Below are 270,339 nucleotides of genomic sequence, written 5' to 3'. Positions count from 1 at the left end.
AGTTTAACCAATTGGAAAAAACAAAACTGTATGAAATATAAATAACTTTTTGTCGCTTTCTAACCCCCCACTTCTCTAAAATGGGGGGTTAATTTTTGTATTGAGCATTCCGCAATTTTCATGGTAGAAAGCTAAAAATTGGTATTCAGACTATTTGTGACTATTTTTTTTGTGACTATTATTTAGGGTAGGGTACGGGTAGGGTAGGAGTAGGGTACGGGTAGGATATGAATAGGGAAGAAGAGCAAATCAGTCAAAAAGTCAGTTTCGTACTTATATTTAATTTGTCTCGACAGTTTTTAGTCATAACGTAGAGTACAGTGTAAACTGCATTTCATATAAATAGAAAACATTATAAGAAAAAGTCGTGTGCGTCAAACGACGGGTCCGCCACGATTATCAAAGTGTTATTCTCAAACAAAACTATTATCGACATTTTTGACTATTCCATGATTTTCCCTTATTCTTTTATTCTAACTCCAGTATAAGAGTGTACTAAATAAAAACGAATTATTGAATTCCATCGAGACGGTCTCCAGTTTTAACGTATTAACAGGTATTCATTTTTAAATAATTATTTATTAAGATAATTTTAAACAGTATTTATTGGTTTATTTTGATACACGAAAAAAAATGTCCGGAGTTATTCCGTTACCATTTTTGCCCGATTGTAGAATACGCGATGTATTTAAAATTTGCAATTCTTTGATGCATTGTGTGAGCTTGCATATTCCTGTGATGTAGATTTTTGTTCTTTTGTGCATTGAAAATATTTGGACAGAAATGCCATACTCATTTTTAGTACCAAACAGTACTGCAATGTCTGCAGGGTTATTATGAATTTCAGTGAATAATTTAAAATGTGAGAAATTAAAAAATTATTTCGTTGAAATAACGATGCTAGATGATCGATTAAATGAGAAATCTTTGTCAAATGATGTGGATCATGTTTAAAATAGTAATTAAATTAAGATAATTAATTACACTACTGATGTTATATATCTAGTTGTTATTATAATTATGAACGTCTCAGAAACATCTTATGACGTTCACCATCTGTATTAACTTACCATACCATACCATACAGTAGACTTAATAGAAAATATAATTCTCTTTTTTTGTGATGTGAGGAAAGACAATGATATTTCCGATGCCGTTGTTATTGGTCGAAATTTTATTTTCTCTTCATGAGATAATGTCTTTGACAAATGATGGACATTTTGGTACAGACAGTGCATTGTACTTCGTTTTTCATGCATGTTCTCCCTTTAACAATAACAATTACTATTAATAAAAATTTAAAATGTCGTCAGTAATAAAAAAATATTTGTAAAGATGTAATCGTAACCAGCGGACCAAACGTTGGCGATCCGCGCATTACGTCGGCTCACTAATATGACATTCGACTGCGGCACTCGCTAGCGACTCGGTTACGTGACGGGACGGCGACGACATTGACCGTCGACCTTGGGGAGCAGCAGGTATGGTGTTTACCTATATTAATTCGAGCATGGAACGAGGAAGGGGGTAGATGGTGGACATTGATGGATGTTTTTTGTCGCATCCGTAATTTTCTATTCATTGTAAGCAAGCAAGGCTATTGTCGCCTACTTTTATACACAAAAGAAAGGATAATAGTTACTTTTTATCTTTCTATAAATAGACTAAGTCTTTATGGATTAAAAACCTGTGAAGGTCAGACCTTCTCATTTTATAAAAGCTGATAGTTCGTCAGCACATGCTCCTATGGGTAAGTAAGGATGGCAACTATAGAGAAATCATGTCCCCGTTCATCAGCCATTTTACTTCACCCTTTCTAAAACATTGTTTAAGATTATTATAGAAAACTAAAAGCCTCAATAGCTCAGTGGTAAATGAGCCGGATTCATCAACGAGAGGTGGTGGTTCGATCCCCGCCCGCTGGACAATTGTCGTAACAAATGCGTTACCTTTTAGCGATGTCTGTTTTGTGATCGTGGCCACTCCTATTACAGTTTTTCCGACTAATTGAAGGAGAAATATTGGCCATATTATTAAAAAATATATATATGACAAATTTTCTTAAAAAAGGCCTCTAGGTGAATGGATATTTGATTTTTCGTGATATTCCATAGAAAATATCAAAAAATTGCGTTTTATAGTTGTACGTTATTAGGATTCAGACCCTTGTAACCTGCTTCCTTCTAAAGCCACCACGGTCTCTCCCATAATTGGCAACCGAAATAACTTCTTCATTTTCACACACGTAGAAAATTAAGAAAATTCTCCGGTATGCAGGTTTCCTCACGATGTTTTTCCTTCATGTTTGAAACACGACATATTATTTAATTTCTTAAAATGCAGTTAACTGAAAAATTGGAGGTGCATGCCCTAACCGGCATCAAACCTACGCCCTCTGAACCGAAGGCAGCGGTCATATCTACTGGGCTATCGCTTTTTCACGTTAATGTTGATCTCTAATATTTCTCTTCCATAACAAGATCAGAGAGAAATCCGATAGAGTCAAGTCACGAGTAAGATATTATTTGATGAAAAGAAGTAGCTCTTGAGAAAGAAAATTCAATAACGCTTCAGTATTGGACTCACATATTTTCCCAGTACCTAATGCCTATAAAATAATAATATAAATAATTCCATTAGTATGAAGAGCCCATGGTCAACAGATACTAAAAAATTTTTAATGCTATGTCTGACAAATTGGTCCATGCTTCAGGTGACCCAAGAGCTGGTGCTTATTTGGCCCAAAGGTTAAGAGGGGTAATAACGCTAGTGTATTGGGTACCTTGCCTCTGAGTGAACAATTAGATGGTGTGTATTTGTTATAATTACTTTACTTATTATAAATTTAAATTTAATATACTGTGTAATTCTTAGTTTTTATTATTAATATATTCTATGATAAAGTTAGTATCAATGATATTAGTATGAATGAATTATTAAATAAAATCGTTATATTTTGATGAATAACCGAAATAATTTGTTATTTGAGTTTAGGTTAGTCATCATTCGTAAATTAAGGTGGCTGTCTGTGATCTTCAATTAAATTTTTCACGACCTTCGTGGTGCAGTGGTATGCGCGGTGGATATACATGAAGGAGGTCCTGGGTTCGATCGACGGCTGGGCCTATTGAGGTTTTCTTACTTGGTCCAGGTCTGGCTGGTGGAAGGCTTCGGCCATGGCCTTAGTTACCACACGTATCGCCCAGTAATTAAGCGTTGTGGTACGATATCGTGTAGAAACCGAAAGGGGTGTGGTTTTTCATTCTCCTCCTAACAAGTTAGCCCACTTCCATCTTAGATTGCATTATCACTTACCATCAGGTGAGATTGTAGTCAAGGGCTAACTTGTAAAGAATAAAAAAAAATGTGATCACCTATATGAGTTCTACAGGCATCGATACCTACCATCATCACATATATGTCTAAACTACATAATAAAAAAGAAATCCAATGTTTTACAATTTGAACCGATGTCAATAACAAGATGTTTTCAAAAACGCATTTTTTCCTGTTGATTACCACTACAACAATAGCCAAAATTAACGATACAGGTAACTCGTGTATGTTTTTTTCCCATTAGCACGATAGATAAGTTTCACGAAACACACATAAAAGACAACGTGAGCGTTCAATATTTACCGCCGATAAGTGATCGCTGAGTTAGTACATTTCACGGAATCGATGACGTTATACTTCCTAGTTTACTTTTCCTCACTGACAGTCATAGTTTTTCAAACTCAGTAATCTTTACATGGTACTTACATGTAATGCACGACATATGCTGAGCTGAACACCCTTCGTTTTTAAGCTAGCAAGCAAGCATGCTGTCATTAGGGAAACGTACCTACTGTCTGTAACTTTTAAAACAAAGCTTTCCGCGTTTATACGCTTCGATCTTTTACACTGTGTAACGGATTTTAAAAGTTTTCAACAATAGATGGTGACTCAAGGGGAAGGTTTATCTATATATAATATATATATATAGATACTATATATATATATATATATATATATATAAATCAATGTCACTTTTCGTTGTAATTTTATAACTCAAGAATGGGCTCACCTATCCAACCCAATTTTGTGTAATTTGTTCGGACAAATACACGATAATATATACTATGTATACATTCGTAACTAGGTGTGTTTTTTTTAAATTAAACGTGTTTTTTTATTCATAAAGCGTTTTTAATGGCTTGCTAAGAATCTCGGTGACTGACAACTGTGGACACGATTTCCCCTAATATTGTATGCCCAAGAAAGTATGAAAAAGTATTTGGCTTTGCTTCTCAAACCTATCACGGTTTATACTCCATTTCCACTTGCTTATTGCTTACCGTACAAACTTTCAGCTTTTAATGAAGGAGGTCGGACTATTACAGACTTGTTCTATTTTCTTGCCATGTCATTTTGTACAGTCTCGTTCGGGGTCGATGTTCCATGGTTTCATGTTGTGGAACAATCCCGTTGATAGCAATAAAGTTTCCATATTAGGTACCACTTGGCCGCTTTGTCGAGTTGTAAATATAAAGCGTTTTACCTTTGTTACGCCTTGATGAAAATTTTATGGTAATGAAGACCTTTGTCTTTCAAATCGAGTCGAATGGAAACTTCTTTAATGAAAAAAGCCCAGTACTAATGTTTTGTAACGTTTTTTTTAAACACCGACGTAAAATGGAGGAGTTCTAAGTTTGAAATGTACGTTTGTATGTCTGTGTTATTGTCGTAGCTAATAAGCGAATGACGACCACGACCACTCTCTCAAGAGTGTAGTGACAAAGAAGAAGAAGAATAAGCGAATAGACGTTCGAATCCTCCTTTTTCGGACTCCGACATGGAGCGACAGAGTGGTTCCATCAACCATGTTTCTAAGATGGAAATAATTTCTGACATAATAGTCGTTGCTCTAGCTTAATTCATGAGTGTCGGGGGGTTTCCATTTTTTTTTAACAATGTATATGTTTTTTTTATTTAATAGGCTTTATATTTTTATAGGCACATATGTCTGATGTTATTGATGTAGGCTTTGGTAGGATGCCGTAGTATTAAATGGAAGAAGCAAACTTATTACTGGTTAATATTATATATTATTATACTGCCTTGGGTGTGTAAATACTGCAGGCTAATTCACTATCTTTGACTTAAGCTAGTTGACATACGAAATTGAGATTGTATGTAACAAATGTCATCGGTCGCTTACTGGTGGATATCTTAGAGTAGGTAGAAGACAATTTGTCAACTGATTTGATGTTTATTTTAATAGGTTGATAATAAAGTCCAATGTAGTGAATAGGCCAGCTGGTTTAAACATGTTTAAAGGTCAAGTTGACATTGTTATACATACGCTTGTCATCAAATATTAATTAGTTCTTTGTTAAAAGAAATGAAAGTTAATTATTTTTTAATTAAGTAATTACTAAATTATTCTGCACGCGACCAATGTCGCGTCAAACTTAGCGGACTCCCGCGATTTCGTCCGCGTGAAACACGATGTTTGTACTTTCAACCCCTATTTCACCCCTTCTATTAATATTTTCGCATGCTTTAATGTACGATAAATACTCCATTAATAATTACAAAAATATAACTCAAAAGGCAAACAATTTATATATTAGAAAACTTCTACCCCTTTTTGGAAAATCTTGAATTACATTACTCTTAGCATTTTTCTGGTACTAATCTAATTTGTTGCAAAAGTAACTTACTATATGTAAATGTTTAGGACTTACCATACAAACTTTCAACCCTTTCAATCATTATCAAAAAAAAAAAAATAACTTGTAAAATTCTAATATTTATTGTATTTCTGTCTGTATTTATTGCAATAATACCACAAAAATATCAATGAAGTGGTTGAAGCTTCCCTATAAAGTACAAATTATTAAATACAGTAACTTGTACAAAATGAGAGAGAAACCATAAAACCAATATCATAAATGGCTGACATTAACACAAATTACTTTTTTATGAGGCAAAATCTAATGAACCGTCACATAAAGTTGTACAAGTGCCATCATCAATAAAGTGATTAACGTATATTCTCATGTTTTGATGACGGACAACATTGCAGATAGATTTCATTGTTGACCGAGATAATATCCTGAACATGACTTATCATCTAGTGATACGTGCGGGGATTTGAGGATTTGGGAGAACACCTGATGACTCGTGGGCTAAAAGAACAACACCGGAAAACACTTCTTCACCGCGAGGAATAACCTGGTTCGACGTACTCCTTGAAACCTTACTTGGACCTAAAAGCCCTATGGGTAAAACTAGGGACTTAGTTTAACTAAGGACTTCTTAGCTGGGCCATTCCTAGAGGAAAAATCGTACTTTTCTGGTTTTCTATTTTGGCTTATAAAAACAGCTAAGAGATCTTAAAGGCCCATAATCTTATCCGACAAAATAATAATCATCATGATTTACAGTCAAACAAGCAAATCATTAAACCAATGAGTGCTACCCAATAGGTACATTTTATTAAAAACACGAAAAACAATAGGTACTTATTAACATTCAACCAAATTTCTTAAACTTGAAAATAAATCAAGAACCGATCAGTTTATTATTCTGCTGTTACTTTCAAGCAAATTCAGGTGTCAATCACATAAAGTTAGACTGTAAAATGCCAAGGTTATCATTTAGAATAAACCATAATGCAGATACGTGAAGTAGTTAATACCTATTGGCTAATTTGAACTTTTACTTTTTTATAGTGTGTTTCACTATAAAAAAGTGAAAGTTAAAAGTTTTACTTTTTTTTATAATTTGAAAGTGAAAATTTTAGTAATAATTGACGCATCAAGCAGAATCATCGTCTATAAAGTGACGTTTATAAAGTGAAGTAGACTTGAAAATTTTGAAAAGCCCCCGATGGTCATGAAATTATTAATACAGTCTCAATCAAGTCATCGATATTCTCTTTCAGTGCGCTTTCATTTGAGACCCCACACGAGTATGTTTGTAGACATTCGGTAGTTCTTCCCCCCAGAACTTTTAAACGGCTCAACCGATTTTCATCAAACATGTCTAAAACACTCGCACATAAGACACCTTTCATAAAAAAGTAAATTGAAATCAAATTCAATTGCTTCATCCGTTCAGGAGCTATGGTGCCATAGACAGACTGACACGACACGTGAAACTTATAATGCCCTTCTTTTTGGGTCGGAGGTTAAAAATAGACCCTCAGAAACTGCATGGCGCTTTGTGGTTTCTTACACCTAGCCTAAGCCAGTTATTTAAAAGAACTGACACATCTGCATAGTTTGCTACTCTATCAATGACTTCACTGCGGTGCGCCCTTGGTAGAGATCGATCGCCCACCACCAGCCCATCTTGAATGCTTTCCAACCAACCATGTTTAAATAACATTCGTTTCAATAATCACAAAGCATACTAGCAGACGCCGCGCGGTTTAACCCGCGTAGTTTCCATTCCCGTAGGAATACGGGGATAAAATATAGCTTAACGCACACGGGAAAGGTGTAACTTTCCGACAGTGAAAGATTTTTTTTTAATTAATTTTGTTTTGGAGCCTATTCAAGCAAACAGACAAACAAACAATTAGGCAAGGTTTAAAATATTAGTTATGATGAATTTTTGTACACAAAGACTATGTTCTTACTAGTTTGTCTTCTTTTGCGTGAAAAAATTTTGATGAGTTTCCGCCATTGAAGGGTTCGAGAAATGCCGTTGTGGAAAATGATTATCAGTTTTTTCCATGGTAAAATAATCTGGTAAAACGATTAATAATACCGTACAGGCATCTCAATGCTGGAAATTTTATTTCTTCAGCGTGGGATTAAAATATTTCATTACAATTATAATTATAAAAAAAAACATATTTATTGTTAGATAAACGTGTCTCAAACGGTGAAGGTAAAACATCGTGAGGAAACCTGCATACGAGAGAATTTTCTTAATTCTCTGCGTGTGTGAAGTCTGCCAATCCGCATTGGGCCAGCGTGGTGGACTATTGGCCTAACCCCTCTTATTTTGAGAGGAGACTCGAGCTCAGCAGTGAGGCGAACATGGGTTGAAAATGATAATGACGATGAAACATCCTATTATTAACTTTGACTTACATGATATTTGTGGAATATTATTATTTATACAATAAATTTCATTTTATTTTATACCTTCCTATTACCGTACCTTAAATATAGTCGAAGATTTGCCTTAAACTTATCCTTTTCCAATACCTTGTTGATAAGTTCTATTTGCATCGATGTCAAAACTTTTAATGATGTCATATTCTAAACGTAGTTTTGCTCACTTAATGGATAAATGGAAAGGGAAAAATAAAGTAAGACGAGACGACAAGTATGAGATCTACCCACTTCAAATTCAAATATGACGAAATTTGGCTGTTCGAATGCGTATTTTTCAGTTTATTTTTCTCAAATCATAGTTAAACCAACTTTAAACTCGCAAAACTGGAAAAATACAGCGAACGATTATCTAATTTTTATAAATGAACATATAAGATTATTATTTATAGTTTTACTACTATTATGTACTAGACTCAACATCGTATACTGTAAGTACAATATATACTGTAAGTATAATATATAGACCTGATTTGCGGCTACATAGATGTGAAGTATCAAATTATACATAAATATTTTACAACTATTGTATACCCACCGGTCAGTAACAAGCCATAATGTATGTCTGTCACCTTTAAAGACGGTTATCCATTACCGGCATAGCGAAAGTAAACCACTCATAGCTGTATAAAGGATGTATACAATGAACTTCCGCTAAGTGATGCCTGCTTGTATGCGATACATTGTCAAAATATAACCCTAAAATTATCAGCTTCTTTGAATGGACTATAACATCCATCTCTCAATTGGATTTTTAGAAGATACGAGTGAGATTTGATTTTTTAGTTGCTCTAAAGCTTATGACGGGGTTAAGTTGATTTTCTCACTTGCTACTCGCACACACACACTAACGCACGCACACAATTGTAACGATCTGCATATTTTTATGTTAACATCATTTATGTTATTGTAACTATGAATATTGAATATGTACCTAAGGAAAATCACTTGCCCTTAAGACACGGGCTTACCTAGCTTAAGGACCAGGACGTCATTGTAATTCTATACTGTGTATTTCAAATAAACATTTCTTTTTCTTATTCTTATTCTTGGACTATGTTAAGACATAGTTCGAAGAGCTGATGGACGTTAGGGTCCCAAAGTGCTTGAATGGCGACCCTGCACTAGTAAGCGCAGTGTTGGTCGACCTCCCTGCAAGTGGACTGACGACATCAAGCGAGTCGCAGGGATTCGCTGGATGCAGGCGGCTCAGTAACGTGATGTTTGGAAGTCCCTACAAAAGGCCTATGTCCTGTAGCGGACGCCCACCGGCTGATATGATGATGATGATGATGATGATGATGATGTCAAGATCACTATCAATATGTTAATGATAATGACCAGCATCGACTACTAAAGGTGTTCTTCAGCGCACGTTCATGTTATCAACTTACTAACATCAGGTTCAAGTCAAAACCTCAATATTATTTTCTAGTTCTTATTTTTTTATAGGACTTGGACACTTCTTTAAACAAAACATACCTACTATAGTTTTGGTAAAAGAAGCCTGTGTCCAGGTTAACCAAGAGACCAATGATTTAGTTAAAACAAGACATTAGATCGTATTTTTTTTTTAAACTGTTATCAATATATTATGCGTGGAGAATTGCGGTAAAATTTTATGCAGGCAATTCAAAGCGAATATTGCAAATTGACAATTTAAATAACAAATAAAGCTTCTTATAAAAACGTATACCTACTATAAAAGTTGTTAAGAAAGTAATTTAAATAGCATTTATGGAAAGTCGATATTACATTTTTCAGTTTTCTATTTATTATTGTCCTTTTGGGCTTCTTTATTATTATATTTATACATTTTGTCTTTTATATCTGTTTTTTTGTTCTTTTGAAGTACTTCACCTTTTATACATTTTTAATACCCCGATTTTGCTGAAGTGCTACTAAAAAATCACTGTATTATATTTTCAAAATATGAAAAGTTTTTTTTAACATTAACTTTCATTGTCATTCTTAATTTTTAGTCCACAAGGAACCCTTATAGTTTTGCCATGACCGCTTGTCTGTCCGTCCATCCGTCCGTCTGTACTGTTAACTGTTAACTTTATCAGTGATTACTTTTACAGTGATTAGTTATGAACAAAGGTGTTTTTATTTTGGTTCTTTTTATTAGTAAACAAATACTTTCTCCCCTAGAGCTGAAAATGCTATTCCACCAAGCTATCTATACTCACGAAGTTTTTGAGATGCTTTTGATTATTTCGATTTTTTTCACTGTCATTCATTAATATCATTTTTAGTGAAAGCTTAACCTTAGGAGCTGACCGGTGGCCAATCAAACGCTTCCCGCCGACGATGCCGGGCACGAAATGCACCGCACGTAACTAACACAAGTTCAGGGCCTTGCATTGTCGGCCAATTCATGTTGGACGTGAACAAATGGCCTTTTTGTTTGACGTACAGCTGGACTTGATTGTGTTGTATCACGGCTTTTGTTAGATTCATACACTTGTCGAACTATGTAACCACAACTGAATAATACATCCGTATTACAATGTAAAGAATGATCCTGAGTGACGCTTCACCAGCAGCGTTGTGAAGCCGGTGAAACCCATAAAAAACCAAAAATCACGCGACATCCGCTTAAACAAACTTTTTTTATTTTTTTTTTGTATTTCAAAATTTAACACTAACAACAATTATGTAAATGAAAATAATAATCAATAATTACCAATAAAAATACTCCATCTTATTTCTTTAGTTTTTGTAAACAGTTTTTAAAATATTTAATAACACAAGACGCCATTTTTCTTGAATAACATTGAAAGTTACTGATGCGACGCTTCGTGCCGCACTGACTCGAGATTGTATTCGTTTTTGAATTTTGTATTTGGAGCGGCTACGACACCGTCGTGTACTGTGCGCTCTGTCTGTTTAATCTGTGATCCGTATATAAAAGCTAGAGAAAAAGAGGGAAGATTCACCTGGAAGAGATACGCTAGAGATATATCGCTTTTTTCCTTATTTATGTCATGTAGCTCCACTGTTAGCCGCGTGGACGTAACAATTTTAACTTACGTGACGATTTCTGTAAGGTAGCTCTAAACCGCGCGGATATAATAAGAGTGAGATTCCAGAGCGATCAGTGTAGTTTTCAATATTTTCATACTGTTACTATCGCGTTGACGTAAACGCGAATTTATATGGTATTGAAACAGTTTTGCAGTAGGGCCGCTAGATGGCGATGTTTCAATTACTTAGAAATACGCGTTTACGTTAACGCGATAGTAACAGTATCAAACTGCCACTAGGCCCTCTGACACATCTTATTTTCACGCAAATGAAACTGTACGTCTTCAATAGCGTCGCACATGCTTTGAATACCTGCGTATTTGTGGAGAAACTGTGACACCTGGGCACCCGGTTCCAGGTGAAAAAGGTAAGTAAAAGAAGTTTGCTTATAACGCGTATATGTTACTCGAAGATGCCTGAATCGATTTGGATAATTAATTAGGAACTCCTCAGCAATTCACAGAAAAAGAAAAAGAAAAGAAAAATGTGCAAAGCTCTTAGCGATACAAGCGATCTCCTCTAGACAACTTTCAATAAAAAATGTAGCTTATTATTGATAAAAGAATTTTAGATCTAGGCCCAACCCAACAGAAGGTAGCTAATGTAAGCCGATGAGGAAATCCATTAACTGTCTTTTGTCTTCATCACCAAAGCCCTAATGACAGTCATAACCCACTAATAGATGAAAAGTTCTCATCAATATAAATAAATTGAGCCTAATCACAAGCTACTAGAAACCGTTGAGGTGTTCCCTCATCAGAAGACGTTGGATCGCTTATCCATAAGTGACTATTTACGACAGTTTGAGCCGCGCGATAAGGACTTCGCTCTGTGAAAATAAATATTCATTGTTTTCTCCAGCTGACACGTAAGCGTGCGTATGTGTGCATTCTAATGCATATGTTCCAAATATAATTCCTTTATTTGCAAATTGTAGTTATAACAAGATCTTGGTACAAATGAAGATGCATACAATTCGCTACAAAGTAGCATGCAATTAAAACAAAATTACTATGATTGTAATTAAATTATTTATTATTGTTAATATATTGTTATACTCAGAGGATTTTAAATACACTTGTAACACGTTGAATTATTGTTTACGTTAATGGAATTCGCGTAAGATTTTACATAATCCCTACGTGGAATTCCTCAGCTCAAGTGTAAGTACATCAAACGTAATAGCTAATGAAGCCGATTAGAGAGAATAATGCAAACCTTCATGTGTTTTCACATTTCAGATTATGTACAAGTGAATCTTCCCAGATTATGTCGTATTTAGATCCTTATTTTATATTCACTGCTTTATTTATCAACGTAACGAACTTAAACTTTAAACAGGCTACTTAAGAAGTTATGGAATGCCCTTCCAGCTTCCGTTTCTCCTACCATCTACACCATGGGTATATTCAAGTCAAGAGTGAATAGGCATCTTCTAGGTAAGCGCGTTCCACCATACGCTGCATCATCGCTTTCTGTCAAGCATGACTGCAGCCAAGCTCTTGCCTATATAATGTAAAAAAAAAACATTATCTTCACACGAAAACTAAGAAAACAATTATTGTGAAATTTCTTGCAAGCTTCTGCTGGATAATTAATATCATATTATTATAATTTTGACAACATATATTTATATATAAAATGATGAAACCTCAGGCCAATTATTGTGGAGGACCTGCCTCGCTAGACGTTACTTTTTTATCAAAGTATATGATTAACGATCTAATGCGATTATAAAAACTGTATCTACAGTATTCATGTTTCATAGTTGTTATCGTGTTCGTCAGTTAAAGAGCTCCGTAAAAATATCTTTTTGTGTAGTAAAATGGTGTAAAAAACGGGCAAAATCTTTCAGTTTAATAGTCATATAATATACCAAAACTAAGCTTGTTTCTTCAGTAACTAACAGATAATTTTGTTCGTGAATTTGAGTGCGATACTGGTCTTTCTATGATTGGTCTGAGGATGAAACTTAAGTACTGGATTTAGTTTAGGATGGTGTTAGTAAACAAGAAAGAATACTAACACCATCCGACATAAAACGAATGAATGATAGTTTATTTACTGCAGTACTGGATTTCATGTAGGATGGTGTCAGTAAACAAGTTGGTGAAGTTCCACGGCTCTAATAAGGATACGCCGGCCGTCTCCATTAGCCCACAATTACGGTCATCGCTAATTGACCGCGCTGCACTGCAGTGCGTCATTCTTACTACCGTCGTGTGATTTACTATCTTCTATGCTGGGCGAATTCCTCAGTGCCTGAAGACGAAAGTCTTCGAACAGTGCGTGTTGCCAGTGACTTACGGATCCGAGACTTGGTCGCTAACTATGGACCTTATAAGAAGGCTCAAAGTCACTCAGCGGGCGATGGAGCGTGCTATGCTTGGGGTTTCTCTGCGTGATCGAATCAGAAATGAGGAGGTCCGCAGACGAACTAAAGCCACTGACATAGCTCAGCGAGTCGCGAAGCTGACGTGGCAGTGGGCAGGCCACATAGTTCGAAGAGCCGATGGACGTTGGGGTCCCAAGGTGCTGGAATGGCGACCCCGCACCGGAAAGCGCAGTATTGGTCGTCACTAGGTGGACCGAAGACATCAAGCGGGTTGCAGGGAGCCGCTGGATGCTGGCGGCTCGAGACCGTTTTGTTTGGAAGTCCATGCAAGAGGCCTTTGTTCAGCAGTGGACGTCCATCGGCTGACAATGATGATGATGATGATGATGCTGGGCGAAAAGAAGAGGGGATACGGAGCTTAGACCCACTACGCTGCTGCAATGTGAGTTGACAGACTTGAATGCTTATAGCTTGGCAAATTCATTCGTATCACTCCCGATGGTACGCGCGGGCCGGGAGGTGGGTAGCGATGCCCCGCGCGGACGACTTCACATCCGCGCTGTCCTTCCCCCCGTCGCTGGCATATCATGTAAGTGTCATCAACTTGCCAAGCTATAGCTACTAAGAGATTTTAACAACCTTCTCAATTTTTAGCACATAATATCATAAAATTTGCTAGCTATATGCAGAGGAGCCGTGATAGCCCAGTGGATATGACCTCTGCCTCTGATTCTGGAGGGTGTGGGTTCGACTCCGGTCCGGGGGATACACCTCCAACTTTTCAGTTGTGTGCATTTTAAGAAAATAATTATCACGTGTCTCAAACGGTGAAGGAAAAACATCGTGAGGAAAACTGCATACCAAAGAATTTTCTTAATTCTCTGCGTGTGTGAAGCCTGCCAATCCGCATTGGGCCAGCGTGGTGGACTATTGGCCTAAATCTGAGAGGCTCTCATTCCGAGAGGAGACTCGAGCTCAGCAGTGAGCCGAATGTGGGTTGATAACGAGCGAACTTCACTAACACATCCTGATATTGCTTCATCACTTACCATCAGGTGAGATTGTACTTAAGGGCTAACTTGTAAATAATATATAAAACATGAATAGTTTAAAAAAAACTAAAAAACTCGTTTGATACCCATATTATGGGGGTGCATTTCAAATAGCCTGTCCGCTATCTTTGACTTCCGCCATATTGGATTTAAGTGACGTGGCTATTTTTTTCGTTTCATTATTTGAATTTGTACAGTAAAATTGCCAGTACAGCCATAATACGATACAAGTGTTAGTTTCACAAACAGTATTAGCGTAATTAGATTACGGTGCTGCCTGAATCGAAACCTTTCAGTTTTCAGTCTGCGTTTGCTCAAGTCGATATGGCGGACGGTGAGTAAACTATTTTAATTATTTTGTACATAAAATTAGTTTGAGCTCGCGACATTTAGTGCAATTAATTGAAAACTGCTGTACTTAACTCCGTAAATATTCATTATTACTCAAAATATAAAATGTGTGGTGTTTTATAAAAGTTGTCAACTAACAACTGTCTAAAATGTATGTTTAAAATATGTAAAGGTATTGTTAACAATATACATACTGTCAAAAGTTTTGTAGAAAACGGATTACTAAGCGAAGTTTCTTCGAAGCTTTTTAATTTTCTGCATCGTATTATATTCGTTATATGTGGAAACCACAAGAAACGGTTCCACGATTCAGTACTTTTACTTTTTAAATCAAAATAACTAAAATTTAATCAAAATTGTAGACTTTCCTGTGATGTTTTCACCAGTGTGTATTAGATTTAAGTTGTATGGTTAAATATATTTGAACGCGCTAATCTCAGGAACTACTGGTCTTATTTTAAAAATTATATCAGTGTTAGATAGCCCATTCATTGAGGAAGGCTATAGGCTATATATTATCCCCGTTTTCGTACTGGAACAGGAACCACGCGGGTGAAACCGCGCGACGTCAGCTAGTTATATTATATGGGGGTACATTTCAAATAGCCTGTCCGCCATGTCCGACGTGTGTGCACCACGAGCAGGTGAGGTTGGCAGTTGGGGAGACTGACTGGTACTAGTCTCCCCCTTACACCCCATCTTAAGCTAATATCTTTGTTATACTGACCTCCTTAGTTTATATTACCTTTGCAAAATGGTTGAAGGAAATTCTTGGAACTTGATCTTCATCTGGCTATTCTAGTTTACATAGAAAGGTTCAGAATCAATTTGGTTCAATTTCTATCCCAACTTTGTATAAATTGGCTCAATTTGTCGATGACAAGACGTGTCGATTGAAATTCTACATGGAATAACAATGAAATTCAATAGCAGCGAGAAAATTAGAAAATGTTTTGGTAGTTACGGGATGGAACGGAAAATTTTTACAGAAAATTCGTGAAAAGAGAATGATGCTTAAATTCACCAGAAAAATGAAATAACTTTTTAAGGTTCCAATCGTACCGGAAAAATGCGTAGTCCTATACTAGTAGTACACGTAAAGCATTACATACAGATTATATTGAAGTCAACCAAAAGCTTAGAATTTAATGACTCTAAAGTCTTAATACAGTAAAAAACTTCCATGATTTTCTAAAATATAAGTTAATTCAAATTAACTTAATTTTCATTGAACTTAATACTTTGACTTGTTTTTTATTACGTTTTCATTATTATGCCACTTTATATTAAAAATAGATAAACTTAAAATGCGAAACTAATTAGACTTAACTAGCTGTCAACTGACGTGTCAAAAGTGCTTGTAAACTGAGCCTACTTAAAATAAATGAATTTTGAATTTTTAACTTATAAATATATTTTTAAGGCTTTCGTATTTCGTTCTAATAATGTGTTCTATGATATTAATATAAGTAAAGCTCCTCATTGCTCATGGTTAGGCTATGTAAGTAAGTGCTTTATCCGAATATGTCTGACTGACTGACTGACTGATTGACTGACTGACTGACCGACCGACCAACCGACCGACCGACCTACTGACTGACTGAGCCTTTCTTTCACCGAATAATGGTATAACTTCTAAGCCTAAGAGTTAGGAAGTTGGTAGTGTCACACACCTCAGTGCCGGAAATTCCGTTAAGTCATCGGTCCCAATCACCATCAATAACATTAGATAGTAGTCATTAGAGAATTTAACATTAGGCTTTGTCTAATACTCTCAGCCCGCCAACAAGCATAGGAGGCCATAAAATTGGGCCTGGCCTTTAAAATAAAAATGCTGATAACTGTGAAACATGCAGAAGACGTGATAGCCCAGTGGATATGACCTCTGCCTTCAAATCCGGAGGGTGTGGGTTCGAATCCGGTCCGGGGCATGCACCACCAACTTTTCAGTTGTGTGCATTTTAAGAAATTAAATATCACGTGTCTCAAACGGTGAAGTAAAACATCATGAGGAAACCTGCACGCCAGAGAATTTCTTAATTCTCTGCGTGTGTGAAGTCTGCCAATCCGCATTGGGCAAGCGTGGTGGACTATTGACCTAACCCCTCTCATTCTGAGAGGAGACTCAAGCTCAGTAGTGAGCCGTATATGGGTTGATAACGACGACGACGATGAAACATGCTCACTTATTTAAATCTCCAATTACTATATATAATTATAACAACTATTTTTTATTTTATTTTGTACAAAATCTATACTAATATTATAAAGCTGAAGAGTTTGTTTGAACGCGCTAATCTCAAAACTACAAGTCCGATTTGAAAAATTCTTTCAGTGTTAGATAGCTCATTTATTGAGGAAGGCTATATATTATCTCCGTATTCTTACTGGCACGGGACCACGCGGGTGAAACCGCCAGGCATCAGCTACTTTTGAAATATGTTTCAACTTAATTAAACTTTGAGCAGTATAAATATGCTTATTATACTAGATGGTTTTGTTGGTTGTCCTAATAAATCAATGTTTACATTATTAGTTTCAGTCGTTGATTCGGTGGTAGCAAAAACCGGCGCGTACAAATACGAAGATGGGACCAGATACGTCGGCGAGTGGAATTCCAAGGGACAGAAGAGTGGGATGGGTCACCTCGTGTTGCCGGACGGTACGAGATATGATGGTGCTATGGCGGCCGGGTTGTGTTCAGGACTAGGACTCATGGCGTTCCCTGATGGTGCTAAGTATGTTAAGATTTCATCAGATATATTCATTTACTCTTAGTAGATTTAAGACCGTGTTGATTCTCTTGACGACCTCCGTGGCGCTGTGGTATGCGTGGTGGATTTACAAGACGGAGGTCCTGGGTTCGATCCCCGGCTGGGCCGATTGAGATTTTCTTAGTTGGTCCAGGTCTGGCTGGTGGGAGGCTTCGGCCGTGGCTAGTTACCACCCTACCGGCAAAGACGTACCGCCAAGCGATTTAGCGATCCAGTGAGGATTCCATTTTTTTTTATTTGAGGTACGAAACAACTACTTAATAATCAACGAAAAATACAATGAACTGTTGATTATTTTTTCTCCTTAAACATGTCTGTGAAAGCAGTCAACATGGGTACAAAGAGGTAAATGGGGTAAAGGAACCCACTAGTCCACATCATCATTCATCATCATCATTATCAACCCATATTCGGCTCACTGCTGAGCTCGAGTCTCCTCTCAGAATGAGAGGGGTTAGGCCAATAGTTCACCACGCTGGCCCAATGCGGATTGGCACACTTCACACACGCAGAGAACTAAGAAAATTTTCTGGTGTGCAGGTTTCCTCATTATGTTTTTCCTTCACCGTTTGAGACACATGATAATTACTTTCTTAAAATGCACACAATGAAAAGTTGCAGGTGCATGCCCCGGACCGGATTCGAACCTACGCCCACCAAAATCGGAGGCAGAGGTCATATCCACTGGGCTATCACGGCTCTCGGCACTAGCCCACGCATATGATAAAAACATATTTCATTAATAAATGTCGAAAAAATAACTATGCTTACTTAATAAGAAAAACTATAGTTAACCCGTTATGTAACTAACCCATTAGGTACCAACTTTTATCTGTATTATTCGACATATTTTTTACAGAATGTATACAATACGGAGCACATGAAAAACAATAAAAAAAATATTTAACCAAGTAAAACACCAAATATTTTGTTTTTATACCTGTTCCCAAATGGGAACATTGGGACTTACAACATAGAAATCGTCTTACTTAGTTGAGTTATGGTAGTCGTTAAATAAATAATAATAATAAATAATAAATATACTTAAACAATACACATCACTATCTAGCCCCAAAGTAAGCATACAGAGTAGCTTGTGTTATGGGTGCTAAGATAGTTGATATTATAATATTAATATACAATTATATACTACATATAAATACTTATATAATGTATAAATACACACAGACACTGTAAAACACCCATGCTCATCACACAAATATTTTCCAGTTGTGGGAATCGAACCCACGGCCGTGGATGCAGAAAGCAGGGTCACCGCCACACGGCCGTTGTTAAATTAATCCATTCCATATGCATGGCTCGTTGGCAAAGGACACACTGTTTTCAAGCGTTTTGATTACCATCTACAGTCCGTTCTAAGACGTGGCCTGTTATAATTCTAGCGTTTTCAGTAAACATGTTTGACGTCCCAATTATGGTCGCAAACTATTGGCCTTATGAGAGAAGAAGGCTCAGAGTCACACCGTGGGCGATGGAACGAGCTATGCTCGGAGTGTCTCTGCGTGATCGAATTAAAAATAATTGCTTATCGACTCAAATTTTAATTATACCTTCACACCTACTCGAAAAAGAGAATCCCAAACATAATTATGTATTAATTAATAAATTCATGAAATTTTATCATAACGTCAACTGAAATTGTTGAAACTGAAATATTTACTGAAAATTCGTATTCACCAACGCAAGTATTAATCAAAAATGCTCAAACAGATTTTTCGTCACATGAAATTCTGAATCTTTTCGAAATTTTCATGTTAATATAATATGGTTCATATGAATAATTCATTTAAAGGCTTTCACTACATACAGAGTAATTAATTTTTTTTATCAATCAATTTTATTAAAGGAGTTTGGGGATACAAAATAGCCACAGACGGGCTGACATTACAAATAGATTTAAAGAGTAATATCCCAAATTTGAAATTTGAAAGTCCCGCCAAATAAACCATTGAGTGGCAGACAATAATTTCAAGCAGATTCCGGACTTGTGACCACGGGCGTAGGTTTAAGAGTACGCAATCTGACGACAAAGTTGAAAAGTTGACGACGCAATTAAAATTGCCTATCGCGTCTGTTTAGCTGAACAAATCGTAGATTTTTTTCTTTTGATATCGTGAGCCAACCGCGATTTCAAAAATAAAAAAGAAAATTGTATGCAGTTTCTAGTGAGAAAACGTTTACAAATTGAAATTTTAATAGGTATAAAGCATGTTTTTTCTAAAAACGTGATTATTTTCTTGCTATAAAGATACTTTTACGTTCTCACTTCACTTCATTATTGCCACTTTAAAGTACCTATAACTTACGTACATTTCTCTAATTCAAATTAAATCTTAACGACGGAATGACAATACGTTATTACGTACTTTAAATACTGTGTCGTAGTCTAAGTCTAGTGTGAACAATAAATGATGGTTGTTTTCTAGAAACATAACATATCACCGCCCGCTCTGTCAGCCAGATATTTATCATCATCATCATTATCAGCCGATGGACGTCCTCTGCTGGACATAGGACTCTTGCATAGTCCAAATGTATGCATTGCATGTCCATGGTTGTGTTTGCATGATTCCAAACACAAAGTTCTCGAGCCGCCAGAATCTAGCAGCTCCCTGCTAACCGCTTGATGTTATAAGTGCCTATTACTTCATCAGAATTCATACCCTTCAGACCGGAAAACTGTTATGTTGGTTATAGGTAGAAGTTATTTTGTTACTTAGTAATTTAACTGTCATCATCATCACATCAGCCGGTGGAAGTCCACTGCTGGACATATAATATCTTTTATAACGACTTCTAAACACAACGGTCCTGAACCGGCTGCATCCAACGACTTCAAATGACTCGTTTGATTTCATCAATTCACCTAGTATGATGTCGTTTAGAAATCGAAAGGGGTGTGGATTTTCATCCTACTCCTAACCACTCGCTTCTATCTTAGATTGCATCATCACTTATCATCAGGAGAGATAAGTACCCGTAAAATAATTATAAAAAAAACCTAGTGGAGGTTGACAAACACAGTAGGCACCTTTGGATCACAACGTATCTATTTAACTCAGTTAACGTTTGTGATTGTTCAGGTATGAAGGAGAATTCATGCAGGGCTGGTTCCATGGTCATGGCGTGTTCTGGCGAGCTGATGGAATGAAGTTCGAGGGCGAGTTCCGAGGTGGACGAGTCTGGGGATTGGGTATGTTTAGCATCATCAGTTTTAGAGTTTTAGATTGAGTATAAACTTTTTATAGTAGGTATCTAATATATTATCTAACTTGTTGGTCCACTGAATAGCATATATGATGGATCACGAGGTATCGGGTTCGAATCCAGGGTCTTGTCATGGAATATCGGACAGTATCATTAACATCTGATTGTGGCAGATAATTTAACATATTATCATCATTATCAACCCATTTTCGGCTTACTGCTGAACTCGAGTCTCCTCTCAGAATCAGAGGGGTAGGCCAATAGTATACCACGCTAGCCCAATGCGGATGGGCAGACTTCACACACGCAGAGAATTATGATAATTCTCTGGTATGCAGGTTTCCTCACGATGTTTTTCTTTCACCGTTTCAGACTCCTGATATTTAATTTCTTAAAATGCACACAACTGAAAAGCTAGAAGTGCATGCCCCGGACCGAATTCGAACCCACATCCGAGATCGGAAGCAGAGGTCATGCCCACTGGACTATCACGGCTCCTTTAATTTAATTTAACATATAATATACTACTAATTCACTAACCCACATTGGAGCGGATTAGAGGATCTAAGCTCTATATCTACTTTCCTTTATGAAGGGTGGTCTGGCCCTCGTCGTCCGTTAAAATAGGCTTACAATAATGATTGAATGTCATTATACCCACCAGGTTTGGTGACCTTCAACGACGGTAGCAACGGGTTCCCTCGCAACGAGGGCTACTTCCAGGACTGCAAGATGGTGCGCCGGAAGCGATGCCCCGAGGTGGTGCAACGGGCTCAGAAGGTGGCTTACATGGCCAGAGCGCAGTGCCAGCAAATATAGAAACTATTTTTAATAACTATATTATACTAGTGGACCCGGTCAAGCTTCGCTTTGACTTATGTGCACTTCTTCCCTATCCCTACTCTACACTACTCTACCCCTACCATACCCTACCCCTTGACTCTTAAACGTTTGTATGGGAAATAGAAAAGGGTTGTTTTTATGGTTTCCCCGGCAATTATTCTAATTTTTCTCACCTTTTAAACCTTTCCTATACCTCCACGAACATTTGAAGACCAAGATAAGATAAATCCGTTCAGCCGTTCTCGAGTTTTAGCGAGACTAACGAACAGCAATTCATTTTTATATATATAGATTACATGTGTTATAAATCTATGTGTCTACTAAGACACATAGATTTATAACACATAGATAGTGTGCAGTCGCAGGGTTCGTAAACCGTTTGTTGAAAATGGGTTTTTTCCAGTGTTTGTGTGTATTTATACATTATATAAGTATTTATATGTAGTTTATAAATGTATATCAATACTATAATATCAACTATCATAATACCCACAACACAAGCTACTCTGTATGCTTACTTTGGGGATAGATAGTGATATGTATTGTTTAAGTATATTTATTTATTTATGTGCTCCGAAATGGGAGTCCTTGACGCATCGCTACGCTACGATAAGTGTACTTGTGTGCGTGTCTACTGTAATTTGTTATCATAGCCACAGTAAAACCAACTATGGTTTGTGTTGCATTATGGTTAGCCTTAATTTGTAGAATAATAAATAATTAAATAGCGATTTTGTTATCATATCTGCATGCATTTTGATGTATTTCTTATAAATAAGTGGTGATAAATTATGTAAATAGTGAGATTTAATTTTATGGTTTTTCTTGTTATAGTTTCTAATAATAAAATTTATTGATACTCATAAAATATATGGGCAAATAAACGACAAAAAATATGAACCCAACAAATAATTTAATCGATTTCCTTCACAATACATACATAGATGACAATATCTTTATTTATATACAATAACTTACTATAAATTAGGATTAATTAATAATTATTATTATAGTTATTTTATCACAAGAACATGATATAGTCTGAACCCAAAAATACTTAAGATCACTGCATACATAACGGCGTTAGGACTTGGACAAGACGGTGACGAAATGATATGTAAGCAACGACAAAAGTTGAAAAGAAACGCATATTAATTTTCGACATTCGTTTTTATACAATTATACTTACGTAGCAGTGACATAACTACCTATACCACATGAGGCCCGTGGCGAATTGGCTCCAGAAAAAAAATCACAACTTTTTTAAAACTATTTTATAATACTCTTAAGCTAAGAAACTGGTTGAAACTGGCTGGTGCCCCGTGGGCCTGTAGGTTTTAGCCAGCCCTACCTTATAGTTATGCCATTGATACCCAACAAAACACGGACGAAATGCATGTACGGAACAAGGACGATATGCATGTGCGAGACGGGACAACAATGTTTTTTCCAGTCCTTATTTATGCCACGTCAGCTTCCCGTCCGTGCTTCCGAATATACTTTCGTATGTATTTCGTATGAAACGATATTTAAAAGAAAATCCCGTTACGTTAACATGGAATCACGTTACGTATGCAGCGACCTTTACAGTAGCTAATAGATGAAAGAGTAAGCCTGGCCCATTAATTCTAAAAAAGAGAACACAGTTGTTAAACTTCATGGACTTTACTCGCAACCCTTTCATTTCGACTTAAATAAAAATCTTCGTTAACGGCAGAAATTCTGGGCTTTTAAAACTGAGTTTCTTTTTCCTCTACGCCTTATTTTTCTTATAAGAGATTTTCGCAGAAAGTTCTCGGCCCGGAGTGGAGATGGTGGTGTTACACCCTGGTGCTTGGGAGAACTCTTTAAGCCATCAGGTCAGTCCGGGTCATTATCATTAACACTTGAGGTCGACCGTAATGGAGTAACGTACTCGTCCTAAGCCCAACAACCCGCATTGGACCAGCAAAGTGATAAGCTCCATAGTTAAGCTTTATTTTTATTTTAGCTGTGACGTCACACGGGTCTCAACTGAAAATTTGCGCCGTGTAGTGTGCTTATACATAGTGCATGGCATATGCTGAGCTGTACATCCTTTCTTTTCAAGGGTTACACACAGACATGCTGTCTTAGGATAGGATACTGTCTGTAACTGCGATTGCTCTTGGCATCAAATCTAAATTAAACATTACCAATATTGGCTGCCGTATTAACCTGGGCCTTCTTACTCAAGTCAAACAAATGATGCGTGAGAATGATAAACTATAACAATATTAGATCTTCAGTTGTCTTTCAGTTTTCTTTTTTCAATGGTTTCCTCGTCGTCCAAGCATTGCCCGTATCTTACTTCCATACATTTGCTTCCCTGTACAAAAATAATCAGTTATTACTTGTATTACATAATATTTATAATCTATACTAATATTATAAAGCTGAAGTTTGTTTGATTGAACTCGCTAATCTCAAGAACTACTGGTCCGATTTGAAAAATTCTTTCAGTGTTAGATAGCCCATTTATCGAGGAAGGCTATAGGCTATATATTATCCCCGTATTCCTACGGGAACGGGAACGCGGGTGAAACCGCGCGGCGTCAGCTAGTTACTACAATATTCGTTACTAAAAATAAGAGGACGAGATATAAACATTTAAATACCTACGACCTTTGTTGGTCATGATTAGCAAAGTCAGGATTGTAATATTTTATTTAATGAAATAGTCATAAGCACGTGTTTAACAAAAATCTTTTAAGAGATTTGACGACCTCCGTGGCGCACTGGTATGCGCGGTAGATTTATAAGACGGAGGTACTGGGTTCGATCCCCGGTTGGGCCGATTGAGGTTTTCTTGATTGGTCCAGGTCTGGCTGGTGGGAGCCTTTGGCCGAGGCTAGTTACCACCCTACCGGCAAAGACGTACCGCCAAACAATTTAGCGTTCCAGTACTATGCCGTTTAGAAACCCAAAGAAGTGTGATTTTCATCCTCCTCCTAACAAGTTAGCTCGCTTCCATCTTAGATTGCATCAACACTTACCATCAGGTGAGATTGTAGTCAAGGGCTAACTTGTAAAGAATAAAAAAGAAAAAAAAAAGATTTACCATATAATATTATACTATTGTTTTAAAAATAACCAAGTTTTAGAGCTTTTATATAAATTATTTGTTCTTACAACAACAATTGGTTTTTCCCGCAGATACCTATAGGTCGCATTTTTTATGTTGAAAATATTTACTTTAAAACGATGACGTCACGTTGATAAAAAATTTAGAAGAAAAATATACAATTCAAAACTGATCGTGTAGTGGTCCCGATATGCATGACATCATGCCGAACGCGACCAACACACTTTCAAAAGCCGTTAGCGGTACAGACATGTGAGATTACTTGATCGTCTGTGGAAAGAAAGAAAGAAAGAAAGAAAATATATTTATTACTACATTGTGGCTGATAGTAGTGTCGCGTAAATAGTTATAGGCACTTGAAAAAAGACAATTATTTTAAATCACAGACAAATTCTTCAACTATATTTATATGTATTGATAATTATCAAATAAGTCACATATATTATGTCATTGTACGTACTTGACACAAAAAAAAATATTAACGTAATTTACTTAATTTATATGATTCTTAATTTTTTTGCGTATTTTTGTACTCGAATTAATTTTATTAACGTCAATCTAATAAACATTACCAACGGAAAATTAATTCTTTACGTCAATTATAGTAAAAAATATGTACTAAAATATTTACATAATTTACATAAAAAAATTATGAATATGAATGATAATTATAATAATATCTGACGTTTCAAAACGACTTGTAACTAAGCAAAAATGTGTAAATTTATTTCGACTTTGACTTTATTTCGGACATAATATCAATTCGGTACTTTCTGAAGGAAAACATCGTGAGGAAACCTGCATACCAGAGAATTATCTTCATTCTCTGCATGTGTGAAGTCTGCCAATCCGCATTGGGCCAGCGTGGTGGACTATTGGCCTAACCCCTCTCATTCTGAGAGGAGACTCGAGCTCAGTAGTGAGCCGAATATGGGTTGATAACGACATATATTGTAAACTGCTGAACTCCTTTTTTAAGAAACATCTAAAAATCAGTTTACCCGAGCATTCAATAAATGAAAAATATTCAACGTAAGGTACGTCAGGTAACTTAGTTACAGTATCGAATAGAGTTTGGCTACTGAAACTGAAATCACCTGGCAAATAAAAAAATCGTTTAAACAAACTTAAAAAACACTAACGTGTGATAACTTTACTACGTATATAAAATAAAAACTAAATTGCAAGTATTCCAACTGAGTTATTCTACTATAATTTTGGGAACTTCCTTTATTTATTTTTATTTGCCAGACGATTTCAGTCTCTACTTCATTAGCCAAACTCTCAGTATTAACTGTATTCCGCTCACGACAGAGAATTGCAAGCTTAAAGTGCATTGTCACTTAACATTTATTGGGAATAAAGTCGTAACTTGTCGATTAATATAAAAAATGATTATTAATTTCTGGCGGAAACAATACTGCGGAAAGTGAAACTTTTACAATGATTAAATCACTAATGATATAACCCAGCATCTGCCGGTCGAGACGGATGCACATACGCCCTTTTACACCGGCACCTAGTTATTACACAGCTTTGACCGTGTCAACACGAGATGGGTATTTTATTACTCTCAGCATGAAAGTAAAACTCGGTGACGTAACGCAGCATGCCTCGAGCCTGTTACGTCGTCACTTTCACTCGGAACTTGCGTTACGTAAAACGGACGTAACTGACCGCTCATTACCACTTGTGATTACAGTGTATGATCAAATCTCGGACACAACATGGTAATCATTGAGTATTTTTATTACGTCGCAGAAAGAATGTGTTACGAAACCGCGTTCTCGGATTAATAAGTAGGTACTCCACTATGTTATTATAAGGCAAATTAAATGCTGGCGTCTCGAAGCCTTTGGGTTTGGAAGTCCATGCAAAAGGTCTATGTTCAGCAGTGGACGACCATCGGCTGTTAATGATGATAATGAAATTTAATGCATAGATATATATACTGATACTAGCGGACGCCCGCGACTTCGTTCGCGTGAAATTTAGTTTTTCCTATTCCTCGGTAACCATGGATTTTCCGGGATAAAAAGTAACCTATGAGTTAATCCAGAGTAAAATCTATTTCCAATAGAAATTTCAGCCAAATCGCTTCAGTAGTAGCGGCGTTAAAGAGTAACAAACATCCAAACATTCATACATACTTTCGCGTTTATAATATTAGTAGGATTCCGAAGTTGAAGAGTTCGTTTCTTTGTTTGCTTGAACGCGCTAATCTCTACTATTACTACTACTGGTCCGATTTGAAAAATTCTTTCAGTGTTAGATAGCCCATTTATCGAGGAAGGCCCGTACATATTATCCCCGTATTCCTACAGGATCGGGAACCACGCAGGTGAATCCGCGCGGTGTCAACTAGTAAGTATAGGTTTATAGGTCAATAATTAAATGGTTGTTTTTCTGCCAGAGAAGACTTAATGTAATTCGTAGGTGCTTATATAGATTACGCGTACGTAACTGATAGCGTTACTCTACAACTTTAATTATGCTTGGACGGATTATGTGATGTCGTTAAATTAGTCTCAGTTATAATGTAAGTGACATATTCGTAGGTACTAAATTTTCCTGATTATTCTTACTACGCTGTCGGATTTATAGTTGCTGGTTAGTGTTGACTCTAGTTGACTGGATACACACAAACACCGATGGCAGCAGTCAATAATGGTTGGCACTAAATCCACTGAAGTGATTTGACCTACAAACGTTGTCTAGGAGCATGTCCAAATTGCGGTCTCAGTTATACGCTCAAAGCGAGCTCTATCAGCTATTTTAAGGTCAATCAACTGCTTGCCAAAGCAAACCGCAAAGTTTGTTCCGAAACTTCTGAATTTTGTTCTGAAGAACCGTTGCATGAGCATCACTCAGGAGCTTTTAAATGACATCAGGGATGACCTTCCTTTGTTCAAAAGGATCATAACTGGTCACGTATCATGAGTATATGACTACGACGTCGAAACAAAAGCCCAATCATCCCAATGGACGCACCCAGGAGAGCCAAGACCCAAAAAAACAGCATCGCCAGAGGAGCTCAAGGTAAGGCCAAAAAGTGCATTTGATAAGTGCTTTGAAGATTGGAAAAAGCGTTGGCATAAGTGCATTGTATCTGAGGGGGATTACTTTGAAGGTGACGATATTTATAATTTTGATGAATAAATAAATGATTTTTGATAAAAATATATATTCACCTTACTTTTTGAACAGGGTAGTAAATTGATGCTTTTTATATTGCTAATATATTTTAAAATTATAATCGCTAGGAATATTTCAGTCAGATTTTCGTGAGCGGGTGTTAAACTAAGTTTAACAAGAGTGTTAAACTAAGTACAACAAGAGTGTTAAACTAAGTTCAACAGGAGTGTTAAACTAAGTTCAACAGGAGTGTTAAACTAAGTTCAACAGGAGTGTTAAACTACGTTCAACAGGAGTGTTTAACTAAGTTCTACAGGAGTTGTAAACTAAGTTTAACAAGATTGTTAAACACAGTTCAACAGGTGTTGAACTAAGTTGCTAGTACCGCCTATTTTTAACTTGTCCATAGACATTAATTACTCCATGTTCCTCAATACTTTGTTGGTTATATCATATAAGTACTTGCAAGTTGCAAGTTTCCAGGTAAAGTTAATTGTTTTTTGTTAAATGTGAACTAGTAGAGCGAATTGAAGTGTCTTGACTTGAGAGACGACCAGCAAGCAAACTCACTAACTTTGTTGTACATGTTAGTGGACATAATCGAACTTTATCAACTTGCTATCTATTGTCAGTAACTCTTATGACACGTGGTTTCGAATTTAGCGCCACAGAGCATTCACATGCACAATATTAAATTTATTTACATTATATATTTATGTAACTATATATAGTTTTTACACTTCCTGAACACAATTCTGAATACATATTGTAGACAATATTTAGGTATTATTCATTTAAATACCTTTCGTAGTTTATTATGCGACGAAACTAAATTAAGACAATAAACCACATTTGTTTGCTTCAGTTTCGACGCGCTAGCGATGATGGTAGAATAAAATCTTTGTCGTTTTTTTATCCTTTAGGTACACGTTAGCCCTTGGCTACAATCTCACGGTAAGTGACGATACAATCTAAGAAGAAAGCGGACTAACTTGTTAGGAGTGGGATGACAATCCACACCCCTTTCGGTTTCTACACGACGTCGTACCGAAACGCTAAATCGCTTGGCGGTACGTCTTTTCGGTCGGTCGGTAATTAGCCACGGCCGAAGCCACCCTGCCAGACCTGGACCAATTAAGAAAACCTCAATCGGGCCAGCCGGGGACCTCCGTTTTGTAAGTCCACTGCACCACGGAGGCCGTCAAAAGGCCTTAGACCAATGTAAACTGAAAGTTACCTTTGCAATATAGGCTTTCATGTAGAAATTCCCGAAGAGCACGATGAAGGAGATCATGTAAACGATGAGCATGTAATGCATCCACAGAGGAAACTCGCAGCCGGTCCTGATGCCGTTGACTCCGAGAAGAAGGGCGCATGTGAACTGGATCTAAAAGGAAAAACCTATTTAATCAATCATCATTAGCCGTAATAGCCCAGTGGATATAACCTCTGCCTTCTGGAGGATGTGGATTCGATTCCGGTCCAGGACATGCACCTCCAACTTTTCAGTTGTGTGCATTTTCAGAAATTAAATATCACCTGTCTCAAATGGTGAAAAAAAAACATCGCGAGGAAACCTGCATGCCAGAAATACTGAAATACTGCTAAATACGATATTTCATAACGTATGCGAATCTATGAAATAAATAAATAATTATTTAAAGACTGTTTTATGCAGGTAAATAATTTAATCTGATTATGAAAAGATTACGAGGGTAATTAAAATATTATATTATTTAAATAAATATGTTAGTAAATATTATAAAAACAGCGGAACTAAATTAATATTTCAATTCAGAACTCTATTACAAACGTTAGCATAACAATGAATATTGTTTTACCGATAATGTTAATTCTTTACAGGATTTTGCTGCATTTCGCAAATTAAACGTTCAATTGCAGATACAAAAGCGTCTGTTCATTCCCTAATTGCTAAAAAATAAAACCAATGGGAATAATTGGACGCTGGCTGGAGGTTTTAGAGAAAGGTTGTGAGCATTTTACAGGGAAAAAACTATTGGTAGCTTTGACATTCCTTTTTGTATAATATAATGAGGATTAATCCCCATTGGTACTCTCTCCTCCTAAAAGATTTTTAAGTTCAATCTAGACCTACAAACTTTACCTCTTTATAATACTAACTAGCGGACGCCCGCGACTTCGTTCGCGTGAAATTCAATGTAAACTTTCAAGCCATATTTCACCACTTTGGGAGATGAATTTTAAAAAAATTTCAATCACATTAAATTTCGTATTTTTTTTTTATAATTTATGAACATTTTTTTAAAACTGTTACTCTAAAAAATAAACCTTTCCACATAAACTTTCAACCCCTATTTCACCCACTTTTTATATTATTTTCGCAATACAAAGTGTCCTATAACCTTTTCCGTATTATCATCAGGTTTCAAAACGTGTCAAATTTCATTTGAATTCATTGAGTAGTTTCAGCGTGATGCCCGGTCCCAAAAAAATTACGGATAGACAGACAGAGACAGACAAGAAATAAAAACAAAAAAAATTGGCTTCAGTATCGATTACATAATGCCCTCCAACAAAAATTTTCAAAATATCCTCAATTCACAGAATTTGACCTGTTACACTTTTAAAATATAGATAGATAGATAGTATAGATAGAAATTTATACATAGGTACATATTAAGTACTTAGTTTTGAAACCTGCCTCCTGTAGTTTGTAACTATCCAAGTAAATAAATAAAAATTAACATCATAAATAAATAATAATATCAAATTGACTTACCAGTTGCAAGATCGTGAGGTACTTTTTCCACCACAAGTATTTGGTGACGGAAGGACCAAAGACTGAGAGACCGTAGTACGTATACATGAGCACATGTATGGCACTGTTTACCATCGCAGGGAGGAAGGCTGGAAAGAAAGTTTATACAAGTTCAAATTAAAAAATTTAAACCCCCCCAAGGTCATGACATTAACTAGAGTAACTAGTTTTATGCCAGAATTATTTCCATTTTTTATAAAATTATGGTATTTTCTACGATACTTGAATACGAGTCAAGAATTTCTGAAATTTAATCCCCAAAGGGACGAATGAAAATGTAACATAGGCTATGAATTTATCAAGTCACATTAATTGGAACATTGACTATCGTTAAATAGTAAAATGTAAAAGTGTTAAAAAAGGGGTTAATTATCGTAAGTATTCGCTTATAACACAAAGAGCAAAAAATATTATTATGAAAACAAAAAATCCGACTGCTAATCTAAGCGTAATAAACTGGAAAGAGAAAAACAAGTTTAAGCAGACTCAGTAGTAGATTACAAAAGTAAGAAAAATAATGTCGAACAAAGGTACCTACCAAGAATTAACCAAGAATCAAGATTTTTTTAATTTAATTCCTAAAGGGAAGAAAGAAAAAGTCAAATTAATTGGAACATTGACTATCGTTTAATAGTAAAATGTAAAGATGTTAAAAAGGGGACAAAATCTTAAGGATTTATTTTCTCGCAGGCGTTAGCTTAAAACATAAATACAAAAATCAAAAAGATATATTTTTTACAATGAATCACAAAAACGGTATTTTATATTCGAAATAAACGCTTTGGGGGCTTTAAAAGCCTCGAGCGAGCGAGCGACCCACGAAAATGAGATTCGTAGAAATTTTATTCAAAAACAACGTGCAATATACAATAAACAAAAGTATCCAAGTTCCAGATAAATTACTGAATTCAAATAACAAATGTATAGAAGTTAATTTTTGAAAAAATAAAACACTTTTGCCATATTTATTTAGCAGAGCTTAAGTTTTGGGTTGAAAAGCTAGAAATAAAATCCTATCCAAGTAATAAAAATAATGTTTTAAGTATTTTTGGACACCCCGCGGTTTCACCCGCGTAGTTCCTGTTCCTGTGAGAATACGGGGATAAAATATAGCTTATGACACTCACAAATAACGTGGCTTTCTCCAGAGATTACCCCTTACAATACTACAAACTTTAGCTCAGATGAGTACTATACAGATGGCGAGTAGGTCGTGTATACGAGTTGTTATCAACCCATAATCGGCTCACTGCTGAGCTCGAGTCTCCTCAAAATGAAAGGGGTTAGGCCAATAGTCCACCACGCTGACCCAATGCGGGTTGGCAGACTTCACACACGCAGCGAATTAAGAAAATTCTCTGGTATGCAGGTTTCCTCACGATGTTTTCCTTCACCGTTTGAGACACGTGATATTTAATTTCGTAAACCATTTGAATTATTAACTATTTGAGTTGCCATTATAGAGCATTATTATTATATTAGTGATTCTCAGGTTGGGAATAGTAATATAATGGGTCATTTTAGCCACGGCTGAACGTTAAATTCAATTTTAATTTTTTAGGAACTATCTGAATCTTGCGAGTTTCACCACCAAGTTTCCAACACCAGGCTGAGAATTTTTAAAAAGAATGAAAAGCTTAATACTTCGTGGCCTGAAATATTAGCTTTTAGGGCTAGACCTCAGAATCTCGAGATCCGGTACCACATCGGTTAACCAGGCAAAAAAACAAGTAATTCAAGCCAAATTGAAGATCTGTTCTGGTATCCGATCCATGTCTATGTCAACAAGTAAGAGATTGATCAGTTGAAAAGACGAAATGTTATTAGCAAAATAAATTGATCACAAATTGGAAATCTGAGGGTAGGCCTATTCTAAATTAAATTGGAAGATTGGCAGAAAATTCCTTGAGCTCAAAGTAGTAGAAAGGGATTGGTTTAATCTAACGCTGTATATTATGTACCTATATACATTGCTAGTACAGAACCTGCTAATCCTATACCTCATTACCTCGATGAAAGTGACGTATACTACCAGGTAAATAAATCACCTTAATTTCAGTTTAAGTTCTATCCATCGATGGTAATCTTTGCGAGTCTAGTAATAATTATGTTAGCGTAAATTAATGTTATATAATTAGTTACTCCAATTTACCACATTTAAGAAAGTATCGTTTTACATTAAACAAGCAACACACACATTGAAACTTGTATTGTTTGTTCTTCCGCCGACTTGAAATCCTATGACAATCGGATATTGTATGACGCCCTAAATTAAAAATACTTTTTAAACTTTTTAAAATTGACTTCTAAAAGTCGTTTAATTTTATTCTCACAAAGGTTAAAATAATCATTTTGAATGAAATCGATTTTAAAGTAAACATTCAGTCTTTAACAAAACAAAAAAAAATCTTGGGATACATTTAAATTAGTGGATAATAGGCCCTTATTAGCTTTAAGTACTTTTGAAATTAATATAAATATAATTATTATATTTTCGCTGGAGCGGGTTTTCAACGTCCAGCGGCTACGAATAAATGCCCTACTTACATAGCCACTTTAGTTTGTTCTTGTTTTAGCTCGTGTTTTTGTAGTTCTGTTCCTGTTAGATACCCGAAGCGCTCTTCTTCGCCCGCTGAGTGACTCAGAGTTTTCTAAGAGGTCCATAGTTATGTGTGTCATCAATATGACGTCATAAAAATGTATTCAATACTCACTAGATCCACTTGGTACCCATTTGATTCCAATCCACCAGAAGCCGAACATCGTGGAGTGGTGGTACACATGCAAAAACGTTAACTGCTCTTCCTTCTTTCGAAGGATAAAGAAGAATGTGTCGCAGAATTCCAGAAGCTTCGAGAAGTAATACCACCACACTGCGTTGGCAATCTATAACAAGAAACATAATATTATTTTTAATAATGTTTCTTCAATGTAAAAAATTCATTAATTATTTAAAAAAAAATCTTCTTTTTAATTGAATATGAATAGGTACAAGAAAGTAAAGCTAAATAACCTACTAGCTATATAAGTCATGCTCACGTGAAATAGTGACATATTGTCTGCGTTTCCTTGTTAGACACCAGGCTGAGCGCAAAAATAAGCCAGCCCTTGTCACCAAAGCAATTAACCGCGGTGAAATAATTTTATTTTATGTTATTGAATAAAAGTAAAACAAATTGTAATGATTTTTAACTATTGTAATTTATTAAAATTATGTTTTCTTTTAAAGAGCAACTGTAGTGTTTCTTGCCGGTTTTTGAGTCTTTACAAATAGTCAAACTTGACGTTTCAAACTAAGCCAGTGGCGGTTCTATTTACCAATAGGCTAAGTAGGCTGCAGCCTATGGCGGCAGATTTCAGAGGGCGACAAATTTGGCCCAAATAGCTTTTATTACAGAAAAGAAAAGTACTCTTGAAAACTTCAATGAAAATTTCAATATTTTAGTCCGTACTAAATATATTAAAATTTTTCATAATCTCACATAAAAAGAAATACATTATTTGAGATCTGTCGGAACTCCAAAGATGTGAATCATTAAATATGCCTTTGATTCAATTTCAGACGGGCATAAAATATGAAGTTAAATATATATTATGCCCGTATAATATATATAATAATATTATCTAACCCAAGTCTATTATTATTTAATTATACTCTCGAATTTAACTTCATTATCATCGCCATATCAGCCGTTGGATGTTCACTGCAGGACACAGGCCTTGTGTAGGAACTTCCAAACATCACGGTCCTGAGCCGCCTGCATGCAGCGAATTCCTGCGACTCGCTTGATGTCGTCAGACTACCTGGTGGGGGGTCGACCAACACTGCGTTTTCTACTAATAAGTAATCTTATAATACTTACATCTATAAAAATATAAACTTAGTCAATGCATTAAAAACTGAATCAGCAGCATATAATATAATAAACAATTATTATAAATATTAATTAGACGAACGAATTGAATGAATAAATAAAATGTAATGGCTATAATTAGCCATTAGATTTTAATTACGTTTAGTTTTTGTAGAAAATTAAGTTCTCATCTAAATGACCAAAGATTGAATAAAGTCTTTTTATGGGAAAATGACTTTAAATTAACACCTTAAAGTCAAAAAACTCGTATTAAAATTCGATTATTCAGTAAAAAATATTCATTTTCAATGGTCAACACATTTTTATTGATGTTTTATATGATAATACAAAAAAGTATTTGTGGCAAAATGAAGTATACTAAAAACTTTAATTCAAACCATAATTTCACAATAATTAAGCCCCAATCATACGAATATTTTAATATTCCCACAGAAGTTTTAAGCTAATATGGCCCATTCCTGAGATAAAACGTAAACTATGGGCTGTAGCGGCTAATTATTTCAAGAAATCTTTAAATCTAGATCCAATACGCCAATAGTCGTTGAACCACGATTGAGTAACAAACATTCAGTAAAGTTCTCTGAAATGTTCCAATTTTCTGCGTGAGTTAGGTACCTAATTTTTCTACTCTTTTAAACTTTTGTAAAGTATTGGAAAAAGTAAAAATGTTACGTAAGTACGTTGTTCGGGTTAGTGTACACGGTCAATCTTCGCTTTGACTCAATCCCTTTTTTTTTTATTCTTTACAAGTTAGCCCTTGACTATAATCTCACCTGATGGTCACCGGTTCACCTGAAGTGATGATGCAGTCTAAGATGGAAGCGGGCTAACTTGTTAGGAGGAGGATGAAAATCCACACCCCTTTCGGTTTCACACGGCATCGTACCGGAACGCTAAATCGCTTGGCGGTACGTCTTTGCCGGTAGGGTGGTAACTAGCCGCGGCCGAAGCCTCCCACCAGCCAGACCTGGACCAATTAAGAAAATCTCAATCTGCCCAGCCGGGGATCGAACCCAGGACCTCCGTCTTGTAAATCCACCGCGCATACCACTGCGCCACGGTGGCCGTCAAAGTCCCTATCCCTACCCTACCTTACTTCCACCCTACACCTGCCCAATCTTAGCCCTTATCAATTCTACTTATTTTTTAAGAGCTATTAAAGTTCAAGTTATAGTAAGCGCAGTGTTGGTCGACCCCCCATCAGGTGGACTGACGACATCAAGCGAGTCGCATGGATTCGCTGGATGCAGGTCGCAGCATCGTGATGTTTGGAAGACCTTACAAAAATGTCCTACAGTGGACGCCCATCGGCTGATATTATGATGATTAAACCTCATACATTTTACATATCGTACTTCTATTTGAAAAACACTGACAATAACATTTAAAAGTGTTCTAACTAAACCTAAAGATAATACCTAAACAGTCCAAATTTACGCTGACTGATAAAAAAGGCAAATCGGAATTTCACCCTCTGTTAAACGTGTTGTGGTTGAATACGAAGAGCTCTCAACCGCGACTCTCAGAGATATGCGGGCTCGAAAATGTTGATTTTGCAATTTTCTCTTCAAATTTTAATTTTGTTTGTGGTAGTAGGTAACCTTATTTACTTACTGTTTAAGGGTGTCAGGGTATGTGGTGAGACTGTCATAGCCACGATTTATAAAAAAACTTCGTCCGCGTGAAATTTAGTTTTTTACAAATCTTTCGGGAACCATGGATTTTTCCGGAATGAATAGTAGTCTATGTTATTATCTAGAGTAAAAAGTATTTCCATTCCAATTTCAGCCAAATCGGTTCAGTAGTTGCGGCGTTAAAAAGTAACAAACATCCAAACAAAAATCCATACAAACATTCGCGTTTATAATATTAGTAGGACGACCCCACGACTTGATACCCTTGCCTGACCTGACCCCTTAGACCTCCTTAATCTAGCCATATCGCAAAATCCGTTCTTAGTGGACACCTACCAACTTACTATAATCTACCTCCGTGGTTTTCATCTTTGTACGTCCAGCGGTTTTTGAGATTTCGTGATTAAAAGCCCAAACTTGGTGTAGCCCGAGTCTCCTCTCAGAATGAGAGGGGTTGAGCCAATAATCCACCACGCTGGGCCAATGCGGATTGGCAGACTTCACACATGCAGAGAATTAAGAAAATTCTCAGGTATGCAGGTTTCCTCAAGATGTTTTTCCTTCACCATTTGAGTTTAATATTGTATACTTACTTGCATTTCATCCGCGTCGTACCTCTGTCGACACGGCTCACATATGTAACTGTATCTCAGTCTAAAAGACGCTGTGAGTAGTTTGACAGCTATGTAACCGTTGAGGGCGGCCATAGCCAGGTTGTAGGGGACTAGTAGCCAAGTGAGTTTGAAGGGGCGTCTGTTTTTCATGACCTTGGGCCCGACCCACACGATAAATAGGTACATTAGCGTGTAGATGACTGTCGGCACCGGCGAGTCTACGAGCAACCATCCCTCGGTTCTTTTGTCTGCAACAAATGATAGAACATTACTGAAATAAAAGCGAAATCACGCCAATATTTAATATAATTTAGACTAAGATTGTGATTGCTAGACCTTTGTGATTTTATAAATGCTGATAGTTAATGAGTTCAATGCTGCTTATGATGATCTCTCTGGCGCAGTGGATAGTGGTGTAATTCTCAACAGACATTCTTTGGTTCGATTCCCTGTTTTTTTTATTCTGTAACGAAGGTTAGCCATTGACTAAAATCCGATGGTAAGTGATGATGCAATCTAAGATGGACGCGGGCTAACTTGTTAGGAGGAGGATGAAAATCCACACCCTTTTCGGTTTCTACAAAACTTCGTACCGGAACGCTAAATCGCTTGGCGGTACGTCTTTGTTGGTAGGGTAGTAAATAGCCACAGCCGAAGCCTCCCAGCAGACAGACCTGGACCGATTCAGAAAACTTCAATCGGCCAAGCCGGGGATCGAACCCTGGATCCCCGGCTTGGCCTCCGTCCTCCGTCCGTCCTCCGTCCGTCCTCCGTCCGTCCTCCGTCCGTCCTCCGTCCGTCCTCCGTCCGTTCTCCGTCTGACCTCCGTCTTGTAAATCCACCAAGCATACCACTGCGCCACGACGGTCGTCAAAAATCGATCGATCAATTAATGATTTCTAAATTAGCTCATGTCTGGTCCGGTGGTAGGCTTCGGCCGTGGCTAGTTACCACCCAACCGGCAAAGACGTACCAACAAGCAATTTAGTGTACCGGTATGTTGCTACGTAGAAAACGGCAGAGAATAAACTTGTAAGGCCGTTTCCCTCTTAGAATGCATCGTCACTTATCATCAGGTGACATCGCAGTCAAAGGCTAACTTGTCATAGAATAAAAAAAAAACTTTATGAAAGTACGATATGAAACTAACTATGAATCTTGAACCGAACTGAAAAAAAAACTACTTCAATGTGCTATTAATGTTAGCTTGCAAATTACTACTTACTACGGGTGCAGAATACGTAACATAGATGTCTTATACTGAGTAATGGTACAACTTACTGTGACGTTTAGAAGTAACACCATGTAACGGAGCTCGTATACAACATAGTGATTAAAAGATGGCTTCGTTTAGCACTAGAACTTTTTAAGTTTAATTATGTATAGATTATTATTAATGTTTTTTTTGTCATTGTTGGTATATCAATTAATTAATAAATAAATAAATGAATGAATGAATGAATGAATGAATAAATAAATCAATAAATAAATAAATAAATAAATGGTGCAGGCTACGAGCCTAATAGAGACACTAATATTGCTTAGTATTTTAAGTATGGTGGTCCAGGGCTCATTGCAAGGTACCTTAGTAAATTTCGAGTGTCCAGCCCATAAACAGTCTGACCCTCAAATAAATTACAACTTTTTTTAATTACATATATCTTTATTATGAATTTTAATATTCGTCATTTATTTTGAATGTAAGTAATTAGGTAATCATTTTTTGTTTATTTGGATATGGATACCTATGTGAAACCATTGTGTTTTTTGTGTGCACATTTTTAGTGTATTTAATTTGTATTTTGGATTCTGGTAAATAATTATAAAAAAATAACGACAATCACCCGAGCATTAAGAAGTACCTAATTAATAATAATTAAAATCTTAACAATTAATATTAATTTATTAAATTAAAAATACTTAAATTATTAAAGATAATTAAAATTATTTGAGTACTCTAAATATTTACAAGGTTAAAATTATTAAAAGTTTTTTAAATACAGCTGTTAATACTGTTGAAAAAACTTAAAAGCAAACTTATCTAAAGAAAGTCCCATAGTAATTTAGAGCCTAAGCTCACGTCAAAATACCTAGAACTATAAATTGATAAAATAATGATTAAACTCAAGTTTTTCGAAACTTACCCGAGAGTGACAAGGTCCATAAATAATAGTCGTAAGTGTCTTTTAAAACACTCTGTGTAGAGTTCACGATTTTCGCCATTTTGGTGTTATCTCATGTATTGTGACCTGAAATAAATAAAAAAAAAAGATTACTATACAAAAATATTAACGATTACATCCGTATCCGCCCAAAGAAGACGTGATAGCCCAGTGAATATGCCCTCAGTGTGCCTTTGATTTGGACGGTGTAGGTTTGAATCCGGTCCGAGGCATGCACCTCCAACTTTTCAGGTATGTACATTTTATGAAATTAAACATCACTTGCCTCAAACGATGAAGAAAAAACATCGTGAGAAAACATGCATACTTATTATTATCTATAACGCCTATTTTTTTTGCAACTGGGCTATACAAATAATAAATAAATAGGACTAGCCGATGCCACGCGGTTTCACCCGCCCGGTTTCCTTTCCCGTAGGAATCTCAGAATTATGGGACAATGTTCTTACCATAGATGCCGTGTATGTTTGTCCATGTTTCATTGATATTTTAATTTACTTTAAATTATCATAGTTTGCTACTTTCATTTAAACAGTAAATACATCTCCATTGAAATAAAATGGCACGGGAAAGTCGATCAAGCAATTTATAAACCTCAATTATATAAACAAAGATTTCTCCTGTGACTTGACGTTCATTGTAGCAGGTTGGTTTTGAAAGACGCTTTCTAAAATATGAAGGGATTTCAAATGATCTAAACGGTAATATAAATTACTTACGATGAAATAATATCATCCCTAATATGGATTTTAATTGTTTATTATTAGAGCTTCAATTGGCTTATTACTCCAGTGGTTAGTCAATGTGACTTAGGACTATGATTACCTAGTTTTGAATCCTGGGTTAGGCTTTGAAATATTGTACCTTTTTTCTTTTAAGTAAATCAGGAGCTGGAGTTAGGAACTTATCTACTACTTATATCAGCTTGATTTGGAGATAACGTTAAACCGTCGGTTCCGGTCATTATTATCAACATCTGATAGACCAAATTGAAGCTGCATGTTGGGTCTAAACTTCAAAATCCCTCTCCTACAAGTAAGCTAACCTGGGTCAAGATTCTAATTTTAATCTCTCGGGATGTTTCAGTCAAGGGCTTAATATTGTCATTGAGTAATAAAAAGTACCTAATAATTGTGAATAAGCCTACATATTTGAGAATTTTCTTAATTCTCTACGTGTGTGAAGTCTGCCAGTTTGGCCAGCATGGTGGACTATTAGCTTAACCTCTCTCATTCTGAAAGGAGACTCGTCCTCAACACAGAACCGAATATGAGTTGTTAATTATGATGATTAATAAAAAGTTAAAAAAAAAACAACTCCAAAAGGGGTGGAATTCCAATGTAATTTAAAACATGTCATATTTTTTTCGCAATCAGTTAAAATAGCATGGTAATCAGTCAAAGCAAATGGTGACATTTCCTCCATTTTTGGAATTCGCTTGAAAGCGAGCTTTCTAAAGCCTTCTTCACGCAAGTAACTAAGTTCAATTGAATCAACAAAACGTGTCGAGAGCAGTGACTAACAAAACGGCTTGGCCATTGTAAGAGTTAATGATTGACGAGTGAAAGTGACGAGAGAAAAATACACTAACAGGTGTGTAAGAGGGAGAAAGCAGACGGTTCAAAATGAAGGTTAAGAGGATATTATTGTCTGGGACGAAGTTGTAACTTTTATTTTACAACCTGACACCCTCTTTGGTACGTTTTTACTACCAACCACCACAGTTCGGTCAGTGTTAGTACGTGTATATTAGAAGGTATAATAATAAAGCAAAATTAAAAGATTTTAATACACCCACGACGTTATGTCGTTATTGAAAATAAATAAAGAAAATAATTTAAAAACCCCGACTTATACAGAATATCCAAAAATAGTAGATTGTATGATTGTTATAAAGGAGTTAAAATTACTCCATTTTAATATTATCTATACACGTAAAAAGTTTTCACTCTACTTTATACAATGAATGCGAAATAAATTTAAGTATAGTTAATTGCATGGAATTTGGGTTATTTATCCTGTTACGAATATATTGTTTTGAACATAACCAAAACCAATAGGAACTTTTGTTGTTTGAATATTTAAATATATATTAAGCCTGGAACTATATTAGCTGAAAATCTTTGTTCTGTGGATATGGGGAACACTTATCGTTTAGATTAAATGTTATTCATGCGAACACCATTATCCAAACTCGATAGACGCCTACCGTATCTATGGTACGATCATGGGCTGATATTCATCATCATTATCACACAATTATAACAGTGAAGTACAGGATTATGTCTCCCTTTTCATGGAATAGGGGATATAGAGCTTTCAATCACCACGCTGTCCAAAAAAAAATAGTAGATTGTTATACAAGGGGCTAAAATACCCATTAAATGCGAAGTATTTTTAGGGCACGAGCCGCAAGGCGAGGGTAAAACGAGTTTATAATGGCTTTAGCCCCGCGTGTTACATTATAATTTTGACTGCGATTGCGAGAAAATAAAATAATTCAGTTAAGTATTCAATGTCAAAATTATTTTTGTAGACGCAGCTCGCAAGTCAATAAAAATCAAATAAAAAAAATACGCATTCCATAGACGAGAAAGCTGCATTTCGTTCCAATTACTAATTTACGAGTACATAATATGTAAGGCCCTGATTGTTTGATAGGTCGTGTTTAGCGGCCAAATAGATTACTATGAAAAATCATTTTGTCGTGTAATTTGAAAATGGAACAATCTTCTACTCCGCAATATGGTGACCAAAGAGGTAACTTATCAAAGGTTTAATTTAAATTTCGAATTAGCTTGCACATAGAAAGCTGTTTAGTGTTAAAATCTAAAAAAATAAAAATCTATTAAAAATCTATTGTTATTAGTAGACTTACTTAACTTCACACGTTTGTCCATCAATATCTCTCTTGCCGGCTGATGCAGTAATGTATTATATCAGCTTTTTAAAATGACGTACCTAAGTCTGGTCATCACAGACTCTTGATGAGCATATCACGACAGTTGATAGACTGTTACAATGTTTATTGAGATGTGCACTTTATTGTTAAGACATAGAGTCGATTTTGTTTCTACTTAGAATGCACAATACAAGCAACGTTATTATTCAATTCAGATCACAGTAATAATTTTGATTGTGTTGCATGAATTCCGAAAATGTTATTGTCATTTAGCTGAAGTTCGTCATATGCATCTCGGAAACCATAGTACCATATTAAAAAGATACTTACGACTGTTATTTTTAATTAAAAAAAAATTGTGTTTATAAACGGATAAAGCCGGGTTTATAAACGGATACACTTCATAATAATAATAATAATAATAATAATTTATTTATTCATGAGAAAGTACAGAAGGTTTACAGAACTTGCTATAGACATACATACTTTCTACCTTGACAGGTGTATGAATATTAAAAATAATATTATACTAACTAATAATTCCAAAATTCCAATAATTAAATATTCAATCGGTGAACATGGTATAAATAAAAAAAAAATACAAGTACAATTAGCATAATTTGACGAAGCATTCTTAACATCAAATATAAATAATTAATATACTATCAGAATCCATTAAAATTAAACAATGTCAATATAAATGCTATGTCAGGTGTAATGCAACATTAAATCAATCAACGTCATATAATTGAAGAAAAAATGAAGTCAAAAATTAAAAATTAATGTCAGAAATTAAAATTAAAATTGTCAATAATTTATAAGAAAATCATAACTGATTATATTTATTGTTGCATTCAGAATTTGTCATTTAAAAAGTCTTTTACACAGTAATAATTTTTATATAATAATAATTTCAATAAATATTTTTTAAAAGACAAAAATGACATGTCATAACTGTGCGGTGGCAACTTATTATAAATACGTATAGCTGAGCAATACACAACACATAACTTAATTAGTATAAAATTCCCGTAATTCCGTTTAACATAATATTATGCAGTTGCGTGCACAAGGTTTGTAACTAGGGTAGGCACTATGTATGTACAAATTACAATACAAAACGGAAAAATCCTTCGCCAAAGATTTGTACTGAACCCTGAGACAACTAGCGGACGCCCGCAACTTCGTCCGCGTGGAATTCACTTTTTCACAAATCCCGAAGGAACCATGGATTTTTCCGGGATAAAAAGTAAAATCTACTTCCATTCCAAACAGCCAAATCGCTTTAGTAGTAGCGGCGTTAGAGAAACAAACATCCATACAAACATCCATACAAACATCTAGACAAACTTTTAATATTAGTAAGATTGTTAGAATCAGAGGTATATTAAACTTGTACCTCTTCCAAGCTTAAGTGTTTTCCAGATACGGAGACAGTTGCCTTATGACATTCGTAATACGTACCATTATCATGAATCGCGGCAAACTTTCAAGAGTGAAACGAATTGTCACCGTACCCATGCTATCTGTACCTAACACTATAGCCCGTTGCCACCTTACACATCATCTTCACTATCAGTTAAGTTGTATTTAATTGCTCACTTGTCATTTAATAAATAAGAGATCTACTTGAAATGGGCTTTAATTTATAGAAACTCAGGCTATAATATAGAGAAACTCAAGCGATGTTTACAAATGATTTAATTCACACAAACTCATAATAATATTACGTAGAGAAACTGAGCAAGTCTAAAATGGGGCGACTTTTGCTTAGATTGCCGAGATAAATGAGCTAGTGTCACAGTTGCATTCATCTGAGAGACGCTCTCTTTTCACTGAGGAAACTGTGGTATGACGAATTAAGTGTAGGCAACAACCAACACAAAGATATCCAGCAATTAGTCACTTGTCCTGATAAGAAATTGTGACAACAGGCAATTCATAAACTTTTCTTAGCAAGGTATGTGGGATTTCGCTTTGTATAAATTGAATTGGCCAATATCATGAAATGCAAGTAGGTACGTAATTATAATACAGCATAAATTATTAATTACGAATAAGAAACGTTTTATTTTAATGAAACTTAGCAGGAACATTAAAATGGCAAAAGTAAGTACGAGTAATCTAATTCAAAAGTATTAAGTGTAACACTATTTTTTTAATTTTTAATTAAAAAAAAATTAATTAACACTAGTAGTTTTTACTCATTAAAACTTTAATCTACATATAACATGTAATATATGCTACCCTGAAATTATAAATTAAGGAAATTCTAATATTATAATTTGTTTATTACGGCTGAAGTAGGTAGTAAATAGGTACTTAGCATATTTTAAATTATAAGTTACTGAAAAAAATCATTAAATCGTAATTAATGTATTTTAAATTAATTCATAGGCATATTCACCTTTTATGTGTAGTTTTTATAATGTATTTACGTCAAACTATATTAAACTCGTAATATGATTAACAAATATAAATAAAAATAACAAGAAGTTTTTAACACAAAATTCAGGATGCTTCGACGTAAATTGACTCGTCTACAAAAAGCGATTGCGAGTTAGTTCCGTGACTTAGAAGAAATTTATGAATATTTATTTCGTTTGGATTGTGTTCAAATACACGGTGGTACTAATGTCAGCAACTGACTATCAAGTAATCTCACATGCCTGCAGCGCTAACGGCTTGACAGCCGATAAATTTAATTATGTGTAGGTCGCGATCGGCATGATTTCATGCACACACACGATCAGTTTTATTTAGCCGTTAGCTCTGCAGGTATATAGATTACTTAATCGTCCGTGGCTGACTTTACAGAAAAAAAAATAGCCAACGCCCGCAACTTCGTCCGCGTGAAATTCAGTTTTACAAATGAAAAAAACAATCACAAATATCTCGGGGAAAATGAATATCTTAACATAACAAGTAGCATAAGAAAACATCTGAAAGCGCAGTGATGTTCGACCCCCCCCCCCCATAAGGTGGAGTGAGGACATCAACCGGGTTGCAGGGAGCCGCTGGATGCTGGCGGCTCGAGATCGTTGTGTTTGGAAGTCCATGCAAGAGGCCTATGTCCAGCAGTGAACGTCCATAGGCTGATAATGATAATGATGTTGATGATGATGATTAGCATATATTGTAATTTAGGGTATACGAGTATTATATCTTCATTCCAAATATCAGTCTAATTTGTTTATTGGCAGCTATATTTCTTGCAAAAATATACTATGATAAAATATAAAAAAATATACGTGCCTACAAAATCACCGCAAAAAGTGATCCGAATAATAGGCTACAACACTGAGCACACACATGGACAATTATCTTTAATTCCATTATATATTTATGTAAGTATACTTTTATATAATATATGTAAATATATGATATTTAGGTATTATTTGTTTAAATAACGTTCATTGTTGACCACAACTAACATTGAGTTGACTATAAATTGTCCCTTTTGAGCGCTCCATTTTTCATGCGCTAGTAACACATCTAACAGTATATAATATCACTGGCGGACGCCCGCGACTTCGTCCGCGTGAAATTTAGTTTTTCACAAATCCCACGGGAACCATAGATGTTTCCGGCATGAAAAGTAGCCTATGTGTTAATCCAGATTAAAATCTATTTCTATTCTAAATTTAAGCTAAATCGGTTCAAAATTGACAAAGTTTCATACAAACTATCATCCCCTATTTTATCCCTTGGGGGTGGAATTGATCAAAATCCTTTCTTAGCGGATGTCTACGTCATAAAATCTACCTGCATGCCAAATTTCAGCCCGATCCGTCCAGTGGTTTGAGCTGTGCGTTGATAGATCAGTGTCAGTCAGTCACCTTTGAGTTTTATATATTTAGATTGTAAGTGGTAAAGTTTGTGTGGGGGTAATCTCTGAATCTACAGAACCGATTTTGAAAATTCTTTAACTGATAGAAAGCTACGTTATTTGCGAGTGTCATAGGCAAGTTTTTTTACTCTGTGTTCTTTCGGGAACAGGAACTACGTGGGTGAAATGTATCTAATATGTATGTAATATATAGTGAATCGTATTATCTACGAAACGTTCCGTATATCAGGTTTAATCGGATAGAAAGTTTAATCTCAATAACCTCGATCTATCTTCCACTCCTATTAAAATCGGTCCAGCCGTTCCAAAGATTAGCCCGGACAAACAGACAGACGAAAACTTAAAAAAAAACTGGATTGTGTGTGTATCGTGTAAATTAACGGTCCACTCTATAGCTTGGCAACTTTGTTCGTAATACTCCCGATGTTGCGCGTGGGCCTGGGGGCGTGTAGCGATGAATGATAAACCCACGACTGATGCACGTCACTTTTCCACTCTTTCCCCCTGTCGCCCGCATGTCATGGGAGTGTTATCAACGAATTTGTCAGACTATAGGACCAGGCCTTCTTCCTTATAGGAAAGGGGATATATGGAGCTTGGACACTACGCTGCTCCCTCCGTTGGCAGGGTTAGGATGGTAATGTTTAATTCACTAACGACTACTATCAGATGTTAAAATGATAATAATGACCGGGACCGATGGCTTGACGTGCTCTCCGAGGTTCAGGTGTAACACCACCCACTTCCTCCGAGCTGAAAATCTCGTATAGCCCGACTCAGGATTCGAACTTAGGACCTCGTGATCCTAAATAACATAACGACTGGATCAACGTTAAAAATAATTAATAAATAGGTAATTGTGTAGATTCTATAGTGAAATATTAATATTAAAAATAATCGCATGTTTTTTTTTTAAAAATTGTAGTTTAACGTGAAAATCCCTCTGTATCAGAAAATTCTTAAAATGTTCCACAAAGTTGTGTAAAAAGAAAACGTCCTGTATAGCAGCGGAATTAGAGAAAAATAATACAGAAATTATTAAATTTAAATAAAAATGCGTTTTAATATTCATTACCTACTCGTAATTTTCATTTCGAAGTACACCTACCTAGTCGCTATTAAAATTACTGAGTTCATCATATTTAATATTTATGGAATACTCATAGTTGAGTACTTTATTATTTATTAAAATATATTATCAACAAAATATATTTTTGACGACCTCCGTGGCGCAGTGGTATGCGCAGTGGATTTATAACACGGAGGTCCTGGGTTCGATTCCCGGCTGGGTCGATTGAGGTTTTCTTAATTGGTCCAGGGAAGCTTCGGCCGTACCTAGTTACCACCGTTGTATTGGAATTGCATTACATCATCACTTACCATCAGGTGAGATTGTATTCAAGGGTTTTATTTTTGTAAAGAATTAAAAAAAATTGTAACTAGCCGACGCACCGCGGTTTCAGCCATGTTATTCCCGCTCCCATTAGAATACGGCGATAAAATATAGTCTACGCGACTTCGTCCGCGTGGAATTTAGTTTTTCACAAATCCCTCGGGAACCATGGCTTTTTCCGGGATAAAAAGAAGCCTATGTGTTAATCCATGCTATAATATATCTTAATACCAAATTTTAGCTAATTCGGTTCAGTAGTCGAGGCGTGAAAGAGTAACAAACATCCATATCATCAAAATCATCAGTTTTCGCAAATCTCGGGAAACCATGGATTTTTTTCGGGATAAATAGTAAATCTATTTCCATTCCAAATTTCAGCCAAATCGCTTCAGTAGTAGCGGCGTTAAAGAGTAACGAACATCCAAACATCGAAACATCCATACAAACTTTCGCGTTTATAATATAACGTGGCTTTCCAATAGTAAAAGAATTTTTAAAATCGGTTCAATAGATACAATACCACAAACCTTACCTCTATAAAATCTATACTAATATTATAAAGCTCAGGAGTGTGTTTGTTTGATTGAACACGCTAATCTCAGGAACTAATGGTCCGATTTAAAAAAAAACTTTCAGCGTTAGATAGCCCATTTAATGAGGAAGGCTGTAGGCTATATTTTATCCTCGTGTTCCCACGGGAAAGGGAACCACGCGGATAAAACCGCGCGTCGTCAGCTAGTATTAGTATAAAAGTATATACTAGAAATGAAAATTTAGAATTTTTTAAATAAGGTTGTATTAAGTTTCCGATTCCGTAATTAGAATGAAGACAGTCATTTAAATAGACGGCTCAAAATTTTTAAATTATTTACAGTTTTCATGTTTTGTAACCGACTGCCTGCCGTGTTGTATCGACTTAGTTTTTGGGGGAAATAAAAGTCAGCTGCACACGATCAAGTTAACTATCAAGCATGCAGCGTGTATACTATATCCCTTATTATATTTCTATTTTTTGTATTAATTGTATTGTATTGTTCTTTGTGGTGTACAATAAAGTAGTAGTAAGTAATACTTTAGTTTAATTAATATATCTCTCAAATAATTGACTTTTACGTTATTCTTCTTGAAAAATAAAGAACTTAAACCATATTAGACTTAGTGAGGACCTTATTTTTATTTTAATTACAATGTTACTACAATGTAATAAAAATAAGGTTCTCACTGAAAATCAACTTGATAGTAGGTAATCAATTGTAGAAATGCTCTACGGACCCTGGGCTGTTAACCCTAGCACCTCGGTATAGGGGCTGGACTCATCACCAATCGTTCGATCAATCCAGGTTGGACCCGTATTGTCGTACCAGCTTTTAACACAATATTAGTCGGAACTACTAAACTATACATACAGTTATTTTTTTTTATTAAAAAAAAACATTAATAAATAAAGTCTCACCTAAAAATCCCAAAATGTTCTTAAATATAACACAACACACACACGCGAACTGCGAACTCACACACGTGTCGGTACACAAATACATGCGCGCGCGAGCTTCGCCCAGCGCTTACTGAAAGCCTGCGCCGACGCAAGCCGATAGTTACGTGGCCTAACGTTACGGGGGTGTGCGCTTTACACGCGCTGTTACGTCATTGATCATCATTTTCCGACTGTTCCACGCTTACAAGAAACACAGAGATAACAGTTTTTGTTTAGTTATTAATAATTATTTAATCTATTGTTACACGCACCTTATTTTTTTTAATATGGCTTCGCAATACATATGGCCAGTCATCAAGTAATGATTCAAGTAAGAGCCTCAATAACTCAACGGTATGAGCGGACGGTCTTATGACCGAGGGGTGGTGGTTCAATCGATCGTGGTCGTACCCACTTCTAATATAGTCTTTCCCGACTAGTTGGAGGTGAATGGGAATATTGGTCATATTTTAAAGATGGCAAATATTCTTTCAAGATGGTTATCAAATAGCCATAGAGCGAAAGTGGTCAAATATAGTCCATCATCCGTCGTTAGTAGTCATGGTCATCATGGTCATGGGTACTAAGCCATGTCATGCTAATAAGGCGAAGGACACATTACTTAAGCTTTTGTTAGATTCCACCAAGAAAATGGAAAAATCACATAAACCTCCTTTGTCCAACCTCCAATTTACTTGTGCACGTTTATAGAAGTATATTGTATGAAATATATTCTAATTTATGAAATAACACTCTAAAATGCAGCAAATCGATGAAAATAAAACAAAAGCTACATGCGACTTTTACGATTTTCCCGCCTAACCCCAACACGCACCTATATTACATTAGTTTATATCAATACATATAAATAAAATTGAAGTGTCTGTGTTATAATAGAGATATGTGACTAGCGCATCAAAACTGAGGCGGACAAAAGCTGTGGCTGAGCTCAAGTCTCCTCAAGGTTAGGCCAATAGTCCACCACGCTGGCCCAATGCGAATTGGCAGACTTCACACACGCAGAGAATTATGAAAATTCTTTGGTATGCAGGTTTCTTCACGATGTTTTTCCTTTCCACTATATATCACTAATTTCAGAGATAAGTGTGTTTAAATATTTAAAACACTGTTCCGTTTTAGTAAATTATTGTATAAATAACCACTAATGTGATGTCATACCACATGTTACACAATTCTTACGATGCTCTTACATCTTAGATTAAAAATGTAAATTGTCCAACGTAATTTTATGGCCGCCTGCTCTTAAATGAAAGTGAAATTTTAATCTTGTGTGTTTTAAATGACTGTAGTAAAGCAATGGTTACATACATAACACATCAACACCTGTCTTTAAGAACTTATTAGGATTTTTAACCGACTTATAAAAAAGGAGCTGTTTCTGAAAGAACTACATGAAAGAACACTGAAAACCTAAATCTTTGTAATTTTCTTACATGGCTTGCATTAATACATGACCGGTTTAGCACCGTCTTTAAGCCGATCAACAGTTAGAACATATTAAGATATATAGAACATGTTATGATGTTATTTTTCGCTTTTTAGTTTAGTTAGTATGTTTTATTTATGAAGTTGGTTCATTTTTTTTGATATTTTTTTTATCAATTATCTTCAAACTACTTTTTTTATTGAATGAATATATTTACTGAAATTTTATTTATTTACTGACCAGATTATTTTTTAAATAACTTTAATTAATTCCTTTTAATGTTGTGATTAACTTCCAAACAGGCGGTCGTGTAATATAAAATAGATTGATTAAATCTTCGTTAACGCGAGCAAAGTTGCAGAAAAATAAAAAGTGAACAAGATTTTGTTTATTATACAGAAAAGCAATAAATAAGGGAACAGGCAAAATGTTATCTTACATGGGAGAGAGGAAGTTCGCTCGTCCTAATATTGACAAGCTCAAGAGAAACCTATTGTCAACGAACACATAATGTTGTTTGGCAAACAAACCAAGTTTGCCGTAAGTCGGGGCTGTACCGGTAAATCACAACATTTCTACGACAAAACTAAAAATATTTGTGGTTAATAATTCTAAAACTATGGGCCTGATAAGAAGGCTCAGAGTCACACAGCGGGCGATGGAACGAGCTATGTTAGGAGTATCTCTGCGTGATCGAATCAGAAATGAGGAGATCCGCAGAAGAACCAAAGTCACAGACATAGCTCAACGAGTTGCGAAGCTGAAGTGGCAATGGGCGGGGCACATAGTTCGAAGAGCCGATGGACGTTGGGGTCCCAAAGTGCTGGAATGGCGACCCCGCACTAGTAAGCGCAGTGTTGGCCGACCCCCCACCAGGTGGACTGACGACATCAAGCGAGTCGCAGGGATTCGCTGGATGCAGATGGCTCAGTATCGTGATGTTTGGAAGTCCCTACAAAAGGCCTATGTCCTGCAGTGGACGTCCATCGGCTGATATGATGATAATGATGATGAATAATTCTTGCCTGCTTAAGCAACGTAACATCAAACAATAACATATTTTCATCATGAAGCATTTATGAGTTGGAATACTAGATTCGGCTACAACAAAGTTACGTTTTTTACAACAGTGTGCCTAGTGGGAGTTTTCAATATTTTTATACTGTTACTATCGTTGACGTTTTCGCAAATTTTATATGGAATTGAAACAGTTGTGCAGTAGTGCCACTAGATGGCGCTGTTTCAATTCCTTAGAAATTCGCGTTTACGTTACGTGACGGTAACAGTATCAAACTGCCACTAGGCCCTCAGGTCTTGAATACAGAACAGAAAAGCGCTAGCTGGCACTATATGGTTAGTAGCTTTCCGATACAATGCCGTGTAGAAACCGAAAGGGGTGTGGATTTTCATCCTCCTCTCAACAAATTAGCCCGTTTCCATCTTAGATTGCATCGTCACTTACCATCAGGTGAGATTGTAGTCCGCGGTCCACCTAGTGGGAGTTCGACCAACACTGTGGTTTCCTTTTTTTTTGATGTTTTACTACGAGTATGTATTTTGTAGGTTTTTATTATAAACCTTCCTCTTCAATCTATCTATTGCTGAAAACTGTGTTAAAATTTGAATGTTTTTAGAGATCCAAGCGAACATACAGCTGAAGCAAATTAATTTTATACTAAGCAATGTTATGTACCTACTTACTAAAATGAATTTTTTTTTTTTTTTTTTTATTCTTTACAAGTTAGCCCTTGACTACAATCTCACCTGATGGTAAGTGATGATGCAGTCTAAGATGGAAGCGGGCTAACTTGTTCGGAGGAGGATAAAAATCCACACCCCTTTCGGTTTCTACACGGCATCGTACCGGAACGCTAAATCGCTTGGCGGTACGTCTTTGCCGGTAGGGTGGTAACTAGCCACGGCCGAAGCCTCCCACCAGCCGAATATTGTTTTATAAAGAAACCTTTGTTTCATGATTTTCTCAAATATTAATTTACCTCGTAAACAATAGAAATATACCAACTGTGCAAGCGGGAATGGAAAGCAAATAACAGTCTTACTTAAAATAACTTCGGGACCAATTTCTTTCTCATTATTTCCATATCCCATTCTCTTAGGGAAATTACTTTATTTCAGGCATATATTATTAAAAGAAAAATAAAATATAATGTATTAATGAAAGTACAACCAAAAGAAATAATATTAAGTATTAAAGTTTTCGTCAATTGTATAAAATAATCTAACTTGTCTGTCTTAATGACACATTACAATAGCATTATCGATATAAAATATTGCGTGTTTTGCAGTAAAAAAGTGTTACAAAAATGCATTATAAATTGTGCTATATAATACTCGTAGGTAATATACCTACATTTTATTACCTTTATGATGATCATGATGATAAAAACTGATCCAATTGCGGATATGGAAAATCCTGGACTCTTAATTGTCAAGATTGTCATGAAAAAAGATAATAACAATCAGATATCTATGCATGCACAACCATAGATCATTTCAAGTACAATTTCCTGATTGTTTGGTGTTAAAACCCATAGCTCTGAACCCGGACTTGCATTAGCATGACTTGCTAAATGTGTGTACCGATTTTGTAAGAGTCGAAAGCAAGTAACATTTTGACTTTCACTACATGCTTGTCCAAATGGTATAAGAGCTGATGGATTATTTTCAATGTATATTTAGACTAAATAATGGTCGGCGTTGTATGAATGCACACACGTATACGAATACACTATAAAAAGATATAGGGATTTCATCTAGCATAATGTTGAATATTACATTATTATGTTAGATTTAAGTAACTCTTGTAGAGATGTAATTAGTTAAGAAATAATAATGACTCACGGACTCATTGCCTTTACTTCTAAATATAGCCTCAATTATCATAATAACAGTTAAAGAAAAAAATCACCGAATAAATCAATCGGTCGGATTCTATGGTTAATTTTTAATCAAATTGATTAGTTTTCTGTAAAAAAAAAAACATTTTATTTTCAAATAATTACGATACATTGAAAATAACTACGAGTAAACATTAAAACTATGCCTATTTTATAGGTCAAAAGATACAGCCTACTAATAAAGCCTACAGATAAAGGCTTACTAATATAATAGTTATTAAGGTTTTATTATAGATCTTTAAAACATATTACTCTGAATAAAAGGAATATATAGTTAACAGTCTCTAAAATGATAACAAGGTAATGTAATTATTGCTAATTTTTATGACCGAGATCCACAAACTGCATATTTTACTTTAGTATCTTAAAATATCCCACCAGCTCTTAGTTTAAAACGTAATGAGGTCCAACCCAACTATAATCTCGGAACGCAACTTTTGACGCTATTGACTTTATGATGGTATGGTTCATACCTTCACCTTGTTTATATGTTACTCAACTGTATGAATGAACTTCATTCTTCTTTCTCTGCATCATACGAGTTTTCTGCATTTATGACATATTGGGAAATAATTTAGGTATATGTCTTTAAGGATAGGATAAACGTAGAGGTTAATAATATTCGTATACAATATTATTTAGAGCCGTGATAACCCAGTAAACGTGTCCTCTGCCTCCGATTTCGGAGGGTGTGGATTCAAATTCGGTCTATGGGCATGCAGTTCTAACTTTTCAGTTGTGTCCATTTTAGGAAAGTAATTATCACGTGTCTCAAACGGTGAAAGAAAAACATCGTGAGGAAACCTGCATATACCAGAGAATTTTCTTAATTTTCTGCGTGTGTGAAGTCTGCCAATCCGTATTGGGCCAGCGTGGTGGACTATCGGCCTAACCCCTCTGATTCTGAGACGAGACTCGAGCTCAGCAGTGAGCCGAATATGGGTTGATAATGATGATTATTTTAATATGCCCAAAAGTTAGCTTTACAAAAGTTTTGTAGCGGCGTTACGGATTAAATTTAATAAAACAGGAAAATTAATTTAAAGGATACTCAATATACCGTAGAAAATATCAATAATTTTTTATTGGAATTCTTGGACAATAATTACCCTTGGATAAAATATGGACCCTTGAAACCTGATATCATCCAAAGCTCAAACTCCGTAATTGGCTACAGTAGGCAGTTACCTATGGTAGGGATATTAGCTGACATAGTTTCAGTCTTCTTAAAATGAGGTATGTCTTGCTATTGCATGCCTTTATTCTAAAGCTTGTTATTTAAAATATCTATATTTTAATTTAAAGTAATTATTATTAAAACAATTGATACATTTTTAAATATGATATTTGCTTAAATTAAATCTGCCTGTTAAGCCGGAGTCTTAATCACTTTGGTCGCTTAGCTTGTCAAAATTTCCCTTGGGCATTGCGTTTGACTTCAATTTAATGAAAGATTATATCGTAGACATCAAGTACAATTTATTATAAAACCACATTCTAGGTAATCGCATTTGATTGATCACCATTATCAGAATATATGCCGTGATAGCCCAGTGGATATGACCTCTGACTCCAAATCCGGAGAGTGGAGCTTCGAATTTTTTTTCAACCACCTCCAACATTTCAGTTTTGTGCATTTTAAGAAATTAAATATCACGTGCCTCAAACGGTGAAGGAAAAACATTATGAGGAAACCTGCATACCTGAGAATTTTCTTAATTCTCTGCGTGCCGATGCCGATTCGTATTAGGTCAGCGTGGTGGACTATTTGGCCTAACCCCTTTCATTTTGAGAGGAGACTCGAGCTCATCAGTGAGCCGAATATGGGTTGACAATGATAATGATGATGATCAGTATGTGTCGGCCCACTTTAGGGCTACCTTCTTAAATGAGTGGGAATATAGAGATGTCATCAAAACCAAAACTTGTAAAGTCCTACCACGCCTCGGAACTCAGTTCTTGTACCGTAAAAAGTGAGATCTATGTACTATCAAGTCGGTTATTTTATTCAGTTTCAGCATAAGGGATCTTCTGTATTTAGATATCACGTAATTACTTGCCGCTAACCTAACAACATATTCTTATGGTGATCAAAACAATAATAAAAATCTTTAATATTTTAAATTAGATCTTGGCTATCACATAAAAACAATATATCTCACAAATATACATAATATTATATTAAAAGATTGTTTACAGCGATTGCCAATTTTAATTTTTACGTTTCTTATATGAAATTTAATAGAACCGATTATGATATATACCCAAATAGTGAATATCCCAGCAGTAAGGATGATTAAATTGTCTTTTTTGCTACAGTTCAAACCTTTGCAAACAAACGGAATTTAGATTTGGAATATGCTAGTATAAAACATTCGTTTGTTTTTAATATGTAGCTCGCACGCAGATTTTTTTGCTAAACTATAAAATGTGGTTGGCGGGCATTCATGAATGTAAATGTTTTCTGTAGGTAAAATTCACATACATGAATTTTATTTTTATTTTTCGGAAAACCGAATGTATTGCCAGAATATGACTGTGTTGCAGTATTCCTGCTGAAAGTGACCTACATCCGGTGTACTTATTAAAATAGTGTTTGGTGTGTCAACAAACCTCTCTGAAGCTGTGGCATGTGGCTGTGACGTCACGATTTCTGTTCAGTTACAAATTACCTTGTTTGATGGTGCATACTCATACATCTGGTGACGGCCTTTATATATCCTACTAATATTATAAACACGAAAGTTTGTATGGATGTTTGTATGTATGTTTGGATGTTTGTATGGATGTTTGTTACTCTTTAACGCCGCTCCTACTGAAGCGATTTGGCTTAAATTTGGAATGGAAATACATTTTACTCTGGATTAACACATATGCTATTTTTAACCTGAAAAAATCCATGGTTTCCCGAGATTTGAAAAAACTGATGATTTTGATGATAATATGAATGTTTGTTACTCTTTCACGCCTCGACTACGGAACTGAATTGGCTGAAGTTTGGTACTGTGATATATAATAGCATGGATAAACACATAGGCCACTTTTTATCCCGGAAAATGGTTCCCGAGGGATCTGTGAAAAACTGAATTCCACGCGGACGAAGTCGCGGGCGTCCGCTAGTAAATATATAATCCTATAAATTGATAATTTTTAAATTACTTTTAATATAACAATTACAATGTTTTTAAACACACAAAGAAAATGTTCTAGAAAGTGCTACCCATTGCCTGTCAAGCTGAAACATGGGTGTTTAGCCTCATGTATTTATGGTTCACCAGTAACAATTCTTGGGACCAAACTAACCTCTATTTGAATAATGTAGCATTACATATGCATTTGAAACCTTGGGAACCGTAAACGCTTTATGAGAGCCTTTTACATTTAAATAGAATTCGAGCCCATCCTACCCTTAGGCTAAGGTTTGTGTTAAACATAAAAGTGGACACATATTTTTTTTTTTTTATTTCTTTACAAGTTAGCCCTTGACTACAATCTCTCCTGACGGTAAGTGATGATGCAGTCTAAGATGGAAGCTGGCTAACTTGTTAGGAGGAGGATGAAAATCCACACTCCTTTCGGTTTGTACACGGCATCGTACCGGAACGCTAAATCGCTTGGCGGTACGTCTTTGCCGGTAGGGTGGTAACTAGCCACGGCCGAAGCCTCCCACCAGCCAGACCTGGACTAATTAAGAAAATCTCAATATGCCCAGCCGGGGATCGAACCCAGGACCTCCGTTTTGTAAATCCACCGTGCATACCACTCCGCCACGGAGGCCGTCGATATATATACCACCTAGTAACTAACAAAGTAATTTAATATTATTTTGTCGGGTTTATGGGAGATTTTTTAACAACTATTATATCATACCTTACACATCACATACCTTACAGGGTATTTAAACTTATCCTAATCTATGTAGGTATATAAAAGAAAGTCGTGTTAGTTACACTATTTATAACTCAAGAATGGCTGGACCGATTTGGCTGAAAGTTGGTGGAGAGATAGCTTAAAACCAGGAGACAGAAATAGGATACTTAGGCTAGGGGTAGGTGTAGGGTGAGAGTAGGGTAGGGCTTCACGCGGACAAAGTCACGCGCGTCTTAATATGATTTTTTTTTAAATTAAATTAAAAAGGAAGAAATTAAATTAAAAATAATGAAGAGTACAGTTTGACATTTGACAAGACCCCACTTTGAGCCTTCGTATGAGGTTTATAGTTAGCGACCAAGACAGTGTGTGAAACCATTTGGAAACAAACTCTTTCTCCGATTTCTAAGCTTGCCTGGAAGAATTGCATCCTGCTTCTTCTGTAGTGTTTCTATTTTATAGTCTGTTCCTTCCTGGTGTTAAAATAAATTGTATGAATAAAATTTCCTTACAATAATAAGAACAACAAAAATATTCAGAATTTTCATGAGTGTGACACGACACTAAACCAATAAAACAAACAAATATTCATTTTTATATAAAATTACTGAGCGTCGCCGCGATGAAAACGCCACAATGCCCTACATATTATCTCGTTCCGAGGGTCACTGAAACTACTCATGGAAAATTAACTTGATAGTAATCAATTGTAAAAATTCTCTACGGATCCTGGGCTATTTATAAAGCTCTTAATTCTAAAAGCTTTACATTTGCGGCCGAGAAAATCTCTATAATGATAATATTTTTTCTGTTATATCGGTCAGCGATAAGCGTTTAAACCAATGACTTTCACCTCTAGGACCGTTTAGTTTCACTACGCACTTTCGCGGTGGTGGTTCTTTTTAGTTTGTCAGGTTAGTTAGTCTGTTATGTTAAAGGCTAAAAGGCTTGTCTTTAACTGCAAACACGAATGATAGTAAGCGACGTAACCGACGAGTATAATGAAATGCGCGTGCATAAAATGTGCCTACTCAATCTTGAAAATTTTGAAAACTAGAAGTTTTTTCAATTGTTTTGGTCAAGTACTTGTACATACAAGAGCCGTGATAGCCCAGTGAAAATCACCTCTGCCTCCGATTTCGGAGGGCGTGGGTTCCAATCCGGTCCCGGGCATGCACCTCCAACTTTCCAGTTGTGTGCATTTTAGGAAATTAAATATCAATTGTCTCAAACGGTGAAGGAATAACATCGTGAGGAAACCTGCATACCAGAGAATTTTCTTAATACTCTGCCTGTGTGAAGTCTGCCAATCCACATTGGGCCAGCGTGGTGGACTATTAGCCGAGCTAGCAGTGAGCCGAATATGGGTTGATAACGGACTCGTACATTTGCCGGTTAGCAATTATTTTTTAGAAAAAACCTTAATATTCAAATAAAATATGTAATAAATAGATACATCATAGGCAGTTGTATCTATTGTACGAGATCCGATATTAGAAATTTATACCCCCATCTGTTATTTAGTTGTGATTAGAAATAAAAGATAGATAATATTAACCTTGACTCATAGCACATAGGTTGCCTAGTTTTATTGCGGCCAAACTTAAATTTTTGGTTATTTTATAAAATGACGAAAATTTTTCAGTTAAAATTTATTGTTTTTTTATTGTTTGCGACCTATGTGCAATGTGTCATTGTGAATATCACATTGCACATAGGTCATTATTTCTAATCACAATTAAATAACAGATGAGGATATAATATATTTCAAATAACGGATTAGACCTTTTATAAGCTTACGTTATATATCTATATTATTTCAGATTCCAATTTTTATCTTACAACACAAGTAAGTATTTCTTTTTAATTCTTTACAAGTTAGCCCTAGCCTACCTCTATATATATATATATCACCTGATGGTAAGTGATGATGCAATCTATCTATCTATCTATCTATCTCACCTGATGGTAAGTGATGATGCAATCTAAGATAGAAGCGGGCTAACTTGTTAAAGGACGATGAAAATCCACACCCCTTTTCGGTTTCTATACGACATCGACAAATAAAATTTGAATACAGTTATCATAAATAGAATATTATAAATGACAACTCAACCATCCCTAGAATGTCCAGTGAAGCAGGCGCGAGGGGATAAAATGCTCAACAATAAATAGAAATATTTCTTCACGTCTCAGCTCCAGTGAGTGGAAAAGCCCACGTTTAGGAACTCCTACCCTCAATGTCAGAAGAAAAAAGAGGTAGAAGGTTATATAAACATTCAATGCTTAAAACTGTCATTAAAAAAATATTTACGTTTCGTTGACAACGGCGCGATGGCAGTGCGGCGACTGAGCTCAGGTTTGCTGATTAGCATCCTATCCTCCTCTATCCTATTAGCAACATATCTACCTCTTTCTTCTTTATCGGGGGTAAAAGATAGCCTATTTTACTTGTTAATGTAGCTCACTCACTCACTGCTGAACTCAAGTCTCTTCTCAGAATGAGTGGGGTTAGGCCAATAGTCCACCACGCCGGCCCAATGCGGATGACTTCCCACACGCAGAGAACTAAGAAAATTCACTGGTATGCAGGTTTCTTCACGATGTTTTCCTTCACCGTTTGAGACACGTGATATTTGATTTTATTAAAATGCACACAACAAAAAGTTGGAGGTGCATGCCCCGGGCTGGATTGTAACTCACCACCCTCCGGAATTAGAGGTAGAGGTCATATTCACTGGAGCTTTACATTGCTGTATTTAAACAGGTCTTTCAGGACATACATCAAATCTTTCCTCGAAATTATTATAGAATAGCGGACGACGTCATACGCGTGTATTTATTTCAGTTTTTAACAAATCCCGCGGGCACCATTGATTTTTTCCGGGATAAGAAGTAGCAAATATGTTGCTTAATAACATCTTCTATCTTCCAGTAAAAGCCCCATTAAAATCGTTTCAGTCGGTCTCGTAGCCCGGACAAAAAGACAGACAAACAAAACTAATGAAAAAGTTAGTTTGTGTTTTGCTACAAGCACTCGGTAAACGGTTATTTGGAAGTTACAGGCAAGCACTTTTTTTAATAAATTGATGATAGCATACCTAAACGAAATAGTCATATAGTTTCCTAAAATATTACAATTATCTTGATTTTATTTATTATATAAGTATTGAGAAAATAAAATAGAATAGAAGAAATAGAATAGGAAAAGATTAATGAAATCAATTAAAATTAAAAACTAAGTTACTAGATAAGTGGATTATAATAAACACCTTCTATACAACAAATTATAATAAATAATTTTTTTATATTTAAACGTATCATTTCTACTAGCGGACGCCCGCGACTACGTCCACCCTGAGACCTCCTTAATCCTGTCGCAAAATCCGATCTTGGCAAACGATCTTACAAACTAACTACCTCCGTATCAAATGTCATATATCCACGCTATTGGTTATCGAGATTTTGTGGTGACCTTTCGATTTTATACAGGTATTTATATTAAACCTGTTACATTGTTTTTCTATTTGTGGAAGTCAATGTTTATTTGATTTTCCCCTATTGTGTTTACCACTGTTACCACTTCCAAGCTTTCAATTTCATAACAAAGCCCTACTGAACCTTAACAAACATTCTCTTTGTTATGAAAGCAACGAAAGAAAATTACACTGGCTTAGTTTAAATTAAAGAAACCTAGAGAAACGCTAAATAGTAAAAAGTGAAAAGAAATTAATTACAATTAATATATTTTTCCTTTGATAAAAAGGTCAGATTTCATTAGTTATTTTATAAGAGCAACGTATGGTACAGTTAGGTAGGTCCGATTTCGAGAAAGATTTCGGCGGTTCACCACCGAATCCAACTCGGCTGGGCAGCATTCGGGAAACTCTGAGATATCTTTTCGTCCGAAATTCCGCAATGCCTGAAGCCAAAAGTCTTCGAATGGATAGCGAACCTGAAGTGACAATGGACGGGGCACATAATTCGAAGAGCCGATGGTCCCAAGGTCCTGGAATGGCGACCCGGCACAAGAAAGCGCAATGTTGATCGACCCCCAGAGGTCGAGAACATGTCCAATGTTCTTACTCATCACGTATGAACATTGGACATGTGCTAGTGTCTGGGTGGTTTTAATATATTACTGATAATAATTAATGTGTTTTTTTTATTTTAAGTTTATTCATCAGCTGCTGTATTTTACTTTCCTTTTTATCATACTAATATCATCATCATCATCATATCAGCCGACGTCCACTGCAGGACATAGGCCTTTTGTAGGGACTTCCAAACATCACGATACTGAGCCATCTGCATCCAGCGAATCCCTGCGACTCGCGTGATGTCGTCAGTCCACCTGGTGGGGGGTCGGCCAATACTGCGCTTACTAGTGCGGGGTCGCCATTCCAGCACTTTGGGACCCCAACGTCCAGCAGCTCTTCGTACTATGTGCCCCGCCCATTGCCACTTCAGCTTCGCAACTCGCTGAGCTATGTCGGTGACTTTGGTTCTTCTGCGGATCTCCTCATTTCTGAGTCGATCACGCAGAGATATTCCTAACATAGCTCGCTCCATCGCCCTCTGTGTAACTCTGAGCCTTCTTATGAGGCCCATAGTTAGCGACCAAGTCTCGGAACCATAGGTCATCACTGGCAACACGCACTGTTCGAAGACATACTAATATGAAAGTTAATTAATGCTATACATTTTAGATAACATGGATATATAAATTGTTACGTTATTTCTTGTAAAACATATAACGTAAGTACCTCCTCAGTTTCGGAACGTAGTTCAACAGAAAGTAAATAAGGAATTCCTGTATAATAATGAAATCTGATATTTTTATCAGGGAAAAATATTATGTTACTTATCGAGGGGAACGAGAATACGAAGCAGATGAAATCCTATTATGACAAAATGTATCAAAATACCTTCCTCATTACTGTTGTTACTGTACAATTATTGTACATATATTTGTTATTTGGTGATATTTTTAGTTGGGCCGATAGTTTAAAAAAACAGCTGGATTGTTCTGTAAAGATTATTAAAAACAAATCAGTTTTTAATAATCTTTACAAAACCATAATTAATAAATTAATAATGCTAATAATGCCACCAAAAAGACTTGACATGTTCTCTAAGAGTGTACATTGTAGTGCAATTTCAATATATAACAAACTACCAGATATCTATAAGATTGACAATGTAAATAGTTTCAAGAGTAAGGTTTCTAAAATGCTTATGGATAAATGTTTCTATAACTTAAATGAGTATTTAAATTACAAATTTTAATGAAATTCTTTTTTTTTTTTTTTTTGACGTATGATAAATATTTTGACATAATTTTAATTGACATGTGTGTTTGACATAATTTTAATTGACATTTTAACATTTCACTGGTAATAATTACTTGACTTTGCACTAAATTTAACAAGGTTTAATAATTTTGACAGTATATATTATGACTATTACTTATTTTATCTGTTACAGTAGTTTTGAGTTAGATTTGTCATAATCATTGAATCTTAAAATGTTAAATTGTATAAGCTATTACATATGTTTTCTTTTTTATTTGTTTGCTTTTAAATTAGGATTATACATAGTCTATTTAAATTTTTCATACACCAAATTATTATGGTAGAGAGTATCAGGGTCTTATTATATTTAAGTAATCTTTGTAAACCTACTTTCTGATGAATAAATAAATTATTATTATTATTATTATTTAATTATGGTTAAAAAATAATTACATAGTTATTAACAGAATAGTGATAGCCCAGTAACCTCTGCCTCCGATTCCGGAGGGTGTGGGTTCGAATCCGGTCCGGGGCATGCACCTCCAACTTTTCTGTTGTGTGCATTTTAAGAAATTGAATATCACGTGTCTCAAACGGTGAAGGAAAACTTCGTGAGGAAACCTGCATAACAGAGAATTTTCCTAATTCTCTGAGTGTGTGAAATCTGCCAATCATTGGGCCAGCGTGGTGGACTATTGGCCTAACCCCTCTCATTCTGAGAGGAGACTCGAGCTCAGCAGTGAGCCGAATGTTGATAACGAGTAACAGAATAATAAAAATCATTATTTATTTATTTGTCATTTTCGCGGGGAGAAAAAACAGTGTCCCAATTTATCTTGACCCGGCAAGATAAAATTATACTACATACTAAGATAAAGGGAACCATCCAAAAAAAAATGCCATATAATATTACAACAAAAAGAATTATTACAAAAGTATAAAGTACAATTTACTGTCATCGTTCTAACAACAATTTGAGTTTTTCATAATACATATACAATACATAAAAAATTCGAAGTTGTTACAAGATGACATAATTTTATAAGGTAAATACCTACCCGAAACATTTTGTTTCAGGCTTTATATACAATTTTTCCATCAGTGAAGGATCAAAAGTTAGCGGTAGATTCATTATGTTTACCAGAAGCTCAAGCGTTCCTCCAATAAACCAATAGCAATTACTCCGCCACGAAATATTTCTAATCAAGACGCCACAGGAGGCTTTCGTTTATGAGGGCTATTCCGGTATGACGACCATGCTTTTGAATTGATAGTATTGGATAGGGAAAAGATTTATAGGTAAGCCAATAAGCGATATAATCAGTTTTTAACAGACTTCAAAAAAAGGAGGAGGTTATCAATTTGTCGGAATCTTTTTTTTATTAAATGACAATTTAATCTTAGATTACTTGGACTTACTTGGAATAAGTATCTAACTATCTAGTTATTTACCCATACCTTTAACGGTTTCTGCGTGGATTTATACCTACTTTGACAAGGTCAGTCTGATCTTGGGCCAATCATGACTAGTGTTCATGATTGGTATCTTCGTCATCATATCAGCCGATGGACGTCCACTGCAGGACATAGGCCTTTTGTAGGGACTTCCAAGCATCACGATGCTGAGCCGCCTGCCTCTAACGAATCCCTGCGACTCGCTTGATGTCGTCAGTCCACCTGGTGGGATTGGATTTGCCCAGAGCGGCAAAAATTGAGTGTGACAAAATATTCCCCTGCAGACTTATTTTATTTCTTTCAACTAGTTTAGTATCTTTACACACTTTATAATAGCTTCACTTGTAATTTGGAATCTTAATTTGACCCATTTTCCGGTCTTCGATTAGGACGAAATTTTGCACACGCTCTGAGTTCTGATGACAATACGTGACTAGCTAAGAAACGTCATTACAATTCCAATATGGCGGCCTCCCCAAGATGGCGGACTGGCTGTTTGAAATCTACCCCCATAATATAGATATTAAATTAAAGGGTTTGCTGTCAAGAATACGTTGCTGAAAAAAATAGTCACGTGCCACTTAGATCCACTATTTGTAATTTTTGGTGCGTACTAAGAGCGTGTTTTTTTTGTTTTGTTTAATATTTAAAGTTATTACATAACAAACTAGGCTCAAAAAACTATACTATTCTAACAATATACTAATATAATATTATCAAATAAATAAAAGTGTTTTTAGTGTATGTAAAGGGCGGTAAAATTTATTTTTGCCCGGAGCGGCGAAATTGCTAAGTCGGTCCCTGGGCATGGTGATAATATAATACACCAACTTCCCCTAACTAAGGTGTTACTAAAAAAATATTAAAAACAAAACAAAGCAAATATTCACAGTCCGAGCCCGAACCCGACCTTATTATTTTGTAGACGCATTAACTACCGAGTCAAAGAGGTAGTCACTAGCTAGGTATTTAGTTAAGCACCTAATATAAATTGAAAAGCTTAAAAGTTTAAAGGTTTAACAAGGCTCTACAAATTCTTGAGTTCTTATAATTTTTTAATTAATTTCGATTTGCGGCTTTCATAATTATTTTTCAGGGAACTGAAACTTTGATAGGGTTTGAGTTAAATTGATTTTGGTGAATTAATTTCGAGTTGTTTAAATTGGTTAGGCTTTGTAATTAATTATTCTTGGGAATTTATCAAATTTTAAAAAATAATAATGGTTGAGGGAACACCGAGCAAATAAAATTACCTACCTACCTTTGGGCTATGTTTTAAATTGCACACTTATGTGGACACAGTTTTAAACGTTCACTTAACGGCCTCTGTGGCGCAGTGGTATGCGTGAAATTTACAAGACAGATGTCCTGGGTTCGATCCTCGGCTGGGCCGATTGAGGTTTTCTTAATTTTTTCCAGGTCTGGCTGGTGGAAGGATTTGGCTAGTTACCACCCTACTGGCAAAGACATACCGCCGAGCGATTTAGCATTCCGGAAACCGAAAGGGGTGTGGATTTTCATCCTCCTGCTAACAAGTTAGCCCGTTTCCATCTTAGATAGCATCATCACTTATCTACTATCAGGAGAGATTGCAGTCAAGGGCTAAATTGTAAGAAAAAACCAGTTAAACTTTTTAGGCAAAACTGAAAAACGTAAACACAGTTTTAATACAGTTTTTTCTAATAAATTTGATGGAAAAATCGACTAGATAAAACTGTAGGTGATGGGGCTCTAGACCGTGGTGTTTCGAAGTATATGCAAGAGGCCTATGTCCTGCAATGGACGTCCATCGGCCGCTGTTAATGATGACGACAATAGTCAACTAGCAAAAACAAACCAATGATTTTTTTTAACGCTATGACTCTAAACCTATGGTTTTAACCCCATTTAGAGTTCATTTACACGAGCAGCAACTGCTACCAACGACCGCAGTTGACGACAGTCAACGGCAGTCATCGGTAGCAGTTGCCAGCTGCCGTTAACTTTGGAATGCCGTTGAAATGAGCTATTGAGGCCTAATTAATACTCGTATTTTATTATTATATATAAATGCGACCAATCAGTGCGTCCAAGGCTTAGGCGAGGCTAAAATGAGGTTTATTTTTATCTAATCTGTTTAATTTTTAATTGTGTGGATTAAGTCAATATATAAATCTAGGTTAATTACTTAAATCTATATTTGCATTAAAATATTAAAGAGATTCACATATAATTATGTGACCATTATTTTTAATTTTGGCCTTGACCATTTGCTAAGACTAAACTAAAACATTTAACTATTGTTAATCTCAGAAATGAAGCCGAAAAACGCTTATAAAGGTCGTCATATTTCATATGAACATATTACATCGCTTATTGTTATAATAGAATAGGTAAATCCAACCACCCGAAGAGTTCTGTCCCTACTTTTGAAACAGAGCAACGAGTTACTTCCCCGATTTATGTCATGGCCTAACTTTGTGTATGTATATGTGACTTTTCTTACAATTTTTTTTTTCTTTACAAGTTAGCTCTTGACTACAATCTCACCTGATTTAAGTGATGATGCAGTCTAAGATGGAGCGGGCTAACTTGTTAGGAGGAGGATGAGAATCCACACCCCTTTCGGTTTCTACACGGCATCGTACCGGAACGCTAAATCGCTTGGCGGTACGTCTTTGCCGGTAGGGTGGTAACTATTCACGGCCGAAGCCTCCCACCCGCCAAAAATAAATAACAATAACAATAATTTATCTAAGCATTGGGGATGATGACTAGGTTTGAATATAGTGATTTTTATCATACATTCGGGTAAATAAGGTCATTGTTATCGATTTTATACATAAAAAGCATATATTGTCTGGATATTTGCAAAGTAAACAAGATTAAAAAATTTCAAAATCTATTAAATTTTTTTTTATCGTAATTAGATGAAAATTCATACAGTTGTAGCTTCTTTACATTAAATGTGACATTTTTCATTAACATGACTATAAACATAAACGCAACAAAGATATAAGTAATTTTGTTTGAACGCCCATACAAATCTAACGATCATTATGACCTACGACGTCATTAAATCGTGCCATTTTGTATATGGCGTTTTTCAGGCATCCGTGGCAGTATTGCAAATCTGACCCTTTCAATCCCTGTAGCTTCGAAAGTGATGATTGCAGATATCCTGTTACTTTTACAAAATTGCTTTACTATCAGCATACTCCTAATTTATATTCAATTTAAACAACTGTCATCATCCCTATTAAACAACATTTTACTGTATAATACTTTTACGTTGTTACTAACGGTGGACGAGTGATTCAGTGACCTTGCACATTTTAGATATGCTACCTAACAACCAAAACCAAATGTATTTCTAAGAGGGTTATGTACTTCTATATGTCAAGTGTTTTCGTAACGCCCTATCTCGGAGAACTCTCGAGATTACGTCCGAGATAAAAGAACAACAGGACAAATCAAAAAGATCAAATAGTTTCTTCTTATGCGAGAACAATTGTACGAATATATCGACATCAAACTTTTAGTATAGAGAATGTTATAATGTTTTATCAACCGTAAACCGTTACTAACTCGCCGCCGTACCCTATTATTTCTTTTTACTCTGCCTATATTATAATACACGTACTAATTATCCAATGCCTCATGGTTTCACTTGCATAATTTCATCGAGAATACGAGAATAATATAATATAGCCTGTGACACTCACAAATAACATGGCTTTCTGGGAAAATAATTTTCGTTGATCCAGAGATCGCCTACAATACTACAAACTTTAACTCTTTATATTATTGTAGCATAGAGTCAGAGTCAGTAGATCATATAGTAGAGATAGCAGCTTAAGTACTTGTCGAATTAGTAGTTAAAAAGAATAATGGAAAATATTTTTATTTAAACATTTAATTTCTATTTAAACATGGAAACGAAGTGTATGATACTTGGATTCCACTTAATGTACTTTTTTGTGAAGATCACTTGCAGATTCAGATACGCGGCAGCGTCAGTATCGTGATACGAAAACTTAGTTGTACTTTTAATATTTTACTTTTTTATAATTTCACAACTTAGGAACCTTGTTTCACAGTCATAAATTCAAAATTCACATATTTAAAGTTAACTTAATTTACAAGCACTATTTAAATGTCAGTTTTATCTCATTGCAAAATCTTTATTATTTTTATTCAAATCAAATTCAAATTCAAATGACTGTATCCGAAAATCACAGTCAATACAATTCAAAGTCATAAGACGATTGACCCAGTTACGTTTCGACAGTCCTTTAAACTTTAAGAAGCTTCTTGAGAACAATGTTTATTCGAATCCAAAAAGGTTTAGCGAATTTGTTTGAAAGTACAAAGACTCTTAAATGTAAAGACTTGCGAACCTTTTGCCCACGAAAAACACATGACAAGTTGAAGGGGTGTCTACTCCATCTTGATTCGCATTAACATAATTGTAACATGAGTGCCTACAAAGAAACGCCCGTCGTCTCCAAAGAGGCGTCTTTTTACATTAAGGCCTAAATTTCTCTTTCGGATGTTACAAAGAACACTAAGATCCGTATTAGAAACGACATTCACCCATCTGTTTATTGAATTATTATACTCTCCTGATTGTAAGTGATGATGCAATCTACGATGAAAGCGGGCTAATTTGTTATGAGTAGGGTGAAAATCCACACCCCCTACGGATGATATGATGTATAAATATGGATCTGGTTAAATAATTCGCTTAATAAAAGTAAATATGTTTCTGGAAAAAAGAAACATTTATTCCTTACTCATCGTGCACAAAAAGTTCGTCAGTGTCCCAAAGTGACGAAGTAACATTTGAAGCCGTATTATTTTTGTTGTATACTGTTACCAACAAGCTAAACAAACAAACGAACAAGCAAACCAATCATAAGTCTTCAAAACATTTCGTAAAACTCAGGCTGTATGGTGAACGGTCTTTGGTTGTTCCTATGGGGGACAAATTAAAAATGACTTAGGTATAAATGTCATAAAGCGTCGTAGCAAACTTTTTCTGATAAAGTAATTATGTCATTATTAAAGTATCAAGAGTTTTTAGTTAAAAGTAAATGGCCGGGTGGTTAGGTAGGCCAGTAATGGGAATGGGCATTCCCTTCTATTACTTACGTTATTACGAGTTGCCTCAAAAACTCCTCGCCAAAATATCAGCCTTCCTAAAATAAGATATATCTGGCTTTCACAGGTTGTCAATAAACCCTCATTCGCACGAGAGTTTTTTAACGGACGTTAAAAAAACGTTTAAATATAGTATGAAGTTAAATGAAGGTCTATTTCCAACGCTCGAAAAAAACGCAACGTGTTTTAAAACGCTGTCGTGTGCATATATGCTTGGGAATGGATTTGTTGTATTGGAACGCTAACAAACATATTTTGAAATGGATCCGTGATGGCATTTGTCATTGGCAAACTGTCACTTAAGTTTGTCGCGGAAATAAATAGAGATGGTTCGTGGAAAACACAAAGGAAAAATAAATATCTAATGCCTGGATCATGAATTCTATTCGCTGTAGCGACATTTAGAAACGTTTGAAATAAGAGCATGACTGTTGGATATTAAATGTTTGTATATTCAGTGTTCATATCCACTGGGCTATCACGGCGAATAATATAAAGAAGCAGGGTGTGGGTTCGAATCCCGTCCAGGGAATGCACCTCCAGTTTCTTTTTAGTTGTTTGCATTTTAGGAAAATATTTAATTTCCTACGTGTCTCAAAAGGTGAAAGAAAACATCGTGAGGAAACCTGCATATCAGCGAATTTTCTTAATTATCTGCATGTGTGATGCCTAACCCCTCTCATTCTGAGAGGAGAATCGAGCTTAGCAGTGAGCTGAATATGGGTTGATAATGATGATATTCAGTGTTTACCAGTATGTTGTGCGAGAAAAATATTTAATGATTTTCCAATCAGCCCATGTGGCTTATGATCACGAGGTTTGAATCATGGAAGCTGAGCTATGAAAAAATTGGGAAATTGAACAATTTCTACGCTCGCCAACTCTAATTGGAGCAGCGCAGTGGGTCAAAGATCCATATTCCCTGGCATTGTAGTTAGCTATAATAGGCTGATTATGATAAAGAGTGAAAGTAGATAGCCATTTGTGTTCACTTAAATATTGCATGCGTATAGATTAATCTCGAAAGGAAATTAGACGCCATGGCTAGAGCAACCGACATGCATTCGTTAGCGATGGAAATTGTATCTACCCGTTTAGGTAGAATTTGCAGCATTTTGCAGCGTACAATTTGTAGTTAATTGAACCAATTTGTTTTACACCTCGCAGTGATGCTGGCGTCACTTAATTAATTTGATTAAGTCGTTTCATGGCCCTCGAACATACTGACTTTATAATGTAAATATAGAGACAATATGACTAAGATGTTTTTATCTATTCTTAATAATCTATAGAGGTTAATTTTGTGGTATTGTAGGGAGTAGATCCTCTCTAGATCTAGGGCACCGATTTTGAAAATTCTTTTACCACTAGAAAGTTACGTTATTTGTGAGTGTCATAAGCTATATTTTATCGCCGTATTCTCAAGTAGACGGGAACTACGCGGGTGAAACCGCGGGGCGTCTGCTAGTAGGCTATTGATTACTATAATATCAAGGCTATGAAACTGGAAATGGGAAAACACATTATTTTATGTTTATTTCTTTGTACTTAGGTACAAACTGTCTTGACTAAACGAAATTGTCTGAGAGTATGAGGTCCTGGTATAGCAGACTTTCGACATTTTCTAAAAGCTGATAGTTTAACAGCCCATGTGTCTACTACATTATATAGTAAGCAACCATGAAGTCTTTACCGCGGTGACTTTGGGAGGTACCAGACAACATTCAAGTGTTGTCTCTCAACAGTTACTCCAAGTACGAAGTGTATTTTTTTCTAATTGTCCTCGACTTAATAATATGTGAAATCGTGAAGCTTTTATAAAGTGGCGAAGGTCTAGTCATCACTGGCTCTTAGCCTACAATCTATTCTTCATGTTTGTAATATGAAGAATAGATTGTAGGTATTACGTTCGTGACACTTCTATTTGTAGAAGTAAAAAACATTATTCATTTCTTCGTCTAAGAAAATGAAAATTATTTTTGTGTGCAAGTGGCAAAAAGGAGACAGGACACTTCTAAAAGACCGATTGCAGTCCGATCATTAACCACCCTTTTTTACCTTACCAAGTATAGATGAATAAGGAAGTATCCGGAACTCTTTCAAAAATTAAAAGACAAGTTACGAAAAGATAAACTGCGACGCGCGCGTATTTAAACTCAACTTAGTAAAGTCGGATTTAAAAATTCTCAGTACCGGCCCACACAAAATGTACAATACAGTATGTAATAGAATACCACAATACATCGAAGAAAAAGAATATATCAATGTGTTTTTGACATAATTAAAAGTTTTCTGCATAAAAATGTTTATCTACTCTTTGACTGACAAAGAATAGATTCGCCTCTCTACTGGTTACAACAGCCTCACAGAGTTTCATTGTAACAATTTATAAATAATGATATTTAATATATGACATGTATTTTTTATATTATACAAATGTAACTTAAATCTATACTACTATTATAAAGCTGAAGAGTTTGTTTGTTTGAACGCGCTAATCTGAGGAACTACTGATCCGATAGGAAAAATTATTTCAGTGTTATATAGCCCATTTAACGAGAAAGGCTATATATTATCCCCGTATTCATACAGGAACGGGAACCACGCGGGTGAAACCGCGCGGCGTCAGCTAGTGAATAAATAAATGTTTATCACAATCTTAGTCATCTACTAGGTTGCTATGTTGTTAGCTACTTGACGATAAAACAAGTCATTAGGTACTGTCTGTTAGATATTGCTTGTTATTTTCTTGCAAACTTTTTCCGTCTTATTGTACTTGGTGTTTAACGTATTTTCTTTTGTTTTGTGAAATCATTTGAACACGAAATCAGACCAATTTGTCAAGGCTGCGTCTCGATAATTTGAATATTGTTATATTTCGAATTTTATACAAGAATATTATAAGGTTAAGTTATCTTAGTAAATACATTGTCCAGGGTCCGGACTCATTATTGGCCTAATTGAAGAGGACATTAATTATTATTTATATATAATATTTGTAATGCGAAATAAACGTGTCTGAAATTATAAAACTCTCATTAGTGTCCGGATGTATCTACCTACAGACACGATATTTTGTATTTTTCAGAGGTATCAATCAATCAATCAATTATCATTTATTTAAAATAGGCTTAGTTTACAAGTTCTTTTGAAACGTCAGGTTATAATGTTATAGTAATAATAGCTTAAGGTAATGGTGATAATAATTAGTCAAAGACTTAAAATTAAAGTTACGAATACCTAATTATATAAAGAGATACCTACGAGTACCTCCTTTTATTGTAAATACATTATTTCATCCAGACTGCAATGTTGCCGTGTTTAAATCCCGTTGCTGAAAAACGTTAAAATTATATTCCGTATGTAGCGTCAAGATAACGTTAAAAAAACATGAGAGTGAAGCAGGAAAATGAACCACAACACAAAGTTTTAATGCAAAACGTGCCCGAAACAATTTAGAAAGATTTAGGCTAACTTAAGGCTAATAAAATCCAAACCATAATCCACCAAAATTGCGTAATAGAATATTTTGAAAAATTATAAACCAAACGTCGTTTTAAGTATACTTTATTTAATGATGTTGGGGTCATCTCCTCCCAATGAGGTCGGGCGAGGGCCTCGACGCATTCCTTACATTGCGGAGGATATTTCTCCCCCGGTATTGTTCTTCTATCTTCTTTTTTTTATTATTTACAGTTACAGTTAGCCCTTGACTACAATCTCACCTGATGCAAGATGAAGTGACGATGCAATCTAAGATGGAAGCGGGCCAACTTGTTAGGAGGAGGATGAAAATCCACACACCCCTTTCGGTTTCTACACGACATCGTACCGGAACGCTAAATCGCTTGGCGGTACGTCTTTGTCGGTAGGGTGGTAACTAGCCACGGCCGAAGCCTCCCACCAGCCAGACCTGGACCAATTAAGAAAACCTCAATAGGCCCAGCCGGGAATTGAACCCAGAACCTCCGTCATGTAAATCCACCGCGCATACCACTGCGCCACGGAGGCCGTCAAAATAAAACTGGTCAAATTCTATATATTTATTCGCAATTTGAGATTTTACTTATACATTTTATTTGTAACACCAAACGTTACCGTGGCATAACGGACGCCAGCGCCATCTAGAATCTATACTTATAATTCTGTACATTTTTTACATTCTGTACATTGAAGATATTTTGAAAATTTTTTTGGGGGCATTATATAATCGATACTGAAGCAAAAAATATTTTTTTTCGATTTTTTGTCTGTCTGTCCGTATTTTTTTGTTATTCCGGCATCACGCTGAAACTACTGAATGAATCCAAATGAAACTTCGCACGGTTTAAGACCATAATAAGGGAAAGCATACTGTTTTTTGCGAAAATAAAATAAGAAGGGAGTGAAATAGGGGTTGAAAGTTTGTATGGAAATTCCTTCATTTTTAGGGTTACAGTTTTAAAAATTTGTTCATAAATCATAAAAAAATACGAAATATAATGGGATTAAAAAAAATTAAAATTCAAACTCTAAAGAAGTGAAATAGGGCTTGAAAGTTTACATTGATTTCCACGCGGACGAAGTCGCGGGCGTCCGCTAGTACATACCAAGTCACGTGAATTCAGAGTTGGCAGCTGTTTTAGTATTTAGTCCGATAGTTTAATATAAAGCAAAACCAAGATGATGATCGTTGATCGGGCCAACAACAACTCGCCAAAAGTTACTCACATAGCGAATTGCGAGGTCGTTCCGTCTTACATATATCTAGGAGCTTTAATCACAAATAATGGCGGTTGCGTAGACGAAGTTAAGCGACGTATGGCAATCACAAGAACCGCAATGGACAGGCTGAAGAAAATATGGCGGAACAAGAAGGTTAGGCACCAAAATCCGGCTCGTAAAAACTCTTGTTTTCCCCATTTTCTTATACGCAGCAGAGACCTTGCGACAAGTCGAGAAAAAAAAGATAGATGCTCTGGAGATGTGGTGTTGGAGACGAATGCTGGGAATCTCCTGGACTGAGTTCCGCACTAACGTCTCTATACTCCAAGAACTCGACATAAAACAACTTCTCTCGACATTAGTACACAGTCGCATTCTTCAGTTTTTTGGACATGTCTCCCGGCGAGGGAATGATTGTATCGAATGCCTTGTTGTGCAAGGGAAGGTGGAGGGTACTAGGCCACGCAGAAGGTCACCCATGCGATGGACCGACCAGATTAAATCTGCTGTAGGCGGTCCCTTGCATGAATGTACGCGACTCACTACACAAAGGGAGAAGTGGCGAATGCTCGTGAGGCGTATTACATATGCCTCCAACTCCTAAAGACCACGACCGCTCTGTCAAGAGCGCAGCGACAAAGAAGGAGAAGTTTAATATAAAAAAGCTATAAAAAGTTTAAGAGTAAACGTAAACCAAAACAATGACAGTATACCTATACACTCATTTTTTATGTAAATAAATAATTACACAATTTTCTTATTCTCATTTATCTATCTCGTGGACGTTGGTACACACAACACAGCAAAATTCCTATGTTTTTCGGACGATAAAAAGATTATACACATTTACATAGAACTCAAGAGCAGCTTACCGTGTCATTTTGCTACAGTTTTTAATTCATTAACAGACAATTATTATTGTCCGGAAGACAATGTACGTAGATAATTATGTTTTTATTAACGATAAGAACATTTATTTACTTTTTTGTGTATGTTTGTATTATATCGACTCGTCTGATGTTGATAGGGGAAGTCCTTTACTATACTATACTTGAGTATAAACTTTACAGAACACATTTCTCTTTTCAAAAACTCCTCATCCTTTGATTTGCGGTCTCTAACAAAATGCTTGGTTCGTAGAGTTGTGTTGAAAGATATAGTATTTATAAGATACTTTTCCTTGATACAAATAGAAATTTTGAAATCCAGCATGCTTAAAAATGCTTATACCTACTAAAACACTTTTAATAGGTACATTTGTAAAAAAAAAACAATTTTAGTTTTTATGATTACTCCCGAGACTTATAGTTTTCACCCCACTGTATGGTTTGTAAACAATGGTTTCACTAACATTAAAGCGATTATTACCCATAAGTACACTATTTAAATTGTTAGCCGATAGAGTGAGCGGCAATTATGGCTATTCAAGATAAAGGCTAAGGTCATACTAAATCGATACACGGAATTTCATGATAATGGGAAAGCCCAATGTGTTACTTTTTTTAACATAAACACCACACTAAAATATTCACCACCGTGATTATATCAGTCCACGATCGAAAGGACCAGGCGTCTCTCTTTAAAGCAAAGGGGATATACGAGTACAATCAATGACGGCGCAACCTAAAATACATACTACGGTACTTACACAATTTGAAAAAAAAAACTAAAATATCGCTATCTCTTTCAATACGTTGGTACAAAAGAGATGGAACTGGAACCACTCCTCCGCTATTGGAAGATATTTGGTCTTTTTCTCATTACTTGGACGCATGTTAGTGCTTAAATAAATAATATGACTCCTTGGTCTAAGTACAGTGACCTTGTGTAGTAAATTATTGCAGATTATATCTAATGTAATAACTTACTTGTGGTAAAACATTAAGTGAGGAATAATAAAATCCATTGTTTCGTGAATTTTCCTAAACATAAAACCACGTTAAGACTAAATGCATTCCCATATGACTTAGTTTGCATAAAATTAGGGTAAATATCAAAAAAAGATTAAACACAGAAGACTATTAACGGTTAAAATTTAAAAAATACATTGGGAGTAATATCATCAACCCATATTCGGCTCACTGATGAGCCCAAGTCTCCTCTCAAAATGAGAGGGGTTAGGCCAATAGCCCACCACGCTGGCCCAATGCGGATTTGCAGACTTCACACAGGCAGAGAATTGAGATTTCCTCACGATGTTTTTTCTCCGGAATCGGAGGCAGAGGTCATATCCACAGGGCTATCACAGCGGGGACAAGCCGAGGTCCGAGTCTCATAGGAGACGCCCCTAGAGAGTCATTCCGTCCTCTATCTTTATTTCAGCCTTCGGGTCTTATCAGGCGATGCTTCTGCGCTCGCCCGAATCCCCCGGTGACGCCGTAGTGGTCCCACATGGAGCCATCGGCACTTACTCAACACGAAAAAAAAAATCACAGCGGGAGTAATATAGATTAGGTATATTTTGTCCCCGTGAACGGGAACTATGTGGATTAAACCAGTGTTCTGCTAGTTGATATTAATTATGTGGTCGTTGATAATATATGTATTGACAGAAATAAAGTTATGGGCAAATGATACGTACATGTCTTTCACTGAAAGACATTTTATTAACCTTGCCCGGGTGTCTTGTTATCGGGTCATGAGTCGTATCCATTCCGGCAATTATTTCCTATTCTGTAGCTCCTGATATTATTATGCATTTTCTATTTTATTTCCTAAGGAGAATTCTTACCCCGCAAAGTATACTGTTATTAATTTTATACAATACTTATATTTAGTTGCATACAATATTGCATATAATATGTGTCCTATAAGCTTTGTGCTAACTCTTTTTAAGTAATTATCCGAATATTTAATTCTGCTGACATTGCAATACATTGTTTTTCATCTTTTTCGACCATAACCAATGCAACAAAAAAGTAATATGAACATCCATCATCATAAATCATGATTTATGTTGTTGATTTCGTGCAAAAATCCCAAACAAAAATTTTTAGTTATTTCTAGAATAGTTTAAAAATTTAGGTACATTGTTTGTTACGTTAAAATATTATCCTGTATATGTTACTCTACTTTTGGGGTTTTCTAAATTATTCTAACTTTTCTAGTCCGCGATTTCACTCAAGTTGATTTTACATATCCCTCCGATGCAGAATTTCTGATTGAAACTCCATTTATTTTTAGGAAGTAAGGTACGCCGAACAATGTCTTTTTAGGGTTCCACAGTCCACAAGGAACCCTTATAGTCACCACGTCCGTCTGTCTGCGGTGTAGCACAGGGAAAATTAGTACTAGAAAGCTGCAATTTAGTATGAGTATGTATATTAGAAATGAAAACAAAGACATAAAATTAAAAATATTTATCTTATTCAGTTAAAACTTTTGTTTATTTCAAATAGTTGTGTTATATTCGGTACTGCGTACGCGAAAAATAAGTTTTTTCAAATCCCCATGGTGTTTTCCATGGTTCCCACAGGATTTGATTTTTTTTTTTTGTATAAAACTGTCCCAGTGAAAGCTAAACACACACAGATATTTTGAAATCACAGACGCATTTTAATTGTATGAATAATTGTTTTTATATAAATTGTTGTACAAATAAGTTATGGTGATAAGTAAACTCGCAAACTTAAGTGTTGGTAGTCATAGTCAAGGAAAAGTACCTAATAATCATAATTGTTATCAATGTTCTAATTAATAAGGACACATGACATTATCCTGTCGCAATGTATTGCTATATTTATATCAACGCTTTGTCATACTAAAGCCTTCAGATATGCAAATTTCTCTCAAGGTGCTTCTCTGAAGGATTTTACTGCAGTTTTTTTGGTAAAATGTTAATTTTGGGCATGACTATCACGTCCAATTTAACATTGACGATATAAATGCATATGCCGGATTACCATAAGCGTCTTATAATAATATAACCTTATAGAGAAATGGATTACCTAATCTTATTTTACTATCGGACGCCCGCGACTTCGTTCGCATGAAACCCAACCTCTACGCTGCCCTACTCCTACCTCTAACCTACCCCTACCCTATCCCTATCCTACTATGTTACACAGTGGAGGTGTAACTTTCTAATGGTGAGAGTAATTATAAAATTAGGCCAGTATTTTTTAGTCTTAACAAACAATCAAAAAAACAAACAACCAAACAAAAAATCGAATCTTATATTCTTATCTCTTCATAATATTAGTTTTGATTTTATGCAACAAAAAATTAACCCTTGAATGCGATCTCATTTTAGATGCAGTTTAAGATGTCACTTGGAAGATGTACAAACAAATTTACTTAATCCAATGCCTCAGACATAGTTGTACTAGCATCATACTATGGAAAGTAAAATCCTAAATTGACCGAAACACCCAAGACAACTCGGTCATAAAAATCAATTTTGACAAAAAGCTAAAACATTTTGAAATAAAATTTTTCATTTAACAGATTTTTTATCGACTAACCTAACCTAAACAGTATACCCTCCAATAAGTCGTAAAGACTGTGTTAGGAGTGGATTGTATCCAATGGTCCGAAGGTTTGGCATCGAACCCTAGACCTCTCAGTGTTGAGTTGAAGCAATGAAGACGACGAACAATAAAGTAATCGTTACTATCAAGGCCTTGTATGAGTGGTCCAGAGATGTCGTCAGTAAGATAACAACGAGATGCAATTATTTTATAAAATCCTTGATAAGATTTCAATACTATCTATAATATCTACTTGTCTTTTTTCTTATTAAGAAATATATTTGTTTTTCAAAGTTAATAAGTAAACTTTGATTTTCAACACTAAATATAGAGTGTTAAGGTTGTTTTTTGTTGGTTTAGTTTTTTTTAAGGCTAGCGACTCAAGCGCACAGTGGTGCTATTTCGTCTTTCAGGTCAGTACGCTGTTAAATGTCGTTTCGTTGACATTTTTGTTTGAGCCGCGTGTAATTACGCGATTTTTTAATCGTGTGTTAAAAAAGGTTTGTTTTTGTAATATTCAAAAGGTCCAAATTAATCAAATAAATGTTTTTTATTATGAATTTAAATTTTAACTGAGATTGTTTTTTAAAAAAAATAAAGTATGTAAAAAATCTATCATTATAAAAATAGTGAAAATATTTATTTTATGTTAATTTTATAAAATTGTAATTTCGTATTAGGATATAGTAGGTACGACATTAATTGTATACCGGGCGGTGATAGAGCTGATGATCTCCTAGTGTTAAGTCCGACCTCCTTTTGTTATTTTTTTAATTTAAAACTTTTGATGTAGCAACTATATTCATTTAACAAACGGTGAAGAAAAAACATCGTGACGAAACCTACATACCTCAGAATTTTCTTAATTATCTGCGTGTGTGAAGTCTGCCAATTCACATTGGGCCAGCGTGGTGGACTATTGGCCTAACCCCTCTCTCTCATTGTGAGAGGCGACTCTTTGAAAATGGGTTGCTAATGACGATAATGATGATTAAAATTTAAAAAGTCAAATCTTTTTTCGTGTCGTTCGAATTTCGAATTATCTTCAGGATTGTTGTAAAACTAATTTTCTTTCATTATTCTCTACATTTATTTATTTATTTCATTATTACTTAATGACAAGATATGATATTCACTATATTCTACGCAAAGTCATTACGCTAATACACATTCTAAGAAGTTAAGTCTACATAAGTTTAAATGAAACGTACATAAACTTATTCAAGCAAATAAATCTAATTTGAATTGGAACAAAGCCTGTAAGAGTATAATAATTGATCAAACTATGCTTAAGAATTAAGATACCTGTAAGAATTTAAAGAAATTTAATTTGAACATTAGAAAGCTGTTTTTAAATATCTCATCAATATAATAGGTTGAAGATCTTGAATTTGTGAAATAAATTTCATCAAAACCCATGCAGCCCTAGTTTTTGGGTAATAGTCATCGTAAAAATCAAATAACTGTATGAACTTCAATATTTGTAATATAAATACGATAAATTTAACGTTAATAAAAAAGTATAATATCTAAATCCTTTACTTTGCAGATAACTGGGCGAGATGACGCAGAAAGAAAAACAGCCAGATAACTTTAATTCAACGTAAGTGCACACACGTGTATCGATTTTCTAAAGTGAAATATACCTAATAAGCACAGTTATATTTACTTTTGCAATAGTACAATAACTCTACCTAATATTAGTTATCGTATGCAAATCACCCTACTGTATTTATACCTACTAATCTTTTATAGATTTTGTTTATTTGGTTGAATGCGCAAACCTCAGAATCTACAGGTCCTATTTGAAAATTTATTTCAGTCTTAGATAGCCCATTAATCGACAAAAACTGTAGGCTATATATTATTACGCTAAGACCAATAGGAGCGGAGCACAAATGAAGAATGTTTCAAAATCGGGGGATTTTTCCTATTGAGAGCTTACACTGCGTGCGCTGCGTAAACGCTTAAAGTTTTGCAAAAATCATGTATTCCCCTATAAAAGTTCTAAAAAAATGTCCGCGCTAGTTCATGCGGGATTAGGGAAAAAAACTGAAATCCACACGGACGAAGTCGCGGGCGTCCGGTAGTTATGAATAACTTGACGACCGAGTGGCACAGTGAGACTGGGTAATTACCCTGCTTCCTACACCCAAGGCCGTTGGTTCCACTATATTCCCATTGACTAAAAAATATCTATGTGATCAGCAGTGGTTGGGTGTGTTTGTTCAAATTTAAACAAGGTTTACGCAAACGAGAAATTTGTTTATTGTTGACTAACAGACATACCCCCTACAATTACTTCAGACTTTACCCCTTTATAGTATAGATTTAGAATTGATGTTCATTAATATTAAGTGGCTAAATATACGACAAAGTTTGTGAATAGGCCGGTCGTATCCAACGACGATTTATTTATTTCATTAATACGTGAGCGGGCGTGGCTCAGAAGGTAGTGACTCTGCTTTCTGCAGCCACGGCCGTGGGTTCGATTCCCACAACTGGATAATATTTGTGTGATGACTATGTGTGTTTTCTAGGTTCTGGGCTTATTTTTAAGTAGTTATCTAACTAATAAGTAACCTGTAGTTATCTATACTAATATTATAAAGCTGAAGAGTTTGTTTGTTTGTTTGTTTGATTGAACGCGCTAATTTCAGGAAATACTGGTCCGATTTGAAAAATTCTTTCAGTGTTAGATAGCCTATTTATCGAGGAAGGCTATAGGCTATATACTATCCCCTTTTCCTACGGTAACGGGAACCACGCGGGTGGAACCGCGCGGCGTCAGCTAGTATATGATAAAATCCGTCTATATTAGTACCCATTACACAGTCTATAAACTTATTTTGGGGTTAAGTAGTGATGTGTTTATTGTTATTTGTCAATAATATCACCAGCATACAGACCAAACCATAACCATTAGTAAGCAAAACGGTAATACATGTACTACCACGGGTGAGCTACTTATTTTAAAAAGCTCTACGACTTCTGACCAAACTACTGTAACTGTTTGATGGCCTCCGCGGCGTAGTGGAATGCGCGGTGGATTTATAAGACCTGGGTTCCTGGGAGGTCCTGGGTTCGAGCCCCGGCTGGGCCGATTGAGGTTTAGTTAATAAGTCCATGCAGGTCTGGCTGGTGAGAGGCTTCGGCTGTGGCTAGTTACCACCCTACCGGCAAATACGTAACTAAGCAAAATGTAATTTCTCATCCATAAGCCCTATTTTAGATGCGTACATTCGTAAGCATGCATCATTTTATAATTACTCGTAATCTACTAAATTGAATGTCAATGGCTACAGATTGGTTCTACAATCCGACCTTGGGTTTTGTATTGTGATGGATTTAATTGTATCTCAGTGGACTGGAACGCCAGCTTAGGGTTCCGTAAGTCTAAAGTAAAATCGACATCTCTACGTTAATTTATATTTAATTAAAATACGTGTGCTTGTACACACTAATGACCTAATGCATTATGATGACTCAGGGGTTGATTTTATTGACTGTGTGTTTGTCCTTGGGATTGGAGCTTCCAAACGAACGGACCGATTGTGATGAGATACAATCGGTCCGTTCCTAAAGCTCCTATCTCAAGGAAAAAATTACATAAAATTAATACTATCGGGTTTGAAAATTGACGTAAATGAGATAGCTCATATAATACGACAAAGTTTCTTGAAGCCGATCCAAAGATATTTGCGTATTTAGTTTTAGTGGAAAGATATATCAAAATTCAAGACATTCCGGAGTCTTGCAAAATTTTTTATTTTAACTTGTAGGTATTCCGAAAGGTAAAAACATATGGAAATTATGTCACCTTATGATGGACCGATATCTTAACATACTCTCCGAAGTATGGGGGTGTAAAATCACCAACTTCCCAGCTCCTTTGAATTACTATGAATTTCTTGGAATAAACTAAAAATGAGAGATAACTCTCTGTTATGTCAGCCACTGGCGATCAAGTAAACTCACATGCCTGCAGCGCTAGCAGCTTGATGTCCGATAAAACTGATCATATGTTGGTCGCGATGTGAATGACATCTGCTGATGCGACCAACACACGATCAGTTTTATCGGCTGTCACGCTGTTGATTGTTGGTTGATCGTCAGTGGCTAGCATTAGGTATAAAATTGATTGAAAAAACTTGTATGATGAAAAAGTTATTTATAGAACTATCAAGATTACTATGTAGATTTTCTCTTCACAATTTCAATTTTCAATTGCATTTGCTTATGGTATTAACTTTTCTATTGTAGTTTCCGTCTACTATTCAATACAAATTAGCCATGGTGTTTGGAAATAAATATTTACTTTTTGGTTATTTGAATAACTTGGTAAATAATCACTTACCACGGTTTCACGGTTCGTTCGTTGCAAGATTACAGATACGCTTATTAAGCGTATATTTAACGCGCATCTGTTACGCTTTTCAGTAAGGTGTAAACAGGCTGAACTGACCCTGTTGGTTCAGTGGATAGCCTATGTGGCTTCGAATTATTAGGTCCCGAGTTCAAACCTTGGTTTGAGCTATGAAATATTGAGTCCAAGAAGTTACTGAAAAATATTCTCGTGGAGTTGATGAGTTAGTAGTATGAAGCCCTCGTGCTTCGCAGATTCAATAATATGTTTTATAATCGTTATGATTACTTATAAAATAAAAAAATATAACCCTAAGCTTATTAAATCGTGATGCATAGTGAATCGATAGATTGTCCCATGAGGTGATACACAAAACTTTTTTGTCTGTGCCTCAGATTAACATGGACATTTAAAAAAGATAATGATGATCATCATCATCATCATATGAGCCGATGGACGTCCACTGCAGGACATAGGCCTTTTTTAGGAACTTCCAAACATTACGATCCTGAAGAGCATGCATCCAGCGAATCCCTGCGACTTGCTTGATGTCGTCAGTCCTCCTGGTGGGGGGTCAACCAATACTGCACTTTCTAGTGCGGAGTGGCCATTTCAGCACTTTGAGCCCTACGTCCATATGCTCTTGGAACTATATGCCCCACCTATTGCCACGACTCGTTGAGCTATGTCGGTGACTTTGGTTCTTCTGCAGATCTCCTCATTTCTGATTCGATCATGCAGTGATACTTCTAACATAGCTCGCTCCATCGCCCGCTGTGTAACTCTGAACCTTCTTATATGATGCCTACCTATAATAATGATAATAAATATTAATTATAACACCTGGCGTTTTACTAATTAAATTAAAAGTTAAATTTAAAATATGAATAACCAAGCAGAAATACGGAAAGCGATTTTATCGCTTAGTAGCGAATTTTACCTCAATTAATTATGTTTTATTTTTAAATATGCAGACGCTCGAAACGCAAAAACCACTGCTGTTAAAAAACTGAAGCTTGTTATGTAATGCTGTTGCGTTTTTATATTTTTGTGTAAAAGTAATTATTATTTGAGTAGGTAGTTTATTCTATACTAACTGTGCTTCGCGGTTTCGTTCGCCTATTTCCCATTTCTGAAGGAGTATTGAAATAAAGAGTAGCCTAGTAACGCTACTCTTCATATCAGTATATATTCAATCATTATATATTTTTTGCATTTTTTTTCTATTATTATTTTTCTTGTATTGTATGTTTCTTTGTACAATAAAGAATATTTTCATTTCATTTCATTTATATATCAATTAAAACAACGGCTATATGTTAGTAAAATCTCATCAAAATTGGTCAAGCCTTTTCAGAGATTAGCCAGAACAAACAGATGGTTTTAACAATTGCACCGTATTTACTACCATAATATGCATTTAGTAAAATGCTTTTAATTTTATATAACAAACAGTTCAGTTCAGTTTTTGACGGCCTCCGTGGCGCAGTGGTATGCGCGGTGGATTTACTAGACGAAGGTCCTGGGTTCGATTCCCGGCTGGGCCGAATGAGGTTTTCTTAATTGGTCCAGGTTTGGCTGGTGGGAGGGTTCGGCCGTGGCTAGTTACCGATACCAATAAAGACGTACCGCCAAACTATTTAGCGTTCCGGTACGATGTCGTGTAGAAACCGAAAGAGGTGTGGATTTTCATCCTCCTCCTAACAAGTTAGCCCGCTTCCATCTTAGATATCATCAGGTAAGATTGTAGTCAAGGGCTAACTCGTAAAGAATAAAAAAAATCAAATTAATTTGTATACATTTTATTTTGTTTCAGGGCGGAGCTAACAACGAATGCTGCCTTTAATTCAACTCTAAGTATAGACTCAAAAGACATAGTCCAAGATGACAAGGAATACAACCCGTTCGAGCATAGAAATGTGGAACATCCTAACTCGTGAGTTTGTTTTTTACCTACGAATTTGCAAGTAATAAAGAAAGAAAAAGAATTGAATGTAGTTGACACACATACATACAATTACATATTAAGAGACGACAATAAATAATACTAAACTAACACTACTAAAGATGATTTTTATAAATTTCTGTTTTTTTTTTTCATTAATTCATTTACGTACGTTATAAAACAAATAAAGAATAAATTATTACAATAAAGCAGAAAACCTGCGTAAAACATTATTAAATTAAAACTTATGAAGTTATTATCAAAGGAACTGAAAATATTATAATAAGAGCTTACCTATTATTAGCTATAGAAGCTATAGATTCAATGGTCATTTCTAGTGAAAAATGGTGAAAAATAAACTTATAATATTTTTTAATTACCTATTTATTCAACGATACCTCACTTGACGTAAGCTTAAATCGATATAGTGTGTGGCTGTTGCCATCATTTGGTTTGATCGCTAGAACGCCTTAAAGATACAAACATTAATCAACATTAATTGTCAACATAATCCTACTGCTGGACCCTTTTGTATGGACTTCTAAACACCACGGTTTCGATCCGCCGGCATCCATCTCCTCCCTGTAACCCGCTTGATGAGACGGGACGGGTCACCTAGGGTCAAACTTTGCTTTTCGTCCGTAATCACATAACTGACTCGTTGGTACATTGGTACCAGGACCTCGTGATCCAAAACCAAATAGTCCTGGGTTCAAATTCTGGGTCGAGCTTGGGATACTGGGTACTTCTTCGTCGTGTGGTCGTCAATGTCATTAAAATTATCAGCCCAAGCACGTCAACAACATTAAAGCAGCATGGTGGGCCTAAGCTCCTGATCAGATGAACCAGATAACCACAGATATGTGTAGATAGCTTACTCGTAAGTGCTATATATGTATGTTCTGTGCACATAATCCTTCGCTCTCGTATGCATCGCTCAGTCCGCTAAAAAGTGACAAAGATATACAAAAAACAGAGCTGACAAAGATAAACAAAACACTGTCGCTCTTACCATTGACCGCAATTAAATGTCAGCCAAACCCGTCGGTAAACCAGAATGAAACTGGCACAGCGTTTAGCTCAAGGTTCTGCCTGCAATTGTTACTTATGCCCTTTTACTAACGAACTGTCACTGTTAAAATTAAATGACTGAGAGTCAGTGATAGCAAGACCTTTGTCATTTTATGAATGCTGTAAGTATATTAGATCATGCTTCATATGCAAGTGTGGTAAGCATCCTATTGTGTGGACGTAGCCTTAGAATGCAAATATCAATAATTTTTTCGATGTCGAAGTTTTTTTTTCGAAGTCGAAGTACTTTTACCAAACTAGCGGATGCCCGCGACTTCGTCCGCGTGGAATTCAGTTTTCCACAATTCCCGCGGAAACTATGAACTCTTTCGGGATAAAAAGTATAGTAAAGTAAAATCTATGTGTTAATTTAGGCTATAATTTATATCTATTTCAAATTTGAGTTAATTCAGTTCAGTAGTCGCGACGTGAAAGAGTTTTATATTAATTTATACCATCAAAATCATCAGTTTTTGCATATTTCGGAAAACCATGGATTTTTTCGGGACAAAGTGTAGCCTGTGGGTTACTTCAGAGTAAAATCTATTCCCATTATAAATTTCAACCAAAATCGGTTCAGTAGTTGTGGTGTTAAAGAGTACTACTAAAGTAAACTAACATCCACACAAACTTTCGCGTTTATAATATTAGTAGGATGTAAGCAGAACGCGAGTTACGAGTAAGCTTGTCTAACGCATTTCAAATATCACCGAATCTGAGTTATTTAATTTTTAGCAGCATGGTGGTTCTTTGCTCTATATTTCCTTACCTTATTAATGGGGTGGTGTGCGTCGGCAACATTAACTAGCCTATCTAGGTGAAACACTTATTGCGAAATGTAACATGCAACACTTAAGTAGAGTTAAAACAATGAATAGGTATTTATTTTATTATGTTGTTCTCATTTTTAATTAACACGTGTTGATAGTAATTTATGTACGTGTGTGCATTTAGTTCTAATCATAAACACTCAAGGCAAACTTAATTTTAATTCGTAATTCGTAGATTTATCTATAGTAATATTATAAAGAGGAAATATTTGATTGTTTGTTTGTTTGCATTGAAAAACTACTGAACCGATTACATACAGCATATGCATAACTTTTATAGTTATGACACAAGAAGCGTTCTATTATAAAAATATACAAAGGAAATGCCGCCGTTAGAAAAGGCTCTTAATTTGTATCTTGGTTTATCTATGTAGAGTAGGGCAGGCGTAGGGTAGGGGTAAGATAGGTAGATTAGGGGTATCATCATCATCATCATCATATCAGCCGATGGACGTCCACTGCAGGACATAGGCCTTTTGTAGGGACTCCCAAACATCACGATACTGAGCCGCCTGCATCCATCGAATCCCTGCGACTCGCTTGATGTCGTCAGTCCACCTAGTGGAGGGTCGTCAGACACTGTGGGGTCGCCATTCCAGCACCTTTGGACCCCAATATCCATCAGCTCTTCGAACTAACATTATGGGTCTAGTAGCGAATAACTGTAAATCAAAGCGAAGCTTGACCCAATTCTCTAGTCCTAAATATTATAATTGACTGCCTCGTTGGTCCAGTGGTACGAATTTGTCTACGTGGTATCGGATCTTGAATTCCTGGGTTCAAAATCAAATCCTGGATCGTCGAGATACTGAGTTTTTTCTTCTTCAAAGAGTTTTCAGTTCGTATTTGGGAAGTTCATGGTGTTACACTCCCATGCCTCGGACAGCACGTTAAAGAAAGAAAGAAAGAAAAGTTTAGTCAGAATACACATCATACAAAGAAAAGAGAGAAAAAAAACAATAAATTAAATACATTGCAACTTGCATGATGTGATCTTAAAAGGGTCTCCACTCAGACAGTGGAGCCATTAAGGTGACGTTTGGACGGTATCGAGACGTGCGGAGCGCCTCTAACAAACATCGACAAATATTAAAAAGAGACAGAAACGTAAATTAAATAAGTTAAGCAGTTATTCATTCATTCATTATCATTAACATCGGATAGTGGTCGTTAATTTAATTATCATCCTAAGCCCACCTTACCCATATTGCCGCAACGTGGTGTGTCTAAGTTCCACACCTCTTTTCCTATAGGCCTGACATTGTGGTTTAAACATTTACTATAGGGGTCGTTAAAATAATATAATGATAATAAATGTAACAAACTCGATGAGCATGTGTTTGTTACTCCTTCGACGATTTTTTGTTTCATTTTCGTAATTCTAAACTTTACAATGGCCATAGATTATACCAAGGATTAACACACTATTTCCCGATAAACTAATATTTTACCGCTGGATACTAAAAATAAGTTATTTTAGTAGTAACAATAATATTGTTAACACAATACACAATTTACGTTTTTTATTATAACAAAAGGATTCAACCGGAACTGAAGGAGGAAACTCGAATTGAATGTATTTCGACCTTTATCTAACTGAAGGTCGCATCAAAGTAGCCACCGTGCCCATAATGGAAAACTAATTTCCTCTTGGAACCTATTTCGAAGATGCTGAAACATGATAACGTGAAAAGGCATGAACTGCATTCAGTATTGCTATTCTGTTACGACTTTTTTATAACTAGATAGTGCTCGTTTTGACTTAGTCTGTGTTTCCCTCTACCTATGATGTTGGTAGAGAGAGATAGGAAAACTGTCTTTTTGATATAAGGATCATTTGTCATGAATATTTGACTATAAGGAGGAAGGCACGGCCCTGTAGCGGGCAAAATAGGCTGATAATGATGACTCATGAGGAATGTATGGCTATCGCAGGCTCTCGTCCTCACTCTTGCATATTTGTTATACTCTTTGTCCAAACTAAACAATTTCAGCGTTATCTAAATGAATTAATGAACTGAAAATTCATTTACAAAATTAAGTAAAACCTAATCTGGGTTTTAACAACAATAAAAGTTGCAACTAACTAGAGTAATTGAATATGGAATAGTTCATTTATTTTGCTATTTTCCACGAAAAAACAATGAATCTAAACGGCAAAGTATTCCAGATCATACGAGAAACTCACACGAGATCATACGAGAGTCCGTTCCACTTTGAAACCAGCAACACAGGAAATATATTTTCACAGATGTTTACCTACTATACAATATATAGTATGTTTTGTATAAAATGTTTTAGTAGTAAATCTGTATGAGTACTTTAAAGCTGAAGAGTTTGTTTGTTATTTATTTGATTGAACACGCTAATCTCAGGAACTACTGGTCCGATTTGAAAAATTCTTTCAGTGTTAGATAGCCCATTTATCGAGGACGGCTATAGGCTATATATTATCCCCATATTCTTACGGGAACGGGAACCACGCGGGTAAAACTGCGCGGCGTCACACTAGCTGACGCCGCGCGGTTTTATATAAAACATCACGCAGACAAAGTAGCGGGCGATCCGCTATTAATATATTGTCGGAGACGGGCTAACATCAGAAGCAAATTTAAAGGGCAAAATACAATAATTGAATAAATGCCTATTGGGTCTAATAATTCCCACCAAGAATGATACCAATTATTCCTCGAAGAGAATATAACCTTGAGCGAAGTCACGGATTTATGACCGACGGGTGTAGGTGTTCTTCGCATAAATCATTCTCCTCGCGCAGTATAAAAAAATCAAAACAATAGCTGATGACAGTTTTTAAAATTGTATATAAATTAAGAGTATGCTAATAGTAAAGCAATTTTGTAAAAGTAACAAGGTAACAACAATCTGCGATCATTACTTTCGGAGCAACAGGGATTTAAAGGGTCAGATTTGCGGCACTGCCTGCCTGAAAAACGCCGAATACAAAATGATACGAACCAATGACGTCGTAGGTACATAATGATCGTTAGATTTGTATGGACGTACAAACAAAATTACTAATATCTTTGTTATTTGTGCGTTTATGTTTATAGTTCTTTTATTAAATATGTCACATTTAATGTAAGGAAGCTAAAACTGTATGAATTTTCATCTAATTACTTTTTTAATCTTATCTATTTTGCAAATATCCCGACAATCTTTGCTTTTTATGTATAAATTAGTTAACATTGACCTTATTTACCCGAATGTATCATAAAAATCAATATATTCAAACCTAGTCATCATCCCCATTATACATTTACAGAACGATTGGCTCAATCGTCCATCTACTGAAAGCATGTCTCGGCTCCGGCATTCTTGCAATGCCATCAGCGTTCAAGAACTCTGGCATAGTGATCGGCATGGTCGGGACCCTGCTGGCTGGTCTGATCTGCACACACACCGTCGCCTTAGTGGTAAGGATTAGCATAGGTAACATCGTCATTAACAACCCATATTCAACTCACTGTTAAGCACGAGTCTCAGAATAAGAAGATTTAGGCTAATATTCCCCCACGCTGGCCAGATACGGACTGGCAGACTTTACACACGTATTGAGTTAAAAAAATTCTCAGGTGTGTAGTTTTCCTCACGATGATTTTCCTTCGCCACTTAGATTTAAATTCATAAAATGTACTTTGAAAATTTGGCATGCCCCAAACCGGATTTGAACCTACTCTTTTGGCTCACAGGTAAAATAATAAAGTGTGGCGTAAGATTTAATATTCCAGCACATTATATACTGGAATATTAATGCTTACGCCACACTTTGCAATGGTTGAAATCAGCGGCTCTCTTTCAGAGGCATAGGTGTGTAACATCACTAACCTTCTAACTCCGAGTTGCTCCTGAGAAATCTTGGAAGAAATCAAATTATGGTATTTCATATTTCATAGCCTGATCTTGGCCATAAATTTAGGACCTTATGAGTCAAAGCCGCATAGGCTAACCACTGAAAAAGCGATCTACAAGGTAGTTGAGACAAGCCACTAAAAGCAAGTTATGATAAGATAATATGTTTTTGGTTATTTAGTTCACAAAATTATGGTTATATCGTGATGATGGAAGTTATAAAAAATCTTCATCGTGTAGGCACATACATTGTACGTTTTGGTAACTGCAACGTAATCTGAATGTTCTACTGTTCTGTGAAAATGTTCTATGGAAATGGAACTGGACTGTACCTAAGTATAATAAATAATTAACATTATAAAGCTGAAGAGTTTGTTTGTTTGTTTATTTGAACGCGCTAATCTCAGGAACAATTGTATTATTTCCGTCCGTCCGATTTCAAAAATTCTTTCGGTGTTAGACATTATTCCCGTATTCCTACGGGAACGGGAACCACGCGGCTGAAACCGTGCGGTTTCAGTTAGTACTCGTAACTGATAAAGGTATTCCTTTATATATTAGATGAGTTTTTTTCTGTCTAGGGTAAATTTTCACCACCGAACCGATGGAATCATGCGTTTAACAAATTAATACGAAAAGTCTGAGAAGTGCCGAATTGCAAATATTAACCACGTTGTCACCTGTTTTTTGTCGAATGTCATCGAAACACCTATACGTACTTGTAATTATTATGTAATTCTAATTATTAGTATATTAATCTTTGATTTTAAAGGGACTCAATAGTGGCCGGGCGGTCGAGCAGTAAGATATATTTTTCATAACTACCCTCAAATTGTTTATTAATCTTATAATCTACATATCCAGAATAGGAACTATCGAGAAGAAATCATTTGTATAGTAATATTTGCGTACACTAACAAAAACCTTTTAAAAATATGTCAAAATATGTGTGTAGAAAGAAATCGTTTCATGAATCGATTGTCTATCTTGTCTTTTTGTTCGATTATAGAATTTCTTTAAGCTTTACTTTTAATAAACATCAGCTCTTACACTATGCTCGATTTAAAAATACTTCTTGTACTTTCTTGTATGCTCGATTTAAAAATACGACAAAGAATAGGTACCTTTAAATAATATACAACCTTTACAGGTAAGAACCTCTCAAGAGCTTTGCGTCATAGCGAAGAAGCCTTCAATGGGATTTGCTGAAACTTGCGGCGCTGCTTTCACTTACGGCCCCAAGAAATTGCAGAACTGGGGAGCGTTTGTACAGTAAGCTTTTCACATTTCTGACTTCTTCGTCATTATTTATTTATCCTTAGTAGTTCGTAGACTATACTATACTGTAATTACAAAGAAGATTTAATTGTATATGTAAATATAAATGTTAATTAATATAATATGTAATAATAAATATAATATGTAAATTAATATCAATGTTGTCTGTCAGTCAATCACTGTTTATTAAAATATGACGTAGGTTCAGGCAGCAGCAGCTTTATTATTGCTTGTGATTACAGGACAGTGATCGATTACTCCATGGTGGCAACATACATCAGTGTGCTATGCGTCTATACAGTGTTCATCGCATCTTCATTCAAAGAGGTAAGCGCGATACTTGAGCTAACTTGTTTCATTATCAACTCATATTCGACTCACTGCTGAGCTCGAGCCTCCTCTCAGAGTGAGAAAGGTTAGGCTAATAGTCCACTACGCTTTTGGATTTGGCAGACTTCACACACGCAGACAATCAAGAAAATTCTCTGGTATGCAGGTTTCCTTACGTTGTTTATCTGTCACCGTTTGAGATACGTGATACCTATTTAATTTCTTAAATCGTACGTCTATGTCTATTCGACGGCCTCCGTGGCGCAGGGGTGGCGCAGTGGATTTACAAGACGGAGGTCCTAGGTTCGATCCGAGGCTGGGCTGACTGAGGTTTTTGTAATTGGTTCAGGTCTGGCGGGTGGGAGGCTTTGACCGTGGCTAATTACCACCCTACCGGCAAAGACGTACCGCCAACCGATTTAGCGTGCCGATACGATGTCATGTCGAAAGCGGTGTGGATTTTCATCCTACTCTTAACAAGTTAGCCCGCTTCACATTAGTGAAGTTTCGATTCTCAGTTCTAGCAATTTAAGATTTTTAATTTCCAAATTGGCTCAGGTTTGGTCTGATACTAGGCAGCGGCTGAAGCTAGTCACCACCCTACAAAGACGTATCACAAAGCGATTTAGCGTTCTGGTGCGATTCCGCGTATAAACCATCAGTGGTATGGATATAATTAACCTACATCTCTTACAAGTAAGACTGTATCGTCACTTTACAGCAAGTAAGATCGCAGTCAAAGGATACTTTGACGGCCTCCGTGGCGCAGTGGTATGCGCGGTGGATTTACAAGACGGATGTCCTGGGTTCGATACCCGGTTGAGCCGATTGAGGTTTTCTTAATTGGTCCAGGTCTGGCTGGTGGGAGGCTTCGGCCGTGGCTAGTTACCACCCTACTGGCAAAGAAATTTTCATCCTCCTCCTAACAAGTTAGCCCGCTTCCATCTTAGACTACATCATCACTTACCATCAGGTGAAATTGTAGTCAAGGGCTAACTTGTACCTAAAGGATAAAAAAAAATACTCCTTCAAAGTCCTTCAAAATTAAATCTTGGTACTTGTGTATGTGTATCGTCGACAAAACAGAAATGCATTGCTAAACTATTTAAATTGATACGAGCTGTGTGCATGTGTCATTCACGCTCCGTTATTCAGAGACCGTTGCCAAGCAACCTCTCACAGAAAGATGACAATATTCAAACATGCTCCTGCTTTGCCCATTCAGTTTCACACACAAAGGAGTCTGTCTGTCCATTTACCACTTTAACCATTTACCACTTTAAAGCCAAACCATTTTCAAAAAAAAGATATTTTATATTTAAGTGTAATGTATTTCTCGTGGGTATTCATACAATAAATGTCCCGTCTTCACAATGAGTGAATAAAGTCAGTCTAGAGGTCAACGTCTTCTTTTATTTTGATATATTACTTGCTATTTATAGAACGAGAGTCTGCGATAAACAGATATACCTTATTTTATGAATGTTTTAAGTTATTTACCTCATGTTCCTACCATAGTATACGCGTTCTCAGGATTCAGGTAATAATAATTTCTTGATTGTTTGAATACTTTCTTTTATTTCAATTACTTTATGATATTTCTATTGATTGTGAAACTACTCTCGATTCGAAATTGCAGACATTGCAGAAAGGAATCGTTAACAAACTCTGAAGTAGCTCTTTTCAAAAAATGTTGGTTATAAAACTATTTAAATTCTACTCGACTTATTTCGTGATTCGCTCAACAGAGAATAATCGACCGCCAACATGAAAATAATAATGTCTCCTGTCAAGTTGTAGCTTTCAAGCTTGGATAAAATAAATCTGATTGGTTCGCGCCATTTTACTTCAACCGGCAACCAATCACAGAATGAGAGATCATTTAAAAACAAAGTTGCCAGCATGAAAATAAAAATGTAATACAAATTATGAAGCTAGTTTGCTTAATCCTGAAAATAGGTATCTAAATATGGCAGCTAATGGTAAGGTGACTGTGGTGGTTCTGGATGATAGTAGAATTTAAGAGTACAAATCCTCGTTAAAATATCCAAACGTTATATTCTAGGGAAATGAGGAATCCAGTCGCCAGACCCTTCGTCAAAACCCTTCACTAGAGACCCTGAAAGTTTTTTTTTTTAATATGACCAATATTCCATTCCCCCTCTAACTATTTGGGAAAGACTGTATTAGGAGTGGGTACGACAATAGACCAACGGGGCGGGGATCAAACCACCAGCCCTCGGTAATGAGTCTGACCTACGAGTTTGAGACCCTAGATAACTGCTTCCTTCCAAAGTCACCACAGACAAACTTCTTAACTATAAGTTCTTATAGCTTGGCAAGTTCATAGATGACACTCCCATGATATAGAGCCGTGATAGCCCAGTGGATATGACCTCTGCCACCGATTCCGGAAGGTGTGGGTTCGAATCCGGTCCGGCGCATGCACCTCCAACTTTTCAGTAGTGTGCATTTTAAGAAATTAAATATCACGTGACTCAAATGGTGAAGGAAAACATCGTGAGGAAACCTGCATACCAGAGAATTATCTTAATTCTCTGCGTGTGTCAAGTCTGCCAATCCGCATTGGGCCAGCGTGGTAGCCTAACCCCTCTCATTCTGAGAGGAGACCCGAGCTCAGCAGTGAGCCGAATATGGGTTGATGACGACGACGACTCCCATGATATGCGGGCGACGGGGAAAAGACTGCGCGGGTGGGAAGTCGTACGCGCGAGGCACGCAACAGACCATTGGAAGTGTTACTAACGAATTTGCCAAGCTATACCTACGGTTAGTCGTAAATATACTTACGGTCAATTTGCGGTAGGTAAGGCATACGTTGAGAAGCTTTCATAAAATGCGGTATGTCTGGCTAACGCAGTCTCGACGCAGGGTCGATATCTAAACTACGCGTGGGTGCTTTGTAAATAAGTAAGTTCACAACATTTGTTCACGTACTTGAGTGTTTACTTTACAGGCAATAGACGGCTGGTACCCAGAATTCAACATATCCATTCAAGTATATTGTGTGCTATGCTTGGTGCCTCTCGTGCTGATCTGCCAAATAAGGAATCTGAAGTACTTGGTGCCTTTCTCAGCGACCGCCAACATATTGATCGTTGTGGTCTTTGCTGTGACCATGTACTACATATTTATCGATCTACCCTCGCCGAAGGAGAGGGAGATGGTCGCAAGTGTCACCCAATGGCCACTCTTTCTGAGGTACGTTATTTACAAGCTTTCATTTATTTATTTGCCCTACCTTAATGCATATAACACCGTAAAATTATAAATATTGTTAGATTGTTATCTATCTCGCGAGATTGTGAACTGTCGAAAGATTATGTACTATAGAGTACACAATCTTTCGATATACTCCTAAGAACCGAAACTTGGGTGACTGTAACGCCAATAGTTAGGTTACGTTAGGTATTTTTTATTTTTGTAAACCTTTCTACTAAGTAATATTTTTGTATTTAATTTACGTTTCTGTCTCTTTTTAATATTTGTCGATGTTTGTTAGAGGCGCTCCGCACGTCTCGATACCGTCCAAACGTCACCTTAATGGCTCCACGGAAGATCAGCGCGGTGTCCCCACGGACACTGCAATAGGCTGAGTGGAGACCCTTTTAGGATCACATCATGCAAGTTGCAATGTATTTAATTTATTGTTTTTTTCTCTCTTTTCTTTGTATGTGTATTCTGAGTAAACTTTTCTTTCTTTCTTTCTATTTGTGAACGTACAAATAAAAAAAAAACCTTACAATCCACCAAATAATAACACGTTAAATTGTAAGCAATATGGTACAGTTCACAATCTTGCGAGATCTTGCGAGATGAGATAATGTAACGGTAGGTATTTACAATTTTACGGTGACATATTAAATAACGTGGAAGTTATTTTCTAAACACTGTACTTACTGAAATTTTGCATACTTGTCAAAATCAAAACCAAAACTCATTTATCAAAGTAGCCTACCAAACCAGCTATATTATTTAACAAAATATATTTTGGAGAGTTCACAGGAGTTATTTGATCTCTTACCACCATCACTATTTCTATTCCTATATGTCATTGACATCCCTAGAACCGTACGTAGAGTTTTGATTCTTCATTTCTTATACGCATGACTAATGTATGGAACACTTTCCCAAAGTCCGTGTTTCCTCATTCTAACACCCTGGGCATCTTTGAGTTTAGAGTGAATAGGCTTCTTCTAGGCAAGCGCGTTCCACCTTAACCACATCTACACTTAGCATGAGGTGAGAGCTTAAAAGTTTGACTTTTATACTTCATCCAAGACTCGACCCCCAGAACCTCGTGATCTGAAGCCATATAGGCTAAGGGCTAGGCCAACGAGGTCAATAAAATACAAGATAATAGTATACTACGATCATTTCTTTGTTATAGCACGGTGATTTTCGCTATGGAGGGAATCGGTGTGGTGATGCCCGTGGAGAATGAGATGGCTCATCCAGAGAAGTTCCTGGGCTGTCCAGGAGTGCTGAACACGGCCATGGTGATCGTCATCTCACTGTACGGCGTGTTCGGCTTCTTCGGCTACGTCCAGTTTGGAGACGCTGTCAAGGGCAGCATTACCCTCAATCTTCCACAGGACCAATGGTAAGATTTGGCAAACTCAATTTCTTGACCATCGTCTATTATTTTGAATACTGGCTTTTTGTATATGTTACTCGCTGACACTGGCTTTTTGTATATGTTACTCGCTGTGAAAGGATACAGCGATTAACTCTCTGGCGCAGTTGGATTTGCTGTGGTTTTTGACAGGGAGGTCAACTGCTCGGAGCAGCTTAGGATTTTTTTTGCCAAATTGGCTCGAATCTTGTATAGCCTTCACCTCCAACTTTTCAGATAAGTGCATTGTAAGAAATTAAATAAAAAATAAAATAATGATGATGATGATATAGGTAGGTATGGATTATCGAGTTTTGATTACAATCTCATATTATAAAAAAACGCCGAGCGAAAGTATGTCAGCCACTTAATACTACAATGTCTGTATTATTAAAACAGGTAAGTTGAAAATGTATCAGGTCAATTAGTTTGAATCTCAGATTAATAATTCCAGAGGGAGGCTTTACTCATTATGAAAAATTCGTATTCTGAAATAATACGTATCAAGAAAATTATTTTCGACTAAGAATTTGTGTTATGAAAATTCGTTTCTTTGATACCTACATAATGAATAAGTTACTTTGTATTTACTCAGCTAACTTAATGGATATTATTTCCAAGTTATTTTAATAGCAAAAGGTCGTTCACTTGATTACTAATTACTCCAAAAATACGCGTTTTTAATCACATCTTTTTCACCATTATTGGCAAATTGACCTCAACTGCTTGGCAGGTATGAGTACGTAGGTTGTACCGACCGGTGGACTGAAGTTATTGGCAATATATTTAATTTGATATAAAAAAACTTTTCATCCAGTAAACAGATGGGTGATGGTCGTCTTATGTTTGGATAACTATTGGGATTTACTATGTCACAGAATCATTTATTAGCGGACGTTTACTAACTAAACTACCTCCCTGCCAAATTTCATCTTGGTACGTCAAGCGGTTTTCGAGATTTCATAAGTGAGAGCGGGATCAAACGATGCGTTGCTACGGCGCTGCGTCGTTTTACATAGAAATATCTGGGCCATGTCACACGATGCGCTGCGGTGCCGCACCGGACTTACAACCACCGAGACGAGGCGAGGAGGGGTGAATTGGTTGCGACGTCGGAGCGGCACCACTCAGTTGTTTGTGCGTCTCAACATTACTTTAACAGACTGTCCAACGCTGCTACGGCACCGCTCCGACATAAGAACGTTGCGGCGCCGCACCGCTCGTGTGCCCGCTGATACGGTGAAATCTTTGCGACGCGGCACAACGCATCGTGTGCCTTCAGCCTAACCTTTCGCTTTTATAAATTTTATGATTGCATTGCAGGGTAGCGCAAGGGGCTAAGCTTCTGATGGCATTGGTCATCTATTTGTCGTTCGCCCTCCAGTTCTACGTGCCTATGGAGAAGGTTAACCGTCTGTTGGCCAAAAGGAAGTCTGACAGTTACGAGAATGTTATACAAGTTGGCATTCGAACTTCTCTAATTGTTATTGTTGGTAAGTCAACACAAGCCACGTGTTAACGGCATATTGTTTGATTGTTTGTGCTAGTAAATTTCTGAATAACTGCTTGGCCTTGGTTAGCTTATGAGACTTTGGCTCACGTGAGGTTAGTCCTGACTCCTGAGTCGGGCTATATTAAGCTTTTCTTCCAAGAATTTAAAAATAGTGGTTTTGTATTGTTCTGGTATAGTTCGTGTTTATATTATTGTTATGACCTAATTACCGCCGATCGGAAGTCAGTACTTTTTTGAATCAGAATGGAAAAGCTCTTTATAAGAGTGGATACGTCGTGAAGACAGTTTACTCCACACACCTATCAGGAAATTCAGAAATAAATTCAGACTTACTTATCATTATGATACAATGTAAGAATGGAGCTATTGTAAGAATGGAGAAAAAGAGTGTTCAAAAATTAAAAACTCAAACAAAAATTACAGCGGTTTCAGACTAGCGTTTTATACGCGCGTATGAGCTCGTTTTTAGAAGCGCATGTAGGTGCGTATAGGCGCTCCTTTTGGCATAAGCTCAACTCGTATGAGCGTTGACGCGCTTTTAAGCTCGTATAAGCGCGAGCAGACATAAGCACCTCCCAGATACACTACACCACCGGTTCGAGCGAACACGCCGAAATATGCCCGTTTATGCGAGTCCGGTTTCTAGAAGCGCGTAATGTAGCGCGCGTGTAAGCGCGTATTCTGAACCGACCGTATACGCGCAAAAAATACGCTAGTCTGAAATCACCCTTAATGTCACACGTGTCAGGTGTATATATTACGTAGCCAAGTAACAATTTATTGTGTTCCGGTTCTCCAGAAAATATTATTATGACCCAAAAACGAGCGAAGCGTACATAATGAACTTTCTGTTGCATCTGGGAAACATTGTTGCTTGAACAGTTAAATATTAAAATTATTTTTTCAAATGAACTTTTCCAAAATAACACTTACTTCTAATCAATATTTAAAAAAAATAATAGCGTATAATATATAACCGACTTCAAAAAAGAAGGAGTTTCTATGTTTGGCTTTAAGCATGTTTTGAAAATCATCAGTGGATGTGACCTCTGCCTCCGGTTCCGGAGGGTGTGGGTCAGAATCCGGTCCTTTTTTCAGTTGTGTGCATTTTAAGAAATTAAATAACACGTGTCCCTGACGGTGAAGGAAAAACATCGTAACCTAAACGTAACCTAAGCATCGTAACGTAAAAAAACCTGCCAGAGAATTTTCTTAATTCTGTGCGTGTGTGAAATCTGAGAATTCGCATTGGGCCAGCGTGGTGGACTATTGGCCTAACCCCTCCAATTCTGAAAAGAGACTTGAGCTCAGCAGTGAGCCGGATATGGGTTGATAATGATGATGAATGTTTTGAAAACATATATTTTATAATTTCAGTTGCCGTTGCTGTCGCATTCCCCAACTTGGAGCTCGTGATTAGTCTCGTAGGTGCCATCTTCTTCTCCACCCTCGGTCTACTGATCCCAGCACTAATTGACACGGTGTACCGCTGGGACAGGGACCTGGGCAGGTGCTACTATGTACTCATCAAGAACGTCATCATCATGGTCATATCGCTTATCGCTTTAGTATCTGGATCTTATGTGTCGATAGTTGAGATGATTAACGATATGAGCGGCGATACTGTCAACCATCAGAATATCACTCTTACGTAATGCGATACGTTATTATGATAGTCAGTAGCATTGAATTATATTAAGTTACTAGAGAAGATTACACTTAATATAGTCTGGCAAGTTCCTTGGTCCACCTACAAAAGTTTGCCCGATACTGACCATGCGGGTAGATCAGCGCAGGGCCAGATTTCTCGCACCGGTGTCGCTGATGCTCGACACCGGCCTATGCCATTTAAAATATCTAGCCATTGTGAATGGATATACCTCCATTTGTCGGTCGCCAGAGTCTCGTCAGTCCATCTACATGGTACACGACGAGCAGGTGAGGTTGGCAGTTGGGGAGACTGACTGGTACTAGCCTCCTCCTTACACCCTAGCTCATTCATCGCTACACGCCCCATCGCCCCGCGCGCTGCATCGGGTGTGTTAAGAAGGAAGTTGCCAAGCTATACTACTTTGTTCCGTTCAACTTTTGTCTTGATCGTTGCCACGGTTTGGTAGCAAGAAAACAATAATCTATTAAATGGCACTGTTTAATAAATATGATAGATTATGGATGGCCTCAACTAATGTTTTACCACTGCAGCAAAAACTTTCCCCCCACGGTTTTTATGTGGCGACAATATGATTTTTGTTTAAATGCTTCTCCAGTACATTATAATTATAACTCAATGTCTCGTAGTCAGCGGGCTCACAAGGCAATTAAAAATATTAATTGTCTATAGATGGCACATAAAACATATGTACTCTTTGTCATTTTTAATTCGACAGACTGAAGCACTGATCATTCTAGTGCATTCTGTTTAGTCACAAAGTTAAACATTTTATTTTTAAGACGTAGCCTTTATATTAGGTACTTAGCTCGGTCATTAATATTAATAAGGCAAAAATAATATTTTCCAAAGCTGGTCTTTATATGTATAATATACCAAAGTAAATCAAATAAATATTAAATATGTCTGAGTCGTAATTTTATGACCAAAGAGTGTATTTTTTTATGAACTTTCTTGATTATTTAGCCCAAACTAGACTTTACACTGTAGGCAATAAATAGGTAGATACATTATGAAGGACTAGGGAATCAACTGATCATCAAGCGGATTGCAGGGAGCAGCTGGATGCTGGCGGCTCGAGACAGCTATGTTTCGAAGTCTATACAAGAGGCCTATGTCCAGCAGTGGACGTCCATCGGCTGGTAATGATGAAAATTATGAGGTGATAATTTAGTATTCCAGCTATGATATTTTTGTACGTAGGATAAAGATGCCAAAAATAAAAAAAAAAAATATTTTGAAAATGTTTTTCGTCGAGTTATTAAACACCAGTTTTCTTTCTACACGTGTATAAGCAATAAAATATAAAAACTATTTAGGCTATACCCGTGTTTGGTACAGTTGGATTTTCATTGAATATTCAATTTATTTTGGTTTTTCCCGCGCAAACTTGATGAAGCCGAGCGACAACGGCATAGAGATCCGATCAAATATTTATTTTACGACTGTGACTACATCCGTTATATTGAATGAGTCGCCCAATATTTGGGACGAGACGATGAATGGACAAAAAAAGTACACCAACTAATAAAATGGCAAAAAAACTTTCCAACACACAAATATTTACTACAATACAATAATGTTTACTACAATGCAATAAAAAATGTTTACTACAATGCAGGGATAAATAACATAATGTGCTATTTACTGATGGACTTGAAGACGGTGTTAGTCAGTTATTGCGCTCTTCAAACATTTATACAAATTTGCATTTATCATAAATATGGGTGACTCCTAGCCTTTCGACTAACCGGGAAGCCATAACTAGGTGTGAGTACGACAGATAGTTTTAGATTTGAGACGAGCCCCATATGTCTACTGACATAGGTACTGTAAAGCGTCATAATTATGTCTACTGACATACACTGTAAAGTGTCATTTAGAATAACTGAATCCAGTATTCCAGTGTAAGTAATTTTCTATAAAAATAAATTATATTTTACTCGCGTCGATCAAAAGAAGTAAAATAATATTGAATTATGTATACTTGAGGCGTATTTTGTAATTTATTAATCTAATTTTAAGTTAGTACCTATTTAGGTACTTTTGTGTCAATAGTTATTATTAAGGAATTGTGATGTAGACTAATTTATTGTTAATAAGTAATTCATAACACTTGAATTTAAAAATGAAATAGCAGTATAAAATTAAAATAAATTCCATTGTCACAAATCTTTTCCGGGAAGTCCATTTTGGTTTGAAAGTGGTAGTAGGGATACAGACAAATAATTGACATACGGTTGGTGTGTGAAAGATACTGTGTGTGTCTGTGAAAACACACCTTCAGTTTACACACAAAACACACTAAACTTGGTCTGCCGCTTTACTACAACATCCAAAACAAAACGGACTTCCGAAATAGATTGGCCAAAGTAGCTAACGAATTAGGAGTAACTTATCAATATACAAACTGAATAACATTATAGACATAAAATAGGTATGTAAGTTGTGTTTAAAATTATAATTTCTCTTCAAAACTTTCTTAAAATTAATTAGTAGCAGCAAAAAGTCGTTTGCTAAGGCTTTGAATGAATATAAATTTTGTTCAATCAAAGCTTAGAGATAATTATTTGTTGTTAATATATTTCATAACACTTATGTAATAAATTAACAACAATTATAAATTATCAACAGTTATGAAATGTATAAAAGGTAATTTTTTTTTCAAAATGTATAATTGAGGCTTGGTTTAATTATGTAGTTGAATGTAATATTTAGACCGTGCCATATAACTTTTTACAATATTATGAAATTGTACAAAGTAAGTGTTAAACTACAAATAAATTAAATAAAGATTTATAATAATAGACGATTTGTATACATGAAAACATTTTGTAATTATTATAGATACATGATTAGAAAGAATTTGGCGTCTGAAGGTGGCGCCAGTGGCAGAAAAATTGAGGAGTAGAAGGTTAGCTTGGTATGGACATGTAATGCGTAGAGAGGAAAGTCATATTACTAGAAAAATGTTGAATGTGCAAGTGGAAGGTCATAAGAGGAGAGGAAGGCCAAAGAAGAGATGGTTGGATTGTGTGAAAGAGGACATGTGTGTAAAAGGAGTGAATGATGAGTTGACGAGTAATAGAAACGAATGGAAAAGATTGACATATTTTTCCGACCCCACTTAAGTGGGATAAGGGTAAGGAGATGATGACATGATTAGAAAGAATTTGTTTTATTGAAGTAATTAAAGACCTTCGAAAATATTTCTAAGAATATGATTACAAAGTCTGGGACATATTTTGGACTAAGGAGTTGCATCGCACACAAATTCATCAAAACTTCTAAGATACTACGCTACGTCTCTGCCTACTTCCTTCCCTACCTTCCCACGCCACTCGTGCAGTGTGTGGCGGGCGGGTTTGGTACCGAATGATTTATTATCGCCTGTCAAAACTAGTTAGCAATTATTATGATATTGTTATAGTTCTATATGATTAGTTTAGTCACGATTAAATACTGTTTACCGAGGGCGTCGCTAACAGGCAGAAAGGGGTATGACCTCTGAATTAAAAAAAATTAAATTGAGTACAATACAGCATCCAAGTATGGGTCTCACAGAAAAAGTATTAATGAAAAAATTACAATTTGACTGCGTAGGTAAGATCAAGATGATAATAGTTTTTACTTCATATTTTTCTTACTTTTCCACAATATCAGCATCCCTCCCCGCCCAGGCAACGGTTTATTAGCGCCTTCGATCTTTACCTGTTTTGACTAGCAAAGATGGTAGAAACGAAATGCTAGCAAATCGAGGAGTTCGATCTCAGATGAGTTCGTTGAAACGTACTCTGAGGTTAGTTACTGAACTAAAGATGTTGCAGATTAAATTTTGTAGAATACGTGGAAACGTGGATTAGGCATATGAATATCCGATATTGCGTTGATGGACCAAACAACACAACTTTTTATTTCAGTCGAATGAGTTTGTCTGTCTCATTTTATATGCATGCAGGGCTCTCCATATTTTTTTAATCTATGTCATCGACAACGTACCTATATCTATATATACGTAACTATATCTATATAATCGCATCTATATCTATATATAGATATAGGTACCTACGTTGTCAATGACATAGAATAATGAAAAATATGGAGGGTTAATAATACAAAGTGGAATGATTTGTATTTTTGTATGTAGCGAATATATCACTGGACATACATAAAAAAAAACATACATACAGCCGAACGTAGAACCTCCTCCTTTTTGGAAATCGGTTAAAAATCAAAACTACTAAACCAATAGGAAAAATTCTTTCACCTATAGGAAGCTCACACAATCATCAGGGAAATCAGGGAGTAACATATATTTTATCCCCGTATACTCACGGGAATCGGAACTATGTCGGTTAAACCGCAAGATTCTGCTGTTTAGTCTGGTTAGTTACATACATATAGTTGAAGACTATTTGGACCGTCTGACCCGATAAAATGTTTAATCTTTGTAAGTAGGTTTTTATAATGCTTATAACATATGGATCCGAGACCTGGTCGCTGACTATGGGTCTCATACGAAAGCTCAGATTCAATTAGCGAGCAATGCAACGCGCTGTTTGGAGAAAGTTTGATTGAATCGTAGAATAATCGATCTGCAGAAGAAACAAAGTCACCAACATGAGTCGCAAATCTGTAGAGGCAACGGGCGGGGATTGGCGTCCCAATTTACTTAAATGGTGACACTCCGGAAAGCGTTGTTTTTTTTGGTCGTCTCCAAATCTCAAAAAAAAAATCCACTGGTAGACCAACAACATCAAGGGAGTGAGGGAAAGAGCCGCTGGTCCTGGCTCATGATGTTTGGAAGTCAAGATCATGATGTTTGGAAGTCCATAGCGTATTTGCCCGTCGACTGACAATAATCATGAATTGATGATAAAGAAACTTTATTTATTAATTGATTTCTCATTACGAATTTTATCAATATCTGTTTTAAGTTCTAAAGTGGCCCGCTAACTCACAGATTATAAAGTTTAATCTCTCTTTATTTGAAACCCACTAAATTACCTAGTTGAATTCTTCGAGTTATATTAATTTTAAGCATCTTGAAAATCCATTAAAATTTCAAGTCCCGTCCATAAACTGTCGACGTTTCGAAGTTGCTAATGGGTTTAGATTTACGCTAATAAGTACCTAAGTACGTCCTAATATTTCATATATTTTGCTCAAGTCAAAATTTTAGAGGGTTTTCCAAATTATCTTTATATTTGTGAATACTAGCTACTAAAGCTACTAAATTATAAGCTCTTAGTGTAGGATAATTTATAATTTTTTATAGAAAAACATAATCATTAATTTGTATTTAAATGAAATGAAATTTACATAATTCAAATGACTTCAAGGTTTCGTTATGCACTATAACATCGTCTAAAAATAACTAATTTTATAGAAAAAAACCCTGCGTCATTAATTGTTGATAGGATGTTTTAATTAAACAGTCACAAGGTCATTGTACCTAAATAGCGCGCTATCGCTTCGACTTCAAACTGCAACATTAGCACGAATAGTAGACAATAATTGATCGCGATCTAGTCACACTTGACCGTATTTTTTAAAGACGACTATTATCGTAATCTACAAGAAAATAAGTAGTAATGACTGCCTGCCTTAATAAGTTGAATACAATGGTTATTACGTTTCGCTTGTTGAATTACATTTATATCTAGTAGGTACTTTACCTCGACATTTTCATTCATAGCCTAACTGCCCACTACAGGGCCACTAACTTTGACTATATTAGTGAACACATACAAACTTACCTTACCTTATCAGCCGATAGACGTCCACTGCTGGACATAGGCCGCTTGCATGCTCAGCTCCATGGGCAAGGTGCCGGATTCAGCACGGAGAGATCACGGTTTGCAAATTTGATTCCCGCCCGCATGATCTATTATTGAACCCACTTTAAACAGAGTCTTTCTGACGAATACGAGATAAACTTTTAACCGACTTCACTAAAAGGAGGAGGTTTCCGATTCAAGTCTATGCTTTTTTTTGTGTGTATGTTACTCGATTACTCGAAGACGCCTAACTTTGACCGATTTGAATAATTATTATTTTTTTTGTTTGAAAGGGATGGTCACATTGTTATTATGTCAGGATCTGATGATGGGATCCCAGGTTCTGTATTAATTAAGTCGTTTCTGAAAGAACATTGTCTGAAACATGTGATGATATTTTTACATGATAATTTGAGAGCGGTGCTAACCCGGTGATCAATTCAAGCAAAGCGCTTTCAAAGTGACTAGCAGGTAGAACGTAATATGATGTTATTTTTCGCTTTTTAGTTTAGATGGGACGTTTTATGTTTTTTGAAGTCGGTTGTAATTTTTTTATATTTTTTTTTGTTATCTATTTTTTTTTTATATTATATTATTTTTTATTAAATATTTTTATTTACAATCTCGATGATAAGTGAGGATGCAATCTAAGATGGAAGCGGACTTAATAGGAGGTGGATGAAAATCCACACCCCATCCGGTTTCTATACGACATCGTACCGCAACGATAGTTACTTGGCAGTACGTATTTGCCGGTAGGGTCGTCACAGCCGAGGTCTTCCACCATCAAAAGAATAATCGGAAAGACTGTGTTTACATTAACAAAGTAAACGAATGACACAATATTAAATGAAATATTGGCAAGTATTCTTAAAAAAATAATTAAGTCGAACTTATTCCAAGTTGAACTACTCGGAGAGTTTAGTGCGTTCAAACAAAATATCTCTTCATTTTTTATATGTATCCATGATTAAAATACCTACTTTATGCATTATTAGGTCAGTAGGTGCGTTGATATTGTAGCTGTTTATATTAAACAGTTCATTTATCAATCACCTACTTTATAGGAATATTATCAAAATACTAGTCCTTGGGTAAATATGTAACAAAAAAGAACAGTATGGAAACAACATACAACCAAACTTTTAATCATTTAATTAACATGAATTTATTTAACAGATAACTTATTCGAATGATCACGAAAAAAAACCCATAAATTTAAGTTTAAAAAGTTAAACTTTACAACAATATAAATGTACTATAAAGCTAAACAATAATTACACTAAAACCTACACTCCATGCTTCGAAAGCCAAACTCAACTCAACTGTGTATTGTTTATCAAAAAACAAATTAAAATTATAGGTTTATATCGCTAGTAATAAAATGTTACTGATAATAAATTTAATTAACTTGTTGCTAAATTAACGGCACTAAAAATTGTTATTTACTCGTATATACTTTTAACAATTCGATTTAGATAACGTTATTAAAATACAAAATTTTAAATAAATTAGTTATGAAATGACAATTTCTACCTTCAATTTTGATTTGCCTAGTTACATGAAAACTCGTTCGTACTCAACTTGTTTGGCAAGATTATTCCCATGCACAATAATTTTGGGTGATCACAATATTTTGACAAAAATCTATAATGATTTTTTCTCTTATTTATTTATTACTTCTTTTTTTAAAAATTTTAACAATATAATAAAATACAAAACATTATTAAAAATTTATAGAATGTGCTGTAGAATCCATATTCTAATTTATTGGCACCGTGGATTTCATGTTTATCACTCGGAACTGATCAACTTCGCTATTATCTCCAAGACGTATCGTCACATCTCCATCTGTGAAGTACCTACTGGACATTGTTACTTCACCGTCGCCACAAAATACCTCAATAGAACTAGCATCGATGAAAATATTGAGAATAAGTACATTAATTGGTTGCCATTCTGTTCGACGCAGATCACCCGCACGATCTAGTGATATTTGACCACAGGACGCGCTATAATAAATTAGTAGGGTCACGTTCGTTCCCTCGATGAACAGTTCTAAATCCTTTGATACGGAAGCCCTTATATTAACTTCACCAGCTTTATTCTTCAATGTAGCAGTGGCGCAACCCCCAGCTGATCCGGTACGAACGATATTAGTCCTGGCTGCTCTGATTTCCGGTACAGGTCTTTGGTTAATATGCAAGTCTTTTGTTAGAGTTAAAATTCTCGGTATCGTTATTTGTCCATTAAAACCATCACCCTGTTCGGGGTAATTATTTTCCCACATATCGAACCACGCTATGACTATTCTCCTTCCTAGATTATCTAGGATAGTCTGCGTTGCATAAATATCGTGTCCGTGATCCAATTCCTGAAACTCTGTTAAGGGTTTGAAAACTAGTGTGTCATAATCAAAGTCTCCAACAATGTAACCTGTTTGGTAAAGATTCTTGTACTTATCTCCTTCGGGTTGGACTCCTTGTGGAGAAAATAAAAGGATGAATCGACCATTTAGCTGAAAGAAATCAGGACATTCCCACATGTAACCGAGCTTTCCATCGGATTCACCGATAATGGCGACTTCTGTCCAATTGTACTTGTCCTGCGATGAATATAAAAGCACTCGGCCGCGATCAGCACCGTCTACTTGAAATTTATTACCTAGAACCATGTAATATGTGCTACCGTGTTTCCAAACTTTCGGATCTCTGATATCCGGTTGACGATCGTCTGCTAGTAATATTGGATTATTTTCATATTTTACCACATTAACTCCATCTGTAGAAACTGCAAGAGCTTGACGTTCTATTTGGGAAGGTGCTTGACCAGGATAGGTCTTATGCGCCGTATAATATAAATACATCACATCATCTTCTATCAGAGCACAACCTGAAAATACACCGTTTGCGTCATATGTATTGTTCGGATACATAGCAATCGGTAGGTGCTTCCAGGTGAGTAAATCTTTGCTCTTCGCGTGTCCCCAATGAGCTGTACCAGTCACGAATGATGAATTAGGATTATGCTGATAGAAAACGTGATACTCGCCTCTGTAAACTGAAAAGCCATTAGGATCGTTCATCCAGCCAGCGGGTGGTGCTAAATGATATCTTGGATAGTAGCGATCGTTGGTAACCGTTAGTTTCGCCTCGATTCTGTAAACCAACAGAAGTAATGTTAAACACTTGCAAATTACCATTGTTAAAGAATGCGGAGCGTAGCTAGCCGAGATAAGAATAGTTTGTTTCCGCTTCTGTAAAATCATTATATAGCGGCACAGACGTGTCAGAATGATACCTGCTTATATTATTACAGATGATAATAGTTTTTATTATACAAAAATGTGACGTATTATGCATACAAATCAATATTATTTCAGGTGAAAGAGATATATAGAAAAATACCTTGATACATGTAGCTAGAGAGCTAGTAGTATACTGCTTTTATAAATCTAACATTGGGATCACAATGATTTATTGTGATTTGTCAAGCAGCCGTGAACTTATAACTATCCTTAATCACTAACTGTGTGTGTGCGTGTGTGTGTGTGTGCGTATTTATTAAGGATCAACAAGGCTCTTCTGTAAGAATGTTTTGTCTCGCTAGTGCAAGTTTCAAAAGAAAATGCTCACCACCCGGAAATTTGCTTATATCTAAAAAAATCTTGACAATTATACTTTAATAATTAAATCATTACTTTAACAAAAAAAGTTTGCTACGTTTTACGACATATTTTAGTTCATCTTTAATTTGTCCACAACGGACACAAACTACGATCGTTGACTATACAGCCTGAGTTTTACGATATTTTTTGAAGACTTGTGATTGGTTTGTTGCTTTGTTTTCTTGTTTGTTAAGCTAGTTAGTAATAATACAGCCTCAAATATTACTCCACCGCTTTGGTACACCGGCTAACATTTTGCCCTAGAAGAGTTATAAAAAACATACTTTCATTAAGTCAATTATTTTACCAAATGTTTATTTATACATCATTTTATCTTCTCCATATATCTCGAGGTATACCTCGGTTCCCTCGACCGACGTTATATGGACCGGTGGACATTCCTTTTTACCTCTATTTTACTCTTTCTATAGGATCGTGCTTTGAGAGGGTTACAAATGAATTCGACATTCGCACTTACAAGTTATACAAAACTGATTTTTTTTCTGCTATAAAGTACTAATTTTGTACATAATAAAAATACGATCTAGCCTAATTATGTGACAAATTGGTAATTTAACTTTAACCTAAAGTTATAATTTGTAGGAAATAGTAATCTGAGACGGATATGACGTCGCTCAATCTTGTGTTGACTCGTGCCGATGCTGAGTGACGTGACTTGTTACTGTAACGAGTAGGGAGTTAGAGAGCTCAAGGTATTCTCTTTCATTCTAGTTTGTTTTGGTTGCAGTTTGATTTGTTAATTAAGTTGTCATGACAAATATTGTGAATACACCTTTGTTCGACATTGGTTTTCTTATTTTTGTAATCTACTTCTGAGCCTGCTATCATTATTATTCTAAGATAATGTCGAATAACTTAATCTTACTTTTTCACACTTACTTTAAGTCACTTTGTTCACTTGATCCTCCTTGTAGCACTTAACACTAACTCAAATGGTTTGGTCCCTTTAAGCCTTGTCACTGTATTCGTAACGTCGAGCTGGATTGCCTCGATGTTTACGTGATGGTGAAGTCTTTGTTCATGAGCTTAAGACATTTTTTAAATTATTTTGTCGACGTTTTCAATTTTAAGTTCCTGGTGAATAACGTCACAACGTTCCTACCTAGTAGTAGAGTACCTTGTTCTGGAATGTTTGTATAATTTGAATATTGCTCTTTTTTGACACAGCCCCACAGTTGTATTCCATAGGTCCAAACGGACTTGTCTATATAGCAGTATCCTGTTGTGTATTGACAGCAAGAAATTTCTACCAAGTACTAGTCAGTTTTCTTCAAGTCCTGTTCTTTTCTTCATGACATGGGTTTTCGAGCAAAGCTTAGGTATATCAAGGGTCATTCCGAGATACTTAGCTGCTATAACGGGACTTTTTGACCATTGATATAGACAGTATAGTATTTTTTTTTTTTGATTTATTGGTGGTCTGTATGGATTCTTTTGTCTCTTGTAAAATCTATATAAAACTGATGTTATCACTTACAAAGTTTACAATACTATATTCAGAGATAGATAGATAGATACGAGTTCAAAGTTCACACTTTCAAAGTGATGAACATTGTTACAGAATAACGCTACAAAAATTGTAAGTGAAAAATTAATACTTACCGGCAATTTTCTTCCTTCACACCTTCAAATTGAAAAATGTTTTTATTTTTGTTACTATTGTTTGATTTGATAGGATATTCAGTACCTAAGTCAAATCCTCAAAACCCGCAAAACTGTTTAATTTAATCACCAAAGTGAAAACACTTACTGTTACTGATTGAAGCAGCATGAAGATCTACAAGTAATAAATTTACTTGGTAGGGCAAAACCGGAAAGTATAGTTCATAAGTGAATTCTTAATATTTACAACAATAATATTATATTAATAGAAATAACTAGTTCCAAAATTTACATAAGAAATTAATGTCTGTAACTGCCACTTTCTCTCAAACTTTGTATTTCAAGGTTGCCAAACGCGATAACATTACTGTCTCGCTAAGCACATCCTGCAATTATTTCTGCCAATCATTAACCTAAATACTGTCTTAGACAAAATGCATATTAGGTATCCGTAAATACCCGTTTATAATATTTTCGTGTCACATCCATCATTCTCTCTACCTATCTGGTTTACACTAGCAACCAGTATCATACTCTTCAATTACGACGCAGTAATACTACAGGTCATAATAAAATAATCATGGCGGCAAATTACATTTACGTGTGGTGTTAAGATATTCTTCACTTACAAACGCCATATACTGATTTATTATGTAATCGAAAGTATTGATTCCCAATAATTAGTGGCCGAACCTGCAGGCGCTGGCACTTACGACGATGAAGATGGCGACGAGATAGACGACGCACTTACCGGATTCGAAACCGCTCCATCGCAGGACAGCAAACGGCGACAACATCGCAGTCCGCATCCCTGGACGACGCATAGATCGCCAGGCCTCAGACCCGAAAGGGGATGAAAGAACATGAGCGGGGGGAGCAAGATCCCCCGCACCATACTCAGGCTTGGAGGGTACGCCTCAAAGCCCGTATCTCCATCTGAATTTTTATCTGGGAGGAGATGAATCTCAAAATACCAAAAACACCAGAATCCACGTTCAACCGTCTATTATAAAGCACGCATTGTGTCCAAAAATTGTACCTAAAGTGTACCTTGGGAGTGTTTTATGAATGCTATTGGTGTGTTCTGTGATCTGCCCAAAGCATTCGATTGTGTTGACCATAACACTCTTTTACTTAAGTTAATGGCATTAAAAGTGTTGCACTTGATCTCATTGCCTCTTATCTCAGTGATAGAACTCAAAAGGTATGCATAAATTTGCACGGTTCTACTACCATAATGGGTGTCCCACAGGGTTCAAATTTGGGTCCTTTTCTATTCTTAGTGTACATTAACGATTTACCACACCATGTCAGTGGCATATGTGAGATTGTACTGTTTGCTGACGACGCATCCTTAATTTTTAAGACTGTCAGAAATAAAGATATCTCTGACGATGTAAACCGTGCCATATCGCATATGTCGCATTGGTTCACTGCCAATAATTGAATTTTAAATGCAAAGAAACCTAAATGTATTGAGTTTTCACTACCGCATTTTTATTTTTATTCATCACTCTCAGCCTATATTATGCGCTGCATAATCGTAGATTGGCAGAACAAAAATATATTTTCTGCTGCTTAAATGGTTCATTCAAGTCGAGCCGTCACACAGAACATAACTAAGACAACTGACACAGTGCAAACGATAAGCAAACTGCACATGAGTTTGCTTATCCTTTGCATTGTGGGTCATATTTGTAGAAAAAGATTATTCTGAGTCTAGTAGTTCCTCTAAATAGGTGTTCTGACGAAAATAATGGGTGATGGCTAGATTAGGAAGAAGGATCGTGTGTCGACATGTAGTGGCATGCTCTTGGACGTCTATCTTGTGGAAAGATACAAGATGATGATGATGATGATGATAATGATAAAACTGCACCAGAGCCACTGGGTTTGAAACCTCTATAGATCCATGTTAAAATGACGGAATCAACACAGGTCCCGTGTTAGATCCCCGCCCGCACGAACTCGTACCACATTTTCGTACTCGCCTTTAACACACTCTTTCCGACTAAATAGAAGGGGAACGGATAAAGGATATAACATTTAAAAAATTGTAGCAAAAATAAAAAATGAAACCAAAAAATTAGTTATAGAGTTTTATACAATAACGTCATTATTTTGAACGAAATTCACATAATTTTGAGTTGGCATTGTGTCGTTGTTACAAACTGCACCCCGTGCTTCGAAAACCAAACTTAATATGAAATGTTTATCAAAAAACGAATTAAAAATTAAAGTATAAATAACTAGGTATTTTACATCTTTCAATATTAAACTAACTTGTCCTAATTTAACGGCGACAAATACTTAAGGACAATCTAGATAAAGTTAATATTTTTTTGAATATCAAAAAACAATACATAATTAATACAATAGGTACTTATTTTAATAAAATTGAAGTGTCTGTCTGTGATTTCAAAATAACTATGTTTTCTCAAGTGCTTATAATTATTTACAAGATACCAAAATTTTTACGTCTGCCTGTTTCATACGTGCTAATCTTTGGAACGTCCGGACGGATTTTAATAGACCTTTCACTAGAAGGTAGACAAGGTTATTGAGCAACATAAAGGCTACGTTTTATCCCGGAAAATCCATGGTTTCCGCGGAATTTGTGAAAAACTGAAAATCAAACGTGTGAAATAGCGGGCGTCCGCTAGTTTTAAATAAATTAGGTATGAAATGACAATATGTGTTTTCTACCTTCATTTTTAATTTGAATAGTCACACAAAAACTTGTTAATGATACTTCAATTTGTTTGTCCATTTGCTTAAAATAATTATTCCCCGCACAATTCTGGGTGATCAGGATATTTTAATAACTTTAATTAATATTAGAGCTGTAGAATGAATCTTTTAATTTATTGGCACAGTGGACCTCATGTTTATCACTCGGAACTGATCAACTTCGCTGTTATCTCCAATACGTAGTGTCACGTCTCCATCTGTGAAGTACCTACTGGACATTGTTACTTCACCGTCGCCACAAAATACCTCAATAGAACTAGCATCGATGAATATATTGAGAATAAGTACATTAATTGGTTGCCATTCTGTTCGACGCAGATCACCTGCACGATCTAGTGATATTTGACCACTTGTCGCGTTATAATAAATTAATAGGGTCACGTTCGTTCCCTCGATGTACAGTTCTAAATCTTTTGATACGGAAGCCCTTATATTAACTTCACCAGCTTTATTATCCAATGTAGCAGTGGCACGACCCCCAGCTGACCCGGTACGAACGATATTAGTTCTGGCTGCTCTGATTTCCGGTACAGGTCTTTGGTTAATATGCAAGTTTTTTGTTAGAGTTAAAATTCTAGGTATCGTTATTTGTCCATTAAAACCATCACCCTGTTCAGGGTAATTATTTTCCCACATATCGAACCACGCTATAACTATTCTCCTTCCTAGATTGTCCAGGATAGTCTGCGTTGCATAAATATCGTGTCCGTGATCCAATTCCTGAAACTCTGTTAATGGTTTGAAAACTAGTGTATCATAATCAAAATCTCCAACAATATAACCTGTTTGGAAAAGATTCTTATACTTATCTCCTTCGGGTTGGACTCCTTGTGGAGAAAATAAAAGGATGAATCGACCATATAGCTGAAAGAAATCAGGACATTCCCACATGTAACCGAGCTTTCCATCGGATTCACCGATAATGGCGACTTCTGTCCAATTGTACTTGTCCTGCGATGAATATAAAAGCACTCGGCCGCGATCAGCACCGTCTACTTGAAATTTATTACCTAGAACCATGTAATATGTGCTACCGTGTTTCCAAACTTTCGGATCTCTGATATCCGGTTGACGATCGTCTGCTAGTAATATTGGATTATTTTCATATTTTACCACATTAACTCCATCTGTAGAAACTGCAAGAGCTTGACGTTCTATTTGGGAAGGTGTTTGACCAGGATAGGTCGTGTGCGCCGTATAATATAAATACATCACATCATCTTCTATCAGAGCACTACCTGAGAATACACCGTTTGCGTCATATGTATTGTTCGGATACATAGCAATCGGCAGATGCTGCCAGGTGAGTAAGTCACTGCTCTTCGCGTGTCCCCAATGAACTGTTCCACTGTTGAAAGATGAATCAGGATTATACTGATAGAAGACGTGATACTCGCCTCTGTAAACTGAAAAGCCATTAGGATCGTTCATCCAGCCAGCGGGTGGTGCTAAATGATACCTTGGATAGTAGCGGTCGTTGGTAATCGTTAGTTGCGCCTCAATTCTGTAAACCAACAGAAGTAACGTTAAACACTTGCAAATTCCCATTATTGAAAGGATGCGGAGCGTAGCTAGCCGAGATTAGAATAGTCTGTTTCCGCTTCTGTAAAATCGTTATATAGCGGCACAGTCGTGTCAAAATGATACCTGCTTATATTATTACAGACGATAATAGTTTTTGTTATACAAATTTGTGACGTATTATGCAGACAAAACAATATTAATACATGTGAGAAGAGATATATAGAATATTCATCGTCTTGATACTTTTAGCTAGAGAGCTAGTGGTATACTGCTTTCATAAATTTAATATTAGGATTAGGTCGGGGTTTGCACCTCCAAGTTTTCAGTTGTGTGAGTTTTAAGAAATTAAATAGCACGTGTCTCAAACGGTGAATGAATAACATCGTTAGGAAACCTGCATACTAGAGAATTTTCTTAATTCTCTGTGTGAAGTCTACCAATCTGCATTAGGCCAGCATGGTGGACTATTGTCCTAAACCGTCTCATTCTGAAGGGAGATTCGAGATCAGCAGTGAGCCGAATATGGGTTGATAATGATGATTGGGAATTATTAATGATAAAAAAAGTATTTTGAAAACACCTGTCAAGAATAGACATATTCTCTTCTTTTGTCAAATTGGCTTATCCGATCTTCAACTTAAAACAATTACTCACAAATCAGCTTTCAGAAGCAAGCAGAAGAAAGCCTAAAAAAATAAATGATAGATTGTAATTTATTATGATTTAACAAGCAACCGTGAACTTACTCGTATATGATAGGAATACAAACGGACAGTATAGTTAGTTCTTAAATGAGTTAATATTTACAAAAATAATATTATACAATTAAGCTATAAGTAAAAAAATAAGTATTTTCAACATTTGTTTAAGAGATTAATGTTTAAAACATTTAAACATTAATCTCTTAATTGTAATTGCCACTACCTCTCAAACTATGTATTTCAAGGTTGCTAAACGCAATAACATTACCATCTCGCTCTAAGCACATCCTGCGATTATTTCTGCCAAGTGTTTATCTACACACTGTCTTAGACAAAATGCATATTCGTTCGTTATCAACCCACATTCGGCTCACTGCTGAGCTCGAGTGTCTCTTGGAATGAGGGGTTAGGCCAATAGTCCACCTCGCTGTCCCAATACAGATTGGCAGACTTCACGCACGAAGAGAATTAAGAAAATTCTCAGATACGCCGGTTTCCTCTTGATGTTTTCCTTCGCCATTTGAGACACGTGATATTTAACTTTTCAAAATGCACACAACTGAAAAGTTGGAGGTGCATGCTCTAGACCAGATTTGAACCCACACCCTCCGGAATCGGAGGCAGAGCCACTGGGCTATCACGGCAAAATGCATATTAGGTATCCGGAAATACACGTATGTAATATTTTCGGGTCACTTCCATCATAAACTCTCTTATCTATCTGGTTTACACCAGCAATCAGTATCATACCCTTCAAACTAGGATGCAACAATACTACCGGTTAGAATAATAATTACTATTCATGGCGACAAATTACATTGGTGTTGTTATGTTGTTATGTTATTGTGTTGTGTGGTGTTATGTTATTCTTCACTTACAAATGCCATCCACTGATTTATAATGTAATCGAAAGTATTGATTCCGAATTAGTAGTGGCCGAACCTGCAGGCGCTTTCACTTACGGCGACGAAGATGGCGACGAGATGGACGCCGAACTTACCGGATTCAACACCGCTCCATCGCAGGACAGCGACAACATCGCAGTCCGTGCGGGACACCTGGACGGACATCCAAACGACCCATAGGTCGTAAGGCCTCAGGCCCGAAAGGGGATGGAAGAACAAGAACGGGGGAGCAAGATCTCCCGCTTACCCGGGCTTGGAGGATACGCCTCGAGGCCCGTATTTCCATCCGGATTTTTATCTGGGAGGAGGACCTGCTTGGTGATATATTAATTCTTTCTTTCTTTTTCAACTACCACCTTTATGGGTTTTTTTAGAACTTTTTGTTGAGTTTTTTTTGAGTTGGGTCCCTAAGTGCTGGAATGGCGACCCCGCACAGGTATGCGCAGTGTTGGTCGACCCCCCACCAGGTGGATTGACGACATCAAGCGAGTCAAATGCCTCAGTATCGTTATGTTTGGAAGTCTCTAGAAAAGGCCTATGTCTTGCAGTGGATGTCCATCGGCTGATATGATGATGATCTTTATAGTGATATTAACGAACAGCAATAAATTTCATTTTCAATATTAGATAGATTAAACTACCATGCGGATATTACGTGATCACGCTGCATCTTTTGTTCTTATTATTTAAATGTAGATATTGTTGCAGCTGTATGTCGGTTAACAGTAATTGTGGATAGATACAATAGAAACCTACCTATTGTAATAAAAGTGTAGAGACTGAGGCTATATTATGATATGAACTTTGACGTGAAACATCTATAGCCGTAAAACCAAATTCTGGCGTGGCGATGCATGCCGAGGTGACGCGTCGCCACGCTATATGATGGTATAATACAGTCTATATGCAATAGGTGTGTATGGTGTGGCGACGCGTCGCCATGCAGATTTGAAATAAATTCGCAATTTTTTGTATTCAATGAAAATAAATGTTTATTCAATAAATATCATCGTTATCTGAAAAAAAAACGTTATATTTTATTTTACCATTATGACATATTTAGTTCCTATCTCAATCTGTTCTTTTCTTTCAATTTTACAAAATAATGTCGATGTTTCACATCTGTCACCAGGCGTCCCGTGACGGCACACATTTTATTTTTTATAAAAATAACATCTGAGGGCAAATATAGATTTTTTAAATTTAAGAGATATACGATCGATCGATGATAACGACAATAACGACAATCGACCGAAGAATATAAAATAGGTATTCTTGTTAAACACCTAATCAGGAATTAAGAGGAAAATTTCTTGTTTTCTTATTGGATAACTTTCCCCAAGCCGTGATGGACCAGTGGATATGATCTCTGCCTCCGATTCGTTAGAGTGTGAGTGCGAATCCGGTCCGGATTCAACTTTTTAGTTGTGTGCATTTAAAGAAATTACCTAAATATCAGAAGTCTCAAACGGTGTAGGAAAAACATCGTGAGTGAACCTGCATACCAGAGAATTTTGTTAATTCAGAGGTCATATCCACTTGGCTATCACGGCCCTTTTAATATATTTATAATAACTAATCTGCGAAGGAAAACAAGAAAAGTTTGAGTACAAGTCTCTGAGGTATTAAAACAAAGATTAATTATCACACTATTCGATAACTCAATAACACAAGAGCAATTAGTAGAAAAAGATAATAAAGCTGTAATGTAATAACACGCATGCGTAGGATAACAACAAAGTGATAGGTACAGGAGCACGGCAGTTTCTCCGTAGCTTTCGCGAATTGTGCAGCCTCAGGACTGGGCAGCTTTCCCGAAACTTTTCCTCTAACTCACGGGAAGTTCACTCAGGCGATAACTATTGTATAATTGTATACTAATTGATATATCATACGCTAACTTCTTTGTTAATAAAAACCTAACCGTTAAATAAAAATCGCAGTAATTTAAAAACTTTTAAAGTTTGTAACGTAGTAGTGTTAATTATTAATATAAATTGCTATAAGGTTTAAGTGGTCTAAACTGTGTTAGAATATTAGTGTTTTCTTATAAATTTCTTGGTGTTGTTAACAAAATAGTTAAGTGTAAAAAAAAATTAAAAATAAAATGTAGTTTTATTATGTGTTTGTAATAAATAAGTTAAAAACTTAACATAAATCGTATAGTTAATAATGTAGGTGTGTGTATAAAGTTATTGTGACCCAAAATGTTTAAGATCAAATAATAATAAAATAGTTTGTTATTAAAAAATTGTGGTGAATAAGAAGTTTTTGGACTAAGCTGCTTATTGCGGGTAAGATATTATTTACTTGACTTTAACAAAAATTTGCTCTTAAAGGCTTAATTATTTTTTATTTTAATTACTAATGGTTCCCTAAATCGAAAAATATTGGTGGAAGACCCCTTACATCTTTTAAAGACCTATCAAACGATACCCCACACTGTGAAATAAACAAGTAAAAAAAAATAATCCCCGCTTTACATGCAGGGGAGGTGCCTTAGAAATTATTTTTCAAGATTTTATTTTAGGAGTTTGCACAGATTTTTAATGTGCAAATTCTAATATACAGCTTTCTAGAAGTAAAAGTCTGCGCTAAACCGCGGACAGACGGACTTAGTGAAACTATAAGGGTTCCTTGGACTTTGGAATCTTAAAATGGCAATGAAATGATGCATGCATGCTCAAAATTTACTATTTAAGTACCTACTAGTAAGTTAAAGTCTTATACTATTTAATCTAGTGTTTTCCAATTGTCCTTATGAACTTCATAACGGCTGAAACTTGCCACAAGAATAGATTATTGTTTGGAGTAGAAAGTGTAATAACGGGTAATCCCAAAAGATTCAATGCAGGTAAGCCGCGGAGCTTACCTAGTGAAATACGTTTATAGAACAGGAGCTGAAGAAAGGTTTTTTGGATTCACTCGAGCGTGGCAGGTGAACATAAGTATAGGTTATAAATTGATTGGTACGGCAACAAACAAACAATCAACAAAAACAATTACATAAATACTCAACCAACACGTCATAATAAATAAGGAGAAGGGTTAAGTTTTATCTAAAAATTTCAAAACGGGAAGGTTTTAAGGTTGTGAAATAAACCCCTTGTATTTCTATTCTCAAGCTACCAGCGCTATAAGTCTATTAAGTGGTAAGGTGTTTTCCAACCGTATATAATAGCTAAATTAGTAGATACGTTACATATGTATAACCTTACTAGCAGACGCCGCGCGATTTCACCCGCGTAGTTCCCGTTCCTGTAGGAATACGGGGATAAATTAATATAGCTGATAACATTTGGGGATAGTGTAGCTTCCCAACAGTGAAAGAATTTTCAAAATCGGTTCAGTAGTTTCAGGGTTCCGCTCCAGTTCCTCACAAGGTGAAAACGGAACCCTTTGTATTACTAAAATCACTTTGTCGTCTATTTGTCAAAACGCTTTATTTCAAGAATGTGTGGAGGTTCAATCAAGTTGATATTTAAACTCGTAAATTTGATTATTTACATAACAAAAGGTTACGGCCGTTTATTCAGAATAAAAACGAATAATTCGACACTCAAAGGAATCAAAACTCAGAAGGTACTACCCGTTATCCTAGAACTATGAAACTTGGCAAGTAGCATCACTATATCACAAGTGCACATACCTCAAAAGTACACATTTGTGATTAAGCTTTAAAAAGAGATAAGTTTTTAAACCGAATTTCGGGAAAAGCTCGGCGCAATTCGATTCATAAACTATTTATAATGATCCTACACACGGATCCCTCAGTTGGGGAATCCTACTCGCACTTGACCGGTTTTTTAATAATTCCTGCGGGTACCCGACTGTAGAAATGGATATCGCAGGCTCTCAGTTCAATAGATAATGATCAAGTTGGCACCATAATACAGCAGCGTTGTCGCGTAGTATTACTAAATCGACCAAATTTTGGCAAGCAATAGTTTCATACTCACTGATTATTGTACACGCTGTTTGGGTAACGTCCAAGATTCTTGAGTCTTGGCCCATACACACGAGTCCCTGTAAACAAGATCGAAGTTAATACGTTCACATAATATACGACACTAACAGATCCTCGCTGTTTCACCCGCATAGTTCCCATCCCCGTGAGAATACGGGAATAAAATATAGCCTATTTTACTCCCTGATAATGTAACTTTTTATTAATGAAAGAATTTTCAAATAGGACCCGTTTTTGCGTTTATTCGTTACATACAAAATACAAAATTATTATGTGCCTTATTAGTATGTGCCTGGCACAGGAAATCGATAACTTTAATTAATTTTCTAATAGGTTAATAGGTTATAGTGAAATGTTATACAGTTCATTTAAATGAACAAACAAGTTCGTCTCTTCTTCTTTCAAATCTAACTGCGAAATTCGGTGAGCGTTTGAACACGATTCGTGCACGCTCAAGAGCGGGGACACACGAGCGGTGCGGCGCCGCAACGTTGTCATGTCACAGCGGCACCGTAGCAGTGTTGGACAGTCTGATAAAGTAATGTTGTGACGCACAAACAACTGAGCCGCCACAACGCATCGTGTGCCCCCGCTCTAACTGTGCCTAATCGATATTCAGCAGACAACTGGTTTGATTCAAAAATGCATAATTCAAACAAGATTTTCATCCGTTGCCCTATTTTCGTAACCACTCTTAAGTTTTTCACTTATTTGGAGAGGAAAGGAAAATAGATTCAAAAGATTTAATTATTGTGGCAGCATTATTAATTACCATTTCGAAGATCTTGAAATCCTTTACAGACGAGATACATCATGGATATAAATAGTTAGCTTAAGTGCTTTGTGTTCTGTAAGATGTTCTGTTATAACATATATTCATCATCATCATCTCAGAAAAAGAGGAGTTAGGCTTCAGACTTCACTGACGTAGAGAATAATCTCAGATATGCAGATTTCCTCACAATGTTTTTCCTTCACCATTTGATATCTAATTTCTTAAATGCACATAACTGAAAAGTTGGAGGTACATGCCCCGGACCGGATTTGAACCTCCTGAAACGGAGGCAGAGATGATAACACTAGGCTATCATGGTGCTAACACCTATTATTGTCAAATATTTGCTATAGTGGCGATGTTCTATTTTTAGAAGATGGGTTATTTTGGTTAGGTGTAAAAGCGTCAGCAAAGCAGATTTTTTTATAAATTATTATTTATCTATGAGTGTAAAAGCGTCAACAAAGCAGATTTTTTATAAATTATTATTTATCTATGAGTATGTTTTTTATATTAAATAATGTTTTTTTAGGCGTGTGTATTCCACATGTTTCATCCTTTATTACGATTATTAAATGATGCTGAACAAATATTAATAGTAATAAATGTCTGTTGATGAAACTCTTCAAGCTGATTGACTGTCTTTGATATGTGGGCAGCGAGACAGGGAGAATAACCCGAATTCACATTCACAGAAAGAAGCGCAATTATTTTTATTGTCTATTGAAATAAAGGCTCTTATTTTATCTAATTGGAAGGGGTACACTGTCATCTGAAAGCTAGCCATAAGTTTGAGAAACCTTGCTCTACATAATTTTAAAACGCTTTACTAGTTTATACACACAAAGAACCGTGATAGCCCAGTGGATATGACCTCTGCCTCCGATTCCGGAGGGTGTGGGTTCGAATCCGATCCGGGGCATGCACCTCCAACTTTTCAGTTGTGTGCATTTAAAAAAAAAATAAATATCGCGTGTCTTGAGCGGTGAAGGAAAAACATCGTGAGGAAACCTGCACACCAGAGAATTTTCTTAATTCTCTGCGTGTGTGAAGTCTGCCAATCTGCATTGGGCCAGCATGGACTGTTGGCCTAACCACTCTCATTCTGAGAGGAAACTTGAGCTCAGCAGTAAGCCGAATATGGGTTGATAACGAACACACAAAGGCGCTTAATCTGCCAACTTGCTACACGCAAAAAAACCTGTATACCTTACAATTATAGCCAAATCATTATTGTCTTAAGAAAGAAAAGATCTACAAATCGTAATATTATTTTTATAAAATTACCCTTTTTTGTATTATATTGTATCAAATTATTTTTTTTAAAAGAATATTTGCCATATTTTATAATATGACCAATATTCCCATTCCCCTCCAACTAGTCAGGAAAGACTGTGCTAGGAGTGGGTACGACAATAGACCAACGGGGCGGGGATCGAACCACCTCGATGATGAGTCCAACCGCTCTTACCGTTAAGCTATTGAGGCTTAAATTTAATTGCGGGCTACCAAAGGCTTGTAGGTCCAATATATCATCAAGAGTCTTGTATAAAGCATATTATGATTGTATTATGCAATCACTGAAAAGGTAATTTTGAACAGAGTTTTCGTGTCCATTGTGCCAAGCTCATAATAATATACTGAACTGTAGGAACACCAATTTGTGGCAACGTAATACAACCCACATGGTACCTAATGTTTGGTTAGAGTAACCGGGTACGGTGTTTTGTTTGGATTTAATAAATGAAACGTGTGTGATGATTTCAAAATTTTATATGTTGAGATAGGACGATATGGGATGAGATAAGAGATAACGTTCTGTTAGTCTCAGCCTCTCGGTGTTTATAAAAAAACACTTGATTAACTGAAACTAAGCTTATTTTATATTTTTATATATCTATAAATATAAAAGAAAGTCGTGTTAGTTACACCACTTATAACTCAAGAACGGCTGAACCGATTTAGCTGAAAATTGGCAGAGAGGTAGTTTAGAGCCAGGAGAAGGACATAGGAACTTTTTATAAAAAAAAAAAAATAAAAGTCGGGTTTTCCTTCCTGACGCTATAACTCCAGAACGCACGAACCGATTTCCACGGTTTTGCATTCGTTGAAAAGGTCTCGGGCTCCGTGAGGTTTATAGCAAAGAAAATTCAGGAAAAATTTCAACGTAGGGTAGGGTTAGGGTAGGGGTAGGGTAAGGGTAGGGTAGGGTAGGGTAGGGGTAGGGTAGGGCAATGCACTTTCTATTACCATGGATCACTTTCGCGAATCGCGAGGACCTGCTAAGGGTCTATAGGCGACTAATGTTGTTAGGAGCTTAGTCTTATTACCTTATTACTAGTCCAGATCGGCGGCCATAAACCAGGTCCGTAGCTGGACAGCAATTAGGCTAATTACCAGAACGTCTGGCTGTTAGGCAGAGCTACGGGTTATATAGCAAATACATTGCTGACTGAACATTTGTATATGTGTCACAACTCACAGCTATGCAGTATGAATATAGAATTTAGGGATGTAACAGTTCGATACAATTTTATTGAGACAAGCCGACGCTTTTCACCCGCATAGTTGCTTTCCCGTGCGAATACGGGGATAAAATACACTAACAAATAACATGCCTTTTTAGTGTTAAAATATTTTTTTAAATCGATCTGTAAATTTGACGGCGTGGCGCTGTGATGTGCGCGGTGGATTTACAAGACGGAGGTCCTGGGTTCAATCCCCAGCTCTGTCTGGCTGGTGAGAGGCTTTGGCCGTGGTTAGTTACCACCCTACCGACAAAGACGTACCGCCAAGAGATTTAGCGTTCCGGTACAATGTCGGGTAGAAACCGAAAAGAGTGTGGATTTTCATCCTCCTCCTAACAAGTTAGCCCGCTTCCATCTTAGATTGCATCATCACTTACCTTATGGTGAGATTGTAATCAAGGGCTAACTTGTAAAGAATAAAAAAAAAGTAAAGAACCAGAAACTACCCCTTACAATACGACAAACTTTACCTCTTTATAATATTATAGCTTGGCAACTTCGTTCGTAACACTCTTGATGGACCGCGTAAGCCGGGGGTCGTGTCACTTCCCCGCACGCACGATTTCGCACCCGCGCAGTCTTTCCGCCCGTCGCCCGCATATCATGGGAGTGTCATCAACAAATTTGCCAGACTATTACTTCCTACAGCTGTTGCTAGGTCCTATATATAGAAACAGTTTATATAACCAGGAAATATAACCGTTTTAAGAGAGCATTTTTTTTCAAATATACTTTTACATAATCATATTTAATTTAATGATCATGATTAATGTAAATGATGATAATAATTAATCAATCACACAGTAATTACATTATAGGAGCCCTTATAACTCCACAGTAATTATGGCCTCGAACTTAATCCCTTAAGAGAACTTTTAAGTTCAAACACCAGCAGTTGGATTACTATTATCGAAGCACAGATTTGAGACTTTATCCTTAATTGGAGGGGTAAATCCAATATTGGTCATATTAAAATACATGGCTAATAATTAATATGCAATTTCATAGGCAATACTGGCCATTTCAAATCAAAATAATTTATGTTTGGCCAGGAATTCTAATTTCAAATTTATTTTATTTTACAAACATTCTTTTTCCAAAAGTATTTGTTTATAAGTGCCAACCAAAATCAAGAATTCGAAACTTGTAAATTTATTCCACGGATCCGGAGCTTTTATAATAATGATTCACTTTTAATGATAGTTAGGAACTATCCATTCGTTGTTATGGAACGTTTATAGAGCATTTTGATGTCGTACATCGGAATTAAATATGATATTGTACCTACCTACCTTTTACTGATATCAAGTATGAACTTACTGGTTGTTAAAATAACGACATTTTAACGGTACTATAAATCTAAAAATTCTTATTTTACTATGACATAATTAGTTTAGATTTTTATGTGAAAATACTTTCTCTCGTAGAAATCGTCGCTTTCATATTCAACTAACACGGTCCTATTTTGTTGCAGACAACAACAATGGATCCTAACATGACGCTGGATTACAACACCAGCTCACTAATTTTACAAGAAACAACAACATCAACAACAATATCGTCGATTGTTGTGCGGAACGCAACGAGCGCCAGCAACGCATACGAGTGGCGCTTTGTCCTTCCGCCATACATCCTGATCTTCTTACTGTCGACGTCAGGCAATTGCCTGGTGATCGCAACCCTGGCCAGCAACCGGCGGATGCGGACTGTAACCAACGTGTATTTACTTAACCTGGTATTTTTTTTATTATTATTAATATTATATTAAGGTTTATGCTTGGTATATGCGTTTTCACTCTCCATTTCAATCTCTCAAAAATTTAAAAAGTCTCAACCTATCACCACATGAAAACGGTTTTTTAAGAGTCATAGAGAATTTTATGCGCCATCTATAAAATAGAAAAAATATTTTGAGATATTAAAACCGAAACATTACAAGATTATAATTTTCAGCTTTACTTGAGTATAAAATTGTTTTTTCTTTCATAAATTCTTTCATTCAGAAGTAAAAACAATTGGTTCGATCTTGAATTTTTTCAGACACGAATTTTTATGAGACTTACCTAAATATATTTTTTATGTTATACTAATAACTAATATTATAAAGCTGAAAAGTTTGTTTGATTGAACGCGCTACGCGTACTTTATTTCAGTGTTAGATGGGTCATTTATGTAGGAAGGCTATAGGCTATTTTATTCCAGCGGGAACGGGAACCACGCGGGTGAAATCGCGCGGCGTCTACTATATGAAAAGGCAACTATAATTTGTCAACATAACGCTCAATAACATGGCACCCCAGAAATATGTTGAGCATGTAATTGGCCTGGGAAGTCCTTAAGATATTACTTCCAGGTGTTTTCTCTTGACGGGAAATACGTGCACAGACATAATCAAGTAACCAGGATAATCCATCAACTTCCTGTTCAATATGGCCCTATCGATCTTGAGATACCTTGCTATAAGTACGACCCGATGTTAGTCCTTGGAAATATCAGTGTAATTTATCTACTGCGATGTATCGATTATATGACTGACTATTATTAAACAACAACAAATTAATTGTATTGTATGAGATAATTTAATTGTTAATTAAATTATCTCATACAAGATATAAGTACACATATTGGAATAATTCGTTTGGTTTCGCCTGCTAAAACATTAATTAAGTAAACCTAATTGGGCTTCCATAATTCCGAACCTCTCATGCCTCATCATCTCAAAGATAGACATTAGCGCAGATATTCATGGCGTGAAAATTAACTGTTATTTAGTGCCAGTAGGTAATGAATATTAATCGAATCAAGTTTCATCACATCAGAATTTTGCTTAATAGTATATACTCAGAGGCACAATTATCCGCCCTCTTTAATATGACGCCAGTATATTAAAGTGAGCGGATAATTCTGTCTCTGAGTATTTAACAATATCTACTAAAAGTAACTACCGGAGCTCCGCGACTAAGTCTGTGAGGAAATCCTTGTTTTCAATTCCTTTTATAGCTTCATTATACAAAGTGCATGATAAAAGAAAGGAAAAAAAAAGGGAAGAACTCTTTTTGCCTCCAAGCAGCACTTATGTGTAACGGAATGGAGCACGTTTACAGGCACATTAGGCTTAAAACCTATACCCCAAATTTATGGACTCAAAGTTACTTAATACCGTATCTTTATCTTTAATAGTTTTTGAAGGGCTTAGTATGGCAACCCTTGGCAATTGGAGACATGGTTTTTTATATAGATATTATATATATTCCCTAAAATATGTACCTGACAATAAAAACAAAAGGAGGAATGTTAAAGTTATTAATGTATCTGCTGTAAAAACCTCATTTTCTCAGAATCAGTATCGTGTAAAATCAGCAAACCTTTAAAATAAAATTAACGAAATGCTTAATACGCTACCCCACTAAGTTTCATAAAAAAAAATAGACTTACAAACTGTAACTGTAATTTTAATACCTCTGTTATAGAAGAGCGAGGCCTTCTAACACGAGTAATCATATACCTACAAGGAGGTTTCGCCCCCCCCACCCCCCCTAGTTGTTATAACTGTATTATTAAGAAATAAATGATTATTATATACCTACCGAGGAAAATATGTAATACGCTTTCTTTTGTTGGACGGGCGGATGGTTGTGGGTCTAGAGTCTGGAACCTTAAAACCTGCTACCTGCTCCCATGCTCAACCTGCTCATCCCAAAGCCAACACAGTCTTTACTCCATAGTTACTACCGTATTTACTTATAATAGAAGAATGGGCTGACCAACTTTTAGCTTTTGTCACATTAGGAAAGTCCGGTTATCAAAGTCTTACGTTCTGCTACGCCAAATTACACACACATCCACGGTTTTGAAATCGTAATTAGACAGGTAATTTTAAGTACTGACATTAACTGTAGATTTTTAGCCAGTGACAGAAAAATTTAAGAGTAAAAGGTTAGCTTGATATGGACATTGGCGGAGGGATGGAAGTCATATTACCAAAAGAATGCTGAATTTGCAAGTGGAAGGACACAGAAGAGAGGAAGGTAAAAGAAGAGATGGCTGGAGTGTGTAAAAGGGGACATATATGTAAAGGGAGTGGATGATGAGTTGACGAATGGAGGAGATTGACATATTTTGTCAACTCCACTTCAGTGGAATAAAGTAAGCTTGCTTTTATACAATAATTATTTATACTAACTAAATACAATAATATTTAAATTACTAATAACTAAACTTAAAATAAAAGGAAATATAAAAAATATATACAGACTTAGGCGTCGTAGAATTAATCCTAATCGGTGATCATTGGTAAAGTGCCCAGAAGACTGGCAGTATTGCCAAGTTGTATGGCTATACTAATTCTCTGACGTAATTATAGGCTAGCCTTCTGGTCACGGGAGGCGTCGATTAATCACTTTGCCATTTCTTTAAAAAGAAAGCGAGTACTCGGACCCCACGGACCTCGTTTCGACCGCAAACGGCTCAAATACATAATCACCGACGACATTGCTGTATTTGCTGTATTTTAAAAAGATATTTATATTTCACGTGTAGTTATTAAGCGTGCTAAATCAGGCACGTGTAAGATATTACAAAATAATGGTCTCAGTTCATTTTCCTTTAATCCTGAACACAGCGCAGAGCGCATGTAAACTTATACGTATTAAAAGTTGTGGGCTATAAACATCCCACGCATACGTGTAATTCGATGCTACACGCCAAACCCACCTAATTTACTTGTTTCTACATGATTATGAGTTAAAGTTTTAACGTACCTACTTGTGGTAGTCGAGTGCAGGAAATTCAACCATTCTTTTTTTTAATTTTAAGTATAAATGTTAAAGACAGACCTTTATAATTATAGTTTTTAATAATTCAATAAATTCATATGATATGTGAATGGTCATCCATTCACTAAAAACTTATAGTGCAAAAGTATAGCATACTAACAAACTCCGTACATACAATTGAAAATATGATGATGACTGAAAATAAGAAATATTAATTTATTCTTCATTTATTCTATGTCAGCGTTGTTAATCCTACTTCCTACTGATATTAGAAGCGCGAAAGTTGTATGGATGTTTGTTACTCTTTAACGGCACAACTACTGAACCGATTTACCTGAAATTTTGAATGAAAATAGATTTTACTCTGAATTAACACAAAGGCTACTTGTTCACCCCGGAAAAATCCATGGTTCCCTAGGGATTTTTGTAAAACTAAATTTCGCGCGGACGAAGTCGCGTCCGCTAGTAAAGTCTATTTTCTTATAATACAAACATAACAGCATATCAATTTTTATATATTGCCCCTTGGTCTTTCTATTGCTAAAGATTGTAATAAAAAATTTGAGCCTCAATAGCTCAACGGTAAGAGCGGTCGGATTCATCACCGAGTGGTGGTGGTTCGAGCCCCGCCCCGTTGGTCTATTGTCGTACCCACTCCTAATACAGTCCTTCCCGACTAGTTGGAGGGGAATGGGAATATTGGTCATATTAAAAAGTATGGCAAATATTCTTTAAAAAAAAAAGTGTTAGCTTTAGCGTTCTATGTTCTGTGGTTCTTGCTCATAAATACTAAGCACTAAGTGATATACTCGAGGTTCCTACGCTTACGTTATCGTAGCAGCACGTCTGTGAAGTTTATAGTTTGAACGCGGACGTAAAAGCTGTGAAGTATAAATATTTGCGTTAAGTTTGCACTTCCATTCTACTTTGCGTTGTAAGTTATGAGCGTGGAATTTTCTTGGAAAATGGAAATATCGCTTCTGGCGATTCTAAATCACCTGGGTGTCCTGGGAGTATTGGCAAAGAAAAATAGCTGGTTATAAAAATACTTGAAAGTTTTTATACTTTAATGGATACATTTAGGTACGGAATCCTGGGATTATCTTTTTTATTCTATAACAAGTTAGTCTTTGTGATTTCACCTGATGTTAAGTGAAGATGCAGTCTAAGATTTTTTTTAAAGAATATTTGCCATATCTTCTAAATATGACCAACCTAAGTCGGGAATGTATTAGGAGTGGGTACGACAATAAACCAACCAATTATCATCATCATCATCATCATTATCACCACATATTCGGCTCACTGCTGAGCTCGGGTCTCCTCTCAGAATGAAAGGGGTTAGGCTAATAGTCCACCACGCTGGCCCAATGCGGATTTGCAGACTTTACATACGCAAAGAATTAAGAAAATTCTTTGGTATGCAAGTCTCCTCACGATGTTTTCCTTCATCGTTTGAGACACATGATATTTAATTTTTTAAAATGCACACTACTAAAAAGTTAGTGGTGCATGCCCCGAACCGAATTCAAACCCACACTTCCGGAATCGGGGGCAGAGGTCATATATCCACTGGGCAGTCACGGCTTAGAATATTTCACTTTAAAAATATACTGAATTTTTTATACTTTTGACAAGCTAAAAAAGCTCCAGCGAAAGCTCTCGGAACTGAAAGGATGTTTTTTTACAGGCAATATCGGATTTCTTACTCGGCGTGTTCTGTCTACCGTTCACACTCGTCGGGCAAATATACCGTCGCTTCCTGTTCGGCGCGACTCTGTGCAAACTAATACCCTTTTTGCAAGGTACGTTGTTTCACCATAAAATGTTCATTTTTTTTATTCTTTACAAGTTAGCCCTTGACTACAATTTCACCTGATAGTAAGTGGCATCATCATCATCTAAGATAAGTGGGCTAACTTGTTAGGAGTAATATGAAAATCCACACTCCTTTCGGTTTTTACAGGACAACGCTAAATCGCTTAGCGGTACGTATTTAAGTTCGAAGCCTCTTATCAGCTAGATCTGGACCAAGAAAACCTCAATCGGCCCAGCCGGGGATTGAACCATGGACTTTCGCCTTGTAAATCCACTGTTCGTACCACTGCGCCACGGCGGCCGTCAAAATCCCTCCCAAAATAAATCGCATAAAAACGTTTGTCACTGCAACCCATCATAAAATTAAGATATTCGAGAAATTCGCTGCAACGTATATTTATTTTTGTCCTATCTACATTTATATTAATCGCGATTTTATAAACGTGATTTTCTACAAAATGCTCGCGGGTAAAAATCGCGGCAAAATTTGCAATCTATAGAACTTGGTTGACGCGCACACACTGGCGTTTACCACGGGTGGTTTTTTGATCAGTAATCGTAGCAAAGATTACAGTGTATATCGGTAGAACGTCTTGCAGAGCAGAGGCGTTGGCGAGCAATTTTAACCATGTCATCCACCGAGCCGGAGCCTATTTTGCACGAACCAGAATATGAAAGTTCATTTCAAAAAATCATTGTGAAAGTAGAGAAAAGACCAGCTTTATACGACAATACCTTGCGTCAACATAGCGATAGAAATATCAAAAATACTTTGGGAGGAAGTGTTTCAACACGTAGTAAATAATTGGATGACTCTGTCAGAGGCTGAGAAAAAAAAAACACATATTGCTACCTTGAAATCTATTTTCAAACTGCGGGTCGTTTGACGATTTTTAATTATGGTGTGTGTGTCTCAAGGCGGTTTTGCGGTTGTAGCGATTAATCGTTTGTTAAAAAAATTGTAGTGCAGCTTCAGCTTAAGCAAAGAGTAAAGCATTTTACTAGGCAACCTATTTGCAATGTGTCAATGCAAATATTTTTTATCATTTATTTCTTATTCCAAATAAATAGCAGATGAGGGTATTTATTCCATAAGGAGGATTTCGTACTATATCGATATTTCCCGAGAGCGAATCGTAGCATTTGAACAGGTCAAGCGGAACTAAACTGTCGTATAATATTTACTCATATCTTCTATAAACCATGCAAGAATATATGTCATATTAAAACTTATGTTGCTAATCCCAAAGTTATATGTTATTATGTTGTTAGTAAGTTTTGAATACTGTATTTTAAAACAGAAACTTTGTCAATTTGAAAGTTTATTTGTGACAAAATAAACTGAAATTCTACAATTAGTTTTTTTATGTTTAGCATAAAAATTACGTTATATTCTCACCACAATTTTGCGTTATTATTTTCAAATACTCATGATTTTTATACTTAATTTCATTAAGATCGACGTTAGTTATTAAATAGTTAAAATACATTTTTTTATGGAAACCCTCGAAGGTCATGAAATTTACTAGAATAACGACTTTTATGCCAGACATTCTTTCCATCATAACAGAATAGTTTAAATGGTGTTATGTGTGAAAAGTTCAATAGCTGGATTAAAGAAAAATATTATTGTCTTTCAAATGAAAAAAAAATCGGTCCATTTATTTGAGTACTACGATACCCCAGACATACACACAGAAAAATATCGACGTCATAATTATAAAACCCCACTTTTCGCGTCAGGGGTTAAAAATAAAATGGGGATTTCTCTATTTGAAGTGAGTGATAAAATGGGAAAATAATGCCAAAATAACAAAAATAATCCATTTCTGTAGACGCTTTCCCCACCACTGAAAGCAGAAACATTATATGACTATTTAAATCTAATAGGGCCCCGCGACGCTTGAATAAATCCCCATAAAGCATCACGGGAAGAAATATCTCTATTTCTTTCATTGCGATGAGATGAAAGGCATAGCTATTATGTCGACAATATTATCTGGTTATCTCTTGAACGATATAATACCTCGTGAAGGTAGAAGACATCCTTGACCAATATCGGCGTATTTGAAAACATCACGTTCTCTTTCGTGGCTATGGGACATTATTGGTCGACAATATATTTTTCGTGGCGTACATATTAGGCCAACTGTACTAGTGTATTAGTCTTGAATTCATCTTTATCTCTCTCTTTCTAGCATAGACAGCGAGATGTAGAGACGAATTCGCAATTCAGAATGTCGTGTTTTAAAAACATCATTACATAATAACGCTAAGTAGCATATCCAAGTGAAAAGAAATAGGCCTAGTCCCATCTCCTTCGTCCCAACGCAATAAAAGAGATAGTGGTATTTTCAATTGCGCCGCTATTAGTTGAAATTTGTTTATTTCCCTTCAAAAAATTTAGTTTGGTCGCATATAAGATTAGGTGTGTTTGTACGACGAAGTCTAAACTCGTTTATTTTGTTTCAGCCGTCTCAGTCTCGGTAGATGTGTGGACTCTCGTCGCCATATCCCTCGAGAGATACTTTGCAATATGCAGGCCGCTCAAATCAAGGAAATGGCAGACTCAGTGTCACGCCTACAAGATGATAGCGACTGTATGGATACTGTCCCTAGCGCTCAACTCTCCTATACTGATAGTCTCTACACTCCAGCCTATGAGAGGAAATGGTAAAAGTTTATTTTCGCTTACCCGCCACTTTGTTAATTTTTTTTATAGTTGATAGTAGTAGTAGGATGCAGTTATAGGTTTTTGTGACAGAGATTGTCTGGGAAAACACTACCGCCATTTTTATTTCTGCCTAAAAGAGTCAGTGAGGTTGTCAGTGTTATTTAAACTGGAAGGCGATGTTCTGCAGGCTAACTTTGACGTATGTTCATTTGTAAATTGTGATTTTATGTAACAAATGTCATCCTGTCATGCTTAATGACAACCCTCCGTGGATAACCTACAGTAGGTAGATGACATATTTTATCAATTAATTTGATGTTTATTATAATAGGTTGTTAATAAAGACCAAACTAGTGAATCCACCTGTCCGCTCGTTTTTACGATAAACGTTTTATATTTTGTATTATTTCATTAATTCATTTCACTTCATTTTACTTGATGTATTCTTGTATATCTATGTAGATTACGTATTCTGATCTTGTGATAGAAAAAATAGTTAACCTTACATATTAGTTATACATATAGTATGTAGTAATTTATATTACTAAAATATTGCCAGCCTTCAAAATGTGAAATAATATACCTATCTATAATAGAGTGCATTATTTATATTTTGTATAATATTGATTTCTGTTATTTTAAATACATAAATATGTAAAACAAATGTGTAATCCCAGGTACATGAAGTTTAACGCCTACGCTTCAGGTTAATAGACAGAGGTTTGAACTTACATGACCTGCGAAGCTTTGCTCTATTATAAAGTTACGGAATGTCACTTACTATACCGAGAGCAGTTCTCAAACGATGCTTTGCATAATTCGCAAGTGTTTCGAATTCTCCTCTAGCTTTCTCCTTCTATAGTATCGTGTTAAACAGAGAGAGATAGAGATGAATTCGAAACTCGAACTTGCGAATTGTACAAAACAACGTTACAGAATAGCCGTCCGAGTCATGCTTAACAGCGCATTTTAAACGCTGTTCTTAAACGGTGCGCCATGAAAAATTAAGTTCTGTTGTAGCCAAAAACATTTAAGGTTTGGTATTCTTGTTATATCATCACGTAAAAACAGATATTCCACCAAAAACATTTGCAAATAAAGTAATGCCAACGTGCATGCATATTACCTGCAGTGTAAAACCTAATGAGATTTCACGGAGAGCTAAGCTTTCAAATCCACACGCCCAAACCACCCAAACCTAATACTCTCTAACTTTACACATAGTCCGGGATCCGTACAACATTTTGTACTACTGTGTGCTTAGTGGGAGTTTTCAATATTTTCATACTGTTACGATCAAGTTGACGTAAAACGCAAATTTATATGGAATTGAAACAGTTGTGCAGTAGTGCCACTAGATGGCGCTGTTTCAATTCCTTAGAAATTCGCGTTTACGTTACGTGACAGTAACAGTGTCAAACTGCCACTAGGCCCTCTGATTACTATCAAGTAAATTTTTCGTGAGTAGCTTCATCTCGATGAGACGATCAACTTTTTTTTATTTTCTGAGTGTCAGAACGAGATAATGTACTACGCAATTTGTAGTAAATTGTGGCTGTAAAGTTGCTTAACTATTAATTAAGCAATAGTAAAAAAAACGGCTGGTTAGTAACAACTGTTGACGGCCTCCGTGGCGCAGTGGTGTGCGCGGTGGATTTACAAAACGGAGGTCCTGGGTTCGATCCCCGGCTGGGCAGATTGAGATTTGCTTAATTAGTCCAGGTCTACTGTTCTAGTTAAAGTTAAAGTTCTACTGTTTATTTTAGTCAATAAGGCTGTTATGTGCTGTGTTTGTTGCGGCATCTCGTCAACGGTTCCAAAACAATGTTCTACGGATCCCTGACTAACATGTTCTAACTGTAAAATAAATTGTAGTCAATTTCTCTACTAGTTCTATGTAGTCATTGGACCAAGCTCAGCTGGAAAAACATTACCTAATATACTAAATTCAAAGATTTTGCGGTAAAAGGTTCTTTCAGAACCCGATCCGAATCCAAGAATTCTATTCTAATTCATTCAAGGCGTTCGTAATTTGCATGAGATGGTCTAGATACGGATTTACTTTGCCGATTCAGAGAATATCTCAAACTAGGAGCGTTTTTCACGAATCAATTAACCATTTATTAACCATTTATTCTCTTCTAGTACTAAACAATCGAACTCAAGTAATTTGATTTAAGTATTATAATGCTATTTCCATTCGATCGTTAATAATTTATTCAGGTACTCGCATAAAGGAGAGAGCGCATGTTTATCTATATATATATATGTTACGCTCAATGATCGAAAACGCTCAGTGAGCGGAAAAATAGCTCACAACGCGTTGTGTTCCCAATAAAACATCCACATTTCGAAATTCGTGTTATGGCTCTAACGCGTTGAGATCGAATAGCATGTCAGCCACGTCACGAATTTCGTTATTTGGTCTTTCTGTGATTATCACAACGCGTCGTGCGCGTTTTCATTAGAGCCATAACACGAATGTCGCCATTTGGATGTTTTGCTGTGATGACATGATGACAACGCGTTGTGAGCTATTTTCCGCTCACTGAGCGTTTTCGATCTTTGAGCGTAATATATATAAAAATCAATGTCACTTTTCGTTGTAATTTTATAACTCAAGAACGGGCTCACCTATCCAAATTAAATGTTTAGGCTTTGTTCGGACTATTAGTAAATGGTGCACAAAAACGGTAGGGTAAGGGTAGAGTAGGGGTAGGGTTAGGGTAGGGGTAGGGTGAGGAAGTGTAGGGGTAGGGTGAGGAAGTGTAGGGGTAGGGTGAGGAAGTGTCGGGGTATGGTAGGGGTAGGGTAGGTCAGGGTAGGGTAGGGGTAAGTGTGGGGTAGGTATAGAGAAAGTGCACATGAGTCAAAGCGAAGCTTGAACGGGTCCACTATATATATAAAAATTAAATGTTCGTGACACAGTAATTGTACTCTCCTCTCTCCTCCGAAACGATAAAAACAGACAGATAAAAAATAAATATAAATATAGTATTGATTATATGTATAATGAACATATTTTGTTGGTTTTAGTAACATTTTTGTTGGGGATGTTACAAAAACCAACAAAATATGTTCAATAGTTTTAGTGACAAGTTATTATACAAAGTTGCCAGTCTAATTAATTATTTTTAATTTCCCTGCGGAATTGTATTATCACTAAAACACAGTACCGCTGGCTTATTCAGTTTTAACTCTATAGAATCAGTCTTTACAATGTCAGTGCAACATTGTAGTAGGTGTCACAAATGTTTTTTTACAATTAAAATTCTGCATTTTCGTACCATTTTTGAAACTGATGTTATTAGTAGGTATATAATATAAGAAGAGTTGGTATATATTTCATTAGTTTAATTTTCCTTCTGCTAATATACATTCTACTTCTGTGATTTTTTTCACGTATCCATAAACAACCGTTTAACTGGTAGAAAGTAACTCTTAAAACGGATCCGTAAATCGAAAAATATTGGTAGAGCTTATATATTATTTCAATAAATAAAATAAAATCATCTCCACTAAATTTTTTCTCAACATATTATTTTACAACTTGGTCACATTTTTATTGTACTTACCTACTCATGATAAGTTACAGCTTATTAATATACTTGAAATTTTCTTAGATGTCAATTTTAAACAACAATAATGGCTGACTATGAACCAAAGACAATCAGTAGGGTTGAGAAGTTAACCGCGGGCATCGTAACGATATCAAGTAGGTATCGTTATATCTGAAATAACTAAACTAAAATATCCGTTACTATACGTCATCTTAAAAAACGAATACGTTCCATATTCGTTTCGTTTTCCAACTTTTCAGTTGTGTGCATTTTAGGAAATTAAATATCATTTTAAGAATATATACACCAAGGAGAAGAAGTGAATCATGAAATACATGAAAATGTTGGATATAGTAATAATAATAATAATATAGCCTTTATTTCCAAGTACATAAATTACAAAAATTTTACAGTTTACATTTTTAAAAATTACAAAAGATACAAAAGTTACAAAAGTTAAAAAACATTAACATTTCATTTCATTTTGTTGGATATAGTAGCGACATTATTTCCGCATACGAATATTTTTGAAATAAAGTCAGTGGCAATTTATAATGGAAATTTTTAATTTTTAAATTGTTGAAGAAAACAATTGAGAAAAACAAAAAAGCGACAAAAATATTTTTCTATTGAATTAAAGATTATTATTTCTTTCTTTTTTTACCTTGGTTATACACCACTAGTCCAAATGACTATGTAGAACATAATTGGAATTAATGTACACTTACTGTCTGTCTCTAATTATAATTCGTAACATTTTTCTAGCTCTAGAACTTACTAAATTTATTACCGCATAATGTCATATATTCAAAAACCTTTGTACTAAAGTTTCGGCCCCTTGTACATCACTATCTCTCAAACTTCTTTATATAATATCCTAATAACTCTGACTATCACGATTTACGTATACCAGAAAAATAAAAATCTCACCATGTTGCGAAACAAAAGTAATAAATTTTTTCCATTAGTATTTCAAATCTTTTATTTATTTTTCTGATCCAGCAATCATAATATTCAAGTCGTATTTGTGTATTGTTTTCTTTATTCTTAATTTAAAAATTTTGCAAGTGGTTGAAGAATCGGTTTATCGGTTTTTTAATAATTTTTGATCGTGCTATATAATTACAAACATTCGGGAGCACTCGCGCCGCGATCGGTTAAGCTCGGTTTAGGATGAGTTAACTGCGAGCAAAAGTGCCACATTGTCGCTTCCATGCTCACAGTGAGGTCGTGTCAATGTTTGTTCCATATCATCATTACTTATTTGTTTCGTTTGCAATTGTTAGTCTTGTTATTTATTTGTTGTTTGGTTGTTATATTATTGCTGATTGCTGAGTAGTGTATGACTAACAATAATATAACTAACCGAAAATTCCGACTTTCAGATGGGTGGATTTTAGGTTGAATTTCATATGGATTGATTTATTTATTAGGTATATTAAAAATATAAAAAAAAAAATATTATGAAAAAATACAACCGACTTCAAAATGTTAACGTACCCACGAAACTAAAAAGGGAAAGATAACATTATTATATTTTCTACTTATTGATCATTTTGAAGTCGCTGCCAAGCCCGTCTGATGTTGACTTAAGTCGTTACTGAAAAAAACACATGACAGACAAAAATAATGTCTGAGAAACAAAAATCTTTACGATAGGGTACACCTTGAATTAATAGATTGAATACACTGGCTTGGCAGAAAATATAATGATATTATTTTTCCCTTTTTTAATTTCGTGGGTACGTTAATATTTTGAAGTCGGTTGTATATACATATTTTTTTAAATTATTATTTGTTTTTTCTCAATTAGGTCCTTCAACTATTTTAAAATCAAAAATCTCCATTTAAAATTGCCACTGACTTTATGAAAAAATATTCGTATGCGGAAATAATGTCGCTGCTATGTCTAACGTTTTCATGTATGTAGATTTACTTCTTCTCCATGGAGTATAATATATTCTTTGGTGCTGTGTTAATAAAGATATACATTTATTTTATTTATAAGCCACAAAGGACACAAATATTAAAATTAAAAAATATGTACATAATTATCGACAAGTTATAATTTCATGTATCTTTCCCGTCTCTTCAATTCATAGACAATCTAGCACTACGAAATGTCAAATTCGCAACATTTTCGTTAATCTGTAGAAATAAAACTTGTTGTGATTTCGTTTTTAGTGAAATAAATGTGATATAATAGTTAATTACAAGCAGTTTTTATGTAATTCGCGGTGTGCGCGTTAAATGAAGTGATGTGTATATAAATGATTTAGTTTAAACGGACGGTTTGTGAGAAATATGTGAATGTCGTGACGACGGATCTTTGTTTACCTTTTTTGCCATGTAAGGAAAAAAATACTATAGTAAGACTGTGACTCTGAGTCTTACATACTTTATATAATACAAAGTATTCATACCTACTAATCATAGAATAATCTAAGTTACAATGAGCTAAGTAAAAAAAATATTTTGAATGCTATCAAATTTTATTCACATACCTACCATACACACCTAAACGAACAAACGAATACCTTCGCGAAAAGGGGGGTTCCCAGTTACAAGACGGACGGGTGGACGGACATACAGACGGAAAAATGTGACAATTATATTTTAAACAAAATAGAGTCCCATAGTGTGTGACAGTGATAATGTCATCGCTATTGATACGTTTGCAATAAATATATTTTAATTTCTCATATAAACTACGGAACCCTAAATTGTCGCCGACCGACATGAACTTGGCCGGTTTTTCGCTTTAAGGCCCTGTGTGCTGTTGTGCCGTATATCACTATTTTATTGCAGGTAATGCGTTCTTAGTGAAATATTGTTGTATGCACCCGTGACTAAGCAAAGCTTTTAGTAAATTGGACATCGCAATATAATTTTCTTGTGAAAATTATTTGACTGAATAATTTTCACAAGAAAATTATGAACGATAGCTCATTTAACGTAGATTAAAATAAGTAAAAGTTATCTTTTTCTAATTTTTAATAAAATTTTAGTTTTTAACCTTTTTGATAACAGCTCAAATACTGTAAGTGAAAGACTGAAGAAAAACCTGAAGAGTTAAGAAGATTTCCTAAAAAAATACAGTGAAACCCTCAGAACTCTTGACATAACAAAGGATTTTTTATAAAGTTTAGTAAAAAATGTCTTTTCTGCACCCCTAATTACAATATTAGTACATAGTCCAGATAAGAAACGACCGTCTATTTAGTAGATGAAATGTTTGAGGATCTATTTAAAAAAATATATTGTGCCTAAACATCTCCTGGCCAAATTACCATTCACTATATTTAGTAATGGTAAATAAAATCATAATTTTTTTACAAGGTGTTTCTTAAGAAGAACTGTTTGCTTTACTAACTATTTTAACATACGTAATTTGATTAAAAACATTTCTCATTGAGATGGTTGAAGTTTATTTTTAATTCAAAACTTACTCTATATCAAGTATATTAACAAGAATTAACGATGGACAGACCGCCATATAGCCGCTTGTCCGCATATCAAATGCGTCGTAAAAGCGAGCTTTCAACTTAATTAATGGATTATAGGAAGTTGGCAGGCGTGCTACTTCGCAGAACAATTAACGTGAATTTAAATATTAAAAGTGCAACCAAAAACTTTTCGATCTAATTCCACCATTACCCTATAACATGGTTTGCATCCTTACGTAGTTGATATTATAATAAAAATATTTTTCTTTCTTTCTTTTTTTTCTTTCTTTCTTTCTGTTGTTGTTCATCCTTAGATTCATACGAAGTCTTCGTTCCTGATTCGCAAAGTAAAGTTATGAAATACCCTGTTGGAATATAGAAATAAATATCTATGTCTATAGTGCAGTGGAAGCCTGTGATAAGGTATTATTGTCTGTGGATATTGTTTGTTCAACCTGTCACTCTTATACATTCAGCTATAATTTTAGTCTGCGCATTCTTTGTTCTTTCAACTGATCTGTTCAGTATCTGTACTAACATTATAAAGGTGAAGTTTGTTTGTTTGAACGCGCTAATCTCAGTAACTACTGGTCCGATTTGAAAAACTCTTTCAATGTTGGAAGGCCCATTTCTCCGTTTTCCTACGAGAACGGGAACCACGCGAGCTGGGTAATAAATGAAACAGTCGAGCAGTGATTAGTCTTAGTAGAAGTATTTTTTTGAAATAAAATATACCTAAATTTGAGATACGTTATGTGTTGCGAATGTTGCAATATTTTCCGGCCGGCCATATAACAGAGCAACACTTCGTTAACTCACTACAGGGAAACGTATATAGTACATAGGTTTAGAAGGCATAAGTTTACGCCTCATTTGCCTGTAATTATACCGGCAACAACTTCATTCCGGTTTGAAGAGTGTGACTACAGGTATAATTAAAAGTATAACAATTCTTGCCTCGATAAATCCTCGGTAAAGGAGCCAGACTCACACGATGAGGTCAAGGTTTTCATACCTTCATCTGGACTATTCTTGAACCCACTCCTAACACAGTCTTATGAGTTGTTGGAGGGGAACGGAATTACGATCACATTACATTAAACAAAAGGTAGTGGTTCTAATATATTTATGTTTTCCACCAGCATACAAATGTAGAGAAGTGTGGTCAAGCCTGGAATTGGAGAGAACTTTTAACCTTGGCCTGGATGCCGTCCTACTGGTGCTACCGTTCTTCATCATGTCCTTCGCGTACTGCCTCATAGTGACGAAGCTCTGGCGCGGCATGAGGCACGAAATACAGCATAATTTCAACTGGCAGAAAAACTGTGAGTTAATTACTTTCATTATAAAGACTTCTATAATAAAATCCCGATTTACAACTTGCGGGGACGCAGCCCACAGAACAGATAAAGCGCTTATGAGCTTAAACGGGTAGATGCAGCCCGTAATGAAACAAGACGTAAAGACAGATTGCTTTTATAATAAAATTAATTTGGGTTTAATTAAAAATAACAATTATTACTGTACGTCTTTTTTAAATTCTTTAGAAGTTAGCTCTTGACTACAATCTCACCTGGTGGTAAGTGATGATGCAGTCTAAGATGGAAGCGGGCTAACTTGTTAGGAGGGGGATAAAAATCCACACTCCTTTCGGTTTCTACATGACATCACACCGGAACGCTAAATTGCTTGGCGTAAAAAATAGGGTGGTAACTAGCCACAGTCGAAGCCTCCCACCAGCCAGACCTGGACCAATTAAGAAAATCTCAATTGACCCAGCCGGGGATCGAACCCAACGCCTCTGTTTTGTAAATCCTAAATCCACCGCGCATACCACTGCGCCACGGAGGTCGTTTGAAAGGTTCCAATCATGGTGACTGAATCCAAAATTAATAAGGCTGGAAAACTGAAAATTGGGGTATACTGAGAATTTCATTGAAGCTCAATATTTCAGAGATTCTCTCCCACGGCTTCAGGATCCGCATACACATGATAACCCGTGGACTAATAAGGCATTTGGAATTTAAACAATATGTTTGGTATATAGTAATGAAATGTAAACGTATAGTGCAGCACTTTGAAGTCATTCATGTATTACGTAAGCACTATACGAGGAGGGGGGTCTAGATGCTGATTATAATAGAACCGGTGGTAGAATCTTTACAAATAGTCAACTGACGTGTCTAAAGTGCTTGTAAACTGAGCCTACTTGAAATAAATGATTTTTGATTTTTGATTACGCCAGCAGTAGCTATTTACTTTTTATACACATATGACAACCCACATATTCTAAGTTAGAAAACAAAACGCATTTTTGGAGAACCCCACAAATAAAAAATGCATGTAAGAATGTTCTCCGTAAGCATGAGAGGGAGGGGGGTGGTAAAATAATTGTACTTTTGCTTACGTAATACTTTAATGGCCCCTTTACTTGCAGTGACCAACGACAACGCTTGCAAAGCGAATCACTTACTAGCAACTACACCTGTAATACAAGCCAATGAATCTGAAGTATGCTGCAGGAATGGCTGCAACTTGAAAAAAATCTCTAAGGTTAGTTTTTATCCATTTATTTTTCAGCACTTGAAGGATAATGGGTTTATAGACAACGTCCTTCGCTTGTCATATCTATTGTATTTCCACTTCAACAAATAAGAAATCGAACAAAAGAAATGAGAATTTACCTAAACGTATTTCTTTCTCGATATAAAGGTATTAAAAATAAAGTACGATTAAATAGAAAATCTATAGTTTTTGAGCTTTTTGTGAAAAAATTCGGAAAGTTTTGTAAGGAAAGAAGAAGAAGAAAGAAGAGAAGAAAAAGATTGAGATAGTTTTAAATAAAAGCTAAGTGCTATGCAGAAGAACAAAACAAAACAAAAAAATCTGCTAAGACTCAAACAGTATTTTTTCAGATTATTTTTGTTTATTTACTTACTCCTGTATACAGGGTAACTTAAGAAAATAGACCATAAGGAAATCTATACTATAATGCGGAATAAGTAACAGCTGATAAAACAACTAAGTTTAAACTTATAAAAAAAAGAAAAGCAACTGAGTAGGTGATTTTAGACTTTTACCGTGTTAAACGAGCGGTTTTAATCAAATTTTAATTAATACTCTACGTTAATTAGTAAACCAACGTAATCCAAACGTCTATATTAATATCTTGTGGTTATAGTTACCTACTCCAAACACTGAGCCGAAGCTCAAAAGATTATAATATTATTAAATTATTATCAGACACACTCAGATGTCTCAAGCGTCTTGTCAATTAACGTGTGAACTATCACCGATATACATTATCCATTAATAATTGTATTTATGTATTTGGATTTGAGTGACGTTGTCGTTTGGATTACTTGGGTTTTCGTCGAAAATAGCAAACTTAATCAATTACAATTTAAAGTTTAAAAGCAATAGTTTTATAACACAATGCAAAGGAATAAAATCCAAAATCTTAAATTTACGTATTGTCGATTAATGGGAATAAAGACTTTCCAGAGAAAAATTTAAATTTGTCCCTCAATCCTGTTTATCTTTTTGTTAGGGCCATTTTCGATGCTGTCAAAGTTTTAAAACACCATTAATGTTAGTTTAACTAACCGAACCAGTATGGAACTCTGCATTTATAGATAAATCATTTATAAAATGGACTTTGTCAAAGTTTATTTCGAAAAACAGTTTTCTGTGCCAGGGCAAAATGCCATAGGCCCATGGAACGAAGCGCTCCAAATCTGCGAGGCCGTGGCTCAGAATTAATCGACCACTAAAAAAATACCTAAAGATTTTTCTGAGTATCCTTTCATACAATTTACCACGGGCTTTAGATGGTATAAGCTACTGATGACAGAGTTTTACTACCAGATGCAAATGATAATGTCCGGTACCGACGAATTGACGTGGTCTCTGAAAGGACAGTGTGTAACACCATCATCTTGACGGCCTCCGTGGCGCAGTGGCTTGCGCGGTGGATTTACAAAACGGAGGTCCTGGGTTCGATCCCCGGCTGGGCAGATTGAGATTTTCTTAATTTGTCCAGGTCTGGCTGGTGGGAGGATTCGGCCGTGGCTAGTTACCACCCTACCGGCAAAGACGTACCGCATAGCGATTTAACGTTCCGGTACGATGCCGTGTAAAAACCAAAAGGGGTGTGGATTTTCATCCTCCTCCTAAACAAGTTAGTCCGCTTCAATCTCAGACTGCATCATCACTTACCATCAGGTGAGATTGTAGTCAAGGGCTAACTTGTAAAGAATAATAAAAATAATAATAATAATAATCATCTATAAAACTTCAGGCTGATAGTGGAAATAATAAAAAGATAGTTACACAGTTGAATATTTTTTATTTCATAGGAAACTGAATCAAAACTGGACGCAGACAGGAAAATGCAAACATGCTGGTTGCACACTGACGTGGAGTTCCGACATGTGGTGCGCTCCACCCACATCGACAAGAGCATTGAAGCCAAGCGTAAGGTGAATTGATGCGAAATGGTGACTAGACTAGACAAAATTTGTTGCTTACTAAGCTGGTGTCATAGTTATAAATATTTTATTAATTACTGTTTTGAATTACTTAAGAGATATACCTAATTAATACTGTTGTAGTTAGCAAAACTTCAATAAATAAAAATTATATTACTCGTAAGTTCATTTTCTAAAGAATGTATGTTCACTGATATTTTCGTAAATCAAGAACCGATTATAGTGCCATTTTTCCATGTCATTGTTGCTTGTTTATTTACGGCGAATTTAGGGTGTAAAAGTCCATTTTAATTTTTTAGTCCCTCGCGTAGATTCTGATTTAAATTTTTAAGAAATTTGTTGTGTGTTCAGTATTATTCCCTCACAGATACTACTAACATTTATTGCATGCTGAACCCTTCTAACGCATGCTATTTATTTGTAATAAAATATCTGTAGAAAGTGTTCTTCTAGATAGTTAGATACCTTTTACATCTGTTTAAGTGATAAAAAGTGTTTAAAATCAAGTATGTTAAAAATACTCGTACTTATATATAATGGAATTTTAATTACTATCATAACCAAAATATTAATTTTGTACTATTTTTCGCAGGTAATAAGGATGCTGTTTGTGATCATACTGGAGTTTTTCATCTGCTGGGCTCCGCTGCATGTCATCAATACGGTAAACTTTTTAAAAACACACAAACACAGATTTCAGCTTCGTGATTCGTTGAGCTATCGGTAATTTTATGTTCTTCTGCAGATCTCGTCATTTCTGATTCGATCATGCAGAGATTCTTCGAGCATAGCTCGCTCCATCGGCCGCTAAGTAACTCTGAGCCTTCTTGAGTCATTACATCATTTTTCATCGTATTTTCGTTATTGTGATCATCTAACGTAATTATTTCTACGAAGTGACCTTGACTACGCCATTTGACATCAAGTGGCAGTTTATTGGTTTTATAATTAACTAAAAAATTGGAATTCAGTTTTTTACAAATCCTCGAACCTGGATTTTCCGGAATGAAAAATAGTTTATGTGTTAATCCAGAGTAAAATTCCCTACTTCTACCCCACCGCTACCCTACTCCTACCCTACCTAGACCTACACCAATCCTACCATACTCCCATCCTACACTTACCCCTACTCAACCCTACCCCTACTCTAAGTATCCTATGTCCTTCTATTGGTTATCAGCTACCCCTTCACCAATTTTGAGCCAAATTGGTCCAGAAGCTCTCGAGCTATAAATGTTGTAACAAACCCGACTTTCTTTTATATATAGATTTGCTGGTTATATAATAATGTCCTAAGTTAATATTAGTGTAAGGAAAAAAGACAAACGGGATTTTTTCTAAAGCACCTACGCAAATAGCCTCATCAATCAAAGTACGCGATCTTGGGGCGAGTGCAAGTAAAGACTTCCAAATGGCGGTAGTTCAGCTGCTTTGTTCAAATATTGTGAAGGCTACGAGAATATTCGTTCATTGATTTTTTTTCTATTATTTTTGTCCTAGAGACGTGGAGATTAGAATGAAGCTCTCCAATACGGCTTTTATTATGCGGCAATTAAAGTTTAGCATGAAAATATTTGATACTGATATGATTACAATGGAATGTTAATAATAATGACCGAGACCGACGGTTTAACGCGTTCTTCAAGCCCGTAGGTAATATAACGATGTTTTTATATCTCGACAGTTCAGACAGTGATTGAAAGTCACTTTCGAATTCTTGTACAACTTAGAACAAAACTTTAACAGATCAAATTCTATATACCTAATGAAGATATAACCTAAGAGATATTTAGAAAACAATTATTGAATTTGATTTTATTGTAATTGATACTGAAGCCAAAAACATATTTGTTTTTATTTTTTGTCTGTCTGCCTGTCTGTCCGTTTTTTTTTTTTTGTTGACCGCGCATTACACTGAAAATACTGAATGAATTCAAATGAAACTTGGCTCGGTTTGAGACCATATACAAAGATTTATAGGATACTTTTTGTTGCAACAATAAAAAGTGAAATAGGGGTTGATTTGTTTGGAAAGTCCTTCATTTTTCAAGTTTCATTTGTATATTTTAAAATTCTAACCCTTCAAAAAAGGGTTGAAGTTTCTTGTTCTGAGTTATATTTTAGTAAAATGATTAGTGGACTAGAAAATATTAATGAAATGAAGGAGGTGAAATAGGGCTTGAAAAGTTTACATCGAGTTTCACGTGGACAAAGTTTCGGGTGTACACTAGTACGAGTAGGTATATTATATGTATATATTATACATTAGTTATTATATGTATATATTAAAGATTAGTTATTATATGAAAATATAACATTAGGCACTTGTATAGATATGTATTTATACGTAAGGTAGGATACTTTATTTAAAGTGAGTATGTGCACCATATAATGTGTACCTTTACCAAGTATAAGCCCGCAATATTGGGGGATACGTCTAGGGCTACCCAAAAAAAAGCACCCTCAGAAATACTCAACCAGCACATCAGACAAGGGGTGAAGATTCGTTACTTTACCCCTTGTCTGATGTGCTGGTTGAGTATTTCTGAGGGTGCTTTTTTTTGGGTAAGTCCTATCGGTTGATTAACGTATTTCTTCTTACTAACAGATTTATCTGTTCTACCCCGAGGAGTTGTACCAGTACATCGGCTCCAAGGGCATCGTGTGCCTCCAGCTCCTGGCATATTGCTCCTCATGCTGCAACCCCATCACGTATTGCTTCATGAACAGGAAGTTCAGACAGGCTTTCATCGTGCTCTTCAAAAGTTGCAGACTATTGCGGTAAGTTGAGTAAGTTAAGTTAGAGTGAGTCGCGAAGCTGAAGTGTCAATGGGAAAGCCACGTAGTTCGAAGAACTGATGGACGGTGGGGTCCCAAGGTGCTGGAGTGGTGACCCCGCACCGGAAAGCGCAGTATTGGTCGACCCCTAAATAGGTGGATCGAGGACATCAAGCGGATTGCAGGGATCTGTAGGATACTGGCGGCTCGAAGCTGTTGTATTTGGAAGTCCATGCAAGAGGCTTATGTCCAGCATGTCCATCGGCTGTTAATGATTAGCAAGTAATACTTTACCGTGATGGCCCAGTGGATATGACCTCTGCCTCCGATTCCGGAGGTTGTGGGTTCGAATCCGGTCCGGGGCATGCACCTCCAACTTTTCAGTTGTGTGCATTTTAAGAAATTAAATATCACGTGTCTCAATCGGTGAAGGAAAACATCGTGAGGAAACCTGCATACCAGATAATTATCTTAATTCTCTGTGTGTGTGAAGTCTGCCAATCCGCATTGGGCCAGCGTGGTGGACTATTGGCCTAACCCCTCTCATTCTGAGAGGAGACTCGAGCTCAGCAGTGAGCCGAATATGGGTTGATGACGACGAAGTAATACTTGCCTAGTGGTCGAAGTATGAATTTGTAACCATGTACAGGCACACCGATGCTCTTTCTAACGCTAATGCTTCGAAAATTAAAAAAAGATGGGACAGACATTCACTATCGACAGGTCACCAGAGAACGTAGTGGCAGTTTGATACTGTAACTATCGCGTTAACGTAAACGCGAATTTCTAATGAATTGAAACAGCGCCATCTAGTGACACTATTGCACAACTGTTTCAATTCCATACAAATTCGCGTTTACGTCAACGTATAGTAACAGTATGAAAATATTGAAAACTCCCACTAGGCACACTGATCAAGTTGTCGATCATCTGTCATTCCCATACACTTTGTTAGTTTTCGAAGCGTTAGTGTTTGTAGAAAGAGAATGTGGCACGATTTTAAAATAAACGAGTTTTCTTTCTTTTATAAATAGAAGATTCAGTAGTTCAAACTTCATAGTTATTTACCGTTACAAAGTTTGTATAACTATTATTATCTTGTTGAGGACGTCAAAATTGTATTGCATTCAATTAATGAAGGAAATTTTACTATAGGGGTAGTTGCACTAAAGCTAATTGCATATAGAAAAGATAAAAATAAAACAGGATAAAAGATTATAATTTATATATTTATTAAGACAGAAAGAGAAGAAAGCAAGATATTATAATATTATAATAACATAATAATATTATGTATGGCCAAAGGCTAGCTAAAAAGAATATTCATTAATTTATACTATATTACCATTCATATATTGCATGTAGGTACTATATACCCTGGCTCCAACGCAATCACTAAGCTAAATTAAATTTGCATAAGAAAGGACCCATTGGACTTTTTAAAGGGCATGTTAGAAGTTCTGACCCTCGATAAAAATCTCAAGGTTTTTATTTCCACCAAACCATGAATTTATTACATTCTTGGTTAGACATTGTTTATACTCGTAATATTACGAGCTAGGAGACGTAACCTTAATTTTAAGATTAAATTTGCCTATTAATAATGAATTAAAATAATAATAATTAAATATGTTGTAAACGGAGCCGCGGGCGTTCTCTAGTAATCTAAGTAGCTTTGGTGGTAACAATCTATACTAATATTATAAAGCGGAAGAGTTTGTTTGTTTGATTGAACGCGCTAATCTCAGGAACTACTGTTATTTGAAACATTCTTTCAGTATTATAGAAACTATATACTATCCCCATTTTCCTACTGAAACGAGAACCAAGGTTGAAACCACACGATGTCAGCTAGTTTATTATATAGTTAGCTAAATGTGACGAGGAACATGAAATATTAATCGAAAAAATGTCTATAGGTTATTAAGTTATAACATGTTTTAGATTAATATTTGATGATTTATGTTGAACGATTCAAAATGGCGGAGCTGCAACCCTTCTGCTTTTACATTATTCATGTCAAAACAAGTGTTCATTGACTTAAGGCACATTTCCATCAGAGCCTACATGTTTTTACCAATTATTAACAGCCTATTTTAACAGCTAACTAGGCCAGGCTTCCTTATAGGAGAGACTAGCGGATGCTCGCAACTTCGTGCACGTGAAACTTTACCCGATGTATTCAACCCCTATTTCACCTCCTTCTATTTATATTTCATATGTGTTATGCATAGTAAATAGTCCACTACTCATTTTACATAACTATACCTCAAAACATAACCGATTTATATTTAAAAAAAATTCAACCTGTTTTTAACCATTTCGGGGTAGAAATTTTAAAAGTCTTGAATGGCATTTTTTTAGTATTTTTTGGTAGTAAAATAAAAGACGTTCCATACAAATGTTCAACTCCTGTTTCACCCTCTTCTGATTTAATTTTCGCAACTAAAAGTATCTTTTGACATTTTACGTACTATGATTTCAAATCGTGCTGAGTTTAATTTTAATTTTCAGCGTGATGCTCGGTTAACATTAAATATGGACAGACAGACAGATCAACAGGCAGACAAACAGACAGACATAAAATAGGAAATATATATTTTTGGCTCCAGTATCGACAATATAATGTCTACGTATTATCAACTATATTGGCAATATTATTTGGATGTGGGGGTAATCATAGGGGGTAGTCATGGACTAAAACCCTGCGATTGTCAGAAATATATCATCTTATAAAAACTGGAGGACTATGTAAAATATCAGGTTACGAGAATCCAGATTGCCCAAAGTCCAAGTATACTTCGAAAAACATACTGCTTCCGAAGGTATAAAAAACTGGGTGGCTAGCTAGCCATGTTATAAAAGCACATGTTTACTAACGTGTATTGGCGCACCCTGCAATTAGTAGGGATAACAAAATTAATGCATTTCCATCCTCCCCTATCCCTTGAACAGTCACCCTTAGCTTACCATTTGCACCACGTGGCCAGTTTAATATAAAGCCTGTCTTGGATATTAAATATACATTCAAACATATTTTGTAAGTGAAGCCCCGAAGGCTGGCCTTCGGAGTGGAATATATTTCACTTCGTAACAGCTTGTTGTATAATGCTACGATTATAATATAGATAATAATAACTGATTTTAAGTATCAGATCTTACTGGCTTATCCCCGCGACTTTGCCAGCGTTTTGAGCCATTATTTTTTTTTGGTTCTTTCATCAGTATAATCTAACTCCTCACCAAATAGCAAATACATCGGTTCAACGGCCTAATGGATTTAACAAACATATACCTACACTTAAACACATTATCCTGTCTTGTGTACAGTGCAAAGCATTGCTTCCATGAATCTTTGTCACACTATTTGTCTACCTAGTCACTTTATAGTGAGTTTATCATCTGGTGCTTCGTAAACTTTTAACGTTCATAGTAAGAAGTAGGAAACTTTAAATATTCAATAGTAGTTAAATATATTTGTTTCCTCGTTCTTTTAATTTCAAAAACGCAATTTGAAGCACCCTTCAACCAACCCTTCACCCACGACCCCGCGATATCACAGTCACATTTTTTATGTGAAACAAGCTCGCGATTGACCACGATCTCACTTTGTTAGTTTAGATATGGCCTGTGGAATGCCTAAAGCCCTAGAAGTTGCACATTGCTATTGACTTAAAAATACCCAAGTTATACCAATTAAGAAACAGACTTCGGGAGAGAGTTTTATACCCTATGGGGGAGTCGTGGAAGGGTGAACCCGGAATGTACTTGCTTTAGGCGTGTTTATACGGCCGCTTTCTGGGTGCCCATTAACACGTTTTTTCTTATAATTTTCCCTTTGGGAATATTCTTCTCCTTCTGGGGCTACATTCTTCCCCTTCTAGGGTTTAACTCTTCCCCTATTGTGTATGTGTGCGTGATGTATACGAGTCTCTTGTACAAGTGCCGCTGAATCAAAAGGACAGTGTTGTAGATGCTGCTTCCCTCGACAAACGGATGGCAGCAAGCAGGTCACTCCACCACCATCCAGCCAGGAGGTTACCGCGTGCGTGGTCCGAGGCAGCCACACTGGCCGCTCAGGTAAATGTTAACAACAAGGAGGTCCTGGGTTTGATTCCCGGCTGGACAGATTGAGGTTTTCTTAATAAGTCCAATTCTGGCTGGTGGGAGGCTTCGGCTGTGGCTAGTTAGCACCCTACCGGAAAAACGTACCGCCTAGATATTTAGCGTTCTGGTACTATGTCGTGTAGAAACCGAAAGAGGTGTGGATTTTAATACTACCCCTTACAAGTTAGCCGCTTCCATCTTTAATTGCACGATCAGGTGAAATTCTAGTCAAGGGGGTAACTTGTAAAAAATAAAAAAATGAGATTTTTTAACGACCACCGTCAAGATGTTGATGATAATGACCGAGACCGAACGCTTAACGTGCTCTCCGAAGCATGGCACGATAAGCGGTCGGTCTCGGTGGGTATATAGTATATACCCATGCTTGGGAAATTGATATATACTACGAATATATATCAATTTCCCAACTTTTGCTAATAGTATAATGACTAATATAGTGGCAAGTATACTATAAAGTAGTTAAGAAGTTTGGCATTTTTCATCAAGTCATCGGCAAGATCGTAATGGTGGATTTAAACCGCGGATGACGTCGCGCGTGTCCGCTAGTAATACTATAATAATAATAATCTATATATTTACACAGAGCTGGATGGACTAGAAGGGGAGGATTGTGTTTAGCAGCGGCTCTCAAAGCACTGCTTTGGGAAGCAGCGCTCATCCCGCCCTGCCCGCGCCCGCCGTCGCAAGGCCCGTCACACAAGTAAGTTAAACATCAACCTCCATCAACCGACAGAAACTTTTTTTAGAAGATACGAAGGGTTCTTAGACGGTAGGATTCTAGTACTATCTTACATGGATGTTCATAATGATTTTCCCCCCTACAGAAAAAAAACCTGCCTTCCGAACCGAATTCGTAGCGTCTTTACAAATAGTCAAAGTCGGTTTGAGTAAAGTGCTTGTAAACTAAGCCTGCTTGAAATAAACGATTTTTGTTTCTTGATTGTTTTTATCATGGTGACCTTTCACTTAGATATTCGTTAGTTGTATATTTAAGAAATTCATCCATTTGCGAGAGGGCAAAAAGTTTCAATTAAAAATCACTGAGAAATAAAAATAAAACTACTTATTTTATTCTACAACTTCAGCGTTGCTATTTATTCAGAAATTTCTTCAGATCTCCTCATTCCTGATTCTATCACGCACAAATAATATCTATCACTAATTTATGCTATAGTTTGAGACATTGTCGGGTTTCTCTATAATTCTCAGTGTTAGATTCAGCTCGGGATTATACTCTGAATTTAATTACAGATCAAAGCTGACGAGGAGCCGACCTTAAGATTATATAAGCTTTTCTATTTCGTGTCCAAGTTATTAATCTCTTGTAGTTACTTGTTGTGATTGATTAACGGGAGGAACGTGGTAAGGTTTCTCGAGTTACTCCATGGCCATGACTGCGTTACATATAGCGGTCGCGTATTAGCGTCCTTTTACATTTGCCATAGGAAGGCCAAACAGTCGTTAGTACTTTTTTACAAATAGTGATAAACTACCCATACAGAGAGAGACATACGTCATTTTATAAAGCCTAAAAGTTTGTCCATAGATACCTAGACAGAAGTAGGTACGCAAGCCAATTATGGTTTCCTAATTTAGATCATGGTGGCCTTGGTAGTAGTTTCGAGGACCCAATTGTTCAAGTATGAAACGTTTTGTTTATATTATTTACCGGCTATCATATAGGATTCTGTGATATTGCTCATATGAGATCAGTTCGCCAGACGCTTAGCTTCTACGGTACTTAGATTATTGTTAGTAGTACTTAGATTATTAGACACTTGAGGGTCTGAACCCTTAAGACCTGCTACCTTTCAAAGCCTCCGCGGTGCAAACTCTACATATAATGGACTATCGTACTTGCCTATGGTAGGAGTAAGTTGAGAAACTTACGCCTTCGTAAGATGAGATTATGTCTCTGTAAGATGAGATAAGCATATTTAAAAGACTTATGAAAACTTTCAATCCGTTTTTCAATCCCGTAGGGGAAAATTCTGTTAAATCCAGTTTTAGATGTAAATCTCTTTTGGTACACTAATATTCGCCAAAAACATAACATGATAGTAAAGATCGTGGCCCTACGGAAAATTTTCCTAATACGGTTTTGTATTACAGCTCGAATAAACAAATCAATATCAGATTAATGATCTTCCTTTGTCACTATCTGAGATTATTATTATCAATGCAGGGATTATTCCAAAGGTTTAGTAAGCTTCATATAATATGTTCTCTGTTTTTTAAAAGTTTTGTGTTTCCATAAGAGATTACTTTAAAAGTATTTTCTTTTAAAACGCGGATCCAATTATATTTTAAAATTAATACGTAGGCAACTTTTTTGGCATTGCTTTTTAATAATGTAATTTTTTCAAAAACATTTCAGTATTTTTTTTAATGAATATTTGCTATAACATTTCAATATGGCCAACATTTCCATTCCCCTCCAAATAGTCGGGAAAGACAGTATTAGGAGTGGGTACGACAATAGACCAACGGGGGGGCTAAATCCACCACCCCTCGGTGATGAGTCCGACAGCTTTTACCCTTGAGCTATTGAGGTTCTAAGGTAAATGTGGAAGTAATTAAAATTTCCTTAAAATAATTATATTTGGCAGGTTATCGAGACAGGCGAGGAAGGGAGTCAATTCCTATATCGCATTACATGGCCTCGGGCCGGGCAGCCGAAGAGCACGGGACCGACACAGCCCCTTTATGAATAAGAAGACTTTGAAGTCTAGGAGCTAGTGAGGTTCTCATATGATACGAACGTACTGAAGTGACTAAATTGTGTGAACAAAAAAAATCAAATTTCGTGTTTAAAGCAGTATATTTTGGAGTGTTCCTAATTTTCGTTTTTCCTTTTTGTACTTGTTTGTAATACAGTCAAAATATTTTATTTGTATAATAATTTAAAATTGTTTATTTTTCTGCACATACTTGAATAATTTCCTTTGATTTATTAATTCTTCACTTTTTTTTAGTTAAAATGTATTTTAAAGAGATTTGGTTACCTGTGATGTGACAGGGTATTTTTAGTATAACTAATACACAATTTTAAGTGTATAATATATTATGGGTATCATGATAAAAGCATCAGAATGTACTCTGTAAATAGTAAGTGTCTACCAGAGATAAATCTAAATATTTTGTATTATTATTATTAGGTTTATAATAATGTTAATATTAAAATTATAGTACAGCCAAACCGCTCAGTTATGATTTTTTTTAGTGAAAATTTCTTCGAGTAAGGAAATTAAAAAAAAGTCATACTTGAACGCAGGTCTTCTTGACCCGAACCCACATAAGCGAACGGCATAATATATTCAGAGGCACAATTATCCGCCCAAATATCAAAAAATTCATACCCATAAAGATTTAAAAAAAAATGATGTGTACCTACATTAGTAAAATTAACTCGAAAACTATTGCTGTTAAGGAATATACAATAAAATTTTTAAAGAAAACGAAATTTTGTTATGAAAATTTGTTACAAAATACAGTATGTGTGACGCTTATGTTTTCTTTAACTTTCTCGGAAAAATTGAACATAGTAATTAAATGTAACATAATATATAGGTGTAACATAATAATATGTACAGAATAGATGTTTTTTAATAAATGTTATTTAAATTTTAAAATAATTTCACTTGTACATAAGTAAATTAAAATATAATTAACTCGTTATAAATAATATTATTGGTGGTGTTCAGGTTATAGTTGTGATTCTTGAAGTAGGTTACATAAACATCGATCTTTGTCAGAGGGCACGGCAGTTTTCCCGCCAAGTCGAGCGGAAAAGCGGTATATTTATGTTTACGCAAAAAGTTCAAATTAAATAATATAAGGCTTTCGTATCCTTTTTACATGCTTTGTTTATTTTATTATAATTCTGTTAATATACTCAATTTTTGAATCAAATGAGTGTGTAATAAATGTTTACCTAAATTAAAGGTTGTTTTATTGAATTAACTCAAAATATATAGACTTTTCAAAAGTGTTTGTAAACTAAGCCTAATTGAAATACCTAAATAAACTATGACTTTTATCTTAAGTTTCGGCTTGATGCAGACAACTTGTTTCGAATGTAGAAGTCAATCTAAATAAGAAAAGTAGTTTCAAAATAACAATCGTTACATCGTCAACTGATTAGATTTCGATGATTATCTCAAGAAAGACAAGTTAGCCCTTAACCACAGAAAACATATTTACAAGCGTTAACTGCGATCTCATCAGGGTTATTATGTAACACAGTGTACCATTCAAATAACACGTATTTTCGTAATTGTGATCATCTAACATAGTTATTTCAACGAAATTATCTTGACTGACGTAGTCAAATGTACATCAAATGGCAGTGATTTTTTTTTTATTTTACGATCAACTAACATGATTATTTGAAAAAAATTATGTAATATAACGGTTTTTTACGTAAGATAACGATTTTTCGTTGAAATAATCTTACTAATTGCTACAACCACTTCTACATTACTGCCACATTATGTAAAATGAAGATACTACCGTTTAAAATACGATGTTAGAACGATGTTAGATTATTTCTTAAACGAAAATATGATGAAAAACGATGCAGTGACTCATTATTTATATGATATACACCGAGATACATAGTAACCCTGCTGATGTTGAGTGACCAGCCTAATATAGAAGCGGGCTAACTTGGAAGAGGTTAGCTTGGGAAATTCGTTCGTACCACTCCCGATGGCTCGCGCAGGCCGGGCGCGTGTAGCGATGAATGAAAAACCTACGACTGATGCACGTCACTTCCCCGTATGCACGATTTCATACCCGCGCAGTCTTTCCCCATCATGGGAGTGTTATCAACGAACTTGCCAGATTTAAACAAGTTTATTCTACCCATACCTCTGACGTTTACGTTACGTACCGGAACGATAACGTATTACGAAAAGATTTTCTAGTCTTTTTTGTAGTTAGTTTATATACGGATAGATAATCTCATTTCAATCAACACTGTCAAAGACAACAAAACTATAGTTTGCAAGATGATAACACGACACTTTAAAGATAAATCTGAGCTTATCACTAATTCCTTGATAATACTTCCCTAGACACAATTTATACGAGTCGTCGTTATCAACCCATATACGGCTCACTGCTGAGCTCGGCTCTCCCCTCAGAATGAGAGGGGTTAGGCCAATAGTCCACCACGCTGGCCCAATGCGGATTGGATTCACACACGCAGATACGAGTAGGTATCTGTAGAAAAAGGTCCGTTTAATACTATACTGTCGAACAATTCTATTTTGTTCTGTTTATCCGGCTATGGACATAGACCAGATAGATTCCAGCAAAAAGCGCCGACCGATTCACCAACTTTTATTTAAACGGCGTTCACAGATCCGGCCCGTCAAATATTAAACGTAGTTTGAACAAGGAGTCCTTAACCAGCATATGGGTTGTGGTGAGCACAAAATTTGGACTTAACGGCGTCTAACTTATTTAAACGGTTGATTATGTTTAAACGCATGTCGGTGAACTCGAACCTAAGTGGACAAAAGTGGCTCAATTGGTTCGTATAAATACCTTATCGCTTTGATGTCAGCCGTTCTCTCGATTTGGCTAACGCTCTCCGCGCTATACAACTAACATATTATATATTGTTGTGTAATGGTAGGCGTCCACTGATCTATATCGTACGTGTCGGACGCATCGCATCAAACGAATTTTTAATTTTACGGTAGATAAAATCTGATGCGGATCAGTGGATGCACATGTATGACTTTCTATAAAAATAATACTAAAATCCATTTGATGCAGTGCGTCCGATACGTACGATACGGATCTGTGAATGTCATAAGTATGAACTTCTACCGGCAGTCACTATAATGCCAATTTTTTAAAATATTTAACTTCACTCTTTCAAGCCCTAATAAAAGGCAAAATAAGTATATATATTGGCGACCTGGGCGGCCTGCTAAGCTTCTGGAGCGAGCTCGGCTGGATGGAACAAATCCAGCGGGAACCTATACCGAGGGACCCACGCACAACAGCCAATCACATGGCTAAGTGAGGAAACGGCCCGGAAGAAAGAAGAAGAAGAAGAAGTATATATATATATATATTTCTCATTATTAGAGAAATAAATATACAAAATACAATATATAATACTAGATGGACCGAGAATATCAAGCGGATTGCAAGGAGCCGCTGGTCGCTGGCGTTGGCTCGAGACCGTTGTGCTTGGAGGTCCATACAAAAGGCAGGTCCAGCAGTGGATGTCTATCCGCTGATAAGGTAAGGTAAGGAACCTAACACACTACTCAGCAATTTTCATTAGACTGTATGAACTTACTCGTATATTCGATACCCACTTCAGCTACTCCTACAAATATTTTAGACGTAAAGTTAGTAATATTGTAGGGGTAGTCTCTGGATCTACTGAACTGATTTTGAATATTCTTTTACCACTAGAAAACTACGTTATTTGTGAGTGTACATATCCTTGTATTTTTACGGGAACGGGAATTAGGCGGGTGAAACTGCGAGGCGTCAGCTAGAGATGAATATTTCACCCCTATTTTCCCACCCTTAGGGAAGAAACTTTAACTTTCAAGTTATCATAGGGCTAACTTCAAGATCCTGTCTAATAAATAAAGAATTATGAAAAATGGAATACTCTATAATAAGTTTTACGTGGTTTTACTTTACAATTCATGGGTACACAATAAATCATTCCCTTCCTACCCTTAGAATAGGATTTTTTTTTTAAATTTATATAGGACCAAATTCGAAGTAAGTATAAGTACCTATAAAGATAAAAAAATATCAAAATTGGATTACTCAGTAAGTAACGCGTGTTCATACATAATTAAAAATATATACACGTTGAATTGATAATTATCTCTCCGTTTTTCGTCGCTTGGAAATTGATTCTTAATACCAAATACCTTTATTACGTACTTTACTCATAGGTCATAATACTATATTGTGAATCGTGTGCGAAATTAGTTTTACCGCAGAGATAGAGAGTAAAAATATCTACTGTAGACGGAGCCATCTACTGTGACGGAGCGATGTCACGGGTACAAGTCAATAATAGTTTATTATAGGTACAGTCATACAATAATTATAAATATTATTGACACGACCGAAGGTCACGTTGCAGACAAAGCTAACATAATTACATTCACCTTTAAATTAGCATTTATATCCACATATATCGCAAAGTTAACGTATAGGTATTTTAATCACTTTAAAGGTATTTAATTCCCTAATGTTTACAATTATTTACTTATTTGGATATCTATCCAGGGTCACTGGTTGAGATGAGCTGCCAGGAACTCTAGTAACCTAAATACGACCAAAATGACACTTATGTAGCGATGCGTGATTCTTATGTTATATATAAACTATACTAACTAACTCTAAACAAAATAGCATATTTTTTATTCTTGTTAGACTTTTCTAGTATTGGATTCGTAGAGAATTACGAATAATACTTCAGCAAAAAGAGATCGAAACGTCTTTGTTGCAACGCGTATCGTACTTTAGAGGTATTGCTAGAGATAATCTTTCTATTTATCATCACTTGTAGGGTAACCAAGCGATGTAACTATAGTTCGGAGAGATTCGTTTTTATTTGTACTAGATAGATAATTTTAAACCTGAGTGTTTGCAAAAGCTCAGAATAGAATAGAAGTTAGGTACAGTTTTTAAATCCTTCAAATACAGTAAAATGTAAAGATCTGTCTTCCTAATATTATCGACATTTCTTTTGTATTCATTTGGAAGACACTGACGATCACAATAAGTTTGGCTTAACATTATAGAATGCACAGATTGGCTGAAATTCGAATCACTAATAATATATATTTTTTTATTCTTTTACAAGTTAGCCCTTGACTACAATCTCACCTGATGGTAAGTGATGATGCAGTCTAAGATGGGAGCGGACTAACAGCCAAATATACGGAAACTCATCTGGTATTTTGACCACTTTCTATCAATTTGGCGCATTAGAGCTCCAGCTTCTTAACTTCGGATTAAGAATTCATTATAAGAATATCTAATCAACCCTGGTTATCATGATCTGAACCCGAACACGTTAGACATTAAATCATAGGTTTTTGGGGTTAGGGTAATAGTGAACTTTTTGTACCAAAAGTCGTCCTAACCACTACTATTTCTACCGCAAAAAGCACGGTTACTAACAATTGAACATGAAGCTTAATACCTACACCTAAGGTTGAAGGGCACTTGGCGAGCGGCACTTTGTAGGCGTGTTCCTCGCATAATCTGTGAAAAACCTTACCAGATCATGCGAGCTCTATCTATAAGCAATGGTTTTCCTCTGACCATCATTATTACATTATTAGAGGTGGATTATCTGATTGATCGTCAATTGTTATTACAAAAAAGAAAATTATCCATAAAAGTTTGCAATATGGTCACCACACGTTACACGATGAAGTCTGACTTAGGTATACAAGTGTATTTGAGATACAAAATACTGAGTTACTTATTAGTTATTACTTATCATTCACTACAGTAACACCTTTGTGAACGTACGCTTATAGACACTATTAAGATATTTGCAAACTTCTTTAACAATACATACAGTGTATCGTTTGTTGGTGTGAGTTTTACGGTTGTGAGTGTATAGTTATATTGATAAGGAATATGGCTCAGGAGAACAAGTAAGTTATTTTATTGATATAAGATAATGCCACTAAAACCTGAATTCGGATCTAAACCCACCACGCGACTATTATATCGTGTTGGTATGCTACGGATGACATTGACTTCTGTAACAATCGATGTCAGTGAATATGACCGAGATCAATGGCTTATCAGTTAACATATTTTGCACCTGTAGAAACATACCTATCAGCATATTTTGCAATTTTTGAGAAGCAAAATCTCAATTTACTTTTTGGGTATCCACAATTGATTTTTTTTGGTCCAACCCGATATCCGCACGACCCTATTTTCCGTAGCTGAAGTCTATCTTTCAATCTACAAGGCAATATGGAGATCGAAAAGGCTGAATCGCAAAAATACCTTATCTCCGAACCAAATATTTTAAAACAAAATACCATAAAAAACCAAAATACCATAAATAGCAATTAAAAAGTGCTGCTTTTTATATTTGAAACCGACTTCAAAAAAAGGTTCTCAATTCGACGAGTATGTTTTGCTTTTTTTTTTAATGTTTATTACCTCATAACTTCGCCACTTAACCGATTTTGAAACTTTTTTTTGTTTGAAAGAATATACTTCCAGATTGGTTCCATTTAATTTTCATAAAAATCGGTTCAGTAATTCTGTGTTAAAATGAAAGTAACGAAATTTCCCGTATGTGGAGCTATCGTTCACTATACTAGGACACACTAAAAGCAGAAAAATAAAATCTTTTTAACAAATAAATTAAACCGACTTCAAAATCACAGAACTAAAAAGCAAAGGTTTAATTTTATTCTTTAAAAGATTTCGTAAACGAAAAATTTCGTAGAAATAGTTACCATAATTATAGTTTTTGAATAAGATGAAAAATTTACGAGATATTAAAGAAAACCCGAAAAAATAAAAACTCGCGATAAACGAAGCCTATCGAAATGTATGTAAAATTATTATTCGAGGTCGGTAGCAAGCATTATTTACATCATGTTACATAATGCCTCGTAAACAAAGCATAATTTAAATATTAATTATATATAGGTACCTATTTTGTTTTTTTGGATGTAGGTAAGTTTTTTGCTACGAGTTGGTTAAATTAATTACTAATTACCTAGTAATTCGTTTTAATTAAACGTCATGACCATTCGCGGTTTAGTGAACTTTAACAATTTTAATTTGAGAGTTATTTAATTTATTTGTTTCAAGTTATTCCATTACAGATGGTATTAACATTCATTATTTAGGTTATTGTAGAGGGGAGGTATTAGTGTTGGTAGGTGTTAGGTACAAGAGGGTATTTGATGACTTGACCTCAGTTTTTTGTTAGGCAGCGTAGACACCATCACGCTCCCAGTCGCGTGATTGATGTGCAATAATGTTTTGTGTTGTAATTATTGTTTATCATGAATTGTTTAGTGTGGGCTTAGAGTAGATGTCCGGCAGGGAAGGTAAGTGTTGGCTAGTCGGAAAAGATTCGTTAATCCTCCTAAGATCCCTAAATCGGCAATGGAATCACTTACAACTAAATTTTCCGGTAAACAGACATCAAAAAGTAGACAAAATATACTCTATTTTCGACTCAAACTCTCAACTCAAACAATCGCCATAATAATGTAAATCAACATCACAGCCAAGCGTTAACTTAATCTTGGTAAATATTATTCTCAACAGTTCCCAAGAGAAAAGTCGCGAGGTATTGTGTACGGAGTCCACGATAACCCTCGACAGAGAGAGCGAATGCGGCAAAGAGGAATACGACCCGTTCCAACACAGGAACGTTGAGCATCCCACATCGTGAGTAATGCTTATGTTTGACTTCATAAAATGTAACATTCTGGACTAGAGCCTCAAATCACAAAAAAATTACAGAAATATGTATTTTTATATCGACGGAGTAAACAGTTTTAATAGTACTTTAATAGTATTTTAATAGTATCCAATAACCAGCTCGATGTAGGTCACTTTATCAACCGAATGAACACGCATAATTTTTCACAGAGAAGTCCAATTTTGATAATTCTTTTTTTATTGGAAAAGATATGCCCGAATATAAATTTTATATGAACGTCATTTTTTACACTTATTATATTTACACTAGGAAAGTGTAAATATAATATAATTTTGTATTAAAATGAAAATAACGAATTATGAGCCTTTCATATAGATCTTAGACCCACCATGCCGCCCCAATGCGGGTTTCTGAGTTCATGAACCGGAACCGAGCTTAACGTGCTTAAAAGGCTCAAGGTAATAGCACCACAAACTTCTCAACTCCTTGAGAATTTTTACTTATATTCTTTTTCTTTACAAGTTAGCCCCTTAACTAAGCCTACCTGATGGTAAGTGACTATGCAATTTAAGATGTAAGTTAGCTAACTTGTTAGGGGTAGGTTGAATACCCACACCCCTTTTGGTACCTACACGACATCGTACCGGAACGCTAAACCACTTGACGATACGCAAACTAGCCACGGCCGAGGCCACCCACCAACCAAACCTGGACTAATCAATCGGCCCAGTCTCTTGTCTTGTAAATCCACCGCGTATACCACTGCGCAACAGAAGCCGTTTTATTGAAAGAAAACCAGTAATTCACAGCCTGACTCTAGCCTGGTGATCCAACTGGATGGATAGTGCTAGTTTTTGATTTTTATTTTTATTGTGGTTTATTCCCCCCAAGTCCGACATAACCTTCTTGCGAGAATCATGGCGAGAAGGTGTCCATGACAAATTTCCCACGTAAACAATGGTCTCGTGATACGTAACCACATAGGTTCACCACTAGACCAACGAAGCAGTTACTTTATAAGTAATAAGTACTACTAACACTCCAAATTGCATGAATACCTTTATTATAATAAACATACTATTTCGACAATGAAGATCCTCCAGGGCAACACTCAACATTAAATAACAAAGTTCTGAGTTATATAAGTCAAACGAGCGTATGGGGTATTTCCCCAAAAGTTTGAGGAAGGAAGGCAATACAAGCGCGAATATATACATGTATGAGGGTGCACCTTAGACTAACATTTGATTAAACTTTTTTGTCAGCCCATCTTCTATAATTGGCTTCCATAATCACCTATGTTAAACTAGCGGGCACCCGTGGCTTCGTCCGTATAAAATTCAGTTTTGCACAAATCCCGCAGATACCATGGATTTTTCCGGGATAAAAGTAGCCTATGTGTTAACTCTTAATCCAGAGTAAAATCTATTGTCATTCCAAATTCCAACCAAATCGCTTCGCCATTGTTCCCTCGGGATTTGTGAAAAGCTGAATTCCACACAGACGAAGTCGCGGGCGTTCGCTAGTATTTGTTAAATGGTTCATTAAATATATTAATTATTCTGTACTTAAACAGGACTCTCGGCGCATTCTTTCACTTGCTGAAGTCATCGCTAGGCTCGGGTCTGCTAGCCATGCCAGCTGCCTTCAAACATACTGGCATAATCCCGGGCTTCATTGGTACTATGCTGGTGGCCGTGATAGCTACCCATTGTGTTCATATTTTGGTAAGTCTATTTACTGTGTCCGCGAGATAATCTTTCATCACATTTTTAACCTTGGTACAAGTAGTGTTTTCGTCAATATAACTTGAATAAATATTTGTTTTAAATACAACCAACTTTATAAAAATTAACTAAAAAGCAAAAAAATTCTACCTACTGATCACTTTAAAGACGGTGCCAAGCCGGTTATGTTTTCATTTAAAGCGTACCTATCAGAAAGATTTTGGTTTCAGACATTATATTGTTTTACGTGTGGTTTTTTTCAGTAACGACTTAAATCAACACACGGGCATAACATATAATATCTATAGTAATATTATAAAGCTGAAGAGTTTGTTTGTTTGTTTGATTGAACGCGCTAATCTCAGGAACTACTGATCCGATTTGAAAAATTCTTTCAGTGTTAGATAGCCCATTTATCGAGGAAGGCTATAGGCTATATTATATGTCCCCGTATTCCTACGGGAATGGGATTCAAGCGGGTGAAACCGCGCGGCGTCAGCTAGTATGTTTATACGTCTCGAATTGATAACCTTCTCTCCGTTATTTCGAAAACAACACTTTCATGACAACAGTGTTAACTTGGGATTACCCCTGTAAAAAAACTACGCTTTATACTGGATGAGATGGTTAAGATTGTGTAAACCTTTAAGCCTGTCCTTTAAAAACTTTTTAAATCACGATTCCAGTTGCCAAACGTACTTACTTATGCAAGGCGCATGAGCTGGCTGATTTTCAACTTATATAAAATTGTGAAGGTCTCGCTATCGCAGGCTTTCAATCCATAATGCTTCTGTTTACTCATATTTTTTTTAACGGCCTAGGCCGGCAAGGCCTTCCTCCATATAGGAGATTTAATATGGAGCGTATGCTCACCACATGGCTCTAATGCGAGTTGACGGTAGTAGTGTTAGATTCATTAACCCACCCATTGCACTCCTATTGCATTGCTATTATTGCACCCATACTCTGTATGCTTACTTAGGGGCTAGATAGTTTATTGTTTAAGTATATTTATTTATTATTATTTATTATTAACGACCACTATCACATGTTAATGATATTAACCGAGACCGACAGCTTAACATGCTCTCCGAGGCCTTCTTACTACAACGAGGAGATAAATCTCTACTTTCTCAAAAAAGATTTAGACATCGTAGCTGAAAATTAAGTTAAATAAAATAAAGTTTATTTTATGGACCCTTTAAAAATGTTATCTCTTGTAGTTAAGTACTTCCGAACGTTCGTGGAATTTCAATATTCCAAGTTTGAGCAAAAAGTCTGTCTTCGTGTTCTCGCTACTGATATAAATCATTTCTATTACATGTTTGATGGAGATATTCTTACTTAAAGAGTATTTATGTATATTTTTATAATTATTGAAAGTTGTCTGAACTTAATTCACTTCATAATAATTTCATGAACTACAATCTAACTTAGTACTAAAAGTATCAAAATAATTATAGTTACTAAAAAAACTGAACAACATAAATCTGGTGTAATTTTTTTCAAACTAGCATAACAAATAAAGGTCGCTGCACACATAACAACTCGAAAAAGGATCGGCACCGTATTAACCGAACAGAGCCGTTCAATATTATTACCTATTTGTATGAAACTTATTACTGCAACGCACACTAATCGGAATCGTAATTTGTAATATGGTGGTGCTTAATCGTCAACCTGTAGTCGGTGAGTTAGTTAGTGAGTTTGCACGCGATGATTAACCTCAATAGTATAATGGTAGAGAAGAGGACAGAGGACTATGTAGACGCAGGTTTTGTGATCGCAGAGAATGTAATCGATAAAGAATGAATGAATCGCTGACCACGCGTCGCGGTAGAAATAATATTTGTAGCCGAGCAAATTGTTACTATATGGTACGTAACAATATATTACGTAACTTTTCGCTGCGCAGTGGTACACTACACTGCTCAACGCTACGCAATCCTACAATTCACTACGATACGCCTTGCGATACGATACGATTATTTTAAATGTTTTGGCTAACTATCTAGTACCCTCGAATCTTAGCAGCACAGAGTTATGTAATAATTATTATTATTATTCTAATCTGAAAAAAGGGATCAGAATTGAGAACTAAAATATTTTATTAAGAGGTATTGAGTGCTGTTTCCTCAAACACTGAAAATGTCAATCAGACTTTTTTGAGTCTGATGATACATGTAATATACACGGCGTAATTATAAAGCTGAGATCTAGAAAAATAAGTCTTCCCCTTCCATCTACCAAGGGAAACTTATTTTTCTAAGAAAGCATGAAATAACTGATATTCGTGGGACAGAACAAAACGGCGTAATAAAATAAGACAAAAACCTACGATATTACAAAAAGACTTAATGCGTGTCTGAAAGAGTTCACTCAGAGAGCGAATTGTTTATTCAAATAATATATTACAATTGTAATACATCATTCAAAACAATCTCATACCCTTCAACAGTCAGTTATTTCAATACAAAAGTCAATTATATTTTATCTGGAGTCTCAAAATAAGCTTGTCTCAAGACTCCAGTAACTGGTTTTAATCTAACGCAAAAGATAAACACAACGGTAATATAATTCAGTTACCAGATTGGCTCTGAACGTCGCTCGTTCCAATTAGCCTCGAAAGCAATTTTAAGGGATTTTTATTACTTGACTTGGCTTATCGGTAAACAACACTAATTACAAATGAATAAAATATTATATTTAATATTTAAATCACTTGTCTTGATTTATATATATTGTTATAAACATGATTGCTATGTTTGGAAAGAGTTAAGTTTATTAGCTGGCCTATTCACTATTTTGGTCTTCAACCTATTAAAATTAACATCAAATCAACTGACAAAATGTGATTTACTCATATCACTGGATGATATTTTTATCACGCTGTCTCAATGCGGATTGGCAGACTTCACGCACGCAGAGAATTAAGAAAATTCTTAGGTATGCAGGTTTCCTTACGATGTTTTTCCATCACCGTTTGAGACACGTGATATTTAATTTCTTAAAGTGCACATAACTGAAAAGTTGGAGGTGTGCATAGGAACGGAATCGAACCTACACCCTCCGGAATCTGAGGCAGAGGTCAAACCCACTGGGCCATCACGGTGTCTAGTACCTGGATACTGTCCAAATGAGTTAAACATGAAAGAAACACATTACAATTTTCCTTTCAACTAATATAAGGAGAGTTTGTCAGCGCGTACTCCTACCATAAGTAACTAGAGTAGTCAGTAGGCAACTGTTAGCTTGTAGAAAATGCTTGATATATTTTGGAATAAATACGTTGGTTTCTACTCAAACACGCTTATAGTAAGTATCTCAATTACTACACAAGTTCGTACAAAATAATATTTATTGTGAAATAGCTCAATTGTTAATAAAGTAACATATTTTTCCTATACGAAACGCGGATATATCTTCTTATCGATTCTTCTCTGCAAAGTCTGCATTTCTGAATAGAAAGTAGTATCAAACAAAAATATGATAAAAGTATTTGTAATAAAGGAGATTATCAAACATTCAAGAAGTTATTATTATCCTTAATTTTGACAACGCTTTCACAACTATGGAGTTTGACTCGTGGTGGTTTTAGAAGATAGTAGGTTTAACAGGCTTTATAATATGAGAGCGACAACTTTATAACATATTTTGAGTTTCAGGACCTCCAAGAGCACAGTGAAGCGCAGAATATTAGGAAATTTATAGTTTATTCTGAAGACTAGGACATTGCAAATAAATTAAGAAATTAACATTCCGGCACCTTAGGATATTAGGGTTGTTCGAACTATGTGGCCCGCACATTTAACTTTACGACTCGTTGATCTAAGTCGGTAATGGTTGTTTTACGGCTTCGTTCAAATAATGGCACTCCGAGCATGACTCACTTTTTTACATCACGCACTAAATGATTCTTAAAAGGCCTATATAGAAGTAGCAACAAGCACTATTCCTTCTTTAAGCATTAAAAAGCGCAGTGTTGGTCAAGTCCCCTGTATGTGGACTGAAAACGTAGAAAAATATTGGAGAATAATATAAAATGGTGATAAGCTAAAAGAAAAAATCCTGGCTGAAATTGTTGTGTTCTCTGTCTTGTTGTTGGAACCCTCGTAACTTTGGTTTTGAGTTCTCGACTTTTCTTATCACCATATTATCATATCTTAGTCGTAACCTGAACTTTAAAGAAATAAAAATATTTGAATGTACATAAAAACGTAGGCAATTTTAAAAGAAGGTGTGATGGCAATAATATTAATGTCAGAACTAAAAATAAAATTGTTGAACACCACACTAGGCTACAAAAAATAGTAATTCTTAAGGGCAATTGAATACGTTTTTATAATAAACTGCCACATGCCAACCACTGGCATGTCTCTCAAAAAGACAATCTGTCAAAAATCAGATGATAATATGATGCATAAATAAAGATCTGGTTAAATAATTGGCATGTATTATAAAAATATCTTTTTTTATCACTTTCAGGCAAAATGATCGAAGGTGTACCAAAGCGGGGAAGTAATATTCAAAGCTGTATTTTTTGTATTATTTTATTTGTTATCAACAAGCTTAAGAAACAAGAAAACGAACAAACTAAGTCGACAAACACAACAAATCTCAAGCTTTAATGTATTCTAAGTTCCATAATCTAAAGAATTTGGCACCCGTTTAGATATAATTTTTTTCGTTGGCATAATCGATAACGACACTCATCTGTGATATAGAATTTGGCTTCGTTTCACACATTTATGTTTTGATAAGATACACGGATAAGATAAAAGTTACTTTTAGTTAGTTAATAGTTCTCGGACGAAAGCTTGGAACCCTCGTAACTTTAATTTTAAGTTTTCGACTAATTATCACCATTATACTCGTACCTGACGTTTTAAAAAGTTCTTGTCTAATTTAAATAAATCTATTTTGACTTTGACTTTACCTAAGTACTTAAAAACTTTGTCATACGAGGTTTTATAATACATTTGCGAGGAAACACATTTATTGTCAAAATTATTAAAATTAAAGAATTAAATGGCTTTGTCTCACAAAGTTAATTTTATTCATAAAATGTTGAACACTTTTCTGACTTAAAAACTCTTTGCATTTTACTTTACTTTACGGCACATGTGCGTAATGAGATACATAACGTTATTGAAATTGATGAAATAAGCGAAACTATACGAGCAAATGTGTTATAAAAACAAAATACAACCAAATTTTAAAAAATTGGAATAAATACCTCTGGCGCGTATACAGGTGTATGCACGATGTGTATAACGATTTAAATTTATATATTTTTCACTACTCTTGCTCAAAACACTGTCATATTACCACTCCACAGCGGGGCTAAACAAGCATTTTAGCCTCTAGGGGCTAAAGTAATTTTGTTTTTTTAATTCTTGTCTGTTACGAGTACTAGCCAAGCACTAGCCTACTATAAAACGGAGGAGGTTTTATTCGAAAATAGAATCATTATAGGTAAGGTGTAACTGTTTCAAAATGCCTCATATAAATATAAGAGCATAAAACATACATTTTATCAAGTGTTGATCTTCCAAAGGTTAAATATTTTAATTGGCATGTGATCGTCTATTGATTAGAACCCATTAATCAACGTTATGTCCATAATAACACAAATACTTTTAAAGTCTCAGAGGTAACAGTTCTCGTATCACGGATTCCCTAAAATATAATTGATACACGAACTCTTCGTGGTATATCAATACACGAACTCTTCGTGGTATATCAATACACGAACTCTTCGTGGTATATCAATACACGAACTCTTCGTGGTATGTCGATACACGAACTCTTCGTGGTTTATCAAAACACGAACGCTGAGTACGTTGATAAGGTCGTTTTAATAGTTACGCCTTCGTGAATCATATAAGACCACATTGACAGCGAGTGGCAACACAACATTCAGGTTTACCCTGAACGTCAGTATTACTTCTCATTGCTGGTTCTGTAGTTCTAACAAACTCACAGAAGGTAATGGTGCTTTGGGTGAGCGAGTGAGACTGGGTGAGCGAGTGTGATTAGGTTGGCATCTTTTTTATAAAAGATGGTCATTGGCTCCAACTCCCGCACAACGACGGTGGTCCTCTCCCTGAATTTGGTGAGATTAGGTTTATTTAAGAACCAGGACCCACCCCTTTTCGTGAGGGTATAAGTTTATTGGTATATAAGCGTGAATGGGTGAGTTCCACATAGTGGAAAGATAACTGATTGTCAGACGACAAGTAGAGCAAAGCACACTGTAAACACCGTATAAATACAGGCCTAGCTTCCACTATCATCTTTATGTCAAGCAGAACAAGGCATCACTGTATAACTAGTGTAACAGGCCTAGCCTCTAGCTGGCAGTCTTAACTTTCAGAGTATCCATTACTCTCAAGAGAGTGTAATGCGTTCGAAAGAAATCTAAAAGATTTCACACCATAGGCCGCTCGGCCCTGTGTATAATTAATAAGCCATCAGAAGGTAATTAGTATGTAAAGTTTCACATATATGCTCTTAAGCATTAAGGAGTTCCTTCATGCGAAGACACTCCTGGTTGCATCATCATTTTGACTCATAAGTCAAATTTCACACCATAGGCCGCTCGGCCCTGTGTATAAATAATATGCCATTAGAACTCAATAACTATGTAAAGGTTCACATATATGCTCTTAAGCATCAAGGAGTTCCCTCATGAGAAGACACTCCTGGCAGCATCACCATTTTGCCATAAAAGTCCCTACTGGTCGCCCAAACAACCGACTTCGTACTATGCTTCCATCATACGATGGAAAAGCACGAGTAGAATACATCAAGCATTCAGCCAGCTGCTCTAGCTATTCATACTGAAAGCGTCACAGGCGTCAGCCCGCATGCTCCCAGTAAAGTAGTAAACACGCTCTCGGCGTCATCTGCTAAAAATAATTTAATGTTTCCAAATAATATTTTTCTCAGTGATTTATAATTAATCTCATGTGCTGAGCTTATTTTGATAAAAATCTTTTTTTTTTTTTTTTCATAAGTATGCATAATTTGTATTATACCTATATAGTATGTAAGTTTGTAAGACTTAGAGTCGTCACAATCAACCCCCTAAATTCTATGAAGTCCTGCGGAATAGAATTTACTGCAGGAATTTTTATAAGTGATTATATTTATTATATAAAATTTTATTGTGCCTATTAATTATTTATATCTTAAATGTATTGAAAGGATTCCACAACCCCCTGACATTTAAATAGTTATTTTATTGATCACCGAAGAAATTTTATACCTTCGGAAAAATTTATTAAATCCGTCCACGGACGAATCACCTGGTTCGGAACTCCATCGGCAGACTCTACCGAACATAATTCCTCCAGGTACGTAAGTTGTCTATAGACTACTGCGAGCCCCGACATCGAACTGAATAAAAATTGGAACTTTGACTTCGGGATGCTCTAGCACCTTTCGTCACATTCCAAATGCTTGACGCCGCACCTTACGAATAAAGTGCAACTAGTAAAGTCACATTGATTTAGAGCCTTCCGACTCTCGAGGCTCTACGTTGAGATTCATGATAAGTTGCTTTTTTTGGCGTTAGAGCAGTTTGATTACATTCTAAAGATTTCACACCATCGGCCACTCGACCTAGTGTATCATATAAAAGCCATCAGTAGGGTAGCCTAATCTGCCTCACGGCGGTATAGTACCACCTTAATTTATAATTTAAAATCACTTTTATTATACTTCAGGTTCATATTACAACCCCCAGACCTCAAGGGTTTCTGACTTTAATCCGTACCATAAACTAATTAGATATGAACTTTTTACCTCTTCTGACTTTTCCACTTTCACGGACAACAATTGTAGGCTTACGCCAATTTAAAAGCCGTTTTGACCCATCCTGGTCACGGCACCAATTGTAACTGTTTCAAAATGCCTCATATAAATATAAGAGCATAAAACATACATTTTATCAAGTGTTGATCTTCCAAAGGTTAAATATTTTAATTGGCATGTGATCGTCTATTGATTAGAACCCATTAATCAACGTTATGTCCATAATAACACAAATACTTTTAAAGTCTCAGAGGTAACAGTTCTCGTATCACGGATTCCCTAAAATATAATTGATACACGAACTCTTCGTGGTATATCAATACACGAACTCTTCGTGGTATATCAATACACGAACTCTTCGTGGTATATCAATACACGAACTCTTCGTGGTATGTCGATACACGAACTCTTCGTGGTTTATCAAAACACGAACGCTGAGTACGTTGATAAGGTCGTTTTAATAGTTACGCCTTCGTGAATCATATAAGACCACATTGACAGCGAGTGGCAACACAACATTCAGGTTTACCCTGAACGTCAGTATTACTTCTCATTGCTGGTTCTGTAGTTCTAACAAACTCACAGAAGGTAATGGTGCTTTGGGTGAGCGAGTGAGACTGGGTGAGCGAGTGTGATTAGGTTGGCATCTTTTTTATAAAAGATGGTCATTGGCTCCAACTCCCGCACAACGACGGTGGTCCTCTCCCTGAATTTGGTGAGATTAGGTTTATTTAAGAACCAGGACCCACCCCTTTTCGTGAGGGTATAAGTTTATTGGTATATAAGCGTGAATGGGTGAGTTCCACATAGTGGAAAGATAACTGATTGTCAGACGACAAGTAGAGCAAAGCACACTGTAAACACCGTATAAATACAGGCCTAGCTTCCACTATCATCTTTATGTCAAGCAGAACAAGGCATCACTGTATAACTAGTGTAACAGGCCTAGCCTCTAGCTGGCAGTCTTAACTTTCAGAGTATCCATTACTCTCAAGAGAGTGTAATGCGTTCGAAAGAAATCTAAAAGATTTCACACCATAGGCCGCTCGGCCCTGTGTATAATTAATAAGCCATCAGAAGGTAATTAGTATGTAAAGTTTCACATATATGCTCTTAAGCATTAAGGAGTTCCTTCATGCGAAGACACTCCTGGTTGCATCATCATTTTGACTCATAAGTCAAATTTCACACCATAGGCCGCTCGGCCCTGTGTATAAATAATATGCCATTAGAACTCAATAACTATGTAAAGGTTCACATATATGCTCTTAAGCATCAAGGAGTTCCCTCATGAGAAGACACTCCTGGCAGCATCACCATTTTGCCATAAAAGTCCCTACTGGTCGCCCAAACAACCGACTTCGTACTATGCTTCCATCATACGATGGAAAAGCACGAGTAGAATACATCAAGCATTCAGCCAGCTGCTCTAGCTATTCATACTGAAAGCGTCACAGGCGTCAGCCCGCATGCTCCCAGTAAAGTAGTAAACACGCTCTCGGCGTCATCTGCTAAAAATAATTTAATGTTTCCAAATAATATTTTTCTCAGTGATTTATAATTAATCTCATGTGCTGAGCTTATTTTGATAAAAATCTTTTTTTTTTTTTTTTTTTCATAAGTATGCATAATTTGTATTATACCTATATAGTATGTAAGTTTGTAAGACTTAGAGTCGTCACAAAGGCCCTGATTGTTTTGAAAAATAAATAAAAACTTTAAATTGGAATGAAATGCAGCGTTCTTGTCTGTGGAATGCGTTTATTTTTTTATTTAATTTTTATTGAGTTGCGAATAGAGTGAGATTTGAAGACATGGGACATCCTGTACGGTGTAATACCTTTGCCTTATTCTCATGTGAAAGAAAAATAAAATTAAAAAGCGAGAATTTAAAAAACAATTCGCGTGAATAATACACACTTGATTTTTTTAAGAAATTTATTGTAAATTTGTGACCGTAACTTACATATTGTTCAACATTAATTGTTATTGTTGTCTTCATCTACTGAGAATGGTGATCCTAATTTGGAGATGGATGTAATTTTCAATCTGTTACCATCAAAGTCGAGACGCATTTACTGAAATACATACCTAGGTAAAGTGGAGAAAACAACAACGAATGGATTCACTTACAAAAGGAGTTTTTTAAACTATTATCTCCCACGTTTACCTTACATACCTACTCATTATTCATCTTCATAGTAGTTGGAAATTATGTTGCCGGGTCTCTCGCATCTCCCTTAATATCCAAAATTGTAGACTTTGTACATTTAATTTTCAATTAAAATAAATCATTGAAAATTGTACTAAACTATTTTATTTTCTCGCAATCGTAGTGAAAAGCAGAGTGTAACACGTGGGGCTAAACCCATTATAAACTCGGTTTCTATTTAGGCGGCCCTCGCTTTCGTCTCGGGCCCTAAAAATACCTCGTATATAATGGGTCTTTTTAGCCCCTTGTATAACAATCTACTATTGTGTGTAGTGTTTATATGTTTGTTTGTATTTTAGTGGTGTTAAATATTTTCGATGATTGAGTTTACCTCGTCCCCCTCAAAGAACAACAGACAACTTTGTTAGTGAATTTGGGTGCGATACAATTCCACAGGTAATTGGTCTGAGGGTAGAAACGAAGTTTAAAAGGGGTCACTGAATAAATAAAAGTTCCTTACTCGTAACAGTGTTATTTCCTCGAAACCTTCGAGCAAGCCCGTTTAATAAATTACAGACCAAGGTTCCACAGGACTACCGTATCATAAACATAATTGATATTTATGTCAGAAAGCACTAACTAAGTATAATTTAATGGGGATGTACTGAAGGTAGTACTGAAGCTGATATACGGCTGCGTTCGTTGTTTAGAACTTCGTTGGAGGATAGTTTTTTTACTATTTTTTACTAGCTGTACACCGCATCTCTAAGTTTCTATATTAGGATTGTTTCTAGATAATTATCGTTTCTAATTTTTAACCATTCTTGTATGCCTTCGAAATTTAGACGATACTGACAATTACGACCAGCAAATAGATTTTATATATTAGAGGAGGCGTCTGGGGTACAAGGCAGACTGGTAAAATGGCAGGAGTATTTGAAAGTGCATCTGTTTACTTATGGCAGGCGTTCACAGATTTTATTATTTTTAATATAGATTTTATTATTGTATACCTATAGGAAGTCATACAAGTGCGTCCACTAATCCGCATCGTCCAGATCACATCGAACGGATTTTATTAACGTAAAAATAAAAATCCGTTTGATGCGATGCGTCCGATGCGTACGATGCAAATCTGTGGACGCCTATCTGCCGAACAAAGACGGAATATTTATTTTCTATGAGTTCAGCATTACCTACTTCTAATTTCTCAATAAAATTACGAAGGTATGGCCATCATAGAATTGTAGGGCACAAACACACTAGCGGTAGCTCACACTAGCGAGATGGCATAACCACGCGGTTAGCCGCTTTTTCATTTTATTATGAAATTTTGTGGTAGTGTCTACAATCACAAGCGGTTGTGTATTAAACTGGTTACGTGTGGTAAAGCGCTAATTATTAACAACAAAATTGCAATAGTGTTTTTTCACAACAATTAAATTAAATATACAACATTAAAAAAAATCTCGTAAACTTACAACACCTATAAGCTGAGGAAAGACTTGTGCGAAGAGGCACTGATGACGATCCTATTGCGTCGAAGGCAATAATAACTTGGCAGTTACAGCGGACAGCAGCTGTTAAAACATGGTTGAAACTTTTGTACAACTTCCCTGGCGAGTCCCCTGTATTATTACGTCATATTGTGGTAAAGTGATTTCGTCCGTTTATTATTATTTTAAAACAAGGAGTATTAATGTACTTTTATTTTTCTTTCCATTCAAGAATAATAATTACGGAATGTGGGTTTCGTTATCGTGGCTTCCGTTGTATTTTCTGGAGATTCGATCTTTAAAAGGAAATAATCTGAAGTCTTATACTCGTACGATCACTTTGTTGTCCGTCTGTCTCTCAAGACCCTTTATCTGGGAAACGTGTAAACTCGTCTTTTGAGGTTGTGAAAAAATCAAACTTTAAAGTTTCACGTTCTGCTCTGAAAACTGAATTTTGATAAACGCTCGGAGAAAACAACAAAAAATTATGACACTACTATTTATAATATTATTATTTTGTACGGAACGTAAATTGAGCTGCAGACAACAATATTATATGCATTTGATTTAGATCACTCGTAGCTATAGCTTCTCTTCTGAAAAGCTATTCTACATAACTAAGTCTTGTATATAATGTACTCTATGACCAAGTTTATACTTGTAGGTACCTTAATTTCGTTTTTGATCAAACCATCAGCACGCGGGCAAAATCAAGAGCGTCCCACTAGGACTAAAATTGTAAGAAAGCATTGTTATTTTTTTATTGTTAAAAGGTACACGAAAATGAGAACAACTACAAAATAAATAATATCATTAAAAAAAAAGTACAAAATCTTTATTTTAGGTTGCATAATTGGACATTTCATTTGTAATGAAGGGTCCAAGGGTCCTATATAATGAGGGTCTGAGGATTAGATGAATAGATAAGACGAAACTAGGACGTAACACTAGCAAATCACGTCCTGTCACTACAATGGTTTAGAAGGAAGAATTTATTTTCAACCATTAGTCACTGAGAGGTCTGTCCTATAAAGGCCGACTTTAGTATTTTAGTCGAGTACGAACAATTTTTGGAATTACCGCCCAAAAATCGTTCGTACTCGACTAAAATACTAAAGCAGTCCAAACTAGACATTAGAGACACTGAGTACTTAGCTTCTGGTAGGAATCTCAAGCTCAACATTGAAGAAATCGAATCAAAGGCAGATTTGTCTGGCAACAAGCTCGCTTACTTTACCACATCTCTTACTTTGACATAATTTTATACAACTTGTTTAAACGATTGTTTTTACCTGTACAAATATATAGATTCTTGCTATTCTTGCGTATTGCACCTCAGAGTGAGGGACACAAAACGGTTTTTTGTAAGACATGTATACCCATGAATGGTAGTTCTGATATAGGTAATGGTTTCCACTTTTCGGGTGAGCTGTCAATTACAAGTATTACAATTAAAAATATTTTTTCGAGTTTATGAAATGAAATGAAATTTTTATAGCTGCAAAGATGAGATGTCTATCCATGTTGTATCACCATGTAGCACTTATGATTTATATAGAGTATATAAAAATGCCCTTAAATGTAGGAGAGTTGGACCACATAGATATTTATCACTATTTCGGGCTAACTTAAATGCACAGATTGCGGTATAAATATAATTTTATGCTTCTGTCCTTTGACCACATATTCCATTTTCAGGTGAAAACTTCAAGGGATATTTGCAAGGAATGCCGAGTCGGATACCTTAGCTATACGGACACTTGTGTGAAGGTATTCAAACACGGACCAAAGCAGTTGAGGGCTTACACTGAATTCGTAAGGTATTTAACACCATTTTATTAAATAAAATTAACGCCGTTATTAATACGAGTATATGTTTTACAATTCTGTCTTTAGTGCAGTTGCTAATGCCTTGGTAATTGTTAGATACTTTGTGTTTTACGAAGAGTTGCCACGAAGCCAAATGACTGGCGACAATAATAAAAAACGCTTTAGATTGGACTATTTAGGGGCGGGTCTGGAACTTAAAAATTACTTACCGTAGGCATGGTAGGAGCATGGGCTGACAATGGGTTTGAAAGTATTCAACTATTATAAAATCACATAGGTGTGGCTATTGCAGACTCTCAATCTACTGAGCCTTCTCAGTTTAAGCCAGACAAACCTTATGACTTATTAAAAAGTAAAATAACAAGTGTATTTACAAAATGAACGTATTGTTCATGTTCTTACTAAGTAATTAAACGAAATTTGATTAAAAATTAGCAAGTAATAAAAAAACACAAGTGCGTCGATTGATCCGCATCGCACGGATCGCATCGAACGGATTTTATAGAACCCTCGTAACTTTAGTTTTAAGTTTTCGACTATTATTACCACCATTAGATTAAATTAAATTATGGCATAATCTTGACCTTCAAAGGTGCTTGTAAACTAAGCCTAATTGAAATAATTGTTTTTGACTTTGACTTTGAGTATGTATCGTAAAATCCGTTTGATGCGATGCGTCTATATCATATCGTATGATATACACATTAATAATGTAACAGGTATGGGTCAGCCTAAAAAGCGATAACCTATTGAAAAGGAAAAGCTTAAAGCTTTCTTTTATCTTTTTCGGTTTATTATACCTAGTAACAAAGCGGACATACTCGTAAAATAAGTTTATTGCGGTTAAGATTTAACCATCAAAAAAGTGTAATAATGAATGGATTCCGTATATAACGTTCGACGTATTTAACGGTATATTACGTTTATAACATTTGACGTATTTATCTGTTTGTCTTTATGTACTTGTGGCAATGTAGATTCTACACAGATGAAATTCTTTATGATGGTTTTTCTCTAAAATATAAAGTGATCCAAAAATGTCCTAAGAGTTTGGCATTTTTCTGTTATGATGGAAAGAACTTTTGACATAAAATTCTAGCTTTACGCCTTTTAAATGTTTTTTTGCCTCTCTACATAAAGTCTACCTACGTATTTGCCCAAGCTCAGCGGTCTCAGAGTTTATTTATAGGTATATACAGAATCATTTCTATTTATTTTAAAATTTAATTTCTATTTATATGCCAGCAATAGATAACAGAAAATTTATAAATCTTCATAACATTTGAGTTAGATTGTGTTAATCATCTACCCCAGCGGTTTTCTTATCTAATTCGAGTACATCCCCAATGGAAGCCAGAATACAATTTAGGTCTAGGTCTGGACCTAGAGCCTGATAGAGTCGAGATAATCGAGGCCATACGAATAGTCACTCAAAGCGAAAATGAATCACTGACGGTTAAAATTCAACTCCTGACCCAAACAATCATTCGTGCGAATTCATTTTTCGATTAGAGATGCGCGGACGCTTGTGCTACCACAAAATTCCGGCCGCGCTAATCTGCGAGGTTCCGTAGTTGTTATTTTTTATTTTTTAATGTTAAATTAATCGTTTTGGTGTACACATTAAGATCAATATTTAAGTGGAATATCAATAAGATACGTCAATATTTAATTTATACAAATGTATGACTGTACGACTCTTCAGAGTGTGATTCCCACTTTCGCCTTGCACATAAATTTTTATTATGTCTCATGACTAAATTTTTTGTTGAGGCCATCTTCTGAAGTTAGAGACCATTTGGTACCCTTTTAGCATCAAAAGAATGGCCTTTTATTAACCGACTTCAAAAAAAAGGAGAACGTTCTCAAATCAACGCGTTTTTATTTTATTTTTTATTTTTGTTACCGCATAACTTCGTCATTTCATAACCAATTTTAAAAATTCTTTTTTTGTTTGAAAGAGTTATACTTTCAGATTGGTCCTATTTATTTTTATGAAAATCGGTTCAGTAATTTTGTGTTAACATGAAAGTAACGAAATTGCCAACGATGCTAACATAGTAATGCATTAACTAAAGCCGATTAAATGATAAACTTTTAGGGATTAAAGACAGTTCTTTCCCGTGGTTCTTTCAGAAACGACTTTAATTAATAAGTCTGGCTTGGCACCGCCTTCAAAGTAGGTAATAAGAAGATAGCATATATAATGTTATTTTTCGCTTTTTAGTTTATTTTGTGATTTTGAAGTCGGTTAAATTTTTTTGTTAAAAAGATTTTATCACTATTATATTAAGGTACCTACGCTCTACACTCGTGGCACGAATTTACGCCGGGAATGTACGACGCGAACACGCGTATACTCGAACGAAAACACTTGCAATTTAAGAGCGCGCAGCGCGTCGGTACGATATGGATAAAATTCGAAGCGCGAACGAGACGCCGAATTATGACTTTCACGTGAGTGAAAAGCACGGAGCGATTGACGCGCGACGCAAATTTTATGACGTGAGCGCCAAAACCATTTTTACCTAATTGCAAGTAAATTAAACAACATAATGAAAAACAAAATGGCCATGTTCAAGATATATACCTAATTTTCTATACAAAACAAAAATTTAAGAAAATAAGTTTGCTTTTCCTGTGATTGAAAGCAAAATGTGAGCAAAACATGTATTTTTCAAAAAAATAAACTATCCAGAAAAGTTTTACAAATTGTGTATTTTGTATAGTCATAACAAAGCTAACACTTTGAAATATCATTTACCCAAATATCAGGCTCCTAACTTTTCCAGAATCTGAGATCCAGAACCATTTGTAACCACCAAATTACATATTGCACACTCTTAACAGTTCGGTTTGCGCTCTTCAACGAGAATGAATATAGAATAATTAAAAAGCCGCAAACGCCCATACACTCGCAATTCACTGCTTTCACGGCGTTCGTGAATGTAGGACGCACATTAAAATTTTGAATTTGAATTTGGTCCATTCTAACAATCCTATGGGAAACGAACGAACATAAAGAACAGATTTTATTTGTTCTACAAGACTCGGAGTTATTTATTCCATCGCCTATCTAACGCCTTTGTTATTTTATTTATGATAATATTGCAATTTCATCAGATAGTGATAAATATTAATGGCAAGATTTCTTGGAAGCAATCAGCACGATTCCACGCTTTCATCTGCAAGCGAAATATAGTTAGCAATTATTTTCTTGTAGACTAATAAATAATAGTCAATAGTCATTATTAATTTAGTTCAATTAAGCTTAGTTTACAAGCACAATGGCGACAATAATTAGTCGAAAACATTAAATTTACGAGGGTTTGAATAATGGAAATATGGAATAATGAGGGAATGAAATAAAAGTAATGTAATTCGTCAGCTGCAGCACATAGCGGTATAACTAGATTATTTCTTTGGTAATAGTGTTACTAATGGTCCGGGTTTATCCAATTTTTTATCCTGAAAAAGGTATAGCCCTTGTAAGACAGATCGTAGTACAAGATCCCACATCACTTCGTCATGCCCTCCAGTCACGTAGACAAATATTATCTCAATGTTGTTTTATTTTCTGCTAAGGGACATAAAATACATTAATGGATATTTTTATTTTATATGAAAAATATCACCCCAATATTTTAAAAATAAGATACTGTTTTGCTTTCTTTTTTTTCGTTTCTTTAGATACACAAACGCGCTTGTCTTGTCAAACTTACTCTAAGAAAAAACTTTAAATAGCAAAGGAAATTAAAATAACGATAAACGTTTATTTACAATAATTAAATTATTTCATGATTTAGACAAATTAAAAAAAATCGTCCATATCTATTGCTGAAATTAATTATTTTTCGGCGGTCGAAAGCCAAAATACATTTTGGAAATTCCAAGTAAGTATAAGTAAATAGATTATAACTAAGAAAAACGTCATTCCGTGAAAGCTCAATATGTTTTGGACAATTGTGTCTTAGACTAAGAAAATTGGATGAAATCTCTAGCGAGCTTCGCAATATAATTTAAGACATCGTGGGGCATGATTGACTTTCGACGTATTTTTTATTGATTATCTCCTTCTAGCTTTGCCCGCGCTGATTTCATTTCCGTAGAAATATCGGAATAAAAAGTAGGTAGCTCTTACCAGCTAAGCCAGATTATAATCCATCCCTGAAATAATCCCAAATAGCATGCAACCGTGGAGCAGTGATTAAACAACAAACATCTATAAAATAGTCGTAAGTTTACTAAAACTTTCCAAATATCTATCTGACGTCACGCGGGTGAAACCGCGTGGTTTCACTGAAAGAATTTTTCAAATCGAACCAGTAGTTCCTGAGGTTACCGCGTTCAAGCAAACAATCAAACAAACAAACTTTATAATATTAAAGTGTAGATTCTATCGTATTTTTTTTCGATATTTTTTTATTTTATTGATTTTATTTATAGCATACAATAACAAACTTAAGTTAACTTATCCTAATAACAAGTCTTACCCGCACGTGGAATGGTGGCAAGAATACTGGCTGCATTTCTGCGCTGGACAACTGATCCTTTGCGTAAAAAATGAGCCAGCCCTTCTGTCACCAGTCGAGGTAACTAGCCGCGGTGAAATTATTCGGAGAATTTTTTGGCACTGCGACTCTATGGCTCAAGGGCCTCCACGGCAAAAGGTAAAAATATGTAACTCTCAGTCAGAGAGGCATACTTGAGCCACTTACCGGTTTCAGCTTTTTCTGCAGCGGCTTCCGTCTGAATTCTTGTTTTTTTTTTCAATCGGAAAACATTAACGAGTTGTTCTCAAGTTATGGCGTGCCCTATGATCACTTGGGACTTTTTTGTTTAACTAATTTGTTAATTGTTGTATTTGTTCACAGGCATTTTGTAGATTACGCCATGGCCGGAGTGTGCCTCGGAGGGACCAGCGTCTACGTAATCTTCATTGCTTCCTCTTTAAAAAACGTGAGCATTCTCCTAACAAATAAAATTGTTACAATATTCAAAGTTAAAATAAATTTATTTAAAGTAGGCCTATGGTACGAGATTCGTTATTAGAAACATGTACTCTCATCTGTTATTTAATTGTGATTAGATAAAATTTTAGATAACATTCACCTTGACCTACCTTGACTTGACTTGACTTGTGGCCAAATAACCTATGAACGATAGGCAAAAAACGTTAGAGACCTTAATTGTAGCGTATACAAACAGCAGCAAAATAGTATTGCATCAATATTTTCGTATCTCAACGGAGGAACAGAGTTGATGTGAAAAGTTGGAGGTGCATGCCCCGGACCGGATTCGAACCAACGCCCTCCGAATTAAATATTCACTGGGTTATCATGGCGTTTGCAAACTGACATGTCTGACCACAGCAGACCATTAGACAATAAAGCGATTAACCGCTCGTCTCGTAGTTCACGATTTCCGAGAATAATTAATCCACATACCTAGTATACGAGCCGTACCTAATTGGCTCTTTGATCTTAGATCGTGCATCCAAATACGCTTTACCAAACTATCCTAATATTGAATCTCAGAATTCGCTTATAATGGTATAGTTAGCAAAAAACTCAGAATTGGATTTAAAAATAAAAGAAAACCAATTTTGAACAAAGGTTCTCAGTATATGTCAGGACAACTTAATTAACAAATCGAAAAACACGGTGAGCGCCTTATATCGCCAGTCGCACCCACCTGATCGCTCCCCCTTTCTAACTCCCACTTTTACGGAAACATGTCGCGCCACCTAGCGTGACCTACATGAAATATATTTTCAAAACAACTATCAGGTAGGTTATTAGTCATTGATACTGATGCCACAAATGCAATCAGTAACATTTTTGTATGTCTGTCTGTCTGTTCGTCTGTCTGTATATTCGTTATAGAAACAAAAACTACTAGACGGATTTTAATGAAATTTGGTACAATTATTTTTCATACTCCTGTACAGGTTATAGTATACTTTTCATCTGCTACGATTTTTAAGAGCAGAGCAGTGTAGTGAAATGTTGGGAAAACAGGAGAAGTTACTCCATTCCAGCGATACTACTGTAAAGGCTGGATTAAAAAGGTCTAAGGGCGGATGAAGTCGCGGGAGTCAGCTAGTACTAAATAGATAAGCCATTTATTCCATATTTTCATTTCAAGTGTTAGTAGTTTGTTAGTAAGTTTTCCTAAATTATGTTAGTAATATTAGTTACTATGTTTTTTTTAATATGGACCCCTGAAAGGGTAAATAAAGGCCTCGTCCATCTTCTTCTTGTCAAACACCATCGATATAGAATAAATCTCTGCCGCTGCAACACAGATCACGTCCCGCCCATCTCTTCTGCTTCTGCCTTCGGGCCCCATCAGGCGATGCCTCTGCGCTCGCCCAAACCCCCGGTGAAGCCATTGAGGTCACCTATGGTAATTACAAAGAAAATAAAACCTTACACCTACTACTTCTATCCAAAGTTAAACCGAATCTCTCTCCGAATCTCTCTAATCTGCATGCTATGAAAAAATATGAAATGATAAAAGTTTCAAGTATCTCAATTTACAGTTCGTTTCACTCTTGAAAGTTTGCCTTTGTTGATTCACGATTTTAGTACCTATAGTGAACGTCATACAGGCGACTGTCACCGTACCCATGCTATCTGAAGAACACTTTAATCTCGTACTGAGTGCTTAGTATTCTGTTCTTGTTATAATGTCGTTGAAGTCGCCGAACATCTGTTGCCTTGAATGCATCTGTTAGCTAGAAGCGACGGGTGCTTGTATTGTGACAAGATTTACTAATAGCATACTGATGTTGGGATTTCATTCTGGATGGAAAAGGGCGACACATAGAATTTTTTAAACTAATATTTTATTATAACACACAAATCACCTATAACAGGTCCAGCATTCCTAGTAAGTACCTATTTATTTCGATGTACCATTCAAATAATGAGTAATTTCACCGTTTTTAGGGTTTAGTTTTTTTTAGAGTTTCGCCATGCCTGCCGACGGTTTAGGTGAGAGACTATTTAAGATAGGTATCTATGTACGTACATTAGTTTCGACATAGTCGTAAAATAAAATAATGAATTATATTTTTATTAATATTTTTAGGGTAACCTCCAACATGTAAAGGAGATGAATTTTCTTTTACTCGTTTGTACCATAGTGTTAAGTAGGTATCGTTGGTTATTCCCCCATTCCCCAAAACGCTTGGGTTTTGGATGTAGTAGTAAGATCAGCATACACAAGCATAAGCATTTGTGTGTGTAAAATAAAAGAATATCAGCACAACAGAAACGTATTAATAAATTATTTAGAGAGAGTCACGTATCGTCGAAAATGAAAGCCATTTTTTCGCAGTTCTTGCGCCGTATTTTTCGTACCTATTTTGTGTATTGAGCACATATTCAACATAAGGGAAGTCGAGACTGGTAAGTAATACCTAGCTATATTATGTTCTACCAGTAACCGCGGTAACCACAGTTCCGATGACAGTCCAGTCCTTTGGTAACCGCGTAGGTACAATAAATGGCGTAGGTACGAGTATTTACTGTGCCTACGCGGTTCCGTTTTACGGCGTAGGTAGTCATTACATGAAACGACATGGACCTACATTGTGAACTGACTGAATTTTATTTAGTATTCTATTAGGATATGGTAACTATAGTATTTTTGATCATGGGTCATTGCGAAAAAAAAGACCAAAGAATTGTTATACCTAAAAATAATACCATAATCAATATCATCATTAGCCGATAGTAATCGTCCGCTGCTGGACATGGCATCTCGTAAAGACTTCCAAACATCGCGGTCTTGAGCCACTTGCATCCAACGATTCCCAACAATCCGATTGATGTCGTCGTTCTGCTAAGTGAGGGTCAACGAATACCACGATGGTGCGTGCATTGACATTTACGTTAGAAACGCAACGTCCATCGTTTCTTTGAACTATATGCTTCCCCCATTACCACTTCAGCTTGGCGACTCGTTTGAGCTATGTCGGCTTTTGGTTCTTCTACAAATACCCTCATTTCTGATTTTATCACGCAGAAATATTTCGAGCATTCCATCGGCCGATAAGTGATTCTGAAAAATGCTGTTTGTTTTTTTTTTTGCCAGTCACATCCTCTCGCAGTGTAGATATGCAAACCAAAGTGTCGCTAAAACATTTTCTTTATTCACAGATTTGTGACCAGTTTTACCCAGACTCTACCTACCGGGTGGAGGTTTACTGCGGAGTTCTGCTGCTGCCTCTGATTTTACTAACTCAAATCAGACACCTCAAGTTCCTCGTGCCTTTCTCAATATTCGCCAACCTGTGCCTCGTAATGACATTCATCGTCACTTGCTACTATACGTTCGAAGATGTTCCCAACATGTCTAATGTGGACCTTTTCAATAGTGTAGAAAACTGGCCCTTATTTTTGAGGTATGGAAACAACATATTATACGTAATCGACAATTAATATTAAAATTAATTTAAATATAGGTACTTCATGAAGACTTGCCAATCTAAGGTATGACTACTGGTGGAGGTTTTAGAGATTTCGTGAAGAGTGCCTTTCGCTTTTAATATTTGGATTCTTATCCCATACTTGGGAAGTCGCTGTGGTGACACCCCGTGCCTCAGAGAGCACGTTAATCCGACAGTCCCGGTCGCTATATAAACGTCTAATCATCTGATTTTGGTAGTTGGTTTTCTAAAGAAAAATCCACACTGAAACATTGTGATCCCTCTTAACTTCAAAAATTCTACATATAAGGAGCAAGGCCTGGCCCTGTAGTGCATCGTTAAAATAGGCTGATAATGATGAAAGATCAAAACAAATACAAATTGTATTCGAAACGTGATGGAACTTAAAAGGAAATAATTCTACTAAAGATCAATAGCCATGAATCGTTGACCTACATTCCACCTGATTCCCCTTCGTCTTATGAGGTTTATAAGTTCATTCAATCACTGCCCTTACAACCTTATTAATATACCGTCAATGCTTCATTTGGGAGCTCTTTGCAAAGAGCTACGTGATAAGCGTCAAATATGCGGTGGAATGAACACAAAGGCCTTTATTCGTTTCGTTGCGAGATTTTTTTGTTCCATCACAATCCGTGAAACTTTATATTCATACACCTACTTTAATCCTGTCGTAGTCTTGGTATACAGTTTTTAACCGACTTCCAAAAAGGAGGAGGTTCTACGTTCGGCTGTATGTATGTTTTTCGGAAATATTTTTCCTACTTTTAATTTATTGTTATGCAATAAATTAAAAGTAAAGTAAAAATAAATTAATCACATACTGATTTTGATATTGAGCTTGAACTTTTAAAAAAATAGTGGGATGGGAATTACGAGTACCTTCCTACTTTTAAGTTTTTTTTTTTTATTGGCTACAATCTCATCTGATGGTAAGTGATGAATGCAATCTAAGATTGAAGCGGGATAACTTGTTAGGCGGAGGATGAAAACACACCCCATTCGGTTTCTACACGACATCGTACCGGAATGCTAAATCGCTTGTCAGTACATCTTTGCCTGATCTTAACTATCGTTTATGATAGTACCTAATGACTCCATATCCCATTGTATATCAGTATTGCCCGTCTATCTATTTTGCAAAAATAACTTATTCAATATAAATATAATTGATTGTAAGAAATGAATAGTCATAGAATTACGTAATTTCATATTAAGTATACCTACTCAGGCCAGAAAATGTGTAGGTTCACCTCGCCAAGGCATTTTAAAAAATATGAAAAAACCCATTTACATTGGACCGTTTTGTAAACTATTCGAAACAAACTCTAAGACAGACTTGCTACTCTGGAGAAATCCATTTTATCGAGAGCATGTAAACTTTGGACTGCTTCAAAAAGTTTCTTCCAGTAGCTACTTAGAAAACTGTTCTGATATAAAATATCCATTATTGCATAGACAATGCAATCCCAACTAATAATATAAATGCGAAAGTAATTCTGTCTGTCTGTAAATAGCTTTTCAAGGTTTAAGTAAAACAACTTAACCCATTTTGATGAATTTCGGTTAGTAGAGATGAATTGCTCCTTGAAGCAAAAATGCTTCTTTTAATCACGGAAATATCCATTTACACCCGTGTAAAACACAATACTAGTATATTATGAAGCTAAACAAAAGAAAAATTTACTTTTACCTAAAGTCTCTACCGACTTTTAACTAAAGTCTCTACCGAAATCAGTATTAACGTTTTCTTTTTAATTTAGTCTGTAGGTATAAAAAACATATAACTGAACATTTATATGTTTTTTATACCTACTACTAGCATTTCCTCCTTTTTGGAAGTCGGTAAAAATGGCAGTTATTTTCGCCAAATCACGTCTTCAAAGTACCGACTCCAATATCAACTATCAAAATGTACCTACTGATTTATTATGAAATATTCGTGCAACCAAAACCCTTCTATTTATGAATGATAGTGCGTGCTACTCATAAATCTAGCTCGAGCCGACGTGGGCAGGCATCGCTACGAATCAATCACGGTCATGTCAGGTCATAATAATTAATCTACAATTCAACGCATTTGTTGGTTCAGCATATTCCAAGTGCCTACCTACTTGTACCTGCGAGTTCAGACGGCCCAGTTTTTTTTCTCCATCTTACCTGATGTTAAGTGATGGAAGCGGGATTACTTACGGTTTCTGCACGACATCGTACCGAAACTAGCCAGGACCGAAACCTCCCACCAGCCAGAGCTGGACCAATTCAGAAAACCTCAATCGACCCAGCCGGAGATCGAACCCAAGACCTGTCTTCTGAATCCACCGCGTATGCCACTGCATTAGGTAAGCCGTCGTGATTCTCAACAGAGAACTCCTGGATTCCCAATTTAGTATTATACATATATTTCTAAATTAGCTGAGGTCGAGAGATTTAGCGTGCCGGTACAATAAACCCCTACCTACCTCTAATCACTAACCTCTCATCTTCCAAGTAAACCCGCTCCCATCGTATGACTGCACCGTCACTTAACACCAGGTAAGATCGTAGACAGGGGCCCTTCATTAAATAGGTAGGTAAAAATAAAAAAAAGGTAAATGGTAAAAAATTCCATTTGGGTTTTGAAATTATGCACAGGTCTGGCCTCTTATTTTTAAAGTTCTCAAAAGCACATAACAAAGCTTAATTGCGGTTTACTTGGTAGTTAATTTACTTTCTAGGTACGGATTTTGAGTGCCTTTGTGTAGTTTTTGCTAGTTTTTAATTTCAACTGTAGCCATACTCTATAAAATAGGTACCTACCTACTATACTTGAATATTTTGCTAATAGCTGTCCGCATCAAACGGATTTTAGTATTATTTGTATAAAAAATATACAAGTGCGTCCACTGATCCGCATCGTACGGATCGCAATGAATTTTATATATCGGTTACGAATACCTCCGAAACTGAGTGTTCGTAACCGTATTCGTATAATACACTAGCTGACGCGACGCGGTTTTACCCGCGTAGTTCCCGTCCCCGTAAGAGTACAGGGATAATATATATCCTATAGCCTTCCTCGATAAATGGACTATCTAACACATAAAGAATTTTTCAGATCGGACCAGTAGTTCCTGAGATTAGCGCGTTCAATCAAACAAACAAACAAACTCTTTAGCTTTATATTATTAGTATAGATATACAAAATGTGTATGTCATTTTACCAAAATCTTTTTTCAGTACAGCTATATTCGCGATGGAGGGGATCAACGTGGTGATGCCAGTGGAGAATGAGATGGCTCACCCTCAACACTTCCTGGGATGTCCGGGCGTGCTCAACGTCACCATGGTCTTTGTAGCCATCCTGTATGCCGTGGTCGGCTTATTCGGGTACCTGAAGTATGGTGATGAGGTTCTTGGAAGCATTACACTGAATTTGCCGGAGGGTGAACCGTAAGTACCTATCTATTCGTCATCATTTGCCAATTTTTAACCTACCTAAAAAGGTGATTATTCCTTACCCGGACCTAAATTAAATCCTAAAATACATACCTATATTAAATCCTAAAATTAATTCTAGCTAGAAAACCAATCCGGGCCTCGGTTATATACCAAGGCATTTCGAACTGCTTATAAAAAGTCGCCCAAAAGTTTGTTATATATGTAATAGGTAGGTAGATAGTAGATAAGAGACTTAAGATACCTACTTTAACAGTTTTCAGGCAAGCGAAGCAAAATGCTTCATTCAATATATCTACTCCGTAATAGATTCTCGTTTATCCTTCGATTACCAAAATAAACATGGAAATATTAAGAACACGAAATAATAACATAATTTGTTTTTATTAGTAGTAGCTTTATATCCTGAAATAACCTAAAGCTATCTTATATAGTCAGCGCAAATGGCGTGGCAATCGGAACTTTAATAATAATAAATCAAGTAAGTTTTAGGTCTACACACAAATATTTTCTAAGATCGATAGAGTAAAATTAAAAATGACTGATCCGAGTTGGCTGATTAAATGTGAATAGATTAGGTAGGTAGGTAAATCCTGGATCAATTAGAGAGGTGGATACCAAAGGAAGTTTTGGAAGCTTCTATTAGGAATAAACACAGATAGAGGTAACTAGATTTATAAAGTGTCAATTCTTTATATTGAACCCAGCACACCCAGGGCGTGGCCTAAATGGCTGTTTAATATTTAGTGAAAAAAAAACATACATACAGCCGAACGTAGAACCTCCTGCTTTTTGGAAGTCGGTTAAAAATGAAATATGTCACCCTTACTTTAGAGTTGAATATTATTTATTCTTTTTGTCACAGAACAAAACAAGACTGCTAGTACATGCGCGGACACGCTTGCGATGTTCCGCACACCCGGGTGTACGCGGGTCACGCCCCCTTGCTACTTCTATTGCTAAAAGCGTTTGCTTTTAGCGTTGTCTGTTTTGTGCGAATAAACCTAGGCTCTCACCGCTCGGTCACTATACCTGTGCTAAGCCTCGGATTTTACCGTTCTATTTGGTAACAGGAGCATTGGCGTATCTAGAATTATTTCCTGGGGTGGGCCTACATATCACTGAACCGAGTCGACACTCAATATAAAAATTTCGTCAACAATATTTGTGGACGCAGAGGTCTGCAACGACTTATTTTATTATTTTTTATTTGTATCTGTGGTAGGTATCAGAAAAGGTCCTAATATATTTTTCACATTTTCCATGAGCATAGGATAGAGCCAGATTTAGTAGGTACTTACTAAATCTGACTCTGATAGGGGGGGAGGGGCTGTGCTGTAAAAAAAACGCTAATTTTCTATTTAAAAAAAATATTATTCTTTTAAAAAAAACGTTTCAATGATTTATCGACATTCACATTAATTTATGACTGCCACGAGTTGTTGCGTTCACTATCCGACGGAAACGCTGTCTGGTCTTACAACACGTGGCAGTTTTACTAATATTATATGTTACTAGAGGACGACTGAGTCCGCGTGGAAAGCGATGGAAACTTTGAACCCCTGTATCACCCTCTTCTATTTATTTTTGTACATAATGAATACTTAGTCTACTAATGTTACACGACATACTAAAACAACTTCAACCCCATTTTGAAATATCTTGAATGACATTATTTTCAGTATTTTTTTGGTATTACACATTTTACATTTTACTTCAAAAATGAACGACCTTCCATACAAATTTTCAACCCTTGTTTCGCCCCCTTCAGATTTAATTTTCGCGACTAAAAGTATCCTGTAACCTTCTACTGAGTATGGTATTCAAAATTTCATCAATGCAATGACCTTTTTAATAGCAATGTAGACCTGTTACAGTTTTATTATAAGTACCTATAAATAGATATAGATTATGTAAATGAATTTTGTTTTCAGACTAGCATTAGCAGCAAAGATATTCGTCATTCTGGCGGTGTTCTTCACATACTTTCTGCAGATGTACGCGCCCATGGACATCATGTGGACGCGCCTCAAGGGCAGGATCAGTGCCAGCTTCCATAACCAGGGGCAAATATTGATGAGGACTTTAAGTGTTACGCTTACTGGTACGTAACATTTTAATAAAGTAGTAGCTAGCGGACGTCCGCGACTTCGTCCGAGTAAAACTTTATATAAACTTTCACTTATTTCTAATAATATTTTCGCATGTCATAAATATATGATAAATAGTCCTCTAATCATTTTACAAACATATAACTTAAAAGATGAACGATTAATATTAAAAACGACTTAAATCCCTTTAACTTTAGGGGAGGAATTTCGAAAAATCTTTGTATTATGGTCTCTAATCGGGCTAAGTTTCATTAAAAATTCATCCAGCGCGATGCCCGGTAAGCAAAATACGGACAGACAGACAAAAAAGTGGTGGTAGTATTGGTGGTTATGGTGGAGGTGATGGTGACGATGACGATGACGATGACGATGACGATGACGATGACGATGACGATGACGATGACGATGACGATGACGATGACGATGACGATGACGATGACGATGACGATGACGATGACGATGACGATGACGATGACGATGACGATGACGATGACGATGACGATGACGATGACGATGATGATGATGATGATGCTGATGATGAGTAACGAAAACCAGCATTTTAAACCGGCATTTGTAATGTGCAACTACGGAACCCTATGCTGCTCGTGGCTGATGTGCACTTGGCAGCTTTTTGTATCTAGATACAAATTGTCGGGTAGGTAGTTATATAAATACATTGCCTATTTTCAAGACTACGAACGAACGAAATGAGTAAGAATTTTCACTTAGTGTTCAATAACACTTCTATAGGTATAGTTAGAGGGTTAGACACTGCCTACCCTCTATTTATTATGCACTTTGTTATGTAACATCTAAATCCTAAAGCTATAATCATAGAGAGATTAATAGGCTTGTTTAAATATTTGATTAAGGGGTCATTATCTCAAATTATCGCATTAAGCAAGCATTATATATGCATAGGGAAATTTGCTGCAAATTGCTTATTGGTAGGTATTTACATAGGCATCTAATTAATAAATTAGGCTAATGGACATTCAATCAGTGTCAAGGCTACCTACCTGTATTACAACAAACTAATACAACCTTTCTATTATAACTAGCGGACACGGTCAGCATCGCTTTGACATATGTGCACTTCTTCCATATGCATTGGTACCCTACCCCTACCCTACCTTACCCCTTGAAAACTGCGAGGTCTCATATAAAATTTCACCCCCTTTTTTAACGGGTTGGGAGCGGATTTTCAAAAATAAAATAATGCACGGTTTGTTTTTAGTCACAAATAGTCTGCTTGTACCAATTTTTAGCTTGAATGCTCCATACAATTTCACCCCCCATTTTAGGGAAGTTGGGGGTTACAAAAAAACAAAAGTAGCCTATGTCACCTTCCATCCTTTTAACTGTCTTCACTTAAAAAATCACGTCAATTCGTCGCTCCGTTTTGCCGTGAAAGCCGGACATGCAAACAGACAGATACATACACTTTTATAATATTAGTATGGATTAATGATTAATTTATCAATTATTTGATTTACTGAAGTAGAGATTAATAGCCTTGACCGATATTTGAGGGGTCATATGCTAAACCGTCACAATAGGCATTAAGCAAGCAACATATCCAGATGGGAATTCGCGGCAAATTGCTTATTGGTACAACCGGTTGCGAATTTACGTTGTGATTAATAATTAGGTTAATAGGCAGTTAGTATCAATCAAGGTTACATAAATTATTTATAACGGAGCTAAGAGCCTAAATTATATTCCATATAATTAGTAGGTAGGTGTAATTATTTGAATTACTAAAATCTAGTTAACCGCTACACTATAGTCTGATAAGTTCGTTGATAACACTCCCATGATATGCGGGCGACAGAGGGAAAGACTGTGAGGGTGTGAAATCGTCCGTGCGGAGAAGTGACGTACATCAGTCGTGGGTTTTTCATTCACGCCTCTCGCCCCACGCGGAACATCGGGAGTGTTACGAACGAAGTTGTCAAGCTGTAATTAAACTATTTATTACTCCATTTTACGTGGTATGTAGGAACCTATCGGTAAGGTTTTATAAACTTTTACCTCTTCCAAGTTATTGTGTGTAGGTACCATCGTCCAACTTGAAACTGCATCGTTACTTATGACTTACCTTTTTGATGAGTTCAAAGCTAACTTTTTGATGCGTATATTTTTTTCAGTTATTTTAGCCGCAGCTGTCCCGGACCTGGAACTTCTAATAGCCCTGGTTGGAGCGGTTTTCTTCTCAACCCTGGGATTATTCATCCCATTGGTCATCCAAACCGTCCACAAGTGGGAAAGGGGATTGGGCAAATGCTCCTACATACTGTGGAAGAATGCGGTACTTCTAATGCTTTATGTTACAGTGCTAGTTTCTGGCTGTTATTCTTCGATTAATGCGATAATTGCTAGGTTTAGTTCGTAGTTTTAAGTTATACCTAATGCCCAATAGTTTTTAAGAGACGAATATCTTAGCAATCCATGGATTACCCTGCGGGTGCCGGGACCATCGTGTGGAAGATAAAAAAACTTTTATAAAGCCAAGTCCTGGACTTTGCTCGGAATTCAAGATTTTTATAATATTAAAAAAGACGTAGGTATATAGTATAGGGGTCTCGAGAAAGGACTGTAATTTTTCTGAAACAGACTGAAAGGGTATCAATATTATTTACCTAATTGTAAATGTATAAGCCCTACAAGCAACCCTCGTTTGCGTGGGGGTTTAAAAATCAACAATAATATTGTTCAGCATAGTAAAATCCAAAGAGCCTTGTAACATGAAGCATTCTCTTGGAAAATAATTAAATTGACTCGAGTGTATTTACACACGTCTTCCGCGCCGCTCCTCAAATATTTCAACACATTTTCCGTCCCATTAATCTCAAGGAAATGATATTTTATAAAGGCCTGTCGCTCACTTAAGCGGACACCGACAAAATCAAAGTTAACATTTTCTTAACTGATATACACCATGTGACGAGTCAAAATAATTATTTATTATTTGATCATGATTAGTCATTTATGACAAAAGATGATTTCCTGTATTTCCCATTAGGTACATGCGGAAAATTCCAGCCCTGCGAATGGCCAATCCGCATACCCAGCGTGGTCATTCTACGGGTACAAACCTTATGGATACAGCCAAAAAAGTTCTGGCGGCTCGTTGTGTTTGGAAATCCATGCAAGAAGGCTATGTGCAGCAGTGGACGTCCATCGGCGGATAATGATGATGATGAATACGAAAAAAGCTAGTCAAAAATAAGGCCTCAAAAAACTAGGCTAGACACCTATTTGATATCACCATCTAGACCTATTACTTATCTTATCCAAATACCCACATGTAGTAATTCACTACCAAGCTCTTTGTCGTATTAGTAATTTGGAACAATTCCAAACTGGTTAACGGGACACAATTCGCTCTGATGTGCGCAAGCCTTTATACAATTTTATTACCCTGTAAATGGGATTTTGTTAACCTCCCTTAGCCTATAAAATTTAAGCGTGACTTATTGACGTATATTTGGTTTATCAAAATTTTTCTCACATTCGACAATTGTGGCTCGGTGGCTTTGATTACGTGTATATCATTGCTCTTTTGACATTAGCGCTTTTAGTAAAATTTGCTATTGTTATTAGCATAGTTCTTCTAAGTAAAGTACGGGTGATCCCACTCCTGATACTGTCATTTTTATCTTTTTTTATTGAAAGAAAACCATTAAATACCAGAAATCGATTTTATTTATTCTTTGATTAACAAATATAACATTATTTTGTTATAAATTTAATTGTTACTCAGCTGCCAATAATAATAAATATTAATCAAATATGTACTTATATAATTTAGAATAATAAATAATAGTGTATGAAGACAATCAAATTAATCACAGATTTACCTACTTATAAAAGTTACATTTTTAGTAATGGCGCTATGTTACTTTTAAAAGTAAGTATTAATATAAGATCCTTTTTGGTCTTTATTATTATATTTTAATACTAAGATTAGGATAAGGAAGACTAAGGATATCGTCACATTTAACTAGCGAAGCAGCGAGATTATGTTTGTGGCTATCAAACAGATGAATAGATTTCCATATTTTTTTTCTTTTAAAGGTGTCAAAATCAAGGGCCCTTAGCTATGTTGGGTTATTCGCTAATTCAGTGTCTTTCAGAGGATATTCATCTGAGCTTGTTTGCTATTCGTAGGTATGCAACATGATTATAATTTATTGTGTAATATCCATAACATAAATGGCAACAATACAATTTCCAAACAAGTTTGGTGGCTTTCAGTTACCAACTGAAAGCGACTGAATTAACGAATAAAGAAAATCTATTTAACAGGTGTCAAAATTTTAAAATAATGACTTTATTCTTAGCCTTTGTTACATATAATGTCTTATCATTAATGTACATTGTACAATGTTATGTAAATATTTTTAAATTAAATATAATTTGTAAATATGTGATAATGGCTATCTCTTTAATAACCTGATAGGCAATTCACTAACTCTGACATGTAGTTAACATCAAATAACCCAGCCCATTGTTAACGAAAGTTCCCATGTTAACTGGGCAATATACACTACCAACTTTATGATATCAAAGAACAGTTGTCCATCTGACATTACCTACGAGTAGTATCTCGGTTTTTATGTTAGCATTAAATAAATAGTGAATAGGAAATCAACTGGCATAAGTATAAATAATCACTAACAATAGCTAGTCGGTAAATGTCATGTTATATTACGCACGGTCAAAGGTGCGCAGAATAGGTTGCGCACAAAAAACGTAACGCTGTCATTCGTTCATCGAATTTAACTGCCCATATTTTTTTCATACCGGGAACTTTATATAAAAAATCGATTCTTATGGAGTAAACTCAAAAAAAAACTATTTTGAGACAAGTTGATTTTTGTTTCTGTAATTTTTGGTTTTACATTACGTACCTATACATTTCCTGATACCATTAGAATGATATTTAGATGTAATAATAAAGTAAATTCATTTGTTTAATTTATTTAAATATTTTTATATTATATGAGTAAATTAAGCTGATAAAGAGGTAGGTATTCTTGGCTATGTACAATATTTTACTGATACCTACTTTTTATATTTAGAGATAATATGATTATTGGAGAAAATGGAAAATTCCAGTCAAGTAATGGCTAAAATTTCAGAGAATCCATCATATTATGTCGGTAAGAGACGCTTTTGTTAACGCCGTCTATGTAGTAGATGTAAGAACCACAAAACTATAGAGAAAATAACACTCTTACAAACAAAAAAAAAATTTTGTAAATTAGTTAATAAATGAAGATATGAGGTGACAAACATACGCGTCGAATGAGAACCTCCTTTTTTTAAAGTCGGTTAAAAAAACCATTGCAAGGATTTAATTTATCGTTCTATGCTATAAGTGATTATGTTTGTTTTTTGGTATATTTATTACATTTCTTTGGTGTTATTAAAAAATCACCATAAATAGCCTATTTTAAGTGCCCACTACAGGTGTGAGGAAATCTCAAGGAATTGAAACAGCGCCATCTAGTTGCACTACTGCACAACTGTTTCAATTTTTCAGAAATTCGCGTTTACGGTTACGCGATAGTCACAGTATGAAACATTGAAAACTGATCCACACCATTTAAATTTAGATATTAAAAACTCTGGCGTTGCTATTTGGGTGCTTTCAAACTTGTTCTTAGAACTATGTATACATAAACTTAATTTTGTTTAATATATTTACAGAAAAAATACTGTCAATTAAATATATTTTATTTACTCGCGGACTCAAATTTAGCTAGACGCCGCTTGTTCATAAAATAGTATAAAATCTAACTGTGTTTGTTTTTTCTACCCACAACGACATACGTTTCTAGTCTTGCGTAAACAAATCCACTATCATGAGGAATAATTACTATTAATCAAAGTTCCACACCTATGGGCGAATTTCTCAGGTATGTTGCAGTAATCACAAGATTGTAAAAAAAAAATATTTATAGTAGAAGCGTGACAAATAACCGCCTAGCACTAATCTTTCATGACATATTTGAATACCCACAGTATCTAGCTAAATATAAGTCCGTGTATTTCTTATTATGATACTTAATTGTACATTATTAAAATAATAAATAATGTTTAATAAAATATTGTTGATATCTCGAGTTTGGCCATTTCAAATGTACTGTATTGGTTTTACATTTTGAACTTTTGTGTGCTTTACTTTTATGTGTTTTTTAGCTTGAAATAAATAAACGGCTAAATTCGGAATAGGTAAGACTATAGCTTGGCAACTTCGTTCGTAACACTCCCGATGGCCCGCGCGGGCCGGGGGGCGTGTAGCGATGAATGAAAAACCCACGACTAATGCACCTCTCTTCCCCGCACGCACGATTTCACACCCACGCAGTCTTTCCCCCCGTCACCCGCATATCATGGGAGTGTTATCAACGAACTTGAAAGACGATTTTTGTTCTTTAACATGAGTTTGTTCTTGCAACACGGTCAAACAAATCTTGCAAAACCATGAGCCATTTATTTATTTCAATTTATTTCTGATTTTTTGTGTGAATTACAATTATTTACCTATCTATAAAACATTCTTGTTGTAAGCTGTCAACTTAATAATGCCATTAAGTTATTATTATTTACATTAACACTATAATTAAGTAATTTTGTGAAATACTAAATAAATGTTTTTTTATTTGTATTATTTTAACTAAAATTATTCACAGGTGTCAGTTAGCAAATAGTGTGTAAATTGTAATTAAAACTATAAATGAAGATCATAATATCAGCCTTAATAATTATATTTGGAACTTTGGACTAGATTCAGTTATTATTTGAGATATTTTTGTGTACTGTGTAATATAAATAAAAAATAATATTTGACTAGAATAATTTGTGTGTGTGACTTAAAATAAATGCAATATGAAACTTATGTACTTGGTACTATTTTGTAATATATTAATGTATCTTATACAAATTTGCTATAAAAGCATACTTTGTGTGAGGCAATAAAATAAAATTTATTTTTAAAAAATATTGTACAAGTTTTTTATTCTACGAGTATTAGTACTTAACTTACTTAGTGAATTAGCGGAATTTGTTTCACCCATGCTGTTTGTGGATGAAATTTTTTTTTATATCAAATTAAATATGCCAATGGCTAAAAAATCAGTCCAGAGTATGATTGATTTCTTTTTTTATTCTTTACAAGTTACTTGACTACAATCTCACCTGATGGTAAGTGATGATGCAATCTAAGAGGAAAGCAGACTAACTTGTTAGGAGAAGGATGAAAATTCACACCCTTTTCGGTTTCTACACGACATCGTACCGAAACGCTAAATATGCTTGGTAGGGTGGTAATTAGCCACGGCCGAAGCCTCCCACCAGCCAATTTTTTTTTTATCCGTCCATTTATCCAGTGGCAATATATTTAATTTGATACAAAGTACTTTTCATCCAATAAACAGATGGGTGACGGTCTTTTCTAATTCGAATTTTAGACTAGCATTGTGCAACTTAGCAATATGTCTTTTCTAGAAGAATATACAATAGTATTTGTAGACATTAGTAATAAGATTTAAAGGTCTCTCGGTTTTCAGTTTACCTCTAAACTATTGAACTAGGTTTAGATATCAAACAACAATGGCCACCTTCCAAACGAAATTCTGTTGAGTATTGACAATTAATGTTTGTGTCTTTGGATAAAAAATCGTAATATTATAAAGCTGCAGAGTTTGTTTGTTTATTTGGTTAAACGCATTTATCGAGAAATGTTATTATTTGAAAAATTATATATTATCCCCGTATTCCTACGGGAACGGGAACCACGCGGATGAAACCGCGCGGCGTCAGCTTGTATAATATAAAAGTATAGAGAATAATTTCCCGTACAGTTTTTTTTACTTTATTTGTATAGCTGGTTTAAGGACGATATAATAATTAAAATTACATGATAGCATTATAAGGCAAAATTGCCCATCATTCTTAATTTTTTACTAAACTTATATTTTTACCCCATTCCACTAACTTTTTTATTTTGCCTATTTGTGAATTCCTATAGTCCCGCTAGATGGAGTTATAAAAAAAATGGTATGGTACTAGATACCCAATAACCCCTCTAAATGTCTATCTAGTTTCTTGGCCATTGATGTTTAATTATAGACAATCCTTAATATATTTTGGAATTTAAACTATTGTGAGTGTTATTCACAATAATTAATTATGAAACACGGCTTGGATCACGCCACGTTGCAAGAAACTGCTCATGACTAAGAGCCCCGTATGGATTCGAAATTAATCAAACATACTCCGACGTTGTATCACTTGAGTTTTAGCCGTGTTTCATAATAAATTAATCCTTAATATACTATTTATTTATATTGCTTTATACCGACCTGCAAACCTTCTTCATATAAAATAAACTATATCAACAATCATCAACTATAAAGTTCAGTCAATTATGCTAATAAGGACACCAGTAGGCCTAAGTCACTTCAACGACATATTATCTCACAATAGCGGTAACATCGAAAATATCACTGTCTTTTTCATTTTATTGGGACGAAAGAGATAGCGATATGTCAGACAATGCAGACTATCTATCAAGCATCCTGGGCCTACAAGTATCTGGCAATTTCAAACTTTTATATATGAAGAAGGTCTGGCAAAGATCTCTTAATACATTGCTAAAACAAAATAAAGTGATCATCCAATACTCTGCAGCGAATGCTTGAACTGTAGAAGTTTGCTCAAATTCAGGTACACTAAGTCGGGAGGGTTGGATATGATGAAGTATACCAGACCTAGGATGGAGAGCACCGCCCGCCATATTGAGAAGTGCGTCCACGTGTGGTAGAACGGTGGGATGGTAGCCTGAAACAATAAAAATTTAATTACACATTATTAAAAAAGCAATTCATTAAACAGCAAGGTAATGTTTAATCTGCTTGGAAAAACCGCGTGAAATTCAATCAATACTTCTCAATGAAACATAATAATTTGTCGCAAATTCAATACAATGTATCCGGAATTAGTAAATGATGTATTCGTAGACAAATACTTCGTCTATTCTAGATCAACTTACGCTTGCTAAATGGTGTTAATCATACAGATAAAAAATTAACAACAATACTCATCATAGTACTGCCTCGTTGCCTCTGGTTAGCCTGTGTCTTCAGTTCACGAAGTCCTGGGTACGAATCCTAGGTCAGGTGTATGTCTAGATCCTGATTTTCTGAAATCCTCACCCTCATGCCTTGAGACCAACCTGTCGGCCACTGTCATCATTTATCCGATAGTGGTTGTTAATGACTTTAACATTATCACCTTAAGCCTGCCTACCCGCATTCAATAGTGTTTAATCTAAGCTCTCCTGTAAAGGTCTGGCCCTGTAATGGGACGGGACGGGTCTGTAATGGCACATCAAAATGTGCTGATAGTGATGGCTCACCGTAGTAGCATTCGCTGTGATGTTGGCCACAAACGGCGCGTACTGGTACACCATCAGCTCGTCGTACATCCTGGCGGCCGTGCACACCAGCAGGCACGCCGTGTACAGGATCACCAGAACTATGGGCTGGAACCACGGCTGCAAGCCGCGGGTCAGGTCGATGCTGGTTATATCTAACCTGGAAAGGGGAAACAGATTATAAATAACATACACCAGAGATAAACCCGTCGAAGGCGTCCAATCTTCCCATGAGACTAGCCATCTAGGTAGGCAATTTTAAAAAGTGTGTGTGCAAATATGTGGTCAAACACTAGAGCACTCTCTATACACTTAAATCCTTTTTTTCAAACAGCACACCGACAAGGGAATTAGGTGCATGACATGTCATTGAATTTTCGGCAGCAGACTTAAATATTGCAGAAGTAAAACGAAGCGTGAATTTATGGAGACCGTGAAGTTGAGAAATCGTAAACCTATTGGCACTTGCTACGGCTAACGGCTCATCATGATGGAAAAGTTGCCAAAAAAATAAATGTATAATAAATAAATGGCTGCAGAAAGAAGACTCAAGGAAACATTTAAGTCGCGAGTGCCGCTCAATTATTTTGCCTCGCCAAAAAAGAAAGAAAAATATATGAAGTTGACTACTAATCTTTGTTTACAATTTGACTTCGTTAGGCATTTGAAGCAGAAGAAGTAGTACTCAGTTAGGGAATTTTAAATCCATTCCCTAATTGACACAGAAAAAGTAGTAGGCGGCCACATATAATAAAAACTATCATGTTAAATAGAGGTAGTGCTCTATTTAACATGTCAAGGCCAACAAATCTCTTCCCTGCATGAGCACGAGTCAAGGCCAATAAATGTCCTGCCTGTAGCAAAGTGGCACGTCGTTTCTCTTTCTATGATCGCAAATGCTTCGAAAACTAGAAAAATGTATGGGAATGACATTTGCTATCGACAGGTCACGTGATCAAGATCTGTCATTCCCATACATTTTTCTGGTTTTCGAAGCGTTCGTCTACAGGGCGCACGTAATTCGAAGAACTTGTCTACAGGGTCGGTCATTAATCATTTTCTGCCACTCATTTACCTGTCCAAAACAGACAGCAAGCACAGCACACAGAAGAAGTAGTAGGCGGCCACGTATGGCATGGTGACGAGTGCGTGGAAGGACAGGTGTGTAGCGTCCAGACTGTCGGAGTAGCTGATGAGCAGCAGGTGCAGCAGCGACAGGCCGCCCAGCACGCCGTGGCACGCCGCCGCCGCGCTGCGCCACGCCTTCTGCACCGTCAGCGCCACGTCCAGAGGCGTCAGCTCACCTATCCTAGTTAACATAAATGTGGTTTTAATTTTTGAAGTAAAACTTTTTTATTCACTGGCTTGGATTGGGGGATTAGCTTATGGGGGTTAAAACTAAAAATGACAAAATGACAGGCGTATAAACACCCCTATAGTGTAAAAATATAGAACACTAAAAACTCCTTACATTATAGGAAATTATGATGTTGACTGAAAAAAAGGAATATGTTATTCTTCAGTGTAAAAACAACTTAATTGCCTTAATTTAGAGTTGAAAGTTGTTAATTCTTTACAACTACTTAATATTTTCAATTAACACATACAAAGTTTTCTTTCGAAAACATTCCATTGGTAATCTTTTGCTTTTTTTTTTTTGATAAAATCAAATTTATATTAAAAGAAAATAGACTTAAATAGAGCTCATATAGAGTAAACTTTAGTTAATACTTAACTTGTTTACTGCAAGGAAACTGTGTTACAGTACTGACTAAAGTTTACTGTATGTGACCGTAAATAAATCAATTTTCTTATAATACAAAGACATTAGCGTAAGACTACATATATGAGGGTATGCAGTCCTTTCTATTGCTAAAGCATTAGATTTAGCGTTCTATGTCTTGTGGTCTAAACACACTTGATTTTCTTTTGGTGTGAAATAGTCTAAAAAAGCTCTGACATAGGAGTTCTACTCCTACTAACTCCTATGTCAGAGCTTTTTTTACCTTACCAGAATTATATTTGTCTTATTGTTGCCAGACAAATCTGTAGATAAATATAATTTTAATCTGCCAAATAAATATAGTTCCACTTTAATTCTACTACCATATCCCTCAAACAGCTATTAAGCTACACTTAGCATTTGGCAGATTAAAATTATATTTATCTAAAGATTTGTCTGGCAACAATTAGACAAATATAATTCTGGTAAGCACGTCTGGTTCACGTGGCGCACGATAAGCGTAAACACTTTTAAAGAAAATGAAAACAAAATTCTGTTATGATGAGTTACAAACATGTCACAAGAGAATTATAATTGCGACTTTGGCACATGAGTAATAAAATAAACAAATTGATTTGTCATGTCTAATAAAATTGTATAAAGTACCTTAAATACCTATCATCATCTCTAGACTGCTGTGACTCTAGCATCCTGTCCCTCGACACAGTCCTGAAAGTGCCGCCACCTTGCAAATATATCTTCTCAGGTCTCCTAGCACCAAATGGAGCTATACGGTCATCATTGGGTGATGTGAGAGGTGATGGTGAAGAGAACGGATTGTCTATGTACTGGTCGTGATATGGGACGTTGGATTCTAAACTTTCTAGCATTGTTGTTAGGTCAGTGGGACGAGCTGAAAAAAATAATTATACATAAGTTTTTATACACAAGGGCCATTATACTTAGGAGAGATAGGAGAGGGTACGTTAAACCCACCACACTGTTCTAATGCAGGATGGCAGTAAGTCTGCCATCAAAAAAATAATGTTTGACTGTAACAATTGTTACAACAGAGGTGTGGAACTCTGGTCTGCTCTATTTACAAATAACTGGAGGTAGAAAGTCCAGATTTGATAGCCTTACCCGGGAGATTAAGATTAAAATATACTTGTATATGTAAAATCTATAAATAAATAATTTAAAAAATCTTTTGTTCGACTCACAAAGGGGGTCATAGTAGTGTTCGATAACATTAAACTTAATTTAGGTGTTAGTACAATACTTTGTTTTTTGTTTTGTTTTTCTCATGCAATCAGTCGACAGAGCAGATCTGTTGTAGGAAAATTTGGCGATTAGAAGCAACATTCCCCAGCGGGAGAAGCTCTGTGTAAGTATCATATGTGGCTTTTAATCAAGTAATTGCCGTCTTTTCAATCGTCTAATCGCCTGTGGTATTGTTAATTGAAAAGTACAATACTTAAGCCTACTTATCTACTCAAAATCTATGAAAAATAAAAATAAATAAACGCAAGATTAATTTACTAGTTTTTCAGTATGACAAACTTATTGAGTTGCAAATAAAACTAATTCACACCACTTATCAGGATTATAGGTAGAACACACACATATGAATACAAAACCAACCTGCTTTGTTACTTGTTTTGGATCTAGTTCCAGTCTTGAAAACTTTCGGGCTAATATCCTTCCCATTTGCATTTGTATCATACCTCTCTTCTCTCAGTTTCCGTCGAGTCTTCCTGGGCTTGTGTTTCAACTCTTTTGATGAGCCGTTATTGTTTTCAACATCATTAGCCTCTATTTCTAACTCGCCACTTAAGGTTACCTCCTCATCCTTATTATACTCTTTTAAGTAATCATCAACCTGAAAAATATGTATATCATTAAACAATCTACTAGGTTAACTAACTTTTAATTGAGATTGATTGACCAGGAAATTGACCACTTCTGTACCTCGGCTATCACTGCCCGTAAATCACTGGCCAAACAGTACTTTAACTTGTTTATGTTAAGCTAGCTTGTTTACTTATTAATTTAGTTTTGTTGTTTATTTTTCTCTTTCGCCTTTTCTTTTAATTTATCTCTATTACTTTTACAGTGGATTATGTTTTATTGAAGTATGTTTTCCTTGCGAGCTTGCTATATAATATGTAAAATTTATTTGCGAAAACTTGTAATTGGCTATAATCTGTTTTCCATGTTGTTACTTTTATTATCTTTGTATTTAGCTGTAAGTTTTCCTTTCTAAATAAATAAATAAATAAATAAACTACAAGTTATAGTTGTTTGCCTTGACATGGATATATATTTTTTTTGTTTTTTAAAAAGAACATTTCCAGTATCTTTTAAATATGACCAATAGTCCCACTACCCTTAAACTAGACAGGAAAGATTGTATTAGAGTGTATACAACAATAGTCCAGTGTGGTGGGGACCAAACCACCTCCCATCAGTGATAAGTTCGGCCACTTTACCGTTGAGCTATTAAGGCTCCATTATTTAATTATTACATATTTCTCTTTAAAAGTTTGCACATATTTTCAGCAATATTATAAACTATATTATATTAAATTTAAAGGCATTTAGCATTAACTAAAAATTTATAGTTAAATGCAAACCAAGATAAAATATATTAAGTGTTTCAAATTTGAGAGATTTTATTAATTATCTTACCTTTTCTAAAGCAATAAGACTAGAGCCTGGTATTTCAAAATCGTGCAAATCTCTATCTCTATGTCGGGAAGAGTGTCTCTTCTTCTTTCTATAAGATGGGCTGCGTTTCTCTTTATGCCCACTTGACGGGCGAGACAATGTCTTCATGAACCTCTCATCCAAACCATTGGGATCGTGGGAGTAAAACACAAATGATGGGTTCTTATCAGATTTCTTGATTTCTTTCTCCACAAAACCTAATATACCCATTTTAATTTGATCATGTATAGGTAATTCGGTGTCCAAAGACTCTTGTTCGGATTTAGTCCAGTTCTCTCTGTTCTTAGACTTCTCGGAGGGTTCCTCGTGATGTATTTCGGCATCTTCTTGGGTGACATGACCGTTTGAGAGTTTTCGAGATTCCGAGTCACTAGGCGGTCTTTCTTTAGCTTTTTGCTTCGGAGAAGGAGATCGGGCGGCTGTGTGAACTTCCACTATCTCCTCTTTGATTTCTACACTTTTTCCTGGCTTCATGTTTAACTTCGTTAGCCGCCCACGCTTTGAACTTTAGCGAAACCGTCTCAACGTATTTAATATTTGTATTTTTAAAGAAATTAACAAAGTAATCAAAGAGGAAGAAGTTTTTAAAAATAATATGCTATCATTGTTTATATTACGATGAAAGCTTTATCACATTTTGGACAGTTTTCAATGTTTTTGCACAACTTTACTATAAAAACAAAGGGAACTCATGAGGAACTCTATATTTTCAAATGTCAAATGTCAAACAGCCAATGACGTCAATCGTGACGTCATTGCGTTATCGCGATTCGTTTTACGCATTGTAAATTGAATTCAAAAACATTTCTTTGGATTATAAATATTTTACTGTAATCTTCTTTGTTACGTGAAACTGTGACAGTAAATTTAAAAATTAAACAATATGCAAAGTTAACCCATGTAAAGGCACTTCTAAAGCGTCAAGTGACCTATATTATTAAGCGCTACTAGTGGACCCGTTCAAACTTCGCTGACTTAAGTGCTCTTCTTCCCTGTCCCTACCCTACCCTACCCTACCCTACCGCTACCCTACCCCCACCCTACCCCTAGCCTACCTCTACCCTACCCCTACCCTACCCCTACCCTACCCCTACCCTACCCCTACTCTACTCCTACCCTACCACTACCTTAGCTCTACCCTAACCCTACCCTACCCTTACCCTACCCATACCATAACACGCGATGGCGACGGAAGCTTAAAAAATGAAGTAACTTCTCCCGTTTTCTCAACATTTCCCTTCACAGCTCTGCTCCTATTGATTGTAGCGTGATGAAAGTATACTATAGGAGGAGTATGAAGAATAATTGTACCAAGTTTCGTTAAAATCCGTCGAGTAGTTCTTGTTTCTATTACGAACATACAGACAGACAGACATACGAAAATTGTACTGATAGCATTTTTGGCATCAGTATCGATCACTAATCACCCTCTGATAGTTATTTTGGAAATACATTTCATGTACCTACAGAATTGACATCTCTACAGATTTATTATGAGTATAGATATTAAAAATTCCCTATAAATTATTTTGTTTCAAATGCTTTATACGTTGAATCATTTTCGAGATAGAGGGCGGAGAGAACGCGGTGCGGCCGATGCCCACCACCACACCAAACTTGCTTGTTCAAACCTGAACGAAAGCGAATTTGGAAAATACAAACCCATTTAAGTTATACTGAGTGGGACTCGAGCCCGACCTCTCTGTTAAAAATCTCAGCCAACTGCCTTTAAAGCGTAAAATGTTGTCAAAATCAGAATATAGGGTATGTAGGGTAAGAAGGGGAAAATAGCCGTGATAGCCCAGTGGATATGACCTCTGCTCTGCTCTGCCTTCGGCGGAGGGCATAGGTTTGAATTCGGTCCGGGGCATGCACCTCGGACTTTCCAGTTATGTGCATCGCGTGTCTCAAAACGATGAAGGAAAAACATCGTGAGGAAACCGGCATACCTGAGAATTTTCTTAATTCTCTATGTGTGTAAAGTCTGCATTGGGCCAGCGTGGTGGACTATTGACCTAACACTTCTTATTATGAGAAGATACTACTGCTCACCGAAAATTGTTGATAATGAAGAAGGGGGAATAGCGCTAACAATATGTATCTACGTACAGCATCAGTTTTCTCGCTAGATGTCCAGCAACAAAATATGGATAGCAGGAACAGACACTAAGCAGCTGTATTGAATTATTATGATAAATCTAATGATTAATAAACAATGTTTATAAAATAATTGGCATGGACAAAGCGCCGACCGTACCAGTTGGTGATTGGACTGGAATCACAATTTTGGAATGTAGCCGACCTTTAGCCAACGCCTTGTGAGCACAAGGCATAAGCTTATAGCGATTAGTGAAATGAAAATATTTTTTAACAGCATGTAGAGAAAAATAATTTAATCGTACACGCGTACTTATTAAATGTCCTCCCAACCATATTTTGGCTATATGATAGTTAATTGTTTTTAATTAACTAATTAATTCTTAATATTAAAAGAGATTAATTAATTCTTTTTAAGATTATTCATTAAAGATTCTCATTATTTTTTTTAAGGTTTATTATAGCGGTCGGCAAACATCTTGAACAAAAAGTGGCGTAGTGGGGGAAAGTTCGCGCAGGTACACTTTATGACAATGGACAAGGCGGACTGATTGACCAATAGCATTGATAGATTGACCAATGTATTCCCCCGCGTTCCCTTCGCCCCACCAAAGAGACCGACAAATCGACTTCTGCGCATGTTTATGGATTGTTCAAGATGTTTGCTACGAATTATATCTACCCACGAAAAGAGTTTTAAAGAAACTATTAAATCCTTTATTTTAAAAACAATTAAATATTTATCTCCAAAAGTTTCTGCCTTGATTACCCAATCCCCAGCTTTAGGCAATAATATTAATTTATACTAGACGCCTGCTTGTGTACCTAACGCAAGGGGCGTGCACTTTATAAATAGGTTCTAACTTCTAACTATATTATACCTGTCTATATAAAAATATTTACATGAAATAAAGATATTTTCTTTAACAATAATTTTGTACTTAACCAGGTACCTACCTACCTACTAATACCTAGAACCAATGACATTATAAAATTTTATATCATTGCCTAGTACTCATAGAGTTTTTGAACAACCTGACCAAAGGTTGTAGGTAAACCTAATCACCTTTTAAGCATAGGTACCCCCCTACGTATCTATTTTGAAGTCCTCTTGGGGTTTAGAATAGACTTCTCATACATCCATCTATAAGTAGGTATAAGTAACATCCCTCTAATGCGTCATGGGTTAAAATAGGTACCTACCTAAGCTCTAAAAGTAGATATTCGTCTGATGACGTGATGGATCCGATGAATGTTATGACGTGATGGACTGAACCTTTTTCCATTGCGTGTATAAATGTACGTCATTAAAAACAAAAGATGGGTATAAAATCGATAGGTAAACCGCAATATTATTATCATCTGGTCAATTTGGTAAACTATTTTCCTTATAGGTTACCAATTCGAAGATGTTGTAGAAAAAAATAGATACCTAATAGGTACTTTATGTAATTTTTTTTGAGTAAAGTACCTACCTATGGGTTTCTTATTGATTTTTTTTAATGAGAGAATTTTACGGGTTGCGGTTTGTTGATGAAAAGGTATCCTAAAGGTAGGTACCTATATTTGTCCAAGAAAAAACCTTTTTTTGGTCATTGGTCACGGATTTTTACGTGGTGATTCTTACTACGGTGTGGAGTAGCGTAATGTTGGTCGACCCCTCACCAGGTGGACCGACGACATCGAGTAGCATCGACACAGAGAGTAGCAGCGAGTCGCTGGATGGACTGAGGATTGTGGTATTTGGAAGTCCCTAAAAAAGGCCTATTGCGCATCGCAATACGCATCGACCGATATGATATTGATGATTCTTGTATTTGAGAGATTGAGTGTCTGCAATATCCAAGCCTTTGATATTCGTTGCCATGCTAAGTCTCAAGTGCGAGTTTCTAATTCACCGCTATCTTCGAAATTTCGAATGCGAAACTCAAGTGCGAGTTTCGAGTTATAAAAATATCGATGTGACGATGTGACGATATTTTTTTAGCTGCTGAACCTGTAACGGGCTAATCAAATAGGCTGATATACCTACAGTTGAATTTTTCAATATTTTTATGTTGTAGTTAGCATCTGGTTAGTGTAAGTGGCTCCGCCGTTCGTTGAATGAATATGAATAATAACTTGTTGATTCAGTGGTAAGGAAGATATAAAGAAAATATATTTGCCACATATTGCAATTTTAACATAATGATATGAGTTATTCAGGCTTTTAACTCAGAAGAAGGTTCAGCTCAACATATGTTCCCCATAAGCAAAGAGCATACAACGCTGATTTTCAGCTAGGATCCCATTCCAAAGGCCCCCTCGAAAACAAGCAACATAAACCCTTAATCAAGTATATTCAAAACTATAAAAACCTATAGGGCTATAACTAGTTAACCAAATTAGTTACCCCATGTGGTTTTGGATCACGATGTCCTTGGATTCGAGTCTTATTTCGGGAGCGAATTTCTGAGCTTTCCTTTCTTCCTAGAATTTTTGAGCGCAAATATTCGGGCCCGTTAAGAGAATTTGGTGATACACCTCCGTAGGTTCGCTAAGCTCGCCAACAAAATAGCCTGTTAATGATGAAATAAATAAGGAAGAAGCTAGACCTACGTAAACCGTATGAATTGTAATATATACTAACTATTCATACGAATATAATGTTTGATAATTATTTTCATAATTATTTTGTACGAATGAAATAAACCAATTCGCACGGTTTACGTGTGAATTAGTACGTTTCCAATAAATAAATGAAGTTTTAAAGTCTATTAAAATTAATAAAACGTTGGTAACCTTTCTATGACATATATCAGCTCTGGATTACAGCATAGTGTTATAAGTTGGCATATGCATATTATTTAGGCTCAAGTTGCATCAGGTTGCGCAAATGTGACGTCATTTTGCCCACCGTCAAATTCCTCGAGTGAAAGTGCCTTTCCACTTGGCGAGAGTGGGGAGCCTTGAAGGAGCCATTTAGGTTTTTGTTGAATCAGAAAGATCATTGCTCTGGCATGTCCGCACTTGCGTTTTAATAAAAAAAAATGTAGGTGAGAAAATAGCGTTGAGTTCGTTGTGTAAGTTTGGCACTACACAAGTTGCAAATAAGCTTCTCGGTGGACAACAATGAATTTCCTTTTATAAAAATCTAGGAGAAAAAGTTTTTCTTCTAAATTTTTAAAATTATCTAGGAGTCGAATCTACGGCCTTCCAGTCATAAAATTATACACATCTGCGTGTATTTATACGTGAAATCACCTTGTTTGTTGTCAAAGACTACATAACAGTACAAGACTGAGTAGGAGAGGTAAAGAGAAAAAATAATCGTAAATGTTATTCTGTATAATGTTGTTTCCGTGATAGCAAAGTGGATATGACCTCTGCCTCCGATTACGGAGGGTGTGGGTTCGAATAAAGTCCGAGCCATGCACCTCCAATTTTTCATTTTTAAAGCTCTTATTGGTTTTCAACATTTTCTAAAAAGTTCAGTTTGATCGCAATTTTCTGGTTTCTGGAAGATTCGAGGACCTCCTGAGGGACTCGGGTCATTGCACTGCCTAGCCCCTGGGTAGCTACACCATTGCTAGCAACTAATCGGTAGTGTCCAAAGGTCGGTAATTTCCCAAACCAGTTGTCACTGTGAGAAGAACCCAAGTATATATATTTGTGTCATTCTTGTGTAGATTGGTGTTAAGTGGGTAAAATACAAAAGAACGGTGTCATATAAAAATGGCCATTTATTTTGATGCAACATAATTACATAATAATTACACGATTCATAAAATCTACATTAGTTTTATTAATTTAATTAATGTCGACACTAACTGCGTCGCGGGTTCATTACATTTATATACTAGCCTATGACCCATTACCATCACCGCTTTAAATTACATTTTTTACAAGTTTTTTACAAGTTCACTTCGGTGAGCTGCCGATAATACAAATATTTTGTCCCCAATAAAATATTTTAATCTTTGTCTATTTGGCACAAAATTTTCAAATTTCTTGCATAATTTTCGAAGAAATCTCCAACTCTATAGACCAAACCACATACATCTCATCATCGATCAGCGATTTGCGTATTTAGTGAATTCCATACTGATTTCGGAAAAATCCGCAAATACTAATAACTACCTAATGATAATATGAGTATCGCATGTGATATGGCCCTAAATTCGGTTTGAATTTAGAGTTAACATTACAATGGTGCAAATTCTTTGGCGCACAAAACTAATCTAAATTGACAGACAGCTTGATATTTATATTCTGTCAACTAGTAAACATTTGAGTGCGACTAATAAACACCACTGTGATAACTTATAATATAAATTATACCTAAATTGCAAGTCTCCCATATGCGTGCTCACACACAAATGTATCGATACGAGTAAACATGATTAGCTCAATTAATGCTAACATTACACGTTGTTTACAAATACAAAGAACAATCATTATAAATTATTTGTTTTAAATTAAATGAGAATTACCTCTTCATTAACTCAAACGAGAACGCGAGCAAACTTATGCTCTAGTTTTAACATACATTCGAATATTTACAAATCGCTTATCTAAAAGTTCATAGAACGTACTAGAAATATATCATAGATATATGGGATAAACATTACCAGGTTTCGAGCGACGGCCGATGACCGATCTTAACGATCGATCCGATCCATCGATCGATGGCCGTCCTCTAGTCGCTGGTAAAAAAGAACTTAAAACTAACGCAACCGTGTCCTCCGTCCAATAGAATTCTAGAGAAAATTACCTTTCTCGAATTTTATGGAGGAGTGTCAATCGATGTTTTCACATCCAAGGACGTTTACTCGCCTCTTGAGATGCTATGTCATCGACAAACTCTGAAACTGCGTTGAGTTTTACGCACGTCGTAAAACCCAACCAGCCGTCTAGGTGTCCGCATTACCGCGGCTCTCACACGCCCTTATTTACAATAAATATTTACAATTAACTTATACTAAGTAATCGCGGGAGTCTACAAGCAATACGGATGGCAGAACTGGTAGACGAGCCTCTGACTCCGTTCCGTCTTCTTCATGATGCCTTTTTTGTAGTACTGCCGAATACTTCTGGACAGTTTGTCGTAGTTCATCGCGGGCCTGTTTTTTCTCTTGCCCCACAGCCTGGCTACTCGGACTGAATCTTCAATTTTGAAGATTCCGTTACCTGTGGAACACGACATGAATTAAACATTGTTTTATAGATAAATAATGGTAATTAGGCTATTGTTTTTGAAAGACAACGCACAATACATGTAAGTTATCAGATGATGGCCAATTTAGACTTTCAATTTGAATAGAATTTTGGTCTAAGCATAACTCTTTTACTGACTTAATATAGCAATAGCTTTTTGCACACACAACAACAGTTTATCATACTTATGGTTACTTTGATAGATTAAATTGTAAGGCTATACTGTCTATTGTATCCTCGAAAACTTTTAAAGTTTTGTACTACTTTTCCCGTTGTTCTATTTTGGTTGATATTAAATTAAAAAAATATATATCAATATGGACCATAATATGACAAATATTTAATGTTGCTCATTAAAATAATTTAAATATTTAAACGACCCAGTTAGTTTATAATATCCTATTGGCGACACAATTGTCTGTAAATTCCACATAATCAATGTTCTTAGGTAAAATTACCATAATCTTGCAGTTAACACCAAAAATAGACGTATCAACAATACCAGCTTTAACTCAAAACAATGTATTGATACCAATAGTATATAGACCCAGTCACGAAGCAGAAAAGTAACCTTTAGAGTATTTTATAGAGTACCTAACAGATGGCGAGTAAGTGGCTTGTTCACCTTGGATTGAGAATGTCGCTATGGATTTCCACCAAGAGAGTACAATACACGGCAATATCCATGCCTCTACATGAACCGTGCTGTGTATAAAATTAGATTACCACCAACATAGAGGGCTTCATTTTAAATAAGTACTTTAAACAACATGGTTCGTTATACATTCTTTTCATACTTCTTAAATACTTAAAATTAAATAATTAGGAATACAAAAGCGTCTTTTTAAATATTTCGTCAATAATTGCTCACAAGGGAGTGCTGGCAGCAAAAAGTGCATCTTTGCATATTTTATAACTATGCTATCATTATTTTTTTTTTATTTTTGGCTTCAGAATATTAAGACCGTAGCTTAGGAAATAACCAAAAGTTATTCGATATCTAAAATAACTATTTCTTCTCCTATTGCAGCATTATGGTAATTCTTAGCTTCGATAACATCATATTTTAATATGTAGGCTTCAATTTAGTTATCTATTTAAATGAAACAATAAAATGATCCTACGTCTCTCAATATAATAATCTTAACGACCAGTTTCCGTGGTGTGGTCAATTAAACGATATCACTCAGTAATTCGTTCGCATTTTAATCGACTTGGAAACAAAGGAAACCTTCGTTAATATAAAACAATTACTACTTGTAATTTCTGCTCTTGTTTTAAACATCTCGTGTTATGCACAGGTTTTAGTTTCTATTCTATTCAATTATAGCCTATTGCGGACATTTTATTGTAATCAATCTTGTCTTGTAAACCTGTTTGGTTCCTAGCTTTAAGCTATTATGAGTATTCAAGTTTTTACGGATTTTACTGCAACCTTTATTATTGTAGGTATAACCTGAAGATCAACCAGGATCTACCACTCCATTTCGAAGAGAGGCGATTGTGTAAACGTTGCTTAATCACCTGGCTTCAATTCCAAATTTATATTATTTTCTGAATTGGTTCTTCGTTCTTAACATATTATTCTGAGATCCGTAAATGCCGATGTGTTCGAAAAGTGCGTGTTAGAACTTTAGCATTATTTAACTCACGTAACTCTTTAGATTTAGCAGTTAAAACAACTGTATCCTATTTGCAAATCAAGTTCGTTATTTGAATAATAATCAATGTATCAGTAATGTTATGTAAGTAGCAATCATAAATACTACAATAGGTAACTTATTAATAAATTAAATCTTTATCCGGTGTGGATAATTATTGTAATAGTACAATATCGAGTTAGGTACCTTTAACTTTTGTCGAATTTCATTTACATTTATATCTGGTCCTTCTTTTGTTTATAAAAATTTTACGCCTTAACCACAAAATATAATAGTGTAATTGATGAGTTGATCATTATTATTGGTATTTTTTGTAGAGATACATTATTATAATATTTAGAAGGTATTATTGTAAAATTGAAATTTTCGTTTAGATATATTTTTTTTTAATTTAGGGATGTGAAACTTAAAGACAAAATATTTCTTCTTACAAACTTTCTTTGAAGGAGTACTTTCTTTAATTTTTCAAAGCAAACTGTAGTTGTGTGTAGCTATTCGGGATTAGATGTAAAATCGTGACAAATGGAGATTTGTTTTGAATTGAAAGAATATGAATTTGCCTCTCCAGGCACATTCATATTATGTAATACTTGAGCAGTTGAGAATCTGGTCTTTTGAAACCTGCTACCTACCAATGCCACCACGGTCCAAACTTCATACTTGGCTAGCAAAGTTACTTACTTTATGCTGCTACAATGGGCTGACATACTTTCTTTCATAAGATAAGGTGAATCTGGCTCTTAGATTATTTTCAAAATAAAGAAGTACTCACTTCGATCTAACCACCGTATCGCAGATCCGTGTATGTGTGGGGACGCCAAAAGCTCCTTGAGGAACTGCCAAAGGTGTATGTGTGTGCTGCCTGACTTCACTTTCCCTCCTCCCTGACTCGCACTCGTGCCCGCTGACTCTGAATCTTCATCTGCTAATTAGAGAAAAAAGAGAGTTTAATTTAAATGATAGAGACGTTTTATATGATAGAGCTTCCTATATTTTTGTAACTACAGTATGTGACATAGTTTCTGATTGTTCTGGTAGTACATAATACTTAATAATAATTATCTGCAACCAGTAGGTATAGTACCCACTATGTATTGTTAGTGTATTGTACTGATCTTATTTTTCTCTTTATCTGTCTCACTCCTTTATATAGTATGCGCATTATCATCTGAGTCGTCCGGTCATAAAAGTCAAAAAAGATAGGAATGTGCAGCGCGCCTACCTGCGCACCCTAATTATCGATAAACGGCTACCTGCGCACGTGCTAATGATGAGTCAATAATGATTTGGACGATTCTGATTGGTCGGTTTCTAATGTAATTGCATTGCGTATTTTTTTTGCTATAAATGTGTTTACTGCAATTAAATAAATACATTCATGTGTTACTCGTTGCGCACTATGGATACTAATATATAATAAATTTGGCAGAAGACGAAGATTCTGATGATGAAGACTCAGATGAAGATTAATTTTATTTAGTTAATAATTATATAATATGAAATATGTATTATATTAAATCAAATATTGTTAATTTTTTTAATTTTGTGAACAAGATACGATAATAAACTTTACTTATCGATAATATGTCTTTCATTGTTACACCCTTCACTAGACGGCTCCATAAGACCCATAAGTGCAAGCGAGATAGATATAGAGAAATGATTTATGGCCCTAAGACTCAGTTGTTAATGCTATTAGTATAGGATACGTGTAGTGTACATAGATAGTAATCTGGACGACATAAATGTATTTTACACTAACAATTTTTACGAATAATGTACCTAGAATAATCAAACGACTAGCATCAAATGATATTCACATTTGATGCTGGTCGTTTGATTTTCAATGGTTTTCAAAAACTAAGGGATATGCACACTAAGTTCTATAATAAGTCATTTACACGTACATCAATTACTCTCTGGAATGGTCTTTCCTATGAAATACGTAATTCAAAGACACTGGGAACTTTTAAAAGTCGTTTATTCAAATATTACTTGTCTATTTGTAATTTGTAGTTTCTATATAATTATTACTCAGGTATGTTTATTTTATATATATTTATTTATTTTATTGTATATTAGATATAGTGAAAACATATATTTATTATTCATATTTTATATTTATACATGTAGTATTAGTATAAATAACCATTATTTTTTCTTTTGTTGCACTATCCCGCATTTAATTACATTAATTCCTTTATCCAAAGGTTGTCTGGCAGATATTGCTATAAGCAATAAGTCCGCCTTTGCACATACTTGTTTTCTGTTTTCATTTGTTTTCTCTGTTGTTGTTTTTGTTTTGTGCAATAAAGTATAAATAAATGAATAAAATAAAATAAATGCCATTGTTTATGGCATCTTACAGTTTTCACTAATGTTTTCGAATACCAACTGCCGATCGGCAGTGCCGTTCATACCGCATAGATTAAACACGCCCACCATACATGACCTTCAATTTGGCACACGTAAACATACAGTAAAGCGTTTGCTGTAAACACACTCGTATCTCTACGGTTTAATGGCTTGGATACTATTTACAGACGAGAGGCAAGTGTTAAAAGGAATACTGCATACGTTTATGATAAATTATATTTTTTAAAGATATATTGCCACAATAAATCTACTCTAAAATAACTGAAGACCATAATTAATTTAATAAGTAGTAGTTCTTTTAGTAAAATATTATTTATTTTATAAACATCTTGAAAATAGACTGAAAATATTTAATATTTTTTTATAGTCACAGTTTCTCATTCCTTGTCAAGAATCTAAATAATTATTAGATACTAGCAGACGTCGCACGGTTTCACCCGCGTAGTTCCCGTTCCCGTGGTAGTGCAGCTTCTCAACAGTAAAAGAATTTTTTAAATCGGTTCAGTAGTTTCAGAGCCAAAAGGAAACAAATAATCAAATCTTTCCTCTGTATATTTTTTTTTTATTTAAAAAAAATATATATTTACAATCTGTCAATCAAGTGTGGAAACTTTACAAGACTGATGATCATATAAAACAAAACGAAACTAGTTTCGTATTACGAATAAATTAATAACATCAAACAGCTGCTTGACGAATTTAATACTATGAGTATTTAAATCTATTGATTACTTCTACTGTACTCGTAAAATAAATAAAATTGTGGCAATGCAGTTGTCTAAATCAATACAGATTTCTTTAGAAATCGCACTTACAATAATTCTTTCGAAGCAAAACATCATAGACATCAATATTGCCTTCCTGTCGCATTCTAGATCAACTCGATTGATAGTATCGAATGGCATCCATATACATTTTTATAATGTCAAAGCTGTTTTATTAATATTTCACACTAGTTGACGCACACGATTCTGTTTAGTGTTAAGGATAATCATTACTTTTTTAAAGTTTTCAATATTTCTTAATATGCGAAAGGTCACATTTATCACGAAATCTAGAAAACTACTTGACGTACAAAGATGAAATTTGGCAGGGAAGTAGTTTACAATTAGTAGCTGTCGGACAGATTTTGCAAAAGGGCCGGATTAGGGAGGTCTAAGGGCGGATGAAGTCGCGAGCGTCCGCTATTAATTGATATATCCCTTGTAAGAACAGGATATATCCCTTTCTTGTACTTTGTAAACATTTTCCACCTGATTTACGTAACGTTTTAAGGATTTAGTTGACTTTAAGTTAAATATCAATCGAACGAGGTTCAAAATCAGATAGTCTATTAAATTTTACATCAATTCGTTGGGATACATATCGTTATCGGTACCTACAAACGAACGGACGGATCAGACAATATCGTCTCCAACACAGAACAGACAACGCTAAAAGCTGACGCTTTTAGCAATAGAAGTAGCAAGGGGGCGTGACCTGCGTACACCCGGGTGTGCGGAACATCGCAAGCGTGTCCGCGCTTGTACTAGCAGTCTTGTTTTGTTTTGTGACCAAAGTAATAAATAATATTCAACTCTAAAGTAAGGGTGACATATTTAATTTTTCACTAAATATTAAACAGCCATTTAGGCCACGCCTCTGGGTACGCTGATTTCAATACAAAGAATTGACACTTTATAAATCTAATTACCTCTTATATCTGTGGTCCCCAACATCATTTATATGATAGTAGCACTTTAAATTGTGTGTTATCAGTCAATCAGTATGTATAACATATACGTCGTATTTATCTCACACATTCGACCTTGCGGTCCCAGTGGCACAGCTTCCAGTATCTGGGTCGGCGGGAAACGTTACAAAAAGCCGCCCGACGTATAAGGGCTGCTCTGTCGGGAAAGGAATAGAACTCATTGACGGAGTGCTTGATGCACTAACTGTAAATGAACGTTATTTTGATTATGTAGATGTATATAATATGGAAGGAGATAAATTCTTTGTTAAGTCAACTGTTATGAAAGTTGATATCAGTGAAAACTAAAGTCATTTATCGGTGATAAATCTATTTTTATTACCGCAATAGCAACATACAAGTCTTAGGGCTAGAAGGTCAAAAGGATTCTCCCTGTAGGCAATTTTTTGAGATTCGGACATTAGCTAATAGTTAAGGTAAGAGCATTGAGAGCAATAGGAGTGACGAACTTGATGACATTAATATTTTTACTACACATCTACTGGTCATCTATTACAAGCTGTAAGGCGGGATTTGGTGTTTATTTCAATAAGATCTGACTGTAACCTGTATTCGCAATAAATACATTTTGATTGATTTGATTTGATTGGTCTAATATTAGGCAAATTTATCAATAAAGATATTTTATTCTTTCTTTCTTTACGTACTATTTCCGCTAATTCTACCTTCTATATAATTTTCAATATTTAGCTTACTGGTTTTATTTTTTCCATCTATTTGCTTTTCACTACCATTGTTTGGATTCACCAAGCCAACATAAATCGAACTTTTTCCAACGGCATCATAAATTGTACTATCCCAAACAACCTATCATCATTACTATTGAACTGTAGGTATACGACGCTCGATATATCAGCAGTAGCAATGTTTGGTATGTCGAGAACATGCTGTAGATAATTGGCTGTAGCCGTTTCCTGTGCCACTATCAACACCTTTTTTTGAGCTGTCTGTAAATTAAACATGGGCGGACTTACTTGTTTTTCTAAAGTCTTGATTATTATACGTGTGTTCTGGATTTATTTATGTGTGGCACAGAAAACAGGTACAACTTGGCTGATTAATTTTTTTTTCAATTGTAAATCAAAGCTTGACATTGATACCGATTGATATAACATTCAGTCTAAAATAGAAGAAGGCGCGTAGCTTTGAATGAAAAAGAAAAAAACATTATTGCACACTAAATAAACAATTAAAGAAAAAGAAAACAGTTTAAAAAGAAAATACATGTGAGCATGCAAAGGCTGCCTTATCGCTGAAAACAATCTTTTACAGGCAACCCCTGATGACAAAAAAAGAAAACGGAACGCTGCAACATGTTTAACTTAAAATAATGAATGAAGACTAAAACATAGATACCAGAACTGATCCTATAAGTTCTTACACCTGTGCTACAAATTAAAACATCACACAATACTAGAATACTAGTCTAACAATGATTTTAAATGAAAAATTTATCTTTAACGGTTGAAAGACATTAAACAAGTACCAAAGACGCGCGAATTTTCTCATTTCCAATGCAATAGGCGTCCCCTATCTGTCCGTCTTCAATTCCCTCGTAAAGCGAGTTAGTGACTTCACCATATACATCTATAGTTAACCATGTTATGTTATTACATGACCAGAAGTTACCTAGCCTGAAACCGGACATTTGATCTTCTTGTTTTTTATTAACTTTATACTTATTGAAGAATGTCGAATTCTCTTAACTAAATGAAAATATTTTTACTGTTAATATGCTTCTGATTTTGTAGATAATGCTTGCCTTGAAGGTGTTTTAATTACAGGCGGCAAGTAACACAGATAAACATTTTGTTAGGTCTGCTACGACGATATTGCAACACATGAGATTTTAATCTAGGACCTTTTGGATTTCGGTCAGTCACTAAGACACTATTTTGCTATTAGACATGATAAAATATACATTTCAACAATGCAACACTTTTTATTCACTTGACAAAATAGAGAAGATACGAAGTGTTAGATGGAATGGAATAATTCCTTGGCATATACATGCATTAGATATTTTTATTATTATATTTTTAATTTAGCAGATAATAGTGATAAAGTCCTGCTAATTTGTGCACGTGTGGTCACGATATTTAATAGACTAAAAGGAAGTTCTCTTAAATAGCTGTTTGTCCTTCAAGATTTACGAGTATCAGCTAACAGCGAGACAGTCCCGCCGTTAGCCATTCGTCTGGCCATATTAGCCATATATCATCGACTCGTTTGTCTCTATGTGGGTCCTCGCATCGACTAACGGTTGATCACAATGCAGCGAATGATGCAGCGGCGTGCCACATCCAACGACCGTTTGCTTTTCCACTGTTTTGATGTGAGGCATCGCTGCATTTTAAAATAGCACGTAAGTGTGCCACTTTTCAACTTCAATAGTTTCGCAATTATTTTAACCACAAAACAATATAAATACTGAGATAATTTACTGAGATAAAAAGGTATAATATAAAAGATGTAGTTCAGTTGTAGGCGAACTAGAAGTTTCATATCTAATGTGATCTGAGTGTGCCTATCTTGAGGCTCACTCAGTATTACTTGGGTATTTTGTTTCTCTCCTTTATTTGGTTTTACTTTTTTGTTTCGACGCTTTTTCCTTCGTTGTGTATACCTAGTTATTTTTTGTTTCATTAAATTTATATCTGCTATTTACACGTACTTCTGGTTCCAACAATTATAAATATTAAATACTGTTGTTTTACGCCATAGTAAAAGATGGAATTGTTTCTATAGTTTGAACAAGTCTATGCTAGTATGATAAAGCGAACTACTTAGTTTTTTTTATTATTTTAAACGCGGTAATCTCGTAAAATACCATAATCGTGTTATAGCCTAATTCTTTACAAACAGTTTACATACGAGTAAGTACCTAGATTTCCACATTTACAGAGGTTAAGTAAGGGATGAAAATTTGATATCTGAAAATCCTCGATAGATATATTCATGAAAGTTGGTACTGTCAAAGTAGGATATAAAAGGACTTAGGAGTTTTAGTAATTATGCCCCCAACATTGGGTGAAAGTATATAATGAAAAAAAAAAACATTTCAAGTTACAATCTATACTAACATATAAAGCTGAAGAGTTTGTTTGATTGAACGCGTTCAGGAACTACTGGTCCGATTAGAAAAATCCTTTTCAGTGTTAGATAGCCCATTTATCGAGGAAGGCTATAAGCTATAAATTATCCCCGTTTTTTTACGGAAACGGGAACCACGCGGGTAAAACCGCGCGGCGTCAGCTAGTCACAAAATATATTGGTTAGAGGGCGTGTGAAACCGGGGCACAGGTATAGAAAAGTTTATATATTTACTTACCATCACTCAAGTCATCAGTGGAAGGCAGGGGGGGTGCGGGTGTGGGGGAGGGCTCGTGCTCCGTCCATTGACTCCTCCAGCTCTCGTGGCGCGCCGCTTTCCAGATCTCCAGCTGAGCGTAGAGCGTGCTGCCCGCCTAAAACAATAACAAAACAATTCAATAATGATGCACAATCATTAAATCATTAGTAAAATAAATAATGGGACGTATTTGTGTCTGTTTGTATTAAATCAAATCAATAATCGTTTCGTTCAAGGATGACTATTAACTATTTTTTTTAAAGATGGTAGTCTGTAGAAATAACTACCTAATGCTAGCCACAAACGGTCAATTATTCTCACGTTTCTGTAGCACCCACTACTATAATTGATCGTGTGTTGGTCACTGCGTACATGACTTGTATAGTATGCGGCGTAGGTACTGCCGTTTGCTTTTCAGAAACGTGAGAATAATTGGCTACCTTAAAGCAGCAGCCTTAGATAGTTATTTGTATAAATTTTAGTTCTGAACAGAGAAGAGCCGACAATAAACGCAATAGTTGTATCTAACTAGTAATATACAAAGGTACGATAACAGTAAATAAAATAACTGGAACAAAAAATGTGATCAAACTTTAAATAATTGTCAAGACTTCGATTTGTGAACATTACAAATAAACTTGTATTCATATCTACATTTATTTTTAGAGCATTACGAGTTAGTGTCAAAACCGCGATATTGTTTTTGTGCAATTTTAATAAATTTTCGTAATATTTGCAAAACGTCGTTCTTTTATAATATTTTAACTGCGAGGATGTTGAGGATAAACAGTTGTTTTTTGTTTTTTTACCTTGTATATATTGGTTTGTCTCATGTAGTGCAAAACAGAGCAGATTTTATACGATTTGTATGCAAACAGTTGTAGCTATGTCGACTTTCATCGGCCTTGGTGAAAGTCGAAGGCAGGCGAGCACCGGCGCGTACGATGACAACCAGTCGAACGATTAGATTAAGGGATCCATGGAGAATTGCTGAGATTTTATCTCAATAATTTATACAAATATATACACGCGAAGTGTGGAAGTGGAATAAAATAGCAAGACAAAAGCTTTACTTGTGTTGTATTGTATGGTGTTAATAATAATAATAAAAAAAAATTATCTTTTTAACATAAAATGGAACCGACTTCAAAGACGTATTTTAGTTATTTTTATTTTAACATAAAATTACTCAACCGATTTTTATGAAAATTAAATGGCACCAATCTGGAGGTATACTCTTTCAAAGAAAAAAAGAATTTTCAATATTGGTTAATAAATGACAAACTTATTATAAACATTAAAAAAAATAATAATAAAAAAAAAATAAAAGTTAAAGTAACATACGCGTCTTATTGAGAGCCTCCTCCTTATTTCGAAATGGGTTAAAAATACAATAATTAAAACTTTTAACCACCTTGTAAAAAGATCCTTAGTGTTATTTTACAGCAAACTGTATATCTATACAATGTACAATTTAAATTTTACGTCATAAAATTTGTATAGGCCATTAATTAATTTTAAGCCATAAACATTTCATACAATTTTTTCTTAAACTGTTGCAAGGTGTTCTTTCTGAAATAATCTTGCAACAATGTATTGAAGACTCTTAAGAACAACGTTATATTTTAAGCTCTTTTAATTAAAAAAAAACAGTTAGTGAAAAGAAAATCATTGACTGTCCATCATATTATGATAAAACTAATTATGATGTTTGAACTGTATTCCTTTTTAAAAAGTTAATTGCTCAAAATATCGGTATTATAATACTTAAAATGAAATGTCCACTCTACACCTTTCCATGTTGTACTTTTGAAATCGATTAAGTTATATAATTGTTGAGTGCTAAATAGTTGTTTGATTCGTTCGTACATAGAGTATTTTGTACAGTAATAACGGTTTGGATTGTTCTAACGCGTTTGTAATTACACAAAGCGTAATTATTGTAACAATTAAAGTAGGTAGGTATTGATAGAGAGATTTTGTTCTATTATTTTCTTTGACGTTATCAGATTTAAACTGTTTGTTTATTACACAAGAATAACATTAAATATTAATGATCTGATTTGTAAAAGTAAGCTACATTTTATTAATTAAAATCGAACACAAACATCGTTCACAAAAGTGTGTCGTCACAAAATCGTGTAAATCTGAAGAGATTGTTTGTTTGTTTGGTTGAACGCGCTAATCACAGGAATTACTGGTCCGATTTGCAAAATTCTTTCTGCGTTAGATAGCCCATTTATTGAGGAAGGCTGTATACGTTATGTATTATCTCCGTATTCCTATGAGAACGGCAACCACGCTGGTGAAACCGCGCGGCATCAGCTAGTAAATCGATAAACTAAAGTGGAAGATACGTTCATCGCCCAATGATCTAAAACGAATTAGTTTTGAAGATTAATTAATTAATTAATAATGAGACAATCTGTATAAAGATGAATTTATATTCATTAGATTCATTTATATTCAACAGATCACTAAAACTCGAAAATGGCGTAACCTATAGCTCTATTGAGTGATTTATTTGATCTGATTTAATAAATGGTACCTAAATACCACTGTGGTAAGGTACAAAAAATCTTATTAATTATTATCTTAATTAGCAAAATATACCGTCTTCGCCTAACTGGTCCTTTTTTTTTACGAAATTTGTGAAGATATAGAACTTTAATGTTTTATTGACAATTTTACATCATTTATTTCCTTATTTCTTAATTTTATACAAATAATTTTGTATAACTCGCAAGTGCGAGTTTCGAATTCACCGCTATCTTTCTCATTCTATAGTATCGTGTTAAATAGAGAGAGATAGAGGTGAATTTGAAACTCGCACTTGCGAGTTATAAAAATATCGTTACAGAATAGCCTAGCTGTTGTTATTTTTGACCAATTGTTATGATAGGTATATGAATGGGAATCTACAAATATTATATTCATTAAAACAACCTGTTATCTATACTGACATAACCGCCTTGCGTCCGCGTAAGATATTTTGCGTAACTCGTACGTAAATCTAGAACTGGCGCTGGGAATGGCCGATGCGATTATTAACCTGGTTCGGTGCGTTGCGTTAAGTTGCATAAATGTTACCCCTAAACGAATTTCCTAGTTGCGTTTCGCCAGTGTCGACGCATACGTAGTATTATGCATTAGTAATAGAGGTAGTTCGTGGATTATTTTTTATTCTATGACAAGTTAGCCCTTGACTGCGATCTCACATGTTATGGGACGATGCAGTATTACAGTGGAATTGACATTGCAGTGGCACCCCCAGGAGACCATTCACCCTCTGAGTGCCGAATTCTCAGACGCATAGAGTTTAAATTCGACACTCAGCGGGTTAACGATCCCTTGGGGGTGCCCCTACAACGTCTATGAATTCCACTGTACTACTTATTTAGTAACTGTACTGCGCCACTAAGCAGACTTACTTGTGGCGTGCACAGGGTTTTTAATTAGGGTATGCACTACAGGTACAATTTGTAACACATCGCAACACATTTATGCAGGTTCAAACCCACACCCTCCGGAATCGGAGGTAGAGGTAATGTCCACTGGGCTATCACGGCTCTCCATACGACCTTTTTTTCAGCAATCAGCATAGGCTGATAAACCTTCATAAAATTAGATATACCTAACTGACTATCGTTTTAACAATAAGAATAAATAAATAATAAATAAATATAGTTTGCTAACATATAAGGCCAAAGGTGCACACGGTGAGTACATACTTATTTACCTATGTCATCGATATCACTATTTTAAGGTTAAGATGCAGTAAACATTAACCAACAAAATATGTAATTAGCTTATCAAAAGACACGTGTATCGTACTGTCACCTTATCAATACCCTTAATTGACCTCAAAATGGCTTCAGAGTCAGATTGAAACGATCTTCAAGTTAAGTAACTAAATGTTAAGGTAACAACTATGTCTATTTATTTTTGATCCATATAATGTAACTAATATAATAAAAATTCTAAAATTTTGATGTTTGTTAATCTATAGAAGATAAATTAATTTTTAATCACATTTTAACGGTTAAATGGATATGGATGGAATTTGGCATAACCATAGACCAACCTACACTTTTTTTATTTTGAGCTAACAAATTGTCTACAGTATCTAAAACTACGTATAAACTTACAACTGCGAGTAGTACAATACAGTCTGTAATAACTAGACCTTCGAAAAAATACGCTTTAAAAATGGATGGAGCCTCTGCATCCTTTAAACCTGCTTCCTCCCAAAGCCAAGACGGTCCAAACTCCATAGTTGCCTACATGGTCATGGGCTGACAAATAAATAAATATACTTAAACAATGCACATCACTATCTAGCCCCAAAGTAAGCATACAGAGTAGCTTGTGTTATGGGTATATAAATACACACAGACACTGGGAAACACTCATGCTCATTACAAAAATAATTTCCAGTTATGGGAATCGAACCCACGGCCCTGGATGCAGAAAGCAGGGTCACTACCCACTGCGCCACGCGACCGTCAAAATGAACCCGTTCATAAGATTAGGTAGGTCTGGCACAGGGTGAAGCCAAAGATTTTATACTATTAGTGTCATTAGCCTGTCAAAACCGAGGCGAACGAAGGTTAAGGCTAATTGCCTTAATTTCTTTTAGTCGCTTAGTACCTACCTAAACAACGGAAGTTATTTTAGAAAATAATACCTAAATATTGTCTACAATGTCGAGTTGTGTGTTCAGGAAGTGTAAAAACTATATATACATCAATATATAATGTAAGTAAATACAAAATGTGCATGTGTGCGCTGTGTGGAGTAGCTAAATTTCGATCACTTTATGCGGTGATTTTGTGGGCACGTAACATATCTAATAGTGTAAAATATCGTTTAGTGAAGCATATGTTTTGACGCCACGTCATATGTGAAAAATGTTACTCTATCTATCAATATTTGAAACATTAGCAATCCTACAAAAGACCGCAATGACTCATATGCCGCCTTATGTATGAGAATTGTTGGCAACTGGAAAAAAAAAATCGCTTAATGATTCATCTTGTGATCATTAACGATGCATTATCAATTTTATTATAATTTATATTACTTATGAAGTTAGTTTAGTTGCGTATTATGATAATATCAAATTATGAGACTATTAAAAATTAGTATCCGGACTGTGCAAGGAGTGGGAGATAATTCTTGAGTCTCTAAAGTTTTATATTATTTTAAATTTCCACAACATTTTTTCCACAGAACAACGAACGGTAACATCCTTACGTAGTGGATGTCCAAGCAACAAGTAGCATGCACATTTCTGATTCACACAACAAAAATTTGGAATGCCCTTCCGGTGTTGGTGTTTCCTGACACTTATAATTTAAACACCTTCAAAGCAAAAGTGAATAGGCATATTCTAGGCGCACCAACTTAAACCGCATTAATACTTTTCATCGGGCTTAATTGTAGTCAAGCGCAAGCCTATCTATACACTATACAAATATATAAAGCTGAAGAGTTTGTTTGTTTGTTTGTTTGTTTGTTTGATTGATTGAACGCGCTAATCTCAGGACCTACTGGTCCGATTTGAAAAATTCTTTCTGTGTTAGATAGCCCATATATCGAGGAAGGCTATAGCTTTTATATTATCCCCGTACTCCTACGGAAACGGGAACCACGCGGGTAAAACTGCGCGGCGTCAGCTAGTATTGTATAAAAAGAAATGTATTTTTCATACAGAAAATTACACGCCAACGGATTCGCGGGCATCCGCTTGTTTAAAATGTATGGAAAACGATGCAGTGTCGACGCTGCGACGACACTACGTAATACAACACGCTAATGGGGCAGAAGTCTAACATGATCATTATAAATAAATAAAAATTAAACTCACTTGTGGCGCCCTCTGGTTGAAGTCCTCCTCCGTGAGCGCGACGAGCGCCGCGCCGTCCATGGCGAAGTACTCCGTGGGCACCATCGCCAGGTTGAAGTGCTGCAGTGTGAACATGACCCACGCCTTCACGTCGCTCGTGCTCCATTGCATAGGATCTGTTAGAAGGGTTAATTCGTTACATCAACATCGTCTCCATCAGCCAGACGTCCAATCTTGTATAGGAGAGAGAATATGGAGGTAGTCAATTTGTCTCCTCGATAGGACGTACTCTTCGAGGCACGGGGAGGTAATACTTCCAACTCCAGGCTACAGCTGATCGTTTCATGTAGGATGGTGCGGGTGACAGTACGTTTCACTTTTGAAAGTTTGCCGCGATTCACGATAGTAGTACGTATTATGAACGTCTACAGGCGACTGTCACCGTACCCATGCTATTTGAAAAACACTTTAATAGTAACTTTTTTACTAGGGTGGACTACTAAATGCTTTTCTATCTTCTTTCTTAGAACTTAATATATGCTTTTCTTTTTTTGACGGCCTCCGTGGCGCAGTGCTATGCGCAGTGGATTTACATGAAGGAGGTCATGGGTTCGATCCCCGGCTGGGCAGATTGAGATTTTCTTAATTGGTCCAGGTCTGGCTGGTAGAAGGCTACGGCCGTGGCTAGTTACCACCCTACCGACAAAGATGTACCGCCAAGCGATTTAGCGTTCCGGTATGATGTCGTGTAGAAACTGCAAGGGTTGTGGATTTTCATCCTCATCTTAACAAGTTAGTCCGCTTCCATCTTAGATAGCATCATCACTTACCATCAGTTGATATTGTTGTCAAGGGCTAACTTGTAAAGAATAAGTAAGTAAGCTCAGCGTTTACCCGTACCCAGCAAAGTGTTGCACTGTTTATAGACAATGATTTCTTGTTATCAGGTGAAATAAATGACAACGACGAACACTCTGTCAAGAGTGTAGCGACAAAGCAATGAGATGAGCCTGTTTGTCTCGTGAATTATTACAGTAAAAAATCGTCCAACAAAAAACAGAATAGTAATGGTTGCTCGACTATTCTGACTTATTTACAACGGCTCATATATCTATTATGGAGTTATATAGGTATGTATCGTTTTGTACACTATAAGCAAAATGTTTTATTTATATGGGAAAATCAGTATACCTAACTAAAATCTATGACGTGATGAGTTTAGCCCACAGAATCATCGGTGGACGTCTTAACGAATGCTTCATCCGTTGCGTAATCGACAATTTTTACATCGTTCTTGGAAGCCATATATAAATAAATCATTATGTGCTTAAGTCAGTAGCCTAGCTGCGTTGGTACGAGGAAATACTTGATTTTTTACTCGACTAGCGATATTAGTGACGTCATTAATAATAATTATTCCATCTGAGGTTGATCATCGTTATTATGATCGTACGTTTCTAGTATCTGACATTCTTGAGAGTACTACTATACTATACATTGTGTAGTAATTTTTATTGAAAGACAGGTTGAGATTTCATTTTTATTAAAATACTTCCATAATGTGAATGTAACCCTGACAGTCTGTTTAATATATTTTCAATCTAAGCTACTGGATCAATCGGATGACCTTTGACATTAAAATATACGTTACGAACTTGGGCGTCTCTTTTAAAATGATACGTGAGGGGTTGACATAATTATGATAGACATTTTATAGGAAACCCATCATTTTTCGAATAAATTTTAAACTCTAATCTTTTTTCAGAAGAGTAAATAAACAGTAATTTCTCTAGTAAAGATTGTAGGAAACAGCTAAATTATTAATTCAATAAGTTTGGTGATTCAATTCAGTGCAAGTGACTTACCTGGTGAAATACCTAGTACGGTGCAGGTATTGTCCACGTCTCGTTTGGACTGTTCAATAGCCATAGAGAGCACGCGCTCGATTACAGGGGTCACGAGTTCTTCTCCAGTGCCTCCACTACTTTCTTCCATTTTGACACTCCCTAATTCTAAGGGTATAGGCCTTAAATTAAGCCGTTTTTGAAAGGTTGTGTCTTCTAGCGCCGAACGCAGTAAAATGTGATCTCTCGGTTCTTCGATTTCAATTTTTGGTGTTATATAATGTTGCTGGACGCTTTCTTGTAAAATCTGGTTCTCTTTGAGTAAATCTTCAATATCTATGTATTCGTCGTGTTGCGGGACGGGGGATAGATATTGGTTGTGGCTGCCGTATGACACGCAGGAGCCTGAAGGGGATAAGGGATAGGGGGAGGCGAACCCGGGCACTGTTAGCCTGTTGTGTGGTTCCTCTTTGATGAAAACTGGAGAATACTCCAGGGAGTTATAAGGGGATGGTGGGTGGAACGCCACTGTGGGGATTGATCCTTCGTCGGATGATGGAGAAGGGGTTGGGTAGTCTCCGAAGTCGTAGAGACGTTCGAGGTAGTTGTTGTCTTCTGGATATGGTGGGGGAGGTTTGATGTGTGTAGGGGGGGAGTGCAACATCGGTTCTGGTGGTGATTCAGCACCGAGAAGGCGCAGGAGGTGGTGTATGTCAGCGGGGGAAGTTGGCACTGCTCTCTCGCCCTGGGATGCCGATGGGGGGCTGCACCCAGACCGGGGCACCGTCTGTGGCATCTGTTGACAAATAAAACATTCCAATTAACAAACAGAGTAAGTAATAAAACATATCGAATTTAGAGTCTTGTATGGCAATCGGCAGTCATCACGAAATAACAAAAACTGCTTGATGTACAAAGAATAACTTTAGTAGGGAAGAAGATTATAGTTAGTCCGCTAAGAATGGATTTTGCGACAGGGGCGGATTAAGGAAGTCTATGGGCGGACAACATCGTGGGCGTCCGCCAATTTTACATAAAACCTTTTATATGCAGCACTATCATTACACATTCATTTGTGTGAGCCAAATAAATAAATGTTATAATTATTATTAATACATGTTGATGTAATAAAGCAAATATTAAGTCAATTGATAAGAGTTCTAAGTGCTTATGTATTTGGAGAGCAAGAACACGGCCAGTTTAAACGGATTAGCACATAGGATTTACAAATCAAACAGAAGCACGTGTCTCTATGTCAATTATATTATTAGATCTTTGGATCACATGTGCACCAAATCTCGTATGATAAAAATTGTAAAAAGATGCCAGTAATTTGCTATCCCTGAGTATTTGCGTCAATCTGATCTCTGACGTAGCGCCAGATGTCTCAAACATAACAATCTCCTGATCTATGTTTTGTTTATTTACCTAAACGTCGGAGAACTTTAGCTTTGAGTCGTTGCACTCATTTAGAACATTTGAAAGATTTAAAATAAGAATAGTTCTAATTATACTTTAAACTTTATGTAGGTATCACACTTAAAATGTATAAATATTTTTATGTCTTGAAAAAAAAACAAAATGGCCGATCTAACTCGAATTCATAGAAATTGCTGGGGTACCCCCAGGGGACTGTTCAACCGTTAAGTGTCGAATTCAAACTTGTGTGAATTTATATTCGACTTCGACACTCAACGGGTGAACGTTCCCACTATTGACAAGTATTGCCTTAGTCACTTGACAAAGTAAGAAAGTGACATAACCTACATTTAATAGACTATCCAATACTTAACAGGGGATGGTGCAACAGGCCCCTTAATATTTTATGTCCATTTTGTTTTCCCAAAACGTATTTTTATTTTTTGTATAAATAAAAAAAGGACTCACTCGCAACAGTGATAGCCCCATCCTATTCCTCGAGTGTACTGAATCAATTCAAGTATATCATAAAGAAAATCTAACTATAGGTGAACCGGTCGATCAAGTTGATCAGGAGGCGAGTTGCACCAGTGTTATTAAATTCTAGTTTCTAAACAATAGGACTTCTCACGAGCGATCTTTGCTTAATTATATTACTCGGGATACAAACTTGATATGCTTGTCTTTTGCTGTTAGTTTTAGCCTTTTGTATAGCGATAAAGTACACAAGTGTTTTGTCACTTTTTCACATTATATCAAATGACAAGGACAACACTTGTGAATAAATTATTATATCAGACAATTTATCAAAAAGTGGTGAAACCAGCCCTAAATAGTATAAAGTTGAAAAGCCACTAACTACTAATTTACAAATAGTAGAGTTGACGTTTTAAAAGTGCTTTTAAACATTTTAAACTAAGCCTGTGTTCGTTATCAACCCATATTCGGCTCACTGCTGAGTTCGAGTCTCCTCTCAGAATGAGAGGGGTTAGGCCAATAGTCCACCACGCTGGCCCAGTGCGGATTGGCAGAATTCACACACGCAGAGAATTAAGATAAATCTCTGGTGATTCCTTCACCGTTTGAGACACGTTTCTTAAAATGCACACAACACAATGAAAAGTTAGAAAAGACTGCCTTTGTGAATTATAGAAATCTAGAATTTACTCGAATATATAATATATATCTTATAATTTAATTATGTGTCCTATGCCAGAATATCAATTCTATTTTTACTCATGACTAAATTAATAGTAAATTGTTAAAGACGTTTATTAATTTATTATAGCCCAATTCTTTTAAGGTCACTAGTTATATTTAAATGTCGTAATATAGAGCACATTTATATTATACTATGTAGAGGAATTAGTATAAATCAAACGGCCTCATTTAGTATAATTACCGTGTTCTGATAGAGCTCATCAATCAACAAACATTAAACGAATATTAATAGGCCTGTTTTAGTTCATTTAGTTTTTGTATATGAATAAAATAAATTGTAGATCGTAAATATCCAAGCGAAAAAAAAACAAAAAATTAACAGGAAATCGCATGTCAAAATGCAATTATTTTTATGTCATATAGCGGCTTAACTTTTCCGTTACATAAACGGTCTTTTTTGATATTTTGTAAGCAATTGGCATTTTTTACTAAGATTATTGAAAATGTTCAAGTAATAAATTACAGATAATATTCATCAAGTAAGTTCATAGAACATTTTCTTAACATATACTGATCAACGATTCAGGCTTGAAAATTACTTAGAAAAGTAAAAAAAATTAAAAAATCCTCAGTATTTCACAGCCCAACCCAGGATTAGAAGCCAGGACGTCGTGATTCGAAACCTCCTAGGCTCCTACTACTAAATCCTACTACTATTACTCCTACTACTTTAATTGTATACTAGATGCATGACGTAGTTTATAGAGATAGACAGTAACACCTTGTAATATGTCGATATCAAAACATTACAAAACAAGAATCAGTCTTGAAGGTGAAATACACTTAGTTAAATTATTATTAATGCATAAATTCCTAAGTTCCCTATAGAATGTGCGTGCGCAAGAATTTATAACACGACAAAAATAAAAACATATCGGGTTATCCGAACTACAGGTATGCGGAAGTTTTGAGCAAGCCTGCAGCGAATTTGAGCTTTGAAAATTGTTTTTTGGTCTGTATTGTCAAATCTAATGCGGATCAAGGTGTCTGCGGGCGAATTCTTGTGCATAATATTTTAAAATTAGCATGTACGTGTGCTGAATATTAATTATAAGATTTACCTTTTAAATGTTGTAACAAAAAATATTTTATAGTCATAAAAAACTAACGTCACGGACTCTTGGCTTGTAGACTAAAGGCTAAGACTTTTATAAATTTATTTTTAATTCAACATTGTTGGTGGATAGAATGCAATATAGTCTGTTGTGTCTACGGTCATTATTTGTCTGTGATCTCTTTTTACTTGCTCTATACTCTTTGACAAATTACTTGCCTCTTTTTCCAACCTCGGTCTCGTAACTCGTTAGTAAAATAAGTTCAATAAGTTGTAATCTATTAATAAAAATAATTTGCTCATAAATCCATTGTGTTGTATAATTTCAAACCTTAGAAACATGTATATTTTGTATCCCAAGTATTGACCTAGTGGCCTAGTCAATGTTTTCATTCTGTAACCGTAAAAGCGAATTTGTAAGGAATTAATACTTGTGCAGTAGTGCCACTAGATGGAGCTGTTTCAATGCCTTGGAAATTCGCGTATACGATTACGCGATCGTCACAGTATGAGAACATTGAAAACTGCCACTAGGCACCCTGATGTATCAAGCTAACTCCATATCCCCTGTTCCACGTGGGAGGTCTGGAGGGCTATTCTGTAACGATGTTTTAAATAACTCGCAAGTGCGAGTTTTGAATTCACCTCTATCTTTCTCTTTTTATAGTATCGTGTTAGACAGAGATAGATGGAGTGTTGTTGCGACTGGACTGTAATTTTAAAATAGGCTGATAATGATAAATTACCTAGTCGATCCGATCTGGAATAACTAGGACCTCCCCCAAGTATTGGAACGCCCAACTTCATTTACCTCGCACCTGTCACTCTTTCTCCAATCAAAGGATGTACGGTTCAGAGACTCGGAATGTTCATTCAATCGTATATACCACTATTGTTTCCTAAAACTTTTTTTTAGCGGAAGCAAAGGTTTGACGTCAGGCCTATTCAGTGTGACCAATTCTAGAGCAGAACATAGGTTGCGCGTGACCAGACAAATCGCAGCCTTCTGTTACATTTTCGACGGGACCTTGGGGTTTTTACGAATGAGTTGTATTTAGATATTGTTGTAACGAATTGGAAACAACTACTTCTTAAAATACCCATAAGTTGTACCAATATGTCACTACAACAGAATATTCTGTCAAGTTGAGTGAAATTCCAAACAATAAAATTCACTAATATTAACTAACCTATTAACAATCACACATTGACACTCAAATCCGACCAAATACCCTCAAGGATAGTTTCATTTTGACAGTAGGAAACCTGAAGTTGAATCAACAACAGTTGAGTCAACTTCAGGTTTCACATAGTCCACAAAATGAAATATTTTTTTTTAACTTTAATTTTTTTCTATTACCTATCTCAATATTTATGTAGACATTCTGGTAACATTAGGTATGTACATCAAATTATCGCCGTCACAATTTGGTAATCTAATATATATTTTTGTAACTAAGTTGATATAAATAATGTGTTCTAATGTTAGCTAAACACGTGTACCGAGCTAAACTTTTTATATAAAACAACAGTAACTACAACGCTCTCGTTACGAGATGTTACAATCAGATTAACTCAAATTGCCCATTCGCCCGAGTACAACATCACCGATTTATAGCCTTTGACGAAAAACTACAAAGAATAATCAACTCTATGGTGTATTTGTTAAGATGTATTGTTAGTACAATATAAATTAAGCTTTCGTAGCTCTGTTTTATGAACTGTGCTCTTTACTCCGTTTATAGCACTTAAGCCAGGCTTGACAAGCATTCAAAACATGTTTAGCAACTATAAATATAAAATGCTTGAAACGCACAAAAAATAGGTGGGAAACCCATAGACGGTGATAAATGATTGTCACGGATGAGGAGTGCTGCGTTAGATTCTCGAATTTGATATAAAGAAGCGTTTATACATATTCTTCGGTTGCTATGTTATATTTCCTAAACTCCTATTCATATCTTCAACTTCTTCTTAATGCTTTATGTATTTATTTTCTAAATTCTATTCTATCATAATGTTTGAAAAGAGTTTTTTTGATATATATTCTCACACACTTTGTACAATTAATTCAGTAACGTCAGGAAACCTTGAGAATAATTTCAACATGCCGGCAAACTATAACTTAAAATAATAAATCATGATACACAATAATAACCTTTATTTAATGGAAGATTGTTATTATCTTTAGACCCTTAATAATTAGGAAAATCTTTGAATTATAGGGTCACTAATCACTATCAGGTTAAACTTTTCAAGTGCTTCCCTGATTCAAATCGATGACTGTTAATTAGTAAATGTTATTTAAATATTTATAATAGTGCAGACGTAAATTAGTAAGCAACGCGATGTCAAATCTTTAAGGTTCAAAATAAACAACCACTCTTACCTAACACGTATTCTATAAACTCACTTTGGACTTCCTTCCGTATTTGTTAACAGTTCACTGCAATTATTAAACAAAATTCCGCACTCACTCGCAATGTCAGCTGACTCAGGGTTGATGCACCTTTGACGCGTCCATTTTGAGGTTATGTTACACCGGCGCCTACTCCGTTACCTAATGCTGAGGTTACGTAGTTTTTTGGCCCATGACCGCGTGTATACGGCGAGTAGATCACACCGGCACTGAGGCTGGCGCGCGCGCACTCAGCCTTTGGTTCAATGAAGGCCTGCGTCACTGCGGGAAATACGCTCCTAAACTAATATCGAACCTAATAGTGTCTACATCTTAACAATACACCACCGCAAACGTCATCGTATCCAATTATTGGTGACGTTCAAATACAAAATTACAAATGTCATTTATTAACTATTTTCCTATTCATCTATAACGATATTCAATTAACCGAAATTGATAACGTTTGTGGTATTATTCCGTCGCGTTTGTTTATTTTGGCGGGAGAGTAACTTGGTTTCTGAACATTTATATTTGTTAACATTGAATGTTTACACCTCAGTCAACATTTTACGAGATGATCAGATTGACTAATAGTTGCCATTATTCTCGTATACCAGTATGTATTATCATACATATATACAGTTAATATTTAAAGGAAAACCATGTCCTTTAAAAGAACATCATTTTATAAACACAAAAAACATCATACAATGCAGTACCTTGCGCTGGTCATGGTGAAACATAAGTGATACATAGACTTTTAATTTCGCTGGCAACTCTGTCCATTCAAATCGAAACTTAAATGTCGCTTGGGCTGTAAGACTTGAAAAGTCCAGCTCTAATATTAGCGTTAAGCTACTTAAATAACCAAGTTAAGTAAGTGCACTTGGGTAAGTAGCTCATTACTAATTTGGATTTAGTTTGTAAAGTATCTTTATGATCACCATTCTTTATGTTCACCATTTATGATCATGGTTTTCATTTGCTTGTGATTATGTGTTATTGAAATAGTAACGAATTCCAATACTATCAATTAATTTAATATCTTAATTAATAATATTAAGTTATTTTTTTCAATATTTTGTGCCTCTTTGGTACAAATAAAGTTTCAAATACGTTGGACTTCTTGGACAAATAAACAATAATACGTTACCTTGTAGATTGTTATTTTAATAGTACTATTAAGTATAATAGTATTTTAAAATTTTTAATTTATCCTTAATCGTAAACTATTAATCACACCATATTTCTTAGCGTTTATTATATAGTATGTACTGGTAGTTAAACAAAATAAAAAAGTATGATTTATAGTTTTATGTGTCCGACAATTTAATTAAACTTATAAATAAATTTTTAATTTTCTAAACGAAACAGGGTGCAATAGCTAAGTTTCATGCCAACAACGGTCGTGATTAGATTATTCACTATTTCCAATAACATAAATGTAGTTTTTAATTATTCATTTAATTGTAATGATGAATGTATGAATACGAATGAAATTCTAACTAATATAATTGTTATTTAATTGGCATTTCAATGAAAATTGAGTTATAAACGGACGTTGGTTATTCCTACGTATTTTTCATCAATCCATTGTCTGAGTCATGGTAACTGGATATGTATCCGATTTAATCGGCCGGTGTCATCGTAATGCAATGTTAAGTCGAGTAATGTTAGTATAGAGAGATTTATCACCTGTTTGTTCACATCCAACCAAAAGATGGAGAGGCTCACTATAACATGCATGATGAGTATTATATACAATATACATGTGTAGTCTAAGAGTTATATACGTTTTCTCCACCACCTATAATATGGGTATCTAATCGAAGAGTAAATAGGCATCTTCTAGGCAAGTGCGTTCCAGCATAGGCTGCATTATCGCTTAACACCAGGCGTGATTGCAGTTAAGCGCTTGCTTATACAAAATAAAAAAAACGGTTCAAGGCATCCTCAGTCGGTTTAATGTTTTATTTTTGACTGGTTTAGATTGTAAACTGTAGCTACAACGGTAGTTTTAGAAAGTGAAAACGAAAAGCTCCAGGGAAGAATCTGTAGATCCAACTGGAGAATTAGGTACGTAAGTAGCATTAAGTGTAACTTAGATAATTCACTACCGAATACCGATTTCTATGATCATATCTAACTGTATTTTTTTTAGTCTTTTTTTCCGTATTTTCAAAATGGGCCATTTTAAAATATTTGGTACAAATACTTGAACAATTTGTTTCTGATTTGTAGTAATGATTTAATACAGGGAGTATGATTTAGTTAATACAAACCTAAATATTGCGAACAATAAACTGTCGTTCAAATTACAATGTCGTCCATTCCAATTTATGAAAAAAATATTAACCCGCTCTAATGTTGTAAAAAAACAATAAAGCAAAACTAATTATATCCAAGTGGCAATGCTATTGGTCAGGAATCGATGACGTCATACGCCTTCACTTCATTCATAGTCTAATTATAGCACTAACTACCCAACGCACACACACAAAACAACACACACATACTTACAAATAGTGACGCGAAACACGTGGGAAAACTTTGGTTCGTGATATAATTGTTTACGTACGCCGTCGGCAATGTACTAGAAATAAACAAAATATGCACGCTGAAATTAACCTTACATTAGAACAAAATAAGGTTCACGTTTGCATGTCCATTTTATAATTTAATAGTCGCTAGTAACTGTACATCTTTATTTATCTTCTAAGAATTTGCATGTAATAGTTATCGTCACGTAAAAAAAACATCAATTTTATTACAAAATCACGCAAAGGGATTTTTTTTCGTTTATGTTGGTTTTTCGCAAAGTAGCGAAATGTCCCGTGGAAAAGACATCGACGAGTGCGAGTGTCCTCGTTTTCTTTGCAGTTTTATTTGTATGGAATAATTCTTTATTAAATAAACCCCTTTATATTTACTTAAGTTATTATTTTTTTTTATTTTAACTTTATTTTAATATTAATGAGTATAAAAATTTATAATAGTGTTAGATCTTAATATAATTGTAGCATATAGTAAGTACGGTCTCGTAGTCTGTACTTGGGTCTTATAAACTTCGCAACGGATTGCAATGCGGTTTTCATCATTATTATATGTGTGTGTCATTAGATAGAGTGCTTCAAGAGAAAGGCATATGCGTATAGATTAACATTGTTTTCCACGCAGATGTAGTCGCGGGTGTCCGTTAAATATTTATAATACTATATAATGCATTTGTATACTATTCATAACATTTTATTATTGTATTGTAGCATGAGAGAGAATAAAGCATTACTGTTTTATAGTTTTTATTACATATTGCCTACATGATTATTACTATAACTCATGGGCTACAAAACCATTTATATTATTAATTTTATATTTTTATGGTAATAATAATAAGCCAAGCTGATGGAATACATGATTTTTGTCGGAAAACCAATTTCCCTAACCAAGCAACATTTTGTACGCTAATACACTTAATTTGAGTTTTTGTGGACATTACATCCTTTAAATTTATTCACAAATTTTAACTTTGTCACCTATATTCTATACTAATATTATGAAGAGGTAAAGTTCGTGGTATTGTGGAGGGTAATATCTGGATCTACAAAATCGATATAGAAAATTCTTTTAACACTAAATAGTGTTTTTTTTTTTGCAAATGTCTTATCCCTGAATTTTTACGGGAAATGGGAACAAAGCGAGTGAAACCCTGGGGGTTGGCTATTTTGACATAAAGTAAAAAACTGTCAATTTTTTTTAAAGAAAAATTATCAGAAGGTCAGCCCTAATGATTATTTTATTCAACAGTGTGTCCAAAGTGCATCGACATGCAAGTGCGGAACAGAAATGAAATATTAATTTCATATTATCCGTATAGTGTTACAATGCAAGAAGTTTCGATTCTCGGGAAGGCTGTGGATTACGATCGAATGAACAGATAATAACGCCACGCAGTATGAATTTATTTATTCACAGACAGACTGTCAACATGTCTCGTATGAATTTATAATTGCAGCTTTTTGATTAATGTTTCAAAGCTTTTTCGAAAAATTGAATGTTTGACATTTGACGTAAAAATAACATATCGGAAAAGGTATAATCGTGGGAAAGAGTACGTTAACGAAGGTTATAGTGTAGCCCTTTAGGTTTTTTTTCTAGTTTAAGGATAATTTTGCCGAAATAATGATGCCTAAAGGGGAGGGAAGAGATTGGAAGGGAAGGAGGCTTAATTGGAATAGTTTTATTCTATTATCCTGACGGTCTACGCGGCATCATACAAGAACGTCAATATATTTACCCAATCTAGGAATCGAATCCAGGACTAATGCATTGATTATCAAAATATACGAGTACGAGTAAATAGCGGTTAAACTGCATCAATAATACATAAATAAACAACTCATTATGTTAAATTCAGTCGTCACAACAAAGTAATAGGCAAGTTGTCACTTGGCACAATCTTATTGCATTATGTAATCGGAATTGCCAACTGAGTAACGCATTGTGTCATTCTATAACCATTCATAAAACTTAGCTCCCACTTAATAAATCCATTGTCACAGGTTTTGAATTAATTGAATGTTAAGTGTTTAATGGGATGTACTAGCTTATTTACCAGTTGATTATATCTAAATTCTAAATCTGTTGTAAATATTTATTAATCAACAAAAAATACAGTTAAGTCTTTATTTAATGCCGAAACGTTAAAAAGTGCACTATTTTTTATTTAAGTATATTAGCTTATCTATACTAACATGTGTTCGTATGTTTGTTCAAACGTGTGAAAGAAAATAAGCAAACTTTTAGCAAATTCTACACCTACCTAATGTGTAGTTAGATACTACATAATGTGTAGTTAGGCAGCATCCACACATAATGTAAGGGCTGACTTTTATTAAGACAATTTTTTATTAAGTCATAAACAGAACTTAAACAAACCAGAAATGTACCTACTTCTAAAATATATTACTTGAAAATGTGCAATTATACAATCTACAAATTAAAATTAAAAATCATTTGTAAAATTCACGTAATATAATTTGTACTTATTTTATGTATTAATTTAAATAAAAAAAAAGTTTATTCGTACATTATGATTGTTATGGTTAACGTAATTTATGCCGACATAACACACACACACATACATACGCATACTCGCACATGTGAGCTCATTGATGTGATTTATTTTGTAAATGATATTAACACAAAGGGTATGCATTTTATTCCATTGTTTTTAAAGAAGCAGTGTTGCCAACCATCATGTTATTGATCAACCTATAGGTAATTATTCGGTCAAAGTCAATTTGTCATTACCTTGTTATGTATACTTTTTACTTATTTTGACGATAAATTTTATTTAATTTCATACTGAATAAAACAAGACCTTTCCAACATTATTAGACACCAATTTTTGACGACCGTCGTGGCGCAGTAGTTGCACGGTTGATTTACAAAACGTAAGTCCTGACTTCGATCACAGGATGAACCAAATGAGGTTTTGCTAATTCCATCTTAGATTGCATCATCACTTACCATCAGGTGAGATTGTAGTTAAGGGCTAACAATTAAAGAAAAAAAAAATAAGAGTTACTGAGTGTGATGACATTTGTTCGTTTTCACGGTTCGAACTATAATCCGTGATAACGAACGAAATGTATTTGACGACCGTCTTGGCACAGTGTTGTTCTCAACAGAGACTTTTTGGGTTAAATTCCCAGCACTGTTCAGACAGGATTTTATATTTTTTAAATTGACTCAGGCCTGGCATGGTGGTAGTCAACCACCGTGGTTACTGCCCTTATGGTGCTTTTCCACCAAAGATGCTATGGATGCGTTTGATATCCACCAATCGTTCATTATATGGATGCGTTCATTGGTGCACATAGCTTAGCTCTGGTGGAAATGGATTCAACCAAAATATGTTTTTTTATGGAAGGATGTGTGCTATGGACGCGTGCTACTATCGATACATCGCATATTTATAGCTCGAGCTGCGCATTTTCCTCGCACAGAGTACATAGCTTAGTATTGGTGGAAACGGTCACATATTTTCGTAGCGTAGATTTCACATATTCGTAGCATAGTCGCATAGCACATCTCTGGTGGAAAAGCAACCTAAGGCCGTGCCGCAAAGCGTTCCGGTTCTATGCCGCATTGAAACCGCCAGGGGTAAACTTGTACCTCTTCCAGTAAGACCGTTCCTATCTGAGACTGCATCATCACTTAACATAAGGTAAGATCGCAGTCAAGGGCGAACTTGTCAATGTATCTTTAGTTTATAGATTAACTGATTTTGTTTATATAAAAATAACAGAATAAAAATAACATACAAAACTCTGTACCTGATGAAATACTGCCGCGCATCGGCAACACCAAACTAACACCATATTAACAGTAATTTGATACAAAATAATAAACAAAATGGAGATGAATATTTTAATATAAAAATATTAATCATGGAAATATAATATAGTAAAAAGTAAAAAGGGTTGAACTAAATTTAAAATAACTCATCGGACAACATACAACTTCAATCGAACTTCTATAAATTCGAAATTTTTGTACACTATCACAATTTATTGTGCAGGGTTTATCGTTAAAGTTATCTTGGGTACAAAGTGCACAGTTTGTCGATAAGATATCATGACAATGCGCGTCACTAGTGATCTTGTCTATACCTGACGATACGATACGATATTTTTTTTTTCGTTTTGTTTTGTTACTTTTTGTGACATAATAAACATGTTACGCCGTCATATTTACTTTTTCTGTCTTCAGGGGTCGCCGGTAAGAGATTGTTTTTAGCAATAAGCCCGCCTTTATATCCTCACATCTATTTTCTTTTTATTTCTCTTTTCTTTTAACACGCTTATATTAGCTTCACTTGTAATGTATGTAATAAAATCTTGGAATCTCAATTTGACCCACTTCTCGGTCTTCGATTAGGATGAAATTTTGCACACGCTCGGAGTTCTGATGACAATACACGACTAGCTAAGAAACGTCATTACAAAAATCCAATATAGCGGCCTCCCCAAGATGGCGGACTGGCTGTTTGAAATCCACCCCCACGATATGGGTATCAAATGAAAGGGTTTGCTGTTAAAAATATGAAAAAACTCCATTTGTAATTTTTAGTGCGTGCTAAAAACGTGTTTTTTAGTTTTTAAAACTATTGTTATTATTTCGGTTACTATTTGTTTCTGTGCAGTAAAGTGAGTGAGGTCAACATAATGACACATGATAAAATCTTAAATTTATTCCACATAAAAACCACATGAAAAAATAATTTACACAAAATAAGTAAATAACTAATTCCAAAATTAAAAATTATTATTTTTTTCTTTTTAAGTCGTAATTTTGGTAATATTTCATATAATGAAAAAGTTTAATGTCCCAAAATGTATTATTTTCCAAATATTGTAGTTTATTATAATAGGCTAGCTAATATGTAAATTAATAACGATAAAGATCTTGGTAAGCTACAACGCGGTATACTTGTTTTATACAGACAAAAAACAAATTGCGTTTTAAACATTGTTGTGTTTCTAATTAATACGCATTAATATTTTAAATGCAAGTAATATCTGTGAGTAATGTTTTCACGGCTAAGCTTTTACTGATTTTATTATTTCTTATATTCGCGGATAAAGTCGTGGGTTTCCACTAGTATTTATAAACCCAACGATATCGTGTCGTTATCGTTTAGTCAATAAGCACTCGCAACACAATGTAACAAGTAAAAACGTCGATCAATTCACTTGTTTTGTAGCAACAATGAGCTTGCTTTTTTAAAATGATGTATTATAGTCTAACAGATCAATCACTAGTGTCGAGTCGACAAAGTGACGTGTACTTTATACATTTTACACGTCTTAAAGCTTTAATTTACAAGCGGTTGTTAAATAAAGCTTGTAATTATGTTGTTAGCATACACACGATGACTTAGAACAAATACAGTAAGTGTAATTTATAAAATATAATATGAAAAGGACATATTTATTTACAAACACTTATTTAATGGGGTAGTGATGACAACATGTGATCAGAGGATAGGTAGAGTTGCACCACAATATATCCTCTTCAATTGACAGCTGTCAGTTATAGCTTTAAAATAGAAAATAATGTATTCATTAAACAAAAAATGACGAACAGACCTACGTAGTGGTAAATTTTTCTACAAACTACACTTCAGAAGCATAAATATAATACTTCTACTAACATAAATTCTATGATGCTTTACTACAATTGGCACATAACACATTGAAATCCTTTGATTAAGTTCTGAAGCAATGATATACGCTTCACTATAATAATTATCATCATCATGATCATCATTATCATCGTCATTATGTCAGCCGATGGATGTCTGCTTTATTTTTTTTGTAGTAATATGATATTTATTACTGCTCAGTTATGTTTAGCTCTTGAGAAGGTCATAAGATGACCTATTAACTTTAAAATATAAAATATTTAGATTAATTTGATGATTTGAAGTCTATGATATCGATATTCTGATAAGTTATCTGTATGTGGGTAATAATTTATAATTTAAATAATTTAATAAAGAACCTTGGAATTATTATTTTATAACATTTTTCCTATAACTTTGTTATACATAAATAACTAGCTCAATGGATGTTTTTGTCAGATGTCTTTTAAATTAGCAAGCACCCTGCGTTGCCGTTACCGTGCTCGCGGGAACACGGGGATAAATTAAGCCTATACTCGCTGATAATGTAGCTTTCCATAGGTCAAAGAACTCGTTCTTTAAATGGTTTAGACGTGAAAGCATAACTAACAAACTATCGTGTCAAAAGTGCTTGTAAACTGAGCCTACTTGAAATAAATGATTTTTGATTTTGATTTTTTGATTTTATCTTCATCATTGATCATCAGCCGATGAATAAGCACTGCTGGACCTATTCCCTTCCTAACAACATGATCTCGAGTCGCCAGCATATAGCAGCTTAAAATTACGTTTGAAAGAAATAAATAAAAAAAAACATTTCGAAAATTGGGATATAATTAACACTTTAGAACTAATGTAGTGCCTGATGCCTAGACTACTTAGGTAAGTCAAAAACCAAAAGTAGTCTCGGAACACCACTATGTCATATTTGGCATAACGTTTCGTGCTTTTTCTTAGTTTCTAAGCAATGCATGTTTGTTGTTCCGCTTATAATTAGGCTAATCTAGTCACAAATCGATCACAAGTTGGTTCGTAACCAAGCACTATTGTATTAAAGCTCAGAAGCGGAGAAAACTCACGACCAACTCCCCGTACTTGTAACAGGAGCGTAGGCTACACTATTATGAAAATGATTGTTATGATTGTTAATAAAATAATTTTGACAGTTTAATGCTACTATATTCACAAGTATATGTCAGTCATTTAGCAAATATTATGCAGATTGGCAAAAACTGCAAATGTACAAGTGATATGAATAAGGAAATAGCGTCTGCATTAGTTAACTATTTAAAATGTTATTTACAATAAGATAAGATATAATAGAAAAAGATAAGAGAGAAGATATTATAATCGGTTTTAAAGTTCACTTTTCTTTAATTTTTTATGTCATTTCAAAACCAAAATTCATTTATTTCAAGTAGGCTCAGTTTACAAGCACTTTGGTACGTCAGTTGACTATTTGTAAAGATTCTACCACCGGTTCGGAAGGCAGGTCCTGCTGAGAAGAAACCGACAAGAAACTCAACAGTTGTACTTTTTTTGTAAATCATACAGTATTATAATTTACTATTGATGACAACATTACGATTTTTTATAGTTTTACTTCTTGTGTGAAGATGGACGCTGATCTAATGGCCTCCAAGCACCTAAGGAACTCATCAATGGTGTAGTAACCTCGACTTTGCACATTTAAAGTTATATTGGTAATGCCCAAGTTACCTTATAGTGGAAAAACGATGCTTTTGTGAATTAAGTTAATTTAATTTCAACAATTATCTCCAGGCGGTACGTCTACTATAAAAAAACCGCAGAACGATTTATTTATGTTACACGTGCCAAAATTTAATTTGCAGTTTTATAAAAAAACATAGTATTGTTAAAATACGAAGATTAACAATCTATAATTGATCTCTTATACTATATTAAGACTTTTAATATCAATTATGCAGCTTATTCGAGCGTTATACAGGCGCCAAAGCTTCGTCCTTTAGATGTAAACCGGTCTTCAAGGCCTTCGGTTTTCCCGCTCAAAACAAGATGGCGTCGTATGTGAACGTATTAGTTGTAACAACCAACTAATAGCTCAAACAATAATAGACACTGTTACGCACGTATAAAGAGTTACATTCCCTTGAATTTATAGAGATTATTTTTAAGTTATGTGTATAAAATGTTTGTGAAAATTAAAGGAGCACCCCAATTGTAGACGGTATTTGGTAGCAATAAAAACTATTTTAGAATTTGTATTTTTAAAAAGTGTTTTTGTTCAACTTGGCAACAGTTTTTTTTTGTGAACGTTGCATTTGGAATATTTTATTGATACAGTATTTATTAAAGCCAATCACGATGTTTTGGATATATTAATTTAGGCCCTTATTTGTATAATTTGTAGTCATTGTGTAATTGATTGTATAGCTAAACAATTACATTGAAAATAGACAGCTACCTTTACTGAGTGACATAAGCTATGTATATATGTATTATCCTCTTACGGGAACTGCGCGAGTGAAACGTATTGTTACGGGAACTGCGCGGGTGAAACGTATTGTTACGGGAACTGCGCGGGTGAAACGTATTGTTACGGGAACTGCGCGGGTGAAACGTATTGTTACGGGAACTGCGCGGGTGAAACGTATTGTTACGGGAACTGCGCGGGTGAAACGTATTCTTACGGGAACAGCGCGGGTGAAACGTATTGTTACGGGAACTGCGCGGGTGAAACGTATTCTTACGGGAACTGCGCGGGTGAAACGTATTCTTACGGGAACTGCGCGGGTGAAACGTATTGTTACGGGAACTGCGCGGGTGAAACGTATTGTTACGGGAACTGCGCGGGTGAAACGTATTGTTACGGGAACTGCGCGGTTGAAACATATTGTTACGGGAACTGCGCGGGTGAAACGTATTCTTACGGGAACTGCGCGGATGAAACGTATTCTTACGGGAACTGCGTGGGGGAAAGCTTGAAAGCGTCAATGCAATATAATACAATGGGAAGTTTTTAATTATTAATTATTATACACAATTTTGTGAACGCAATGGTTTCTAATCAATCTATCAATTAAAATGTTCTATCTGTGAGACCAAGTCATTTCGATATACATTCGAGTATGCAAAAAAGATCCAAAAACAGATAAAATTTAAAAAATATATTTAACGTTTCACGTTTACTTTGTCACGGTTTCATAAGCTGCCTTCAGTAAATAAAATTGCGTGTGGTGTGGCGTAACCCTTTTATCTACTAAAAGTGATAATATATGTTTTTTTTAAATAAAAACTGTAGGTAACCTAAACTAAATATCAAACTTCTTTTAGAAAATAACTGTAAACACTTGAGAAAACACAGTTATATTGAAACTACATACAGACTCTTCAGTTTTATTGACTTTGACTATTGATTATGTATAAAACAATATTTATAGTAGACCACTAGACAAAGGAATAAGCTGTGGCACAGCGTAACGAGATCAGTTAGCCCACAAGGTTACATATTATGCAAATGGCCAGCCTGTGACGCAATACTCCCTTTCACCGTCGCCATTGGGCAAAGTGTAACATAATCGGTCCGATCTATAACAAAATCGTGTTCCAAGCGTCTGTGTGACGATTAATTTGATACACTAGCGTTTATAATATTATTATTGTTAGCCTTTGAAGGCTGTTTTTTCAACCTATATAATTATTACGTTTACCTGTTTGAACACTCAATGATTTTTTTTATTATAAATGTGTAAAGTACCTACTCTGTCAGTATCCATACTAATGTTATTATTGCGAAAGTATATAAAACAATTGTGATAGTAGATACAAGTACGTCTGTCTTTTTGTCTGTTATCTTTTTTAAATAAATGGGGCTGAATTAACTGCTTTTTATCTCTGACAATCCAAAGCTCCTGCGAGATTTGTGAAAAACAGAATTTCACGTAAACCGAATCGCGTTACTTCGCGTGTGTATTTTTTTATTTATAGCTAGATGGCATATGTATGGATTATTTTCTAGTTAAAATTAGCCCCTTGACGTCGACTTCTAGGTGGACTGAGGACATCATGCGCTGGCGGCTCGAGACCGTTTTGCACGTCCATGCAAGAGAACCATGTCCAGCAGTGGACGTCCTTCGTTTGTTAATGATGATTATGATGAAATAGGTGTGCATGTTTATATGCACGCGACACTAAAAAATTATCTGAACCTGAACTGAATTGAATTAATATAATCAATATGTAAGTATTGGACAAAAAGATGAAAAATTAATATTGATTTATGCATTATTTATAAGAACACCTGTTTTTCTTGTATAGTCTTATAATTATAACGAGTTGGCGGTAGAATTCCGTCATTATACAACTTTTTAGCATAAAATAATAATATATACATGACATTTAGGTGTAGCAATTATATATGTATATCACCAAATAAAATTATAACATTATATAAACTTAAATGTTCTACATTTATGCGTAATTGGGTTATACCTAACATATAATAAGTGATAAACATAAAAATAATGATTTTAACACATTCAGTAATTGAAAAACATAAACATGCAATAAAATATGCAGTAATTTATTTTTCAATAACTTTATATTTATTTCAATAATTTCACTGAAATATAAAGACTAAAAACGTAGAGCTTATTATTCTCTCATGTTAAGCCTTAAGTACTCGAATATCACTGGTAACCGATATCTATACTTTAGTCCGCATTGCAATAATGCTACTGAGCGACAGGAAAAGTCTCACATGGTACTTAGTACTTCTACGGACGAGCTCTGACATAATAAAAATACAGTTTGAAAACTATAACCCGACTATGTAAATAGGGGTCTAAAAATAATAAAACAAGAAAATATTTCAGATAGAAATGCATAGAAAACAAAAATAAAGGTAAAGCCGTGGTACGCACGGATTATATAAAATGTTTATAAAATTTATATAGCCTACGTCACCCGGGCCAATATTATGAATCCCTTGACACCTCATTTATTAAAATCGGTTCAGTAGCTTAGACATAGTTATGATAGAACATACACGCTACGAAACATACACATTTATTTATTTATTTATTTATTTATTTTATTAGGATAACCAACAGCTATTACAATTTCACATGTTAAAGATTTACATTGAAATAAATATATGAGTAGTTATTGCACAGCTAATTATAGGTTAACACAGCGTACACAAATTAATATTATGTCAATACTACAGTTGTCAGAAATTAATGAATGTCAAATTACACAATACAAATTAATATGCAACAAATGTCAGACTACAATAAACTAAAAGCAATAAAATTAAAATAACAAGTCACATAAAATTAAATATAAAAAACAAAAAAAAATGATATCTAAAAAAATTACAAAAAAAACAATTACAAAAAAAAAAAACAAATTACATTTACACATTACACTTAAGATTACAATACAATTACAATTAAAATATTATGTTATTACTATTATTACATGTCATTATTATAAGTCAATTATAATATTATGTCAATACCAGTTGTCAGAAATGAATGGATGTCAAATTAAACAATGCAAATTAGTATTCTAAAAATGTCAGATTACAATACACAAAACTAAAAGCAATAAAATTAAAAAACAATTCACATAAAATTGAATATAAAAAACAAAAAAAAAACAATTACATTATTAAAGATTACAATACAATTACAATTAAAATATTATGTTATTACTATTATTACATGTCATTATTAGTCAATTATTAATTAAAAGTCAATTATTACTTAGCTTAGCTCTCCTACTCAACCGTTCGCCTCGCCAAATAACACTTTTTGTAACGCATTCAACAGTTGAGTCCCTCAAGTCAAGCGTGCGTAACGAAGTCTAACTTCAAAAAATTTTAATAAAAAAAATTAAACCGACTTCAAAACATAAAACGTACCGGCTAAACTGAAAAGCGAAAAATAACATCAGATTATGCTTTGCTGTTGATTACTGATTAATTTAAAGGTTACCCGATTATGTATTAATTCAAGTCATGTAAAGATATCATAAGGATTTAGGTTTTTCAGACAGTGTTCTTTCAGAAACGGCTTAAATTTACACGATACTCAAATTAAGAACCTCCTCTTTTGTTTGAAGTCGGTTAAAAAGCTCTACGATAACTAATGTGACTGGAGCTAGGTATAATACAAACGCAGACCAAACCGTAGCAATCAAGTGTATTCATTGATATTGCAAGTTGCTATCACCACATAGGAATGTCACTTTTCCTCAGAAAGACCGGTTTAGACTTTCATAAATAACAAAAAGAATAAAACTCATAAATCCCCGATTGAAATGTGACTAACAGTCAATCTATATATTCGTACTATATCAGATATTTCAAGGAATTCGAACCTTTGAAGGCCTTAAATTAAGTCTTTTATGTACTACCATCAATATAATCAGTGTATATATGGTGTGTTTCAAATGATTTGTCTTGGATAAATATTGCTAAGTGGTCTTAGCTTAGTGATTTTTTATTTAAATTATTTTAAGCAGGTATCCTTAATAAACCTAAGATTTTATGTTTTATGTAGGTATTTAAGATACGTACAATAAGTGATACCTGAACATTAATAATTGATGTCCTAAGGTTATAATTATTAGGCATTTTAAAGAACAATTTTACATTAAAGACCGTAAGTGGATTTTTTAATTGCATTTTTGTTTAATTATTATTGAATTGTATAAACTTAAAAAGCCTACTTATTGTATTGAAATAAATTTGAATAATAATATAAAAGTAGACAGCTAGTGTAAAATACTGACCATGCGAATATTAAACGTAAACTCATACCTACATTAATAATATAATTTATTTTCCGAAAAATATACATTAGGTAGTTATATGTTTTTCCCTAAACTATTAGCTTAACCGTGGGTCGAAGGTTTTTTACGCATAAATTCATCTTAAGTGCATGATTCATACCTTAAGTGAGGCTAGCCAAAAGTGTCCGTAACAAATAAAATCTCATTTTCCTTTTAGCCCCAAAGGCTTTCGCAACAAAGTGAATCAGTATTCGAAGATCGGAGATACGAAAGTCTTATTTAAATGGATGCGGCGTTTTACGCACCGGACCGTTAGGAAATTGTTTAAAGTATTACCTACATGATTGTTTTGCACATTTAGGTAATACGTGATACAGCATTTAGTTAAAACAGCATGTAAATAAGTGTGTTTTTTTCAATTTACTTAAATTTACTGAAGCAAAATTTAAATCATTTTATAAATATCTCAAAATTAATTTATCGTTGTTGGTAGAGAATTTTATTACAAAACTAATTAGGGCAATTAAAATGATATAACTTTAATTAATAATTGTTATTATTTTATTAATATTAAATTTTAGCTGGCACTGTTTAATTAGTTTTTTGAGCATTCACTTAATTATTTATTATTTTAATAATTGCATTTGAATAATAGATTAAAAAAAAATACAAATGTTATTAAGCTTAGCAAAGTTTGCCTCATACATTAATTGGAAATTTTCTAACATTTCCATGTGACACGGTGACCATACCTAACTATTAGGCGGCAGAATTTTGCAATACGCCAGTTTGACGTCAAATAGTATGAGTCACATCCACACATTCGGACATCGGTGTGTCGGATCACGTAACTTGGAACAGAAGCGGCGTCCTCGACCCCAATACAGTCAAGTGAAAATCTGACCGAAAACAATCGCCCCATTCTCTTTGAGTGACTGCTCTATGGTTGTTACGGCAGCAAAGAAATTGTTCGTTCTGTTTGTTTTTTTCTAAGTAACTAATGTACCAACTGCTATTATTTTACGTATGCCTGCAGATGTTATATCATTTTCTATTGCGTTTTTTTCTGCTAGTTGTTAGTTGGTCCAGTTAGCAGTAGTAGTTAACTTTGGATCACGAGGTCTTGGATTTGAGTAGTCGGACAATGATATACTATTACATTTATATTAAACTAACTTATAAATTCAGCCCTCTTCAAAAATCCGTTCTTAGCAAACGTCTATCTATAGACTACCTCCCTGCCGAATTTATCTTTGTACGTCAAGCGGTTTTTTGAAATTTTGTGATTCTTCTCTTCAAAAATATTTTGCAATTATATATTAAGAGGATTATAATTTCAGAGTATTGTTATTAAAGTTATTATTAACAGAGCCAATTTTGTTGTAACCTATATTAAGTTGTGCTTTATAATATACTCCATCAAAACATACTTACAGTGCAAAAAAGTTCGAGTAATTATGAAGGTAAATAGCATTGTAAGTAACGACCACATAACTCAGTCGAGTGTCAACAACTTCATGGGAAAATATGTGAACTAGAACTGCGAACTTAATAGCGGGAAAATATTTAAAACTTTTGTTACCAGCCCCATTTTCAGGGTTCTGTAGTAAACACAACTTTTATTTTTTTGTTGTATTTTTAAGATTATCTCTGAATGCATGCGGCATTTATTTAGGTTAATCAATTTAAATCAGGAAAACATTGCATTCACTTTTTATAAGTTCCAGTTAATTTTACTTTTTTACTTAATTTATAATTTATTTTCCATATATTACTCAGTTAGTTTTTATTTATTTATTAAGTAACATTTCCATTAAATAAGTTCGTTTCGTTAGTATAAAGGTGTCTACGTCATTTTAAAATTATTATTATATAGTTAGCTAGTTATAGCATTTTCATGTAATTAGATTTACTAAAACTGAGAATCAAACCTACGTCCTCCATATTGAGAAACAACTGCGCCAGGCACTATAAATAATCTTATAGATAGCCATGCATTTACTGCTTCAAAATATTTGTTTACTTCTTTGATGGAACGAAAACACCAATAAAAATTAAACAATAAAATGTTATCACCTAGACATTATAGGAAAAACGTGTGTGTATCAAAAACTTGTTTTTATTGTTCTCTACTTAATGGATTGTAACGCAAAAAGTGTTTTATTGTGTTGTAATATGGTTGACATTTGCTTGTGTTTTTTATTTAAAACTAGTATGAAAAACAACCCGAGATGTGACCTTCAGGGTTCGCTTCCGAGTTGTTAGGAGCTTGCACACACTTGCAGATAAATCTCACTGCCCAGGTTCAGACAATTTGTGAGTACGACAGTCGAGTCTAGCAGTTTTCTGTTGAAATAATTCCATATTTTTTATGTTATTTGTCACTAAATAGGGTATTGTATTTCGTTACATTACGAGTACGTAGGTCAGTCTCCTCTAATTCTATGAGGAGGTACGTATATTATACCAAAAAAATAAAATCTCTTAAAATAAATAATATAATGTGTTTTATTAGGCTTAATAGTAATACCAAAATGGTATTACAAATAACGTGATTTTTAAAATACATAATTAAACCAACCATACCATCATTCTGTGCATATTTCAGACTCGAATCTCACCGGTTCGGGAAAAAATACTGAGACATTACATTCAATACCTTAAATAACCTTTTTAATATTAAAAAAAAAAAAACAATCGACTTTATACGCCGTAATAATACATCACATCAATAATTTATTCCTTAAATATAATTAAAGTAAAAAATTTATTTTTTGCATAATTTACCATATTGAGAGTTCTCGTGACCACCAAATAAAATATTTTTGTTATAAATAAATTTGTCTGAAGTAACTTTTGTATGCGCATTTTCTTTAATAGTAAGATTTTTTTTGTATAACGAACGCTATGTCAGGTTAATTTATTCGAATGTAATTACTGATGTAAAATTGTTGGACATTGACCCTGTGGTTAATTATCTTGATTTAACCATATAATATATTTATGATTTATTATAAAATCTTCTGAAACTTTTTATTATCTAATACCTTAAAATATTATTTGAATCTTGGAAATGGCTCTAACGATTTTGAAAATCATTTTTTAATTAAACGAAAAATATACGAAATTTGGTATTTTTTTGTTGTTTAATTAAAAAATATTTTTACATTGTTATTAAATTTAAATTATTTACATACTATGAATAAAATAAAAAGTATAAAAATTTTAACTTTGCGTTTGCGTCCGTAAGTTTTTCGAATCTATTAATTATGTAGATAAATCCTAACAAATAAATGAACTTTAGTATTTCGCTGATTAACTTGGTTCGTTTTACTCTTATTTTTTGTCCCTTTAAATACATATAATGCTTGTTGATATTATAATTCAATAAGTACATCAATCCAACAGTACATCAATCATACAATCAGTTTCTAACTGTTTATTACATGTATTTATAATAAGAAATCCCCTAGGCCTGATAATATTGATAATGAAACATCATAAACAATACGATAAACTGATACAGACAACTGGAAACTGAAGGACTTGATTAGATTCCGTTATCATTAAAATATTAATTAACTTATGCAACGTTGGAATAAACCAAGGGACAGCGAAGAGAGAACAAGACAAGTTCATCTTTTCGGGTGTTTATTAGAATTTATTTTTATGGCTTTATAAATGAAAATAAACAAAAAAACATGATTGACTTATCTTTCTTTTAAGAAAATTACGTGCTACGTGTAACGCCATCTAGTGAACATCTATGAAAAATCTTAATTTTTGTAAATAAATTTTGGTAAAATTAAAAAAAAACTCGAAATAATACTTCACTTTAACCTTTTAATACCAGTTAATAGTTTATTTATTATTGGTCCTACACTGTTTCCCCAAAACGATGCCTTTTATTTAATTAAAATTACTACGATCACTAAGCCATAACATGTTTTCGTTGAGAAAATCTACTAATCCTTTTTATTATCTAAATGAAGATAATTAACAACAGGGTCAATATCCAATAATTTTATATCAATAATTAAATTCGAATAACCTGACATAGCGTTAAACCAAAAAATATAACTATTAAAGAAAATGAGCATACAAAAATAACTTAACTGATCTTCTTTGTTTGGTTAATTTTTTGTTCTTTTTTTACCTTTATCTGTCCATATCAAATTTTAATAATTTTATTCAACCTACCGACAAGGTACTTACGATTTTATTATAATGTACATTTCCAGATGAATAATATTTTATCTCGAAACATGTGCCACCGATTTAATTATCGCATACAGTATATTGACCCTGATGGATCTTATTGATGTCTAGAATTTATCACTTGTAACTAGACTTAGTACTTGTTTACTACGTAGATGTGTTGACTAATTCAACAATTTCTAATCTCGCCTTATTGCGCACGTCTATTTATTTTAATACGTATTTATGTGAACGGAGGCATGGTAGAGGTAATCTCAACTCAGTAGGTATACTTAATCTCAGAGTCCATATAAATCTCACACCATCTAACTGTACCTAATTATAGTTATCTGCAGCCTATATGTTGTGAAATTCAGTAGGTAAATACATTTTCTATACTAATATTATAAAGAGGTAAACTTTGTGGATAATCTCTGGATGTATTAAACGAAATATAATAAAAACGAATATTCTTATCGGTATATCGGTAAGTGTATGGAGAAGGGATGTCAGATTAAGTATTTCTTACTACTTGATAAAATAACTTATCCTCAAAATGTAAAAAAAAATGCAAATGAAAAGCTAGAAATGTTTATAATACTAGTACTTATCTAAATACAAATCTGTATAGACACTCTATATCGCTTTGCTCGAGAAAGCGTTAATAAAGTCATACGTAATGATATGTGTGTAAGTGTGTGTGTATCTATGCAAGGCTGGCTCTCGCTGTGTGTGAGATGCTTAGAAATATATTGATATATCTATTTGACAAAATATACCAACAGAGACTAGAACAAATTCGTCTACAGCAAAATTAACATATTACTTTTTTTTATTCGCAAAGTTTGACTGCGTGGCAATTAATATTTATAAGATTCATAAATAGACTAATAAAGTTTATAAATTAGTGATTTCAGAAACAGGTTAGGTGATATAGATCAAACTTTGTGTCTAGATAAGATTTTACCTATAATGTCTTTGTATATTTATCTAATTATAGAGTAGTATTATTCATTTTAAAACATTTAACAAATGAAATGCTTTAGTGAAGATTAGGCGGAGGTGCTATAAATCTCTATCTCTACCTAACGCCCTAGATATTTTAACTTACCTAATGACCGATTTAATTATTATATTAGTTAATAATTTGGTAAAACATTTTTGCTATTACATTTTTTGGAAGACCGATTAAATTTGCTGTAGTAGTACCTACTTGTAAATACGTATTCTGTGGTAGTAGTAAGGAAGGAAGTAAGGGTAGATGTTCATCCGAGAAGACATCGAACCTAGGACCTACAAGTTAGAAAATAACCAAATGACAGTACCATATGACACTTGTGTCATTGAATAAAATGTTATAAAACATAATTAACTATTAAAATATGTATACATGTAACCATAATGTGATATATACAAAAATATTTTGAGAATATGTTCGTATGAACAAGTTATATAATGATTATGTCATGAGATGAAAAATTGGGTTAAAAGTTTAAAACTCAATTATGATTCTCGATCGAGAACATAATCTTTTAAAAGCAATTAACTTTATAAATCTTCGTTATATTAAAGTGCAGAATATTGCACACTACATAGGTAGGTTACGTACTTACAGTTGCTAAGATAAAAAATATTCTTGTAATTCACTAACAGCTTGTTAGTTTCAGGGTGTTGTAATCTATGGTCAGATAATAAATCATCAGATAGTAAATAAATTATAGCCACTACCAAAGGTCACTGGTATAAAATATATCAAGTGTTACCTTGTACCTCTTTCCTTTTTATCTTCAACGTAACTAATTGTTTGTATTAAATAATAAATGAAAAAAATAACAAAATCCCCGAATTAATAATATTAAGACTAACTTTGGATAAAGTACATTTTTTTAATTGAAATCATTCGTGTAACTACGAGATTCCTGAATTAATTAATTATGACTTTTTGCATATAATTAATCATCTACTCAGGTATCCTCAAAGTATACCACCACAGCATCTTATCATCGGCCTACTATGGGCTTCCTCCCTTATTACAAGACGGAGGTCCTGGGGTTTACCCCCGGCTGGACCGATTTAAATTTTCTTAATTGGTCCAGGCCTGGCTGGTAGGAGGCTTCGGACGTGGCTATTTACCAACCTACCGGCAAAGACGTAACGCCAAGCGACTGAGCGTTATGATACGGTGTCGTAGAAACCGAAATACCTCTTTCATCTTAGATTCCATCATTCCATCCATCCATCCACCACATCCACCATAAGGTGAGATTGTAGTCAAGGACTATCTTTTAAACGATAAAAAATCATCCCCACTTTACAAGAAAAGGATGTAAGTACCACAAAAAAATTAAATATGATTATGATTTAGATAATTAATACAGAGTAAGACTAGAAGTCTCTGAGCTAAGTCGCACAGACAGACAAAAGAACGGGTGGAAATGGAAAATAAATCTAAACAAACAGCTACTATAAACATAAACATTAGCATTAACTTACGTACCTACCCTCTAAGTCAAAGTCCTTATTATTCGAACCGCGGACTTTAATTTCATGGAATCTTTCCAATAAATACCAACACGCCTATCAATGCATTTATAGCGACGCTCTCTTTCACCCGCAGTCGACACAGCTAAAGCTATCTCTTTCACAAATCAGTATGATAAGTTATCTTTTTGTTTGTTTCGATGAATTGTTTTGCGATAATAAATAATTATTGAGTTACTTACATCACCGTTTCTTTAACTGCCCTTTATTGTTTGTTGTATTATGTTAATCTTTGTATACTATATGAATATAATAATAATACAAGAATCATTATTTTAATAACATTTGAAAACTACCTACAAAAACTGCATACCTACAACTATTTAAGTTTCCTTTGAGATTGTAGTTAGTATTAGCCTACTTACCTAGATTAGTTTTTTTTACTCAATTATATGTTATCTCTTAACTGCAATCTCACCTGATGGTAACGATGCAGCCTACCTCAGATGGTGACTACTAAGAACCTTACAGGAACACTTAATCACTTAGCGGTAGGTACGTCTTTGCCGGTAACTAGTCCCGGCCGATGTTTACCAGCAAATTTGAATTTTAGAAAATATAAAGTCCTAAATGCGATTTAAGAATCAAACCTAGGACCTCTCCTTGAGTATGAACGAGTGATAACCACAGAATTACAAGCTGCCCCAAAAATATTTCAAAACCCAGTTCTATTTTAAACTAGACAAAAGACAAATCAATCGGAATCAATACAGATTACTCGGAAAATTGATCTCGTCTTCGCTTCTGTTATTGCAGAATCTGTAAGTTTGCAAAGAGTAGAAAATTCTTAGTACTAAACCTATTACAGTGAAGCTAGGACCACAGAAGAAAAGCGCGCAGCGGACCGGGACTGCCAGATTGCGTTTTACTGAAATGATACCTACTTGTCTACAATAAAATCGCTTCGCTCCAGTGAAAACACCTACGTGTATTTTCATTTCTAGCCATTAGTCAATGTCACCTACCTAAATGAATTATTATTATTGGAATCTATGAAAATTTTTGCTCCGCCCCGCTTCCCTCTGCTTCTTTACTTAATTACATATCCTTAATGTATAAAATAAGTGACAGTTCCACTCATCTTTGCTTCTCTTAACACCGATTCATTGGATTTCTTATTTTAAGACCGAGCCGTGATAGCCCAGTGGATATGACCTCTGTCTCCGATTCCGGAGGGTGTGGGTTCGAATCTGGTCCGGGGCATGCACCTCCAACTTTTCAGTTGTGTAAATTTTAATAAATTAAATATCATGTGTCTCGAACGGTGAAGGAAAACGTCGTGAGGAAACCTGCATACCAGAGAATTTTCTTAATTCTCTGCGTGTGTGAAGTCTGCCAATCCGCATTGGGCCAGCGTGGTAGCTATTGGCCTAACCCCTCTCATTCTGAGAGGAGACTCGAGCTCAGCAGTGAGCCGAATACGGGTTGATAACGAACGAATTATTTTGAGTGACACCCTCTTCTTAGCTCTATCCAATGCCACAATAATCAACGCTACCTATATAATATAGCCTAATAAAAGATCATTTATACACATCCAATCATCTTCATTTCATTCAACTGTTTCATTAGTTAATGCTTCACACCAAAATCTAACTTAAAATCTATTGTTTAAAATGATGAGAGACATCTATTTTGCTCGACCGTAGTGGAAAAGCTTCAGTATTCGTGACGCGCAGCACTGCGATGTCAAAATACACATTTATTTACATCTAATAAAGCGATTACTAACAACGTCGCAGCCGTGGAGATGCCCAATGAATATTTACAAACTAAAAGCTCTTTAAAACGGCCCATGTGGTTTGTATTATGAAAAACCGTTCACGTTTTATGCTAATACGAGCGGGCGAGCGAAAACTAGAAAGTTTACTCGCACAGGCGCGCGCACTCACACACACACGTGTTATACACATTACATTTAAAGTTTCATATGAAAAAAAACCAATCAATTACAAATTAAAAAAAAATATAAATATAATTATTAGAGAAAACTCACCGTATCCGATTCCTCGTTGTGACTGTTCTCCCACAACATTTTTACACTCGTACTGTTCGTTCACTTTACAAATGTTCAACAAAATGTTCCAATTGATATGTTCAAACTATAAGTCCACATCCGCGCGTTAGTGTTTACGTGAAAATTTCATCCCCGTATTATTTATTGTGTGGAAAATTTTCCGAATGTGATGTACGCGACTGTAGCCGTGGCGTCGTCGGCGTAGTATGCGCGGGCGCAGGTCTCCGAGCTCGCACGAAGCGAGCCGAACTCCCCCGAGCTCCGCCGAGCGCGCCGACCTACTTTGTTATACTTCGAAACGCTTCAAGTGGTCGAGTGTCGATTTTTTCTCCATTTTCCGATGAAATGCTACCTGTCTCTGCAACTAGGCACTACAAAAAACTGACTCGTTTCCCTAGATTCTTTTTAGCTCGTTCGCTGAATTTTCACTGTTTTATTATTTATAACCGTCTCGTATATATTAAAGTATCGTATCTGTTAATGGAAAATAAATCTCTTTGCTCATTTTAATTGGATTTCACTTCGTAGCTATTAAATATGGAATCTATAGTTCTAGAAAACATTGATTATACGTGTTATGATTGATTATCTACTATCTAGTTGGTACTTTATTCTTGAATTGTGTGTTGCGTGCTTGCTTATGTTGACCGTTATTATTACCCCCATTACCGTATAACAATATATAATTTAATTTTTATTTCAAAACGTTTCAAATAATAGCTCAAATGACTATTAATTAAAAATTTTAATTAATTAAGAAATTTATCACCATGATTCACTATTGAACCTTATATTGTGGGCTTAAGCTCCAAACTACCCTCTTTGCAGCTATTAATAAAATATTATAAACAAAAAGGTTGAACTGACTTCAAAATCACAAACATAAACTAAAAAGTGAAAAATAACATTGTATCTGAAGGCGGTGCCGAGCCAGTGACGTATTAATTAAAGCCGTTTCTGAAAGAACCACGGGAAAAACTGTCTTTGAATCCTAAAACTTTATGATTTAATCGGCTTTAGTTAATGTATCACTGTGTAGGCACCGCCTTCATAGTGATCAGAAGGTAGCACAGTAGAATGTTATTTTTCGCCATTAAGTCGGTTCAACTTTTTTGTTAAAAATATTTTATTTTTCTGTTTTTACTGTGTCCTAGCATAGTGAACGAAAGCGCTACAGTACGGGCCATTTCGTTATTTTATTTCATTATTTTACTGAACCGATATTCATGAAAATTAATTTGGACCAATTTGGAAGTATACTCTTTCAAACAAAAAAAATATTTTATAAATTGGTTAAGAAATTACGAAGTTATCAGGTAACAAACATAAAAAACACGCGTCAAATTGAGAACCTCCTCTTTTTTTGAAGTCGGTTAAAAATAGGCCAGTGATCATCATGGTAAGTTATCACCAGTATAATAAAAAAATTGCTGATTTTGATTTTAATATTTTACTAAACAAAAGGGTAGCCTTTCTAAAACGTAAGGACTAAGGACACAACAAACAGTCATAACGAGACCTTAAGATGTTGAATGCACTTAGTCACGTACCCTGACTTACACAATCTACGAGTAAAAGGTCCAAAATTACTAATTGGTAATTGTGACTAATATAATATAAGATTCAATAAAATTTTTCATTTCATACAATTATTATAAAAATACAAACTGCCTCATCGGCCCAATAGCCTCGGATCAAGATGTTTTAGAGTCGAAATATTGAGCTAACTTTTCTTCCAAGAAATTCTTAATAAACTTTCTTAGCCTGGAGTTGGAACTCATGGTGTTACACCCCCGAGCCTCAGAGAGCACGTCGAGTCGTACCCCGGTAATTAACATTAATATACTATTCTGGTGATGATACATTATCATATCCCCTAATACCCTCTCCCAGGAGGGTTTCTCCCCTGTTATTAGGGGATTTAAAAAATACTAAAGATAGCTATCTATAGATCTATATTGTAGAACTTCCACAATAATCATGCAAGCATGAATGAGGCTGTAATTAAATTGTTAAGCAATGCTCGGCACAGAGGCTACAGGGAAAAACCTACTAAGAAATACGTACCTCACACCGACCAATTATTATGAAAGCTTATTTCGTCTCAAGGCCACAATATGGATCGTAGCAAAAAATATTGCAAGACATTTCGGAACGTTGTTCAAATTTTTGCGTTGGGACATTTCGGAAAATACGTTTTGGTAAACTTATTTACTGTTTACATTAAAAAGTTATGCCTATTGAGCATTCATTTAATAAGTATTGCAAATATTATTTTGTTAACTTCGGTGTCTATTATATATAAAAAACAAAAAGTAAAATGGTTTTTAAATCTCACTGAGCTTTTTATTCTGTTTGATAAAAACCTTATCTATAAAAATATTATACTCGTAAAATACTTTCAGAAGAAACGACTTGTATAATTAGAATAGAATTTCAATCCAGTTCATGTCTCGTACAATTAGAATTAGATAGAACATCAGTTCATGACTCGTAAAATTAGAATTAGATAGAACTTCAGGTAAGTGTTGGAATGGCGACCCCACGTTGGAAAGCCCAGTATTAGGCGAACATCCACTAGATGAACCTAGGAACTCGCTAAATGCAGGCGGTTCAGAGTTATTTCCAAAAGTATAGTTAGTGAATTTCGATCATAACAGGATTTAATTGGGCAAATCATCTTGAGATTAGTCATAAAGTGCAGATATTTTAATAGTGTTTGCGCAAATTTAAGTACACTCTATTTTTTATATTATATAATTTTCCGAAAAAACCGCACATCCAAACCAACAATGAGAATATTATTAATGTGGCAACATCGCTCATTTTCATGGCAACATCGTTGTTAGTGACATTATTATTATTATTATGGACTCTCATAGAAACAAAGTTCAAATTCTAATGAAACTTGTTATAGGAGTTTATATTATCGGAATAACACCCCAGAAACGACATATTTACGAACTTTTATTGAATTAGTCATTATTACACCCTACCTTAGTGCCGTGATAGCCCAGTGAATATGACTTCTGCCTCCGATTCCGGAGGGTGTGGGTTCGAATCCGATCCGGGGCATGCACCTCCAACTTTTCAGTTGTGTGCATTTTAAGAAATTAAATATCACGTGTCTCAAACGGTGAAGGAAAACATTGATCTTTGTGTGTGTGAAGTCTGCCAATCCACATTGGCCCTCTCATTCTGAGAGGAGACTCGAGCTCAGCGGTGAGCCGAATATGGGTTGATAATAATGAATGTTGATGATACCTTTCTATAAAATCTACATTTCTGATACATAACTAAAATATCAAATATCTTAAGATGTCAAAATCAATAAAACATTCAATACTAATTTTTGTCATACGATAAGAATCGTGATAAAAAGTACAAAAACTTAATGTTGTGTGAACATTTTTTGTACAAAATCGTGCAACGACGTGACATAAAATTAATTGTATTTCCTCAAAGTTCTGCTTTTCGTACAAAAAATTGGACATTGAAATAAAAAATAGTTTACCCGCCTTAAAGTTCACACCACTGACACTTTTTGTGTAAGCATTTAAAAGGGTAAATACTTGAGTTACAACAAACAGCTAAGTCACCTCTGATCAATATCGTTTTTGCAGCAATTTTCTGTCACTATTACGAATACAGAATAATAAAGTTACATAAAATATTAAATTGAATTTTTATCACTCACTGATTGGGGAATGAATAGGTATCTAATCTTTATTATATAATGAATATTTTGCTATCATCCGCGAAAAATCGACGAACCCATGCGACAACGTCACCCAGGTCCGACAAAATACTCTCTACGTACGTTTCACCCCGAAACCGGAGCATCCTCAGGAGATGTTGACTCCAATGCGAATCTACAACGTGCAAATGCACTTTCGCATTGGTTCGTCGACTTTTCGCGGATGATAGCAAAATAAATAAATCATTATATAATCATGATGAACAAATGAAATACTTTATAAATTGTAGTAAAATGGGAAGTGATCAATAAAAATGCGTGTTTTTGATTGGTTGATTTAATTAAGGCTGATACTACGTCAATGACCTTGAAGGATTGGTCGTATTCTTAAACATATTTATTTCGGTAATGCCATCTAGGTATTACCTCCACACTATCACTACTACTACTATACTACGTGAACAAATAAAAAAAAGATAAAGCTAAAAAATATAGACTCCCAGAAGTTATTTTCATTATACAACATTTTTTCTGTACAAGTATTAGTAGTAGTACTTATAATAAATAATGATTTAATATTATATTACCGTTTTCGTCATTTACCTACACAATTTTATTATTTAAGCATTTATTTATATTTCTTTTTAATTTTCAATTATGCTTTTAGAATACAAAATATTATACAAACTTTATAAAAATATCTAGCCCACCGGCTGCAAAGCTTTTAATGACCAAGCAACAAGGTGGTTTCGATTTCAACCTATCTTTTGGTGTAGGTTTCAAGTCAAACAGATAAGCCGTTACCGAACGAAAATGCAAAATATGGTAAAACAGCAGTTTTTAAATTATTAATCTAATACACCATGCGTTCGTCATCGCGTCAGTCGCGACTGTCTTCACCCCACGATCACCCCACGTTCGAGGTGCGTAAGTATAGCTCGCGTTTCGATCTCTAGTATGAAGTCCAACTACTGGTTTTACTGTGCCCTAAGCCCGCCAACGCGCATTGGAGGAGTGGCGGGTCTAAACTCTATGCCCTGTAGTCATTAAAAGGCTTTATTATTAATAATAATTAATTAAAAGACCTTCGCGCAAAGCCGAACGAGTCAGTTATTTAATAGTTACTTACGTACGTTAGTTAGTTAATAGTACTTTTAATTCTGCCTCCTGGAGAGAGATAGTTCTCGAACTTAAAAAGAGAAAATCCCCCGGGTATATACTAAACCTTGTAAGCAGCTATCTTGAAGACAGACGCGTCAAAGTTAAAGATTGTACGGGAAAAGAGGATGTTATTAAAGTCAGCAGTGGGGTGCCCCAAGGATCAATCCTAGGGCCGACTCTCTGGAACATTCTATACGACGGGGTTCTCCACCTTAAACAGGAAGAGGGCATCCAGCTAGTGGGTATTGCCGACGATCTGGCGCTAGTAGTTGTTGCAAATACAGAGAAATCTCTCATGACTAGGGCAAACACAGCGCTCCGACGAATCAATGCATGGATGAAGGAAAAGAAGCTTGCTTTAGCACCTGAGAAGACTGAGGCTATTGTTTTTAGCGGAAGGCGGAAACTAGACCCAATAAAGTTTGTAGTTGAGGATATGGCAGTTGCTCCTAAAGAGCACGTTAAATACCTCGGGGTGTGGCTCTATAAAAGCCTCAACTACAAAAAACACGTTGAAGAGGTCGCCAAAAAATCCCAAAACTTGGTCGAGGCACTGCACAAACTGATGCCAACAAGAGGGGGACCTAGAGCGAGCAAGAGGAGAGTACTGGCTTCGGTAGCTCACTCCGTTATTCTCTACGGAGCGCCGATTTACGAAAATGCCATGAGAGTCGAACTGTATCGGAAAAAATTAGAGGCAGTACAGAGGCGGATGGCAATAGGCATAACTGGAGCATATAGAACTATCTCCACAGACGCAGTACTTGTTTTAGCCGGTCTTGTCCCTGTAGACAAACTAATTAGAGAACGCGCGCAATCTTTTCTGGATAAGGAATCGAGTTCACATGAACTACGCGAAAAGACCCTGACGGAATGGGGAACAGAATGGTCCGCGGGCGGAAAAGGAACGTGGACGAGGGAGCTAATTAAAGATCTAAAAAGCTGGCATCAGAGGAATCATGGAGAGATGGACCGATGGCTCACGCAGGCTCTGAGCGGTCACGGAGTGTTCAACACCTACCTCTTCGCAATAGGGAAATCTCCCTCCGAAAATTGCTACTTCTGTGGAAAAGAGGACACTCCGCGACATGCCATATTCGAATGCCCTGCCTGTGACGATCTGAGAGGGGCGACACATGGGGTAGATGGCCACGTAGACTCCGGCAGCCTGATTTCGCGTATGCTGTCAAGCGAAGGCGAGTGGCAGAAATATGCACAAATGCTCCGGAAAATAATGATAAGAAAGGAAGAAAAGGAAAAAGAGGAGAAAAAGAAATGGGAAATACCCTATAGGCAGTTAGCACGATGTAATGCCATGCAGTTCCGTGCTAACTCTGACGATAAAAAAAAAAAAAAAAAAGTTATTTAATAGTGCATAAGACGAAGTAGGAAAACGGTAGTTTTGATTACGGAGATAAATATTTTTGTTATTGTTTATAACATATTATAATAACGTATTTGACATTCATGGTAAAAGTTTCATCATAACGGTTCAACTTCCTAGGAAATGATTTGATCTAACCCAATTTATTGTACTTGGCCTTGGACCGCGACGCAGTTATTAAAATGCTGCGCATAAGTGTGAATCAATAAACAATATATATAGCTTGACAACTTCATTCGTAACACTCACGATGCTGCGCGCGGGGCGGGGGTCGTGTAGCGATGAATGAAATGCCCAAGACTGATGCACATCACTTCCCCGCACGTACGATTACATACCCGGGCAGTCTTTCCCCCCGTCACCCGCATATCATAGGAGGTTATTAACGAACTTGCCAGGCTATATACCTCACTGCGATGCTCCTGGCACACGAGTTCATAAATCATGTTAGCTTTTCAAGCTTATAGATTGAGAGGCTGTGATAGTCAAACCTTCGTGATTTTACAAATGCGGGAAGTTTGCTACCCCTAGTTTTACCATAGAAGTACAGTAGGCAATGATGCTAACCGAGGTGAGGGATTTGGTTGGCGGTTGGAGGTAGCAGATATCAAGGGTCCAGACCCTAAAGAAGTAGAAAACGTAATTTATTATATTTTTCTCGATGTAACATCAGAAATAATTACCTACATGGCAATTTGCCACGAAGGCAAGCCTAAAGCTGAAGATGTGGTAGGATAGAAGGTATTCGAAGCCTCAATAGCTCAACAGAAAAAGGGGACTCTTAACCGAGATATCCTTGTTGTATTTTTTCCGCCCGCTGAACTATTGTCGAACCTAGTCCTAACACAGGCTTTTCTGACTAGTTGGATAGGGTGGTCACATTTAAAAGATATGGCAAATATTATTAAAAAAAAATTGATAAAATTCCAGCTTTTGTAAAACTACGAAGATCTAGACATTCTATGTTCTCACTCTATATTAGTAGATTTTTGTAAAAGTCGGCATATTTTTGTAAAAGGTCAGTACAATGAATCGCTAACGACTCTAATATATCATAGTAATATTTTTGACTATAGTACCTCCAGCTACATAAATATATGTTAAATATTTGTAACTTCCTGGTAGCATTTGCAAACAAAATGCCACCATAGTCATGACGCGTCATTAGGTACATAGTATATAATGTACAGCCAAAACATACACTTACTTTACTCAGCTATATCCTGGCCATAGCTTTCCTGCAGTAGCGACTTGTAATAATATTGTAAGAGGTCTTCTTTGGGCAAATACATTTACCATTTAAATCTAATATCAAAGACTTGGTTGAGTCTAAGTTGATTAATTTGTCCAATTGTCCAACTTTGACAAAGGCCCCCTCCATTTCTTTCCGCTAGCACTGTCCAAGCCTATGTTATCTTTATTCTTAGTATTTAATATGGCGTACCTTATTTCTATTCCATGATTATTGGATACCTACTTAAATAAAATATTTTTATTTCAACTTAGGTAAGAGATTTCTTATAATAGAAAAAACAGATATCACAAGAAAAGAAGACAACAAATCAAGAATGGACACAGCCTTAGCAATCTTCCAGTCCACGAACCAGCGGAAATGACATACCTAATGGATAAAGAAAAATCCGACCAGTGTCTTGCAATGTGATAGTAAAATCATGACCACAACACAATAAGCTTGTGTACAATCGAAATAACAGGAAAGCCGTGGCCCTGGTTTTCAGTAATATACTGTATGTAGATTGTAGGTACTACCAAAAATGTATGCAAAAACTATGAGACTCTATGAGATGGCGTGCTACGATCGGCAGGTTCGGCACGAAGTTGCTTTAGTTTGACGCACTTACAATACTTTATTACCACGTCACGCTGTTTGTCGCAGCTAGCGATGTAGATATCTATCTCATATTCTATCTACATTTATAAGACTAAAATTAAAAAAAAAATCATAAGCTACTTGGCTGCTACTGTATAAACTGCGTCATTTGCCTTAACGTTAGCCTATGTAGCTTCGAGTCCTCTTAGCCATGTGACACGTCGATTTTCTTTCTACAAATGTTATCGTTTCAAAAACTAACAAACAGATCCGATCAACAACTTGATCACGTGACCTGACGATAGTGAATGACATTCCATACATTTTTTAATCTTTGAAGCGTTAGCGTTTGTAGAAAGATAGTCGACGTCCCACATGGCTACAGGCCCTGGGTCAGGCTATGACATACTGAGATTTCTTTACTCTAAAAAAAAATGTTTAGTAGATTAGTTTAAACAAAGTGGAGTCAAAGTTGCTCGCGTCCGTACATCTCACCCAAATCAGGTTCAACCCTCGATTCTGTACACGTGGCACTACCCAAGGGCCATGCTATTGATTGTGTTGTTAAAAAGTTAGTTTCTCGGAGTTGAGAAGCTGGTGGTATCGCATCCATGCGCCTCGGAATATTAAGCAATCGTTCCCAGTCTGAATAGTCTGATAGTGGTTGTTATTAATTAGTCCTCAATAGTTTAACTGGATCACTCTAGAAGCTTAACAGGCTACTTACGATACTACTCCTTTATTTTGTCTAATAATAAATTATCGTATTTTCGTGTACTTTTGCAGGCTCTTATAATCATGAAACCCAGGTAACTTCAATTTTAAGTATTCGAAAAATTATCACTATTATCTTATAACATTATCTGACGTTTCAAAAGTGATTTTAAACTAAGCCTAATTGAATTAAATGAATTTAGATGAAAAGAAAGTAATCTTGTTGCATTGACCGCCAAGCTTCGGTTTGAGGATTATACACGTTGATGATCTAAATAAGACAGAATCAAGCGAGAAGTTTGTTTTGATATGAAACCCAAACACCGGTACGCATATCCTTTTACTAATCCTTGTTTACGCAACTTTTTAGGAAATTCCGAACTCCGAAACCCATGCCGTTATCAGAGTAGATATTAGAAATGTTCTTCAACATAACATTAATTTGTCGTTTGGTTGGTTTTGCTCTGCTTTCCTCTTAATGAGAAATAATAACAAGGTATCAGTGGCGAAGACTGAAAATTTTTGGTAGGTAACCCGTTCATGTGGTTTTTTAGCCTTAATGTGTTTTTGGCTGAGCATTGAGCACAATAAATTATTTCCTCATTATCAACCCATATTCGGCTCACTGCTGAGCTCGAGTCTCCTCTCCGAATGAGAGGGGTTAGGCCAATAGTCCACCACGCTGGCCCAATGCGGATTGGCACACTTCACACACACACAGAATTTAGAAAATTCTCTGGTGTGCAGGTTTCCTCACGATGTGTTCCTTCACCGTTTGAGACACGTGATATTTAATTTCTTAAAATGCACACAACTGAAAAGTTGGAGGTGCATGCCCCGGACCGGATTCGAAGCCCTCCGGATTCAGAGGCAGATCATATCCACTGGGCTATAACGGCACTGTTAAAAAGTAAACAATGGTACGAGGCAGCGTAGGTCCAGTGGCCAGCCTACGTGGCTTTGGCTCACATGGTCCTGGATTCCCAACCTGAAGTTATGAAGTTGTTGGTAACAAGCCCCCGTGCCTGCGAGAGCTCGGTCGCCGTCGGTCCCGGATATTATAACATCCATATGTATTAATATGGCGGCCTCCATGGCGCAGTGTTGTGCGCGGTGGATTTTCAAGATAGAGGTACAGGGTTCAATCACCAGCTGGGCCGATTGAGGTTTAATTAATTGGCCCATGTTTAGATGATGGGAGGCTTCGGCCGTGGCTAGTTACCACCCTAAAAGCAAAGAGTTACCGGTACGATGTCCTGCAGAAAACGAAAGGGGGATTTTCATCTGACTCCTAAAAAGTAAGCCCGCTTCCACCTTAGATTGCATCATCACTTACCATCGGGTGAGGTTGTAGTCAAGGACTAACTTGAAGAGATTAAAAAAATTTTATATATTAACTTAACCCTAAGGCCGCAAATCCACATTGGAGCACCGTAGTAAGTCTGTTCTCTATACTATTCAACATGGAAGGTCTGGCCCTGTAATGGACCATTATAATACGCTGACAATTAAGAAAATTGTTGAGGGACAAAAGTTTAAATTTCATCCCGCATGTGAATAATGCAATTGCTGCTAATTAAAGAAACAATAACGGAACTAAAACTGACAATAAAATGGGTTTATAACTAGCGTCTAATTCTGTATTCAGAATCTTTTATGAGGTTATTAAGATTGCACACGGCTTTGTATTTCCCAGCGCTCTGCTTGGAACTTGCGCTCTGTATTCAATAACATTATATCATTTCCATACGTCCTGTACGTGGCTATTAATAGACCTTCAAGTGTTACGACATTTTGAAATTAAACCAAGGACTATAGTTAGCTTTTGTGGTTGTGGTTGTGGGTGTGGTAGATCATGTTGAGGAGATAAGATAGAGAAAAATAGGAAAAAAGAAAAGAGATATAGTTAGAGAGTTAACAAGTAGAAATCATTTCTGAATCATGCTGACTATTTCTGGAAGCTTCACGTTGGACACTTCATGTTGAAAACTTCATGTTGGAAACTTCACACTGGAAACTTGTGCTGGTGTCTAGAGGTCGTGCTAATCAGACATGCCCTGCCCAAATAAAAAAAAGTTATATGAGTTGAATATTAAATGTTGTAGAGCTTTTTGTGACATAGACATCAGGGGAAGTATCGCCGCTATGTTTATTGCTACCGCAAAGTTATGGTAAAAATATGTTATTCTTTTACTATAAGTACCTACCTACTAATAAAAACTACTTACGACAAAAACTAATTTGTACTCTTGATACCTCCTGATTTCCTCGATTTAATTGTAAACCTATTATTTCCTTTACAATTACATCGAGGAAAAAATATGCAAATCTAAACAATTCATCACATACGTGCTACAGGCTCAAAATAATAACATTTCCTTTTTGTCTTCTTCGAAATTGGATTATATTAGAAGGTATCGCAACCTTCGGGTCGAGGTCGAAGGCTCTACCATCTCTGAATTCCTGGTAGTTCGATCAGTTTATCACACTACAATGTTTTGGAGTGAAGGGACACAACGGTAGGTAAGCGAGTAGATACATATCTAATATTCTTGGTACACATATTTGATCTTTACCACAAAGACGTAGTTCTATTTACAACTGTTTATATTTTTTATCGAAGAGCTATAAATATTATTAAGAAGAATGCCAATTACTTCGTCCACATATAAATCCAGTAATTATTTTCGGACAAAAGTCCGATCTTAATAAACAATAAATAACTAATCTAATCTTGATAATAGCTCTACATTCCCCTATTTTATTAACATCTTAAGAGTGATCGATAAAGGGATTGTTATTATTTGCTATCAATGTTGATATACAAAAATAAAATACAAAACACTATTAAAAA

General features: G+C 35.4%; 9 protein-coding genes across 13 annotated transcripts; 4 read left to right on the top strand and 5 right to left on the bottom strand.

Moving 5' to 3' along the window:
* The first annotated feature begins 14,759 nt into the window (after positions 1-14,759).
* LOC112047599 (MORN repeat-containing protein 4 homolog) lies at positions 14,760-22,732 on the top strand. Its single transcript, XM_024084751.2, has 4 exons — positions 14,760-14,865; positions 17,419-17,620; positions 20,761-20,870; positions 21,549-22,732. Exons 1-4 carry the CDS (start codon positions 14,856-14,858, stop codon positions 21,701-21,703), a joined length of 477 nt encoding a protein of 158 aa, XP_023940519.1. The 5' UTR covers positions 14,760-14,855; the 3' UTR covers positions 21,704-22,732.
* On the bottom strand, positions 22,622-48,826 carry LOC112047627 (elongation of very long chain fatty acids protein 4). Its single transcript, XM_024084799.2, has 7 exons — positions 48,670-48,826; positions 39,033-39,137; positions 36,868-37,136; positions 33,480-33,651; positions 30,727-30,854; positions 29,203-29,352; positions 22,622-24,074 (listed from the first exon to the last, which is right to left on the bottom strand). Exons 2-7 carry the CDS (start codon positions 39,109-39,111, stop codon positions 23,991-23,993), a joined length of 882 nt encoding a protein of 293 aa, XP_023940567.1. The 5' UTR covers positions 39,112-39,137; positions 48,670-48,826; the 3' UTR covers positions 22,622-23,990.
* Positions 48,827-78,388: 29,562 nt separating this feature from the next.
* On the top strand, positions 78,389-102,306 carry LOC112047628 (proton-coupled amino acid transporter-like protein pathetic). The gene is made up of 10 exons (XM_024084801.2): positions 78,389-78,489; positions 79,539-79,592; positions 84,172-84,291; positions 89,485-89,635; positions 91,222-91,343; positions 91,592-91,676; positions 94,657-94,901; positions 96,091-96,303; positions 97,639-97,808; positions 99,206-102,306. Exons 2-10 carry the CDS (start codon positions 79,552-79,554, stop codon positions 99,481-99,483), a joined length of 1,425 nt encoding a protein of 474 aa, XP_023940569.2. The 5' UTR covers positions 78,389-78,489; positions 79,539-79,551; the 3' UTR covers positions 99,484-102,306.
* A 4,624-nt stretch (positions 102,307-106,930) lies between these two features.
* LOC112047615 (sucrose-6-phosphate hydrolase-like) lies at positions 106,931-112,495 on the bottom strand. The gene has a single exon (XM_052882161.1). The coding sequence runs from the start codon at positions 108,543-108,545 to the stop codon at positions 107,040-107,042; it is 1,506 nt and encodes a 501-aa protein (XP_052738121.1). The 5' UTR covers positions 108,546-112,495; the 3' UTR covers positions 106,931-107,039.
* A 156-nt stretch (positions 112,496-112,651) lies between these two features.
* LOC112047613 (sucrose-6-phosphate hydrolase-like) lies at positions 112,652-114,937 on the bottom strand. Its single transcript, XM_052882162.1, has 2 exons — positions 114,778-114,937; positions 112,652-114,666 (listed from the first exon to the last, which is right to left on the bottom strand). The coding sequence occupies exons 1-2, from the start codon at positions 114,864-114,866 to the stop codon at positions 113,427-113,429; spliced, it is 1,329 nt and encodes a 442-aa protein (XP_052738122.1). The 5' UTR covers positions 114,867-114,937; the 3' UTR covers positions 112,652-113,426.
* A 3,683-nt stretch (positions 114,938-118,620) lies between these two features.
* Positions 118,621-154,137, top strand: LOC112047629 (cholecystokinin receptor type A-like). Its single transcript, XM_024084802.2, has 12 exons — positions 118,621-118,742; positions 125,193-125,453; positions 130,184-130,298; positions 132,784-132,984; positions 141,134-141,316; positions 142,429-142,544; positions 144,350-144,472; positions 145,074-145,145; positions 147,090-147,262; positions 151,233-151,339; positions 151,971-152,087; positions 153,997-154,137. Exons 2-11 carry the CDS (start codon positions 125,202-125,204, stop codon positions 152,003-152,005), a joined length of 1,377 nt encoding a protein of 458 aa, XP_023940570.2. The 5' UTR covers positions 118,621-118,742; positions 125,193-125,201; the 3' UTR covers positions 152,006-152,087; positions 153,997-154,137.
* Positions 154,138-159,875: 5,738 nt separating this feature from the next.
* Positions 159,876-194,397, top strand: LOC112047617 (proton-coupled amino acid transporter-like protein CG1139). The gene is made up of 9 exons (XM_024084777.2): positions 159,876-160,053; positions 161,705-161,827; positions 163,399-163,549; positions 176,714-176,835; positions 181,720-181,804; positions 185,014-185,258; positions 188,523-188,735; positions 190,676-190,845; positions 193,003-194,397. Exons 1-9 carry the CDS (start codon positions 160,037-160,039, stop codon positions 193,245-193,247), a joined length of 1,371 nt encoding a protein of 456 aa, XP_023940545.2. The 5' UTR covers positions 159,876-160,036; the 3' UTR covers positions 193,248-194,397.
* A 2,109-nt stretch (positions 194,398-196,506) lies between these two features.
* On the bottom strand, positions 196,507-205,492 carry LOC112047626 (transmembrane protein 237). Of its 2 annotated transcripts, none has more exons than XM_024084798.2 (6): positions 204,715-205,492; positions 203,668-203,905; positions 202,699-202,936; positions 201,376-201,609; positions 200,283-200,460; positions 196,507-199,705 (listed from the first exon to the last, which is right to left on the bottom strand). In XM_024084798.2, exons 1-6 carry the CDS (start codon positions 205,225-205,227, stop codon positions 199,538-199,540), a joined length of 1,569 nt encoding a protein of 522 aa, XP_023940566.2. In that variant the 5' UTR covers positions 205,228-205,492; the 3' UTR covers positions 196,507-199,537. The 2 variants fall into 2 exon arrangements, with proteins under 2 accessions (XP_023940566.2, XP_023940565.2); XM_024084797.2 differs by having other exon boundaries at positions 202,690-202,936; positions 204,715-205,491.
* Positions 205,493-210,554: 5,062 nt separating this feature from the next.
* Positions 210,555-258,953, bottom strand: LOC112047597 (DNA-binding protein D-ETS-4). Of its 4 annotated transcripts, none has more exons than XM_052881984.1 (6): positions 258,678-258,953; positions 228,902-229,676; positions 227,058-227,212; positions 221,168-221,303; positions 214,480-214,629; positions 210,555-212,019 (listed from the first exon to the last, which is right to left on the bottom strand). In XM_052881984.1, the coding sequence occupies exons 1-6, from the start codon at positions 258,714-258,716 to the stop codon at positions 211,829-211,831; spliced, it is 1,446 nt and encodes a 481-aa protein (XP_052737944.1). In that variant the 5' UTR covers positions 258,717-258,953; the 3' UTR covers positions 210,555-211,828. The 4 variants fall into 4 exon arrangements, with proteins under 4 accessions (XP_052737944.1, XP_023940513.2, XP_023940515.2 ...); XM_024084745.2 differs by having other exon boundaries at positions 214,480-214,632; positions 258,678-258,949; XM_024084747.2 differs by lacking the exon at positions 258,678-258,953 and adding an exon at positions 235,052-235,202 and having other exon boundaries at positions 214,480-214,632.
* Positions 258,954-270,339: the final 11,386 nt, after the last annotated feature.

This window comes from Bicyclus anynana, chromosome 6 (genome assembly GCF_947172395.1).
Source record: "Bicyclus anynana chromosome 6, ilBicAnyn1.1, whole genome shotgun sequence".
In the NCBI taxonomy this organism is placed as follows: Eukaryota; Metazoa; Arthropoda; class Insecta; order Lepidoptera; family Nymphalidae; genus Bicyclus; species Bicyclus anynana.
The sequence above is the reverse complement of the archived record's forward strand: the minus strand, read 5'-3'. Positions and strand labels throughout refer to the sequence as shown.

What these genes read in the sequence shown, in the direction of transcription:
- LOC112047629 (XM_024084802.2), top strand. Translation starts at nt 125,202, where the DNA reads ATGGATCCTAACATGACGCTGGATTACAACACCAGCTCACTAATTTTA. An exon ending in CGCTGCATGTCATCAATACG is followed by an intron (nt 145,146 to 147,089) that starts GTAAACTTTTTA and finishes TCTTACTAACAG; the next exon opens with ATTTATCTGTTCTACCCCGA. An exon ending in AAAAGTTGCAGACTATTGCG is followed by an intron (nt 147,263 to 151,232) that starts GTAAGTTGAGTA and finishes ACAGTGTTGTAG; the next exon opens with ATGCTGCTTCCCTCGACAAA.
- LOC112047599 (XM_024084751.2), top strand. An exon ending in GCGTTCCCTGATGGTGCTAA is followed by an intron (nt 17,621 to 20,760) that starts GTATGTTAAGAT and finishes GTGATTGTTCAG; the next exon opens with GTATGAAGGAGAATTCATGC. An exon ending in TGGACGAGTCTGGGGATTGG is followed by an intron (nt 20,871 to 21,548) that starts GTATGTTTAGCA and finishes TATACCCACCAG; the next exon opens with GTTTGGTGACCTTCAACGAC.
- LOC112047613 (XM_052882162.1), bottom strand. Translation starts at nt 114,866, where the DNA reads ATGGGAATTTGCAAGTGTTTAACGTTACTTCTGTTGGTTTACAGAATT. An exon ending in AACGACCGCTACTATCCAAG is followed by an intron (nt 114,667 to 114,777) that starts GTATCATTTAGC and finishes ATCTTTCAACAG; the next exon opens with TGGAACAGTTCATTGGGGAC.
- LOC112047628 (XM_024084801.2), top strand. Translation starts at nt 79,552, where the DNA reads ATGACGCAGAAAGAAAAACAGCCAGATAACTTTAATTCAAC. An exon ending in TCGCATCTTCATTCAAAGAG is followed by an intron (nt 91,677 to 94,656) that starts GTAAGCGCGATA and finishes TTTACTTTACAG; the next exon opens with GCAATAGACGGCTGGTACCC. An exon ending in AATCTTCCACAGGACCAATG is followed by an intron (nt 96,304 to 97,638) that starts GTAAGATTTGGC and finishes ATTGCATTGCAG; the next exon opens with GGTAGCGCAAGGGGCTAAGC.
- LOC112047627 (XM_024084799.2), bottom strand. Translation starts at nt 39,111, where the DNA reads ATGGCGAAAATCGTGAACTCTACACAGAGTGTTTTAAAAGACACTTAC. An exon ending in ACGACGCGGATGAAATGCAA is followed by an intron (nt 33,652 to 36,867) that starts GTAAGTATACAA and finishes TTCTTGTTATAG; the next exon opens with ATTGCCAACGCAGTGTGGTG. An exon ending in ACCTCACGATCTTGCAACTG is followed by an intron (nt 29,353 to 30,726) that starts GTAAGTCAATTT and finishes TTTTCCTTTTAG; the next exon opens with ATCCAGTTCACATGCGCCCT.
- LOC112047597 (XM_024084745.2), bottom strand. Translation starts at nt 258,716, where the DNA reads ATGTTGTGGGAGAACAGTCACAACGAGGAATCGGATACG. An exon ending in ACAACGAGGAATCGGATACG is followed by an intron (nt 229,677 to 258,677) that starts GTGAGTTTTCTC and finishes ATTTGTCAACAG; the next exon opens with ATGCCACAGACGGTGCCCCG. An exon ending in CGTACTAGGTATTTCACCAG is followed by an intron (nt 227,213 to 228,901) that starts GTAAGTCACTTG and finishes CCCTTCTAACAG; the next exon opens with ATCCTATGCAATGGAGCACG.
- LOC112047626 (XM_024084797.2), bottom strand. Translation starts at nt 205,227, where the DNA reads ATGAAGCCAGGAAAAAGTGTAGAAATCAAAGAGGAGATAGTGGAAGTT. An exon ending in GATGATGATAGGTATTTAAG is followed by an intron (nt 201,610 to 202,689) that starts GTACTTTATACA and finishes TATGTTAACTAG; the next exon opens with GATAGGTGAGCTGACGCCTC. An exon ending in TCACAGCGAATGCTACTACG is followed by an intron (nt 199,706 to 200,282) that starts GTGAGCCATCAC and finishes TTATTGTTTCAG; the next exon opens with GCTACCATCCCACCGTTCTA.
- LOC112047615 (XM_052882161.1), bottom strand. Translation starts at nt 108,545, where the DNA reads ATGATTTTACAGAAGCGGAAACAAACTATTCTTATCTCGGCTAGCTAC.
- LOC112047617 (XM_024084777.2), top strand. An exon ending in GCTTACACTGAATTCGTAAG is followed by an intron (nt 176,836 to 181,719) that starts GTATTTAACACC and finishes ATTTGTTCACAG; the next exon opens with GCATTTTGTAGATTACGCCA. An exon ending in TTGCTTCCTCTTTAAAAAAC is followed by an intron (nt 181,805 to 185,013) that starts GTGAGCATTCTC and finishes CTTTATTCACAG; the next exon opens with ATTTGTGACCAGTTTTACCC.